Source organism: Pinus tabuliformis, chromosome 2_1, assembly GCF_031772625.1.
Source record: "Pinus tabuliformis cultivar Carrire ecotype Pingquan chromosome 2_1, CPIR1, whole genome shotgun sequence".
NCBI classification, from domain to species: Eukaryota; Viridiplantae; Streptophyta; class Pinopsida; order Pinales; family Pinaceae; genus Pinus; species Pinus tabuliformis.
In genome coordinates this window covers 516,334,972-516,569,607 of record NC_142299.1, presented here as the reverse complement: position 1 = coordinate 516,569,607, position 234,636 = coordinate 516,334,972, and the positions used below count along the sequence as shown (strand labels likewise).

Here is a 234,636-nt window from a genome sequence, read left to right as displayed (position 1 = left end):
ATTGGCAAGTTGGGAAACTGAAGATAGTTGTATATTGGAATTGCAAATAAACAAAGTAAAAAATGGAGGGAAATAAGTATTTGATTACTGCAATAACCATATAATTAGTATTAACTTGGCAACATGAATTCCCAACAATTTTGCACACCTCAAAGTTCCAAGTCTGCTAGTTAACCTCAATACTCAAGCAAATACTTCAATTGCTACAACATAGTGATCTAAACACCCCTTAGAAGAATCCAAAGGCACATACACCTCAATTGGTGTGGGAGTTTTGTGGCAAACTGCTTACCAACTTTGATACAATATAATTGTTATATTTTACTTCTCAAATAGTATTCTGGTAAGCCCATTGCTCACTTTTTCATTTATTTGAAAGGACGTGAATTTGACATATCCAAGAACCCATATTACTTTGTATTCCATATGACTTTACATTTAAGTTTTGCTACAACAATATAATTTCATTTCCAGAGAATATCAATGAAATTAACTTGAATAATTACCTTTCCAACTAAAAACAATAGAGTAGTTATTTGAGGATTCCTCACGTCGACTGATTGGGAAACATCAAAGGTTCTCTGAGTCTTGAATTCAACTGTTCTTAGGGATTTGTGACAAACACCTTACCAACTTTGGAGCTTTGTGACAAGCTACTACTGACTTTGATATATTGGTGAGCTTCTATACTATTTTTCTTCTCAAATAGCATTCCAACAAGCTTATTGGTCAACTTTTCGTTTCTTTAATAAAACATTTGAATTTAATATAGACAATCCATGATCCTTTGTATTCCGCGTGACTTACGTTTATGTTGCCTACAAAATCTAATTTCCTTTGTAGTGAATGTCAATGAAATTAACAAATTTTAATTACTTTTCCCATATAAGTTACAGGAAACACGCATTATGTTGAAGAGTTATGGTTTCTTTTAAGAATCTTACTTGTTTAAACTTTAGACACATACATGCTAAATATGTTGAATCATGTCAATTTCGCACAATTGGTGGTTGAAGGTGATGGTCTTGTTTCATCAAGACAATCAAAGAAGAACAACATAGCCAACTCAAGTTAATGAAACTTCATCTCGATTGAATGCAATTTCCAACTAATAATACTTTGAACTTGTTTTTGGACTCTCATTTTAACGTGTCATATTCTTGATAAATTCTTCTACACAAATTTATTTTAGTAGACCTCCAAGAATATACTCATTGTTAAATAGTATGTTATCATTGTAGGTTGCGCTAGAATACAAAGTAAATGAGGGATCGAGCATTGTTGCTCGTGTGGGAAAATTGTCTCTTATAGATCAAATTTGGTTCTGAGAGAGCTCTTGCCATAGACCAAAGAATAGCCAGATCTCTAGAAGGGGCCAACATAAATCGCTCCCTCCTTGCCCTCAGTAGTTGCATAAATGCTCTAGTTGAAGGGAAAATGCACATTCCATACAAAAATTCTAAACTCACCCAACTTCTTAAGGTGTGAATGGTATTTTTTCTTAACCACGTATTTAAATCCTCCTGTATTTGTTGGAAAAGATTATTATGGAAAAGGTTATTGCCTAACTACTCATTTTGAGAAATTCATAAGTATAGGCAATGAACAATGCTTGAGTGATTAATGGAATATGAAAACATTGTTTAGTCCAGCGTTGAGTTTTTTTATCATCCTGCTTTATGTTGAGAAGGCATGGATACTTATCCTCACTAACTTATAATAAACCTTGGTGAATTGAAGGATTCATTAGGAGGTGTTTGTCAGACAACAATGATAATGAATATTAATCCTAGTAATATGTCATACTCAGAGGCACAAAATACTCTCCATTGGGCAGATATAGCATAGCAAATACTCTCCATTGGGCAGATATAGCAAAGCAAATAGTCTCCATTGGGCCCTAGTAATCATGTGTGAGTATGTGTTAAAACCTTCACAGTATATCAAAGCACATAGTAGAAAATTACCTAAAATAACATTTTCAATTCAAACATCCTTTCAAGTATAGAAAAAGATAGAAAGGAATTAGGAACACATGTAGCAGGGAAGCTTTTTAGGGGATTAAATTATCAGCAAGCCTAGAATTATTATAATATCAATTGTAAATATTTGGCCACCCTTTTTCAAGGACGGATAGGGAAGAATTAGGAACGCCTGCAGTATGGAGCTCTAATTTTCTAGAAAGCTCAGAAACTTTGGTGAAATTTTATAATTTTTAAAACATGGATTATAAATATTTAGTCAAACTTTTGAAAAAAAATTGAAAGATTTAAATATTCTTTAAAAAATATGGCATTTTTTCACATAAAATAATTTTATCTTATAGATATTTGATGAATATTCATTTTCAATTAACTAATCTTTCAAAAAAATCTACCCAAATGATTGATATTAACCCCAAAAAAAATGACCTGTAGCGATTTGCCCTTTTTCTTTGTCTTACATCCAACAAAGCACAAACCTACAACATCTTCTCTATGTATTCTAATCGAGTTGCCTTGGTTTCTGTATTGGATGTACTTATGGCCTCTTCTAAAACATCAATTCCCGAGTCCAAATTGGCCAGAACAGTTTGCTCTGCATATAGTACTTCTTGGTTAAGCTCTATACCTCATATGCCTAATCCTGATGCAGATAACCTCTCTGTACATTGCTCTTTGTGTTGAAGCCATGCTTCTCTATTTATCAACCTGTCTTGTGTGAAACTCCTGATTATCAACCTAAAAAATCTTCCAACATTACCATTGTCCATGATGGTCTTATTAGCCATTAGAAAGCCCCCATTAAAGAAAGGAATTGTCAATTCAAAGTCAAAACTTAAACAAAATCCATCTATGTCACAAAGAAAATATAGTAGTATGTTTGAAACAAAGAATGAAAACAATAGCAAGATTACAATGCCTGCAAGTGCACCTCTAGATAGTAACACAATTGTGTCTTAGTTGGAAGACAAGGTGAATGACAATCATGATAATATGGAAGAAACAAATACCTGCAAGACAAAATGAAGTAGGTTGGAATAGAGGGTAACTCTTTCCCATCTTGATTCATAAGAAAAATTCTTGAAGTGAAATGCAGGGCCATACAAAAAAAACAATTAAAAAAATTAAAATGAAATAATTAAAAAATAAATAAATAAAATTAAAAAATATAAAAAATTAAGACAAATAATATGCATTTGGACCTCATGCAAGGGCCTCTCTTGCATGAGGCCAACTTGGGTATTTCCATTGAACTCTCACTCCCTAGATTTGACTTGTTGCGGTGTTCTGGCAAGCTCCTAACCATGTTACAATGTTGCCCTTTGAAACATTAGAGAAGGCAAAGCTTGAGTTGGGTAGGGCCCTCCGCAACATTAAAGCATGATTTTTTTTAATTTTTTTTAACAGAGTCGATTACTAGATTTCTATTCCAAAAAAGAAAAAAGGAGGCAAGCTCCCATTACATCGATGCAAAATGGAGAGAGGCATCCTGGAAGAAAAACAGAGGGCAAACATTCCCTATCTTCCATGCCCTTCCCCTTTTGATTCTGAAAATACCAATTGCACTATCCTTATAAATACATACGAACTGTTTCAACAGTAATTTGCATTTACATAACATAAAAACTACTAGAGGAAGAACTTTGCAGAGAGGAGAAGAAAAGAGATGTAGCATCTATTTTTTGTTGACTGAAGGTTCATGATGAGACGAAGGCCAGTTCTTGCTGCTTTGATAGTTAGAGTTCTCTCCCATCTGATTGATTAGTAAACTCTTCAAATAGTTGATTGTTTCATCCATGTGCTTACATTTGTGCTTTAGTGCTGCAATTTCCTTCTTCTACTCTTCCAGTTGTCTCTTAAGGAAGGAATTCTCATACTTTTCTTCAAATTTATAGTCCTTGATCGTTTCTATAATCTGATCGATCATGTATTTGTTGGCTCTAGACATTGCACAGCTCTCGCACTTTGGGACATTTGCTAAAGGATTCCATTCCATATTTTTCGAGGGATGTTGTTGTCCTTTCCAACAGGAAGAAGAAGGGGCAATACGAAGCCGAGAGTAGGTGCTAATTTTTCCACAAAATAGGCCAACAAAGACCAACAGTTGCCAGTGAGAGGAGTACAGAGATTCATAGGCTAATGTGACTCTCTTTAGAAACAATGGAATAAGTCAAGTAATAGCCCCCTTGTTGTATAGACGAGTTGAAACTACTACTAAACAATGGAATAAGCCAAGAGTCGATTCTGGTATTAAGCCACCAAAGTTACGCAAAGGGGAGAAGCAAAAACCACCAGAGCTGCGTGAAGGGGAGAAGCAAATACCACCAGAGTTGCGCAAAGGGGAGTAACAAATACCACCAGAGCTACGCGAAGGGGAGGAGCCAGTCTAAGGCAAAGTGGATAAGCTCATTCACCAAAGGAGCGCAATGACAGTTACAGGAAGTTTGGGAATAACTTCTGAGACTAGGAGGAAAATAAAGGAGGGCGTAGGAAACTAAGCCCGGGGACAGGAAAAAAACAGAGAGAATGAGCAGCGAAGAGATGAGAACAATCACAGGGGGAAGGTTATATAGTTGCGCTGAAGGCCACTTCAGGATAAATAACTTGAGCATTTCATGGGGAGCATGTGTAGCTACTAATCACTTGATAGATGAAGTCTGACAATGCTGTCTGTTCATTGTGATTTTCCTGATTTTCTTGTGCTTCTGAGTTCTTGCTTTCGAGCTGAAACGACTGTTGCCCACCTTGATGTCCTTGGCTTGAGTGCGATTCTCTGCACTTGGAGACTTGAGGTCCTATGGGATTGGTTTTTTAGCAATCTCATTGTCAATTTTGGATTCTCCCATATGACGATTGACAACAAAATTGGCCTGCATATCAGCAATACAATTATTCTATCTTAGGATATGGTTGAAGTTGACTCCTCCAAGATACTGGAGCTTTTTTTTCCACCCTTTTTGTTGTTTGACTCAGAGTCTGATTCTTGAGGCTTCTTCTCTCCACCATCAATTGAATAATTATTGCAAAGTCCCCCATTATGATTGGATTCTTCATACCTCGTTGCCTTAAGATTTTCGTTCCTGAGAGGAGGCCATATGCTTCTGCCCTGTTGTTGGATAATTCTCCTAATCCCCATTCATAGGTGATGGGATTTATTCCTCCTGGGTCGAAAAGGAGACCTCCTGCTCCAACCTTGCCTAGATTAGACTTAGAAGGTCCATCAAACAATAAGAAGGGCATATTTAAATTTTCTGACCATGCTTTGAGATCCTCTTTTTTAATTATAATTTTCCAGTTCTGAGTGCTAATAACATATCTGTTGATAGTAGATTTGTTGATGTTTATTTTTTGTTGCTTGCTCATCGCAAATTCTATCCAGGTTCTTTCCTAATGCTACATGTGTTTTACATCTATTGCTTTATCTCCTTTAGAATTTATGAATTTGGTTGTCATGCTCCAAGTTTTAGTCATAATTGTTCTGATGCTTGGAGTGTGATATTCAAAGATCCTCTAGTTTCTTGCTAACCAGATTTGCCAACATATAAATGAGGGAAAACTCACCCAATATCTTTTAATAGTTTATTTATTTTTTAAATATGGATACTTTTCTTTTCCAATTTGTTGGAAGCATTTGCAGAGGCAGTGAATGCAGAATACTCACCTCCAAAGGTCTTACTAACTCTTGCCAGCAGGCACGAGCAAAAGGACATCCCACGAAGAGATGCGGGATGTTTTCTTCACTCATCTGACACATTGCACAGCGTGAAGGGCCTTCATATCCTTTCTTTTTAAAGTTATCAGCGGTAAGAATCTTTCCTTTGAGAAGTGTCCACATGAACACTTTGATTTTTGGTAGGGTTTCTATTTTCCATGCCTCCCTCCAGTGTTCCCAATCACTATTTCCTTGCTAATGTAAGGTGGCATATCTAGATTTGACTGAAAAAACCCCTCCATCGGGATCCCATCGGAGAGTATATTTTGTGTCCAGACTCAATGGTGCAGCCCCTTTAAGATGAGAGATTAGAGTCCTCCACTGAGGGACAAGGCCTTGGGGAAGATTGTGGATCCTCCAGTCCTCCCAATCTCCATCTCTCCAAAGAGAGATGTCTTCCAGAGTACTGATTCCTTTTGTTTTCATCCACCTTCTCAGATCTTGAAGATTTTCTTGAAAAGCTATAGGTTGATTTCCCATTATTCTGTCCTTCCAAATTTTGATGAGTTTACCATTCCCAGGGATCATGGAAGAGTTTTCTTTGATTAGGGAAAGGGTATTTTTAATCAGACTCCAGACCTGGGTGCATGGCCTTATTGGGGAACCTTTGTCTAATAAAAGAATTCTATTATGGTTCATGTATTTTTCTTCCAGGATTTGCTTCCACCAGTTGCTTTCTCCAGTTATAAATCTCCATGTTATTTTTGCCCCCAGTGCCAAATTCATTATCCTAGGGAGTCTTATAATCAGACCACCTTTCTCATGAGGTTGTGTTACTTCATCCCATTCCACCAAGTTGAGCTTCTTTGTTTCTACTTTACCTCCTTGCCATAGGAACCCCCTGATTACTAGCTCGACTTGTTTGTGTATGCTTGTCAGGGCTAGTATTGTTGCATACTGATAAATTGGGAGTGTTGTGAGTAATGCCTTGATTAATACCACCCTTCTTGCCATGTTTAGCCAGTTCATTCCCCAGTTCTGCACCTTTTCTTTTTCATTTTTTCAATGTACTTATTCCATATCTTGGTCTTCAGATTTTCTTTGGAGATAGGGAGGCCAAGATAATGAAAATGGCTCCATTTTTCTTGTAAGGGAATTTCCAGAATTTCTGAAATTTTTTAGAGAGAACGAAGAGGAGTGTTCCAACTGAAAATTCTGCATTTTTGATTATTTAGAAGTCCTCTAGAGGCTTCCATAAAAATGTTGAGCACCTTTTTTATTCTTCTTGCCATTATACAAGAGGCCCCTCCCATGACCAAGGTGTCGTCTGTGAATAGAGAGTGGTTTATGCTTTTTACTTCCGGAGAGATTGAGAGTCCTATGATAGACCGATCTTGTCTGCATTTCTCGAGGTTTTGACTTAGAGATTTTGCCATTATAATATATAGGAAAGGAGAGAGGGCGCAGCCTTGTCGAAGCCCCCTTTAACTTTGGAAAATTGCAGTTGCTCTTCCATTGATCAATGGTGCAATCCAGGGTCCCACTATACAACCTTTTATTATATCTATTACCTTTTTTGAGAATCCAAATCTCTGTAGGACAGCCACAAGGAAGCCTAGATTGACCTTGTCAAAAGCATTTGCCATATCAAGCTTGATAATCATTCCTTTTTCCTTTTTCAGAAGGCTAGAGTGCAGTGCTTCCTAAACTATTAGAATATTGTCAAGGATTTGTCTTTTTGGAACAAATCCTCCTTGGTTTTCTAAGATAATTTTTGGGAGCACTGCTTTTATTCTATTTTCCAGAATCTTTGTAATAATTTTGTAGGAGGAGTTACACAGTGAAATCGGCCTAAACCTGCTAAATGTATTTTCATTTGACTCTTTTGGAACTAGAGTGAGGAAGGAGGAATTTGTGAATCCTCCTATCTTGTATTTCCCAAAAACATTTCTGATCATTCTTATCAAATATTTTTGATGATGCTCCAGTTATTTTTATAGAAGGAGATAGGGAACCCATCCGGGCCTGGGGCCTTATCCGGATGTAAATCCCAAATAACAACAACAACTTCCTTTTCTTCAACTTCTTTTGTAAATTCATTGTTTTCTCCATCGTTGATTTTTTTTGGGATATGCTGTAAAAATTCTTCATACTCATTATTTGTTGCTGAGGATGATAACAAATTTTTGTAATATCTAAAAGCCTCCTTCTTTATTTCCTCTTGTCCTCTCACTTCTTTTCCTTCATTATCCTTAATATTGTCTATTTGATTTTGGATTCTCCTTATCCTAGCAGTATTATGGAAGAAAGTTGTATTCTTGTCTCCTGCTTTAAGCCATAGACTTCGGGATTTTAGTCGCCACTCTTCTTCTTCCATTCTGTTTTGCCTATACAACTCCCAATACACTTGTTTTTCCTGCCATAAACTCTCTTGCGTTTCCTCTTGTTGCTCTTTTTCCACTTAAATTCTCTCTATTTTTTTTGTTATTTCTAGCTTTCTTTTTTGTGTTTCTAATTGATTTCTCCTTGCCCAATATTTCAGCTCTATCCTTAGTGCTTTAATTTTATATTCCCAGACATAACTAGGGGAGCCGATAATTTGATTTGCCCATACTTTTGCAATATATTTTTTTTACTTCTTCATTGTCGTTCCAGGTGGAACTGAATCTGAAAGGAACTGGGCCCAAGTTCTCTAATGACCCAAGTGAAAGTGCCACCGGTTTGTGATCCGATGCTATGTTATGTATGATTTTGGATTTTATTTCACTGAAGGAGGTGGCTATTTTTTCTTGAATTAGAAATTTGTCTAGCCTTTCCTTTATATTATTTTTACCAATTCTTTTGTTGCTGCATGTATACTTCCCATTGTTCCATAATCTGCAAGTTTCCATAATAAATTCTACCATTTCCCTTGATGGATTAGCATTATATTTCCCACCAAACTTCTCCTCTGCATTCAATACCAAGTTGAGATCCCCTCCTAAAATTATGCCTCTGTTTTGGACTTGCAAAAGATAATTTTTTAAGGTGGTCCAACAGACTTCCTTATCCATGTAGTGATTTGGGGCATAAATATTAACAATGCAACATATCTCTATTCACTTTTTGTTTTTCAGATATGTTTTTATCTAATGCAGCTCTTTTTTTTGCTAAATCAAATCCCAATTCTCTGTTTTCCATAAATGTACAAATTCCTCTTGAAGCTCTGATCGTTGGAATCGATGTTCCTTGATAGATTTTTATCTTTTGGGTAATTGTTTCCATTTCCTTTTCATTTATATTTGTCTCATAGATCATAAAATATTAGGCTTCTCTGATGCTATTAAGTCTTTCAATGCTTTAATTTTTGGCATACTTCTCATTCCTCAACAATTCCAAGAGACTATATTCATTATCACTTAGTATTATGGGTAGAGGGACCTTTCCCTCTGTTGGGATGACCGTTTTTCTCCTTGTTTTTTTCTAAAAAAGTGTCCAGTGGTTGTTGGGTTCCTAGAGCCATTTCCTTTGCTGCAGCTTCATCTCTGATTTCTTGGTTGGATTTTCTGCCTGCCTGTTTAGGGTGGTCGAGGGACGAGAGGAGATATTTGGAGAGGGTTCGAGTGATTATACAATTGAAAGTGGAATGAGGAGGGCTATGGGAGAGGAAGGGGAAGGATTAGAGGGGAAGGGAAGGAGAGGAGGGGAGGAAGGAGGGGAGGAAGGAAGATCAAGGTCCCCAAGAGAGCCAAAGGGGTTAGATGCCAATAGATCCAAAGGGGGGGGGATAGAGGAAGGAGGTAAAGATGAGGAGGGAGAGGGGAGATATTTAGGAGGAATAGGAAAAGGAGAAGAGGAGGAAGGGGAGAGGAGAGGAAGGGTCGAAGAAGGGAGAAGGGAGACAAAAGAGGGATGGGAAGAGGATTTGGTTGCTGACTTTTTCTTCTTAACTTGCTCCCATTTTGGTTCCTGGTTTTCTATTTCTTTTGATTCCTGTTTTTTAGCACATTTATTAGCAAAATGACCATATTCATGACATACCTTACATTTGAACGGAATTTGTTCATAACCCAGTTGTTATATGTGAACCCAGCTATCAACTTTGATCTTGACTACTTTTGGTAGTCCTTTCCCCAGGTCTACTTCCACACATATTCTCGCACAAGCCTGCATGTTTTCCTTTGGCTCACTTCTGTCGATATATTTCCCCACTATGTTTCCTATTGCTTTAACAGATTCATCTCCCCAGCAGTGCAAAGGAAGATGGGGAAGCCTCACCCACACTGGCACTACATTCGGCACATCCAGCTCTGGATCAAAGTATGGAGTCCATCTATTGAGATAAAGCTCTCTTGAATCCATGAAATATGGTCAATTTTTTAAGATTAAATCTATGTCCCCTTTCGTTTCAAAGTGGAAGGTGAAGTAACCTCTTCCACAAAACCTGATGAGCTGAAGTTTCAGGAGTAGAGTCAGGAATCGATGCACCCACAGGAGGAGGCTTCGAATGGGCCATCGCAGTCCAGTCGCGAGGTAGCAAGCCCTGGGAGTAGGAGTCCCCGGGAGCTGAGGGAAGAAGGCGCGCTCAGTGTTTGAAATCTCCAAGGCGGGAGCAACGCAACACTTCAACTCGTTTGAAACATTAGATCATGATTAATAAACATAAAAAGCGAGTGATTCTCCCCTGGAAAGTTATGGTTTTGACCAACAAAAATAACATTAAACATGTGACTAATAAAGTGATTTAGTTAGGAAAAGCAATTTATTCTTGTGTTTTGAGTGGGTCGGTCTGAACTTCTTGTGGAAGCTTGAATCGTAAGAAAGATGGAAAAAGCATAAGAAAAGGCAGTTGAAGCTGCTAGAGGCAGACAAAACCCTTTATAAATCATTTCTTTAACCCTAGACGGTGCTCTTAAAGGTACATTGTGTAGGTTGCCTCCTGCAACTCTATTTGAGCAGTTTCCACAGCTACAACAACTATCATTAGCCAATGATGGTCTAACTTCTCTGGAAGGATTTCCATCCTTGCCTCATTTAAAGTGTCTTGTTCTTAACGACAACAGGATCTCCGACAGCGTCAAACATCTAGTGCAAGTAGGGCTTAAATCTCTAGAGGATATCAATTTGTCAAATAATAAAATATATGTATTGGAGGATCTTGTTTTGTTGTCACTATTTAACCTTGTGTCTTAGGACTTGTATGAGTGCACTATGATGCGGCTGCGAGAGTACAAAGCGACATCTTTAAATCCCTAGAGTTTCTAGATAAGACGAGCATTGAAGGGGGAAAGAGACTTGAATCTGACGATGAAGGCAACAATGCTTAAGTATAAGATATTCACTGTCAAAAGTTTTGTTGAATATCTCTCTCAAACAACCTAAACTCAAAAATCACCAATAGTGCATAAGTTTGGTTCATGAATACATTTCTTTTCTCTGGTTGTCTTCCTTCCATAATATTTAGAATCACTCAATAACCAAATATTATCAAAGTAAAAAAAATCATGCCTGGAAAGTGTGAAAAGATTTCAACTAAAATCATTTAGAGACCAAAAACAATAATAATATTGGATTGAAAACAATAGACTTAGATAATCTAATTTGTAAAAATGAAATTGTTTATAATTACATACTTAATTAGTAGAATACAATATGAGAGCTTGATATTTCAATAACAAGGTAAGAACATGCCTCATTGGTTTGAATGTTTCTTCCACTTATGGGATCAGAACTAAGACATCACAAAACCTTGATGGTCACAAAATGTTGATGCACATGGAATTGGAATTGATTAAAGGTCCAATTCAACAAGCAATAAAGGAAGAGGTGCATGATTAATTAAAATAACTTTTGACAACAATGTGACAACGTCCACTCAATCATCCATCCAAACATGCCCTCCAAAGTTGGATAACACAAGTTCACACTAGAATGTTTAACTTGCAAGTTGAGAAATCAAGCATTAAAGAGAATTGTGGATGAAGAGCTACATAATCAATTGAAGGATTCACAATCCTTGAAGAGTGGCACTTATGCTGGTGGTTACTAAACACAAAATATTTATGGAGTTATGAAGAATCTCATGAGTGAGAGGGACATAAGTGTGACCATGCACAAATGTCGATATCAAATGTGAGTTGCATTAACAACTCTTTATTACTAACACAATTTGTTATTGTTAAACATCATAATTGTTCAAGCTCCATGAATTGCTATGTCTAAAAGGAATTATGTACACAAGTGATTAAGCATAACGAAATGGGCTCATTTCATGTTTCTCACTTCTTGAAAGTTTATCATGAAATATTAATATTACTTGTTTATGATGATATATTAATATTACTTGTTTGTTTTCATGGAGGAAAACATATCATTAAATAGATATTCTAAACAAATCTTATAGTTTTTTGTTTTTTCTTTCAAAGAATAGTACAGTTTAAATATTTTGGTTTCTTGAATAAAATTATGTCAAAAATTGTTATAATGGTAGATTTGTATTGTTAAATTTGTAAATGAGTGTCCTAATATTTTTTTAGGGCTTTGAATCTATTTATATATTAACAAATGCATTTTGACCAACAACAAATAGTCATCTCAATTCAACATTAACAATTTGTAAAACCCATTTTTATAAGTTATTTACTCAATTCCTGTGTAAGGATCATGGCCTAGTACTCCCACATAAGCTTTTGAAATCCCAATTCATTTTGTCAATCACGGTGGTTTGTGATTTGTTTATCCCATTTTTTGATAATAACATGGATTGAAATCTGGCATTAAATTCCAACCTTGTACATGTAAAAATGAACTTCAACCATACAACCAAACATTTATCTATTCTCCAAGAATATTCTCAATCAAGGAAGAATATCAAAGACCAAGTGCACTATCAACTATATGACTTAGAAAAATATGAACTAGATTAATATACATGTCTTTTAATAATTAAATGATATAGTTGTATGTTTTATTATCCATTTAAATATTTAAAAATGAAAAAGAGTGATCATAAAATCAAACATAGTCTTATATAGCCTAATTGTAACCATTATAATTGTAGACAATAAAAATGAACATAGAACAAGAAACTGCATAAATGATTAGCAACATGTCAATGTAATGGAACATAGATTTACGAATAATCATTAAGATATTACAATTTGTATATTTATATTCTTATTCCACAATTTGTAACAAATAAACATAATTACCCGATTTTTTTTTCAATAAAAGGCTAATTTTTTTCAATAAAATAATCTCATACATAAAAATAAAAAGGTCTAAATATCCTTGGTGAAATTCTAAAGTATAAGCAAAATCATGATTGGCTTCAATAAAATCATTTGCTTTTATTTGCAATATTAATCTCTAATGTGCATCGTCGCGTCATGCTTAAGCAAGGAGCGAAGAAGTGATGTTTGGAAAACAAGGTAAGAATTTGAATATATAAAGCATCTCATACAATGTGCACCATCAATAATATTTTTCATATAATGAGTCAAAGTTGACCATTCAATATTTGGTTAAACCACCTTATTCACCATCATAATATTGAGCATTCATCATTGAGTCAAACCACCTTATTCGCCATGGTTCTAGTTTGTACCCATAAATGAGGTGTGTCCCAGACCTCATCTACTTTATGTTGAAGCTACAAATTCACAAATGCTTAAATATAGATTGTTATTGCCTTAACATGATGTTATATTGTATTATTCCCATTCATTTAATATAAAGGATATGTAGCTCTTTAAATTAGAGTTGTCTCTAGGTTAATTTTGCCCAAAAAATAGTGGAAATTCTGGTATGATTTTGGTAAAAATCTAGCAGAAATTTTGGGAAAACTGAGTTACAGCTGGCAAGCTTCAAGATTTTGGGTGCCCCAGGGGTTTTTGATGGTGATGAATCCATTTCCACCATAAAAAACAACAATTTAAACACTCCTATGATCAAACATTTTGACAAAAAAAAAACCAGATTCTAACAAAAATTACTTTTCCAGAGGAAATTGTGACCTCCATAAACAACACCCTTCAAATTTTCCCAACAGTCATTCAATGTATTTCCCTCCATACTTTCCAACAGTCATTGAGCGTATTTCCCCTCCTTACTTTCCAACCACATAATAGCAAAGATCCTATTTCCTACCCAAGTTCCTCACTCGCTGATTTGATAAGATTATGCTCATTAATATATAACACGCATGCCCTCACTCATTGATTTGATAAGATTATGTTTATATATATATATATAGATATATATATATATATATATAGATATATATATATATATATATATATATATATATATATATATATATATATATATATATATATATATATATATATATATATATATATATATATATATATATATATATATATATATATATATATATATATATATATATATATATGCCATGAACATAGATATTGTGTTGCACAATGAATTAATTCTAAGAATTTTAAACTCTCATTTTGTTTAACATTAAAACCAAAAAGAATTCTATCTAATAGCATCACTCCACAACTAATCTTTCTTCATATCAATAATCAATATCTTGTGGGACTACTTCACAGCCTGCAAAGAAGTAGATTGTACCACTTAGCCAATCAATCAAATTTATGCACAGACAATCTATCAAACAAGTATAATTAATCCCTGGACTCTCTATAATCTCCATATTTGATTAGCTCATGAGACTTTTTCATACAAATCACAATCAGGTTTTATTTTTTCTCCTCCATGATAGATTCAGACTTCCAGACAATGTCTTTTAGCCCAGATGAAAGATTTTTGTAGAACTGCAAAAGAAAAACATGCATATCCAACTTGAGCAAAATATGAAAGCAATATTAAACAAATTCTATTGGAGGATCAAGCCATCCAAGGAAATGAATTTAAATATTTAGTGAAAGGGAAAACCATATGCACACTGCAACAGAGCATTCGATGCTATATATGTTGGGATATACACCATCTGATTTAAAACACCTTTAAATCAAATGGTATATTATCACCATCATATACAATATTAAATGCAATACTGCAAGGTGCACATTGTTTGCCTAGTGAAAGTACATTTTAAATACCTATAACCTCAATCATGACAAGAAAAGGAGCTAACTTCAAATACCTGAAAAATACTAGTTAATTCTCGAGGGCTAAGACAAGGATTTTTTTTTTCAGTTATAGGATTTCTATATAATATGCAATGTCCTTTAATGCACTGAACATAAATTTTATCCCCCATATTAATACCTTTGTAGTTACTGACAAGTGCCCCTTCCTTCTAGTCTTAGCACCTTGCAACTTCATCTAAGAGAAAGTGGAATAATAAGCATGAGAAATTAAATGCAAATACATTCTTTTAAATGTAGCCAGACCTAAGACAAATCCAAGAGACCAAGACAAAATTCTAGATAGATAGGTACATCTAAAACTGACATAAATGAGAATGAAATGAAGAGTTCCATGTCCCAATTAAGGAACTTGATGCCTATGAGATTACAGTGTCAACTTATAATTTTACTTTTTCACACTAAATCTAAGAGGTCCATAAGTGTCTTCAATTTTCGATATTATCTCTTTGGCAGGGCATTTGGATGTGAACCTTGTCTCTCACTTAACAAGGCCCTGGCAACGACACAACATTTCCATCCATCACATCAATGAATTCCTTAAGTATTAATAAAAGAGAAGGGGGAAAACTATGGAGACATGCACAACTTGGAGTTTTAAACATATATCAACATTAATCACACATTTCTTTTCTAGATATCTCAAACTTACTATACTTACAAACAATATCAAAGAATAGGCTACTTAACTTTTGTAGTCAGCACGATTGTTGACACCTAATCATTGTGATTGGGTGAATATATGTAAACATATGTAAATAGTAAATAATGGAGAGTAGGAATATGAAGAGACATTGGGAGGTGAAGCCCAAGAGTCCCTCCCTGCTTATATATATCCATGAGCAATCTCAATGCAAAAACACAATTCATTTGAGGAGTTACCTCCTGGCCTGACATGGTATCAGAGCACGGGTCCCAACTACTATTTTTGGCTTCCTTCTTTCCCTTGTAACTCCCTCTCTGCCTTTGTTCTACATTTCTGCAGATTGACACATCTCCCTTCTACTAACACAAATTCCTCATCTTCTAGTCGAAGAACCTCACTCATTTTTACTTGCACTCTCTTTCGAGGACGAGGATGATGCAAATTCCATCATCCACCAATTCGGGTTGAGAGAACAAAAAGTAATTTTCTTTTGGATTTGTGTCAAACTTGGTGCACATCCCCAGATAAATTAGTCAAATTGGATGTTGGTGTGTAGAGACTGAGCATGGGAATCCTTGGCACCATTGTGACTGAGGCAGATAGAGCTTGTCAATGTGGTGAATGGTATGTATTTGTTTGAAGATTGTATATTGGATTAGACTTTTTGTATTAGCGTGACAGTGATTGTATACTTGTATGGTCTACGTTCAAACTGTGTTATTTCAGACTATATTATTGACATCGTGTTGCGGTATCGTGACTGTATCATGACTGATAGCCTCCTCTCCATTCATATGTTAAATGGCATGACTATGTTTGTGTGACTTGCTGGCGTGATTATGGTATAACTCCATACTCCCAATTATCATATCGCCTCTACATACCCGTTATATATTATACCATTGGTTCGTGGCCCCCCAAACCGCCATATATCATATATCGCCCTCCTCTCTGCTCCTTCCTACTCCTCACACTACTATATAACACCTCCCGCTTGGTTGTATATAATACACCGGCTATCCTTCGGTTGCTGCATCCCCCGCTCTCTGCTCTTCACATACCACGAAACTGCCTCCCTCATATAACCACCACAAACCACTATGTTGCATTGTGTTGGTTAATGCCTCTCCACACTGCTTGTTGGTTAACGCCTCTCCCGGTTTTTAATTGCTATTGTGGTATTATATATTATTGTGTTGTCATACCACAAGGCCGAACCTACCTCCTCCAAACAACACTTGGTCAAATAATACCTCCCCCCAAAACGTTGGCCCCTCCCCCATATACCACCTCCCCAAAACATAAACTTCCCCATATAATACCTTTGTCGTCAAATATCATAGTGCAATTTTTTCTTACACAACAAGTGCAAATTTTTTTTTTTTGCAAGCAGAAGACTGATTTTTTTACACAGTACACATTTTTAAATGCATTCATTGATCTCTATAGTTGGAGTAGTTCTCTCTGGGAAAGAGAACTATCCAGAATGGTCACAGAAGATAAAACACACTCTCATTTTCAATGAGTTGTGGAAAGGAGTTTGTGTAGGAGAAGGAGATAATGAACTTGTAAAGCCCACCTCAGATAAGGAGTTCTCCATTTGGGAAAACAAGAACAACAAGGCCTATGCCTTGATTGCAGCATCTGCAAATGAAGAGGTGAGTCGCCATATTTCACCATTTTCAAATGCTTTTGAATACTTATAGAAGTTGAAGGAACACTATGACTCACACTCTGAACTTGAAGTTGTCAAATTGATGATTAAATTGTTCAGTCTTGAATTGGAAAATAATGATCCTCTTGCTTTAACATCAGAAGTAAGATCTATTATGCATGATATCAAATCCACTGATGTTCAACTAGACATTCCTGTTATAGCTTTTGTCAAGGCACTTTATCCCAATTATTAGAATTATCGTAAGTCATTGCATGCAAATGGAAACCTCAAAGATATTACCTTTGACTCCCTTATGAAGAAAGTTGTTGAGAGAGAGAGAGAGTTTTTTGTAAGAAGAAAACCCCTCAGTCTTTTGAAGAAGTTGTGTGTCTTGCACATAAAGAGAAGAATCATGCCCAAGATTCTTCTAGGGGACGAGGTGTTCGAAGAGGAAGAGGAAGAAGAACAGAGGCAGGGGGTAGACACTCTCAAGGAGAAAAGTTTGATCTTCATTGCATACGTTGCAATTGAGATGGACATGATGCATCTACATGTAAGGTTCCTTGGGACAGGATTGTGCTGGTAAAACCCATGACAAAGAGAAAGGTAAAGCAACTGAATCCTCTCACTATGTTGTGGCACATTGTAATATTGGAGTAACTGAAAACTTGTCTAATGCTTCACTTGCTTCTTGGAAAAATGATTGGTTGCTTGATTCAAGAGCAACTTGCCACATGACTTTTAGAATATATTTTTTTAAAGAATTTATTGACAATGTTGATGGAGCAGTATACTTTGCAGACAAAATCAAAACTCAAGCCATCAGGGCTTGGCACAATCAGGCTCAAATTGTTTGGTCTTCCAAACTTTATTTTGCATGATGTTTTATATCTCCCATAGTTGAGGAGAAACTTGTTGTCCTTGGTCCACATCCGCCAGCAAGGACACTCCATTCATATGTTTAATGGCAAGGTTGAGGTCAAAAAAGCATCAGAGCGCTCACTTGTCGTGACAGGGATAGAAGAAGAAAGACTTCTAAAGTTGCATGGTACCTTTGTTCATGCACAGAACTTATTATACAATTCTCATTATGATGAAGGTACATTTCCATCAAATCTTTTATGGCATGCTATATTTGCACACTTAAGCTATGACAACCTTCACTTGTTGAAGAAAAATGGTGTTACTGGTTTGACTACAAATCCCAGGAAACTTAAGCGATGTGATGCTTGTATTATAGGAAAGCATAACAAACAATATTTTCATGATTCATATTCCAGAGAACATAGAAAACTTGAACTCATTCATTCAGATTTATGCAGTCCAATGCTTGTTCCTTCTGCAAATGGAAATAAATATATGATGACATTTATTGATGACTACACCAGAATGTGTTGGGTTTATTATTGAAGAACAAATTTGATGCTTTTCAAACATTCAAGAACTTTCATAAATTGATTGAAAATGATGCACAATCTCATATTGGCTCTATTCGCACTGATAATGGAAAATAATACACTTCAAATGAATTTGAAAATTATCTTTGCCAGCATGGGATCAAACATCAAACAAATGTGCCTTATAATCCCCAACATAAACAGAGTAGCTGAAAGAATGAATAGGACAATCTTAAATATGGTACGTTCTGTTAGTGTCAGTCTTTCCAGCCTTCCTCCAGTGATCAAGCGTGCTCTTACAAAGTGGTCTCAGAGTGTCAAGGTCAAATTTTGTCATTTCAGTGAGTCTTCAAGCAAAATTTGGTCACTAGGCATTAGGTCTAGGGTTTGCTCTCACTCTTTTCAAAGTTGCCCAAATGCCAATCTATGTCACTATTCAGTTGAGTCTATCATCATTCATAGGGTTGTCATTATCATCTCAGTGTCTAATGAGTCATTTTACACCTTGTTCATGCTTCAGTTGCGCCTAGGTAAGGTCATTTCCCTCTCCTAGGGTTTTGAAGGCAATTTCTCTTGGACGGTCAAATCATCAGCAAAACTTGTATCCTGATGTTCATACACCTTCCCCTATCCTTAAAGTACCTTATTAAATGCTTCCCATCCCTTAGATCCGCCAAATTCCTCATTTTCGCACAAACCCTAGTTTCTTGCTACAACCTAGCAATTTTCTAGGTTGGGCCTGTGTTTTGCCCTTTTGGACCCCTTCCCCTCACTCGATCTCTAAGATTCCACTTTCCCTTGCTTCCTAACATCCCTCCCTACTTCCAAAAATTTCCCCAAGAATTTAGAATCCCCTTATCCCCTTCATTTTGCTTCATTTCCACAAAATTCTTTGTTTCACACATCGGGATAAGTTTCGCTCAAAAGCTGTTTCAGAGCAATCAAAGATGAATTTTGCAAAACTGAGAGACATTTTTGTCCACAAAATTCCAAGGAAGAAAAACCTCCTTCACTTTTTACACAGGTGTCATGGTTTTAGAGAAATGTCAAAAATACAATTGCCTCAGGAGAACTGAATGCACCTCTGCAGTGACCTTAGTAAAATCAAGTTTTCTCCTAGTTGGGTTGGCAAAATGACTTTCTTAATGAGTAAAATGATAACTAGACACAAAGAGATTTCCAATGAGCTATCATGAGCTCAATTTGGAGTTGAGGAAGGCATTCAAAAGCTGACTGCAACAGCGCTCTGCTTTGAGGCAGCCTCATTTGGCACATTTTTACCAGTCTTGGGAGATTTGATTTTTGACAGGGAAAATGAACTCCAAATTGAAAAATGTTAGTTGAGTTGGAAATTAGACTCAAAGACCTTTCCAACGAGCTATCTTGCGCCCAATTCTGACACCGAGAAGGCCTCCAAAAGTCATCTGAAAGTCGCGCTACGCGTTGAACCAGGCGCGCTACGCATCAGGCCACATTTCTCAGTGCAAAATTACAAGTGCGCTACGCATCAGAGGGGCGCTACGCGTTGGGCAAGGCGCGCTACGCGTTGGGTTTTTCGCCCAGTCACCTGCCTGCAAGCTCTCAAAATCCTCTCTTAGCTCAAGACAATACAAGTAAGCTTCTTTCCATGGCTAGTTTCAGTTTTCCAAGATGAATATGAAAGAAATGTGATAAAGATGCCATGCAAATTAAAAGTAAAAACCCTAAATTGCTGTGAGAAATTTAAAGTCCAAGTTTCTGCTAGGGTTTCAAACAGTGAATGCTGCCCAAGGTTTACCATTTTAATCCTTCTTTTTTTACCCATATTCACCAGCATTCTCCTAAAGATGTCCCATAAAATCCTATAATATCACTCTACAAAAATCTCAAACCCTACTCAATTCCCAAACCCTACTTCATCTCAAAACCCTACAGTATCATAATTTCATATGTTTTTCCCCTCCCTAAACTCCTTCTTTATTTTTATTGTCCCTTAATTCCCTCATGTTTCCTTTCCCTAACAATTCCCTTGTATTTATGTCCCCTTGGTAACAGCGTTTGAAAAAGTCAAAAAGCAGTTAATTGTGTGCATAGTCAGCATATACAGTTCAGCTGTCAGAAACCGAAACAGATTATGAGCAGGATTTTGATAGTGATTCTACACCGGAGGTAAGTGTGCCAAGGAGGCATCACAAAGGTGACGGAGTTCCAGTTTCATCATGAATTGGCTCGTCTCTTTGTCTTGCATTTACATGGAGACCAAGTTACCTTAGCTGGAGTCAATGTTACTCTTACACTGGAAACAGTTTCATTAGCAACAGGTCAGTAAGGATCGAGAGGCTAATCTTGAGAGGGTCAACATCCATTTAGAGAAGTTTTTGGCGAAGGCCAATCACTTGAAACATCATTATTAGGCTCGCATGCATGTGTGCAAAGTAAGAATGAAGGTACTCAAAGGACGATTGGCCAAGGCACTAAAACGGAGGAAAAGGCCCGATCCCCTTCATATTTTAGCTGAGGCTTCCTTGAAGGAGAATGGCACTAAATGACACACCTTCAGCTCAAATTTAGCAATTTTGGTCATTTTTGAATTTTTTGGTCAAAAAACAGGTTTTTACCCTCAACGCGTAGCGCGCCGCGTGCTACCCTGAAGATGGGCAAGTCCATTTCTCAAAAACTCAGCATTTTTGGATTTTTCATGACAAATTACACTTGCTCAACAATTTCCAAGACATTTCATCAGGTTTTGAGCCCTCATAAGGTCAAAAAACATGCAAAAAATGACTTTCTGCCACTTTTTGGACACACAGGAAGCAGTCTTGGGAGATTGCAATTTTGGAGGGGCAAATGGACACCAAATTGAGAAATTCCACTTGGGTTGGAAAGTAGACATCCAGTAATTTCCAACAAGCCTACTTTTGCCTCATTTGGATGTCGGGAAGTGCCTCAAAAGTTGGCTCAAATGCGCGCTACGCGTAGAGAATTGGGGCGCTACGCATCAGGGAAATTTGCCAGATTTTCACCTACAGCTCAGCAAAACGCAGATTTGACTAGTTTTGACTTTTTGGAGTGATTTTTCATCCTCCTTGATGTAATTGATGTAATTTTATGATGTCATGGCACTTATTTATCTCTTCTAGAAGATTCATTCATAAAAAGTCAAAAATTTAATGAATGAATTGGTTTCCTAGCTTATAGAGGCAAGTTGTTTTGACTGCCTAGATTTTAGTGCTCAGTTTAGAATTGTTTGAAACAGCTCCTGGAAGGATGAGCTCGACCCCTAGAGGCTAGGGAATGGGTTGGCATGGTCTATATTATGTATTTTCTCAATCATTTTCAGGGGTTGGAGAGGTTGGACTCTTGAGGGATAAGCTTAGACTGTATTACTCTTTGTATCTCTGCAATTTTGGTAAAGGAAAGACCAGGGTTTTGCAGCACTATTTGGGATTCCTGTGGTTATTTGTGTTGATGGTGTGCTTCTCTCTTGTACTTGTAAGTGTGTTATGTGTATCATTTTCCAACTTCTCTTTTCTGCACATTAAGTAAATGAAGTGTTAAGGTAGAATTCATAATTTATATGCTCTGCCTTTAAGTTTGCTTAATATCTATGTTTTCATCTGTCTAAGGAGAACTCTCGAAGGTTTCTTGCTCTCTTTAGCTCCTCACCAGTCATTCCTATCCATTCACTTAATTCAAAGGCATCAAGACAATCTCCTACCTTGCCCCAAAAAGTCCTCTGCAAAAATTGTGTCTCATCCCCGCACCCAAAATTGCTGTGCTCAGTTTTCCAACAAAACTCTAAAAATTTAAAATCAAACTTTCCCTATCAGTTTACTAGCCTAAAATCAGTGTTCTTTATTGGTCATCTCCACCCTTTTAGAAAACTTTTTGTTGAGATAGACCCGAAGAGAGCCCTCTCCTGTCCCCGTAGGGCTAGCTACGAGGCTAAGTGGTTTGATGTTGCCTTGGATTTTGCCTTCCTCAGCCTGAGGCAAATTCAAGCGCTAACACATTCCATGATGTTTTTCAAGAATGTAAAATTGATGTTTTGCGCTGATGGAGTTCTATGTGTTGTATATGTAAAGAATAGGTGTCCATCTAATGCTATTAGAAACAAGACTCCTTATTAAATGTAGTATAGCCACATTCTTTCCGTAAAGCATCTCAGGGCCTTTGGTTCGACCTGCTATGCCTTGATACCAAAGGAAAAAAGAAACAAACTTGGTGTAAGGAGTTGTAAGTGTATCTTCTCGGGGTATTCAAATACCTCCAAAGCATACCCTCTCTATGATGAAGTTAATAAGAAGTTTGTTGTATCTAGAGATGTAATCTTTCTTGAATCTCCCAAAGCTGACAATTTTGTTGAGCGGCAGCTTGATCGCTCGAATAGATTCGAATATGAAAAATCGTTTTAAGAATTTGATAACTAGATTCCACATCTTGAAGGGGGGATTCCTATACTCGATCAATATATGGAATCTTCTTATGAAGCACTCTCTCCCCAACATGAAGCTCCAACCATTGATGATACTTTGAGTGATGTGATTGACAAAAATGGAAAACACAATCTTGATTTAGTCCCAACTCAAACAACTGAGCAGCGTGGGCCATCTCAGAAAGGTCCTCCAAAATGGCTGACAAAGACACTTGGAAGTGTTCATCCTGATGAGGTTGGAAAAACATGAAGAAGAAATTCAACTAGGCAAAATGGAGGTAATGTAGACGATTTTGATTCACCTGTTGATATAGATGTTTCTTATGATTGTGAACTAAATTTGTCTACAGATTTTGAAACAAATTCCTTCAAAGAAGATGCTTCTCATGATGAATGGAAAGAAGCGATGCAAAAGGAGTATGATGCCTTGATAAAGAATGGCACTTGGAAGCTGGTTGATCCTCCATTGGGAACCAAACCAATTGGCTGCAAGTGGGTCTATAAGAACAAGTATAAATCTGATGGCTCAATTGACAAGCACAAAGCCAGGCTTGTGGCAAAAGGTTTTTCATAGAAGGAAGGGGTCGAAGGATTTGTTGTGAAGGGCCAAGAACACAAAGTATGCAAAACTTATGAAATCCCTGTATGGCCTCAATCAAGCACCGCGAGGCTAGTATGAAAAGTTAACTGAGCATCTTCTGAAACTCAACTTCAAATATTATGATCTTGATTATGCAACTTTATTTGTCAAGAAAGTTGGAAAAACAATTGTATATCTTGTGGTATATGTAGATGATATTTTGATGTTAGGGAACAATGAGAGCTACATTGCATCCATAAAGAAGGAATTGAGGAAAGGTTTTGAAATGACTGATTTGGGCTATGTTCACTAATCTCTTGGTATTTAAGTAACTCAACATCTGAAGTCTATATTCCTCTCTCAAAAAAATTACATTGGAGATCTGTTGAATAGGTTTCACATGGCTGAGTACAATCCTTTAACTACTCCAATGGAACAGAACTTGAAGCTCACATCCATTGAAGGAAAAGAATTTGAGGATGCAAGAAAGTATAGACAACTTGTAGGAAGTCTCAACTACTTGACTACTACAATACTGGACATTTCATTTGTTGTTGGAATCCTCTCTAGGTTTATGCAAAAGCCTCGTGAGGGATATTGGTCTGCTGCAAAAAGAGTTCTAAAATACTTGACGGGAACTCAAGACTTTGGACTCAAGTATCGACAATTGGGTGACTTCATCTTGATTGGATACTTTGATTCAGACTTCGATGGAGACAAAGAAACTGGGATATATACTTCAGGTTATGCTATGAGTCTTGGATCAGGAGCTGTCTCCTGGAGATCACACAAACAATCAATTCCAACAAATTCCACAACAGAGGCAAAATATGTGGCAGTAGTTGAAGCAACAAAGGAAATTGTGTGGCTCATAGTTTTTTTGGAATATTTGTATGTAAAACAAGTGTATTCAACTCCACTCATGATTGACAACACCTCTGCAATAAAGTTGGCAAAGAACCCAAAGTTCCATGACCGAATGAAGCACATTAATACAAAATACCATCTGATTCGACATCATGTTGAGGCTAAGACAATCCATCTACGCCATTGTTCCACTAATGAGCAGATTGTAGACATCTTCATCAAAGCACTTGGAAGAGAAAAGTTCGAAGGGTTCATAATGATGCAGGAGCATTTAGCCCAAGGAAAATCATTGTAAATAATAGACATAAGGGGTCATGCATTTTAGGGAAAATAGTTCCTAAGTCTCAAGTCAATTTAATATTTAGGCTTTTGAGTGTGATTTTATTAGATAATGGAAGAATATGTAAATGCTCTCAAAATAAATGAGAACATGAGTGGTAGGAGTTAGATCCAACTCTCTAGGAGCAAGAGAGAGCTTTTAGGAATCAATTAGAATAGATATGGACTATTGAGTTGATAAGGATACTTTTATGCTTTAAAACAGAGAAAAGGTGGAATAAAGTCTCAAGGAGGCTTATATTCCATGTATGCATGCATGTAGAGCTTTAGGCTTTTGTAAGGGGATTGATCGGACCTTCAACGATCTGATCCAATGTTTCCATATATATATGTATGTAAGCCTACGGGTAGAGGAGGAGGCCACGACTAATATAAATCAGGCCTGTGTGCGTGAGCAAGACCGAGGAGTCTCAATGTAATCTGTGTTTTACATTAATACATATGTAGAGTTATTTCTGAATGTCCCAAAGGAATGTGAAATGTGTGTTTGAAGTATTGTTTTATGAACTCATAGGTTCTATTACATGAAGTGTGCAGGCAGAGTTCTGCGGAACATGCAGAGGTGACATGGAGGACTGTTCGAGTAGAACAACGAAGTGAATTGGGTAGAATAGAACCCAAATGGAACGTAGAGAAAGGAGAATGATTCAGGAGAATCGAAGGGATCATTGAATCCAATTGGAACATCAGAGTGGTGCAGTAGAAGCATAAAGGTCGGAACCTTCAAGGAATCAAATCACCGAGAAATTGAAGAAACAATGTAAAATTTATAAGTTAAAGGAATGTAAAGAAGATCAAGTGACACTCAACAGCCGTTGGATCACTTAGATCAACGGTTGAGATCAAATTGCAGCGGCGGAAGACCCTTTAAAGCTATCGGGATAAACCTTGGAAGTTTGCAAAGAGTGAGCGTGATTAATTGTGGACTGTTGGATCATGGCTAGATCAACAGTCACGATTAAATCGCATATCGGCGATCGGAGGCATCGAGGGTCATCAGTTTAGCAGAGTCGCATTATCGTCGATAGCAATATCGGCGATCGGCGTTGGCTTCATATCGGTGGTCGGAAGGTCGGCTATTGGAGAGTGCAAAGGCAGCATAGAGGAGGCGGACCCGATAAGGATATGAACTGGAATTTATAATATTTGAAATCTGTAAGGAGCGGATTTCCTTTGTATTCCCATATGTTTAATATTTCGATAGTTTATATGGCGCGACCCTTTTTAACGCGAAAGCATGTTTAGCTGATCCGATAGTCATATCGAAGTTGGAGGAGGGGTGATAGCATATATATGTATAACCATGTTGAACATGCGATGGCCGATTGCAATGAGGTATAGCCTCGGAACCCGTGCCAAAGCTGTACGGTAGGCGCGAAAAGGTAAGAAGTGCAGGCTTTTCCTTTGTAATTGGAATTAAGAGGAAAATAGCGCCGATAGTGGTTTATGTGCTTTATATATATATGATCCCATGTTATAAGGGGAAGGACATATATATATGTGTGGACGAAAGGTTCCAAAGGGTTTAAAGTCTCGATGGAAAGATGTTAAAAGGGACTATTCACTAAAAGGGATGATGAATGTTAAAAGGGGTTTTTTTTTTTTTTTTTTTTTTTTTGTCCTGATAGAGGAATAAAGTGGGGTGATTGAAGTTCTGATTCAAAGGAACTTATAAGAGGGCCACTTGACCATTTATGGTTTGTAGATTTAACTCCTTCATCGAGTTAAATATCCTGGGACAGGTGTAGATGCATCATTGTATTCAATGCATACCATGGGTATATGTGCGAGTGGTTTGGACCTGCACCATAAGTGGTATCAAAGCAGAAGTTGTAATCAGAGCATAATTGAGGTCAAAGCACAATTAATATAAGAGCAGAAATAAAGCGGGGAAGATTTCTGCAAAAGGGAATTTGCACACAGGAAAAGGTAATGTGCTGAATAATAGAGACTACAGTGGGAGATTGTGGCAGTCCTAGCAGAGGCTTGGAATAAACAGAACAGATGAAAGAAAGATTTCTTAATACAAGTTCTAAAGGAAAGAGGACTTGGAAACCAACCAGAGGACAAGCCATTCAAAGTGCAGAAGAATGGAAGAGAAAGATCATGCATAGATCTTGGAAGTAAGACAATGTATTTTATCTCAAAGTTGAAGATTGTTGGTTGTAGATGAAGCATCTCAACAAATGACAGCAAGAGAAGCTGTGAGATAAAAACAGGTGAGTTCTTAAAGACAGAGTAAGGAGAATACTCTAAAGGAGAAGTGGCATGAACCTGAAGAATCCAATAATAAATTGGATAGAGAGGACAATTGAAGTGTTCTCAAGAGAAAGTGAGATATTGTAGAAGCCTAGAAGGAGCAAAGGTGTTACAATAAGAGGTTCCAGACAGAGGACCCGTGCTTACCAAAAGACTGAGTGAGGAGAGCTTAGTGAGGTAAGATTGCAGCCAGGAGGACTAGCTGTTGCAGAGGCTTGTTGCAAAAGAGTTCATGAAGAAAGAAGAGAAGAAGATGACTACTGATAGTCATAGCAGAGGTTCAAAGATAAGCCACAATAGAATATACGAGAAGAAGGATGCCAAGGCAAATGGAAAGAAGATGAGTCAAGAAGAAATTGACAGAGAGGTTGCTGAACTAAAAGGAACAACTCAATGCATTAAGGAGAATGCTTGAGGAAAGTCAGAGACTAGGTTGGGTCTTGAGGAAGAAGCCAGTGGAATGGCATGAGATGAGGAGAAGGTTGCAACAGAAGAAAGTGAAATGGCTGGAGAAAAAACTCAAGGAAGTTGAGTTAGAAATGGAAGAATCCATTTGTGAACCAGAACAAGGAGAATTTCTGGGAGAAAGTGAAGATGAAGACTTGAATACTGAAACTTCAAGTGAAACCAAAAGGTCTGATGATTTTAAATTTGACAATTTGTGTATGTTTGTAGATGAAGGACAATTTACTGATATTATCATCAGGAAGGAAAAAGACCAGCATAATCAAAATTCTGTTCTGGAAAAAGATGAGAGAGATAGGTCTCAAATACAGTTGGCGAAAGATATCAAGCAACCAAGTGAAAGGCTTGAGGAGAATGAAGAATTTCTAAATCATATGAATGATTTGGAACAACAAGGAGACATGATGACTAAAACATCAAGCGGGACCATAGAGTCTTATATTTTTAAAACTGGTAGTTTGTGGATGATTGCAGATACATCACAGAAGGATGAACAAACTTTAAAGTTGGTCAGAGAAAAGGAACATAATTCAAAATCTGTTCAGATCAAGACTAAGAAGTAGGCAACAAGAAAAAAAAAAAAAACAAAAACAAAACAAAACAAAACAAAAAACAAAAAACATTGTCTTAGAAGAGGAAGATGACAATTTTATTTCAATGAAAACTGAAGAAGTGTTGTCCCAAAGAAGTGATCCAATGAATGTCATTGGGGAAGGACAAAGATGGTTTGAAGATGATGAGACAAGAATAACTCTGGGAGAAGAGTTACAGAGGGACAACAAGGCAAAATGTACTGAAGAAGAAGAGACTATGTTAACTGAAAACATAGTAAAGGATCATCAATCCACTATGATGATAGACACAGTTGAAATAGCCATGGGAGCTGTTGAGACAGTCAGTGAAGAAGAAGAACATCTACTGAAAGATGTTAAGGAAGAAGAAGTCTATGGGAAAGACTTAGCAAAAGGAGAAAGAACATCTGATGATCTATCCGTAACAAAGGAAGAAATGGAGAATTGTGTAAAATTTCCAAAATCTACTCCAATTGAAGTTATTGAGTTATATAGAAAATTAGATTTTCAGAGAAGAGAGTTAGAAAAATAGAGAATAGATGTTCAGTATAGATTGCTGAAAAAGAAAGACAAAAACATTGTCATGAATGACAATCATAAAGAAAATAAGATGGATATGGAAGTTCAGCAGATTGACACTGCAAAAGAAGGAGTTCACTACAATGGACAAGAGCAGGAAGGCATCATTAGGACAGATGGTGTGGAAAAGAGACTAATGGACAGTCTCAAGAATTCTTTTGAGAATTCAAATCAACATACTGATGTGCTGACAGAAAGGAAAGAAACAGAGCAGCAAACTGAGTTGTTGCCAAAGGGAGATAAGGCACAACAGCCTTATGTTTTTAATTTTAACAAGTGTTTTGTGAATGCAGGTTTTGTTGCAATTGTTGGAGGAGATTTGCCAAAGGCGAGCAGCCAAATAAAGATGAAAGAAGAATACTTCATGGAAGAATTCAATCCATGGAACAAAGATGTTAAATTGCTGGAGAATATGCTGAACAGTCATGATTCAATCATGAAAGAGAGCAAGGATGATAGGGAGGCAGTCAGTAAAGTGAGCAAAGCAAAAGTTGGAGCAAATAAAAGAGAAGTTAGCATAGGAGTCACAGCAAAAATTGAAGCAAACAAAGCCAGTGTAGAAGACAACAGCAATAACCTGAAACAAAGAGAAAGAGACAGAAATATAAAGCAGAATATGGACCAGTTCAAATATATGTTGGACATAGAAATTGAAGAAATATGGCAGTTGATGATGCAGCAATCCAAATGGAGGAAAATGGTAGCAGTAGCAAGAAAGATCAATCAGAAGTTGAATCTAATTGACAGAAAGAAGAAAATGGAGCAAAAGACAGCAAAAATGTAGCAGCAACAAAGGTACAAGCCATCTGGAAAATTACAGAACAAAGTCTGGGATCCAGGAACACAAGATCTAAAGACACATGATCATGAGATCATGAATATTTTCTCCTTTAGGAGTCTGATGCAGGATCTTTAGCCCAAGTAAAATCATTGTAAATAATAGGCATAAGGGGTCATGCATTTTAGGGAAAATAGTTCCTAAGTCTCAAGTCAATTTAATATTTAGGCTTTTGAGTGTGATTTTATTAGATAATGGGAGAATATGTAAATGCTCTCAAAATAAATGAGAACATGAGTGGTAGGAGTCAAATCCAACTCTCTAGGAGCAAGAGAGAGCTTTTAGGAATCAATTAGAATAGATATGGACCATTGAGCTGATAAGGAGACTTTTCTGCTTTAAAACAGAGAAAAGATGGAATAAAGTCTCAAGGAGGCTTATCTGCCATGTATGCATGCATGTAGAGCTTTAGGCTTTTGTAAGAGGATTGATCGGACCTTCAACGATCCGATCCAATGTTTCCATATATATATGTATGTAAGCCTACAGGCAGAGGAGGAGGCCACGAATAGTAGAAATCAGGCCTGTGTGTGAGCAAGACCGAGGAGTCTCAATGTAATCTGTGTTTTACATTAATACATATGTAGAGTTATTTCTGAATGTCCCAAAGGAATGTGAATTGTGTGTTTTAAGTATTGTTTTATGAACTCGTAGGTTCTGTTACATGAAGTGTGCAGGAAAAGCTCTGCGGATCACACAGAGGTGACATGGAGGACTATTTGAGTAGAACAACAAAGTGAATTGGGCATAATAGAACCCAAATGGAACGTAGAGAAAGGAGAATGATTCAGGAGAATCGAAGGGATCATTGAATCCAATTGGAACATCAGAGTGGCGCAACATAAGCAATGAAGGCTGGAACCTTTAAGGAAGCAAATCACCGAGGAATTGAAGAAACAATATAAAATTTCTAAGTAAAAGGAATGGCGGAGAATATCAAGTGACGCTCAGCAGCCATTGGATCATTTAGATCAACGACTAAGATCAAATCGCAGTGGCGGAAGACCCTTTAAAGCTATCGGGATAAACCTTGGAAGTTTGCAAAGAGTGAGCGTGATTAATCGTGGACTGTTGGATCATGGCCAGATCAATGGTCATGATTAAATCGCATATCGACGATCGGAGGCGCCAAGGGTCATCAGTTTAGAGGAGTCGCGTTATCGCCGATAGCGATATCAACGATCGGCGTTGGCTTCATATTGGTAGTCATAAGGTCAACTATTGGAGAGCACAAAGGCAACATAGAGGAGGCAGACCCAATGAGGATATGAATGGGAATTTATAATATTTGAAATCCGTAAGGAGCGGATTTCCTTTGTACTCCCATTATTTGAATATTTTGATAGTTTATATGGCGCGCCCTTATTAACGTGAAAGCATGTTTAGCCGATCTGATAGTCATATCGGAGTCGGAGGAGGGGTGATAACATATATATGTATAACCATGTTGAACATGCAATGGACGATTGCGATGAGGTATAACCTCGGAACCCGTGCCAAAGCTGTATGGTAGGTGCGAAAAAGGTAAGAAGTGCAAGCTTTTCCTTTGTAATTGGAATTAGAGGAAAATAGCACTGAGAGTGGGTTATGTGATTTATATATGTATGATCCCATGTTATAAGGGGAAGGACATATATATATGCATGGACGAAAGGTTCCGAAGGGTTTAAAGTCCCGATGGGAAGATGTTAAAAGGGAGTATTCATTAAAAGGGATGATGAATGTTAAAAGGGTGTTTTGAGTCCCGATAGAGGAATAAAGCAGGGTGATTGAAGTTCTGATTCAAAGGAACTTATAATAGCGTCACTTGACCATTTATGGTTTGTAGATTTAACTCCTTCGTCGAATTAAATATCCCGGGACAGGTGTAGATGCATCATTGTATCAAATGCACACTGTGGGTATATGTGCGGGTGGTTTGGACCTGCACCACATAACGATGCTTCGACTCACCAACATCCCTTCAGATTAAGGGGGGGGGGAGATGTTGACACTTAATCATTAGGATTGGGTGAATATATGTAAATAGTAAATAATGGAGAATAGGAATACGAAGAGACGCTGGGAGGTGAAGCCCAAGAGTCTCTCCCTACTTGTATATATCCATGAGAAATCTCAATGCAAAAACAAAATTCATTTTGAGGAGTTACCTCCTGGCCTGACAACGACATTCCTATTTCTTAACAAAGATTGAATCAATCACAAAGAGTCTAGCATGGCACAAATGGAATGATGTATTTTAATGATTATCTCGAACACCAAACAGAAAGGAAAGAATATAATTACTATCAAATAAATGGCGTGCAATCACCAAAAAATGTTTTGAAAGAATAGTTCTTCAGAAGCTAATTGTTGAATATGAGGTTTCTATTACAGAATCAAAAGTGAATCTGCATTTCAAGAAACACAAGTTTTCTAAAACCTCATTATAACCTACAATTTTCTATAACATACCATATGTTTTTCAAACAAATTGTCGAGGTTGAGACCTTGTGACATGGAGATAAGTTCAAACACATTCATTAACATAGGATGTGTCTCTTTCTTCTATGCAATAAGATGATCCAGAAAATAAAATTAGCAAAAAATTGGTCAAAATATTGTTCCTTGAATACTCGGAAAATGAAAAACAACTTTTCACGTATAGGGTGTGTCTCTTTCTTCTCTGTGATAAGATGATCCTGATTATAAAAGTAGCAAAAACTTAGTCAAAATATTGTTCCTTGAATACTCAGAAAATGAAAAACAACATTTCACATACAAGATCTTACTTCTGAGTCATTAAAAACAACATCCACGTCATCGAGACTTATCTCCAAATCTTCTTGGAACTTGGGTGGCTTGTAACCCTTCTTAAACCATTCATTCTCTAAAATCTCAGGTGTTGTAATACGCTACCAATGAAGGATATAAATGTGCATGTCAGTTTGTTCCAAATCTCATTTCAAAAAGAAAGTGCAATCTCCTCACTCAAAAATCCATGACTTTTTAATCATTTCAAATTCTATGAGATGGATTCAAATTACTGTGAAGGAAATCCATGGGACAAGCTAAACATATTTACAACATTACAGAATACAATTCAATACCAGTTCACTTACTGTACTTGGCTTTGGATCCAAAATTCTCGAAATCATTTTTTTTGCACTAGAAGAAAACCATGGAGGGGTTCAATCTCTAAACCGCTCGGGTGACCAGGACGAGGACGACTTTGAGGAGGAGGATGAGGACGAGCTTGATGTGGATGAGGATGATGAGTATCAAGATGGGGTAACCATTAATTCCCACCGTGTAGTGCCTGGTCATATGGTTGCCAATGTTGTCAGTAATAGCTCGTATGATGATGAAAATGAGTGTGAGAACGTTGAGGTCCAGGATTTAGACGATGATGGAGATGAAGAAAGTGATGATGCCTCGTAGGGTGCTCCATTTATATCTTCTATGACGGTTCGTTTCTCTATTACAATCACCACAATAATGAGACATTTACTCTTATTGCAAGAGGGATTTTGCGAGTGAGAGCAGGATTTCTCTCGACTAGCCAAGGATTGATTAGACCTCGTATTCAACCGAGGATAAGAAGGGAATGCACATTTCTCTGTTCTGGAGTATATTCAATTTGGGAGTCATAGGAGGTTTCATTTCCTTTATATTGAATTATCACAACACAGTCGGGTCTGTAAGCGATGGAACCTATATAGCCTTCATGTGCTTCATGGCCTTTGGGGCTATTTTGAAGTTGGCTTTGCTTCCACCCAACAAAGTTGTTAGGGATGATGGTAACATGATTACTGTGATTAAGTACTCCAATGTGAACATTGAGACCACGAAGATTCTTAAGTTATTATCCAAATGGAATATGTTGTTTCTCTTCCCTACTACATGGGCCAACAACTTCTTTTACCCATTGTTGAGCCCTAGAACTACCTCTCTTCTACATATTTTCCTAAACCTTTTCTCTTCTATTTTCTTGCATCAGTGCCTCATAAGCTATCAAACATTGTTACATATTGATCTTAGGAGTGCATTTAAGTGATTTTCAAACTATATCGTTGTGTGTGCTATTTGATTTTGATTTTGTTCATCAGCTACAGAATGTAGCCACTTTCCGCAGTTGTTTCCATTGTTCTGTACGTTACAGGTGTCGGTAGGAGAAATGAGGCACGTGGGTAGCTCATAAATGATCCACACATGGACAAGGTCCTATCTGTTTAGTCAAATTCGTGAAGAAAGGCATCGGTCAAAGGATGGTCAACAGAGAGTCCTACGTCAACTAGGACTCTGTTCCAGAACATGAAAAAGTCTGAAACCGTTCCTAGGTTCATGGATTGATTTTTGCCATCTACAGGCCGTTTCCATGACACAATCTAACATCCAATTTTCATAGATTTAATGTTTATGGCAACCAAGAAGCTGAACTTCCGGATTATGGCATGTTCACGTGTCCATTGCTGAAGATTTTTCTCCAAAAGATAGTTATCTATTTTCCTCTATAAATAAAGCATTTGCAACGCAAGTAGTTAGTCTTGATGTTGTTGTTTTAGCATTATTTTGCTGTTGTAACCAAGAGACATATCCTCTGTTTTATAATACAAAAACTCTGTTTTCTTATGACTGTTTAAAGCGTGGTTTTGAGGTGACAGCGTATTAATCCAAGGCTGTGCAGAGGGCCCCTGCTGGCTAAGGTTTTGCCTTTCATTTTTGTATAGTTTTTATGCATGTTTTCTTTTATTTCAACTGTACATTTCTCATGATTTGTTTATGGTATTAATCGTTTTTACTCCTATACATGTTTTTGCAGCATTGTTATATTTTCCACTAACACTGATCAGTGCATTTCAAGATAGGTTATGCTTGAGCTTTTTAATATAGTTTTTGCATCAAGTGGTGATCTGAGACTTGCTTCCTCTGCTGAACTTTAGCTTTTAATTCCAGTTGTTATGCTTTGATTTCAGTGAGATTTGTTTACTGCTTTTAGCTAGTTTAGATATCAAGTTCCTCATGCTATATGACGATATCTCCGGTGCCTTTAGCTTATCCCTGTTTTAGAAGTTAATTGGTGAGCTATTGGAATTATAGGTGAAGTAATTTGATTTTGCTTTCATTAATATGCAAGTAGATAGTTTAGATATCATTTCTTCATGCTACATGACGATATCTCCGGTGCCTTTAGCTTAACCCCGTTTTAGAAGTTAATTGGCGAGCTATTGGAATTGTAGGTGAGGTAATTTGATTTTGCTTTCATTAGTCTGCAAGTAGATAATTTAAATGTCATTCTTTCATGCCATATGATGGTATTTCCGGTGTCTTTAGCTTAACCCCGTTTTAGAAGTTAATTGACGAAATATTGGAATTATGGATGAAATCAGTGACTAGTTTCGAACTTCTTTATTTTTTTTGGTTTTGAGTGTTTCTGTAATTAGATGGACAACAGAGATAGTAACCTCATGTTCAGTACTTCATCTTTTGCTTGATTTAAGTAGCTACATGTTTACACTTTTGTTTAAGTTCTGATTTTATAAATAGCATGTTTTGAAATCTTTGAAGTGCTAAGTTTGGAAATTACCATAAAAGGCATAAACCTTGTCTTCAATTCTACATCCATACTTGACCTTTAGAAGAATTCTTGAAACCTTAGACTAGGATTTCCATTTGAATTAAACACTTTAGGAGACCAACAAAGACAAAACCCCAAAAACAAGATAAAAACTGAAAACAATAAAGTAAGAAAGAGGTTGTCTTGCACATACAGTGCGCCACACTTCATTAGTTTACAACTCTCGGACTGATAATTAATGTAGCAATTTAGGACACACTAAATTGACTAAACACCCATATCAATTCAATAACGTCAATGGCAAGATCTTGACAGTGAGAACCAGAGGATTCAACAATGTGTTTTACAGGGGCACATAGATGATAAGGTCTATGGAAATTGAATAGATTCTCAAATTCATCTTCCAGAATGAGAAGAAAACGGGTTTTATGGGCGTGGCCATCCTTGCAATACTAGGGATAGAAGGACAAGAGGAAAAGGGGGTTTCTAGGCATGGCCATTGTTGAAATACCGGGACAACAAAACAAGAAGAAAAGGAGTTTTTTCGGCATGACCATCATTGCAATATTGAAGACAATAGAACAAGAAGAAGAGGGGTTTTCAAGTGTGGCCATCACTACAATACTAGTGACAACAATCTAGGAAGGAGGGCTCACCCATCAACTGAAATATAGCAGAGGTAAGCCCTTATAGGACTTCAATTTCAAGGATTTTGGTGCTACTTTTGCAGGGCCATTTGTTATATATTTTAGCTATGGATTATTGGACTCTACGTTCCAAACTATCTATTATTGGTCGATTTGACATTTGGCAGATGATTTGCATACTCTTAAGAGATATAATGGATTCTACAAAGATGTGCAGAGTGCAGGAGCAACGTTTGCCTAGCAAATCGACAAGCACAATATTTTTCTCCTGGGAGAGCTCATAATCAACTGGACTCTGACCACAATCAACTACCTGCTCTTAATTATTCTTATTGACTTCATTTTAAAGGAGGGTAATGATGTTGATAGTAACACTGCAACTGTTGTTGGTTCAGTGTGATGGCAAATTACTTTCGGACCATCATTAGAATTTTTCCATGTCTTTGATTTTATCCAAAACTAAAGTCGTCGATGACGATACTAGTGCTACAGAAGATGAAGAGTATGATGGTGGAATTGACATTGAAGTAGTCCCCCTAGAGAACTTGATGTTCAGACGACAATGATAGCGCAAATGATGAGGATGGCGAGCTCGGGGATGAAGGAGTTGAGAATGATGCACATCGTCGAGGACGATGAGTTGCTTAGAACAACACCGCGTGCTGCAACAATTAGTTGGGATATTTGTTCAAGATTGTCTTGAGGACAATGAGTATGAACAATGTCACCACCAAAAACCTCGCCATATAATGCCTATTGACGTAACTAAATTGTATGTCCTTGTTTGACATAACATGTGCATTTACCCTTATCTCTTTACTATTATGGTTGGTTGATTAATCCAAAATAAATTGTTATAGAATTTGTCATATATTTTGGTATTTTATAGTTAGAATACTTGGAGATATTAACTTGTAGGATCCATTTTAAGGGCAAGATCCACTTTGGTGATGTGGGCTCCAAATACATTTGGAACTTGTTTGAGGCATCAAACAACATTTTGGGTCAAAAATTTGCAAATAAAGTTCCCAACCTCTTAACATTATTCTACAAGTTGAAAGCTTTTTTATGTTGTGAAGATCACCTCAATAAAAGATCACATGAGGAAGTTATAGCTTCTAGAAGTTAACTTATCATGTTGACCACCATGATACCAAGTGGAAATGCATCAATTCACATTGCTCACCCAAGTGGAGCTAGTCATGTGTGGATTTTCAAGAAGTTAGTAGAGGGTCCAAAACCCTAACCTTTGTCAAGTGTTGAGGTATGCAAAAGCCCTAACCTGACACTAGATGGTTATCAGACCATGTTAAATGTAAAGTACAGTGAAAGGAAGAAATTCCATTATTATTGTGTTAGGCATTGTTTCATACTAGAGCAAAGCATTTGGGAGTGAAATTTTCAAGCAAAATAGAGAAAGTGGAAGATTATATAGGATCAATATTGGCTACAGTATCTATGGAAACTCCATAATGAGTGCACTTTCTTTGTACTTACATTTTTCAATAGAGAAGAAAAGAGAATCGAATGGGCCTCAACTTCTAATTGAGTTTTCTCGGTGTTAGGTTTTCTCAGGTTATAGCCTATGTTCATTGTATGGATGGTACTTTATTTTCTTAACTTCTTTTATTTCAATTTTAATTTATTTCAACATTTTGTTTGTTAAGCTAATAATAAAAAAATTGAAATCTAAAGTAAAACACCACAAAATAAGTGATAGTAGAATATTGTAGGATATATCATGGCAAACTATTATGATAAAATATCCATGATAGTATACAAATGTTGATTCTTCTTTAATATAGCACATTACATTAATAATGTATTAATCCATTAACAATGGATCTTTCTCTCATGTAAATGTAATAACATCCAAAGGTTACAAAGTAATCATATATATATATATATATATATAAGGAATTGTTGCAAGCGATTTTTTTAATAAAACAAAAAAGATGCAATGGAAAACACACACATTAACACAGAGATTTTACCTTGGAAACCCAAACTAGGAAAACCAAAAAGTTTTTTTTTAAGTGATTGAAGATTTCTATGGTGATAATGTTGAGAATGATTATTCGGAATATTAACCACAATAGTGATTTTTATGTTGATGTTTCAGGGTTTTTTTAATATATTCATCTTTATGGTATTATAAAACTATTTAGCCTCAAGGTTTATCTCAATTGGTCAAGTATCCGTTGTTTAATCACCTTTTCTATTGAGAGGACACATGTTCAATTCTCTTAACACTCTTGAGGTTAGGCTTTGTGATTGAGCCAGCGGTCACCGATCTCCACGACCCGTGAACCTCATAGAGAAAAAAGTATTACAATATTATGTGTATAGCATCCATAAACCATCAAATCAATTACCTTGGATTAGAATGCAGTCATAGTTACTTAATTGAAACTACAAAACCATGGGGAAAACCACCATGCACCACAAAATATCAAGAAGCAAAACTCGTGTGCCGATAACTACAAAAGACAAGTAACAAATTTTTTTTGCCAACTTTTTTTTTCAAGGGCACTACCTGTGAACCCCTAAAACAAGGGGGCTTTTTCACCTTTAGTGACCCCCTCACTATGTCAGGTGTAACTTACAACACATGGAGGCAATCATGTAAATAATATAACACACCCTTAACATTCTCCCACTTGTTTCCTTTACACCCAAGAGGTCGTAGGAATACATGCTCAACGATCTAGGGAAATAATGTTCATTGTTTCTCTACACCAAAAGAACTTCCCAATTCTCATAGATTTTGTTAATGAATCTACAACATTCTTCAAAGCGAGCACCTTCACCAACAACACTGATCTGAAATTAAAATTGAAGGTTTCATGAAATGTTTTGTAAGTTAGTTTATGTCTTTTAGGCAATGGATCGTAATTGCAAAAAAACACAAACTAAAGTAAAATTTTCAGTTTTTTAATAGTTAAAATGGAAAATAAGAAACATCAAAACACAACAAATTGATGACGGAGTTCACCCCTCTTGGGCTATGTCTCTGGGTCCAACTTCCAATGGTGGCCCTTTTTATTATATGCTCAAATGTTAAAATACATCAACATACAATGCTGAAATTGAAAAAATAACACTTTCATTGTGTCTAGAAAGCCCAAAAACTCCTGCGTAGGCTCTTCTTGAGCTCAAAAAGGCTAAAAAATGGCCAAGATAGGCCTCCTTCTTCAAACTGTCTACAAATTGTTCTACAAAACTGCGTGCTCTGCAAAATTGGCCACAAATAGGCTCAATGGTGTGTTGGTATGGCGTAGAGTTTGTGACCCATAGGTCCCATGTTTGACCCACGAAATCCTTGTGTTTGGTTCAATTTTGTGAAACATTAAATAATTTTTTGATTGGGATGAGCCCTCCGTCCTTTTTCTTTGCTCCCCTAGTTGGTCGTACGGTAACAATAGTGACCGAGGGGCGTGGGTCATACGCCACACCCCTCCATGGCTTGGCTCTCGGTCTCGTACAGTTGATATGGTTATGTCTGGGGCGCAGACAGTGTGCCACACACCCCGCCGCTCCGTAAACTTTGTTGGTGGTTGCATGACCTGTGATGTGGCTTGGGGCCATTACCCTAGGCGCTAACTCCGCTCCTTCCCACCATAACCTATGGTCACATATCTGCAATGTAACATGGGGCTGGACCAGTTGAGCACGCCCGCTGGCCTGACCCTCCACTTAATTGTTGAACTGCATGACCTTAAATAAAATTCTGCCACCTATGCTTAACAAGAAACATGTGGCACAACAGTTGAGCATTCTGTTAATTTGTGGGAGGTTGGCAATTTGATTCATGTGGAGGTGGGTTGGTCCATTGAACCAAATCTGGGCCTCATCCAGAATGCCACGTGGTGCACTAGGATTGGTCCACGTGTCACTCCGTGATTAGCCCATACCAAATACCTTCAGCTAATAAAAATGTGTGAAGTGTCCAAGTATGAATGGGCTACGTGCCAAGTTATGATTGGCTCTGTACTACTCGATCATCATGTTGACGTTAGTAACATGTGAGCATATGGACTACCACATGGCATTCATACAATGCACAGTCAACCTTGCAAGTTTATTTTTATTTTTATTTTCCAAAAACTTCAGAGCGATAACTTCCTCATACTATGTCAGATTGAGGTGATTCAAGTGTCGTTGGAATCAAAACAACAAGATCTACAATTTGGTGTTGATTTTGGGAAATTTTGAATAGTTTTATTTTTTAGCATATTTTTTATCCCTTAGATCATTCCTCCCCACTCGAAGCTTTTGGACCACCAAAACTAAGTTTTTACTTAGCAATCGAGGGTATATCTCCCTCGCTTTCTCGATCTCTATCAACCTTGTTTTACCTGGATTGGTACCTTTGAGTCCCACTCGAAGATATTGCACATTTCCCATGCATGAAGTCCTTATCCTCCTGTCAAGAATCAAGTCTTCTTACAACTCATTTAAATATTCAAGAGAAAAATATTCTATAGATGGAACCTAAACATTCTCATTTTTTTCCTCACTCATTGGAGGCTCATACAATCTCAATTTTTCTACAACCACAGCAGCATAAATTTGTATGTAAGGTGGAAAATCTAATTGGAAAGTGTTGTTACCAATCTTCTCCAAGATTTTGAAAGGACCATACCTGATTGGATTGAGATATTTATCTTCACCTTGTAGGATTTCCTTACTTATGTGCAACCAAACTTGATCTCCCACTTGGAAATCATGATCAACCCGATGCTTATCATGTCTTTATTTATACTTGGCTTGGCTTTTCTCTAGCTGTTCTTGTACCCTTCGATGCACTAGTTGAATTTGTTCAATGAAATGTTTGGATTTGTCCACACCACTATGTCCATGTATTGCAATCTTGCAAGATATTATACTTTAGGTTTGTAGACAATGTCTAGTTAATGAAAATCAAATTTTCACAGGCCTTGGAGTTCACAAACATCTGATTGTGGTTTTATATCATCTGGTCACCCGTAATTATTGTAGTGGCAGCTCTAGCAATGGTATTAGCCCCTTGCATTGATCGCTCTCCTAGATTTCACAAGTGGGATTATAGATCTGTAGTTCTTGTGGTAACCGCTTGCCAATGCACCTTTGTAATCTCAACACCAATGGCCACAGCTTGTGGGTTGGCCCATGTTGTTAGAGCAAGGCTCCTTATCAAAGGTGGGAGGCATTTGGAAGCCTTAGGGAAGCTTAAAGGTAATAACGTTTGATAAAATTGGAACACTCACATAAGGAATATTCAGGATGGTAGATGTAATGCTTGTTGACTATGAGACCATAGATGTGCATACATGGTTATTATGGTAAGTCATTCTAGATCCACTTTTGTTGCAGATTGATAAAATTAACGATAAAATATGTTTTCCACCATTAAATAGAAATCTTACTCAACTTTCAAATATAGAATGAAAATTGTAGGATCACAAGCCTTGAAAGTAGATAAAGTCATCCCATGTCAATTGTAATTGTCTCACACTGTCGACAGCAAGGCCTGTAGCCATTAGTTGAGGTAAAGAATTTCACCATACTGGAAGGTATATGTGGAGTGGTGGATGATCAAACAATTTACATCAAAAATTCTCGATTATCACATTGACTAGGTTGGACCACATGTAAGTTTGAATTTATCATATCGCCCCACCTAGTCTCATTCACTGTGACTATTTCTCTTAATTGACATTGAGAGAGTGTAATATTGCAGATGTACCAGACAATTTGGGCATTCTAGGAGAAATAGTCAGATATGTTGGAGCAAAGGAAAATTTTGTAGGGGCCTTTAGTGTGGCTGATAATTGTCGATCAGAAGCAACAACAACTCTTAAGTCTAAGGTATTGACCTAGTTAACACATCCATTTTACTGTTTGGTTGTCTCTCATTTAATCTACTTCAATGTTTTCTTTCCTTTAGTTTAAGGTAAAAATAAAATAAAATATTTTTAATTTTTGGTCACATCAAAACCTATAGCATCCATGAGAAATGAATGATAATTATTTTTTACAGTTATGGGTAAGATATCTAATTACTTTTCATTATTGAGGATAGCCTCCCGAGCTCTGCAACCTGAGAAGCCCGCAACCCATGGGAGCCGAGACTGCGTGCGCAGCCGCTCCCCTCGCGCCCTGAGACTGCGTAGGTGCCCTCAGGTAGACCTCCCTGGAACCTGCGTGGGATCTCGCGGAGGTTTCGTTTCTGCGCCTGCGGGGATCCGCCGAGAGACCTGCTCCAGGCCGCGGCCGCCCTGGCTGGTGTTTGATTCTCCATGGAGGAGCCTTCTCCTCCTCCCCCTTCTGCAGCGGAAGCCTTCAAAGCCCTCCTAGCCTCTCTGCCCAAGAAGAAATGCTCGAAAGCAGCGAAATTTGTGAAAAGGTTGGAAGATATCCCGGAGATCGCCCTCCCGCCGGAAGGGCCGATCCAAGTAGCTCTCTCCCTGGCAGATCGGGCATTGGTAGGACAGTTTACAGGACTCTGGCCTTCCCCGAAGACGACCGAGAACTGGGTTGCCAGGAACTGGGCACCTCTGATCCAAAACAAGGTAACCTCTTACTTCCTCGGGAGAGGCTACTTCTTGTTTGAATTCTCTGCAAAAGAAGACAAAGATCTAATTTTCAGGAATGGCCCCTACTTCATGGGCCCCCAAGGGCTGTACTTAAATAAATGGACTCCGGACTTCGATCCGGCGGTGGACGTGCCAACAACAGTCCCGGTTTGGGTAAGGCTTCCCAACCTACCAGTTCATTGCTGGAACTGGGATTCGTTGAAGCACATTGGCAACACCCTGGGAAAATTCATAGACAAGGCCAACAGCAAGGATCAATACGACTGCGCCAAAATCTGTGTAGAGGTAGATCTAGAGGTCGGACTACCGGAAGCCGTCAAAATAGTGGTTGGTCCCTAGACTCATGTACAGAAACTGGATTATTAACAACTGCCATTCAAATGCCGGAAGTGCCACGTCTACGGGAATTTCGCAAGGGACTGCTTGTCCAAAGGGGGGGGAGGAAAAAGGAAAGGAAGAGGGATGGAACCAGGCAAAGAGATCCAAAACCTCTCACAGGAAAAACACAAATGGCATTGCCAAGAACCCGCAAGAGGGTATTGCTCAAAAATCAGCCGGGGAAAACCAAGGCAACAAATTTGAAATCCTTGGATCTGAAGTCATGACCACACAGGAAACAGAAGTGCCAAAGGAGATCTTTGCCTCAAAAGCTTCCCCCTCCATCAAAAGTATACCAGAGGAGAAGGCCTCCAAAGAAGAAGGGGAAACTCAAGAGTCCGAAGAATCAGAGGAAGAAGGGGAAATTGGAGAATCCCAATCCTCTCCCAGAAGATCTACACGAGGGCGCAAGACGGCAAAAGAAAAAAGAGAATAAGAAACTTACAAGGACAAACTCCAGGGTAGCCAGATAACACTAGAGAAGCTTCTTTCAAAAACCCCGAAGGTGACTAGGATTCATTCACAGGGCTCTAAGGGAGCCCATCAAGGCATAAATAAATAATGAAGTTTGTCTCCTGGAATTGTAGGGGGATGGGCACCTCAGCAAAGGAAGAAGCGATGAGTAGCTTAACAAGATTGGAATCCCCAGATATCCTCCTCATCCAGGAAACCAAGTTGGAGGAATCAGCCTTCCTCCAAGCAAGCAAAAAATGGTGGAAAAAGAATGGAGCGCATGTAGTGTCGGCCCGAGGAGCGTCGGGAGGACTTGGGACGCTCTGGAACTCAAACAAGTTTTTACTAATCTCTGAATCCCTAAATACTCATTGGATCTTTTTAAAATTACAACATCTAGAAACAAAGGAGATTATTTGTATTTTCAACATGTATGCTCCTAACAATGCAGGTGAGAAAAAGAATTGTTGGGATTCCATAAAAAACCTAGCAAATCTAGAAAATTTGGGAAATATTATCATTGTTGGAGATCTAAATCTCACTCCGAGCCTCAGAAAAAAGAGGAGGCAGCATAGTCAGGGATCCGACAAGAGAATGGGCCGAAGATCTCATGCAAGAATGGGATTTGCTAGACATAAAACCAGTCACAGGCACGTTCACCTGGTCAAACAAGAGAGTGGGGCCGGGATACATAGCAGCGCGACTGGATCATTTTCTGGTCCAAAGCTCCTTCCTTCTCTTGGGGCTGGAGGCTAAAATGCGCATTCTCCAAAGCAGTGTCTCGGATCATAAGCCCATCTGTCTAGAACTGATTCCTTCTAAGGATCTAGGGCCTATACCATTCAGGTTTAGTTCCCTGTGGACCAAAGAGGCAGATTTCATGCAAAAGATTAGAGAATGCTGGATGGAGCCGGTCAAGGGATCTCCATTCTTTGTTTGGGAAGAAAAGCTGCGCAGGGTGAAAAAGATGCTAAAGGGCTAGATAAAAACCTTACCTAACCCTACAATGGACAGGAAAAAAATTCAACAAGAGCTGGAAATTCACCACCTTCATCTAGAAGTTGCAGACATCACCAAAGAAGAGCTAGACAAGGAATACCAGCTGCAACAAAAATTCCATAGGGCATGCCTGACAGAAGAGGAATTTTGGAGGCTCAAGTCAAGGAGTCTATGGCTCAAGGCTGGAGACCGTAATTCCTCCTTTTTCACAAGTAGGCCCAAGCTAGAAAAGGTCGTAAAAGTATTTCAGAAATTAAAAATGAGGAGAACACCTTAAAAGACTTCGTCAGCATCAAGAAGGCTGCATCAAAACACTTTGAAAAAATGTATTCTGAAGTCGAGGAGATCACCCAAAACGGCAATCTGTTAGACAATGTCCCCAAGCTAATCATCGCAAAGATGAACCAGATGCTAGAAGATAAAATTTCGACAATGGAAGTCAAAGAAGTGATGTTTGCTATGGAACCCGACAAAGCTCTGGGCCCTAATGGAATCACACCCAGGTTTCTTCAAGTATGCCGGCAGATAGTGGAGAAGGATTTTATGAAAATGATAAATAAATCCCAAGAATGCAAGAAAATTGGGAGCTGTACAAACTCAGCCTTCCTCGCTCTTATTCCCAAAGAAAAAGGCGCTAACACCTTCAATAGATTCCGTCCAATATCCATATGCAACATTGGATACAAAGTGATCACTAAAGTTATAGCTAATAGATTGAAGAAAATTCTCCCAAAAGTCATCCCGGAGAATCAAGGAAGCTTTATTCAAGGCAGACAGTTGGTAGACAATTTTATCTTGGTCCAAGAGGCGATCCACTCGAGTCAGCGCCGCAAAGAACAAGGTATGGTCATTAAACTCGATCTAGCTAATGCATTTGATCGTGTGAGACACAAATTTCTGTTTGATGTTATGTGCAAACTAGGTTTTGGACAAAATTTCATTAAATGGATCAAAGCTTGTATCTCTGAACTCTGGATTGCCCCTCTTGTGAATGGCAGGGCTGCTGATTTCTTTAAAGCATCTAGAGGGCTGAGGCAGGGGTGCCCCCTGTCACCTATCCTCTTCGTGTTGCAAGCCTCTGCCCTTAGCTTCCACTTAAACGGGAAACAACAAGACCAAGAGATAGCTGGGCTATGCATAGCAAGAGGGACAAAAAGTATCAACCATGCCCTCTTTGCAAATCATACGCTGCTCCTGGGGGCTGCTTCTCAACGGATGGTAAGGAAATTCAAGGAAGTTCTAGAAGACTATTGCCAAGCTTCACGCAATGAATTAAACAGGGGTAAGTGTCATACTTATTGCTGGAACGTCCCGACAGTTGTTGCTAGTGACATAGCTAGATGCCTGGGATTTGCTGCTTCAGCATCTTGGAATTCCTTCAAATACCTCGGGCTACCTGTCTTTCACAAGAAAGCTACAAGCAAGGACTGGCACCCTCTAATTGAAAAAATCAAAGCCAAAATGCAGGCCTGGGGGTCAACATGGCTCAACTTGGCCGAGAAATCAATGCTAATTAAATCAGTGTTGAGCAGCTTGCCTCTCTTTCAATTTTCTGTTCTCTTGGCACCAATGGGCATCATAAAAAGCATAGAGGAGCTAATCAGAAAATTCCTTTGGAAAGGAGGAAAGAATAATGAGAAAAGGCTCCCTTTAGTAAACTGGGAAACAGTCTCAAGGCCGTTACAAGAAGGAGGACTAAATTTTAAAGATCTAAACACTCAAAATTTAGTAATGGGAGCCAAACTAATATGGAAGATTATAGCGCCAAAGCTTGGTTGGGTTTAGTTGGTGCTATGGAAGAAATACTTCAGAGGCCAAAGACTCAGGTGTTTGGAATAGCAAAAAGAGCACTTTAGAACCCCTCTCAGCAACCTAATCTCCAAAGTCGAGCCTCTGATGAGAGAGAATGCCTATTGGATTCCCGGGAACAGTAAACACATCAAAATTTGGGAGGATAACATCATGAACAGACCTCCTCCATCGAACTCGAGCCTAAGTAGAGAGCTGAAAACGTGGATGGACGAGGCCAGCATTGAAACGCTATGGGACATTTCGACCTGGTATGGCGATAGTTGGGCAGGCTAGAAATCAAATGTCCCAGCTGCGTGGATGCCAGAATATGCCACGCTGCTTCAGCTACTCCATGTAGCTGCCCCTACGCATGCAAAAAAGAAGGATACGAGAGGCTGGGGAGAAAAACAGTTTGGTTATTTGATATCGCAGGGCTACATCAAAATCAGGGAGAGACCCCACATTCCACCCAATCCGGCACCTTGGAACAACATTTGGAATTTCCCCACTATTCCAAAGATTGACTTCTTCTGTTGGCTGCTATGCCACCAAAAAATATTAACATAAGATAGACTACAGAAAAGGGGCTTCCATGGCCCATCAAGATGTGTCCTATGTAAAGAAAATTCTAAAACTGCTGGTCATATTTCTCTGAATTGAAAATTCACAGTCCAAGTCTAGCAAGAGCTCCTCGGATCGTGGAATTCGATGCTCATCCTCCCCCATGTTGTTCCGAATTTGTTCGAAGGATGGTTGGCAAGATTCCCAGGCCCAGGTCCAAAAAACATGATTGTCAAACTTGCTTGGACTGCCCTTCCCAAATTTATCAGTTGGCATACCTGGTTGGAGAGATACAGAAGGATCTTTAGAGGTAAGGATCAGAACTACAAGGTAGTCGCAAATACAGTCAAGGGGCAGTTAAATGAATGGCTGAGTGATAGAAAGGATGATACAAATCTAAGCCAAGATGACAGAGAGTTCGGAACCGCTCTCAATCTTAGCTTCAAAAAGTCAATGACACCTCTCAGATGCCTTAAAGACTGGCAAATAAGGAAAAACGGGGTAGAGTTTCAAGCTTGGTTATCCAATCAATACCTTCCCTCTCTATTCTTTGACGGGGCAGCTAAGGGGAATCCAGGAAGAGCTGGAGCTGGAGGCATAATTATAAACCCAAAAGATTCTTCCACTCACAGATTTGCATGGGGTCTAGGCCACACCACTAGTATCCAAGCAGAAGTCATGGCGCTGCTCCAAGGGATCAAAATGCTTAAGGCCCTGGGGCACACAGAAGCAATTGTATTGGGAGATTCACAAGTCATATCAATGCTATGTTGACCAAAACAAATCTAGTAGATCTTCGGTTGGCTGGGACAATCTCAAGGATTAAAGGTATGATCAAATCCCTGAAGCTGGAATTTTTCCATGTCCTGAGAAACAACAATAAAGAAGCAGATGTAGAAGCAAATAAGGCAGCCCAGTTAGATGCTGGAACCATTCTTAGAGACAATGAAGTCTCATGGGACCCAATCCCTTAAAAATCGATATGTTCTATCATCTTTTGCTGAAGCAGTTTGTTTGTATACATAAGCTTGGGAAATCAGCTGGAAAAGATCAAGAAAAAAATTGTAAAAAAATGAGATTCATAAATGAGTGTGCCATGTTCAGCTGGTTGGAGACAATTCAAGAAACCAGTCTCAGCTATTGTAACCGAATCTATGGCATTTTGCCAATCAGCTAATGAAAGACTCATACCCGTTTCTGTTAAAAAAAGAAGAAAAGATATCTAATTACTTTGCAGTTTTCATTCAGATATCTTAACTTGCAATGCAGTCCAAAAAATACTAGGTATCAAAATCTTAATATTTCAAGTTCGTTTGAATTACATAGATGATCTTTTAGATTTACGTTTCTTTCTATTTTCACTACCAAATCATGAAGAGAGAGAGTCTCTGTGTATATACATACACACACTTAAAATTCCAGTAATACATATACCTGACATTGTATGATTCTCTTGAACAACCATGCTAGTTGTCTACATCACGAAGAGCCGAGATATCCGACACGTTGAGGTCTTGGAAATAATACAAACCAACTCTATTCAAGATAAAGTTTAAAAAATGGCACTCCTTGCTTCTAATTTAACTATTTTAACTATTTTTGTGTAAGAAAACCATCTATTTGGGTAGCAATATTCCAAGAGAGCCATATAGAAGACTTTGCAATAAGGGTAATGATGATGATGTCCCACAAGACAAAGGTTTTAAAAGCTATGTGGCATGAAAGTTCAACACACCTCATAGGGGCAATCCAGATGACTCTATGTGTGTATGTATATGTAACTGGAAGTTGCCCACCTAGAGTTGTAAATAATTTGAGTTTTTAACATTGTGAATTATTTTCATAACCAATCCACATGGTCTTTTGGATGTTTAATAAAAATAAATTTACTATCTAGATACATTGCCTTGATTTACATAACTCACAATTCTTTTTGAAACAAAACCTTACCATGATAACAAAACAAAGACAAACACAACGAGAGTCCAAGAAACTCTAACTTCATATACTTAATTAATCCTTTTAAAATAGAACCTTACACCAATACCAAAATTAAGACAAATACAAATGCAATTTCAAAATTCTGTAAAACTATAACATACTAATTTTACCACATGATCAAAATTAAATTATTGGGTAAGAGGGAAACTCACGCCAAGACGATAAGACCTAAATGTAAAAATCTCAGCATTGGCTTCGTGGGCAACCTGCTCACTAAAGCCCTTGCTTTTTCTTATCTTCTAACCCCTACCTTAACAATATGACAAAAAATCATAAAAAGTAATTGACACACTATAAAAATTTCATATAAAAAAATTAAACTACAAATATAGATTTAAATCAAAAATCAAAATTAAAACCTGATCCAATTTCCCGAGCACTTCTTCTCTACGCACAACTTCTTCTTTACTACCTTCACCTTTGAATTTGGTTTATGAGCACACTAACAAAAAGAAAAACACAAGAATTGGAAAAACTTTGATGGAAAAATTCGATGATCAAGAGAAACTGCGATGGCCAAGAAACATTAGTTGCCTTGCACGACAACCTATCCTTAATAACAAAATAAGGGTTGTGTTATGCGAAAGTAGATGAAAGCTAAAAATCCAAGCATTGAGAAAAGGATTTGGTAGGACCACTAAGTAAAGGGAGAAAATTCCCCAAGAAAGAGAAATAATCCATCAAAAAAAAATTATATCATTTTCTTAATAGCCTATGCTTGACAAGGAAGGACTCATGCTCAACAAGTTTTCTCATAACCAAACTCCATAACCACCAAGCAAGAGCTTTGAAACCTCCATCGAACAAAGGAATAAGAAGGAAACCAAGTCAAGTTTTGTACAATATGTCCTCCTCAGATCATGAACATTAGATGCCATGTGGACAATGACACTAAGCAAGGAGTTACACCAACAGAGTACATGTTTAAGAGATATTTAGGTGGATTTCGGGTTGCAATAATGAAGAAATGTCAAGGAAGTTATATTAGAGAGAATAGATTAATGAGAGGTTCAAATTTGTGAGGGGAGATTGATGAGGGGTTCAAATTTATGAGGGGACACAACTTCCATAACCAAGCAAAGTTCACCAAAGAAATAGACACACAGAATACAGGAAGTAAGGGGTTTGTTGTGTAAGTTTGAAGTCCAAACCATTGTACTTTGAAGCTCTACAACGATTTAATCCTCTATAATTGTATCATTATGTGACGAATTAAGGAACACATTTTGTATCAATTTAACATCATTCTTGCAAGTTTTTCCAAGGTTACAATTTCAGTTTCTTGGCGCAATTGTTTATTATATAATTTTTTGCTGAAATGAAGAACAAAGTCTATCATAAATTAAGATCTACTATGATGATCGAACCATTGGAATTTTGAATATCCAAAGTGGATACTGATCAATCTTGCATTTCTTTAGGAGATGATGCTTGAGAATATTATTGATTTGTGACTTATCTCACCATACAATAGCATATTACTTTGTAGTTATGGAAAATATTACTAGCATAGATCCATCTTAACCCCAAATCAATTAAGTGTTGTGATGGATAAAAAACCTTAAAGTGTGTATCATAGTTTTGAAGTTAAGATGCATCTACAATAACTTTTTATTTTATGAAAAAGGCTAACATTTACACCCAATGTCTCATAAAGCAAAAACACTACATAATGGGAATCTCCCCCACCCAATTTTAGAAAACTTCATGTTTCTTTGCATAATTACAACATTGATGAAAAATGGGAAAGAGGCCTATGAAGATTGGAAGAGGTAAACCTTGTTTGCCTTTATGTAATCCATACGTGTTTGGATATACATCATAAATGGCATGTTGAATGCCCTTATACCTACTACCTAATTGAAGATCACAACAATCTTGTAGAAACATGTCACAACCAACCATGTAAATGAAGGGTTTTATGGTTATGTTGACCGTGCAATCACAAACTTTGTAGGCTAACCATTTTCCTTGATTCAAACAAGGTGTATAGGGTTGTGGATGGCAATTTGGGGCAAGCATTATGGTTGAAATAGGTCCTATAAGTCAAATTTTCTATACCGCCATTGTCAATAATGCACCAGCCCAAGAGAATTTTAATTTGATGGTTGTCACTAAATAATGCCTCACTATTTATGCACGAGTAGTCATTAATCAAGTTTAGAATGACAATTATTAACCAAATGTTTGGTCTTGATTCATCTCTTCCTTCATTGTCACAATGAGTTCAACCTTTCGCGCCTTTCTATATTTAGAAATTCTCCACTTGAATGCAAGTATTAAGAAATGTTACATTTCAACAAAAATAAGAGGTGGGAACCAAAAAAATTGTTCCCAACAAGTTATTGGCATGGGTGTTGAGTCTCATTTTCTAGTATATTACTAGCAGTAAGTGAATTGTTTCCCATGTGGAGAAATAACTAGCACAGGGAAGAAGTAAAATAGTTCCTCTTGATGCAAATAAAAGATGCAAACATGTTGCACAAGGAAGCATTGTGAAGCTTAAGGGTTTTGAGGTCTTTACACCAATTATTTTTCCATCCTTGCAAGGGATGTCCCATTTGTTGAGCTTTAGGGTATAAGAAGCACCAAAATACATAAATCAGTGCACCAGTGCAACTGTTTGTACATAATTACATGACTTATGCCATCCTCTTCTCAGGATTCCATCCAAAACTTTCCATAGTTGATTTTAGGCCTAACTATTATATGATTGGGTATGTAAGTGGCCATCATTACCACTTAAGGAAGTTATATGTTACCTTACTCTAGAAAGCTTGACCAAGGAACGTCACTAGCTAAGGGGGGGGGATCATTTGTAGAATGATTGTTGAACTGAAATAATGTCCAAGATTTGTTTATGAGCTGACCCTATTGTTGTAGCTTCTAATGATGTGCAATCTTTCCACATGGATACACTTTCCTGGAAATTGTTCACTTTATACCTTCTTCTGGCATCTCTTTCACATTAGCAAGAGCAGATACAAAAGTGGATCATGTGGACCTTTACACATGGTACAAATTTCTAGTTTATGCCAACACTCCTATTTTATCATCCATCATATGGCAAATGAATTCTATGAGATATTAACCAAGCCAACATATAGTAACAAGGAAAAACCCTTCTTTAGAAGGGTTGTGACCCCTGTCAAGTCTATAATCATGATTTAGCGATGCTTACAGCCTACAAAAATGACTTACAAAGTTAAAGAAGTTACCGTCTTCGGATATTGGTGAAAATATGCAGAGGTGTTTAGCAAACCTTATCATTGCCTCGATATGATGATATTGCAGAGATATTGTTTTCAGCCAACAGTTATGTCAGAACACTAGTTCAAATATGATTTCTATACCCATATTTGAAAGGAACATTTTCATCAGGTTTCAAAGGCATAAATCATTTTTGAAAGTTTCTTATTTTTGAAGGTTGGTTGGTTAAAAATCCTGAAGTACCACATTAAAGGAGCACTCCATCCCGTGCACATGGATCACTACTTTAATGTCCCTATTTTAGAGCTTGGAGGTGGCCACATTTTGAGGAAGTTGTAGCTTGCACTTGAGATCCTTTTTATGAGGAGTTGGTTAACATGAAGAAGAATACCCAAGCTTTAAGGGATACAAGGCAGTTGTCATATTCTCCAAGGTCAAAGAGTCAATAAGAAGTAAAGTGCTCCATGCTTGAGGGATACAAGGGTAATTTAATATTAATATATGATTGGAGTTTTTTAAGGAATGCCCTATATATAAGGATGATTGTAACCTTTTTTAGTTGTTAGCACAAATCTCAAGAAGTTATGCCTTTGAAATGCCATAAAACATTTCAAATAGTGTTTCACAATTATGAAATGTCATCTAAAATGGCAAGTGGCATTTCAAGGCAAAATGGGCACGTCTTAATTTGGTTTAACTATGTTTTGACAGGGAAATTAATCATGGTAACTTGCCCAAGTGCTTTAAATTGGCATTAACATAAATTTTGACACTAATTTCACACTGAATAAGCTTCTAGAAAACCATTACACCCTGTCTTTGTTTAAAACAAAATTTGCCACTTATTCTTTCCTCACACTTTCTTCGAGATTGTTTGAGCAAAGGTATATCCTACACAAACAAGAAGCACTTTTGTTGTGTGTGAAGCATTGTGCTATGGTTTTGTAGTCACAAGTAGAAGACAATTGTGAGCAACGACATTGTTCCACACGTCATTTCTTCACATTTTCTTGAACAAATTTTAAGCAAAACTATTTTCTATAGATACAACAAGCATGCTTTGTGCATTTTGGACAACATGGATATTATTGGAGGCTACATTTAAATTTTCTTACTCAATTATCCTTTCTTCTTGTGCTATTTTATATTTATAGATAGACAGACATATATTGTTTCCCTATTTCAATTTTTTTTTGTCTTTTTACTTTTTTGATGGGGAATTGGTGGGGGATGAGACATGGATCATGTTTCCAACATGTACCCCTCTCCCCATACCATGCAACTTCGCTTGAAAGGATTTTTTAGATGGAGACTCAACTTAAAGGATTTCTAGGAGAGCCCCCAATCAATCTCCAAGGCATTTGTCACACTTCAAAAAATAATTCCAACTTAGAGTGACTTTTTAAGTTAAAATTGAGGCCCTTCAGGGTTGATTAGAAATGGGCTTCTAAGAGGTTCATTTATGGATTTCACAACTAGGGATCTTTATTCTAAAATATGAACATAACAATACTTCTAATAATGTTGATGCATCACTAGGATAACAATATTAACACATCCAAAGCGTTTCCACAATTTACATTGAATTGAAACTCAATCAAGAAAGTATGCAACAAAATCAAGAATAAAATTCCCCAAACAATACCAAATCTCATATTTTTCTTTTTTGATGGGGAATTAGTGGGGGAAGAAGTAGGGGTCATGTTTCCAGAATGTACCCCTCTCCCTATACCATGCAACTTCGCTTCCAAGGATTTTTGAGATGGAGACTCAACTTAATGGCTTTCTAAGAAAGCCCTTAATCAATCTCCAAGGCATTTGTCACACTTCAAAAAATATTTCCAACTCAGAGTGACTTTTTAAGTTAAAATTAAGTCTCTTCAGGGTTGATTATAAATGGTCTTCTAAGAGGTTCATGTTGAAAGTTCTAAGTCTAACACATCAGAAATCCCTACTGCAATATTTGGTTATTATCTCCTATCTGTTCTTTCCATTAACAAGTCATTTATAAATATAAATATCGAAATAAACACAAATGTAGCCTTAACACATATACAAACCAACAACTGTAATAACTGAGACAAACACACAAGGGACACCGTTAATTTTGGAAAATCGTCCCCGGAAAAACCCAATGCGGGAAAACTGGTGCAACAGATATGAGGGTTTTATTATTATGCATTTTCTGAATACAACTAGGGTGCCAGAAATGGCTCACCTTCAGAGATATCCTTAGCAGAATTACTTCTCCTCGGAGACAGATATTCCGGCTAATAAGAAATCGGATAATTGGTCCCACAACAACTTCGACAGTTCCTTAGCTGGACAGTGAAAGTTGCTCCAAGCTTCTCTTTGGAACTGTGTCACCCTCTTCTGTTATGTGTCTAGATCTCAACTCCTATTCTGCCCCACGAAAATTCCTCAGCGCTACCTCTTTAGCCCAATGTCAGCTTTGCTAGCCTCTACTGCCTCTCTGTCAGCTTCTTGGCCTTCTGCATCAGCCTCTTGGCCCTTTGCGTCTTCTGTGCTGGCCTCCTCAGCCTCTGCGTCAACCTTCCTATGCTCTGCACTGTCTCTCCGACAGTTTCTATACCTATGTATTCTCGACCTTCTACCAAACTGCCCCTTGCTGCAATCAATCACAAACTCAATTTCTCAGCAAACCCTACCCCAAAAAATCAAATTCTTGATCAACTTGGTGTCACTCCAAATGACCCTTAATCCTCCTCTTGTACTTTTCCTGTTGAGACTTCAACGACCGAGATTAAGTCCCTAATCAACGACTAAGATTAGATTTGGCTTGATCCATGTCATTTAGAACATTCTCACCCAGTTTTATATTAATACCCATTAATATTTTAATCTTCCTAAGTTTAGACTTAGGAACCCCATTAAAAATATTAATTATTTTAATATCTCTCCAACTGGGTGGAATTTCCCCAAACCATTGATGGGTCTTGGAGATCTTATGTGCCTTAGCCTCTCCACCAATTTTCATAGCTATAGCACATCTGATGTTACAACAAATCAACACTCCATCCTAGCGAGGAATGTGCTTTGGTAATGCTTCACCATGGAAACATCACACTGATCCTCCGCACCGGTACCTGTGTTGATGCTTGGCCTATTGCCTCACATCATTTGCATTGTTGCTCCCTGTATTGGTGCCCATGACACTGCCACTATCACTGCCACATCTATACTTCAACTACCTCTCAATATGCTGCCCCTAACACTGCCATTGCTAACTGTTGTATTGCGACTCAGTTATTGAGAAGTAAGTAACTGACTTCTCCCAAATATTGACATCCCAGTCATTCTGGAAGCCTCGTGAAACTGAAGCTGCCTCAACTGCTATCACGTGCTCCCTCTGCTGCATACACCTCTGTGCCTCATGCACTACTTCAACCTCCACTGTGCTGCCTCAGATTTCCACACCGAAGCACTACCTTGCTACTCCACTACACTTTTCTCCACCCGACCCCTGTCATCCTGCTACTATCATTAAGGGTTCCCATAGTCGGATATGATCCAAGAGTTTGGACACCTTAAGGATCTTGCCCCTGGTATGTAGTTCTCCTGACTACAATTCGATGTCTCCCCACCTCTTCTCTAGAGGTGCACGAGCACTCATGGCACAATTATCATTAGTCTCAACCTCTTTCTCTGCCTTAGCTGGAGCTGCCCTAGACTCAGAAGTCTCTCCCTTGTTTTTCTTCCTGGGTTCCTTAGATGCATAATGTCCCAGCTCCCCACAATGGAGGCACTTCACCTTGGAGATGTCCTTCTTCTTCCTCTTCCCTTGTTGTCCCGTAGATGCTAGAGCCGCATCCTCCTCCTCCTCTTTCTTGATTCAACCTCCCTTACCACTACTCCTTGCCTTGGTCATTCGTCTTGGTCATCCGCTTGATCTCTTCTTGGCGAAGAGCTGCCCACATCTCTTCCCATCCATGAAGAGTGGCCCTGCCCAAAATACTTTGGACAAATGTCTCCCACTCCTCGGAGACTACATTCAGGGCAATCCTAACCATAAATTCTGGATCCGGTGTAGACCCCACAGAAGTAAGCTGGTTGTGAATCTCCTGCAACCTGAGAAGGAATGGATTTATCTGCTCTCCCTTCTACATCTGATATGACCGCAACTAATTCTCCAATAACATCTACCACTACATGGAAGTGCCCTGATACAAGGTCTTCAAAGTATCCCACATTTCCTTTTTTTGTGTTCTTTTCAGCAATATGTGGTATGACATGATATTTGACCCCATATAGGATCATGCACTTCGCCCTCGCCATTGCATCCTCATATTTCTCATTCTCAGCTGGGTCAATCGGGATAGCCATGGTTCTCAAGGCAAGGTCCTTGATGTAATGTCGATCTTGGAATACCAGGATCCTAGCCTTCCAAATGACAAAGTTGGAAGCCCCGTCCAACTTGTCTTGATCCTTCAGTCCGTTCAATGCCATTTCAGCTCCTCGTCTGGACTCCCTCTAAGTTTCGAATTCCCTCTTGGAAATCTCCCTCTAAGTCCTAATTTCCCTCCTAGAAATCCTTTGGTTAGCTGTCAAACCACTCCTCTCCAATCCTCCTTGCAACTGCAACTCAAATCTAGATTTCTTGGCTAGAAATCCGTCAAGGTAGCGACTTCCTTTACCTTGGTTCTGCCTCCTTAGGTATTGTTCCGCACTGATAAAAACAATACCCCACCAGCTTCTCAATCACAATCTTCCGACAACTCCCCAAGCCCTATCAACTGAAGAAATTGATCCTTTCAGGCTCTGTGCAATCCCGACAATGGCAGAATTTGCACCTCCTGGCCACAATGTTGATCCTTCCTAGTTGAGAAAGATGACAAGGCACTGCGTAGGTCTATTATGCCCCTCTCTGCTTCTGCGTTGACCCTCCTCCTGGCTCAAAATGATGATGCAGGTCCTTCGTATCACTTCTTCTCTGCTGCTTCTGCTTTGAAACAACGCTATCTCTCAGGACCGCTGCTACGACTGCAAATACTTTAGATGACTGTTGGTGCCTTCAGTTCACCTGTGATCTGCAATGCTCTGATACCATGTTGAAATTTCTAAGTCTAACACCCCAGAAATCCCTACTGCATTATTTGCTTTATTATCTCCTACTTGTTCTTTCCATTAACAAGTTATTTATAAATATAAATACTGAAATAAACATAAATGCAGCCTTAACACATATACAGATCAACAACTAAAATAACTGAGACAAACACACAAGGGACACCATTATTTTTGGACAATCGTCCCTGGAAAAACCCAATGCAGGAAAATCGGTGCAACAGATATGAGGGTTTTATTATTATGTAGTTTCTAAATACAACTAGGGTGCCAGAAATGGCTCACCCTTCAAAGATTTCCTTGGTAGAAGTACCTCTCTTCGGGGACAAATATTCCGGTTAATCAACAACCAGATGATTGGTCCCACAACAACTTCGACAATTCCTTAGCTGGAGAGTGAAAGTTGCTCCAAGCTTCTCTTTGGAATTGTGTCACCCTCTTCTGCTATGCGTTTGTCTCTTAGCTCTCAGTCTTCCCCACGAAAATTTCTTAGCGTTGCCTCTTCAGCCCAGCGTCAGTTCTGCTAGCCTTTGCTCCCTCTACATTAGCCTCTTGGCCCTCTGCATCTTCTGCGCTAGCCTGCTCAGCCTCTGTGTTAGCCTTCCTAGGCTCTGCACTATCTCTCTAACACTTTCTCTGCCTCTCTGATATGTATTCTCAGCCTCCTGCTGGACTGCCCCTTGCTGGAACAGATCATTAACTCGATTTCTAAGCAAACCCTACCCCAAAAAATTGAATTCTTGATCAACTTAATGTCACTCCATCTGACCGTCAAATGTCCTCTTATACTTTTCCTGTTGAGTCTTCAATGACCGATATTAAGTCCCTAATCAACCGCTAAGATTAGATTTGGCTTGATCCATGTCATTTAGAACATTCTCACCCAGTTTTATATTAATACACATTAATATTTTAATTTTCCTAAGTTTAGACTTAGGAACCCCATTAAAAATATTAATTATTTTAATATCTCTCCAACTGGGTGGAATTTCCCCAAACCATTTTTGGGCCTTGGAGATCTTATGTGCCTTAGCATCTCCACCAATTTTCATGGCTAGAGCACATCCGATGCTACCACAAATCAACAGTTCATTTATGGATTTCAAAACTAGAGATCTTTATTATAACATATGAACATAACAATAGTTCTAATAATGTTGACGCATCACTAGGATAACAATATTAACACATCCAAAACGTTTCCACAATTTACACTGAACCGAAACCCAATTAAAAAAGTATCCAACAAAATCAAAATAAAATTCTACCAAATCTCATATTAATAGATTTGAAATTAGGTATGAGTTAAAAGCCTAATCCAAATTTCTAGATCACCAATACTAATATGGTATGATGACAAAATCCTATCATAAGAAGAGCCTCAACATGAAAATATTGATAATCAAGAACATTAAACTAAGATTTACATCTTTCTTTCATCCCAAGAATCTCTTAAATCAATCTAGTAGTTCAAATTACTGTCATCATTTTATTCACCTGTACATTTCTTTATGATTTGAACCTTCTTACATAATACTTTACCAAATTAAGTAGAGATTTATGTTTTGAAATATGTTGTTTGGTGTTCTAATCTTTTAGAGTTGCTTTAACAAATTAAAGCATATGTTAGGATATGTCCCAAAGGCCCTCCTTACATGGGGTTGTCCAAAATGTCTCTCCTTGGTACAAGGAACTGGCGAGAATGTCCCATATATTCCAAAGTGTCTTCGACAAATGGAGATGAGCAAGATATCTGAATTTTCCACAAAACACCATAGAAGGATTAAGTTTTTAGCCTAGAGGAGGGTTTTTTTTCAACTTGGAAAGATTGACCCTCATTTTGGGAGAAGACTTATCGCAAAGACTTTTAAGTTCAACTTTCAATATATGATAAAGTATAAACGTACTTTATATTCTCCATTTAAAATTTAGTAATATTAAACTAATCTTTTTTAATTGACTCGAAGTCTTTCTTTACCTTTATGATTTCCATTCTTTCTTGACTTCTGGTTATAATTTAATTTATTTTTGACTTAGAATTTTTCTTTTTCTTGACTTTTAAGTTTATAATTTTTTTTTTTATGGCTTTTATATATACGCTTTTTTAACGTTTCGCTAAGCAATTTTAACTTTAAATTTTGATTTATAGTTATTAAATTAAAAAATATATAAAAAACTAATTTTTAAAGTATATCTTCTTTATATTTATATTTTTTCTGTTAAAATTTCGAGAAATAAATTTTGATTCGTAATTTATAAAATTAAATATATATATAACTTATTGTTTTATTTCATTTAAAATAATAATTTTCTTAGGAGTTGACACAATAATTTTATTATTATGTGGATTTTTTTTAATAAATTATTTGATAAAATGGGGAAGTAAGTATTTTGGGATAATTGAAGGGTAAATGAGGAATGGTTTCTAATTATTTAGTAAAGAGATATTTTTTTGAAAGGTATTATTTTAATTTATACATTTTATTTAAAGTGTTTTTTTCTTCTTCTTGTTTTAGGAGACTTATTTATTATTTAGAGACATTATTTAAAATAAAAATTTTGATGGAAAAAATGAATTGCAAAATTGAATGGTTTCATTACATAATAATAAATTGGTTCACTCCCAAGTCAATTTGGATGACTCCCAAGTCAATTTGGCTACCCAAAAAAATGATTGGTTTTATATTAATGGAAAAATCAGGATTCCCTGATTATGAGGGTGGTAATCCTTTAACATATAATAAATTTTTATATGAATGAGTTTTTTTAGGTGGTTTTGAAATTGTAAAATTTGAATAACAAGTTACTCCAACAACTCCTAGTATTACAAGTATTATATAATTATGTTACCCCTCCATATGCATTTGCTAATAACATTCACCAAGTTTTGTAACAAAATATAAAAAAATATAATTCACTTTATAAAATAAAAAAAGTTTACCCATTCTTTTTTTGAAGTTAGGCACTCTGCATTATGTCAAATGAGGATTACATAGACCAAAACTTTTCTTGCTACTTGTCTGCCCGAAGCGAAATGAGACTTTTCTTGCTACTTGTTTTGAGATTGTTAAAACCTCGTCTAACTATAGCATCTTGTAAATAAAAACCTATAAAACCAAGTTGGTTGTGCTAGACCTTGACACACATCGACATGAGAAGACAAAAAAAACTACTATTGCTGCAAGCACAAAACCAGTGAGTTATAACAACTATTGGGCATAGTTTTAAGGCATCTGCAATGGTTGGTCACTATCCTCATCTAAGGAGAAGGAGATGTTCGTTGATCTCTTGGCTATAATGGTTAGCTTGTAGTTTATACTGTCAATTTTTTCCTCCATGCCTACCAATTTGATAGAATTTTCCTACTAAGTCCTCTTATACCTCCCTATGTTGCCTATAATATTCGAAATATGTTTAACCTTTTGTCAGCTTCATGCCATGATTGATGAAGTGATGGGAGCACATGTAATGTGCAAAGTATAGTGGGATTTGTAGCCCCCTTTCGCGTGAGTTGGCATCATATCAAAGTGGGGTGGGGGGTTTGAGAACACTCGCTCATGGGCACCCTCCTTAGGATAATTTTTTCTCATAATGTAATAATATGTTTTTTTGTTGGTTTCACCCGCAAGGATTTGAACCTTGAAACTCATGGTTTACATAATACTTCATAACATGGCAATTGCGAATTGAGTTTCCCATCATGAACTTACTTATAATTTGATATTGAAAGAATATATAAAAAAGAAATTGGATGAAAACTTTCTAAAATTAATTATATTATAAAATTAATCGAGTAAATTCCTTTCTTATAAAGATTTTGTTAAGTTAAAACATTATATTGACCATAGTGAATAACATATTATCTAGCTCTTTGTTTACCTTTAGTTTACCACAAGGGAAACCGAACAATTGGCAAAATAATAGGCTTTAATTGTTCAAAATATCAGTAAGTAACATGTAGTTTAAAAAAAGAGAGCACACAATCAAAACTAAAATAGAGCCAAGGTTAACATATCAACCTAAAAGTTTGTAGTAAAAGCTTACCATAAGCTAACATCTCGACACCAAAAACTATAAACTAAAATTAGAGCAACAACTATCATAAACAAAGTCCCACTAAGAAACCAAGTATTGAAACTAACGCTTATTATTTAGAGTTTTAAGAAGAGGTGGAGACCTCAATAAGCATATGATCCATAGGACTATCTAGTGGAGCTAGCCCCTTGCCATGCAATATGATTGTCTCGATTCTTGCAATGCACTTGTCTATTTCTCTTAATTAATGTTAGAGCTCATCCATCGCCAACAAATTCTCATATTTTGTGTCATTCTTCTCTAGGGGGGCTTCACCCATTAAAAAATTAAGTTGCAAATAGAGATCAATTGTGCGAAGGTTTTGATTTTGTCAATCTCTTGTGTGATTGATGTCTAGCACATGGTTTACAATAGTGGGGATTAACTTAGAACCTGAATGATAATCATGATCCATGATGATTTCCTCTTTTACTTCTTTGGTCTCTTGTTTAATTTCTAATGGTGTCTACATGTGGTAGAGTCAAGTGGATGATTAGGCTTTGACTCTTGCTTCCCTATGTGAGCCTTTGCCACTTACACCCTTGCACAATCTAGGATGTTTGCCTTGCCATTATGTCAGATATTGAAATAACTTGTAACTTAGACTATAGTCGGTGCCACCCACTTAAGTGATGGTATGAAAATAATTTATCACAATCATAGTTAATAAGTAATTGGGAAAGGACATGTTCCAAAGGACATGACTCTTCATGAAAGGACACTCCTGCCTAGCTATATATATGGGACCCTTATTATATTCAATCATGTCATGTCATATATATATACATAGAGTCATTTGGATTATTTAGCTTGCGAGCAAAGTTTGTATATCACAGTGAATGACCTCAAACATCTATCTAAAAAATTCACAACAACGAAAAGTAAAATACGCCCCACATAGATATATGTTCTTCGAGCAATTTTGAGAAACAATTGTCATCTTATTATAATATGGAGCCTTTCAACATGCAAAACCAAGAAAAATGCTCTTAGAATCCAAATCGTTCATCAAAGAACAAGAGGTTGAATACTAGAGATGAGATGAGGTCAACAACGGATGTAAGGAACCAGGCCAAGAGGGTCTGGTCCTCCCCTAGAAAAAAACCAAGCAAAGCCCCAACACCAAACCACCCCATGAACACCAAAGATGTAAGCTTCTCAAACTAAGTTCAACAATAATAGGAGGATTAAAAACCGCGCAAGGCCAAATAACCAATTACCAAAGGCAGAGCATACTATACTAGAAGCCATCATTATCCAGCATGGAGGGATATCAAGAAGCTTCCCAAATCTACACAGGAAAGGATTTACTTAAATGAAAATTCATCACTACAGTAAATGCACTATATTATATGCCTACCACGTGGTACCTTATGAGGAAAGGTGGTATCCATGTCTCTCTTAGTTAATACTTGAAGTAATTACGATGATACCACCTTCCCCTTCTCTTTAATCTTTTTTGGGGCGGCCAGGCTAAGAAAAGGAAATATCATTTGACTAAGTTATTAGCGATCTCGCTGCCGAAAAATCTAGGAGGTTGGGGTCTGCTGGACCTAAGGAGCTTCGGAAAGGCCCTTCTATGCAAATCCCTATGGAGAGGGATTTTTGGCGAAAGGCCATGGAGCAATACCATAAAAAAGAGGTATATGGGCAGTAAGGATATCTCATTTTGGTTCAGAATGGGAAGGATCGGTTCCAGCTATGGCTCTGCAATATGGCTTAGCTTCCGTAAGATAGAAGGGTTATTCTTAAAAAATCTGACTTTGAGTTTCCAATCCGGCAGCAAGATTCTCATTGGCCTTGATACTTTCTTGAGCGGACAGGAGGAAATCATCTTGCCAAAGTCCCTCCTTTCCTTTTTCCACAGGAAAGGTTATTTTACCTGGGATAAACTCATTGCAGAATGGCATGGACCCCTCCCTATTTGGAAAGAAGTTGACAAAATGGGGATGTTTGAAAATGTGGCAAGACAGTGGAGTATTTTGAAAGTTTGTCTGAGAAACTGTGGAATATATCGTTCATTAGATGTCGATGTCCTAACATGGAAAGATATAAAAGGGATATCGCATGTACGAGTAAAGGATATTTATCTAAAGTTGATAACCCCTGGATGTGCCGCCCTCAGCTCTAATTTTCCATTAACTTTATGGAAATCAGGCTACTTGTCCAAATCTATTTTTTTCTCGTGGCTGGTATTCCACAATAAAAACTTATCTTGGGAGAACTTAAAAAAGAGGGGTTGGCAGGGCCCGGGTCTTTGCCCAATATGCAGAGCTGAGGAAGAGACAAACTGTCACATGTTCCTTCTCTGTCAGAAATCACAACAGTTATGGCAAGCCTTGGAAATTCATTTTGGTTTCCCTCATGTTTCTCTCACATCTATTCAAGAGGCCTTTATATGGTGGAGCAGGCAAAAGGAATCTTGGAGGCCGATTTTCATCATCACCTTATGGTGCATATGGAGATGGAGAAACAACTTTATTTTTAAAGACTGTAAGGAACCTTTTTTGGGTATCGTCCAAAGTATATCTTCTCTTTTTGAATCCATTCCTGAAAAGCCTCCAAAGGAAAAGAGATCAAATCCCAACATGGATGATCTATGTCGCGACAAATTCCTGAGAGCATTCTTTGATGGTGCGGCTGTGGAATCCACATGATCTTGGATGAAAATACTCAGTATTTTATTTCATGGAATGGAGGAAAAGGATCCAGTTGCAAAGCGGAGGCGATGGCTCTTGCGGGGCTCCTCTCCTTCTGTATTTTCTTTAACATCCAGTCTGTCTCAATATTTGGGGATTCCAAAGTGATGGTGGACTTTGTTCTGGGAAAAATCCATTTTAGCAACCCTCACCTTGCAGGTTGGATGAACAGGATAGTCTTTCTATGGGAAAGGATGGAAGGATGCTCCATACAACACATTTACAGGTTACAGAACAGAAAGGCAGACAGTTTATCAAAGGAAGGCCTGTTAACATCTCCAGGTATATGGCATATGAAGGTATTTTCAGATAAGCAAGTGTTCTCTATCACATAGTTTTCCTTACCTGATGCTTTCTAAGGATATCAGGTACTTTTTGTTTATGTCATTTTTTTTTGTCCTTGCTGTCCTCACTATGATTATGTCTCTCGCCTTTTTGGAATGTCCATACAACGATGCTTTCCTCCATGGAGGATCTCAGCGATCCAATGTTTGTATGTTTTCAAAATATTATCTCTGCGACTTTCTATTACAGAGACATGGCTGTCATTTTAGATGATCTCCAAATTATGTTTATTTTGGGGATTAAAACTCCTTTCCTCTTTCTCTTTTTCATTGTGTAACGGATTGCCCACCAGTCCGGTTTTAGCTCATATGCAGTTGTCCATCCGGCAAATGTAGTTTTGATCCATATATTCCTTATATAATATATTTTGCTTTTTCGTTCCTAAAAAAATAAGTAAATTCTAGTTTAATTATTTACAAATATATATTTTTAGTTAAAATATCAATAATCACATATAATATATATATAAATCTTAATTATTTTATAAATTAATATCTATCTATAAATTTAAATATCCACAATTTCTTTTTCCAATTTAATCATTTATAAATATGATTTTTCATTAAAATATCAATAATGACAATAATTTATATATATCTTTATAAAAGAAGTCTAATTTTTTATAGATTAATATTTACCTATGTAACCAAATATCCATAAACCTACAAAGATGTTCTTTCTCCTATGATAGATTATAGGCGCCGAAGAGTTCGGTGTTTATAAATTTTAACTAATTTAAAAATTTACCAATCCACAAATTTACCAGACAAATCAGGGTTAGAAATTTTAACCATGGCATTGTATGTATGTGGAATTGTAGTTTGTTCGAGGAGCCCAGTTGTATAACGTAAATCGAAAGTGTTCAGAAACGCCTACGTGGCGAATGCAAAAGAATTGTCCAGCGTTGTATAGAAACTTCGTATTCGCGGGATTTGTAAAGTGGGCATTGTGTTTTGTTTGAAATTGGAGTTCTTGGTTGGTTGTGCAGAGAGAAATTCGCAATCTGTGAAGCAGAGATGGCGTTGAACCCACCGTTATATTCAAATCGAATGCCGGAGCCCTTCCAGAACGAGGTGTATGTGCTCGTTCGCGAAGCCGTGGAATTTGAAGTTAACAAGATACCCGGGTACTTCCAAACCCCTGTCTCCATTTTTTTTCTTCTCTCATATTTTTTTCGTGAATTTAAAGCCGTTTAGTTTGCGAAATGCTGTCAGATGTCTGAAAATCGGATCAAATATGGAAGGATGTTTTGCCGAAGTTGTGGGGTTGATCTTAGTTTTCGTAATTATTTTCTCATCGGGTGATTGTTTGGTGAAGAATCTCATACATCTTTGGTCTCACACTGTTTTATTTCTACTTTTTGATCTGGCCGAGGTCAGGGTTTAAATGTAAACTCCATGCATAGTAGGCATTCACATTTTCACCGTAGCCTGCCGTGGTTGCCAGTTACCCAAGACACTTTCCAAATCATCATCTCCATAAGTATTCAACAAGGAATCCGGAGGCGATCACGTTCAGTGTTTTATCTATTTCCTCTTTTTAACTGTGTAAAGCTATGCTTATTTATGATTGTCCAACTTATGGGTGAATTTTGTCATAATTTTACACTGGAAATTATCGCCAAATTGGAACGTGAACACAAATCATGCGACTTAGATAAATATTAAATGCCCATTAGTCTGACTCTGATACTCTGTGTCCCACATAGCGTTTTTATTGTTTGTACAATGATTGTTATAATCTCAGCGTTAGTCTTACTTACTTACAAATTTATACATCAGTTCGGGATCATATCTTCTTTTGTAAGTGAAATCAAATGTTTAACAGGTGGTGATTGCCTGCTGTTAGCCCCGGGTTCAGTTTGGTTTTTTATTTTGCAGTAAAGGACCTATGTGCTTGGGCTTTAGTCTATGGGAGATAAGATAGTTTTATTAATGTCCACCAAATGAACACAAAAGTAGGTCAGTGGGACTAAGATAGTACATCCATGCAGTTATAAAGTGGGAGTGCGAAAGAATCTCCTAGATCAATGTTAAAAGCAGATAAATATTGAGAGAAAGGACATGAAGGTGAAGGGTTTGGAATTTTGAATCTTGTATTTTATCATATAACTTTTAGTTCTGGACTCTGAAATAAAAGAAAAGATGATAGTAATGGTAAGTTGGATCAGTAAAATGGGACGTTGAAATGGACCAGGATAAAAATCAATCATTAGGCAGATGGCCACCACTTTTGAGCAGGCCTAGTGTGAAGCATACCAATTTTTTTGTAAGTTGGCCTCAATGTTCATCGCAATGAGAGATTAGTTCCTGTGTGCTTGCCTTCATGGAACTATGCGATATTTCATTAACTCAGGACACTTCTTGCCGTTCCTCTCTTTGAGCTTAAATTTTAATACACGAAAAAGAATTAAAAAACTGTGTACAGGTACAACTATCCATGGTTGGTGTGTAGAGTGACCAGAATTCCCTTGTCTGTTCGAAGAGATGTTGATGATTCACAATTGAAGTTCTGAATGCTAACATTTATCTTCAGATTAAAAAAGGCAAATCGCTAAGGCAAAAAGAAAGAAAGAAAGTAAAAACCAGCTTAGATCCATCTTAGCTCCGGATTTATCATGTGCAATGAGGAATTCTTTTAAGATCAAAGACACTTGAGGAAAGGTTTGCATCTCGAGGAATTTGATCCCTCTCAGTGCATGATAAATCTGGATTCAAGATAGATCTATGCTGATTTTTACCTTTTCCACCTCAACTGCCGAGGAACCTTAAAAGCTATGTTACACGAAATTCTAGGAACCTGACGTTTTGTGACGTACTTGTACTCGAAACTCTGAAACTCGGCCGAAATTGGATCGAAACTCGACCATCGTGTAATCATATATAAGAGTTAATATATACTTGGTTTTCCTTCTAAATTGTCATCTACGGGTCTTATTCCCTTTTTTCTTGCAAGATAATGTGTTATTTACTTATTTATAAAGATACAAACATATATGATGTTTCGCACAACGTTTCAATTTTTGGGAGGTGACATTTCTAAACATGCCCGTTTCGGAAACTCCGAAACATTTGGGCGCTTCGTGCAAGTTAGCTTAAAAGTTAAGACAAACTGGTTTTGGTTCATATCATTAGATAAATTCAAATCAGTATTTTATGATTCAAAGTAAAGGCAGCTTCTGCGATTAAAGAAGGTTATAAGCTACTCTGCAATCAATTAAAATTGAGTTCTATTTGGTGAAACTCCTTGTGATCTAGATTTCATAAATGCTTAATAGTTCTTAGTGTTTCTGAGAGACATGTTCTCATCCTGGGAGATGTGAGGCCCTGTTTTGTAGTGATGGGGTTGTCTCCCAGTCCTTGGTGGAACTTGAGGGGCATTCCCTTGAACCAATCTGAAACTATGATTCTGATTTAAGTCAACCTCATGTCTGATATTCTCCTTTTAAAGTTCTACTACAAGTCCTCCATGCCTAAAACCCTGATTAACGGTCTGATTTGCTTGCATTTTTCATGCTTTGTGATTGGCTAAATGAATCTGTTCAGTAATTTATCCGACGAATCTGACCTGCATATTTCATGCCCACCCTGTGTATTTTAGGCCCAATAGCAATTCAATTGCTCAATTTGTCCACTGTTTTCTATTGCTTGGTAACTTGTTGCAGGGAACCAACCTGTATGTGCTAGTGCTGTGGTTGCATCTCTCTCGGTCCCAGGACCATGTCTCCCAGTTGCAGGACCACATTTCCCAGTCGCAGGATCACGTCTCCCAATCTAAGAGTTGCCTTTCCTTGTTTTCAGTAAAACTTGAAGGACATTCCCTCGAAACAATCCAGAATTCTGATTTGTAGTGTTTAATATCATGCCCAATATTCTGTTTTTTTGGGGTCTAATCCACGTTCTCCATGTCCAGTAGTCTGATAAAGGTCTTATTTGCATTTTCCATGCCTTTTGATTGGTTACATGGCTGTGTCCATTAGGCTATCCAAAAAGTCTCCCTTGCATATTTGTTAAGTTTAGGTATGTTCTATGCTAGAGCAATTTATTTAACTTTTCACAGTTAGCAATCACATCAGCATTACGATAAACTGCAGATAGAACATAAATATAAAACACAGAAGACAAGCCAAGGCAAGAGGACACAAGATATGGCGCGAGCCAGGGACAAACCCCACAATGTGTGGGGAAACCCTTTGATCAAATCTTCTTTTATCTTCAAAGTTCAGCAGAGAAAGAGAGAGAGAGAGATAGTACAATTACAACAGAAGTCAACACTTTGACTTGTCTAGATCTAAGCATAGATCATCTCCTATAACGACGAGATCAGTTGAAGACATTCTGCTTCAACTGATACCTATCATCGCGCTGCATCTCGTCCTCTAGTTGCACTACTGCATATTGCCCCATGCTGTTGTCCAGGTCCATGATCTTTCTCAGACTAATGTGCATCATTATCATGCTGCTGCCCCTGCTAATGTATCATTGGGCTGCCCATGCACATGATTTCATAGTGCTGCCCATCATGCTGCTACCCATGCTTCATGTATTCGTTGCACAGCCCATCTACAGTATATCATGTTGCTGCCCAAGACTGCATTATATATATGTGCCCAGATCATACAACGTTATTGTCCAGATCATAGATGCTGCTCATAGATATACTGAGATCATCATTCATCACTGCTTTGATGAGAGGTAAGATTATGATCCTGTCTCTTACCTTCGATGAGACTGACACTCTTTGCAGAGTGATCACTATCACTGCATATAGGAACATCATCTAATACTTCAAGTTACCGCTGTACAAGATGTATGTCACCGAGATCTTCTTTATCCAACCAAAACCAAAATCTGTTGTGATCATAGCACATCGAGACTGCTACAAGTAGGCCGAGGGTCATGTAGACTACCAACGTGAAGATGGATGTGCCCAGATCACATACATTCTTCTCTGCTACACAGGTATGCTGAGTCTGCGGCTATGCTTGAGTGCAGTTATGACTGCATATAAATATCTCTGTATTCTGTGTATAAATGTCTTTATGAACAAAGTATAAAGGCAACCATGACTGCGTATGATTACAGTGTTTAGGGCCACGTAGCTGTAGTTTAGGGTTGCGTAATGGTGACACCTTCACACTGCGTTTGGCAGCTACAGGTCTCCTTTTAACTGTGGCCAGATCTCCTTGACATTATAATGACTGCAGCTTCTTCCATGCTTGACTGTTGTTATGTCTGCGGCTCTTTTATGACAACGGAGCAGATTAGGGCATCACACTGACGGTGAATGAATGTCTTCATGAACTACGTGTAAGGTCTATGCCTTGCGTATAAAAGTCTTCAAGATAGTGAGTGACTGCATATAGACTACGGCTTCCTTCATATCATTACAGCTACCCTTTATGACTGCGTTATAGGAGCCTCCTTGATTGCGTAGATTAGGAACTGCGTATAAAACTTTTGGATAGCATATTAGGTCTCAGTTTGCTACGAATATCATCCTCATATGCCTGAAGCTAGGCCAGCCTATTCTTTAGTGTCCCTCCTTCTCCAAAAACCCAAGACGTGGAGAGGAAGAGATCACTCAAGAATATCTCACCAAATGACTTCAAGTCCTCACCTATTTATACTAAAAACAAAGATGATGAATAGACACGTCTATTGGGCTTCTGAGCCTACTCAAGTTGCTGGCCGACTTGACAATAATTACATAAACAAAATAAATTCATATCTCCATAAATACTTATCGGAATCGGATGATCTTTGGATCAATCCTACACCTCTCGACGAGAGGGATCCAATAAAATTATCAGCTGCCATAAATAAGCTGACCCACTTGGAGTTTGGCCCTAGTTGCCAATTTAACAATATTTCATGGCCACCCTGTTGATATAGTGTGTTTAATATGTGTGCACTGTTTTCTACTTCCTGTCAACATGTTTCAGAGATCCAATTTGTGTGCCTTGTGCCAAAATATAGATTGTATACCTACTAACTTTCCTCGATATTTGTACTTTCCACAACTGTGTATCCTTCTCCAAGTTTTTGCAGAGCCATATAGATTGTAGAGTGCTGCTGCTCGGTCTACAGTTCAGATGACAGGGTTTTATGCATTAAATTTTTACTATTCATATAATTAAATTTCTTTTCTTTTTCTCGTTCCATAGGTTTCTGTATATTTTACACCCCGCTTCCACACACATAAATATGAGATGCACCTCTCCTTGAACCATACATACCTGGATTTCAATATACGTTCCTGTGCATGCACTTGTCCTTGCATCTGCACCCAAATGAAGTGCCATGCTTACATTTCATCTCCACCATCCCTTTTCCTGTTGGTGCGCTTCATTGGGATTTGACCCCTGCCACGATAACTTACTTTTCTTTCGTGCATTTGCTTGATAGGAGCAATTGTATATTAATTTACATCATACTGTTGTGTTTAACTGAAGCAGGCATTCTATTTGGATCTAAAGGTGCTCCACAGTGCTAATTGCACACACAACTGTAAATGCTGTTGTATCTTTTTTATAATCCTGTGTAATATCCCCTTTTCAGTATTTGCTAAGAATTTAGGGTTTTGACATCAGAGATTAGGGTATTAATGAGAGTCACTATAAATCTTCTAGAAATTTACCCAGTGGAATTCACCAACAATCAAAGAAAAATGCAAACCAGGAATGGAAAATGCTGTAAGTTCAGGACTATGTTATTAGCTTGAATTCTTTGGAGATATTACATGAAATCCAGAGAAAAAGAACTTGTTAAGATGCTTTGCCTAGAGTATTGCGGACCTCCTTAAAGTGTCAATTCAGCCAATGTTCTCCCATCTCAACTAGAGGTCACACAGTCTTAGCCACTCGGCTTCTTGGCCCCAACTATGAATGGTTGGCTTGGCTTCTGGCAGAGAGAATTCGCTTGTAGAGAGTACTGTCTCTTCAATGTTCTAGTCACTCCCTACTCCCTCGATATGTTACATGAAGTGTAATTTGGTCTTGGCATGGACTGATCTGCTACAAAGGATAATTATTTGGCTCAAGTGCTGTGTGTGGCCACCACTCCATATATTCTGTTCTTGTTTGGCCTCAGCTCCTTAGATCAGTCGTTACACGCTGGCCTTCACTCATGGAAAATTATGGCCCACACACCAGCGAATTTGGCTTCTACTACTAATCTCCCACTGATCGGCTGCTGATGTGTCTTCAAGGGTTTTGACTGTGAGAAATCGACCCTCGATCTCCGTTTTAGGGTGTGACAATCCTGCCAGCAAGAGAACGACCCCTGCATCCTGTTAAACAGTTGTCATGCGATTCGATCCTTGCAATTTATGTGGCTTCTTGATTCTGCTTCATCAGATTGAGTTGGCCCCTGCGTAAAGGAATTTGGGATTAGAAGTTTGATGGGTTTGTTTCTTGGACAATCACTAATGCGGCCTTCATCTAATCCTATCAAAGGGTATTTGTCGCCTTTCTATTATCAATTTAAACTTTAATCGGCCCTTGGTAGTATGGTGGAGTTGGACCCCCTGTCTTACAGCTTCTGCTCAGAACATTGGGCTTAGAAATCTTTGCCCAAGCAGATGGGTAGCTTGGCCCTCGGTCTCGGCCAATGTTGTAGGATCCTCACTCCCAGATCTAGAGGCGGATTGGCGTCCTGGGAGGATCTGCCTCCAATCCTTGAGTGAAACTTGGATCCGTGGTTCTTCCTTTTTTTTGCGTCTCCTAGAAAAATGGAACCGCGACAACCCAATCCACGGTTTTGGAACGGATTGGCTGCAGGTCGCAAGCAGATCTGAGAGAAAGGCGGATGGTTTCGTGGACTTAAATTTTTAACATTACATGAAATGACTTAGGATGTTTGAGAGTGGTTCCAACCTCATTAGACTTCATATGGAGAAAATAGAATTTCATATCCCATACAAAATTCAATAGACTTAATAGTTTTCAGGATTTTAGGATCAATGGGATTGTGGCATTTCATTAGATTATATCATGTATGAGGTTATGTGATTGGCATTTAATTATGAGCACCAAGCCCTATATGTACCCCAGTGTTGGTGGTGTTGTTTGTTGAACTCCTTTGTCATGGCCTTAGCAAAAATTTATGCTTCACTCAAGTCAAAACCATTGATTAGGCATGTTAAGCTTTCACTACCATATTATAAGTCTTGGATTAGTCTGTTTGATCAAAATTGGGCAATGTTGACTAATATCCCTAGATAAACAAAGTAGAGGCAAAGGCTAGACAAGAGGACAAGAGTCTAGATTCTAGATGTTTGATGCTCGAATAATTAAACATTGATGTGCAATGGATGCCATATCTATCTTGCTTTATGTACAAATATGCATGTTTTCATATCTTCTACAACTACTTTGGTATTTTGGATTTTTTTTTAATATAAACGCGAAATAATATATATATGTGTATATATATATGCGCTTTCGAGATGCTTCACATCTTAGCTATTTGGAAAATTTTGACGCTTTACTTCCAAAACACGTCTTTTCTTTGCCCTTGCTTCGTGCAACACTCTCATTAACCAAACAATCTGACCTCAACAAACTTGATGAACTCAACCCTGTAAAATTTTGTAATCTCATCCACCTGATAAGCACAGTAGAATGAATAAATTCAACCTGCAAATCAATGATTTGGCCTTGGAAAATGATAGATCGGCTAGGGTGTGTCTTTCAACACCGAAACCGATGATCTTCAGTTAGGTTGTGTCTTTCAACACTAAAACTGGAAATACTAGGGTTTTCCCTTTTCTCGGCAATTCTTAGAGCTCCTCGTCAGTTTCCTCTATAATTCATCCCCTCTCCTCCTTCAATCTCCTTCTCCCTTTTAATAATAATTTCCTCCAAAACCCATGGGTAATACCATGGGTCACTTAATTTCCTGAAAATGACTTTTTATCCCTTTTATTTAATTATTATTTACCTTATTATGGTGACCCCTATATTTTCCCTGCCAGTAGCCCATGGGATCTAGATAGGCTATGACTCACCTCATTTTGCTTCTCAGGGTTAAAAAGGGACATTATAGTCCTCCCTTCCCAAAACTTGCTTGTTCCCAAGCAAATTCCATTCAGTACTAGGATCCCAATCAAGCGAATTGAAAGCTTTGGCAACACTTTACTGCATCATCTCAAGGTTGTCCAATGCAATAGTGTTGCTACCTGTCATCATGCCATGAAGCAACCCTTGTAACTCTTCTCCCATATAAACTCTTAACCAAGGTTACTTGGAAGCGAGAGCGACGAGCAACATTTACAAAAGCTCCTGGTTTGGGAGCGAATCAAGACTGAATTTTTATATAATATATATTTTGATGCATGTATGTCAACAAAAGCATGTAGAATGATGAATTAGATATAAAAAGCATAAAACATGGATTACACCATATAACATCAATCATCTAGAAGTTATAATCGTCATCAACCACATCCACAAGTTACAGGTTCTCATTTATATAGCATGTAAGGGTGCACTTAACCAAAATAGCATCGAGTGTAATCCATCTTTGAACTGAAAATACATCAACAAATAGGGGCTCTAGATGGCCTCTAGCATAAAAAAATTCATGTTACAACAAATAGCTACATATCATCAAAATCATTGCCTATCTTGGGATCTTTGTCATCAATATCACCCTTTAAGCAATTAACATAAGATAGAAAAAGTGTAGCATGTCAAGTCAAGATTTTGTTTGAGTGATGGGTACATTTTTAGTAGGGTCATGATAAAGGAGTTCGACAACCAATGTCACCAACATGAAGGTACATAGAGGGCTTGGTGCTCTTGATTAAATACAAGTCCCATACCCTAGTGCATGACAAAATCCAATGGAAACATTGCAATCCCCCCAACCCTGAAATCTTGGAAAGCTAATAAGTTTGCTGGATTTTGAGTGAGATCTAAAATTCTACTTTCTCCATATGAAATCCAATGTGGTTGGAACCACTCTCAGACATCCTGAGTCATTTCATGGTATTGTTAAAATTTTTAAGTAAAAGGATGAAAATGAAAGATAAAGGATAATGTCACCTTTACTTTAATAATTTAACATTACTTTATTTATTTTTTAATAATGTCACATTTTTTTTAATCGTTTGCAAGAGCATGCTTCCAATTTGCTCATGCTCGGAGCGCGCTTCAGGAGTAATTCAAAAGGGGGCAGGGGAGTTGTTCCCCCTGCAACTATGCTCCTAGCGAGGTTGAAGTGCATAACTGTTCATGATGACCCATCTGCATGCTATATTTTTGTTGGATCTCTTGTTGTGTTTTTATAATGAGTGACTCCATTTTCTTTGTAAATAAACTTCCCTCATGGAGATGAATGAGTGTATTGTAGATATCATGGTGGTTTGATGATCTAACTGTCTCCCAATAGCATTCTCCACTTGTTCATTCCTTATCATTTGATCTTACTTGTCCTTCCTGCTGTTGTTTGGCTCTATTGTTGACTCCTCTTAGCTGTGGATGCCTTTCTTGTTTGGTCTTGCATCACCTTCTTGAGCACTCTTGATTTATTACTACTGACCTCTCAACACAGTTAGGCACTGTTTGAGTCACCACACCTGACCTTGCCTGTTAATTTCCTCCTTTATATGAATTGGGATGGGAGCTAATATGCTGAGTATCTTGTGATAACACCATGTGCTTTTATCTACTCCTACTTGCCATTTGTTTGCGTGTAGCAATCTTTAACGAATCTTGTGTCATGCCTCTCAAGACTACTTTGTCCTTCCTTCATAGTGAATCCCGTCTCGATGGTCTGATAGTTTTTCCAATGCTTCCCTATAGTGGTAAGCCATTGGATACCTAATACTATGGAAGAATTCACAACTTCACCACGTAGAAATCGTAAACCATGGTGTAGTTGCCAATTTTTAACTCTGCCTTTGGGACTGTCTAATTGCATGCCATGATGAAATCGCCGACCATCTCCACATTAAACCCCCCAAAGTCCTTTGTTGGGATGCCTCTTTTAGCTATTAATGTTGAGTCAATAAAATTGTGGGTTAAGCTTTGTCGATTAGGACAATGACTCAATGCCCCTATATGGTACCTTTGTCTTTGAAGGCATTGTAGCTAGGGACTCCTGAAAGTGTGGCCATGGTGCCACCTATTGCTTCTGCCCTTCTAAACTAGAATTCTCATCATTTTGCACCGATCCTAATTCTTCTTTTCCCTTGCTTTCAGAGAGCACCTCAATGTAGTGCACTTTGCCCTTTCCCTTGCATATGTGCCCTGGCTCCCAAGGCTCCTTGCAACTATAACAAAGTTTCTTTCTTTGTAACTCATCTCGAGTTCCAGGTTCCAATTTGCTTCTTTTGGTCTCCTCCTCCCAGAAAGGTAGCTTATCTTTAGCTTACTGAAGAGATGGGGGTTTAGGAGATCCTTTATTTTTAGGCGTTGCATCCTCCATATCCCTTGTCTTGGAAATGGCCTCTTGCAATGGTTCAACTAACCCTTCAGTGAACAACATCACAAACTTTTTCTGAGATACATCCGTAACCATTATGACTAATCTCTAGAATTTTGAAATAAAACTGTTCGAACTCCTTGTTTGCTTTAGTGGTGCAAGGTCCCTAAAATGCAGCTCTGGGTCTCTCTTATCAAGCCTCTGGATTAATCTCTCTGCAAACTTCAAGTAAGAGGTGATATGGGTGTGATCTAATGTGATTAGCTCATGGTACTACTGCTCATGTGACTCACCATCCAGATGTAGTGTGGCATACCGAATGGCCTCAAATTCCCTCATGTGGTTTAATTGGAAATAAGTATCCAACTTTTGCATCCATGCTCTCACTGACCCTTCGGTAGATCCACTAAAAGATGGAATGCTTGATTTCCTAACCTTCTTCGAAATCTTGCTATCTTGCCACCATTTGTCCCAGTCCCTCGACTTGCTCCTATGCTTGATACCACAATAGTCTTGGAGTGACATAACATTCCAGATCTCTGCTCCCATTGCCTTGTACTCCCTTATGTATTCCAGGAAGCTTTTGTCCTTATTTTGTTGGTTCTTTGCTGACTCCTCTATGAACTTGGGCATGAGAGGTCTTGACGAGATCGATTTTACTGGTGGGGATGCCAGATTGGTGGAGTTACTAGCTTTAACATGGTGATTATCATCTTCTCCCAATAGGCTGTAGCTTCTATGTGATCCCTTTGTTTCATTTTTGGACTGAGTTTTGCAGAGATTGGCCATGGATTGGGCAACTTCCTTCAGAGCTTGAGCCACTTCGTGTTGCCTTTTGTTCACCGTTTGGGTCATTTCACATTGTCCTCTGTCTAATTCCTGAAGTAACTCTCGTTGCCCTTTGGCTAAATCATTCAAGATGTGTTTAAAGCTCTCCTAGAGTTGATATTCACGATCCACCATTTGGTCTTTTTCTTCTTCTTGCACCTTTTTCTTCTTTTTGTGTGTTATGTTCCCCTCATCTCCTGGAGTCATCCATTATTAACCCTTTCAGGTTGGATACCATTGTAATACCCCCTTTTCAGTGTTTGCTAAGAATTTAGGGTTTTGACATTAGAGATTAGGGTATTAATGAGAATCATCATAAATATGCTAAAAAATTATATAGTGGAATTCACCAACAATCAAATAAAAATTCAAACCCAGGGATGGAAGATGCTACAAGTTTAGGAACTATATTTATTAGTTGGAAATCTTTGGAGCAATTACATGAAAACTAGAGAGACAAAACCTGTTAAGATGCATTACGTAGAGTATTGCGGACCTCCTTAAAGTGTCATTTCGGCCAATATTCACCCATCTCAACTAGAGGGAACACGGTCTTAGCGTCTTGGCTTGTAGGCCCTAGCTATGAGTGTTTGGCTTGGCTTCTGGTAGAGAGAATTCGCTTGTAGAGAGTATTGTCTTTGCAATTTTCTGGTCACTCTCTACTCCCTCGATCTGTTACATGAAGTGAAATTTGACCTTCGCACGGACTGATCTGCTACAAAGGATAATAATTTGGCTCAAGTGTTGTGTGTGGCCACCACTTTGTATCTTTTGTTATTGTTCGGCCTCAACTCCTTGGTTCAGTCGTTACAGCCCATGCACCAACAAATTCGACTTATATTAATAACCTCCCATTGGTCGATTGGTGATGCGTCTTCAGGGGTTTCGACAGTGAGAAATCGACCCTCGATCTACGTTTTAGGGTGTGACAATCCTATCATAAAAGAGCATGACCCTTGCGTCCTATTAAATAGTTGTCACACGATTCGTTTCTTGCAATTTTTGTGGCTTCTTGAGCATGCTTCATTAGATTGAGTTAGCCCCTGCGCAAAGGAATTTGGTGTTGGAAGTTTGATGGGTTCAACTCTTGTACAATCACTAATGCGGCCTTCAATCAATTTGACCAGAGGGTATTCAGAGCCCATTTGTTATCAATTTAAACTTTAATCTACCCCTGGTAATATGGTGGAGTTCGACCCCCTATCTTACAACTTCTGCTTAGAATAGTAATCTTAGGAATCCCGTGTAGAAGTTCCTGTATATTCACAAGCTCATGCAATGTACTAAAGCAAAAGACAAGAATCTACTGCTACCTTTGAACTAGCGGAAGCCAATAGATTGATGAAAACAATAATAGCAAGAGGAAGACAAATCAATGGTACATAACACGATAAGTTTCCTAGGAAAGCCACTGCTCAAAACCCCCACTATTTGTATTGCATAAAATCAGAATTCCAAGATGATAATACAATGCTTGTTCTCATAAGAACAATCCCAACACTTAGTATGATCAATCTCCCTGCTCACAAGCAAGCTCAAGCCAATCTCTAGCCTCTTCTGCTGCTCTCCAAGCCCCTATTTCCTTGCGCAATTCCTATGGCTGAATAGCCCATATTAATGGGAATCCAGTGCATCCAAAACTGCGCAATCCAAACTAGGTCCAGTTCTTGATTGCAAGCATGATCTATACAACTCAATAAATCATACAACTGATAGTACACTGTCCCTGCACTCTAGTCTCAACTCGGTCTTTCTCAGAATCGACATGCATGAGTTTCCGATGAATGAATATTCAATTATCTGGAGTAGCACTTGTGGATTCACCAGTGCACTAACTGACTACTAATCCTCTACTAGTTCAACAAACAGTTAGAACTAGCTTAACAGACTATAACTCAGTAAACTGAGTTATCTAATTACAACTCAATCTAAACTCATACTGGACCCCTAAAATTTAGGGAGAACATATATATGACTCCCAAAAGACTTCCAACTCGAAATTGCTAAGTTAACTAAATCAACTTAACTTAGTTAACTATTACAAGTTGCTATGAGAAAAAAATTACAATTTTAATTCAAGGACAAATTAAATTGGAATTTCTGGATTCTATTTTTAACATTTATTGTTGCTATTTTCAACATCCTGGCCCAAGCAAACAGTTAACTCAACCCTCTGTCTTGGCAACGACATGATCTTAGCCTATGATTTGACTTCAACCAACTTGATGAGCTCGACCCTATAAATTCATAATCTCATCCACTTGATGAGCACAATGGAATGAAGAAATTCAACCTGCAAATTAATGATTTGGCCTTGGCAAATGATATATCGGATAGGGCGTATATATCAACATTGCAACCAATGATCTTCTCTTAGGGTATGGAAGATGCTACAAAATATTAGGGTTCCTTGTTCCTTGCAGGTCCTAGAGTTCCTTGTTAATTTCCTCAATAATTCATTGCCCCTCCTCCTTTAATCTCCTTCTCCCTTTTAATAATACTTTCCTGAAAGTGACTTTTTCGCCCTTCAATTTAATTATTATTTATCTTATTACGGTGATCCCTTTATTTTCCATGTCAATAGCCCATGGGATCTGGATAGGCTATTGCTCACCTTCTTTTGGTTCTCAGGGTTAAAAAGGGACATTACATCTTGGATGAGATGTGAATAACAAAAGCCTAGGATCATAACATAATAGTAAAAATAGTCCAACAAGTTATCTCATTTGGTTATTGCCAATGTTGTGGAGTATTTGGCTAGTTCCATGCTAGTAGGTGCCCACTTTGAATTCCTCTTGGTGAGGTACACTTTTCTATTTTGTTAGGTTTATTGCGTATGCCATCCACGAATGTGGAGAAGCATCCCATACGTTTCCTTGTGAGATTTCCTTAGCAAAAAATAAACATTAAAAATGAAGATATTCATGAAGCTTATGGCTACTTATACACTTGAAATTTGCACAAAGACTTCTCAAACAGGCCTAATCATTGTTGAAATTAGCGAGAAAAGTGATTCCTTGATTTGTGCCTTAATTGAAGGAGTTGAAGTCAAGTTCCTTTTTTTGTGCATGTTCGAGTTCCTAAAATTTAGGAGTTTCCCTAAAAATTAGGAGTGCATGAGGCAGTTAATTGATGTGTTGAAGTTGAAGGTCAAGTTTTGATCTTCTAGTGTGAGTTAAATTGGGCACTGAAAGCTTAAGTGCAGTGAGCCTCCTAAATTTTAAGAGGATCCAACGAACTAGTTTTGTTGACTTTTGTTAACTAGAAAATTTAGTTCAATTCCTTAATTAGAAAACTCACTAATTTTAACCATTCAAATTGCCTTTAAAGGAAGGAATGAAGGCACAAGTTTAATCATTGTTTTGGTGAGCACGAGTTGGTGAGACCAAACAATAGGAAGCACAAGGTTGTGCATGGAGCTTGTGAGAGAAGGCGAACAAGCCTAGGAAAGGCTTATAAGGAAGCAAAGATCAAAGTTCTTGCATAGGTTTCAAGGTTAGATTAAGCAAAGAAAACAAGGTTGTTTTTCGATTGAAACCGTTGTATTATAAGAGATCTAATGCTTAATTTTCTTCATTAAAATTCTCATCAAGCATAGGGTTTTCCCATTTGGGTTCCTTGTAAAAATTGTGCTATTCAATTGTGTGATTGTGCTTTTATTCCTTTTCCTAATTCCGCTGCAAATTGATTAGAGAAATTTTGTATTTGTAAGAAAAGAAATTGTTTTTTCAGATTGTTCTCATCAGCAGATCAAAATTTCATGAATTTTCTACATGGTATTAGAGCTTGAAGCAGAATAAAATAACACATCTAAGTGCAACGATTCATAGAAAACATCATCTAAAATTGGCCACAGATCATAAGGAGCCCTAGACGAAGATAAGAAGGACTATTTTGTGTCTTCTTATGACTGGTTTGGGGCCAAGTTTGATTGGGAGTGCAAGCCGTAAGCTAGAGAAGCAACTTTGGGTTGGTTTTGTGCATAAGTATTCATCCTATTGTTTGTGATCAAGGCGTCCAAGGTTTTGTGTTTTTATAGGAGGGACCGAGCCCTAGTTTAAGGTTGGTCTGTGCTCAGAAAAGTGTTGCAACAACAATGCATGTAGGGCTGGTAATTGCATAGGAAGGGAGGAGTCTTGGAAGGGAGACAACAAGGCATTTTGAGCAAGTTGAAGCCTAGTTGGAGGGCTGTGGCAGTTGCTACAAGCAGCCCTAACCAGGGCTAAGAGCCACAAAAAATATTGCACAAGGCCGAGGAGGAGCAGAGCAATTAGAGGTATGTTGAATGATGTGTTCAAGTTGATTTTGTTGCTAACTGGATATTGCTCAGGTTGGATAGTTTGTTTGGCATCTTAAGAGCAACGAGGAGGGTTGCTAGTAGGCGTCAGAAGGAGGCCTAAGTGCAGATAAAAGAAGGGTGTTTAGTTTGCTAGGAGAGGTAGTTTTAGAGGCCCTAAGTACAGTTCTTGTGGAGGACTACAAGACTGTTAGTGGGCTAGTTTTTAGACAACTCTCAGGGGAAGCGGTATGGCTTACCAAGTGTTGAGAGCAGATCACTGTCTAGAGGGAGCATCGAAGTGTTGGAAGATAATGGGGTGGGAGAGTACATCAAGCAGGCGAGAGCAACATCTCAAGACCCCCAACAATTGGCCCAACATAATAAAAATGATATCAAGGCAAAGATGATCATTCTAGAAGGGGTCAAAGATCACGCAATACCTCACATCCTTGAGAAGAAGACAATGTATGAGATGTATGATACAATCCTGAAGTTGTATCAGAGTACCACTGATACGAGGAAGCTTGCTCTTAAGGAGAATTTGAGGAGTATCTGGATGAGCAAGGATGAGCCCATCGTTGCATATTTGACAAGGTTCACTCAGGGACGAGATGAACTAGGTGGGGTGGGCGTGGTTGTATCTGATCATGATCTTGTGAGTTTTGCCTTACTTGGACTTCAAGTTCTGGAAAGGGTTCTAGGAAGTTGTTAGTGGGAGAGAGAACTGTTCAAATTGGTAAAGGTTTTGGACTGATTGCATACGGGAAGAGATCCGAAGAGGAACCATAGAAGGGTGATCAATTATGACAGAGGACGAGGAGAACTTTGCCCTGGTAGGCAAGGGTAGCAAGGCTAAGGGCAAGAAGGGCCAAGGAGAGGGTGAGTCCAATGAGAAGGGAAAGAAGAAGGATCTAAGTAAGATCAAGTGCTTCCATTGCCATGAGTTTGGACATTATGCTTCTAAGTGTCCTGTTAAGAAGAAGGGGGCCAAGAAGGATCATGCTGCTGCATCAGTGGAGGTAGATAACTTTTTTGCCCAGTTCGAGAAGGATTTATCGTTGATAGCTTGCATGACAAGCTCAACAAATAGCAGTATGTGGTATATTGATTCAGGACCTTCCTTCCACATGACCGAGAACATGAAGAGTTTCAGCCACTTGAAGGAGAAGGACATGTAGATCCAGATTGAGCTAGGAGATGATGGTGAGAGTTGGTACTGTCAGCTTTCAAAGGGAGTCAGGTAATTCCCTTCATTTAAGAGATGTTCTTTATGTTCCAAGATTGAGGCAAAATCTTGTTTCGGTAGCCACCCTTGAGTACAAGGGATAAGATATCATCTTCAACAGAGGTAAGGCTTACGTCCAACACTTAGCTTTTGGATGTAAGAAGCAGATAGGTTTGAGGGTGAAGAATCTCTTCAAGTTGTAGGTAGAGGCTGGTGCAACTTTGAGCAGTAAGGCAGGTAGTGCACAAAGTAGAGAAGTGATGGTTGAGCGAGAGCAGGATAGAGCTCTCAAGATGGAGCCTCAATGGGTATCTCAGTTTTAGGTTAAGCTAGTTGGCAGTTGGGCTGACTAGCAAGATGATATGAGGAGCAAAGCTCACAGAGTGGCGGGAAAGAACAAGTCTTCAAAGCAGGTTCCACAAAAGAAAACAGGGAAGCCTTCTAGTTCAGAGGGAGCAGCTGCAGCAACGAAGAACTTGGTAGTGTTGGGGATAGATCCAAGTGGACGAGGTTCTTCCAGGAACACCTTCCTCGCTAAGAGGGAGTGTTGAAATTAGCGAGAAAAGTGATTCCTTGATTTGTGCCTTAATTAATGGAGTCAAAGTCAAGTACCTTTTTTGTGTGCATGTTTGAGTTCCTAAATTTTGGGAGTTTCCCTAAAAATTAAGAGTGCATGAGACAATTAATTGATGTGTTGAAGTTGAAGGTCGAGTTTTGATCTCCTAGTTGAGTTAAATTGGGAATTGAAAGCTTAAGTGGAGTTAGCCTCCTAAATTTTAGGAGGATCTAGTTAACTAGTTCTGTTGACTTTTGTTAACTAGAAAAGCTCGAGTTCAATTCCTTAATTAGAAAAATCACTAATTTTAGCCATTCGAACTGCCTTTAAAAGAAGGAACAAAGGCACAAGTTTAATCAATTGTTTTGGTGAGCACGAGTTGGTGAGACCAAACAGTAGGAAGCACAAGGTTATGTGTGGAGTTTGTGAGAGAAGGTGGAAAAGCCTAGGAAAGGCTTGTTGGAATTGGAGAAGGATGAATTCCTTGGGTAAGGAAGCAAAGATCAGAGTTCTTACATAGGTTTCAAGCTTAGATTAAGCACAAAAAACAAGATTGTTTTCAGATGGAAACCGTTGTGTTGTAAGTGTTAAAGAAAGTGTAACTAGGTTCTGTCTTCATAATTACATGATCTTTGTAAATGATGAAATAAAAGAAATAAAATTATTTTGTATGCCTTGCTACATGGGTTTCATGAGCAAGAGGTTTATTTGTTAATGGCTCCCATTGAGAGTCTTAGGATTTATTATTGAGTCAAAGAGTCAATGTCATATGAAGAAGCTCTTTTTGAGCCTATGTTCAATGTATACAAGTCCATAGAAATGTCTAAAATCCCTCCAAAGACAAGCACAATCCCTCTTGAAGAAGTGGACCTCCAAACAAGATAAAAATAAGTCATGTCGGCTCATATAAGGAGATACAATGGTTCCCCCTCTCATGTCGACTTATATGCATGACTAACCACTATATATAGGCATGTAAGATCCGCATTACAACAATGCAAAGAACTCAGATGCCTCTGCAACTTCGATGGTTAACTACAATGAGTAATTACAGTCTCAAGACTTCATAAATCTTAGATAATTCTGTCATGCATCTTTGTTCTTCAGATGGGCATCACAGGATGAAGTTTCTTGGCCTCCTTACAGTCCTAACGATTACAGTCTCGACCTCCTCAATGATCACAGTCTCGACCTACCAATACAGTGATCTCTGAAGTAGCCTTACAGTCTCGGCATACTTGTGAAGAGGAGGATCTTGAAGTGACACTCTTTGTCTCGGCATGCATTCTGGATGCAGTCATGATCTCGGTATAGTGGTAATCATGATCTCAGTCATGATCTTGATGAAGACGTAGTTGCAAGGTTATGATCTTGATGAAGATCTCAGTGCAACTCTCATACATATATATAAATATCTCAGTATAGAGATCTTGTTATCATGGTGAAGGTCTCAGTGAAGGAGCAACACTGATCTCAGTGAAAGTGCAACAATGATCTTGATGAAGGTGCAACAATGTTGTAGTAGTAATGACCTCAATGATGCAATAGTGATGACCTTGGTTTAGCAGCAGTGATGATGATGATCTCAGCAGTGACAAAGAAGAGGATTGGTGTCTTGGTCTTGGAGTGGCCTAATAGGTCAAGGGTCATGGTCTTGGTATTCGTCAATTGGAATCTCTATAAGAAGAATTTTGTGCGGGTTTTCCTCTTAAAGAGTGAGATGTTTTGGCCCTGGCAGAAAACCAACATCTTGTGTTCTTGTCTCTTTTGTTTTGGTAACTATTTGATGAGCTGATAATAATAAGAGACGATTGTGCTAATAAGAAAAAATTAAAAAATAGCTCACAAATAGTTATCATGGCGAGAAGAATCTTATTAACTTAATTTGCCCTAGATTCTTCAACATGGTATCAGAGCTAAGGTGTTGTAGGCAAGGGAAGGGTATAAAAGAGACATTCAAGGATCAAGTTTCAAGAAGGGCATCAAAGCAAGTTGAAGGATATCAAAGAAAAGGATCAAGATCCACATTGAAGGATCAAACCCTAGATTGAAGAAGCAATCTACAATAGCAAGAGCTTGTGTCTCCATAGTCATCATCAAAAGGCCACCAAGACCCTCATCAAGTTGTCTTCAAAGCAAGGTAGCTTGAAGGACCTAAAAAATGATGATCACATCATCTTGGAGAAAGGCGAAACCTTAGAAGCAGTCCTGATCTACACTACAAAAGAAGGAAAAACATATTGAAGGCGAGAAGGCATTGTTATCTTAAAGGTTATAAAAAACAAGCAAGGATCATCTCCTTCCCCTAAAATATCATCCAAGAGGAAGCTCTAATACATCTTCTTCAACCATCATCAAAGTGATCAAGTGGAAGAGTTCATCTTCACTTGTCAAGTAAGTATCTTTCATTTTATAATCAAGTTTGGTTAAATGACTTCTTGTTTAAAAGGAGATCTATAAATTGATTGGGTCATCGAAATTCCTTGCATAAGAAAGAAGGATAGGTATACTCCCCGGAATAATATGTCTTGATATGAAGTATGAGGTGGTTGACTACAATTACGGAACTCTGATTGGAAACTCCGGGGAATGGAATGTGTAAAGAAGAGATCGTAAGATATGCAACCATGATGAAGGCGATCAAATCCAAAAGACTAAGAAGATTTGAGTAGGAAATCTCCTTGAAAGATATGAAGACTCTGATAGAAGTCTGAAAAAGATGGAGATCCTTGACAATGGATATCTTTGGGAGATGTGTCAACATGTATGCAGGGTGCTAATACCTACAGGAAGATGTCATGATGAAGAGCCATCTTGTAAGGTACTATTTGATTTAATGTTATTTTTGATTTCTTGAATGATATATGGATGAGTTCATGCAGGGCTACAAGAACAAGAGTTGTAAGCGCAAGTACAACTAGCATTCATTTGGTGGATGGAAATTCTTGAAAGAAGCAAGATGAGAAAGAAGTAGCCATATGAAGAAGGTACCAGATATGTGTTGATTTGTGGTAGAATTGGATGTGCTCTAGCTTGGAAAATTGGTGGAGAGGCTAAGGCACATAAGATCTCCAAGACCCAGAAATGGTTTGGGGAAATTTCACGCAGTTGGAGAGGTATTAAAATAATTAATATTTTTAATGGGGTTCCTAAGTCTAAACTTAGGAAAATTAAAATATTAATGGGTATTAATATAAAACTGGGTGAGAAGGTTCTAAATGACATGGATCTAGCCAAATCTAATCTTAGCCGTTGATTAGAGACTTAATCTCGGACTCAACAAGAAAAGTATAATAAGAGGCTTGAGGGTCAATTGGAGATACACCAAGATTGATCAGTTAGTTCAATTTTCTGGAGCGGGGCTTGCTGAGAAAATTCGAACAAGTGATCTATTGCAGCGAGGGGCAGTGAGTACATAGCAGAGAGGCAAGGATAGTGCCCGAGGGTCACCGCAGTGGTTGACGTAGAGGTAGTTAGAGCTACGCAGAGGCAACTAGAGACTGCGCAGAGGCTGAGGGGCTTGCGTGGCTGACGCAGAGGGCCAAAGAGCTGACGCAGAGGGCCAGAGTGCTGATGCAGAGGGCCAAAGTGCTGATGCAGAGGGCTAGAGGACTGATGCAGAGGTTGATCTGAAGCTAGCAGGGCTGACGCAGAGCCAAGAGGAAGCGCCAGAAGGATTTTCGTGGGGCAGACTAGAGCTGAGAGGCTGAATATCTCTATCCGAGAAGAGGTATTACTATTGTGTAACAATCTCTTTTGGGTGAGCCATTTCGGCACCCTAGTTGTACTCAAGAAATTTGCATACTAATAAAACCCTCAAAACTGCTGCATTGGTTTTCCCGCATTGGGTTTTTCCGAGGATGATTGTCCAAAAATAATGGTGTCCCTGTGTGTTTGTTTTAGTATTTTAGTTGATGATTTGTATATGAGTTAAGGTTGCATTTGTGTTTATTTTAGTATTTATATTTATAAATAACTTGTTAATGGAATAAACAAGTAGGAGAAATAAACCAGATAATGCAGTAGGGATTTCTGACATGTCAGACTTAGAAATTTTAACATGGTATCAAAGCATTGCAGATCACAGGAGGACTGAAGGCATCGACAATATTGGAAATTTGCAGCAATAGCAGTTGTCCCGAGAAACATAGTTGCTCTTATGCTGAAGGGAGCAGAGAAGGAGCGACACAGAGGGCCTGCGTCATCATTTCGAGCCAGAGAGGGCTAGCGCAGAGGCAGAGAGAGGCAAAAGAGGCTCACAAAGAGCCACATTATCCTACTTAGCTAGGTAGGCTTGACACAGTTGGCCAAAGGAGTGATTCAACCTTTCCTAGGATTGCACAGAGCTGGAAGGCTCAGTTTCTTCAGTTGGCGAGGCCTAGGGAGCTGTGGACAGATTGTGGATTGGGAAGTTGATGGGGTGTTGTTTTTGTCAAAGAAAAACAGTACCTAACGAGACAGATCCAAGGTAGAGGGAGTCGTTACCTTGACGGATTTCTAGCCAAGAAATCCAGATCTGGGTTGCAGTTGCAAAGAGGATTGGAGAGGAGGGTTTCGACAGTTGCTGGGAAGATTTCCAGTAGGGAAATCAGGACTTAGAGGGAGATTTCCAGGAGGGAATTTGAAACTTAGAGGGAGCCCAGAAGAGGAGCGGAGATGTTTGTGAACGGACTGAGGGATTAGGACAGGTTGGACGGGGCTTCCAACTTTGCCATCTGGAAGGCCAGGATCCTGGCAGTCTTGGATAGACATCACATCAAGGGCTTCGCCTTGAGAATTGTGGCTATCCCAGTAGACCCAGCTGATAATGAAAAGTATGAGGATGCGATGGTGAGGGCAAAGTGCATAATCCTTGATGGAGTCAAAGATCATGTTGTACCACATATTGTTGAATAGAACACAACAAAGGAGTTGTGGGATACTTTGACGACATTGTATTAGGGCACTTTCGTGCAGCGAAAGATGCTATTGGAGAATTAGTTGCGGTAGTATCAGATGCAAAAGGGGGAGCAAATAGATCTATACCTTCTCAGATTGCAGGAGATTCAAGACCAACTTACTTCCATAGGGGCCACGCTGTATCACGAGTTCATCGTGAGGACCTCCCTGAATGCAGTCTCTGCGGAGTGGGAGACATTTGTCCAAAGCATTTTGGGCAGAGCTAATCTTCTAGGATGGGAAGAAATGTGGGTAGCTCTTCACCAAGAAGAGATCAGACGGTTGACCAAGGCGGGGAGTAGTGGCAAAGGAGGTCGAATCAAGAAAGAGGACGAGGAGGATGCCCTAGTATCTGTGGGACAACAGGGGAAGAGGAAGAAGAAGGATATCTCCAAGGTGAAGTGCAGAGAGCTGGGTCATTATGCATCCGAGTGTCCCAGGAAGAAGAACAGGGGAGAGGTTTCTGACTCCAAGGCAGCTCCGGCTAAGGCGGAGAAAGAAGTCGAGATTGATGTCGACTGTGCCATGAGTGCTCATGCACCTCTAGAGAAGAGGTGGGGAGACATAGAGTTGTAGTCGAGAGGACTACAGAAGGAGGGTAGGATCCTTGAGATACCCAAACTCTTGGATCATATTTGGCTGCAGGAGTTGTTAACGATAGTAGCAGGATGACGAATGTTGGCTAGAAGCAAGATGCGATGGAGCGATAAGGCAGTGCTAGAGGGCAGAGGTCTGTAGCAGCGCAGTGGCGGTTGCAACAGTGCGAGAGGCACAAAGGTGTTTGTAGCAGCACAGAGGTAGCAGAGGGAGCATTGGATAGCAGCGAAGGTAGCTTCGACATCAATAGGCTTTTGGACTGTTGTATCTCTGAGATGATAATGGTGAGCTATCGTGCCAGGGTATCTAAGATATTTGTTTTGGGGTGTTTTGTTTTAATTTTGGAGGACCAATATATGAAAAAAATATAAAACAATGATACCTAACCTTTTGAATAATATTAATATTTAAACAAAGGGCTGCTATTAAAATCCACACAGTGATATAGCTTGTTTAGTGATGAGCAGAAACTGAAAGATGATATGACTATTACAAGTTTCAAATAGAAAATTAAATAATCATAAGTAAGAAAACCTTCAAACAATGTTCAGAAAGTTTAATAGAATATGCCTAAGATTAGAAAAGATGCTGATGATATTTTGATTTAGAGGGAATTAATTAAACAAACAGTTTATATAATTCATTCTCTTTAAAGGTGATCACTTTAGAAGCTTATAGGAGTAAATTGAAACACAATTATTCCTACCTGTTTATCTCTGTAAAACTTAAGAATATGAAGAAAGAACACAATGAATGAAAACTGGAAAACTTACAGGGAACACAAAACTGTATGAATCGAAACTCAGAATCCTTTGCCTTTGTATTAATGATTCAGAAAAAGCCAAGTACATTTAATGCTTACAAATGTTTCTTTCAAGGGTGCAACCCTTAATAACTCGTGGAAGGGAGTTATTTATACAATCTTAGAGCTGAGAAAACATCTTAAAGAAATTTACAAAAATAGATCAACACAAAATCAGGAATATAAACTGATAGTCGATCTGTCACTATTTTGGTGTTGAGCTGTTGGTGACTGTTCCTGGAAAAGTTGAAAACTGCTAAACTGTTGATGACCTGTTCCTGGAAACACTGAAAGCTGTTTGATCCTTTTTTCAGTCAAGTAAATCAGTTAACTGTTCCCAACGTTTCTTATCTGGGATAGACAACTTAGTTACTCTTCGGTAAACTTCATCCATTTCTGTATACTTAGTAAAAGTAGGTTTTACTGGAAATATATGTCTGATTTCATTTAGAATGAAAAAGGAATCTCTGAGTGCATTCAGCACAACCCTTGGTGTTGCTGAACCTCTTATGTTTGAAACTGAAGCTGCCTCTTCGGTAAACTTCATCCATTTTTGTATACTTAGTAAAAGTAGGTTTGACTGGAAATATATGTCTGATTTCATTTAGAATAAAAAAAGAATCTTTGAGTGCATTCAGCACAACCCTTGGTGTTATTGCACCTCTTATGTTTGAAACTGAAGCTGTATTGGTACCTACCTCTGTAAGCTTTCGAACATAATCTTCTATGGGCATTAATTTGTCGTTTATCACAAGAGTTCTAACCTACTGAAAAATCTTTGAACTATGACATTAACATTGCTGCCTTTTTCCTCCAACTGAAGAATGAGGTTTTTCTTTGTGATGATTTTCTTCACTTCAAGTATGGTTGTTGTCCTGTCATTTGTACCTAATTCTTAAAGCTCATAGTTGTCTGTAGAATTCAAAAAGTTGATTACCTCAGTGGCAACTTTTGGCATGTCCTCAATTTCCTTGGAGATAGTTTCATTAGCTTCCTGAGCTTTCTCCAACAAGTCTTTTTGATCAAAGATTATCTTGATATAGGGCCAGATATCCTTGACTGATTTAGTAATTTCTTCCCATAGAATCTCCTTTGCCAAACTTAGTTTGTTGCCAAGGTAAGATTCTTTTATTTCCTTATGCAAAACTTCAATTTGACTTTTTGTCCTTTATAACTCGGCTGCATGTGAGCTGTCTGCAACTGCCTTCATATGTTTTAATTCCTTCAGTTCATCGTGCAACTTCTTAATTTCAATTGTCTGAATGGACAGGTTCGTACCTGTAGTTGGTGTTGTGCCTAAAGTAGAAACTCTGGTTATAGAGACTGCTGAAAGAGGAACTACATCCATTGGAATTTGAGTCCTTTTCACAACTTCCTCTTTTTCTTTGACCAATTTTTCCATTTTCTCCTGCATCTGTTTTATTTGCAGATTTTGTTCCATGATGAGCTTCATGATGTTAGATTTTTGAGTCTCGGTTTCTTCAATCTCCTTGGTCATTGGATCCTCAGAAGTTGGCAGTTTGAGCTGCTTCCTTAATGCTGAGAGCTCAACATTTTCTTATTGACAAGTTCTTCTACAACATTTATATGTGAGGGATCATATCCCATCTTTAGCGTCAGATCTTCCAAGGATTTGATCTTGGTGTCCTTTGTCAGTGAGGAAACTTTTTCCAACTTGAGTTGTGATTGTGTATTGGCCAAGATGACCTGCAACTTTGACAAACTCATGGCAGTGTGAGTTAAAGTGGAAGAAATCATCTGGCTAGTCTGTTTGTGAATCTCAATTTGGTCAATTGGATGTACATCTTTTACATTAAACTCAAATGAGGATTGCTTTTGATAATGTGCAGGAGTCCTGGGCTGTGGAATTTGAGCTTGGGCTGTGGAATTTGAGCTTGTAAGAAATCCATTTGCATCTTACCCTTCTCAGAGTCAAACACTGAAAGAAGTCTAGCTTGAGAACTGGAAGAGTGTTTCCAGAATTGAGTATAAGTGTTTAGCTTCAATTCCTCATTCTTCTTCTTAATTTCATTGAAAACATGGAAGATATCATCTTCTTTGTCCTTCTGACTAGTTCCACTGGTCTGAATCACTTGCTGTTCCTGAGAAGTAGTGGAATGAGTGGGGGACTGTGTAGACTGTCCACCAGACTATGTAAAAAGAAAAGTCTCCCCAAGTCCATCAAATGTTGTTTTCTGTGGCTCATTTGTTGCACTAACCTTCATAGAGATCCTAGGTCTCTTCTTTCTATGCACAATTCTAAAGCCCTGGCTTGATGCTTTAGTTGTAGGGGATGATTGTTCTTCCCTTCCTCGCTTGGCTGTCTTTTCCTGTGCAAGTGGAGTTTGTACATTTGAAGTAGAGACTGCCTGTTCTTTTGCTTCTTGAAGGGTGTTCTCCTTCCATTCTAACTGATTTTTGTACTGCTCTATTTCAGGCTTGGCTATATGGTGGTATGCAGTAAATTTATTTTCAACCCTGAGTTTTGAAATTACTCCCATTGGGTCATAAGACCAAGTGAAGTTGAGACCAAACTTCATTTCCTTCAATAACTTGTCTGCTTCTTCTCCTGCTGCTCTAGTGTTGCAGATGAAAGGACCAACCTGAGCCTTTAGCTTGAATTGTGATTTCTTCTTTGCAGCTACAAAATGTACTTCATTTGCATTTAACCTCTGCCTAATATATTCCAATGCAAAGATTCTGATAGGGAGGAACTTAGGAAGTTTGTAGGGTGGAAGCTCACAGCCATAGACTCTGATTTATGTATAGTTTTGGTAAAGATACCAATCTCCTGTGGTGGCTTGATCAACCAGTTGCAATACTTTCACAATTTCCTCACTGATTCTTGGTAATGGAGTGCTTCTCATAAGATTAATAGCTGGATGAACAAACAATTCTATGAACTGTTTATATGTAAAGTCTTCCTTCTCTTTCAATCCCATATAAGTCCAAAATATCACTGGTTGCTGGTTGCCTTCTTCATCTAGCTTCTGTAAGGTGAATGGAAACTTGTCTCCCTGAAAATATATAAAAAGATATACGAGTACTGAAGCATACTTGAATACTTTTTCAGTATTAAACTCGACAAATTGTTCATGGATGGCTTCAGCTAGAAATTGGTTAAAGTTATAGAGAACTGTAGGTTTGGAATCAACAGAAAAGATAGAGAAGAAACCTAGGATGGCTTCATTAACATATTGATCAGAATTGTAACCAAGCAAATAAGAAAGAATAGTGGGAATTTGCTTGGTTCTGTCTGGGAACATGGATGAATCATAGGGAGGGTTTCTTTTAGGCAAAGGGCTATCTACAAGAAGGAAAAGTTCAAGAGTTTGAGATCTTTTAGTAAAATCTAGCTTTTGATAGGCTTCTATCAGGTTTTCATGAGAAAAAGGATGGGTTGGTGCAATAGTTGGGGCCTGCAACATTTGTTCAATACACTGAGCATTGATAAAGCAGAGGATTTCTCCTGTAGGTGAAATGATAGCTCTTTGATTGGGGTCATAGGGTTTGTGGCATTTCCTAACAAATTTAGGTGCTCTGTGAATCTGTGGGAAAATGTAGTGAGGAAGGTGGGAGTCCCAAAGTCCTATTTCATCTGTCTGATCAACTAGCTGGTCTTCCATCCAGCAGTAGATTTCATATAAATCAAATTGAGAGGAAGACTCAATGATTTTACAGTCTTTGTCGACCAGGGGAGTATGATGGAAGTCAACTTGTGGATGAATGAGGGGATTTGGGATTTCTGCAATTTCCTTTCCCTTAGGAGGCATTTTGTTAGGTGAATTGCAGGCTGAACTGGACGGAAATAGGAAGAATTGGTCTGAAACACAGTAATAACAGAAAAACAGTATAACTGAAAATGGATTAGGTGGACTTGGATGTTGGCTTGTTTCTGGACAGAATTGAAAATTTGATTGGATGGTGAATCTGTCGTTTAGGCTGCAAGCATGAAATCTCCAGTGATGAATTGAGTTTCAAAAATGTACTGTGTAACGATTTTCGTGAAGGAACAAGGCTTATATTGAATAAAATGGAGCGGGGCTGTTTGATGAACGACTAAATCCTCATTAATTATCCAACGGGACTGTTAAAACGGATCTATGGAGGATAAATTCGCGGGAGTGGCGAATTAAATGAATAACGGATAGGCAGTAGCTGATTGGACAGAGGAAGTGACTGGGAGCGGACGTGGATGATGATGTAGGAGCGATGGTGAATGGTTGAATGAAAACCGCGTTTAGGAGCAAGTTAGGGCAGTAAGTTGTTTCGGCATTTTAAGTCCCGAAAGACTAGGATGGAGGAAAAGTAGTTTTAGGGGGCGGTTTCCAAAACTGCCCATTTTAGACCCCCCTGCCGATAAAGTTCGGACGACGAATGAGGGCCGAAGAACGATGTAAGCTGTCAGATCTCGGGAGAGTGTGCAGGATGAAGAATAAAATGAAAGAGTTTTAACAACGCGAGGCGGAAGTGGTGGTGGGGCCGAGAGTTCTGTCGGATGTGACATGTATGGGGTATTAGGGAATAAATGGATGAAGTTTGGATAAAAATAACATTGATACTTAGAATTTATGGTTAATAAAACCCATCACCATATGCACATATTTCCAATGTTATATCTTAGGATAAAAATCCTTTCATGCTCCAGTTGTATTTCATTTGTCTACGTACTCTTAACTCCTAACATTTTTCAATCTTAGTTACCCAAGTGCACTTAGACTAGCAACTCAATATTTTTCTTTTAATGACTAATCTACTTCTATCCCTTATTGCTTCCATTGGCTCAAATTAAATTGTTGAGCCAATTTTATTTATTACCTATTGACAAACAATTTAAATCAAATCCAATCATGATTAAACTGTACAATTGGATTCTATGGACTAGTGTGGCAATTAAACAATCTGCACACAACATTTTATTTGCAAAAATAAACTTTGACTGAGAGTAGTGGCATTTGGATTTGCAACACTTTCAGAATTTATTGTTTTTTCTTTTCTCTCTGATCTAACATTTTTTATTTTTGCCTTCCTTTTTTAGGGCATCTATTCTAACATTTTATTTGATATGGACTCATTCATCAAAATATCCCTAACATTTTTTTATTCAATATTCTTTTGGTCCATATCCTAACTTAACATTTTTTGGAATGATTTTCATTTTTTTTTGACTAATTGATGCTAACTTACTAAAACCCAAAAAATGCACTAATTCTAACAAGGATGTTAGAATTGGGGTAGATCAGTTACTTACTTCTCGGTAACTGAGTTGCAGTGCAACAGTTAGTAGTGGAAGTGTTATGGGCAGCATAGGCAACATGTTGAGAGGGAGTTGCAGTACAGATGTGGCAGTGGCAGTGTTTGAGCCATGTGCAACAGTACAGGAATCAACAGTGCAGTGGATGTAGGGCAGCGGGCCCAACATCAACACAGGTACCGATGCAAAAGGATTAGTGTGATGTTCAGTGGTGGAGCATTACTAGAGCACATTCCTTGCTAAGAGGGAGTGTTGATTTGTGGTAGTATCGGATGTGCTCTAGCCATGAAAATTGGTGGAGAGGTTAAGACACATAAGATATCCAAGACCTAGAAATGGTTTGTGGAAATTCCACTCAGTTGGAGAGATATTAAAATAATTAATATTGTTAATGGGGTTCCTAAGTCTAAATTTAGGAAAAGTAAAATATTAATGGGTATTAAATTATTAATATAAAACTGGATGAGAAGGTTCTAAATGACATGGATCAAGCCAAATCTAATCTTAACCGTTTATTAGAGACTTAATCTCGGCCGTTGAAGAATCAACAGGAAAAGTATAAGAGGAGGCTTGAGGGTCAGTTGGAGATACACCAAGATTGATTAGTCAGTTCGATTTTTTGGAGTTGTGCTTGTTGAGAAAATTCGAACAAGTGATCTGTTGCAGCGAGGGGCAGTGAGTACATAACAGAGATGTAGGGATAGTGCTTGAGGGTCAACGCAATGACTAAAGAGGCTGATGCAGAGGCAGCTAGAGCTACACAAAGGCAACAAAAGCTACACAAAGGCAGCTAGAGGCTGTGTAGAGGCTGAGGGGCCTGTGTGGGTGACGCAGAAGGCCAGAGAGATGACGCAGAGGGCCAGCGGACAGATGTAGAGGCTTCAGGGGCTGATCTGAAGCTAGCAGGGCTGACGCAGAGCCAAAAGGAAGTGCCAGAAGGATTTTTGTGGGGAAGACTAGAGATGAGAGGCTGAATATTTGTCTCTGTGAAGAGGTATTACTGTCGTGTAACAATCTCTGTTGGGTGAGCCATTTTGGCACCCTAGTTGTACTCAAGAAATTTGCATAATAATAAAACCCTAAGAATTGTTGCATTGGTTTTCCCGCATTAGGTTTCTCTGGGGACGATTGTTCAAAAATAACGGTGTCCCTTGTGTGTTTGTTTCAGAATTTCAGTTGATTATCTGTATATGAGTTAACGCTGCATTTGTGTTTATTTTAGTATTTATATTTATAAATAACTTGTTAATGGAATAAACAAGTAGGAGAAATAAACGAGATAATGCAGTAGGGATTTCTGACGTGTCAGACTTGGAAATTTCAACAATATGTACCAAAAAGATCACTTTCCATGAAGAAAGGAATGACATGACGAACCAAGGGGGAAAGTGATTGATGGTTTATTCCCTACAATGAAGAAGCTCGACCAAATTTCATGACATCAAGAAATTGATCAAGCAGCTGAAGGACCCATGAAGAAGAAGTTGCTGATGAAAAAGGAGAGTCCCTAATTAAGGGGGAGCTTGGGCAAGTCCTTGATGAGAGGGAGCTTGGTTACATTCCTTTATAGAAATGGGCATATCTTCCCTAGTTGAGAGGGAGAGATAGACACAACATTCTTGTTTTCACTTGGGAAGAAAGAATGGAGGATTGGGTAATCATCTGGCATCCGATGCTCTTTGAGGATGTGTAGGGCATCCAAGATAAGAGTAGGCCAGAGGACCGATATTCTTTGAGGGCTGGGAACTCAGGATAAGAATAGTTTTAGAAGGTCATACTTAGTGAACACTTAGGTGGGTATGTAACTTGGGAGACAATGATGAAGGTGTCTATAGTCATTGGTCTCACTAACATTGTGCTCTGATCTAATGAGAGATAGAGCTGTCAATCAAGGCCTCGCTGTGGAAATAATGTTGGTTGCTATGATGCTATACAAATGGGTTACCAATCTGATTCTTCTTATGAGAATTTCTTTAGATTGAGAATGACCAAGTGTTATTATGAATACCTCCCTAGTTAAGAGGGAGTGTTGAAGAAAGTGTAAGTAGGTCCGGTCTTCATAATGAAAGAAATAAAATTATTTTTGTATGCCTTGCTGCATGGGTTTCATGAGCAAGAGGTTTATTTGTTAGTGGCTCCCATTGAGAGCCTTAGGATTTATTATTGAGTCAAAGAGTCAATGTCATATGAAGAAGCTGTTTTTGAGCCTATGTTCAATGTATACAAGTAATAGAAATGTCTAAAAGCCCTCCAAAGACACGCACAATCCCTCTTGAAGAAGTTGACCTCCAAACAAGATAAAAAGAAGTCTTGTCGGCTCACATAAGGAGACACAACGGTTCCCTCTCTCATGTCGGCTTATATGCATGACTAACAACTATATATAGGTGCGTAAGATCCACATTACATTAGTGCAGAGAATTCGGATGCCTCTGCAACTTTGATGGGTAATTACAATCTCAAGACTTCGTAAATCTTAAAGAATTCTGTAATGCATCTTTGTTCTTCGGATAGGCATCACAGGAAGAAGTTTCTCGGCCTCCTTATAGTCCCAACAGTTACAGTCTCAGCCTACCAATATAGTGAGCTCTGAAGTAGCCTTACAGTCTCGACATACTTGTGAAGAGGAGGATCTTGAAGTGACACTCTCTGTCTTGGTGTGCATTCTGGACGTAGTCATGATCTCAATATAGTGGTAATCATGATCTTGATGAAGACGTAGTTGCAAGGTTATGATCTTGATGAAGATCTCAGTGCAACTCTCATACATATATATAAATATCTCAGTATAGAGATCTCGTTATCATGGTGAAAATCTCAGTGAAGGAGCAACACTGACTTCAGTGAAAGTGCAACATTGATCTTGGTGAAGGTACAACAGTCTTACAACAGTAATAAGCCCAATGATGCAATAGTGATGACCTCGGTTTAGTAGCAGTGATGATGATGATCTCAGTAGTGACAAAGAAGAGGATTGGTGTCTTGGTCTTGGAGTGGCCTAATAGGTCAAGGGTCATGGTCTTGGTATTCGTTAATTGGAATCTCTATAAGAAGAGTTTTGTGCGGGTTTTCCTCTCAAAGAGTGAGAGGTTTATGCCCTGGCAGAAAGCCAACATCTTGTGTTCTCGTCTCTTTTGTTTTGGTAATTATTTGATGAACTGAGAAGACGCACTCTAATAATAACAAGGGAAAATTGTGCTAATAAGAAAAAAGTTAAAAATAGCTCACAAATAGTTATCATGGCGAGAAGAATCTTATTAACTTAATTTCCCCTAGATTCTTCAACAGTGAGAGATCTAATGCTCAATTTTCTTCAATAAAATGTTCATAAAGCATAGGGTTTTCCTAGTTGGGTTCCCTATAAAACATGTGCTGTTCAATTGTGTGATTGTGCTTTTATTTATGTTCCTAATTCTGCTGCAAATTGAGTAGAGAAATTTTGTGTTTGTAAAAAAAGAAATTGTTTTTTAGATTATTTTTTAGCAGATTGAAATTTCATGGATTTTCTACAATCATTTTCAATTAAGAGTTACATTTTTATAATTCATGAGTGTTCATATTACAATACCATATTTGCATTATACTTTGGCTATTGATCTCACCTTTTGCATATTCTTTGTTTCTTATTCACAATCTTCAATAATCAACATTCTCACCCTTCATATCTATTTGTGTCATAGATTGAGTCATGGATTCCATTGCTAGAGAATTGAATCTCTTAAATCATGTTACATGTATCATTTGAGTGGACACAATGCTCATATTATTGTACTCTCCCTAGGTCTCAACTTGTGTTACTTGATCAACCTTCATAACTTAGGTCATCATTTGTGATGCTCATAATGCACTTCTATGAACTAAAGTTCTATTGAGTTTGTTCTTGAATTAGTTGTAAACTTTGATGCTAAGGGATTTGAGAGATCATCTCAAACCAAACAACTATGATCGCGTCAAATAAAAAATATGTACAAGGTGTTCAGCTACTTCATTATGTTAATGTCACCCTTTGTGGATCTTCACCCTTTCGATGGGTAGACTCAACTCTTGGATTTCATATATTTTCAGTCCCATTGCAATATGATGTGAAATTCCTTTCCCTTCTTTTTGCCACCACGTCCATATATAACACTATCAGTGACTAGATGTAAAGTTCATTGCAAAATTTAGGTACCTTGTGATCCAACTCAAACATTGTTTTTTAGGAGGCCAACCTTGGTTTATATTAACATTTATGAGACAAGGATCTATATCAAGGAAAATTCTTCTTTTATCAATTCCTTTAGATGATCCAACATCTTTTCATTCTCTAACCCATTTCGTATATGTATCTCTATTCATTATCCCTAAGCATGCATAATAGACCGAGGCACTAGCCTAGTGAGCTAGCTTGAGTGGTTGAGTGCTTTGAGATTCATGCAAGAGGAATATGGGTCAATCTTGGCACTTGTTGCCTTGTCATTTGATGTCCTAGGCATTAGCCTAGTGAGCTAGCTTGAGTGGTTGAGTGCTTTGAGCTTCACGCAAGAGGAATATGGGTCAATCTTGGCACTTGTTTCCTTGTCACTTGATGTCCGTATCAGATTAGGCGCTGTAATCAATATTGATGGGTTTAAGCTAAGTAACATCCATGAAATATGGGGAAGGGCTCAAAGGTTTCCATTAGAAAAATAGACCTAGGCATGAATACAAAAATGTACATCAATATTGTTGAGAGTGTAACTAGGTTTGGTCTTCATAATGACATGTAATGAGATGTAAAGGAAGAAAAATAAAATTATTATATTGACTTGCTTCATGGGTTTCATGAGCAAGAGATTTTGTTTTTGAGTTAAGACCATTGAGAGTCTTTAGGAATTATTTGTCATTTAGTCATAAAATGATAGAGTCATTGTCATGTAATGAAGTCATGTTACACTTTATAAAAGGTCAATCTTGTCAATGTAAAGTATCCTCCAAGACCTTATCACTTATGCTCTTCAAGTCTGCCTACAATGATGGGAGAAATTGCTAGAAGAAGTTGGCCTATCTACAAGTGATCATGTTAGCCTAAAGGACATGCAAAGAAGTGTATATATTGCCACACTCGACCTCACTTTAAAGTAAGAAATTCAATCAAGAGAAGTACGAAGCAAGGGCAGCGAAGGAGGTCTCTTTTGGGGTAGTGAAAGAGATGTTTTTGGGGCAACGAAGAAGGTTTCTTTTGGATCAATGAAGGAGGTATTCTTCTGGGGCAACGAAGAAGGTATTCTTTTGGGCAAGCGAATGAGAGGTTTCTTCTGGGTAAGCGAAGAAGAGGTTTCTTCTGGGTAAGCGAAGAAGAGGTTTCTTATGGGACAACAAAGGAAGGATTCTTTTGGGAGACCGAGATTCTCTAAAGGAAGCCAGTGATATCATAAAGATCGAGTTTCTCTAGGATAAGTTGAGAAGAAGTAGTGTGAAGGATAGAGACCGAGTTTCTCTGGAAGAGCCAAGGAGAGAAGTTCAAGATCAAGAAGAAAGTCGAGAAGAGGTAGAGCATCAATGTTAGTGACAAGGTTCTTGGGAGGATACTAGAGTCAAGGGTCTGTGTCATGGTTTTGATACTTATCAATTGAAGATCTAGAAGAAGAATTTTGATCGGGTTTTCCTCTCAAGAGGTGAGAAGTTTTGGCCTTGGCTAAGAACCTTACATACTGTGTCACTTGTCTTTTATTGTGCATATTACTAATTGTCTTGATGAAGAGAACACAATATTAACATAACAAAGAAAAGACTATAAGCTAAGAAGTAAAGGTACATCACAAGCAATTATCTAGTAGAGAAATCTTTTAAATTTTGAATGCCCTAGATTTCTCAACATGGTATAAGAGCTTAGGTGTTGAAGACAAGAAGGGACATTCAAAAGAAGTAGACACACGAAAATTGAGATTCAAAGAAGGATCAAAGGAAGTCAAAGAACACCAAGCAAGCGATCTAGATCTTCATCAAACCGAAACCCTAGATCGAAGAAATATTCATCAACAAGAGTCTTGAAATTATTTTCAAGAAGGAAGCAGGAAGAAAGACCGAAACCCTAGAAGTACTTCAGAAATCATCACTCATACATCATCAAAGGAGTGGAAGCCCTTCAAATCTATAAGGAAGGTCAGATCAAAAGGCAATCTTCTCTTTATTGAAGCAAGGATCTCATTTGGAAAAAGATCATTCTAAAGAAGGCAATCTTCCCTTGTCGAAGTAAGAACCTTCTCAAAAGGATCATTTGAATACATGGAGAGGGATCTCAAGGCTTAAAAGATTCTTAAAGAATCTATTAAAGATTCTCTCATTTCCTATGTAGCCGAGCTGGAGACATATAAAGAAATATATGATAAGCTGGTAGAAATTTTCTCTAAAAGCATGATAGGAAAGACCATATCACTTAGATCTGATCTATATAAATTGAAGGTGTCAAAGGATGAATGGATATCGTCATGTCTTTCAAAAGCATCTCAAATAAAAGGTCAATTGCAAGATTTGGGAGAGATGGTATCTGAGAGAGAAATGATCCCCGTTATTCTAAATGCACTAACTGATGAACAAGGAAGAGGAAGCTATCCCATTCATCAAATTATGGTCTCTTTGCAAGGCAAAAGAAGACATGATGAAGAAAGAAAGTGTCAAAAGATCAGATAGAAGGGATCAATTGGTGACAAGATAAAAGGGGAAATTTGGAAAGTTTGGTACTCCAGAGTCCAAAGAAAAGGAAGAACATGGCTAAGGAAAGATGCTACGGTTGTCAAAAACTTGGGCACTATAGAAGAGATTGTCCTAGACGTAAGAGGGATAGGGAAGAAGACCATATTATTAAGGAAGCGAAAGAACCTGAGACAATGAAGCTTGAAGGAAGAAGCAAAAAAATCTCTACTATGACTGAGACGATCTTCTTCACTAGAAGGTACTTTCACTTGTAAGTTATAAGATAGGATGCATCAAATTGGAAAATAACATCATGGTGGAAGCATTAGAAGTTAGAGCTCGTGACATGGGAAGCATAAAGAATGTTTGGAATAAATTTTATTGTTTACAAAGAATGAAAGCTCTTGGATAGAGACCGAGTTTCCTTGGAAGGAGCCGAGGAGAGCAGTTCAAGATCAAGAAGAAAGTCGAGAAGAGGCAGAGCATCAAGGTTAGTGACAAGGTTCTTGGGAGGATACTAGAGTCAAGGGTTTGTGTCATGGTCTTGGTACTTATCAATTGAAGATCTAGAAGAAGAATTTTGATCGGGTTTTCCTCTCAGGAGGTGGGAGGTTTTGGCCTTGGTTGAGAAGCCTACATATTGTGTCACTTGTCCTTTATTGTGCATATTGGTAATTGTATTGATGAAGAGAACACAATAATAACATAATGAAGAAAAGACTATAAGCTAAGAAGTAAAAGTACATCACAAGCAATTATCAAGTAGAAAAATATTTTAACTCTGAATGCCCTAGATTTCTCAACAAATATCACATCATCCCTGCTTAATGGACATTTGTGCTCTAAAATTTGTTTCAACATGTCATCTTCTATTGACTTTATATGGATTTAATTATTGTTGGCTTGATGGTCTTTAAATCTTGTAGTTAATCAAAGTAAATGGTTTTCCAAGGGTGGCCCCGGGGAAGGGCTCAGAGGTTTCCATTAAGAAAAAAAATATACCTAGGCATTAACCAAAAAATGTATGTCAATATTACATGATCCCTGCTTAATGGACATTTATGCTCTTTAAATTTGCTTCAACATGTCGTTTTCTATTGACTTCATTTGGATTTAATTTTTGTTGACTTGATGGTTTTTAGTTCTTGTAGTCAATCAAAGTAAATGGTTTTCCAAGGGTGGCTCTAAACCAAAATTCTCTAATTCTTTAATGATTTTAATAGGATTATACAAAACTATTGGTAACATAAAGGATGCTTATGAAATTCAGGGCTTTTGAACAAATTCACTCTAAACAAAGTTCCTATGCAAAAGTTTTGACTATCTGAGTACTGAAAAGTAATTCAGTATAACAAGGATGAAACACCTTATGGCCTAATTTGTCTCCTTACTTGGGGACTCTTTCCCCCTTAGCATCCCACTCTTCCCCATTTGGGGAAGATCTTCATGTGATTGATTGAATGGTTGGATGATTTAATTTCATAGCTTTGTGAGCTTGATAATTCCTCGTCGAAAAGGTTAGTTCAAAAAGTGACTTGGATAAATTTGAACTATCAACCTCTTATTTGCAAATACAACACCTTGATGAGTTGATCATAATACTTTATTGATGGAGGACCCAACAAATGGTTAACGACTGCCACGTTAACCAGCCAAGGTTGTTCTCTTCTCTTGTCCATATGATCATATTTTATGGCCAAATGAGTAATTATGTAGACCACCAAGACTATCTGTTGCTGGTTAAATCCACACCTTTGATTATCGTGGAGAAAGTCTTCAACTCCACTTGGTATGGCCTTATGGGCAAGTTGCAAGTTGGGGCTGTCACCGAATTCCCAACTCCTCTGTCTAGGCTAACTCCTAGTGAAACCAAGGGGGTAGTCCCTTAAGAAAAAACCTAAGGCTTGATTAGTGCTATGCTAAACAAGTTCTAGGAGTTAATACCAGTGTTGTTAAAATCACGATATTATCGTATAATCGTGATATTTTCAACAAAAACATAAAATTGCGCTTAGTAATTGGAATTTTTTTTTTTGCTCGATTATTTCGAAAAAATCGAGGAGGAGGTGACCCAAACTACCCCTGTCACAAGTAGAGGACGTGGTCTACCTCCTGTAGCTCCTAGTTCTTCAGCTTCTAGAGCACAACAGACTGCATAGTCTACTGCGGCCTGCCAACTCCACCGACATCTACATCTAGAGGGGCAAAGGAAATCAATAGTATTAGACTTTAGTTATTTGGTTCATTTCATTGTATATGACATTATTATATTTTTTGTTGATATTTTGAGGTTGAGTTCGGACTTAGGAGTCAGGACTTACTATTCAGGACATGATTCATTGTTATGTGTGATTTTAGCACTAGAAATGATATTAAACATCTTATATATTAGTTCTTTTATCATATTTATGTGTCAATGTATTTATTTTATGTTGTAGATGGTTTAGATATTAAAAAAATTGAAAAAAAATGAATATTTTTGTACCAAACGATTTTTCCCCGATTATTACCGATTTTTTCCCGATTATTACGATTTTTTCCGAGCGCTGATATTATCCCGATAATGATTAGTGCAACATTGGTTAATACGACTTAAACCAATTTACAATTCACCATTTAGAAGATAGACGATCACATGTGCTTCAACATAAGAAATGATTTTGCAAGCATCACATGTCATTCATGACAAAACATATATAAGAGGGTCAAACCAATGAATGAAGTACTTGAGCAATGTAAAGATATGTAGACCACCAAGACTATTTGTTGCCGTCTAAATGCACACCTGGGGTTATCGTGGAGAAAGTCTTCAACTCCACTTGGTATGGCCTTTGGGGCAAGTTGCAAGTTGGGGCTGTCACTGAATTCCCAACTCCTCTATCTAGGCTAACTCCTAGTGAAACCAAGGGGGGTAGTCCCTAAAGAAAAAAACTAAGGCTTGATTAGTGCTATGCTAAACAAGTTCTAGGAGTTAATATGACTTAAACCAATTTACAATTCACCATTTACAAGATAGACCATCACATGTGCTTCAACATAAGAAATGATCTTGCAAGCATCACATATCATTCATGACAAAACATATATAAGAGGGTCAAACCAATGAATGAAGTACTTGAGCAATGTAAAGATATGATCAATTAAGAGACTAGTGCCAATAATCCAACTAGATGCTTGTAAGAAAAGTAAAGTACTTGGAAATGAAAGGGATTGAAAGCAAAGTACTTGAAATAAAAGAAGTTTGAAAGTGCTTTGAGATAGCAATTAGCCAATTTGTAAATAAATTTGTAGAACAAAAGGAATGATATCTCAATCAAGTACACAATGTGAAATATAAAGTGTGATGAATTGCCTCTTGGTTGATTTTAGAATTAATTAGGTTGTCTCTTGAGTTAGTGTAAATTAGAGAGATTGCACCTAATCTAATGTGAAATTTTTCCCCAAAACTTTATCCTAGCAAAGATAAGGATGGCTGCAAGGAGATCCAACGTGGAGAAGCTTAGCTTCATTAATGAGTATCCACCTGATTTCTCAAGTCAACCCACTCGCAAGTAGATCCAACATTGGGCTTCCCCAATCTGATTTAGCAAGTCGAGTGTTTACCGTCTCCAAACTTGGAAAAAGAAATGGGTGAAAAGGGGCCCTATTAAACTATACAACCAGTTAAGCTGGAGGTTAATTTCTCTAAATGCAAAGGAACTCAAATTTAAGTGGAACTAATTATAATTGCATGAATGAAAGGGCATGAAAGGATTGCAATTGCCAAACTTGTGATAAAGATGCCTTACATAAATAAATAATGCTTTGAAAAGGAACAATAACAATTTATGAGGAACTTTAAGCAAATAGGTAAATAGAATTGCAATAGAGAAAGCTATAAACTATAGTTAATTGTAAGAAAAGGGAATGATCAAGATGGATGAAATTTAGCTGATGAGACTCATTCAAATAGCATGCATGTAAACTTTAGAGACCATGAACTACGTTGCATGAAATGAAAGGTGAAAGAAAATGAAAGCTATGAAATTAAATCATCCAACCATTCAATCAATCACATGAAGATCTTCCCCAAATGGGGAAGAGTGGGATGCTAAGGGGGAAAGAGTCCCCAAGCTCCCAAGAGAGTTAAATTTTATTAGAGTTGAGTCCCTCTTGTTGGATGAGGGATGTAGAAGGTGCCTTGGAGAGGTTTACAAAATGTACCTTAATTACAATGAGTAAACTAGCAACCTTCTTTTGAGGTGAACTCAATGAAATTAGAAAGCTAATTACAACTAGGAACCAATTGCTAATGTCTCCAATGACAAAAGGTGATTGAACCCTTTTCCAAGAAGTGATTACAAGTCTGCCCAAAAGTTTGTCTTTTCATTGGCAAATATCAGTCGAAAAGGTGTAAAATATCAGTTCTAGAAAAGGATGAACAGATCTGCCATCACCAGTAAGTAAAATGTGTTTGAAGGGCTGTCAAATCAGTCCCTAAAGAGGGCCAGTTCACCGCTCAAAGCCTCCTAACGAGACAGTCCCAAGATGAGCTTGAACGGGAGAATCTCCTTGCTAGTACTTCAGCCCCATGAACCTGGGAATAGGCGGCTAAGTAACCAAGTCAACAGAGCTCAATTTTTCATGAAAAATCCAAAGCAAACATGAGCTACTTTAGATCCTAAGCCTTGGTAAACTATGTGTTTTACTGATCTAAGGAAAAGAAGCTTTGTCTGCCCAAGGAGAAAAGGAAATCTTGGTTTCCTTGGACAAAAATGGGCTGATTGTTGGAAGAGCTTAGGAGCTCTAGATTTTCAATGCAAGTGCAAATAAATAACCCAAAGTATATTTATAAATTGACTGATGGAAGGTAGCCAAAGAAGGGCTCGTGGAGCCTCTCAAAAATTCCTCTAAGAACACAATATGGCGGCCCATTGGAGGTGGATTGAATGAATACTTCAAATCCACTTGTAAACTAGAGGTAGCCTGCAAATACACATCAAAACTCCTCCACATGCTTGTTAGCCATAGCTGGAAACTTTGCAAGAGAAAATAATCAATGTAAGCTATTCACAAGTACCCACAATGATTAGATCAAATGCCAAGTTTACCAAGTGAAAAACAAATACTTACTAATCACTTCCTTGAGATAACAATATCCCTCCAAGGATCTAAGCATACAAGCTATGAAACAAACTAAAAAATCAACAAGTTACCTCCATCAACAAGCAAGACAGAGAACCTTCTGACCTCCAAAGTCTTCAATTTTATTAGAGAAATAAGAGAGTACATAATCCAACAGAGTTTTCCCAAGCATGAGCTTCTCAACCATGTGAAACAATGAGCCCATGGGTTACATTTCTAAGAGATTGGGAGGAAATCCCAATGCAAAATTGATGAACAAGTGGCATTAGTGGTGAAAATCCTAAGGAGGGTCGAATTCTCCATTGTGGCATAAGGGCTTGCTGAGTGTCTCCTCAAGCTGTGCGAGTTACTTGTTGACTGGCAGTATATTTTACTTCACTGTTTTGTGATCCTTGAGTGATGCCAAGTGTAATTCGAGTGGGAGTGGATAGGGAACAAACCTCCCTTAAATCTGGGCTAGACTGCTGTGTTAACTCCACTTAACTGCCATCAAAATCTGCTCTAAATTGAATCTGTGTACTAGCTGTAGGTGACTGGCAGCATTGAAGTGTTGATTGAGGTGTAGGCAGCCGTGAGTAAGTGGGGATACACTCCACATTAAACTGAAGTAACACAGTCAAATCCTTATCCAAATATGTGCTGATTTATTGGAGTCTTTGACTTGCTGACAAGGCAAATTGAGACCTCTAACTGGAAGTGAACTCGTCTCTCTTGAGGCCCCATCTCTCTATGGTGACTTGGCTACCTAATCAGCCTCTAAACATGTACTTTTGACTTGAGTTTGAATTTCCACTTCATTTCCTGTCTTTTCTGACTTGTGGATATATTATTTTTTTCCACCACTTATTTAATTTCTTCAATGTTTATGCCACTTTTTGCCATTAACATAGGAAAGTGGGATTTGAGGGGTTAGAACTTAGAAGTAATTATTTGACTCTCAAAGTGGACTGTAGAAGAATGTTGGGGTGTAGAGCATGGTTTTTAAGTACTTATACGCCCCCAACATCTTCTAGGCTCGCTTATTTATAATTTTTTGAATAATTTAATTAAAAATCCCATCATGCAGGAATTTTTAATAAATTACAAAAATCCTATGAAAACCTAATCAAATTTAGTGACAGTTTAGATATGTCCTAGTATGGTAATATATAAACTCTAGGCGCTAGGACGAACCCAAGACTCGATCATCAAGCCATCACTCCAGCTTTGGAGATATGTAAGAGAGAAAGAAGTAGAAAGAGGAGAGAGAAAAGGCCAATAGGAGCCTGTTGAATTTTGGTCTTCTGAAAAATTTGATAGGTGCCCTTTACATTGGGTCATGGGGTCTTCATATTCTACCTGGTATAACCTAGTAGATAACGTTTGGCTCCACATGGGGATGTGTGCTTGATCTTCAGGAAAGATACAAGGACCTGGAATCTGCAATCAAGACAACTCAACAAAGCACATTCAGTAGCATCTGCACCAGATATGTTAGCTTAATCCAAAAATCAACAAGGAAGAAATAATAGTAATCAAGCCTTAGTTAACTTAGACGGAGGAGTTGGGAATTGGGTGATAGCCCCAACTTGCAACTTGCCCCCAAGGCCACACCAAGTGGAGTTGAAGACTTTCTCCATGATAATCTTAGGTGTGGATTTAGGCGGCAACATTATCTAAAACCTTTTTTTGGACAACAATCATAGGAATCACAACTTCATTTATGTTGAAGCCAATGGTAGCTTTGGAAGGTCTTCTGCATAGACTTGGTATCATGGCATGTAGGTGATGATTTATTGCCTCTTTAGGTGTTTGTGTCTTCTTTCTCAAGTCTAACTTAGGAAAAGTACGATAAATAAAGTCAATTAATTATTCTGGAGTATTAAGTCATTTTCTAAGGATAAGTATTAAAATTATTTAAGTGAGTTAGACATAATCTCAACCATCGATCTCCTAGATCTTCTAGAAGGGATATTAGGGTTAGAGATTTGGGCTTAATGAAGATTATAAATGGAAGCCTAAGGGAGAGGTGAGGATATAGTTAGAAAAGAGAGACAACTACAACATTTTTGGGAAAGTGATTTTCTGAAGGAGAGAGCAAATTCTCTGGAGCAAGAGGCTTAGTTAGACTGAAGATAAGGAAGGAGAATATGGGATAATTTCGGGAGTGTTTCCAGCAGGCTGATTTGCTAGAGGTTGGAGAGGCTGAATTGCTGAAGTGAGGAGGTGCAGTTGCTGGGGAGGCTGATTTGGCAGGGTCGATTTGTGAATGCATAGAGGTTGAGCGAGGGCAAGGTGTAGGGGCCGATTTATTGGTGAGAGGTGGGCCGATTTTCTCCAGGCCAAATTTCTTCAGTGGCTAGTTTCCAGTTGGCTGAATTTCCTTGGGCCATATTATTCCAATGGGGTTGAGTTGCAGGTTATAGTCAATGTATTTTTCTTTGTAAATTCTCTGTGGGTCGAAACCCTGATTTCCCAGATTAATTAATGAAGGAGAATTGTTGTGGGTGTTTATCTATTGTAATGTGTGATTGATTTCTCTCTGATTTTATTTCCACTGCATATAAATTTCTGGATGTTAAAATACTAGTGATTTTATTTTTCAACAATTCAGAATTTATTTGGTTTATAAAATAAGTTGCTGGGAATAACTAATTGTTGCGAGAAAATAAATTTGGGCTGGTGTTAGGGGATTTAACAGTTTATACCTTCAAAAACATCGCATGAGAAATTTAAAATGGAACCAAGAAAAAATTTATATCTTTTTTATTTTTATAACTCCTTTTAATATATCAGCTTTCTATTTTTTGAGTGCTTCCACAGCTCACTGGTGAGATTTCCTCAAATTTAGGTGCATTAGTTGGTCTCCACAGTTTAGGATCAGGCCTGAGTCTATTCACTTAGGGAATTTTTGGGGTTTCTTTTGATGATCTTTTTAACAGCCACCTTTCTTCTCCAACCTGTCGGCGGGAATGTGATCTGCAAAGCACAGATTTCATTTTGAACTGGCTGGGGTGATTCTTCTTCGTGATTTTTCTGTGCCACGGATTTATCAGTCATGGCATCTTCAGACTTATCAGCAGATTTATTCTACAGTAGCTTTTAGCTAGTGCTATTCATGCATACCAGCATTTTGTTCAGTGAAGTGTTTAACACTTGCATGCCTAGCAATGACGCTAAATCCATCTTTCACATGGAGGAGATGGCACAGTGATCAGTACATTTCAATGACCACTGCTTAAAATTATTTTTCTTTAATTGTACTGTTGTTTCAGTGCCCGTCACAGAAAAAGTCTATACTTCTTGGCTGCCATAGAATGACAATGTGATGGAATTTTTTTTTCTGCTTATGCATCAACTGTTTACCCTTTTTTTGAGATATTTTCCAAGAAATCAATCACTGATAAGGAAAAATGAAAGCAAGGAAGCTGCATTAAACTAATTCAAGTGTTGTTGCAGCATTTTCATTAAAGAATGTAATGCTGCACAGCAGAAATGCATTGAATATGATGCCACGACTAGATATGCAAAAAAACATATGGTGTAAACTGCCATTCAATTTTGTTTCAAAATTTCAATATGTTTCAATGGTAGAGAAAGATGTAAGATGCATAACTACTTTTCATCCCTTTATTCGATTAAAAATGTCAGAATGCTGGGAAGATTTCAGACTGCAAGGCTTATAGAAAAAAGCCACACTTGCAGAGAAGGAATGCCAAACAAAATCTGTGGGATGACTAGCAAACGAAGTACAAAGCTACCAAAATTCTTCCTGTTACACCCTCACTTCTAGGGTAACTATAGGAGATTTTTCTTTGATGATCGACACCACAGATAGTGGTCTTGATGATGACATTCAGCAATCTCCATAGACAGCAGCCCAAAGGTGCGTCTCACACCAGGCTCAGCTCCACTCGTTTGATGATATTGTTGCCCGACAAACAAGTTACATTTGTGCATTGCTTCATACTAAGCGTTTACATTCAATGTATTTGGCATAAAAGTGGGGATGTGTTATCACAAATTTCTATACTGCTTGTAAATAATAAGATTTTAAAAATCAGCAGCAGAAATTAGCGAGATATATAGGAAAATCTACTCTTGGTGTCACTCTCCTTCCCTATTTGGGCTAGTGCGTGGAAACTTCAGTGGGGCCCCCCTAGTCGTAACATATGCTGTTTCTGTGAAAATTCCTAATCCTCAAGGAACCCTTACTGCAACAAATCTGAATCTACTTCACCTACTTGATTTTTTAACTTATCAAGTTATTCTTTTGAATACTGAAGCAAATTACTTCTGCAGCCTACACTAATTAAATGTTTGATCTCATGAAACAAAAACAGAACAAAGAACAAGATACATAGGATACTTATTTTTGGACACAATAGTCCCCGGAAAAACCCAATGTGGGAAAACCGGTGCAGTAGTTCTAAGGGTTTATTATTATGTAGGAGAAATATCTGAATACAAATCTAGGATGCTCATCTAGAAATCCTTTACAGAGAAAATACAGGCGGAAAATCTTAGTGAGTTTTACCTCACTTCACCCGGTAGAATTCCGGCTGATCCGGCAATAAGACTGGCTAACCCCGACTACCTCTGCATTGGCCCTGCATAGGCCTTGTGTCAGCGATCTCGGCTATTTCGGCAGTTCCCGACAGTTCTGGCTTCTGCGTGATAGGCAACTTTCTCCTTTGTGTTGGCTCCTTAGGCTTTGCATCAAGGTTGCGTGGTCCCAGACTGGCCCATCTTTAGCTCTCCCAGCTACTGCGTTGCCTCCACAAGCTCTATCGGCCTCTCTATTAGTATTCTACGGAATGACCTTCTCCTGGATTCTCTTTGCCCCTTTGCTGCTGAATGATCACTTAGTTCAAATTTCTCAACTTCCTAGCGCTAGAAATCGAACTCCAGATCAATTCATTCTCTTCGTGTGTGTTTCCAAATGAACCCCAAGTCTCCATTTTATACTTTTCTTGTTGAGTCTTCAACGACCGAGATTAAGTCTCTAATCAATGACTAAGATTAAAGCATGACTTGATCCACCTTCTAGATCATTCTCACCCATATTTTGATTAATACCCATTAATATTTTAATTTCCCTAAGTTTAGACTTAGGAACTCCATTAAAAATATTAATTATTTTAATAAAATACAATTTGGGTGGAATTTCACCAAACATTTTTTGGGTTCTTTAGAACTCATGTGCCTTAGCCTCTCCACCAATTTTCAAGGCTAGAACACTTTCGATGCTACTGAAAACTAACACTCCCTCTTAGTGGGGAAAGTGCTCTAGCAACAATGTCCACCTGCATGTTGCTCTGTTTCTGAAGCACCTCTTTTCTGCATTGCTGCTGCCACCAACACTGTGCTGTTGCTGCTACTTTACTGCTGCCCATGACATTGCCACTGCCACTACTACATCTGTACTACAACTCCCTCTCAAACCCTGCATCCGCTATGCTGCTAGCACTGCCATTGCTAACACTGCATCTGTATTGCGACTTATGTGCTAAGAGAAGCAACTGAAAAACATCCATAATTAACTAAAATTAACTGTGTTTAGCATCATACAATGAATGTTGGAATTTGACTGCTACTGACCCTCTGAACCTTCTGCACTGCTGTTGACTTCTGCACTGTGCCATTTGCACTGCTGCCAACCTTGCTTTGCACTGATCAGTCTCTGGTCCCAAGCTAGTGCATCTGTCCTCCAAACACTCCACTGCAACATCTGACACTAAGTCCATCTCGCTACAACTGAATCTTATGCTCCCGTAGCAAGGAATTGATCCAAGAGGTGGACTCCTCAAGGATCCTACCCACATGTAGTCCTCCCAACTACAGCTCAATATCGCCCCATCTCCCTCCTGGAGATGCGTGGGCACTCATGGCATACTCTTCCTCATCTATCTTCACGGCTGCAACCTTTGGATCATGCTTCTCATCCTTATCCTTTTGCTTCAAAGGACACTGAGATGCAAAGTGACCCATCTCGCCACATTTGAAACATTTCACCTTCGAAATGTCCTTCTTCCGCTTCGGCTTCTGCTGTCCCTTCGATGCTAGAGTTGCGTTTTCCTCCTCCTCCTTCGTCTTTGTGCCACTCCCACTGCTGCCATTGAGGTTGACCTTCACTAGGTCCCTCCTTAACTCTTCCTGTTGAAGAGCCGCCCACATCTTCTCCAATGAAGGTAGTTTTTCCTTGCCCAATATGCTTTGGACGAAAACTTGTCATTCATCCGAGACTCCATTTAGGGCTATCCTCATCATCGCGGTTGGCTAAGGAGTGGACCCCACTGCAACAGGCTGATCTTTGGTGTCTTGAAGATGTTGAAGATAGAGGTTCATCGCTTCTCTTTTCTGCATCAAAGTCCACTGCAACTTCTGCTCTAAATACATCTTTCGTTGTTCAGAAGAGCCTTCATACAGAGACGACAAGGCTTCCCACATCTGTCGGGTTGTATCTTTGCCCTATAAGTGTGAGACCACATGATCTCGAACTCCATCGAGAATGAGCCTCTTTACCTTTCCCTCCTCGACCTTGTACTTCTTCTTTTGATTGTTGTCAATAGGAACAACTACAACACTTTTGACGTAAGTCTTGAGATCATATTCCTCTAGAACAACTAAGATTCTGGTCTTCCATATGACATAGTTGGAGGCTCTGTCCAACCTGTCCTGATCTTTGAGCCCATGTGATGCCATCTCACCCAACTGTCGAACTAACTCCTCTAGTCAATGCTTAGCACTCTTCAGCTACTCAGCAAGTGAGAAATTCGAACTTTCTAGTTCTCTGAAGAGAAAATTCCTCTTATACGTGTCTTTGTTCTTTTCCAATGGAATTTTGCCCCGAAAAAAACTGCGCTGAGGCTCTACGTCACTCCCTCTGCCTTTGCAAATGCACGAACTGGAAATTGTACCTCTCTGTCATCTCACTTAGAGAGAGATTTCCTCAGATCTGTTTCTTGGCAAGGACAGCGCAATCCCTTCAAGGGGATTCGAATTGCTGCCAAGTGTAGCTTTCGGCCTCACTGCTCAGCACTGGATCTACTCTTCCTGTTTCAAAATCAATGCTTTGATACCATGTAAAAATTCCTAATCCTCAAGGAACCCCTACTGCAGCAAATCTAAATCTACTTCACCTAATTGATTTTTTAACTTATCAAGTTATTCTTTTGTATATTGAAACAAATTACTTTTGCAACCTACACTAATTAAATGTTTGATCTCATGAAATAGAAAACAGAGCAAAGAACAAGATACAAAGGACACTTATTTTTGGACACAATAGTCCCCAGAAAAACCCAATGCAGGAAAACCGTTGCAACAGTTCTAAGGGTTTATTATTATGCAGGAGAAATATCTGAATACAAATCTAGGATGCTCAGAGAAAATACTGGCAGAAAATCTGAGTGAGTTTTACCTCACTTCACCCGACAAAATTCCGGTTGATCCAACAACAAGACTGGCTAACCTTGGCTACTTCTACGCTGGCCCCGTGTCAACCTTTCAGGTTCTGCGTCAATTATCCCAGCTATTTCGGTAGTTCTCGGTAGTTCCGGCTTCTGCGTGATAGGCAACTTTCTCCTTTGCGCTGGCCCTTCTGGCTCTGCGTCAAGACTGCGTGGGTCTAGATTGGCCCAACGTCAGCTCTCTTGGCTACTGCGCTGCCTCCACAAGCTCTCTCTGCCTTTTTGTTAGTATTCTCTGGAATGTCCTTCTCCCAGATTCTCTTTGCCCCTCTGCTGCTGAATGATCACTTAGTTCAAATTTCTCAGCTTCCTAGCCTCAGAAATCGAACTCCAGATCAATTCGTTCTCTCCGCGCGTGTTTCCAAATGAACCCCAAGCCTCCATTTTATACTTTTCTTGTTGAGTCTTCAACGACCGAGATTAAGCCTCTAATCAACGGCTAAGATTAAAACATGACTTTATCCGCCTTCTCGATCATTCTCACCCATATTTTGATTAATACCCATTAATATTTTAATTTCCTTAAGTTTAGACTTGGGAACTCCATTAAAAATATTAATTATTTTAATAAAATACAAACCGGGTGGAATTTCACCAAACGGTTTCTGGGTTTTTTAGAACTCATGCGCCTTAGCCTCTCCACCAATTTCCAAGGCTAGAGCACTTCCGATGCTACCAAAAACTAACAATTTTCACCTATAAATCTGCAATATAAAATGTAAAAAACAGTGAAATTGTAATACCCTTACTTGATCGGTTAATGTAAATATATGTACAAATGATATTTAGGCTGCTGTGTCGAGGGTTATTTTTGGTGGCCTACGTGCCCATGTGTATATGATTTTATATTTTGGGGACTAGTGTGCCTGGGGTACATGCCTTTAAAAGATTGCGAGGTCGAAGAGCATGGAATTGTAATCATGATGTATATATTGTACATATATATTAATAAATAAAACAATTGGTTGCAAACCAACTCCATGGAAAAGTGTATGGGGGGCACAACTCCATGTAAAAGGGCAACAATTCTGATGTTTTGGTGAAAAAGGCACCAAGGTCCACATGGCTTTAAAGAGTGCCACATTGCAAGAGAGGGCCATGCATTTATAATGTGTATGTTGACCTCTGAAGGCATTCATTCATTGTTGGGATTTTTGGTTAGTCAATGAGTCTTGGGCTTGGACTCTGTAACTGACGGAGCCATGGTTATTCAATTAATCATGATGTAGAGGATGCATCCTGGTGAGAGCCTTGGTGGCTCTGGTTTATGGCTCTGACAACCATGGAGTTCTTGTGGAACTCGATTTGGAGATAAGTGGTGAGCCCTGTGCTTGGGCTTAATAACTGACTGGGTGCTGTTTCAGTTTGGCTTGGAAGGGTGTCTGGAAGCCTCGGAGAGCAGCAGAGCTCCTAGAGCTGTAGGCTGAGACTGTCCCTAGCTGGTTGCAAGGTGCCCTGGAAGGTGGGCACTGCCGAGGGACTGTTGGGTGTAGAGAAGGGCTACTCCACTTGGGTGTAGGCTGGAGGGAGCGTGAGCCTGTGGTTGGGGACTGAGGATGTTGGGTTTGTTGCCTTTGCCAAAGTATGTGATTTGATACTTGATGAATAGACTGTTGCCCATGGAGTTGAGGTCCTAGCTTGTGGGTGATTCGGGGTTGAGAGTTTATGAACCGTGAGGTCTATAGTTGGGTGGAATTTGGAAGGCTAGTAGCTTGTTGGTTTTCTATTTTAGATAAGTGTCCATGTGCAATGAACTACGTTTATGTGTTGTGTTATTTTGTAAACCCTAATTTGGATTCTGTTATGTGAATGTTAATTGATATTTCTACTGTGCATAAATGAATTATTGTGAATGATAGCTAATTAGTTGCGCTTATGTTTGCTGGGTATTGCGTGGTTGTGCATGTATAAATGCATTGCATAAATCTACAAGTTAAGGTTAGGCGCAAGTACAACCTATGATAGCTATGGTATAGTTAATTGACAAACATGCAAGGCATTATTTGGACTTAGAGGACTAGTGTGGTTTGGTGAGGTCATAGGGGCTTTGGAAAATGAGTCAGGACTTGGAATTATACCAGGGAAAATGTCAATTGAATTAGTTGTTATAAAATCAACTAGTTGTTGGCAAGGTCCAACAAGCTGTTGGATATGTCTTGGACCAAGTCGAATTCATCTTGGACCAAGTTTAGTTACCATGGAGGACCAAGGAGGGGGGACATTGGGAGACTTTATGTTACTATTCTTCACGTTTGACCATTGAAAGCCATTAGCAAATGGAATCTTGGACCTACTTGTGGATGACTAATAAAAATATTTTCTAGAGGAATCCAACTAGCTGGTTGTTAGCTAGCCATTAGAAATGCTTTATAAAAGGCTAGCCCTCCCCTCTTGTAATTGTTGTTGTTGTCTTATGAGATAAGTGCCATCAATAAAGAGCTCATTTTGCAAACCATTGTCCAATATATTTTATTTTGTTCATTACTTGTTCCTTTTTCTTAATTTATTGTTGTATCTGGGCTAATAGTTTGAGCCATAGAGGGCAACACAATTACGTGGAGAAGGAAAACTAGGTGAAACCCCACTTCAGTTTCTTATTTGTAGGTGGATTGCTTTAAAAAGGGCGGGAGCATTTCGTGAGGAAGCTTCAATAGGAACGAAGTTCATATTTCACCTCACTCAAGAAAAACGTTGGAGAATGCCACATCATTGGGATGCTCCTATTGGGATCCGAAAAGTAGAAGTTTTATTAAGTCACATGCGGGGGCGAATTCTCTAAGAGAGCAAACCCACTTCCTTGACCAATTACAAGATTGACTTTAGAAGGAACTGGTTTCACATCCCAACAAGTGAGGAAAGCATTACTTGGAAGTTGGTACAAGGTATAATTTTCAATAACCACTTTATCTACTAAAAATTCTATAACTTTTATTTTTTGCTTTAGATTAAGAATTATACTTGATTATTTTTACATTATCTTATCTTTATAGCAAATTTTACCTTGCGGAAACTGATTTGATAATGTTATAATTGAAGCAAGATTAGAGATGTTGTTTTCAAGATATTATTGGGAATATCGACCACTTTGCATATTTTGAATTGAATGTGGATCTAAACATTCTGTTGGCCGCCATACAAAATCTGCACTAAAATCTAAGATTTCAAGATTTAGAGTCAAGATATTTAATTTCTAGCCATAAATCCTCGATTTGTAAAATTTATGTGCACTTTGCCTAAAAGGATTTAGTCCCATTCTTCAGAAAAAAATAGTTTCCAACTTGTTGGAAATTTCCTCTTTCTGCTGTTACAGCATGGCAAGTGGGTTTAAAGCATAGTTTCAAAACTAGGCTGGTCTGACTCGGAATCAACCTAGTCGACTGAGCCATACCCCTGCCCGGACCGACTAGGTCAATTATTTGGTTCGGCCACTGATTCGTTATCGAACCGGCCGAGTTGGTCAACGATTTGGTTAGTTCGGTGATGGATCGGCTGAACTGATTGGGCCTGACTTAAACCAATCGGTTTCGGTGGTGGGAAAAAGCTAGGCTGGGTGGACTTGAAATCATTTTTATTTGTTTAAACTATTTCCTAGCCCCTCTTCCCTTCTCCCACGCCTATAAAGGTGACCCAATCCCCTCATATTTGCTCACAGCTACCTCATTGCATTTATGTGAGCATTTGTGAGGAGTTTGTGAGCAGTTGGAGTTGGTTTTTGGAGCAACATTGAGGAGGTTTTTGGCCGATCTTTGGAGCAACATTGAGGAGTTGGTTTTTGGAGCAACATTGGTTATGTGTTTTTGTTCTAATTTCTATATATTACATGTATTGGACAATGCACTTGGTGCCATTTTGATATAATAGATATATTCATGAGCATGCTTTGATCGAGTGTTGTCTTCTCTCTATTATTTTAATGCTTTGAGTTTGGAAACATGGATGAGTTGACCCTCTGTTGGTTCCGAGTACGAGTTTTAAAACTATGGTTTAAAGTATCCATTTAACATCCACTAACCTCTCCACTCCTAGATCTGTGATGTAGGAGTGCTTTGGCTTTTATTGGGTGGCCAAATAGGGCCAAATAGGCTATTGTTCCTATATTTTTATGTAGACTTTGCAATTTAATATAACAGGACAACGAATTTGTTTGATCCATAAATCCTTAACCAACAACCTAAACAAATAAATAAGGCCATATTTGTTAAGATTTTTCGTGTAGTTAGTTTAATTCACTTTAGTTCTCTGTTGCAGAATCATACACAAAAACAACAGGACAACACTAAGAATTAACCCCTTCACCTCTTCTTGACCCCATTTATGGCACTAGTTTTATTTGAAATTGGTTGGGGTATCAGGTGGGACTCCTCCCTTAACTGCTTAGGAGGAAGTTGGGTCTAAATAGTGGGGGCTTGGGCCGAGGTGATAGTGGGTCCTTCTCTTTTGTGTGCCAATCCCAACAGATTGTCGAGACTCGAGACCTTAACAACTTTGCTAATCAAATAGGTAACATGGCCAAACGAGATTATAATTTTTTTTGCATTCACTATGTGTGAAATCATCTTTAGTAATTGGATTTTTAAATGAAAAATAAATAGGTATAAACTGTATTTAAATGGCAGATTTCACCAATTAAAATAGCTTAAAAACTTATACCAAATTACATAAGATACAATTGAGACATTGAACAAACCCAGAGAGATAGAATAGGTGATATCCAAGCTTTATTTTGCAAAGCTCAAAACATTGGTGGTATTAAGATGATTGTTATAGAATTGATGACAATAATATTCAGACACAACAAAGTAGAAGCTAGAAGAGAGAAGAAAGAAAGAATATGGAGACAAGAGAGCAATTTCTGTTGCTTGCTTGAAGATAATTCAATTTGTGAGCTTGGCCTCTACTTATATTTATAAGGATTTCCACCCTTGAATTCCTCTAATTTGTATCTATAGGAATCAACAACTGGGTTGGTCTTGTCCTCGCGTGACACAGGGTCGATTTCAATCTCTACCACTATAGCCTCTAGGTGCCTAAGTATGCCCCTTTCGCAGGCACAGGTGAATGAGGGATTTGAACTTTGAACCTACTTGCACACAACACTTCAATTTCACGACGATTTCCAATCAAGTTGCCCCTTGGGGGCTAACTTTGTGTAGTTTCACTTGTATAGAAAATATTACTAGTTTATATCATGATAATACAATTAATCAAGCACAAATTGCAAGTAAAAGAAAAAATATTTACAAGGGTTAGCAAAAATGAGTTGATTTTATTATAATGATGGCATTAATCTCATATGACAACACCAATTATTACATGAGGAGAGGCTAGCCTTATATAGAACAATTCTTAATGGCTAGATAGCCACTAGCTAATGGCTAGATAGCCACTAACTAATGACTAGCTGGATTCCTCCAAAATAATATTTTATTAGTCATCCACAAGTTGGAATTTTATTAAATTTAATAAAATATTACATTACAATTTTTCATTTTCCCACTAATGGGTCGAATTTTGCTCAAATTTCCTAATTTGGTCCACAATCTCTTTTGCAAATGGCTCAATATGGTCAACCATGAAGAATAGTGCACAATAGGAACTCAATATTCCATTAGTTGCCCTTGGAAGAATTTGACTTGGTCCATGTGAGGCTCGACTTGGGGAGAGGAAGTCGACTTGGTCATCGCACTAATCTCATATGACATCAACTATTACATGAGGAGAGGTTAGCCTTATATAGAACAATTCTTAATGGCTTGATAACCACTAACTAAAGACTAGTTGGACTCCTCCAAAATAATATTTTACTAGTAAATCCACAAGTTGAAGAGTTGGTAAATTTGTTAAAAGATTACATTGCACTTTTTTATTTGCCCGCTAAGGTTTGAATTTGATCAAATTTCCCAATTTGGTCCACAATCTCCTTTGCTAATGGCTCGATTTGGTCAACCATGAAGAAGAGTGCACAATTGTAACTGAATGTTCTAAATTCTAATAGTTGCCCTTGGAAGAATTAAATGTTTGTTTTTGGTATAATCAGACAAGTGTTCTATTCTCGATTTGTGTCAAAGAGGCTAAGGAACACAAGGTTTCCAAAACCCAGAAAAGGTTTTGGGAGAATAGACCTAGAAACTACTCAATTATATTAATTGATCAATAACTAAAAAAATGCCTAAGTCTAACTTAGGAAAATTGATTAATTAACAACAATTAATTGAGGAAGATCAAGAAATCTCTAGAGACTCACATGGATAGAGTCCAAGATGACCTTTGCCGTTGGTAATAGTTTAATCATGGTTGCTGGTGCTCCAACGAGAGATTATACAAGCAAATCGATGGGATGGAGATAGACACATCGAGCCACAATTGTGAGACACAGGGAGAGCGAGTTCCTTGGTAGATCAAACAATACAGTTGCAGAGATTCAACAAGAAGAGGGGTTCGAGCCATAAAAGGGGAGCATCAATGATTGAGGGAGCAACAGAAGAGTTTTCCGGTAGAGGTTCCTACCAACAGATCGTCAGTAACAGGGAGGTGGAATATTTTTGCAGAGAGGGCTACATAGCCAGTGCGAGCGGCCATATAGCCAGTTCAAAGTGTTGGAAAGGAGGTCGATTCAGTTGCTGGAGGTCGGGAGATCACCCGGAAGGTAGAGCGACATCTTTCCAAAGACAGAGGGAGGCATGACAACTCATCTGGAGCCAGCTAGTAGGTAGTGCAAAATTCCCAGGCTAGGTAGTGCGAATTCCTGGAGGTCGAGTTTTCTCAGTGGGGTTCGAGTAGGTCAGAGGGAGGTCGAGATTATTTGCAGAAGGGAGAAAATTTCTCCAAATTATTTTTCTAGTAGATTTGTTGGAGGATTTCAAGTGAGGCATCTAGATTATTGTACTCAGATTTTTACTATTGCATAATAATAAAAGTAAACCCTCATCTGTTGCATTGGTTTTCCCTTCGGGGTTTTTTTTGGGGACTATTGTCCAAAAATTATTGTGTCGATTTTATTATGTGTGTGCATCTATTTTCTTAGTTCCAACATTTTATTTAGCTTCCACAATTTATTTGTAAAGAATTGCAGTATGATTCATTCAGTATTAATTAGAAAATTAATAAACTGCTAACCGATTAGAAGAGTAAATTCTAGTTACTGCAATTCAAGGAAATTTTACATTAAACTTGGTCCATGAGAGGCTCGACTTGGTGAGAGGAAGTTGACTTGGTCATTTGGAGGAATATTTCATCTTCTAACGACTACTTTCTTGGTCCATTGTCTAACTACTTGGTACATGAGGCCTCCAACAACTAGTTAGACTCTCTGATGGCTAGTTGACTCATCCAGTGGTTAGTTTTAATTGAATTTCTTCCTTCACTAACTCGACTTGGCCACCTAGAACTTGGATCTCATATTCCATGCTTTGATGATTTTAGCACCTGGGTTTGGCTAAATTGGCCATGCTCTGAACCAGTTCTCTCTTGTAATCTCCAAATCATGCCTAATGCTTGCTCCACCATGTTATTTGCCACTTGTGCAAGTCCCATAATTCCTTGAGGAATCTTCACAATTTGACACATGGGTATTGTCCCTATCTTTCTATTGGTCATTCCTGACGTAATGCATGCATGATTCTATCCATTGCTGCCCCCTGTTTTGCCTCTTGGAAATGTGTTTTGACTTATTAATCAAGTTTGACCAAGTTCTAACTAGCCTTGCCACCTTTGATGGGAAAAGTGGAGTGTGACATGGGCTCCTCTTGTGAAGATAAACAATTGAAGATCAAGTTAACTTTTTGACCATCAAGATCACTTTGCTTTGGGGAACATGTACTTCCTTGGGAAATGTGAAAATTTTTCAATATGAGATTGCCATACCTAAGAGTTGTCTGAGGAATACTTAGCAAAAGCCAAGACCACCTACATACTCTATAGACCATAACCATGTGGTAAAGGTAGGTGCACCTTGACACGGGTTGGCTGGCCCGTGCACCAGTGATCAGCGCTACAAAAGCAAGATCCCGTAAAACCATGAGTCCTTAAGTAAGATCACCTAAGGTTTTCCAATCATATACAGGGCGAGAAGAACCCAAATTGCACTGCAAGGGACTAGACATGGTCAAACCAAGAGAACAAGATACAAGCATTGAGAATAAGACACATGCCTGGGATACCTAATACCCAACCTCACATGGTTGTCACAGAATCACAATGCTTTGACTTGTGACATTGGACCTACTATGGTGGTGATAAAATGCTGCAAATTTTTTTATGTACCCCTGTTGACATGCAATGTAATAGGGGCAATTTTTTAAAAGGGGATGGTTTACCTAATGACCCCATTCTTATTGGGTATTAGACTCAATGTACATGTTCCATTTTTTTCCCATGGAAAAATTTGTATGCAAACCCAAGGGATGCTTACCCATATTCATCGATGGCATCCTTGGTAAACTTCTCTGCATAGACTAGTGCACCTAACCTTAGGGGAGTTTGAACCAACCACCGTTTGGCATGAACCTAGCCAAATGTAAACCAACATTGGGATGGTTGTTGAGCTAACCCCATGCCCTTGGGATATGGATATGGGTCATGTTGTCACTTGTGTAAACTCATGATTCTTAATAATGTTATAATTATAAAATTACGACTTTAATATAAATATGAGCTTAATGACTTATTAGTGACTGAAGTCTTAAGTTAGGGTTTTTGCATCATTAGTGTTATAAGTAGGGGCTTCCTCCCTCTTGTATGCATCTCTTATCATTTTGTCAATATAATCAACTGGTGACCAATGTTTATTAAATATGTCATTCTTCATTACTCTTTTTTGTAGGTGCAATCTAGCTTGTGTGTGCGGGGGTCCTACTCTTTGCTATGCTTTTGGCTCTCTATGTATGTTTTTGTTTTGGTTATATCCATTGTTGCAATAATAATTGTTAAAATTTGGGTACTAGAGGATAAGTGGTTCCTTGAGGCTTTGATCTTTGGTCTAGGGAAAAGTGTCCAAATTTATTTGTACTTTTCTCCTAAAGTGACTTTATAAGTGGTAAAGTCAATTTAATTTAAAAGTGATTTTATAAGTGGTAAAGTTACATTCTAATTTAAAAGTGACTTTATAAGTGGTAAATTACATTCTAATTTAAAAGTGACTTTGTAAGTGGTAAAGTTACATTCTTATTTAAAAGTGACTTTATTAAAGTCAATGAAGAACTAGAAAGTGAAAAAGTGACTATGGAAATAAAAAGCTAAGTGTGTCTTTATTTAAGTGGGTGAGTTAAAAAATAGAAAGTGAGAATTAAATGCACATTTATTCTCATCCCTAGATCTAAATGAATGTCAGCCATTAGATCTTAGGGTAACTCAAAAGGTCATTTAGAGAGTAAAAGGAGAAGAGAAGAGAAAAAGATCAATTCATTCTTTCATGAGCATTTGAGAGAAAGAGAAAAGAGAGTAAGGAGAAAATTTATGAGCAGTGAGGAAGTGAAGGAGAGCAGCAAGAAGACATTTCAGCAAATCTAGGCAACAACATTTATTAGCACGTATCCCAAGGCAAAACGTACAGCAGGAGAAAGACACAAAAATCGAGGAAGAGGGACAATAGGTTCTGGGCATGACTTTCGAGGCAGCTGTATTGCTGAAATCAACACAGTTTGTACAACAGGTTCCAGGCACAATTTTCGAGGCAGGTCGTACAACATTTAATGTTGGAAATTTTTTTGTTTTGGTTGTTTGCTGATTGGCACGATTTTCGAGGGGGAGTTCAAGCACGGAAATCGAGATAAGTTGTAATTTGTGGTTGCCAGAATTTTTACTGTGTATTTCAATTTCTCTATAAAAGCATTTTCAGAAATAAAGAAGAGCTCTCAAACTGGTTTACCCCAAGAGTTGTCGGGGTTTTTCCAAGGTCACATTGACCAAAAATCACTGTGTTATTTTCTCTGTCACTGTCATAATTCTGCTGTGTTTTATTTCTGCAGTTTCAACAGTTGTGAAATCTCTAAATTTGTGTTTTCAGAAAATATTGTCATTTCCAGATTTAAGAATTTTTATCATGTTTGGATTTAAAACTAAATGCATGTAATGATAAGGAATACTGGTAATCGGAGTGCGGGTTGAAATTTCTTCATGGTGTCAGAGCGTGGTTGGTTGAAAAGTGCAGTTTGGGACAACAAAGTGAAAATTACAGCAAGTTGATTTTTACACAAAAAACAAAAACCGTTACCACTTATTTGAAAATTTCAGTTTGATAGGGTAGTGAAACATGTCTTTGGGTTTGAGAGTGGAAGACAGGTTGGATTGATAGAACAACTAGAATGCATGGAAGGAGAGAATCCAGAGTATCTTTGAGGAAACAGAAGTCTGGGGCATTATGGTAATTACCACACAGAACCCAGTAGTAGTACATGTTGACCCTGTACAGTTGGCAGAATTGAACAAAAAGAATGCTAAGGCAAAAAGATTGATTTTGGAAGGAATCAAAGATCATGTCATTTCTCATGTGAAAGGAAAGACTTATGCACATGAGATGTGGACAACTTTGACCAGTCTTTACTAGAGCTCAAATGAAAACAGAAAAATGGTCTTAAAGGAGAAAATGAAGGCCATTAAAATGGCTAAGACTGATAGTGCTACAACATACCTCACAAAGATCACTTCAGTGAGAGAAGAGTTGGCAGCTGTAGGTGAGATCATTGCACCCACTGAGTTGGTGAGGATTGCTTTGAATGGTTTTCCCAAGACTTGGGAGAATTTTGTGGATGGCATTGTTGCACGGGAAAACCTTCCCAATTGGGAGAGGTTGTGGGATGATTACATTCAGAATGAGACCAGAAAAAACCATCTTGGGGTAGCCAAACAGGTGGAGGAGGATAACAATGTGGCATTGTTAGCAAGAGGCAAGAAGGGCAGAGTAAAGAAGCAAGCTTCCAACAGTGGGGGCAAAGGCAAAGATAAAGGCACGCAGTAGAACAAGGAGAAGGACTATTCCAAAGTCAAATGTTGGAATTGTCAAAAGTTGGGACACTATGCTGTTGTGTGTCCAGAGAAGAAGAACAAGAAAGGGAGACACAAACCCATGGCAGCTTCTGTAGAGATAGAGAGCTTCTCAGAGAGCTTTGATTGGGAGTTTGGGTTCATAGCTTGTGAGGCCACTAGAGGGAGTGTACTCCCCGCTACTAGCAGAGCATCTTCTAGCATTTGGTATGTTGACAGTGGCACTTCCTGCCACATGACAAGAGTTAGAGAGTACTTCTCAGAGCTTTTAGAGGATGATACTGATATGGAGGTAGTATTGGTGATGACAACATGGTTAGAGCAATCGATGTGGGGACACTGACATTTGATAGGGGACCGAAACCTCCCTTGGAAGTGTTAGATGTTCTATTTGTGCTTGGAATGAAGAACCTGATATCCGTCTTAGCACTTGAGGACATAGGGTATGATGTGTTGTTCAACAAAGGGAAAATGCTTATATATCCTAGGGGAACTCCAGCTTCTTCAGCTAGAGTGATTGGTGTGCGCCATGCCAAGGTGTACAAGTTCTCATTCCAGCCCCTGATGGCATTGAGTAGCAGCACCTGGGACAGGACTGACAATAGATCTAGCAGTTCAGAGTTGTCTGAGATTTGGCACTGCAGGATGGGGCACATGTATCATGGGGCCTTGAGTACATTGCAGGAGATCACCACTGGTGTGCTAGATTTCAGTTCTGATCACCTTGATGTATGTAGAGGATGTGCTATGGAGAAGTTTGCCAGATCCCCTTTTCCCAGCAGTGACAACAGAGCGACCGGGATCTTTGACTTTATTCATACCGATGTGAGTGGTTGGATGTCTCATGTATCCTTGAGTGACTATGAGTACTATGTATGTTTTATTCATTGATGACGACTCTAAGACCTGTATTTATTTCTTGAAGACCAAGAGTGAGGTTTTCAAGTGGTTTCAAGAGTTCAAAGCTTTAGTGGAGACCCAGACAGGTAGGAAGATCAAGGTCCTCAGGTCGGACAATGGAGGGGAGTATACCCTTGGTGAGTTTGTTGATTTTTGTGCTGAGGCAGGCATTAGGAGGGAGTTCACAGTTCCTTACAACCCCCAGCAGAATGGGGTTGCGGAGAGGAAGAACAGATCCATTGTAGGGGCTGCCAAAGCCATGCTTCATGATCAGGGGTTACCTTTATTTTTGTGGGCAGAGGCCTGCAACACTGTTGTGTACTTGCAGAACAGGAGTCCACATCGTGCCTTAGGGAATGTGACTCTGGAGGAGGCTTTTTCTGGGAAGAAGCCTGATGTTGGGCACTTTCATATCTTTGGGTGCCTTACATATTCCTATGTCCCCAAGGAGAACAGGACCAAGCTAGAGCCCACTACAGACAAGGGAATCTTTGTGGGTTATAGTGAGATCTCGAAAGCTTATCGGATTTATGTTCTTGTGCAAAGGAAAGTGGTTGTCAGGCGGGATGTGAAGTTCGAGGAGAAGAGAGCTTTCAGGAGGTCACGAGAGTTAGAGTATCCAGAGTCACTAAACCCTTAGGAGCGGCTGAGTCAGTCACAAGGATCCAGTGGTCAGGGATCAGGAGGTACATCGATTATTGTGTTAGGTCCATCAATGAGCAGTGGCTCTCAGAGTCAGGTGGGTGGTTCTTTGGGCAGCATGTAGGGCAGTCCACAGGGTAGTCCATTAATGGACAGTTCGTACGGTACTTTAGTATCTACAGGCACAGATTCAGGCATGAGGTCAGTTGGAAGGCCTTCAGGAGTTCAGGCTTTTGATTATGATGAGGATTCTTTCACTCCGGTGGGAGAAGTATGCTTAGGGAAGAGGAAGTCCAAGTGGCTTCAAGATATCTTGCGCGAGGCCACATTAGTTGTTGGGCCAAAGAGACAGGTTAGAGAGAGCAAACCACCTGAGCGGTTCTGTAGTTACATGACATTGGTAATAAGCATTGTTGCCTCCGAGCCTTCTAGTTCTGAGGAGGCAGCCAGTCAGCAGGTCTGGAGAGAGGCCATGATGGAGGAGTATTCTTTTATTATGAAGAACGATGTTTGGGAGGTAGTGCCGAGGCCTGAAGGTAAATCGGTTGTTACTTCCAAATGGCTATACAAGATAAAGCATGCTGCAGATGGCAGCATCGAGAAGTTCAACGCTCGATTTGTGGTGAGAGGGTTCTCACAGGTAGAGGGAGTTGACTATGAGGAGACCTTCGCTCCCGTAGCTCGGTATACATCTATTCGCTCCATTATATCGATTGCAGCAAAGATGGGTTGGAAGATCCACTAGATGGATGTGAAGACCACATTTCTCAATGGCTTCATTAGGGAGGAGGTTTATATTGAGCAACCGCAAGGCTTTGATGTGCATGTGAAGGAGTCCCATGTATGTAGATTGAAAAAGGCACTCTATGGCCTGAAGCAAGCTCCTAGAGCTTAATACTCGAGGATTGATACATACTTGCAGCAGTTGGGTTTCACAAAGAGTGAGGCTGATCCGAACCTATACTTCATTGTGGTGGGTGAGGAGCCTCTCATTCTGGTGTTGTAAGTTGATGACTTGATCATCACTGGTGCTGAGACTCATTGACGGCTGTAAGAGAGATCTTGCTTCAGAGTTTGAGATGAAGGATATCGACTTGATGCATTATTTTATGGGATTGGAGGTGTGGCAGGAGGAGGGGCATTTTTTCCTAGGACAAGGGAAGTACATTATGGATATTCTTAGCAGATTTCACATGGAGGACTGCAAACCCATGCCTACACCCATGATCACTAACTGGAAGAAGCTTCACGCTTCTGATTCTGAGTTGGTAGATCCTACTCTATGAGTCTATACAGACCGTTGATTTGTAAATTGATGTATTTGATCAACACTCGATCAGATATATGTTTTGCAGTTAGCACTATGAGTCAGTTCATGTGTGAGCCCGGGAGAGTGCACTGGGTGGCTGCAAAACACATTCTTCGTTACTTGTAAGGGACTGTAGATTTTGGTTTGGATTATAGATAGGGTGATGGAGTGAGATTGGTAGGGTACACAGATTCAGATTGGGCAGGTTGTGCTTCATATAGGAAGAGTACTTGTAGGTGTTGTTTTGGGTTGGGTTCGGCAGTTGTGTCATGGATCAGCCAGAAACAATAGTCAGTTGCATTGAGCTCAGCGGAGGCAGAGTATATGGTTGCTAGTTTGGCTAGTTGTGAGGCCATATGGCTTCGCAAGATGTTGTTTGGTCTATTTGGTCAGGCATTGAGACCTTCAATAATTTACTGTGATAACTAGAGTTGCATAAAACTCACAGTTCAAAGCATATTGAGATCAAGTATCACTTCATTAGAGACTATGTCCAAAAGGAAGCTGTCAAGCTTGAGTACATTTCCACAAATGAGCAGGTAGTGAACATTTTCACCAAAGCCTTGTCATGGGGCAAGCATGTCTACTTTAGAGACGATGGGAGTGGTGAGGAACACTTTCCTCGATAAGAGGGAGTGTTAAAATTTGGGTACCAGAGGACAAGTGGTTCCCTAAGGCTTTGATCTTTGGCCTATGGAAAAGTGTTCAAATTTGTTTGTACTTTTTTGCTAAGATGACTTTATAAGTGGTAAAGTCAATTTAATTTAAAATTGACTTTATAAGTGGTAAAGTTACATTCTAATTTAAAATTGATTTTATAAGTGGTAAAGGTACATTCTAATTTAAAGGTGACTTTATTAAAGTCATTGAAGAATTAAAAAGTGAAAAAGTGACTATGGAAATAAAAGGCTAAGTGGGTCTTTATTCAAGCGGGTGAGTTAAAAAATAGAAAGTGAGAATTAAATGCACATTTATTCTCATCCCTAGATCTAAATGAATCTCAACAATTAGATCTTAGGGTAACCCAAAAGGTCATTTAGAGAGTAAAAGGAGAAGAGAAGAGAAAACTATCAATTCATTCTTTCATGAGCATTTGAGAGAAAGAGAAGAGAGAGCAAGGAGAAAATTTTTGAGCAATGAGGAAGTGAAGGAGAGTAGCAAGAAGACATTTCAACAAATCTGGGCAGCGACATTTATTGGCACGCATACAAAGGCAAAACCATACAGCAAGAGAAAGGCAAAAAAATCGAGGAAGAGGGACAACAACAAGGGCACAAATTTCGAGGTAGATTTGGGCAAGATTTTTGAGGCAGCCGTATTGTTGAAATCCGTACGGTCCATACGATAAGTACAACAAGTTTTGGGCATGATTTTTGAGGCGGGCCATACAATATTTAATGCTGTCTTATTGCTGGAAAAATTTCTGTTTTGGTTGTTTGCTGATTGGCACGAATTTCAAGGCGGAGTTCAAGCACGAAAATTGAGATAATTTGTAATTTGTGGTTGTTGGAATTTTTATTGAGTATTTCAGTTCTTTGTAAAAGCATTTTCGGAAATAAAGAAGAGCTCTCAAACTGGTTTTCCTCGAGAGTTGTAGGGGGTTTTTCCAGGGTCACATTGACCAAAAATCACTGTGTTATTCTCTGTGTGTGGCTGTCATAATTTTGTTGTGTTTTATTTCTGCAATTTCAGCAGTTGTGAAATCTCTAAATTTGTGTTTTCAGAAAATATTGTCATTTCCAGATTTTAGAATTTTTATCATGCTTGATTTAAAACTAAATGCATGGAGTGATAAGGAAAACTGATAACTGGAGTGGGGGTTGAAATTCTTAATGACTTATTAGTGACTGAAGTCTTAAGTTAGAGTTTTTGCATCATTAGTGTTATAAGTAGGGGCTTCCTCCCTCTTGTATGCATCTCTTATCATTTTGTCAATATAATCAACTAGTGACCAATGTTTATTAAGGATGTCATCTTTCATTACTCTTCTTTTTAGGTGCAATCTAGCTTGTGTGTGCAGGAGTCTTACTCTTTGCTATGCTCTTGGCTCTCTATTTATGTTTTTAATTTGGTTATATCCATTGTTGCAATAATAGTTCCGTTTTTGGAGTTGGAATGATGCAAGTACCTGAACCATTTTGTATGTAAGCTGATATCCATTAGAGATTAATTCCTAATAATGATGTTATATCAAGGTACAGAAAGAAGTTTCATGTTTATAATACGTGTGTTCATATTAGAGTGCAATATATGTATTCTAACTTCAGTCACTTATGCAGCCTCTTATTTTCTTCCACATTGTATTCTCTCTTTTTCATGGAGCAACTTGCTTCTTTTCAATCAACTAGGATGCTCTCATTCTGTTTTCTATTCTTTGCTAGGATTGCTGTAAGATATTCTTTTACTTCATGGCATCTCTTTATACTTGACACTAATTTCCCTTATGTTCATGTATATCCCATTTATTTGACACCTAGCTTCATAACATTTATTTTCCAACTGTGTCCTATGATCCTATGTCCTTAGTTTGTATTACATGCAACATGTCAGTGCAACCTACACTTATATATCTTGATTCTTAATACGTTAGGACTTACAACAGTATGTCGACATAAATAATCATTACACTAGACATGTAGATTGAAAAGTTCTTTGCCATTTCTACTTTGATGTTTTGAATGTCGATCAAGATAAAGCAAGGTTATTCATCATACCAGGTTTAAAAGCCGCCAGTTCAGCTTGCAGATTGGAACAATTAAACTCTTGTAAGGTTTCTATTTGGTAAATGGAAGAAATAATATTTTGTAGAAATATGCTTTCTGGATTGAACTATTTTGAGATTTATCCTTTTGCTTGAAAATTCTAATAAGAACACGAGAAAGAGGTATGAGACTAAAGTTCTGGATCTCTCATAATCGGCATAAGATAATCATGAAATCCTGAGATGCTTGTCATATTAATGTAATTCTAGAAGTCTGGAGGGTTAGTTTAAATGGTCATTGAGTCAGATGTGAAATCTCTCTCCCAAAGTTGGGTAGGTCATGAGTTTGACTCTCTTGATCCCTTTGGGGTTAGGGTTCATAATCAAGGCCAATGGTTTACCCCGTTTACCATCCATAGATCACAGGGAAGTTTATGGAGGGTTTTCTTTGAGGTGTTTTTGTTGGGAAAATAATTATATCTAAAAGTTCTGAAACCAGTTAGCGTGCATTGACCTTACTGCCAAGTATGGTGTGCATTCTATGGGTTTTCAAAAGATTTTTTTAGAGTCTATTAAATTCCTCTTTTGTGGAGAAGGCATGCCTTGTTGCTTGTGTTCTAGTTAGACATTGATTTCCTCGAGTGAAAGGGAAATATTTTGAATTTTTGCAAATGAAGTTACATAAATTGCATATGCTGAAGTTCTCTTTGTATCCTTTTAAACAGAGCTTCAGGAGGCAAAGTTTCTGCAAAGGGGATCATTTACTTGACAAATGTCCGGTTGGTATTTGTTGCAAATAAGCCTGTTGGGAACTTTCAGGCTTTTGATATGCCCCTGGTACTGTTATAAACTTCAGTTATGTAATGTTTTATTCTAACATCATGTTCAATTTCTAGTCTCTATATATTGATCTGGCAATGGTTATCATGTTCTCTTCCTGCTTTTCTTACCTGTCGTCATTGCAATTCTCATATTGTGTATCAAGCTCAAACAACTATCATGTCCATAGATAAAATATAAGGAGGTTTGTTTGTAGGCTAATTTGGTTGGCAATTCCTTCTCGTATTATACTTCTGTTCTCTTCATCAAGATTAGCAGAAAAAAATGAAATATCAAGACCAAGGAACCATTTGTTGTGTGATGTTGGAAAAAATCCCTTCTTATTCCTGTGAACACTGCATAGGTTAGTTGTTAATCATAGACAGGAAATTGGTTTCCTTAACCTCATTCTTTACATATAAAAAACTAGCTCATTAAACTTATTATAAAATTTCTGTGGTATGTAAGATTGACAATATTTTTTTGAAGGTTGCATTGACTTCTTTTCTCTTTGGTATGTTAGATTGACAATTTTTTTCTGAGGGCTGTATTGGCATCTTTTCTCTTTTGAAAGATCTACTTAATCCTCTTGTTCTTCCAACTATGGGGACTCCTTCATGGAATTATTATATATCGATGCTCAGTTTGTATGGCTTATATTTGTTAAGTCTGATTAAGGAATAGAGTACATCAAGTTCTAGTAAGCTTAAAAGCTTTGTTCTTCTCACAGCGTCATTGGATGGTTGTGTATCACTGTGTAATGTACTATAAGTTTATCTTTCAACATCAAATGGCTATGATAATACAGATGGACTTGCGGTTAGGAGAAATAGTATTTTTGAAGTTAAGGTTGTCATGGAAATACAATGCAATAAAATATCCCATTCAGCAAACGGTTCAAGATTTGTCAGGCCCAAAGTGGTGTATTGTAAACGCATTATTTCTAACTTCTAAGGTTATTTTATTAATAGTGTAAAGCATTCAATGTTGCTCAAAGAGTTTGTATGTTTAGGTCAAGTCCCGAGTGCATCATTTTGCCTTACCAATATCAATGAAGAAAGGCACTTTCCAAACTTCCCTAATCATATGATGTGTACAAGTGGAAACAAGGAGCATTAGCATGATAAAGGAAGAATAAGAAAAGGAGATTGTCATAACTGTACACATGCTGTAAACTTTATAGTCCATTTTATATACGAGTACAAAATTGTGGTAGCTGGAGGAATAGAAGAATTAGGTAGTGTGTTAAGCGAGATCACCATTATCTTCTAGAATAGGAGTCTTAAATATAAAGTATGAAGTGCTGTGTGATATTAATCGTTGACCAAGTTTACTCTGAAAAGTTATGTAAAATGTGAAAATACACAATACAATTATAATACATCTTTGTCCAAGCCTTTGATCGTGGTGGTGCTAGTGTTGTTGATTATGTCATGGCTAACCAAGCCCCGATTTCCCTTATCAGAGATCTATATGTCTTTCCCCCATTCAGATTTGCCGACCAAGCCTACTTAGCCGTCACCTTACCTGACACCCCACTTCACCCTCATGCACCATAAAAAAAGAAAATGTGAAAATTCCTGAATCTAACACATCAGAAACTGCTACTGGTCGTATGCTAGTCATCTAACACAATGTCTGGTGTCAGTTAGTATATGTATTATGGACAGTGGACCTTCCATACATATGATGATATGACATCTAACAGGAAGGCGTTAAGTGGATTTCAGGAGCGGGAGGAAAGCATGCAAATGGAACTTGGTGATGATGCCACATGTGATATTATGTAGAAAATGCACGAAAATTATGCTCTGATTGAATGAACAAATCTGAATCTAACTTGTAACCCAAGACACATAATTTTCTCTACTCTTTTGCAAGCGGAATAGAACAGAATTAAAACACAGTCACTCAATAGCAAAAAAAACAATATTTTTCTAGGGAACCCAACTAGGAAAATCCTCTGCTTTTTTGAGAATTTTATGGATAGAAATTTTGAGCAATAGATCTCTTACAATACAATCCTCTTTCTATAGAAAACACTCGTCTTCCCTGCTTGTTTTAAGTTTGAAACCCTTGCAAGAAATCTGATCCTGGATTAAGCTCCTAGTTTCTAGCACATGAAGAGCTATTATTTAGGAAATACCTCCTAAATCCTAGTGCATTCCTCAAGAAAATTGCCCTCTACACAAGCTTCTCCTTAGCTCGTCTTTCTCTCACAGGATCTTCACACAAATCCATGTTCAATAATAATAATACAAATTGTGCCTTGGTCCTTATAAGCAATTTGGATTAGCTAATTCTGGCAAGTTCTATTTTTGGAACTCAAACTAGTGATTGATGAGTTAACTCACTCATGTAACTCATCCTGCCTCAATTTAGAACTTGAGACTCGCTTGCTTGTCCTTTCCCAAAGATAACTCGCACTAGAAGACACCAAACTGAGCCTTCCACTCCCATGCATAAGTCAAACTGCTTCATAACTCGTCCTAATTTTTAGGAACTCGAGCATGCTAAAGAAGAACTCGTTGTGGTCTCTTTGACTAAGGCCCAAGTCAAAGAAGACTTCATTCGCTACTTTTCAACATATTATAAATTCAGAAATTCATATTACGAAATTAAAATAAATTATAAAACTTGGATATATCATATTGCCCAATCATTGATGTCCATTGTCAAAATTGAACATACATGTGTGGAATGCTCTAAAGTCCTTGATGAAGTCCTAACATAAAGGGGGCATTTCCTAGGTGTCCCCATATCCCTGAAATGTTGAAAACATCTTGGCTATCTATATAGCAAGTTCCAAAGTCCTTGATGAAGTCCCAACATAAAGGGGACATTTCCTCGGTGTCCCCATGTCCTTGAAATGTTGAAACACATTAATGGGGTTTTTAAGGGGGGATGGGTCCTGTTGACCACTCAAAGTACATTTGAGTACCTGTCAAATACTCCATGATCCAAGTGCACTTTGATCATTCCAGCATTGTTAGAACAGTCAGAATTTCAGAACATCATCATCATCATTCAACAGATTGTCAGCATTTTGTATTCCAAATTTTGCAGCTATGGGGGATCAATGTTGCACGAAGCGGGAGCGAAGCGGAAGCGCGGAGCGCGGAAGCGTCATTTTCCAAAAATCTAGGAAGCGAAGCGTCCGCGGAAGCGTCTGCTATATATATATATTTTTATATTTTTTTGCATTTATACTCAAAACAAACATCCCAAATACCAAATTAATTGTAGAAGACATGAAAACATGCATATTTTTGCATAAATCAAGATAGATATGGCATCCATGATTCCATTGTAGTTACTAGTATGTACAACAATCATCTATATTCTAGCTATTACAAACATACATCAAATTTTTAAGCATATTATAAAACATAAAACATTTAAGCATATTATAAAACATAAAACATAGAGCATATTATGATTTATCTAGCAAGTGAGCAACTGTCAACATTTGTCATGTCCAAAATTCAAATAATAATGTTTACAAAATATGTCACTTGGTCACCGCCAAGCCAAAAAGGTTCAAAATTCAAATTCACAAGTCTACAAGTCTAATGAGTAATCTATGACAAAAAGAAGTAGATTGTGAATATATCTACTAATCTCTCCTCCTTCCACCACGAATAGAACGTGATGGCGGGCCTCCACGTGGTGGCAATGAAGAAGATGGTCCCTGTGTAAGTCGTGGCACTGGAACTGATGAAGAAGAACCCCCTGCTGTTGGTGTTGAACCATGGAACCTAGGAACCAAGGGACCAGATGGGGGTGGGGGTGGTGGCATATCAACACGGTCATCATCATCCTAGAATCGCTCAAAAAATTCATGCAAAAAAAAAAAAAACACTAGTTAACAAAAAAATTAAAAACATGAATTAGAGAAATGCTTTATAAGGGAAAATTGGAAAATTCATACCACAATGGACATACCTGGATAAGAGCATCCTCTAATTGCTCTAGTCGCAACACTCCATCCTCCAAATTGGGCTCCTCTGGATTCTTGTCCCAAATCAACAAGTCTTTATTAGACTTTGCATCTTCACAGTAATGGGACAACAATCGCAAGTTGTAATGAACATAAACCAAGCTCTCTGCCCGGTCTAAATTCAACCTGTTCCTTTTAACACTGTGGATGAAAGAATAAGAGCTCCAACACCTCTCTGTAGAAGAAGTGTTTACCACCTGTGATAGCACCCGCAATGCCAAACTCTGTAGAAGTGGAGTACCCCCTCCATGCATGTTCCACCACTCAAGAGCAGAAAAATGCTCTCGATCTTGAATTGCATGCATGCTCCCAAATGGACCAGTGTTGAGCGTATAGTTGCTCACCTGTCTTCGTACCAATGCAGCCTCCTCATCATCAGGGATTAATCTACTCAATGCAGCCATATATTTTTCGTGAACCTCTCTATCTTGGTGTGGTTTTTTCCTGCTTCCCCCCCCAGGTGCTGGTGTTGAAAGCCATGATGGATGATAGTATTTAGGTGTCAAAACATATGCTAATGCATGCAATGGAATATTTAGCATTTCCCATCGGTTTTGCACCTCTACACGAATATAATTGTACAAGGTGGTATCTCTAGGCTCAACAATGTCTTTAATCTGCCCCAACATGCTATCCATTTGCTCATACACCTCCCCAATTACTGGTCGATTTGAATCTGCAAACTTGATCATGTAATAAATTGGTTTGGTGAATTGCAAAACATATTTAACCTGTGACCAAAAGTAACTGTCAAGAACAGTGTCCTTGACTACATTAGCACCATCTGTGTCAGTGTTAATTTCATCCCATGTTTCAGCACACACCAGATTAGTTAAAGCTTGTCTCACCCTCACTAGCCGCCTAAAGGTGAGGTAATAACTAGCAAATCTTGTCTTTGCAATTTTAAGCAATTGCAACTTGGAGTAAGTGCCATAGAAGTAGTTTACCCTTGTATGCCCTGTGATGAATTTAATGAGCTGCTTCCCTTTCCTGTAAACCTCAGCAATCCACCCACAATCTTTGTGTTTCACAATATCATGCATCAAAAGGTTCAATGTGTGAACCAGGCACCCAGACCAAAAGATGTGTGGATGAGTACGCTCAATAATTTTTCCTGCTGCCTTACAATTTGCTGCATTATCTGTGATCACTTGAACAACATTATTCGGACCAACATCTTTGATTGATTTCAATAGGAGATCTGCAATGTTTTGTGCAGTTGCACTGATGGAGGAGGAGTCATGACATGCAATAAATACTGCACCACTAGAAGAAACACCAAGAACATTTATCAAATGTTGGTTTCTAATATTTGTCCACCCATCTGATACAATGGATACCCCAGAATCCACCCACTCATGTGTAAAACGTGTCAAAGCTCTTTGAACCTTAGCTTTTTCTCTTTCTAATAACACTGTTCTAGCTTTCTCATAGTTGGGGGCCTTGTATACTTTTGGGGCTTCATTGATGGCCTTTACCATGTCATGCCAATAGGGAGAGCGAAGCACATTGAATGGTACACCGCAAGCACAAAGAAAACGGACTATCTTTCCATCCACATCATCCCTCCCAGCAACATTAAGGAAATCCCCTATTGTTTTTCTACCTCCAGAGGTTGCAGAAGTACCATGAGGAGATGGGCAACTACCAAATTTAGAGGTTGCACTTGATTCAGAATGAGTTTTTTGTTTCTTGTTTTTTTGTTGTGCAACCATCTCTATTTGGATGTATTTTCTTCTTTGTTCAGTTGAAATGTTTGGGCAAATTTGTACCCCCACAGAACCCTTTTTTTCATCACTGTCCAACACCCCACAAAGATGCCTCCTCAGACGGGTATATGAACCCGTATATGGTTTTCCTCCATGACAACCATGAGGGCACACAAATTTGTAAGATCCACCACCCTTTCCCCCATCAAGTTTGGTCACATAGTTCCACAAGGGTGTTGATGTACCTTTCCCATCTTGTGTTTCAGTGTCCCCTTCAAGTTCATCCCCTTCCTCTTCAAACCCTTCCTCCTCATCATACATTGGGTCACTACTATTAGGACCAAGTTCATCCCCTTCCTCTTCCCCTCTATTCCTCACCCTTGCCATCATTAAAACCAAGAGTGGAATGATACATAGAAGCCAAAAGAACACCATCTTGGAATATGGATATAGGTGGTGGACAACCTGTAAATAAAGGAGCAAGTAGAAACAATGGGAAAGAGTAGGAGAGGGAGGAGAAAAATACAATTTTTTTTTCAAAAAAACAAGGGAGTTTGGGGTTTGAACTTACCTCTTTAGCTCTTGTAGATGAAGTCCTCCAAGCTCTTGCTCCAAGCTCCTCCTCCTTCTCCTAGCTCCTCCTTCTTCACTCCTCCAAGCTCTCCTCTCTTCTCCTCTCCTTTCCTCTCTTCTCTTCTCCTCTCCTCTCTTCTCTTCTCCAACTCTCATAAACTCAAAGTGAGAAAATGAGAAGAGAATGGGGGCTTTATTCTTTTCTAAACTCACCCTAAACTCACCCTAACCTCACCCTAACCCACCCCCTCAATGCAAACTCAAGTTAACTTTAAAAAAAATTAAAAAAAATTTAAGTTTAAAACCGACCCGCGCGGAAATTTCCGGAAGCGCTCCGAAGCGCTCGTGAAGCGTGCGCTTCCGGGCCCGAAGCGTGGCGCTTCTGGATGCCCGAAGCGCCCTCCGAAGCGCGGATCCGGGGCAACGCAACCCAATTTCCAGGAATCGTTTTAAAAATCCGGAATCACGCTTCATGAAAACTGGAATCGCGCTTCGGCTGGAGGTTCCGGAACGCTTCCGTACGGGACGCGATTCCGGCCTAGGATCCGGGGGGGGGGGGGGGCGATTCCTGCAACATTGTGGGGGATATTGTAAAAAATGATTCTAGTATGATAGAAAAATTAGTCATGTAACACATCTAGGTAGCTTAGGGTTTTGCTAGAGAGTTTTCACTCCAGGGTGTTTTTTTTCATTAGCTAATTATTTGTGTTTCTCAACATTGAATATTTAGTTAAGTTTTTCTCCCAAATATCCCCCAAAGCTAGAGTGAGGCTTGATGGTAAAGGCTTAATTGAGTCCTAGTGTATAGAGTCAATGTAAAATGCCATACTAGAATATGTCTAAAGTTTTGCAAAATTTGGATGAGTTTAAGTGTCAATTTTTAATTATTAAAGATTTCCCAGCGGTTGAGATTTTTAATAATTATTTGATGTAAAATGTGTTGTCTATAGAAGTTGTAGGGGGTATGAGTAATCAAAATTAAATCTCTACACCTCAATTTTCTATCTAGACACATTTTGAGGGTGGAAAAACACGTCTTTACCCCTCAAGAGTCCATTTTTCTTATTTTTGGCGAAAGATGGCAAATAATTGGCCAAAATTTAGTTAGAAAATAAAAATGAGAGAAAAATAAGAATTCTCTCCAAGTGAAAATGATAAAAAATGAGATGGAAATTCCCAAATATTAAAATTAAATTGAAAATTTACGAGAATTCCATTTACGAAGGAGAAAATGCCCAAGGAAAAATTCGATGGTCCAGAAAATAAGTCAATGACCCAACAAATTCAGATTTTTAGAGGAATAGTCCAAGTTTGTTATTTTGAAAGAGAGATTCTCAAGGAGAAAAATGAAGAAAAATATTTTAGTGGTCCAATCCACTTTGGGATCAAAGTTTTGGGTCAATTTGACATCTCTTTCAAGGCAAATGTATGCCCTCCTAGAGATTTGCGCAGCTCATCAAGGGATTTGAATTTTTTGGCCTGGATCTAGTTATTGCCTCCTTGGATCTAGCCAATTTCACTTGGAGAGGGGTCTCTATCTCATTTTCTATTTAAGGAGGCTCTAAGCTCCTCATTGATGATCATCTCATCTCATGAATTGTAATCGAGCTCTTGGCTTAAAGGAAGTTTTGTAGAATTTGTACAAGAAGTTTTGGATATTAAAGAAAGGACGTTGGGGGCAAATTTTTGTGGTGTTATTCTTTTGCGTCTATGGTAATATCTTTCAAAATTTGTTCTTAATGCTCTACTGGTGTTCATTAATTTTTGTTAGTCCACTTGCCTATATCTATTGAGGTATAGGTATCTTGCATTGATATTTGAATTAGAGAACCACTCTAGATCTAGAAGCGCAAGTGGGTTTTAGTTGGACCCCTTGTCTTCTTTTTCATTGTCTTATCTAATTCCTTGCAAGTCTAACAAGTTTACTTTGAGTGTGTAGATATCTACAATTTCTGAAGCATTCTTAAGCATTTAGTAAGTTTTTGGTTGGATGAACCAATTCTTAAGAGAATACAAGTGGAGGAACCCACATTGATTCTTCCAAAGGCTTTATCAAACAATTTATTTTGAAGGGAGTTTCCTTGCCATTGCTTGAAAGCATTCTATATTTCAAGATCTATTTCTCTTTTCTAATGAACTTTCACTGAATAATTCAACTATTTTAGAGCTTATATTTTGCTACCCAAGAGTGGGGTTGTACTCACACTCTTTGGGCTAGTAAATTTGTAAATTTTGTATATATTTTCTAGCTCTCGTATATATATTTATCTTGTATAGATCTTGTATATATTTGTTGGATCTCCTCCCTATCTTTTCTTTTGCAGATATGAAGAAGGGATCAAGGGTTTGGCTTGAAATTTTTTCATAAATTTTTATTTTAGGTGGAAGCTTGAGGATTAAAGAGACTATTACATTTTTGAAGCTAACACTTATTCGATTGATCAAACCCTCTCCTGTCTCCTATATGGCTAGGGTTTGAAAGAGATCGATTTTTTTTTTTCGAGTTTTCGTCTTCGCTCTTGAAGTAAAATCAATTTTTTTTTGGGCAATCCATCTTCGTTTTGATGCTCATCTCCCTTAGCCGCAAGCATAATGGGTTTCACCTTGCATATTGAGCGAAAACCCTTGAGGAGTTTGTGAAAAAAATAATTTTTTGAGGAGAAATTCAAGTCAATTTTTGAGGGAAGCATCATTGGAGGCATGGAGAATTCAGATATAAATTTTTTACAATATAATTTTTTTTTCTTGAGAGAGCTTGGAGTTTCTTCCCCTCGGTATACCTATCTCCTCATTTGGTAGGAGAACCTCTTTGCTAGTTGCATTAGCATTTCTGGGTCTAGTTCTAAATCTCTTGTCATCTTATTGTTCTAACCCGCTTCTTATGTTCATTGAGAAATTTCATTGGCTATTAGATCTAATTAGCATCTCCATTAAAATAGCTTTATTTTCTTGATCTCATTGTCATTTGCAATTGATCTAATTCGCTTTGCTTCATTGGGCATCTTTTTTCATTGGTCATTGGCATAAGATTAATCTCATATTGATATAATGACGTGTGTTCAAAGTACAAATTGCTAATTTGATGATAAAGTGGAATGGTATCTTGCTATTGATAAATCTTAAGATATTTCACTTTTGAAGCATCTCATTCTAATTGTGTCTCACGTGAAGGAATTAACTTCATATCTAATTTGCATTTTAGATCTAGTTTGCATATTTCTTTCTCTAAAATTTACCTCCAAGCATATGCTTGGTGGATAGACATTTAGGACAACCTTCTCTATCTGTCATTCAATTTTTTAAATTTGAGTTTGGAGCAAAGATTAAAACGTGTGATCTCGCAGTTCTCTTGTGGCCAAGCCCTTGTAGGAGTGGAGGCACACAGGTTGTACTAAAGTCCTAAGGGGGTATTGTTAATGAGGCCTTAGCCTTCTCACTTAGAACTTCTTGCAACAACCAAAGTCCTTACCAAGTTGAAGGAATTTAGGGGAAGTAAAACCTTCGATTAGGCATTAAATAAAATTTACCAAGAACACTTTTCTTCACACCCTCACCTATCACTTTGCATTTAATTGGTTATTGTACAATTTGGACTATGAGATAATCATTTACTTGCAAATTTTCATCTAACATCCTTGTACTTATGCTTGTTGTTTTTTAATGATTGTATCATATTAGAACATCTTTCTTTGAGTACAAGTTTTCTTCTCTTGCAAGTTCTATCTTGAAATCTTGTTGCTCATTCTCTAAATTGTTTATAATCAATTGTGGTTTTTGATCACTAATGCTTGTCTTGCAGTATTGCTATTCTTGTAAGATCATTTTTCAATTGCAAGTATCATAGTTTCTTATTGAGCATATTGTTTCTTGCAAGTTATCTCTAAAGGCACTGGTCTCTGATACTTTATCTTGTAGGATATCTTGTTGATTTCATTGAATCTATATTATTGATGTTTACATGCTCATAAACATTCATACTTGCTAATTAATCTCTAAATTCAAGTTATATTGAATGGTGATTGCCTTGCCTTTTATCTCCTAGGCCTTGTTATCCTTGACAAGTCTTCCTTTAATGTTGTCTTTAGGGACTACCCCCCATGGTTTAGCTAGGAGAGAACATAAATGGAGAGAGTTGGGAATAGGTGAAAACCCCTTCTTTGAGCGTTTTGCCTTTAAGGCCACACCTAGTGGGATTGAGGACTTTGCCAACGCTAATCTAGGTGTGCATCTTGGGTGACAACATTTTTTGGTGTTGTTGCCGGTGTTAGTGTCAGTTAGTTCTGCTTGTCACCAGTGATCAAATATGCTTTTACCAAGTTTTGTTAGGGGTCTCAAAGTCAAATTTTATCATGTCACTAGGTTTTCAGAATAAAATTTGGTCACTGGTTAGTGTGTCTAGGGTTATTTCCACTCTCTCAAGAATTTCACATGCTGGTCACTTTCATCACTCAGCTAAGTGTATCATCATTAAGAGACTATCATCATCATGTCAGTCATCACCATCATGATTTCATTCAGTTCAGTGTCTCCATTAGGTCATTAGGGTTTCAAGGTCACTAAAACTTTCAATTCATGCATAAAATCCAGCAAAGGAGGAGTGGTAATAAGCAAGTTTCTTCAATAAATTTTGATTTCAAATGTAATTTTATGTTTTTATATGTAATAAGTACTTCAAAGTCCCAAAAGGGCATTGCAGAAAGAAAGAGACCAAAACCTACTAAACAAGGATTTGAGTATTGAAGACAAAATTGCTATGGAAATCAATGAAGACATGGAATATTGGCTAGGCAAAGTCAATGGCCATCTAGAGAAGCTTCTTGACAAGGCTAACAGGGACAATCAGATGTTGAGGCACATGGCCCACCACTATCAAACAAGGAATCAGATTGCACAGATCAAAATTAAGAAATTGAAAGCAAGACTGAAAGAAGTCCAAAATAAGCAAAGGGAGTCGAGAAAAAGAGGTGAAAGAATGAAATTGGTGGCTAAAACATCCAAGGATGTTTAGCCTATCATCCGTAGCAACCAAGGAACAAATTTTGAAAATTTTGGAGCAATTTGATTTTTTTTTGAAATTTTGTAGGAAATGGCACATAGAAGCGTTGCGCAGAGGCATGACCCTTTTTCCCTGGACATCCAAATGAGATCTTTCCTACATGGATGAATGCATAATGATGAGTACATGCCAAATCTCAGCTTAGTTTTGCATGAAAGCTTCCTATTTTGATCAGAAACTCAAAAAACCTCACCTTTTTCATGCCTCTGCCACTAAATTTGGATTGGCGCGACGCTTCTGAGTAAGGTTGGAAAAATCAAGTTTTGGAGGCCTTCCCATGGGTATTTTTTGGAGCTTGATGGCTCATTGGAAAGTAGACACGTGGGGCTACTTGAACTAGCTTTCAGAATGCAGAATGGACTCCTAAAAGTCTGCCAAAATCAGCTCTCAACAGGTGTGACCCTTTTGTTGGCTGGTGCAACCCTTCTGGGCTTGTCGCAACCCTTCTGGAGACACCTTGGGAGAACGAGTTTTCGAAGGCCTTCCCATGGGTCATTTTAAAAAATTCAAGATGTTCTGGAAACTACACAAACAAGGCTAGTTTACCATTCTTTCAAATTTCAATTTTGACTTCAGGGGGCACCTAAAATGGCCTCAAACTTGGCACTATGCTTCTACAATTTTCTGAGATTTTAATTAAAAATTTCAATTGTAATTTTTCAAAGTTTCTAGTTTGACTTTTGTAAAAGCCAAAAGGTGAAAGTGGATGAATGTAAATGTAAATGGGTTACTATATGGGTAAATAGGTGTCTTTTCCTGCATTTAATGCTTTGGATAAATATCTTGTGATAATTAGATAAAAGAGGAAATGGTTGAGTAACCTCCCTAGTATGTAGCAGTGATAAGATAGGTGCATGTATTTGACTTTCTTTGCTGGCAATTCGACCTCCTAGGGAGGATTTCAACTTTAGAGCCTATATGAGGCCTATTGTAACCATTTCCAAGGGTTGGACAATTGAGGAGAGAACCATTGTAGCCTGTATTTGACATTTTTGGAAATCAAAGGACATAATTTGCAACTATTATTTAGGAATTCCTCTACAATAAGTTTGTCATGTTGTTTTTCCTTTGTTATTACTTTACATGAATGATATTTATCTTCTCTTTCCATTCATCAACTCTTCAATAGTTTTCCTTACAGTTTATAAATAGAATTCTTTTCACTAAGCTCTGTTTTGATGGAAAATTATTATATGTTATTTTCACTCTAGCTTAATGAATTCATGTTTCATGCTCATTAAGACCTTCATGCTTCTTCTCAATACCATACTACATCGACAAAACCTAAAATCCATCACAAAAGTGCTGCTACCTTGCTCCTTCATATCTTTGTTGTTGTAATCCTTTGACCCTTTGACCTAGCTACTTGGTTTTTCTCCCTTATCCAGCATCAAAAACCCTAAATTTTCCAAAACCTACCTGAGCCTAGCTATCTAGCCTAAAATCCTTTACATCTTAGTCATCTGCTGGCTGTGATTCCATAGAGAGAGCCCTCTCTGGTTTGGTAGGGCTAGCTACCAAACTAAAAGCTTGGTTTGTGGTTACCTCCGTCGATTCTTCTTAAGCTTGGGACATTGTGGAGGATAACAGCCGGGGATAAGTATTCTTGTTCTCGGAATACGACTAACTTTTTGTTCTTTCATTTTGGATTTTTAGAGTTAGATTCTTGTTCAAGTGGAAACTCCACTTGGGTCATTCTTTGCAAGAATTTCTTCTAGGAGGACTTCTTGCTAATCTTGGATAGGAGGCTATCTTTGGAATACATTTGCCCCTTGTATCCATCTGGTATCCATTTGGTATCTCTAGTATGAATGACTTGTTCACTCCTTGTAATTTCACTAACATTAATGGTTATCTGAATACTATTCCAGATGAAGCTATCTAAGAGTTGCCTTCTTTTCTAGGTAACAATGTCGTTAGTGCCAAAGCTCACCTTAGGAACTTCAACCTTTGTGTGAGTAAGTGGTGCCAGAATGCTAACCATGAGGACGTGAAAATGAAACTTTTCGTCCTCTCCTTGGATGAGGATGCTTTGTATTGGTTCACACTGCACATAGTTACCTGCTAACACTTTCAATTCGTCAAGATCAATTATTAATGCCTTTGATGAGTAATATTGAGATAAAAAAGAAGTTAAAGAAGCTGAGAGTAATCCCATCAAGGAATGGAAAATGATAAAGGCCATGGAAGCAAAATAGCACAATTAATAACAAATGATGCCAAGGAAATAAGCGCCATGTAGAATAGGTTGATCACAGGTACAGAAGTTCCAGCCTAGGCCAGATGATAGATGGCAGAGGAACAACAAGCCTTCAACACATCACAAACCTCCCAACTCATTGGGGACTACCAATATGGTGAAGCAAGTCCCGCCTTATTGTAAACCTTGTGATGAATTTAATTTGGAGGCCACTTATTCGATTGTGAAAAGCTTAATTGAAAGTGGTATGGCTAGAAAGAAAACTGACGAAAATCAAGTTATGACTATTGGGAGAAATCAAGAGATTGATCATACCCGTAATACTTGTGGGATTGATGCACCACCTTTGAAGAAGTCAATAAAGCTTGGGTATTTCAAGCCTTCCATCATAACATTTTCAAGATAAGGTTGAAGGGTTGACAAAAATTACGTCGTTGTCACAATTGCTACTAATTAAGAAGAAAAAGAAAAAGAATGTAAAAGATAAATCATTAGTGAAAAACAGGGTCAAGCCTCAACAAGGAAGAAATCGAAAAAGAAAAATGAAGAAGCTTGATAGATTTGATGGCCATATACAACTTAGCATTGGGATGAGTTAATGTCCCAAAATATTCAGGATTGGATAAGGCACATCGGAGAAACAACCCATGATGATGATATGCTAGTTCCTTCGTCATTTACAACAGTCATACATCTCTCACCATTCAACATTTCTCATTGATGAAGGTGGGCTACCACTCAACAGGTACTTTGATCATTTTGCAATCGAGTGCTCTTAATGTTTTGGGCATTTAGTATGCGTAAAGGGGTGATTTGGATGACTGGTCGATCTTGACTGTAAATTTGTTCTCTCACCTTACTGGTGGGGTTAATACTTAACCCTAGTCTAGTGGGACCTTGCCTAAGGCCTTAGGGTTATAGGAGGGGCACTACTCAGAAGACCTAGAATGAAATAGTGAAGACCATACTTAACAATTTCCATATCACATTATTATCCCTTGATACCATTTCCATTCTCTTGGTTCACTGTCATTGATACATTGGAATTTGGCACCTTCTTATCTATATCCTTGAGTAGGGCCGAAAAACATTGACCTGGAGGTTGATGCAACTGAAAGAATGAAAAAATATAATATGGCCACAATGAAAGAAAAAGAAAAATCAAAATGAAAAAGATGGACGGGACATAAGATAACACATTGGAAAAAACCTAGCATGAGCTCTACCCTTCTCATTAGCCATCACTGGGTTCTTGAGCACTTAATGCTCCATCTCATCAAAAGGAACCCTTACGTGTCCTAACCTTAATGAGCGATAAGCTACCTCAAATTAATGGGTAAAATAAACGCTATATCATAAAGAGCAAGTTTTGATCCTTGAGCTATGCACCAAAATACAAAGCATTATAAAAGGATGTAAAAGGTGCACCAAAGGGGTGGAAAAGGTAGACCGAACATGGTAATTCATGCATCCATGATTTCTCTCTCAATTACATCTATACACTTAGAATCTGGACCCCCACTAGAAGATCTCAGTTTGAAGTATTAATATGCCCTTAACGCTTAAGCATGGTCCTCTTAGATGCATTTATGATCTTAGTCTTTAACGAATGGTTGCATTTCACTTGACCTTGAGTTGGTTTTGCTAGGTGGTCTAGAGTAGCAGAGACCTTGAGGGCACCCTACTCCACATGATGCCCATGCCATACATTACATTCTAGAGAGCGTGATGTCTTAGCAAATGTAATGTTGCCTACTTTGGGCAGAGCGTTGGTCCTTTTGATAATTTGAGCAATTGATATACATCCCAGGGCACCCCCAAGAGCCAAAACGTTGGGATTCTCTTGCCTAGCATGGGGGATTCTTGATGCTGTACCAGTGGACCCAACATGCCCCTAGGATGGCCTTGACACTACTTGATGGGCATTCCATGATTCAATGCCTAGATGAGGATGGTCATCCTTAGGATGATTGAGGAGGGTGTTGAAAAGTGTAACTAGGTTCGGTTTGCATAATGACATGTAATTATGATTTTATGTAATGAGATGTAAAGAAGAAAAATAAAATTATTGTATTGCTTGTTTCATGGGTTTCATGAGCAAGAAGTTTTATTTTTGAGTCAAGGCTCCCATTGAGAGTCTTTAGAATTATTTGTCGTCTAGCTATAAAATGATAGAGTCATTGTCATGTAATGAAGTCATGTTACATTTTGTAACAGGTCAAACTTGTCTATGTAAAGTATCTTCCAAGACCTTGTCACTTATCCTCTTTAAGTCGGCCTACAACGATGGAATAAATTGCTAGAAGAAGTCAACCTAACTACTTGTGATTATGTCGGCCTAAAGGACATGTAATGAGGTGTATAAATAGCCACACTCTGTCTCAAATAGAAGCAATCAACTCGACAAGCATTCGATCAGGAAGAAGTGCGAAGGAGAGCCCAGTAGCTGAAGTGCGAAGAAGGGATAGCGAAGGAGGTTTCTTTTGGGTATAGCGAAGGAAGGTTTCTTCTGGGTACAGTGAAGGAAGGTTTCTTCTAGGAATAGGGAAGGAAGGATTCTTCTGGGTCAGCAAAGGAAGGGTTCTTCTGGGTTACTTGTTTTGGGTGCAACAAAAGAAGGATCGAAGGCATCAAGAGAAGATCGAAGAAGGACTTATTGCTGCATTAAGGTAACATTTGATTGGGTATAGAATCTCGCATAAGGAAGCCAAAGAGAAGCAGTATAAGTCTCTCAAGGAGACTAGGGTTTTTGATGTAGGGCAAACCTAAGAGACTGAGATTCTCTGGGTAACTGAGATAGAGATTAGACTAGAGACCGAGATTCTCTAGGTGAAGTCAAGAAGAAGCAATGTGAAGACTAGAGGTCGAGATTCTCTAGGATAAGCCAAGCAGAAGTAGTCTGAAGGATAGAGACTGAGTTTCTCTAGAAGAAGTCGAGGAGAGCACTTCGAGATCAAGAAGAAAGTCGAGAAAGGGAAGAGGCAGAGCATCAGGGTTAGTGACAAGGTTCTTGGGAGGATACTAGAGTTAAGGGTCTTTGTCATGGTCTTGGTACTCATCAATTGAAGATCTAGAAGAGGATTTTTGATCGGGTTTTCCTCTCAAGAGGTGAGAGGCTTTGGTCGTGGTTGACAAAATTGTGTTCTTAGGTTGTGTTCGTTATGTTATTACTGTGTCACTTGTCTTTTATTGTGCATATTGGTAATTGTTTTGATGAAAAGAACGCAATAATAACATAATGAAGAAAAGACTATAAGCTAAGAAGTAGAAGTATTCACAAGCAATTATCAAGCAGAGAAATATTTTAACTATTCATGCCCTAGATTTCTCAACATGGTATCAGAGCGAAGGTGCTAAAATCAAGGAGGGGTACTCAATCAAGAAGACATCAAGCCTTGAGGAAGGATCGTAGCAAATCCAGAGGCTATCAAGGGCAAGATCTTTAAAACCCTAGATCGAAGAAATCTACACCAACAATAGTCTTGAAACCAATTTCAAGAAGGAAGACTAGAACATTCAAGAAGAATCGTGAATCAAGCTCTCGCTTATCAATCTCTCAAGAAGCAAATCCTCTGTCAACATCAAGATTAAGGAGGAAGTGAACAACAATCGTTCAAGTAAGTCTGTGACTATATCTGATATTTTCAAAATGTCTTTTTGCAAAGAAAACAATAAATTGGTTGGGGTTGCAAAGTACCTTGCATGGAAGAAAAGGACAGACCTAAATCTTATTGAGAATGAGGTCATGCCACATGGATCACATCAAGGGTCGATAACTCAACCTCCAAAGGAAGATACTAAAGCACGTGCTAGATTCATGAAGGGAGAAGTGAGAGCCCAAAGGATTCTTATAGAATCTATAAAAGACTCTAATCCCATATGTATCAAAGTGGACACTGCAAAAGCTATATGTGACAAATTGGTAGAGTTGTTTTCCATAAGTATTGCAGGAGAAGTAATCTCATTAAGGCAAGAACTCTACAAACTGAAATTGTCCAAGGAAGAAGGAATAACCTCATACTTCATGAGGATATCAGAAATGTGAGCTCAACTACAAGAGCTAGGAGAAGTCATGTCTGATAGAGAGACGATCATAATGGTACTGAATGCACTACCGGAAGAATGGGGTAACTTCACTTCATGTCTATATGGGAAGAAAGAGACTACTCCATTTCAAGATCTATGGTCAGTCTGGCAAGATCGAAGAAACCAGACTGAAGGCAAAAGTTGATGTAGGATCAAATGAGCGGAATCAAGCATATGCTGCTATGACAAGAAGAAAAGAGAAATTTGGAAAGTTTGGTCCTCCAAAGAAAAAGAACATGACTAAGGTAAGATGTTATGGTTGTCAAGAACTTGGGCACTATAGAAGAGATTGTCCTAAATGTAGTAAGGACAAGAGGGATAACGAAGAAGCCCATATCACAGAAGAAGTGGAGGAAGCTGAAGAGAAGAAGTCCAAGAAAAGAAGTAAGAGATCTCTACTATATTTGAGATAATCTTCCTCACAAAAGGTCTTGACATAACTTCTAAATCTTATGTTATAGGATATGGCTATAAAAAATAATAAGATGCATCGTGGCATCATGGAAGCATTAGAAACAAGGGCTCGTGACATCACCATAGGAAACATGAAGGATGTCTAGAACAATATCCATGGCAGTCAAATATGAAGGATATATCTCTTGGGAACCTCATTGCAAACTTAAGAAAAGGAAGAAGTCATTCAGGACAAGGCTCATTATACATCAAGTCAAAAAGAAAACATCTGTCAGATAGGGATATGCAAGATCCTTAAGATTCTGTGATGGAATCCTCATCAAAGGGTTCACCTATCTAAAGAGGAAGCAAGTGTTTCATCAAGAACTCCAACTTGTGGAGTTCATGGCATGATGGTATGATGACATGAGAGATGGAGCATATCAAGGGGCCGAAGATCTTTTCAATGAAGGAAGCTGCTAAAAGAAGCCTAGATGACCTAAAGGAAAGATGAGGTATGTATGCTTACTTAGGTTATTATGAAATTCATGTCATATGGTTGTAGACAATATGGATCACTATTTCCATCTTGGTAAATATGATCAACAGAAGAAGGGATCTCCTCCTCCGAAAGATTGCAGAAAGGCAGAAGTCACACTAGATGAAATCAACATAATATGTTTTCATATGAATCATGAGGAAGCTGACTACAATTGAGGAACTTTGATTGGAAACTCCTGGGAATGAAGTGTGTAGAAAGAAAGGAAGAGATCGTAAAATGTGCAACAAAGGTAGAAGGCATTCAACATTCGAGACAAAGAAGAATTGACTCGAATATCTCCCAGAAAGATATGAAGACTTTGATAGGAGTCGGAAAAAGATGGAGACCCTTGACAATGGATATCTTTGGGAGATGTGTCAACATCTATGCAGGATGCTGATACCTACAGGAAGATGTCATGATGAAAGGCCATCACAAAGATAATTCTTGATTTAAGTGTTCATTTCATATTTTTCAACTAATATCTAGATGAGATTATGCAGGACTGCCAAAGGGAAGGTCTGTGTATGACTTCCAAGAGGACCATATAAAAGGATGTAAGATCCCTCCAAGAAATATGGCATGAAGAAAGGAACATGACATGAAGCAAAGGCAGATAAAAATTGATGGATCACTTTCTGATGAAAGGAATGAGGACATGACTGACTCATGAATGAAAGTGATGGATGGTCTGTGCCCTATGAAGAAGTCCCAAAAGATGAAGACTCCATGACAAAATAAATTTATGACATCGAAGAAGAAAGGAGTTCTTCAAGCAGCTGGTTGACCCAACATCTCTACCTGAGAAGTTGCTGCAGGTCCCTAGTTAAGAGGGAGCTGGAAAAGAAGTTTATTACTTGGAAGAAACTTGAAATTCCTAAGCCAAGATGGAGCTTAGGTACATTCCTTTTGTAGGAACGAGTACATTCATTTATTGGAATATGTCCTCCCCAATTGAGGGGGAGAGATAGACACATCATTCTGGTCTTCACTGGGAAGACAAAATGAGAGGATTGGGTACTCATTTGGCATTCGATAATCTTTGAGGAAGAGATAGGGCATCCAATAGAAGAGTAGTCATGGAGGACCTATATTCTTTGAGGGTTGGGGAGTCCAAGACAAGAATAGTCCACATGGAACACACCCTTAGTATCCGCATAGGGTATGTTATGGGAGAGACAATGATGAGTATGTCTATAAATCATTGGTCTCGCTAACATTGAGCTCAGATCTTGTGGAGAGATGGAGCTGTTAGTCAAGGTCTTGCTATGTAACAATGCTGGTTGATATGATGCTATACAAATGAGTTGCCAATCCGAATTCTTGTTATGAGAAATTCTTCAGATTGAGAATGTCCAAGTAGCGTTATGAATACCTCCCTAGTTAAGAGGGAGTGTTGAAAAGTGTGACTAGGTTTGGTCTTCATAATGACATGTAATTATGATTTTATGTAATGAGATGTAAAGAAGAAAAATAAAATTATTGTATTGCTTGCTTCATGGGTTTCATGAGCAAGAAGTTTTATTTTTGAGTCAAGACTCCCATTGAGTGTCTTTAGGAATTATTTGTCATTTAGTTATAAAATGATAGAGTCATTGTCATGTAATGAAGTCATGTTACACTTTGTAAAAGGTCAAACTTGTCTATGTAAAGTATCCTCCAAGACCTTGTCACTTATCCTCTTTAAGTCGGCCTACAATGATGGAAGAACTTGCTAGAAGCAATCGGCCTAACTACTTGTGATCATGTCGGCCTAAAGGACATGTAATGAGGTGTATAAATAGCCACACTCGACCTCACTTAGAAGCTTAGAACTCGACAAGCATTCGATCAATAAGAAGTGCGAAGGAGAGCCTAGCAGCAAAAGTGCGAAGAAGGGATAACGAAGGGGGTTTCTTCTCGGTACAACGAAGGAAGGTTTCTTTTGGGGATAGTGAAGGAAGGATTCTTCTAAGGTCAACGAAGGAAGGGTTCTTTTGGGTTACTTGTTTTGGGTGCAACAGAAGAAGGACCAAAGGCATCAAGAGAAGATCGAAGAAGGACTTATTGCTGCATTAAGGTAACGTTTGATTGGGTATAGAATTTCACAGAAGTAAGCCAAAGAGAAGCAATATAGGTCACTCTTAAGGAGACTAGGGTTTTTGATCTAGGGCAAACCTAAGAGGCTGAGATTCTCTGGGTAATCGAGATAGAGATTAGATTAGAGATTGAGGTTCTCTAGGAGAAGTCGAGAAGAGGCAATGTGAAGACTAGAGACCAAGATTCTCTAGGAGAAGCCAAGGAGAAGTAGTGTGAAGGATAAAGATCGAGTTTTTCTAGAAGAAGCCGAGGAGAGTAGTTCGAGATCAAGAAGAAATTCGAGAAACAGAAAAGGCAGAGCATCAAGGTTCTTGGGAGGATACTAGAGTCAAGGGTCTTGGTACTCATTAATTGAAGATCTAGAAGAATAATTTTGATCGGGTTTTCCTCTCAAGAGGTGAAAGGTTCTGGCCTTGGCTGACAAGCCTATATACTGTGTCACTTGTCTTTTATTGTGCATATTGTTAATTGTCTTGATGAAAATAACACAATAGTAACATAATGAAGAAAAGACTATAAGCTAAGAAATAAAAGTATATCACAAGCAATTATCAAGCAACGAAATCTTTTCTCTATTCATGCCCTAGATTTCTCAACAGAGGGCTTGTTGCACTTGATGGAGCCCTAACACTAGAGAGAGGAGACACCATGTTGCTTGACATCCATGATGATGATGTGTGGCACTCATAGCTAGATTTTGGACCCTTGTAGTTGCTTTGATTGCTTGATTTGGGGATTTTAGTCAAATGGATGATGATGATGATGCTTCGAGACATTTTCAGACTTGTCTTTGCCTTGATGGAGCATTTAACATTACCATGAAATGACTCAGGATGTTTGAGAGTGGTTCAGGCCTCATTGGATTTCGTATGGAGAAAGTAGAATTTTAGATTTCATTGAAAATGCAACAGACTTATTAGTTTTTTAGGATTTCAGGATTGGTAGATTGTAATGTTTCCAGGTGACACCACCTGCCCAGGTTACCCCTGCCACCAGTAGAGGACGTGGTCTACCTCCTATAGCTCCTACTTCTAGTTCTTCAGCTTCTAGAGCATAGCAAACTCCACTGCCAACTCCACCAGCACCAACATCTACATCTAGAGGGAAAGGGAAAGCTGTGGCATTTTCTCGCAAGAGGGGCAGAGGAAATCAATAGGATTATACTTTAGTTATTTTGTTATGTGCTTGTAAGTTGTACATGAACAATGAACTTTGAATATTCAAAAATCAAGACCAAGCATATCACATTCTAATTTCTAAATAGTAAATTTTTATTCTATTTTTTTTTTTAAAGTGAACTATGAACTTTGAGAAGTAATTATATTTTAATTTGATTAGATAAGTTGCAACTTGCAATTTAATATGGATAAAAAACTATATTTCGGTATATATATATATATATATATATATATATATATATATATATATATATATATATATATATATATATAAAACGTGTCTTGTTTCCACGTCGATGCGTTTCGTATTGAATACTCGTATTTATGTGTCCTTCGTGTCTCGTGTCCTCGTGTCATGTGACTTAGCTTAGACAATATTGATGTATTGTCTCCGTGGAGGGTGGAGTCTAAGGAGCCCCTCTTGGAGGAGTCACCTTCATGGTTAGAGCCAGTGGCAGATGATCCATTAGAGCAGGGGCAACAAGAGGAGGACTCGGAGTAAGAGGAGCAACAACACTTAGAGGAGGAGTAGGAGGAGGAGGAGGACACTGCGGGAGCATCAGCATCAACACCATCTGCTATAGATATAGGAGAGCATAGCTCCATACCTAACACTCATTATTTGACATTAAGTGCAGAGGCAGGGTCAGGGCCTCCTACTACTAGGGGCAGGCCTGGCAAACAGCCCATCATGTTTTCCCGTAAAAGGAGGAGAGGGCAGTGATTTCAGATAGATAATTGCTAGTTTTATTTGTTATGCTACATATAACTCATGATGATGAGATACTTTTATATATCTGATGTTATTTTGTATTGGTTCTCCACATTCGAGTCCTTGAATGGACAATTATTAGGAATCAGCAGGATTTGGTATCGCCTTTGATGTATCATTTCTATTTGACATCATATATATTAGTTATTTCTTCATATTTATGTGCCAATGTGTTTATTTCATGTTGTTGTTGCTCTATATGTTTAAAAATCTGAAAAAAAATGAATGTATTATGCATTTTTTATGCTTGCCGATATTTTCGCCGATATTGCTGATAAGATATTTTCTGGACCCTCGCTGATATTTTCCCGATACCGATATTATCAACACTGGTTAGAATAAGCATACCACGCCCTAGGAGCCTGTTTGAGACCATACAACTCCTTAAATATACAAACATACATATATATATATATATATATATATATATATATATATATATATATATATATATATATATATATTTTAATAATTTAAGTGAGGACAAATCCTTCAGGTTGTTCTATATATACTTCTTCTTCTAATTCGCCATTTAGAAAAGCTGATTTTATGTCCATTTGATAAACTTTGATTTTTCTTGAACATGCCTAAGCCAAGAACATCTTGATAGCTTCCATTCTGGCAACAACCACAAATGTCTCTTCGAAATCAATTCCTTCAACCTGTGCATATCCTTTGCAAACCAACCTTGCCTTGTTCCTGGTAACTTGTCCATCCTCATTTAGTTTGTTCCTGAAAACCCATTTTGTTCCAATAACATTTTTATCTTTTGGTCGTGGAACCAATTCCCAAGTGTCATTTTTCTCAATTTGATCCAATTTTTCATTCATCACAGCTACCCAATGTTCATCTTGACTGGCTTCTTCAAAATTGTTTGGCTGAAATGTAGCTAAAAGAGCAAGATGAGCTTGTTGTGGTACACAACCCTGGCAGTTTCTTCTAGTTCCTATACCTTCATTGAGATCCCCAATGATTTGATTTGAAGGATGATTTTTTTGATACCATTCTTTAGGGGCCTTCGAGGGTGCTTGTTGTTCAACTCGCTGTTCATCCCTTATCTTTTCCTGGTTGGTAGTTGTTTTCTTATTCAATTGTGCTTGCTCTGGGACGTCTTCAATTGTGCTTGCTCTGGGACGTTTTGACTCGTGTATCTCTGATTTGCTTGAAGAGGAGCTTTCCTCATTAACATTTGAGCCATAGCCTTCATTAAATATTACATTGATGCTTTCAACTATTCGTTTAAGTCTCTGATTGTAACATTTATAGGCTTTTCTTTTGCGTGAATAACCAACAAAGATACCTTCATCTACTCGAGAGCACATTTTTTGTTTTTTGTTATTCTCTTTTAATGTAGCAAGTGCTTCCAAATACCCTAAAATATTTGACAATTGTTGGTCTTCCTTTCCAAAGTTCATATGGAGTCATATCACAATTCTAAGCAAACTTCTGTTCAAAATAAATAAGGCTGTATCAATTGCTTGAACACAAAATTTGTCATCTAATTTTGAATCATTTAGCATTGTTCTGTCGATTTCTTGTATAGTTCTATTCTTCTTGTCAACAACTCCATTTTATTGCGGAGTTATGGCCATTGAGAAGTGCCTTTTTATTCCATTTTTGTCACAAAATTGCTGAAATGCTTTGGAGGTACATTCGCCACCGTTATCAGATCTCAAGCATTTAATCTTTAAATCAATTTCATTTTCTACCATTTCCTTGTAGACCTTGAAACATTCGAATGCCTCAAACTTTATCTTCAAGAAACTAACAACCATCATCTTGATATAATCACCAACCATTAGCATAAAATGTAATTCACTATTCAATCCTTTAGTCCACCTCATGGATCATTACATGGCTATGGGGGCCCATAATATTCAGTAGTAGGATGGATCAACGTCAAAGGTGCATTCAGAATTCCAGAGTGACAATTGCAAACTAGTTGCAGTCAGATGCTGGGGAGCACAGTGTAGAGTTAGCAATAGTGCAGATTCTTCAGAGACAATGCAAAGGCTAGTAGCAGTCAGGACTCGGGAGACAAATGCATCATATTGAACACAGTTGATTTAGTATTTTGGATGCTTTTCAGTTGCAGATGTTGTGTTTGTAGCGACAATAAAGTTGCAGTGCAGATGTAGTGTTGACAACAATACAAAAGGGTCAACAACAACACAAATGCAACATCAGAGTTGCGTAATGGTTGGTGGGCAGTGGCAGACAGTCATAGAAGCCAAACATCAACAACGTGACAGGAGACGATACAGAGACATAGTGTTGTGACATGATGTGAAACACTAGAACACATGCCTTGCTAAAAGGGAGAGTTAGTTTTTTGTAGCATGGAATGTGTTCTAGCCATGAAATTTGGTGGAGAGGGTAGAATGCATGAGATCTCCAACACCAATAAATTGTTTCTGGAAATTCCACCTAGAAGTGACTTAATTAGATTATTAATCAATTTTTTAATGTTTCCCAAGTCTAAACTTAGGAAAACTAGTTAATTAATCAGGTTATTTAAGTCAAGGTGAGAATCATCTAGAAACTCACACGGATCGATTCCAAGATGATCCTAGCCATCGATTAAGTTTTAATCTTGGTCGTTGGTGCTCCAACAATGGATTATAAGAGGAAGTCGATGGGCACTTCGAGAACACACTTGAGATCCCTAGGAATTCAATTTCCTTGGCAGACCGATTTCCAGATTAGCAGCAGTCAGCTGTTGGAGAGCCAAAGATCGAAGCAGTGAGTGAGGGGCAGGGACAGTGATTCAGAGGAAGTTTTCCACATCCGGAGAGGCAACAACAAGAGGGCCGAGCTATTCCCAGTGAGGCAAAGCAGAGGACTGCGCAATTTTTTCAGATTGGCAATCTGATTTAGTTGAGGAGAATTTGTTCTCAGTTCCAGAGGCTAGGCAAAGGTTCCAATGTGCCAAAGAGACGATTTCCTCAGGAGAAGCAGGCATAACGACTTCATCAGAGACTGGTTGGAGGCTTGACATCACAGAGACTGCGCAAAGCAGCGCAGAGGGTCTAGAAGTCCGAGTTTTCTGAAGGCAGGTTGTGCGAGGATTGCTTGTGGAGGAAGGGTAATGCCCTTCAATAATTTTGCCCAAATTTTCTTGCTGTTTGGATTTCCAGTTGGGCATCCATAGATTGTACTAAGATTTTCATTGCTGCATAGTAATAAAACCCTCACTATTGCACTTGTTTTCCTACATTGGGTTTTTCTGGGGACATTTGTCCAAAAATAACGATGTCATTTTTATCGTGTATGTGCTAGTATTTTCTCAGTTTCCAGTGTTATTCATTTTTGCAGTTTTATTTGTGAAGTTTGCAGTAGTGAATTATTCATTGTTTGTGGGAGAAAATAAACTTGTAACTAATTTACCATTAGAAGAATAATTTCCATTCGCTGTAATAAAATTTCGTAGTGAAATTTTCTGAGCTGTAGAATAATTTCGTAGCGCTGAAATTTTCATAGGAGCACATCAGATTGCAGTTCCTATTTATGCTTTTGGAGGACCAAAAGATTCTCAGGGGAGAGGAATGATCCAGGGGGATCTCCACATGAGAAATCCTTATCTTACACACCATGGGATAGATCACTAAAGTAAAATGATTAATGCTTCAAATGGGATGACAAACTCATGTAGAAGTGAGCTTGAGAATCTCATGTATTGTTCATTTAATTTGTAAAAAGGAAAATTAGTTGTGTGTGAGAAAATATCACAACTATTTTTCCTATTCTCAATGAGAAGTTGAGAGTCTCATGGGCGGTCTAAGATTTTGTCTTAGTTTGGGCATTGAATTGTTATGAGATCCTATTATTATGGAACTTGTTTTTCCTTAAAAATCATGAGATCCTATTATTGTGGATCTAGGGAGTTATGTCTCTTTGTTTGGAGAAACTATTTAAACTTCCTTATGTAAGCCTTTTGGGAGAGCTTTTGGAGAAGCTTGGAGCTTGCATTGAGAGGAAATGTAGCCCTTCTAGTGCTGAAGAAATGTCACTTATGTGAGTGCCTCAAGTCCTTTGTATAGGAGAAGGTAGCCCCTTATGGAGCATGATCCACATATGGTGAGAAGATTTCAGCCCATTTTGTAAGAAGAAGAATGCCTCAGAATTAATAAAAGTGATTCGTACTTTAAAATGAATCTGGAGACATAGCCTCTTCCCCTGGGTGAGTTATCAAGCCTCTTTTTATGTTTGTTTATTTGTTATTTGCTTCTTTCAACATGCTAATGTATTGGTTAAGCATTATCTAAAGAATATGTTTGTTCATGTTCTCATGCAATTAAGTCTCAGTGAATGGTCTTCAAATGAAGATTTTTGTTTAAGTACCCACAAAATATTTCAGATCATAAAGTGGTAGCTAGGGTTAGCAAGTGAAAACCTAGGCTTTGATATTTCCATGATCAAAATCCCTAAGACTATCACCCAAGTAGGGCTTGGACGTTGAGCTGATTTGAAGTCATTTCACCTTGCTTGGCTTTAAAACATCAAAATCTAGCAATTCACATAGTTGAAAGTGCTTCCCGAGGGCTGACATCATCAACCCTAGGCAATTCTAGGGCTTGGAAAACACTAATTCTGCATTAAGTCTTCAACCTAGTATCATTTGAAGGTTTTTTTTTCTTTTTGTTGATTATGCCTTTCAATCAAACCTTTTCTTTCCTCATGTATGCCTAACTGTGCTAGTGTGAGCCATATTTTGAGAACCCTAGGCTACAAGTTTTACCTTATAAGCCTTTTCATAGGTATTCTATTTGTCATCACAAATAATTGAGCCTTGTTCCTAGTCTGAGTAGCTTGATTAAGCCTATCAAAGTGTCAGCTTGATCCCTTTGACCTAGAATACCATTTCGGTCAGAGTTTGGTCAGAGTTATGTCTGACCCTTGGCTGATTCTGACTCTTGATTGGTAAACTGAAAAAATATAAGTTCCTCTGTAGTTAATAACGAGATGATAGACCATAAGGAAATGACGTGACAATGTGTCCACCATCAACTTGTAGGTTTGACAACTTACTGCTAGTCAAACTTATATTGTCACTTCTAGCTCTTTTGACTTGTCTCCATATATTTGGTCTAGGTGTATTTGTTAAAAAACATTTGATATCTGGATTTTCATATTGTTGATATAACTTCTAGCTCCCATTCAGTAACCATTTAGTTATAGGAAATGGTGATTATATATTTTAGTATCCATATGTTAATTTATGAACTATTCTGCCTATTCTTCCTTTGTTTTGCATTTTCTCATTATTTAATTCTAGTTTTGGCCAGTGACTTTAAGCATGTTTGTAGTCCCAAAAGAGATGACATATGTTCTATTCTTGCAAAGATTAGACCTTCTCAAGCTTTCTCTTTTAATGGCCTTTTGTTGTCATTTGAAAGGGCCTTTCAGTGGGATAGAATCAACATTAAGATGTTAACCTTGGAATGTGGCTACTTTTTACAAAAAATATTCCGTTCATTATATTTGCTCATTCGTTTGATATTTTAACATATTTTCCTGATTTGTTTTAGAGATTTTAGATGTATACTTCTATGCAACAATATAGTTTGGATTGTATTAAGTTGTATCTGATGTTGGTTTCAGTCGGAGCTTTGGATATTTTTGTTTTGTAATAGTGACACACCTGCCAAATCCTATGTTTCCTGTCTTCCTTATTGCCAATTGGAAATGTAATTGCATCCTTGTACACAGCTTTTCTGCGTGCTGGAATTCCTCAGCCTAAGCTGCTTTTCTTCCTTTAAAAGTAGTTTACTGTTTTCCTCATTAACAAAAACATTGGCAAACCTGAAGCCATTTATGACATTAATATTGATAGATCAGTAATTCTTAAACCTATTTTTTGTAAAAATGATCTATTTTACCAGGTCAATCTTTCTCTTTTCTCACATTCCTTGCCAGATTAATTCAGACAATATTTTTTTTCCCGTTTATCACTGCATCGGTCAGCATTGCAAATCCAGATATAAATAAGAGAGCAGTGAGGATAATTTTAGTGAGAACTACCCTTCCTGCTAAAGAAAGGAGAGGTAGCTTCGATGAGAATGGTCCCCTGCTAAAGAAAGCTATTATATTATTCTATTGGTAGTTTTTCTTCTTTGTGTTCTCCATGATATATTCATAGTTTGCTTTAGACTTCATTTGAAATTTCCATCTACTGAAGAATGGCTTATTGTTGTTTCTCCTGCTTCCAGTCTATGTAAGCTTGCTTTGGACTCCATTTGAAATTTCTATCTACTTGAAGAATTACTTTATTTTTGTTTCTCCTTCTTTCATACTGTAGCAGGTTTTATTCAGTCAAACGACAGTAAGAAGTAACTGAATCAATTGTATTACTTAAGCAATGGTGATGTATACATATGTGTGTGTGTGTATATTGAGTTATGATAGGTTTTCCCACTGTTTAAAAAATATATATATTGGGGAAATGCATGAATACCATTGGTCAGATAGAGCAATGACTTGCTGCAGTATACTTCATGATTTCCCGTTTGAACACTTCTATGGAGCTTTTGAGATATTTGTCTTCATAAATGCTCCCGCATCCTTTTCAAGAAAGATTACAATTGAATTAATGTTATATATCACAGAAGAAAGATTACAATTGAAATACTTGTGTGATTCATAATATTTCAACTGTAATCTTCTTGTGTGATATATTATTTCAATTGTAGTCTTTCTTGAAAAGGATGTGGTACGGCTTGTGAAGTAAAGTATTTTAGTTGAAATAATATTATATATCACAAGCCTTTTTGTTGTACTACTACCCCCTTTATGTTTTGCTATTAGTGTATTTAATGCTGATAGAAAACTTTAGTATGATACAGTTGGCCTGATATCAATTCTTGGTTGACACCTCAATTTTGTTTTTGTTTTGTTTTACAGCTGTACATCCATGAGGAGAAATTCAATCAGCCAATATTTTTCTGCAACAATATCTCAGGGAAAGTAGACCCTGTAAGTGGCCACCGATTGCTGGAATTTTTCTTCATTAATAAAATCCATATATTGTTTTAGCATCATATGTTGAAAGAAACAAAATGTTCATGTATTATCTGTAAATTATATTCTTTTTCTAAGCAATCACCTAAAACGTATGCAACATCCCTTGAATATTATTTTCTTTTCCAATGTGCTTGTGTTTGTGGGAATAGTGCTGTTTTATTATTTTAAACATACTATATGAAGTGGAGTTAAATTTTTCTTCATGCAAAAACATAATATAAAAATATTTCCTATTGCAGTACTTTCTACCACAAAGTTTTCTTTCACAGGGTTTTTTTTCTCTGGTAGACAGTTTCACTAATTTCCAATATTCATACGCATGAGATGTACCATTTCTTTAGGGCCCTTGTGACCATGATGACTTTTGAGAAATCACGCTCTGTTTTAACAAATATTTTAAAACTCGGTGCTTGTGTTTGTGGGAATAGTGCTGTTTTATTATTTTTAACATACTATATCAAGTGCAGTTAAATTTTTCTTCCTGCAAAAACATAATATAAAAATATTTCATATTGCAGTACTTTCTACCACAAAGTTTTCTTTCACAGGTTTTTTTTTTTTTCTCTGGTAGACAGTTTCACTAATTTCCAATATTCATATGCATGAGATGTACCATTTCTTTAGGACCTTTGTGACCATAATGACTTTTTAGAAATCACACTCTGTTTTAACAAATATTTTAAAACTCAGACTTGACTTAGAATCGGTTGAGGGTCAACATGGACTTGGAGTTGGACTTGGTCATGACTTGGGACCAATCTGATTTTAATGACTCTGTTTACTAAAATTTATGTAAAATATTTAAGTTTCAAGGAAAAAAGTATATTTTAAAGATTCCAAACCATTAGAGATAATATGCAGAATCTGCTCATGTGTGTACCATGTATTGGTGAACATATCAAAATATCAAAATTGCACCAAGTGCATTGCATATCAACAACAAAATACATAATCAATGAGGCTCTAAATGGCCTCTAGAGTTCAAAAAACATGCTACAAGCTGCTGACCTACTATATAATACATAGTGCAGAACATTGAACAGCATGATTAATCATCAAACTCATAAACACTGCTAGAAATGAGATCCTCAGCATGGGCTACAAAATCATTCTCTAGCTCAGAGTTTGCAGACTCCTTGGACTTGTTAGGGACATCTGCAACTGCAGTAGCAGTATGAGCAGAAGCATGAGCTACATTGCATTGTTTTTTTTTGGAAATTGACTTTTCTATGAACAGTGTGTCGCAATTGGGTCCCTGATCAACTCAGCCGAGTAGGTGCAGACTTGAAACTGGCCGAGTTGTAGCTTGACTTGGTTGGTTTGGTACCAAACCGGTCCATTGAACTTAGCAGAGGGCTGAGTTGACTTGGTCAGGGGTCAACTTGATCGAGTCTCTGGACAGACTGATTTTTAAATACAGTGATTTTATAATGCCTTGACAATCATCATGGACAGGAGAAGACGAAATAAATGAAATGTGTAGGCGTGTCAAAGTGAGAATAAGAGATTGAAAAGAACAGTCTGAATTAAATGAGAACAGCCATTAAAAACTTCTGATTTGGCATAATTTGAGCAAGAAAAAGGACTTTGGTATCTGACAATGAAACATGAAGATATAACCCTAACACAAGGCAAGTATAAGCTACACATGAATCCTTAAAGATTGGATATTTTGAGTAATTATTGTCTTGGGCACACATTTGTCCCAAATTTGATATCTTGTCCACTCGTAATGAACGAATTTTCCCTTTAGATTCATGGGATCAATAGCTTGAGTTTAAAAAATCAAGATGAGTGGATGATTTATTCAATTTTTTTTTAAACTGTAACCGGGAAATTTATATTAAGCAAAATCAGTGGCTGAGACATGTTGCTGAGTTACATTGAGAATTATTTGCTTGCCAAAATTTGGAGGCAGGTAGATGTAAATCGGTGACTGTTAAACCACCCAAAAAGAATGTAATTGACTTATTTTGCCAAATACTCAAAAGAGCTACATTCCAACATTTTTTACATCAGCACATTCTCAAGAATTGGTTACATAACAATAGATAAAAGCAATGCAGGTTTAAGCTGGTTTTTGGGTCCGACCTCTTGTCACCATTGGTTGGGATTCTACAGGAAATTTCTTCTTCTTCTTCTTGTCCAGACTTCTTTGGAAGTAGGTGGAGTGCTTGCTGATTCTTCCAGGCTTGGAGTATTTTGAACTAAGAAGTTTTCTTGTTCTGGAAATTTGACTACATCAATTTTGATCTGCCCAACTTGCATCTGTTCGAGGGCTTGACTTATGATGAGTTTCTTGTCCCAAGTCATGTGGGACCTATTCTTTTTTTCGTGCTTTGGGAAACCTTTTCTTGTTGTTTTCCTTGAGAAATTGGAGTCACCTTAGATAGAGGAGCAGCTGGTGGAGATTTACCCTGTGATATTATTTGGTGATCCTTTGTAGAACTGACCCACCAGGTCAATTTTTGTTGTAGTTTTTTCCTTTTCTTAAACTCATTTGGACATTGAGTTGCTATATGGCCTGCCTCAAAACAAGTCATACACTGCAAGGATACTCACTCAGAGTCTAATTTTTGAGTCCAGGAAAAATTGTACTAGTCAAAATAATTTTAGCTTAAGAACCCTAGGCTGAAATCCATTTCCACATGGATTGTGGCATATGTCACAATACTTTGCTTTGAGTTTCACGAGAGACAAAATGGAACTTTCCTAGGTGGACCCAATTGTTGGAAGAGAGGGTAAACCCTAAATATGTAGTGGCAGATTTGGAAGCCTCACCCAAACAGGTGTTGTGGTTAGAACCTGTATCAAAAGATGAGAGAGGGAGACTAGGGCTTCAAGCACATGCTTGCATTGCCCCAAAATCACAACTTGAGTTAAAGATAAGATCCCCATCTTCATCATTGCCAAACTTAGCAACAAGAAACCCCTTTGCATAGGGGTGAATGAAAACTTATTGTTTGATGATTGAAATCCAATATTTTGCTATCTAGGTGTGAAGATCCACAAGCCATTGCCAAAACCCAAAAACGTGGCAAACCAAGCCGCTACAGTCGAGAAAATCCACTTCCTCATCAGCCTCAAAGCCAATGGCGATGGAAGTGGAAGGGAGAAAGAGGGAGTTGAAGACTAATGTAGCACTACATTCTTCAAGGAAACACCTCTTGAAGTTCCATTGACGACACTGAGCATCGACTAGTCGCAAAAGGCAAGATTTTGGAGGTCCTGGACCCAACAAAGGCCACATAGACTAGGGATGCCATAAATTGATGCGACTGTGAGTGCGCCAAGTATTGAGGAGAGTGATGGAGGATGTCGAAGCCTAACATGGCTACGAGTGCGTCTAGTCCCCTAGGGAAACATAAGTGACTAGGGAAAACCTTGGTCGTAGCAATCAGGAGAAGCTCCATCAATGCAATAGTATCCCGCTTGCAAATAATTTAGTTATTCTTTCTTTTAAAGGAAATGGGGGTGGGCTTTGATCCACTTATGTGTGTGTGGGTCACGAGACAATATTTCAACACTCTTTGGGTGCCGCCACATGTTTGACTAGCACCTTAAGGTGCCCGGGCCCCCATGGCTTTAGGGCAAAGTTGCTCATGGGAATTGAACCTTGTCCAACCCTAAAACTAAAGGATATGGGGGTGGGTTTTGATCCACTTATGTGTGCATGGGTCACAAGACTATTTAAATTAATCTCTCTAGGTGCAAAGGATTTGATTCAATTTATTGGTTATTGAATTATCGATTAGGTACACTATTTAGGGTTTAAATTATGGTTTTCAGGAAACAGATAAAAATTTGGATAGATATTTGCAGGATTTTTGAAAAGCTAGGATTCAGATACAATAGGAAAATGCCATGTACAAAAGCTATAATAATATTTTTAAAAATTTAAAACCATATTCAAAGTGAAAAATCAAACCATTCATGAATCACAAATTTATAAATCTCTATACTGAAATCATGATGGTCATCTCATATAAAAAGGATAATAGTAGGTACAAAATTGAGTGTCTCATCATAGAATACTCTGCTAGTATGATAGTGTCCAATAGGCCTAACTATATACTTTGAAATGGGTCTACATTCTCACCATCTGCGTATTCCAACTCTACATCTTGACTAGATGAGGGGGGCAAAGAATGTTGGAAGCTGTAGCGGAGGAATAGACTGGCGTTGTAACATTCTTAAGTAGGTTGAGGCGAGTCATGGCATTAAGTGTCATGTTTAAATTAGAGATCTCATGCTTTACATTCCACAGCCTCCTCATACCCTTCTTAACCTTTGGATTAGAATGTGATATGCTTCACCTAATGGATGAAACCGTATGTAGTCCAATTCAATGTTTTAAAACTCAGCGTCCTCAGAATCAGTCAAGGGTCAATTCAGACTTGGACTTGGACTTGGATCGACTGAGACAAATCTGATTTCAATGATTCTGTTTACTTAAGAAATACAGAAAAATTTATGTATTTTAATGAAAAAATATATTTAAAAATTGAAATATTCCAAACGATTATAGAGACAAAATATGCAAAATAACTACAGTTGTATATACCTTATAAGGGTGAATATATCAAAATGGCACTGAGTGCAATACATATCAGCAACAAAATACATATTTGATGAGGCTTTATTACTCTAAATGGCCTCAGGAGTCCAAAAAATATGCTACAAGATACTGAAGTTTAGTGTAGGACATAATACATAATACATAATGCATATCATTGATTAACATGATCAACCATCAAGCTCATCACCATTGCTAGAAATGGGATCCTCAGCAGGAGCTACAAAATCATCCTTTGGCTTAGAGTCTTTATTCTCCTCAGGGACATTTGCAACTGCAGTGGTTGTATTAGTGCTAGCATTAGCATGAGTCTCCTACTAGTGAGTATGGATCCAAACCAATCTCCCCCAACTACAAGAAAATTAGGATCAAACTCAATAAGAGAGGTGTGAGGATAATAGAGGGGCAGGGGGCTCTCCTTATAGTTTTGGTTTAGGATTTAGGATGCATTAGCTTTTAGGCAAAATTTAAAAAAAATTCAAGTTTTTTACTTATAGACTATGGCAGTTGGGTGTAGCAATGCTAGCAAGTGACTTAGTTGAGTAATGATAGTCTTGGTTAAGCTATACGAGTTTGGTGCTGAACTGACGGAGTCAAGGTTGACTCGACTACTTCAGTACCAAACTGGTCTTCCGAGCTGTGTCAAGCATCAAGTTGATATGGCAAGAGGTTATGTTGAGTGAGTTGACCGATTATGTGTCAACTTAGACTGAGTATGAAAACATTGCTTCAATTCCTCTTAGATGACGAGGAACTGACAACCACTGGTAATAACCTTGTAGCTAGAGTTGAGAGATGAATACTATCCCCACAATGGTAGCCCTACAAAGTAATAGGATCCATGTACCCTTGTTCATCTATGGCTAGTGGATCCAAAAAGTTATTAATGGATTGTACAAATGCTCCAAATTTCTCATGTATGTCCATTGCAATTCTCACATCCTTATAGATCTTCTTCAAAGCTATCTTATATCCTTGTACCATTTCAAAATCTTTGTTTGGAGTTGGTCTACCTAGTAGAGACAATTTTGGAATGATGATATTTGGGGTGTAGTGCATGGGCCAAAAGGTGTCAAATGCCCTTTTTATGTGTGGAAGTCAAAGCAGGTTTCAACTACTTACAAGTTTTGGATAGTCAAATCTCAAATTAGAAATCATATACAATTAAATTATGAAAATTAACAGAGTACCTTGAGTAGCTGCAATTTTGAGAAACCTTGATATATAACAAGGAGTGCATTTTTCTCACTTCATGGAAGCTTATTCTAGAGGTGAAATTTGTTGATTTGTGAACAATAGCTCAATAAACAAAATATCTAAAACAAAAGAATGACCTAGAACTCTACTGTGTGTGCATGTAATGTAAATTGTGTATTTGAAATTGTAACACAAAATTATGCATGATAAAAATGAATACGTAGCTATTGCAATCATTTCATTTTGATCTTGGATCTGAGTCCTTCCTTTGTAATTTTGTATTATATAATAATGTTTTTTTAAACAAAGTCGGTTACTAGATTTCTGTTCCAAAAAAAAGAAAAGGACGGAGACATGCTCCCATTACATCAAGCCAAACTGGGAGCTCTTCCCCTTTTGTTTCTGAGGTTACTAATTGCACTATCCTTACAAATACTTACATACTGATTCAACAACAATTTACACCTACATAACATAAAAAAATAGTAGCGGAAAGACTTTGCAGAAAAGAGAAGAATGAGGCATTTACAATTAATTTTTGTTGACTGAGAGTTCCTGATGGCATTGCTACTTTGAACGTTAGATTTTTCTCCTGTCTGATTAATAAGTAAGCTCTTTAGATAATTGATCGTTTCCTCCAAATGCCTGCACTTTTGTTTTAGCGTAGACATTTCTTTCCTTTGCTCTTCCATTTGTCTCTTTAGGAAGGAATTCTTAGATTTTGCTTCAAATTTGTAGTCTTTGACCGTTTCTCTGACCTGCTCAATCATGAATTTGTTAGCTTGATAGACTGCACAGTTTTCGCACTTTGGAACATTTGCAAGCAGGTTCCGTTCCATTTTTCTTAAAGGAAGAAGGCGATCAATCCAACAGAGAATAGAAGGGGAAAGAAGAAACAGAGAGAAGAAACAAAAGCAACCTCTAGATAGTCCCGCGAAGACCCACAACGGCCAGAGAGAGGGAAACTGTGCTCCGAAAGCAGAAGCCACAAGAGCTGCGCGAAAGATAGAGAATTTGGGAGGCTGGGCCACCAAAGCTGCGCAGTGGTGAGGGCAATAGGAGTTGCACGAAGGCAAAATGTTTGAAGCTGCCTCTAGAGCAGCGCGAAGGCGGGGGCCACTAGAGCTGTGCAAAGGCAATAGGATTTGGAAAACAACCACCAGAGTTGCGCGAAGGAGAGAGGTGAGGCTAAAACAAAGAAGATAAGCTCAATCCCCAAAGGGGCGCAACGACATATACAGGAAAAAGGATTACAACTTTTGAGACAGAGGGGAAAGAAAGGGAGGGCGATGATGGCAGAGATAAAATAAGACGAGCGGAGGGGGAGAATATATTGCTGCACAACTTGCCACATCAGGGAAGAGAACATTAGCATTTCACAGGAAGCTTGAGTAGCTGCAGTTTGCTTGATAGCTGTAGACTGACTATCCTGTCTGTTCTTGGGATTTCCTGATCTTCTGAGATCTAACCATTCGAGCTGAAGTGATTGTTGCCCACCTTGATGTTCTCTCTTTGATTGCTATTCTCTGCACATTGAGGCAAGAGATCCTATGGAATCGGTTTCTGAGCAATTGCATTATCAATTCTAGATTCTCCCATAGGACAATTGACAACCAGATTCACCTGCGTGTCGGCGCTACGGTTATTTTCTCTAAGGATATGCTTGAAGGTGACTTCACTCAGAAATTGCAAACTTTTTCCCACCCTTTTGTTATTTGTCTCAAGGCGTTGTTCTTGGGGCTTTTGCTTTCCACCATCAATTGGGTTAGTATTGAAGAGTCCCCCATTATGACCAGATTCTTCATAATTTGTTGCCTTAAGATTTTCGTTCCCAAGGCGTGGCCATATGCTTCTCCCCCGTTGTTGGATAGTTCTCGTAATACCCATTCACAAGTAATAGGATTTTTCCCTCCTGGGTCAAAAAGGATACCTCTCGCTCCAGCTTTGCCTGGGTTGGACTTAGAAGCACCATCAAACAGTAAGCAGGGTCTATTTAAATTTTCTGTCCATGTTTTGAACTCCTCTTTTTTAATTCTGATTTTCCAGTTCTGCATGCTATTAGGAGATTTGTTGATGTGTATTTTTTGTTGCTTGCTCATCGCGAATTCAACCCAGACTCTTTCCTCGTGCTGCATGTGTTTGACATCTATTGCTTTAACTCCTTTAGAGTTGATGAATTCAGATGACATGCTCCAAGTTTTAGCCAGGATTGTTCTGGTATTTGGGGTGCGATCTTTAAAGATCCTTTGGTTTCTTGCTAACCAAATTTGCCAGCACATAAATGAGGGCAAACTCAACCAATATCTTTTTACTGTTTCTTTATTTTTGAAGGAATATGGATATTTTTCCCCAGGTTGATAGAAGTTCATGTAAAGGCAACAATTGTAGAATACTAACCTCCAAGGGACTAACAGGCCCTTTCCAGCAGGCCCTAGCAAAGGGTCATCTTGAAAAAAGATGCTGAATATTTTCTTCACTTCCTTGACACATAGCACAACGTGATGGGCCTTCATATCCTTTCTTTTAAGATTATCAACGGTTAGTATTTTGCCTTTGAGCAATGTCCACATGAAAACTTTGATTTTTGGCATTGTTTCAATTTTCCATGCCTCCCTCCAGCGATCCCAATCTCGATTTCCATGCTGATGTAAAGTAGCATATCCAGATTTGACTAAGAAATCCCCTCCATCAGGATCCCATTGAAGGGAATCTTTTGAGTCTAGACTTAGTGGAGCAGCCCCCTTAAGATGTGAGATTAGGGACTTCCACTGAGGGACCAAGCCATGAAGGAGGTTCAAAATCCTCCAATCTTCGCATTCTCCATCTCTCCAAAGAGATAGGTAATCCAGAGTAATGATTCCTTTTGTTCTCATCCATCTTCTCAGATCTTGAAGATTTTCTTGGCAGGCTATAGGCTGATTTCCCATTATATTATCTTTCCATATTTTGATGAGTTTACCGTTACCAGGGATCTTAGAAGAGTTTTCTTTGATGAGGGAAACAATTTTTTTAATCATATTCCAAACTTGGGAGTAGGGCCTGATTGGACAACCTTTTCTCAATAAGAGGGCTCTATTTGCTTCCACTCGCTGCTCTCTCCTGTTATAAATCTCCATGTTATTTTTGCTTCTAGAGCTAAGTTCATTATCCCTGGGAGTTTTATTGCCAACCTACCTTTCTCATATGGCAGAGTTACTTCGTCCCATTTCACAAGGTTGTGCTTCTTTGTCTCCACTTTTCCTCCTTGCCATAGGAAACCCTTGATTACTAGGTCAATTTGTTTGTGTATACTTGCCGGGGCTAGTATTGCTGCATATTGGTAAACTGGTAGAGCTGTGAGTAGGGCCTCTATTAGTACCACCCTTCCTGCCATATTGAGCTAGATCATACCCCAATTTTTCACTTTTTGTTTCATTTTCTCAATGTACTTATTCCATATTTCGGTCTTCAAATTTTCTTTTGAGATCGGGAGTCCAAGATATTGGAAATGGCTCCATTTTTCTTGAAATGGGATTTCCAGAATTTCTGAGATTTTTTGGAGAGTGCGAGGGTGTGTTCCATCCAAAGATTCTGCATTTATGATTATTTAGTAGTCCTCCAGAGGCTTCCAAAAAACTGTTTAGTACCTTTTTGATTCTTCTTGCCATTATGCAGGAGGCCCCTCCCATGACCAAGGTGTCATCTGCAAATAGGGAGTGGTTTATGCTTTTAACTTTAGGAGAGATTGAGAATCCTGTGATAGTCCTATCTTGTCTACATTTCTCAAGGCTTCTGCTCAGTGAGTCTGCCATTATAATATATAAGAAAGGAGAGAGAGGACAACCTTGGCGAAGCCCCCTTAAGCTTTGAAAATATTCACTTGGTCTTCCATTGACCAATAGTGCAATCCAAGGACCCACAATACAGGCTTTTATTATATCTATTGCATTTTTTGAGAAACCAAATCTATGTAGGACAACAACAAGAAAAGCCAGGTTGACCCTATCAAACGCATTAGCCATGTTGAGCTTGACAATCATTCCTTTTTCTTTTTTCATAAGGCTAGAGTGCAAAGCTTTCTGCACTATTAGAATGTTGTCAAGGATTTGTCTTTTTGGGACAAATCCTCCTTGGTTTTCTGATATTATTTATGGAAGCAATACTTTTATTCTGTTTGCTAGAATTTTTGTTGTGATTTTGTAGGAGGAGTTACACAGAGAAATGGGCCTGAATCTACTAAAGGAGTTAGCATTTGACTCTTTTGGAACAAGGGCAAGGAAGGAAGAGTTTGTGAATCCTCCAACCTTGAATTTCTGAAAAGCATTTCTGATCATTCTTATCAAATCATTTTTTAATAATGATCCAGTTGTTTTTATAGAGGGAAATAGGGAACCCATCCAGCCCTGGGGCCTTATCTAGATGCAAATCGCAAACAACAGCTGCAACTTCCTTTTTCTTCAACTGCTCTTGTGAGTTCATTGTTATTTGATGCTGGGGATGATGATAGATTTGTATAGTATCTGTAAGCATCCTTTATTTCCTCTGGACCTCTGACTTCTTTGTCTTTGTTATCTTTCATGCTGTCTATTTGGTTTTGATTTCTTCTTATCTTGGCCGCATTATGGAAGAACGTTATGTTCTTGTCTCCTGCTTTGAGCCATAGACTTCGCGATTTTAGCCGCCACTCTTCTTCTTCCTTTCTGTTTTGTCTATACATCTCCCAATATGGTTGTTTTTCCTGCCATATGCTCTCCTGCAATTCCTCTTGCTGCTCTTTTTCCACTTGGATTCTATTAATTTTTTTTTCTTCTTCTCTTTTTATTTTTCATTTATTTATTATTATTATTATTATTATTATTTTTTTATTTTCTGCTATTTCTAGCTTTCTTTTTTTTTTCTAGTTGGTTAATCCTTGCCTAATATTTTAGCTTTCTCCTTAGGGCTTTTAATTTATTTCTCAAACATAGCTAGGAGAGCCAGTAATTGGTTTTGTCCATACTTTAGCAATAATTTTTTTAACTTCTTCATTGTCGTTCCAAGTGGAGCTGTATCTGAAAGGAACTAGGCCAAGATTTTCTAACTTCCAAAGGGTGAGAGACACTAGTTTGTGATCTGATGCTATATTGTGGATGATTTGGATTTTATCTCACTGAAGGCATTGGCAACTTTGTCTATCCAACCTTTCGTCTATGTTATTTTTCCTAATTCTTTTGTTGCTCCATGTATACTTTCCATTGCTAGGAGGTATGTCCATTAATTTGCATGCTTCCATAATAGATTCTAACATTTCCCTATATGGATCAACATTGTATATTCCCTTGAATTTCTCCTCTGCGCTCAATACTAGATTGAGATCTCCTCCTATGATTATGCCTCTAATTTGGTCCTGCATAAGATAATTTTTTAAGGTGGACCAGCAGACTTCCTTATCCCTGTAATGGTTTGGGGCATAAATATTTATAATACATTATTTCTCTTTTGTTTTGTTTGTTTTCCAACTCTGTTTTTACCCAATGAAACTCTTTTTTGCTGAACGAGCTCCCAATTTTCAGTTTTCTATAGTGTGCATATTCCTCTTGAGGCTTCGGTCGTTGGAATTGAGGTTCCTTGATAATTTTTTGTTTTTTTGTTTTCGTTTGTCTTTGTCACCTAAATCATAAAGATATCTGGTTTCTCTGAAGTTATTAAATCTTTCATTATCTTAATTTTTGGCATACTTTCCATTCCTCTGAAATTATAGGAGACTATACTCATTATCACTTGATGTTATGGGTAGAGGGACCTTTCCCTCTGTTAGGGTGGGCGACTTTCTCCTTATTTTTTTCCAAGAAAGTATCTAGAGGTTGTTAGGTGCCTAGAGCTATTTCCTTTGCCGCAACTTCATCTCTAATTTCTCTATTGGTTTTTCTGCTTGCCCTTTTAGGGTGGTCGATAGAGGAGAGGAGCTCTTTGGATAGGGTACGAGTGATTATTCAGTCGAAGGAGGAGGGGAGAGGGCTTTGGGAGGGGATAGGCGAGGAAGGGGAGGGGTTAGAGGGGAAGGGTAGAAGAGGGGGGGAGGGGAAGGGAAGAAGAGGGTCCGCACGAGAGCCAAAGGGATTAGAGACCAAAAGATCTGATAAGGGGGGAGGGATAGAAGACGGAGGGAGGGGGGCAAAGGGAGAAGGGGGGGGGGTTCTTTAGATGAAATAGGCCTGGAAGGAGAGGATGAGGGGGAGAGGGACGGGGGAGGGAGAATGGAAACTGAAGAGGGTTTGGGTTTGGTTGTTGACTTTTTCTTCTTGACCTGCTCCCATTTTGGTTCCTAGTTTTCTATTTCTTCTGTTTCCTGATTTTTAGTACATCTATTTGCAAAATGACCATATTCATGACATACCTTGCATTTGAACAGAATTTGTTCGTAGTCTAGCTGTTGAATGTGAACCCAACTATCCACTTTGATCTTGACTGCTTCCAGAAGTCCTTTCCCCAGATCTACTTCTACACATATTCTCGCGTAGGCATGCATGTTTTCCTTTGGCTCACTTTTGTCGATATATTTCCCCACAACATTTCCTATTGCTTTAACAGATTCATCTCCCCAACAATGTAGAGGAAGATGGGGAAGCCTCACCCATACTGGCACTGCATTTGGCATGCCCAACTTTGGATCGAAGTCCAGAGTCCATTTGCTAAGATAAAGCTGTCTTGAATCCATGAAATATGGCCTGTTTCTGAAGATTAAATCTCTATCCTCTTTCGTTTCAAAGTGGAAGGTAAAATATCCTCTTCCACAAAATCTGATGGAGATTTTCCCCATGATAGATGAGGCCCAGTTTCTTTCTACCCATTTGAGGACCGAACGGGGAGAGGGCTAGAGACCAGTAAACTGACCCACCAAACCTCTTTCAGAGAGGAACAGAGCTGTGTGGCGAGGAAGGGAGGGAGGAAGGATTATTTCAAGTATTTCATCGATTTTCTTAACAAACTTTGATATGGATGGTCTGGGACAAGACGGTCCCAAGGAGGAGATCAAAGAGGCAAAGGCTTCCATATTTTCTCCCAGCTGAGCTGAAGCTTTGGCAAATGAGATAGGGATCAATGCACCCATAGGAGGAGGCTCCGCATGATCCATCGTGTACCAGTTGAGGGCAGCAAGCCCCGGGAGCAGGAGGCCCCGGGAGCCGAAGGAAAAGGTCGCGCTCAAAGATTGAATTCGTCAAGGCGGGAGTAGAGCGCGCACGGTCTGTTTTTTTACTCTAATGCATACATAACTCTACTAGTGTCGTTTACTCCCAGCCACTCATAATGCTTTTTCACTCCCACATGAGGTGATCAAATGCTATATAATAATGTTTTTTAGTATTTGAATAATAGATTGGTTTTGTTCTGACCCTCCTTTTTTAATGGATTTTTTTTACATAATCAATATGGTTAGGCTTGATTGCATACTGGTTCAGTTTCCAGAGATTCCTTCCATTGTCCAGAAAGAATTCAGGCTTCCGGGATATCATTATCACCTCAATCTTTTGCAATATTATGGCCTTGACCAAAATCTTACCTGAATTATACAGATTTTTAATGTTTAAACTTTAAAGCAGGTTCCAAATGGGATTCGAGTATTGCCTTATTCTGGTTGTGATTTGATATGTTATTTAGGTGATACCTCCTGATGCAAACAGAGCACTGTTCTCAACACATTCTTTCAAGATTATTTTTAAAGAAGGTGGCTGTGGGACTTTTATACCTCAGTTCTTTGCTGTTCTCCGTTCAGCTAGGATGTATCAGCAAATGCTATCTTCTTCTGCTGATGTGTCAGCTAGAGCTGATCCTCTGCATGTTGGTGAACCTCCAGCTGAGACAATCAATCGGGCGTAAGTACATTTCTCTTCGTAATTTTTTTTGTGATATATGCATGGCGTATGTGATAATAACTAGGAAACAGTTGAGTTGGAAAGTACATGTTAGCTTCTTGCTATTTGACATTATTATTTTATCATCGTAAGTGGCAGACTGAATTATCATCTTGCTATATGCTCTGAGATTTTGTTATCTGCAGATTTCCTTTCCATACAAGGAATTGTTTCTTGTGCATTTCATGTCCAATGCTTTCTTCTCTGTGTATATAAGACCTTTATATGTAGATGCTTGCAGTAACAAACAGAACCTTATTTTAAGATTTTCCTAGCATTGTGACTAAAAATTGAAAAACGGTCTTTAGGTAGAATCCTCTTTTGGATACTGTGCACATTTGCAATGTCATGATGGTGCATCAATCAAGGTATAATGGTAATAAATTTCAAATATAATCTGACAGCATACGTATGCATATTTCTGTTGGTTTGATGCCTTTATAAGAGGCAATTAGTATTATGTCTATACTACATTGTACAAAACTGCATTTGTATGTAGGCATGAGTGATGTGAGGCCGTGGAGATGATGTGGTTATTCTGGGAAAGGTATGCCAATTGGCCCCTAGATTGGACATTTGCGTTCAATGACATTTAATTATAACTTATGTGGCAAGATGTAGTAAAATTTCAAAGATATAAGTGAGAATCCATCATGAAAAATTCCAATATAAATCCTTAAACATCAAGGATATCCAAGACAGTCACCATGAACAACTCAGTAATATAGAGATAAGAACCCCTGAGGTAGGGTAACACTGTCAAATATTCATTATGGAAGGAATCACTCCAAAGGCCATGCTTGCTATAAGACAATACAATTCAAAATATATCCAATACAATGATACTTGTGTATTTATACTTTTTCATAAGTATTCCTGTAAGCCTTATGCCAAATACCACTTGTTATTATATTTTTTTTTTAATTACAAAGTGGGCCTGTTCCATTATTATGGTCACATTATATTCATTATCCCCTTGGTTATGTCACTAGGCACCCCATATTATCCTCCCTAGGTACATTACATTCTATCCGTACCATGCACGATCTCCACGCTATAGCCTTGATCTTGATCCCTGTTTATTGGGATCCATGTCTTCATTGTGCTGCTCTGATATCTCTGTGTATTACTTTTATTCTTCTATGTGCCTCCATACAAATTGCCTCCATGTAAGTTTGTTGACACTCATACCCTTGCTTGCTTTGATCATTGTTGTTTCTTTGAGTGGTGTGGGTGGCGTGATATAGCAACCTTAGCTATTGGATCTCATTTCTTTGACTCTTATACTTTTGGTTCATTAGCTTCTTTGTTTTTATTCCCTTCGTGGGGCTTCCCTTTGAGTGTCTCTGTAGGTTCTTTTAGCTCAAGCTCTAACTCTTATTTGATTCTTCTTTTTCATTTTTATGCCTTCCCATTGTCTTTTCTTCAAGTGCTTCCATAATCTCTTCTTTTGATTCAATTGTGGATTCTTCATTTGATATGTCATTAAGCACTGCTATTATTTTCTTTCTAGGGATTTCTTCATTTGGCCCCTTAGACCCTTCTTGGTTACTGAGATATATATCCTTCAGTGTGATTTTCTTTTTCTTGTACCAAAACTTCAAAAACTTCTTTTGCTTATTAATACTAACTATACCGAGTCAATCCAAGGATATCCCAAAACAATATCCACATCATCCATATCTATCGCATAAAATTTGAATGCAACACATATTAATCCATGGAAACCTCTAAATACTTGAAACTTCGATCATTTTCACCCTCAACCTATGTATTTTGCAATGTTCCACCAAGACTCCGGTGCGGGGAGACGCGGGTGCGGGGAGACGCACAGGGGGGACGTGTGGGAGTACCCTCAAATTTTAGGGAAATTTCGGGGTGCGGGGAGTCGTCGAGGTATATATATATATATATATATATATATATATAAAATTCAAGTTGATATTCATTGTTCATTGTTCAATAATGAAAGCATAAAAATATTAAATAGACAATTGAAATTTGAGTCATTGATCCATCCTCATCATTCATTTTAATACATACATCATTCATATGACATACTCAAGTGACAAGTCTCATTATTGAATTAATTATTATTCATACATACCATGAGATTCGAAAAACAAAAATAAAAATCAATAATAAAATATTCAAATACATTGATCGATAACTCATTCAAATCAGCATTGCATGGAAATGGAAATGACTTTGGGCTGAAATGAAGTGAGCTTTTAACTTTAAGTTTTGCCTTTCATGTCTTTTAGGTTTAGGCTTTTAAGTTTTAGTTATTTAGTTTTAATTTTAATTTTTTTTTAGACTTTTAAGTTTTAGTTATTTAGTTTTAATTTTAGTTAAAAAAAAAATTAATGGTTTTGATTTTTGAATTTTTTATTTTTTATTTTTTTATTTTTAAGTCTTATTAGACAAATTTAAAGGGGGATGCCCAGGGGCACCCTTTTTGGGGAGTCTAGACTCCCACACTGAAGGGGGACGCCCAGAAGCACCCTTTTTGGGGAGTCTAGACTCCCACACTAAAGGGGGACGCCCAGAAGCACCCTTTTTGGGGAGTCGTGGGGAGTCGAGACTCCCACACTGGGGAAACGCACCCCCTTGCGTCTCCCCAAGACTCCCCAAAAAGGGTGCGTGGGGAAACGCACCCCCAAGAGACTCCCCGTCCCGGGTGCGTGGGGTGCGAGGGGTGCGCGCACCCAACCCTGGGGGACGCGTCCCCGTGGAACACTGGTATTTTGGCTATGTTTTGTGGGAACTTGCAATCTTTTAAATAATTTAACATAGATAAAATGAACCTGTAATATGAAGCTGTGACATGAAAATAAACCCTAGTGCGCTTTTGTGTCTTTTTCACAACATGAGACCAATTATCTAAAAATGTTTTTTCATAATTTTCATCTGGAGTTTCCCATACATTGTCATGCTTAATTGATTTCCATAATATGAACACGTCATCTTTTAAATTCATACATGCCCACAATTTCCAGCCTTTACCCTCTTTGTACTTCATTTTGTTTATGCATTTTTCAGTACTAGGACCATCATATTTTCCTATGAAATACATCTTACTTGAAAGCCCAAATAAAGAACTAGGGTTTCAAAGAGAATCACTCACTTTTTAATTGATCTCCCTTATGTAGTTAGGGTTTGAGATAAAAAATGTAAGATGATCATAACTTGTGTCGTACACCTCAGCGTTGCTATTATGACCCCAATTATGAAATGCCACTACTTGTGGTAAAATTTCAAAGATAAAAGAGAGAATCCACCATGAAAAGATTCAAGATAAACTTGGAAACACCAAAGATATCCACGACATTCACCATGATCAACACAATAATATAGAGAAAAGAACCCTTGAGGTAGGGTAACATTGTCAAATACTCCTTATGGTAAGAATCAATCTAGAGGCCATGCATGCTCCAAGACAATACAATTCAATACACATCCAATACAATGATATTTGTGTATTTATACTTTCTTATGAGTATTCCTAAGGATCTTATGCTAAATATCCCTTATAATTATGTTATTGTTTTTTTAATTACCAAGTGGGCCTATTCCATTATTATGGCCATATTATATTCATTATCCCCTTGGGTACCCCCCTAGGCGCCCCATATTGTCCTCCTCATATACATTGCATAGTAATACAAACTAGATAACAGAAAATAGATACTTTTTACAGTCGCAAGTGGAGATGAAAATGAAATGTTTATTGCTGCAAATAGTTTTAAATGTGTATTACCATAGTGCATTAAATCAATTGATGGAGAATTAGGTAATGGGAGATCCAAATTTAAATTGTTTGCTTCTTGTTAGAGCTAATACTCTTGCATTATATATATAATGTACACGTTTTTTTGTTGTTCTTTAGTGGTTAATTTGGCTAGATGAAAGTCAACATTTTCCGTAGAGCCTCACCTTAATGCCACTGGCTTGGGTTATAAGTCTTTTAATGGGCCATGTAGGATTCATGGTATGCTTGCTTTGGGTGACTGTTCATTGTTATTCTACTTGCTGACCCCAACTTTGAGGTTCCTCATCCCTATGGTTGAAGAATGTTCTTAAGCCTTTAGGGTAGCAAGTATATATGAAAATAGTGTAGGTATTGTTGCCGCTTAAAATTGTACGGGCACTGCGACAACGAATCAGGTCAGGGGTTGTCACTCTGATCCCCAACCTCTTTGTTCTAGATGTCTCCCAACAATAGGCTATGGGGGGTAGACCCTATGGAAATGAAATTATGGAGGACAAGTTAAGAACCAACTAGTTCGGGAGACACAGTGGAGTGGCCTAACACTTGGTTAAATCTAGTAAGATTTTAAGGATTAGATTGAATTTATATTTGAGACCAGTGCCTTATGGAGTCAATATTCTTGCTTTATAAAATTGAGACCAAGTACCGGATGAACACTACTGCTTTGATGCTTCACTAACCTAAATGAAATGCAAATCCTAAATCCTAGATGTGATGCAAAGATCTTGGTTAGTTTTAGTTAAATGCCTAATCTAAGTTTGACCTTCCCTTAATTGTTTTGAAGCCAGGCTCCAAGGTAGGTTGTAGGAACGATGCCAACAGGAAGCAAGCAAGGGTTTGACTAATGATACTTTATGTTAGGCTCCTATCACCCAATGCCTTCGGTGCTCTGCCGACTACATGGTCACCGTATTAACCACCAAAGAGTTGCTAAGCCCCTCAAATCAGATGAGAAGGGTTGCACTAGGAGTCTATCAACCAAGCTTATGGTTGGAGGTAAGTTTTTAGATGCAAGACTAGCTTAGAATGATATGTAAGGTGAAATAAGTGAATGATTCTTAAGGTGAGATTGTTAATGATTTAAGCACTTTAGTTACAATTAATCTTAAGTTATATCGACAAGTACTTATCGATGATATTCAAGAGACAATCTCAAACATGCCAATTTAACAAAGTGCCCACAAGAGATACAATTCAATGTGGAATGTAAGAGAGATGACGAGTCTGCAAATATTCTTAGCCAATGCTCTTCAACAACTGCATTCACCAATCTTCAAGTTAAATTTTAGATGCCAAATGTTGGTTATTACTTAGTGAAAAATGCACAATATGCTTTAACCAAATGGCAAAAACTAGAGCACGCACTTACTTTCAATAATTACCCAATCATTCAAAATGATATGCCAAGGACAATTATCCAAAGGGAGCATTAAGATTTGCAAATGCTTTGAGTCTACTTCAACACAAGCTACTAATGATTGAGATTTTTTTAATCAATGCCCAATTAGATATTTTCAATGAATAACAATGATGTCAAGTAGAGAAGCACAATGTGAATGAGCCAATTACAAAATTTGCGAAAGTGGCCTACTCACTCAAGATGATAACCCAATTAAGTATTAAGTTTAGAAAGTTCCTTTAGAACCTAAGTGCAAAATAAAAGATTATCTTTCACTAAGGTGTATTAGCAATGAGACGAGAGTTATGCTAAGGCTATTGTATCAAATATTCAACAAGATACTTATTATCCAATGCTAACAACCTTATGAGCAAATGAGAGCACTTGAAGCTAGCAATGTATTCAGATTTTTAATGACACAAATGAGTAACTTTAGGACAGCAGTAAACTAGTGTTTTCAGTGAATTTCTTATGATGCAAAGAGATCTAATGAGTGCCAAAACAGTCCTAAAATCCTTGTTTCCTTTTGATTTGAATTTAGTATGCTTGAAAGAGAGGACCAACAGTGGGAAGTGCTTATGCAACTGGTATGTTTCAGACCTCTGTAGTGCTTATTGATAGCTATCAACAAGACCTGAAATAAGCCCAACAACAAGCCAATTGATGCAATTAGTTATTGATTTTCGTATGTGACTTGCTAGACGATTTTAAGATACATAAATAGACCCTATGTCACTGTCACTATATCAGTCCTCAGATTCAGAGTTCACAATGACTAAAACTTGTGATTCAGTCCGAACAAATGATGTCCAAATATGCTTAAGTTTCTTATCAATGCACAAGATAGTTTCCAAATTTATTTTACAAGGTTACTTGGGAGCGGGAGCGGGAGCGGGAGGGGGAGCGACATTTTCAGAAGCTCTCGGTTTGGGAGCAGTTTTTTATATAACATATATTTTTTATACTTTGATGAATATATGTCAACAAAAGCATGTAGAATGATGAATTAGATATAAAAAAAATAAAAAAAACATAGATTGAACCATATAACAACAATCATCTAGAAGTTATAATCTTCATCAACCACGTCCACAAGTTAGTAACATACAACATATTGAGTCTCATGATTTATCAATCTTACAATTTCAAGCTTTCAAAATTCAATATATAACATTTATCATAATTGATCACCAAAGTTGTACTTGCAAGTTAAGTGTAACCGTTACAACAAAGAATATATAACATGAAATGAAACAACTTTAAACTTTCACGAAGCATCATATTCATAATTCATTACCAATGAGTTATAATTGCCAACGTCAAACTTCAAACTTAAATTGTCATAATCATATATTGTTTACAAAAAATATCATAATAAATATGAAAGAGTCAACAGTTATTAAAACTACTAGAAACTAGAAAATTCAAAAGACAAGTAAATCTATTATCTACAGCTTCCTCTTGCCTCCACGAGAAATGTCTAATTTTTGAGCAGGTCGTGGTGGTCTTCTAGGAGTCTCCTCCTGCACAATCCCACAACCAGAACCAGAAGCCACATGCCCTCCACGTGAGGATGTAGATGGAGGAGGCGGCGGCAGCAAAGGAACAATTCTTGGAAATCTGGCACTGCTACTGGATGGTGAGGGTGGCATGGTGGTTGTTCTTTCATCTTCATCTCTCATAAGCTCTTCTTCTAATTCTTCAAGATGTATAGTGCCATACTCCAAATTATTGTCCTCTGGGTGGTTGTCCCAAATTTTATATGTTGGATCCTCATAAGCTCGATCACTGTAATGGCTCAACAACCTCAAGTTGTAGTGCACATAAACCAAGCTTTTTTGTTTTCATTGAGTCTGTTTCTTCCAAGGTTGCAGGGGAGCGCCCCCCCGCCCTCGATCCCGTTCCCAATTCGCGCTCCTCGCTCCCGACCCAAAAATATCGCTCCTTGGTTTTATTGGGATCGAAGGAGGGAGCGTTGCTCCCGTTGCTTCGGGAGCGATTTTTCCAACCGGGGAGTGGTTGCTCCTGACCGCTCCCCGGTTGGAAAAATCGCTCTCGACTGGCGGAGAGCGATGCCTATGCAGCTGAGAGAGAGGTGGCGATGGCATGGAGAGAGGGAAGGGGAGGGCGGGAGGGAATAAATAAACCCTATCCCCTCCCATTATTCACTTCATCCTAAGTGAGAGAGAGCAAGAGAGAGTTTGAAGCAAGCAGAGGAGCTTGGAGGAGTTTGAAGAGTTTGCAAGGGGAGATTGAAGGTCAAAGAGATAGGATCTACACTCTAATCTAGCAAATTTATTTATTATTATTATTATTTTTTTTATGTTCATTGCTAAATAAATAAATCATTTTTTTCTCTATTTCCCATTCCCATTCCCATACCATTTTTTTGCAGATTCAAAACTTCAAATTACAAACATGATGGCTATATTGCTTGGCATTTTCTTCTTCTTGGTTCCATTTTTAGTTATTATTGTGTTGGAGAGTAGAAAAAGGAGGTTTGAAAATGAAGAAGGGGATGAAGAAGTGGGTTATAGTGGATTTGATGAAAACCCCAGAGGAGTACTTTGGTGAGGAAGAAGAGAGTGAACATGATTCAACCCAAAAAACTAAATAATACCAAACCCCATTGTGGAAACATGTTTCTAGGCCTGAAACGGGGAAAGGGGGTGGAACCAATAAATTTCGCTGCCCCCATTGCAACAATAATTACACAGGTTCATACAACCATGCCATAAAGCACCTCTGCAGGAAAAGGCCATGGGATGGAAATAAACAAGCAAGAATCAAAACTTGTATAGGTGTGTCAGCAATAGAGAGAGCTAAATACATAAGGGAAGAGGAGGAAGCCCGATACAAATCTAAAAGATCAAAGGGTTTCTTTGAACCAAGCTCACAATCTATCACGTGCACATAAAACTCCTTCAACATCCTCCCATGGCAGTGGATATGGAGGCACAGGGTCACCAAACATCTCTTTAAGGCGTAGAAGCATATCAGATTTCCTCGATGAAGGGTGTAGGAATGATGTGGATTCAAAAGTTTACCGGTTTCTCTATGCATGTGGGATACCATTCAATGTTCTTCGCTCACCTTATTTGCATGAAATGGTTTCTGCCGTAAATGATGCTCCTAAAGGATACAAGAGCCCTAGGTATGACAAGGCTAGAACTGTTGGACTTGATCATGAAAAAGCAAAGATATCACATACTTTGGGTAGAATGACAAATTCTTCGACTGAGCAAGGGGTGTCCATTGTATCTAATGGATGGACAAATGTAAAAGGCAAGCCATTGATAAGTGTTCTTGCTGTGTCTGTTAGTGGTGCCATCTTTCTTTCAACATATGATTACTCAGACAAGTTCAAGATTGACATCAACATTGCAGAACCATTACTTGAAACAATTGAACGTATTGGGCCATACAATGTCATCCAAGTCATCACTGATAATGCTCCTAATTGTAAGGTAGCGGGAGCAATTATTGAGGATAAATACCCCAACATATTTTGGTCTGGGTGTTTGGTTCACACAATGAACCTTTTGATGCATGATATTATAAGAACAAAAGCCAACAATACAAATGGATTGGTGATTTGTACAAGAGAGGCAAACAAATGATAAAATAAATTACAAATCATAGCAATACCCATGGGCTTTTTTACAGTCACTCAAGATTGGAGTTGTTGAAGATTGCCAAGACTAGATTTTCTAGCTATTACCTCACCTTCAGGCGCCTTTTGAAGGTAAGAGAGTCATTGGCTAGCATGGTATCAAGTTCACACTAGCAGGTATTAAAGGAAAGAGCTATAAATGCAGCTGACAAGCAAAGTTTTGAGCAGGTGGAGGAGACCGCTCTTGATGGTCAATTTTGGGCACGTGTGAGGCAAGTATTGGAATTCACCGAGCCCATTTATCACATGGTTCGTTTTGCAGATACAGATAAACTAGTGATTGGGGAGGTGTATGAGCAGATCGATACCATGTTGGGGCAAATAATAGATATTGTTCAGAAAGATGATCCCAACTTGTATACACTGATTCACAATTGTGTGTATACACGGTGGATTAAACTTAATGTTCCACTACATGCCTTGGCGTATATCCTTACGCCAAAATACTACTATGCATTTTGGTTGGGCCAACCTGCACCTGGGGGCGGGGTTAGGGTCAATCCCCATATAGATGAAGAGGTATCTACAGGATATTAGCAAGCATTTGACAAGTTAATCCCTGACATGGAGGAATGTGCTAATCTGCGTCTTGAATAGGCAGATACTTCAGTTGCATTGGTTTGTTTGGTTCCTTCCATGCAATGGAAGATAGAGACAAATTTGATGCTCTCACATGGTGGGAAGCATATGGCGGCCAGGGATTTTTGCCAAAATTGGCAAAAAAGTTCTCTCACAGGTTGTAAATACTTCTTCTACAGAGGTGTTGGAGCACCTACAGCTTCATACTTAATGTGAGAAGAAACAAACTCAATGAAAACCGAGCAGAAATATTGGTTTATGTGCACTACAACTTGAGGTTGTTGAGTCATTACTGTGATCGGGCTTATGAGGATCCAACATATAAAATTTGAGACAACCACCTAGAGGACGATAATTTGGAGGATGGCACTATACATCTTGAAGAACTGGAAGTAAAAGTTATGAGAGAGGAAGATGAAGCAACGACCATGCCATCCCCACCATCCAGTAGCAGTGCTCGAGTTCCAAGTCTTGTTCCTTTGCTGTCACCGCCTCCATGTACATCCTCACGTGGAGGGCATGTGCCTTCTGGTTTTGGTCGTGGGACTGTGTGGGAGGAGACTCCTAGAAGACCACCACGACCTGCTTAGAAATTAGACATTATTCGTGGTGGCAAAAGGAAGATGTAGATGATAGATTTAGTTGTATTTTCTAGTTTCTAGTAGTTTTTATAATTGTTGACTCTTTCATATTTATTATGATATTTTTTGTAAACAATATATGACAATTTAAGTTTGAAGTTTGAAGTTGGCAATTACAACTCATTGGTAATGAGTTATGAATATGATGCTTCATGAAAGTGGAAAGTTGTTTCATTTCATTTCATTTTATAACATTTCATTTCATGTTAGATATTATTTGTTGTAATGGTTACACTTAGCTTAGAACTTTGGTGATCAATGATGATAAATGTTATATATTAAATTTTGAAAGCTTGAAACTTTAAGATTGATGAATCATGATTCATGAGACTCAATATGTTGTATGTTACTAACTTTTGGACGTGGTTGATGAAGATTATAACTTCTAGATGATTATTGTTATATGGTTCAAGCTATGTATTTTATATCTAATTCATCATTCTACATGTTTTTGTTGACATATATGCATCAAAATATACAAAATATAAAAAATAAAATATATATATATATATATATATATATATATATATATATATATATATATAAAACGCTCTGGGATTCGCTCCCAAACTGGGAGTTTTTGAAAATGTCACTCTCGCTCTCGTTTTCGCTCCCGCTCCCAAGTAACCCTGGAACTTTCTTCTCACATTATGTATGAAGTTGTAGGTGCTTCAACACCTCTCTGCAGAAGAAGTATTTACAACCTGTGAGAGAACTTTTTTTGCCAATTTTGGCAAAAGTTCCATGTTGCCATATGCTTCCCACCATATGAGAGCATCAAATTTGTCTCTATCTTCCATTGCATGCAAATAACCAAACAAACCAGTGCAACTGAAGTATCTGCCTAATTCAAGACGCACATTAGCACACTCCACCTTGTCAGGTACCAACTTGTCTAATGCTTCCAAATATCTTGTAGATACCTCTTCATCTGTATGGGGTTTGACCCTAATCCCACCCCCAGGTGCAGGTTGGCCCAACCAAGATGGAGAACAGTATTTTGGCGTAAGGATATACGCCAAAGCATGTAGTGCAACATTAAGTTTATTCCATCGTGTACACACACAATCGTGAATCAATGTATACGATGGAGAACAATATTTTGGCGTAAGGATATACGCCAAAGCATGTAGTGCAACATTAAGTTTATTCCACCGTGTACACACACAATCTTGAATCAATGTATACAAGTTGGGATCATCTTTCTGAACAATATCTTTTATTTGCCCCAACATGGTATCCATCTGCTCATACACCTCCCCAATCACTGGTTTATTTGTATCTGCAAAACGAATCATGTGATAAATGGGCTTGGTGAATTCCAATACTTGCCTCACACGTGCCCAAAACAGACCATCAAGAGCGGTATCCTCCACTTGTTCAAAACCTTGCTTGTGAGCTGCATTTGTAGCCCTATCTTTTAATACCTGCCAGTATGGACTTGATACCATGCTAGCCAATGACTCTCTTACCTTCAAAAGGCGCTTGAAGGTGAGGTAATAGCTAGCAAATATAGTCTTCATAATCTTCAACAACTCCAATCTTGAGTGATTGCGGAAAAGCCCATGGGTATTGCTATGATTTGTAATAAAATTTATCATTTGTTTGCCTCTCTTGTACATTTGTATTGTTGGTTTTTGTTCTTAATAATATCATGTAGCAAAAGGTTCATTGTGTGAACCAAACACCCAGACCAAAATATGTTGGGGTATTTATCCTCAATAATTGCTCCCGTTGCCTTACAATTAGCAACATTATCAATGATGACTTGGATGACATTGTATGGCCCAATACGTTCAATTGTTTCAAGCTCTGAAACTGGATTCGTCCAAAACAGGCCACGTGCCCGTATCCCACGAATCCGACACGATTCGATGGGAATTCGAATCCAAAAATGGGACACGATGTGTCCTAAGGGGCACGATTGAATCTTGGTTGTGTCCCGATTTTGGGATTTTAATCCCAAAAAAGTGAAACATGCGGCATAAAAACAACACTGTTCTTTTCCTTATTTAGCATTTCTCTCATTCGTTTTTGTAAATAGTGAGCTGTGGGCAAGGAGTTAAGGGTTTGGAGCGGTCCAGGGCAAAGACAATGGTGTATGTGCACACCAATCTTCGTCTTATTTACAAGCAGAGGGAAAAGTGGTTGAAAGGAAAGACAAAGATGTGGGATATCTTTCCTGATGATATGGGTCTGGACAACAATGTTGAATTGGCATTGGCCAACATGGATCTCAATGATCTATTGTTAGAGCCTATTAGATTTGATGATGGTGATATTTTAGAGTGGTCATCCTCCACACCAGCAGATGTAGAGACGACTATGGATACAGGGGAGGAAGAGGATGCAGAGGAGAGCGGTGGTGACCATGATGATGAGTACATTGATGCTGATTCTGATGATGACTATGAGGATTGATGACTCATGAGTCATGGGATATCTATTGCCTTGAGGCTTGTATACCTCTAGTTGTTTTCTATTTTCTATTTCTATTTGCCATTGGCATTGCACTACCGACGTAACACATTTTGATTTGATGCCCTAATGAGAAAACTACAGCTGTCAGTGTCTTTATCTTACTATCTTGTAAGTTGTCTTTCATTTATGAATCATGATTTATGTGACATGTATTTGAATTTTGTATGTACTATGCATGCTATAATGTTACTAACTTACTTTGTATATAATGAAACTAACATCTAGATGAAGATCTATGTTTGAAATCAATGAATTTGTATCATTAATGAGAATTTGTGTAAGAAATATCTAATTTTTAATATATATATATATATATATATATATATCTATTTTAATAAAATAATATATAATGAATCCTATGTGTCCTGTTCCGGGGGGTCAACGTGTCCGAACCCGACACTCGAATCCCGCATCCTTGTGTCAGGTTACTTAGGTTTCAAGTAATGGTTCTGCAATGTTGATGGCAGTCTTGAACTTATCTGAATAATCATATGTTGAAAGAAAGATGGCACCACTAACAGACACAACAAGAACACTTATCAATGGCTTGCCTTTTACATTTGTCCATCCATCAGATACAATGGACACCCCATGCTCAATCCAAGAATTTGTCATTCTACCCAAAGTATGTGATATTTTTGCTTTTTCATGATCAAGTCCAATGGTTCTAGCCTTGTCATACCTAGGGCTCTTGTATCCTTTAGGGGCATCATTTATGGTAGAAACCATTTCATGCCAATAAGGTGATCAAAGAACATTGAATGGTATCCCACATGCATAGAGAAACTGGTAAACTTTTGAATCCACATCATTCCTAAACCCTTCACCAAGGAAATCTGATATGGTTCTACGCCTTAAAGAGATGTTTGGTGACCCCGTGTCTCCATATCCACTGCCATGGGAGGATGCTGAAGGAGTTCTTCATGCATGTTGATGTGATTGTGAGCTATGTTCAAAGAAACCCTTTGATTTGTTAGATTTGTATTGGGCTTCTTCCTCTTCCCTTATGTATTTGGCTCTATTTGTTGCTGACATACTTGTGCAAGTTTTGATTCATATTTGTTTATCTCCGTCCCATGGCACTGGTGTATGAACCTGTGTAAATATTGTTGCAATGGGGGTAGTGAAATTTAGTGGTTCCACCCCCTTTCGCTGTTTCAGGCCTAGAAACATATTTCCACAATGGGGTTTCGTCTTGTTTAGTTTTTTGGGTTGAATCATGTTTACTCTCTTCTTCCTCACCAAAATACTCCTTTCTGGGGTTTTCATCAAATCCACTATAACCCACTTCTTCATCCTCCTCTTCATGTTCAACCCTCATTTTTCTACTCTCCAACCAATGTTGTGAAAATCGCGATATTATCGTTCTATCGCGAGTTTTTTAGCAAAACGAAAATATCGTAAGTTTTATTCGAAATTATTGCTGGTATTTTTTTTTGCCTGATTTTTTGGAAATTATCACGGACAGTCGGGGCAACAAGGTTTTATAAGGGATGCTAAATGTTTGAAATGCAATTTTTTTTGAAAGAAACACATAATTTTTGAGTGGGGCAGCGTAATGATCAAGTCTAGGCCCTAGTATTGATATGCTATTCATGGTAATGTTAAATTCTTAAAGTAAAAGTGACACTCCTTAATCTTCATTTTCATCCTTTTACTTAAATTTTTAACATTACCATGAAATGACTCAGGATGTTTGAGAGTGGTTCCGGCCTCATTGGATTTCATATGGAGAAAGTAGAATTTTAGATTTCATTCAAAATCCAACAAGCTTATCAGTTTTTCAGGATTTCAGGATTGGGAGATTGTAATGTTTCCAGGTGACACCACCTGCCCGGGCTACCCCTGCCACCAGTAGAGGACGTGGTCTACCTCCTATAGTTCCTACTTCTAGTTCTTTAGCTTCTAGAGCATAGCAGACTCCATTGCCAACTCCACCAGCACTAGCATCTTCATCTAGAGGGAAAGGGAAAGCTGTGGCATTTTCTCGCAAGAGGGGCAGAGGAAATCAATAGGATTAGACTTTAGTTATTTTCTTCATTTTATTGTATATGGCATTATGACATGATAAGATACATTATTATATGTTTTGTTGATATTTTGAGGCTGAGTTGGGAGTTAGGAGTCAGGACTTACTATTCAGGACATGATTCAATGTTATGTGTGATTTTAGCATTAGAAATGATATTAAACATTTTATATATTAGTTCTTTTATCATATTTATGTGTCAATGTATTTATTTTATGTTGTAGATGGTTTAGATATTAAAAAAATTGAAAAAAATGGGAAAAAATGAATATTTTTGTACCAAACGATTTTTTCCCGATTTTTTCCGATTATTTCCCGATAATTACGATTTTTTTTCGATTTTTTCCTTGCGCCGATATTTTAAATGGGTGTTGCAATGGCCAAGATCTCTGCAAAAAACCAATCGTTAGATAAGGCCTGAAATTTAACACAGTGGGCCCTTAAGCTTTCTTGTCTTGGGAGTTGGCTGGTCCAACTGAAGACTTCACCTCACGCCCAAGATTTGAATCCTTGAGATCTCTACACACTTAAGATCAAATTATTAGATCAATAGGGGCTAGATAAACACCATAACCCTCAAGATCTAGAGATACATGCTAGATCAATCAAGTTATAATGCATGTCTAGACCCAGTAACTAATGCAAGATACCTGTGCAAATAGTTAATCCACTCGATGGCTAAAGAAAAAATATCTTGTAAACTATTATTCAATAGAGAATTAAGAACATGATCCAAAATTTACCACAAGAAGTAGAAGAGGAACACCACCATGAATAAAGCCCAAAGTCTTCCTTATTATTTCTGGAAAAATATTACAACAAGGCTCGACTCGGAGCTTCTTTCTCAAAATTTTCAGTGCCTTGAGTAACAAATGACTTCTAATTTATAGATAAATCCTCTAAGTGGAAAATAATGGATAGTTGGCTTGATCCCTGTCAAAATAATCTCGACCGTTGATAAATATTTGATCAATAATCTCGATCGTTGATAAATATTTGATCATCCTTTAATGTTCACTGTGGAAAATCTTTATTTTTGAGGAATTTTCGAATTTCTCATAAAATCCATTTTTTATTGGCTCAAAAATAATTATTTTGAACTAATTTCCTCGAAAAATTGACTGACTTAACGACCAAGGCTCAAGGATCCAATTTTTCTTGAAATTTCCAATATTGCCTTGGTGGGGAACCTCCAAAAATTATTTTCTTTAAAACCCACGAATTTTTCCACTTTGAGAATTTAATTTTTAGGATTTAATTTTGACTTTAGTTAATTACATTTTTGGCTTAGGATTTTTAATTTATTTTTTCCAGAAAATTCATTTATGTTTTCAATAAAACGAGTATCATTTTCATTAATAAAGCTGGAAACGGGCTAGGTCCCTTACAGTCATAGAGAGCAAGCTCTCAAAATTGTTCAACAAGTTAACCAGAAGAAGGACCCTATTGCTACCTGTGTTATTTACATACATACTCTTTACATCTTTTATACTATAAACCTTCCAAAAGACTCCACCATACACTACTATTTGACAAAACATAGATTTTAACAAGAAATAGACAATTGCTACCCGCTGCTTCCAGGGTTGACTTCTCTTAGAGCCTCGTCAGGAGGCATGACCGGTTCTTCTACTCCGCCTGCCCCAAGATCGAGGCCCCGATTTGCAGCGCCAACGACACCCTCAACTTGACGAGCAAAGCCATCCCTGAATCCAAAAACTTCTTTCAACACACCCACAGTGGTTGTCTCCACCTTTACTTCAATATTTTCAACCTTATGGCTAAGGTTCAAGATGTCTGTAGTTAGGAGTTCCATGGTTTTTTGAAGCAATTCCATATCCTTATCGAGACCAGACAGTTGGGCATACAAGATTGCCATGTTTTTGTTGATTTCCTTCACTATTTTCTTGATTACTTTGTTATGAAACCAGCTCAAGAAAAGATAGAAAAGATAAATCCACGCCTTAGAATTCAGCCTCTTCGAGGGGGCAACCTCCTTTACATTACATAAATTAACAATTCTTGGATGATACAAATGAAAAGACCTCCTTTCTATATATAGGAGTCTAAGGGGTTATAACATAATCAGAGCCGACATAAAAATAATAATGTAAGGGCATAATAACAACAATAGTGGGCTTCTATGGGGCACAATAGTAACAATATGGGCACTACATGGGTACATCAATATAATAAGTGGGTTATACTAATAACAATAAGGGGTTACACTAGTAGTATAGGGGCCTAACATGCCCCTCTCCTTCAAAAAGCATTGTCCTCAATGCTTGAGTAGTTCTTGATGCTTCTATATAAAATTCTTGTCCTCCCATGTGGAATATTCAGCGGGTAAGTTCTTCCACTTGATGAGATACTCTGAAATTGATAGATTTCGTAGCTGTCGGGTTCTTGTTTCTGTGACTGCTCCAGGTTCCAATATGATTTTTCCTTCCTCTTCAATTTCTGGCAATATTGCTTGAATTGGGATCTTTTGCAACTTTTGAATAAGTGGCCATACTTCTTCGTTCTTCTTCCATTCATTCGTTGCTTCGTTTATCCAATTTGGTTGGATAATATAAATAGCACAAAACAATGCTTCCACATCCTCATCCTTGAAGCGTCTTCCCATTCGGTAAGGTCGCCATTTTTTAAGTGCATGTAGTATTGCCAACATTTCCTTCTCATAAATAGCTTGCTTGAGATGTAGCAGTAAAAATACCCAATCACTTACATCAAAACATTTTTCACTACGATGTTGATCTACCTGTTGTTTCATTTGATTTTGCACCGAAGTGGCGTTATCCTTTAGAAGTTGGAGAACTTGCTCTTGATGCTTGATATGATCTTTCTCTGCTTGAACCTTTTTCTTCTTGATGTCCTTCTATCTTTTGAGGAGTGGTAATTTCTTCCAGTCCTTTGCAAGATATGGTCGGATTCATTTCTTGATGCTCGATGTGATCTTTCACTTCTTGAACATTTTTCTTCTTGATGTGTCCTTCTATCTTGATAGTTTGAGGAGTGGTAATTTCATCCATTGAATTACAAGATATGGTTGGATTCATTTCTTCTTTCTCGATGTGATCTTTCACTTCTTGCACCTTTTTCTTCTTGATATGTCCTTCTATCTTGAGAGTTTGAGGAGTGGTAATTCTTGCCAATGCTTTACAAGATATGGTCTGATTCATTTCTTCTTTCTCTGGGGTGGTGTCCTGATGTATATCCTCTTCTTTTGATGTTTCTTGATCCTTTTCTTCCTCCTCTTCATATTCTATGTAAAATAATTTCTTCTCAGCACACCTATGACCTTTAATGCATTTGCTATCACAATTGTAACAAAGCCCTTTTTTTCTTTTTTCTTCCAATTGTTGTGGTGTAACCCTTGTAGGTTGTGGAAGGCTGGGAGAAACAACACTTCCATCTTTATAGTTGTGAGGGGTATGCTTCCTGGTTTCCATAATTTTGCTTTCCATTATGTCACAAAGCCCTTTTACTCTTTCCAATTGTTGTGGTGTTGCTCTAAAGAAGGTGTTGCTCTTTGTATCCTCATAATGTGCTATCATTTCCTCTGTGAAAATTGACCACGTAACAAGTTTTTTACGAGAACAAAGCCCTTTGTACCATAAAAATTGATCTGGTTCTAAATATGAAGATGCAATACATACCTTTTGTAACAGTTGTACACCATGTATATCAAAATATTGCTCCATCTGAAGTATCCAATTTAACGGATCCTTGCCATCAAACTTCCTCATCTTGCTTTTCTTGATTTTAGGAGCTCTACCTTGAAACGACTGTAACTCTGTACTTTCGGATCTTTAAGTTCTGAAATCGTAACCTGTAATAGTCCTCTGTGTCCTCTTTCCAATGCCACAAGTCTGATCCAAATTGGATTCTCCAAGAAATAGTTATGCACAATCTCCCGCAGTGACCTGATTATAGACTAGTTCAGTAGAGCGAAGTTGTATGAGGTGCCACGTGTCACTGTTTCAACCTTTGACTCTGAAAAATATATAAACAGAAACTACAGTCCGTACTCTTTCTGTACCTTCTTACGAAATTTCAATCCGATGCTCAGAAAGAAAGTTATGACGATTTTCCCCAGGTCACCTGTTTTGAGTGTAATTCAGGAGTCTGCAAAAAGACCAACTTCCTCAGATCATATCTCCGAAAATATCACGTAAAAATATCTGAAATTCGGACCCAAGGTTCAACGTCAATTCTTCTCAAATGGGTTTTTTTTGCGACTTCTGAAACGTCACAGAAAAAAAGTTATAGCAAAAATGCCACGATGACTTGTTTGGAGCAGTGAAACCCTAGAATCCAAAGCTCTGATACCAAATGTTATGAAACCAGCTCAAGAAAAGATAGAAAAGATAAATCCACGCCTTAGAATTCAGCCTCTTCGAGGGGGCAACCTCCTTTACATTACATAAATTAACAATTCTTGGATGATACAAATGAAAAGACCTCCTTTCTATATATAGGAGTCTAAGGGGTTATAACATAATCAGAGCCGACATAAAAATAATAATGTAAGGGCATAATAATAACAATAGTGGGCTTCTATGGGGCACAATAGTAACAATATGGGCACTACATGGGTACATCAATATAATAAGTGGGTTATACTAATAACAATAAGGGGTTACACTAGTAGTATAGGGGCCTAACATACTTGATTACTTGTTCACCTGACATCACAGGTTTATTATTTGGAGAACAAGGGGCCAACCCTTTTTCCACTACTTTTGGGAGTTCTATTTCTTATTATGGCACTTATGGATTTCATCAGGGCTCTTAGATGGCCCAACGACATGTAATATTGATAATTCGACCTCTTGAGAGGTTTATTTTTTTGTTTATGAGCTAGTTTGGTGGGCTTGTCACCAAAAGTTAGTTATTTTGCACAATATTTTATTTTAGGGGCTAATGTAGGCCCAAGTAGCTAAATCAAACACATTAGAAGTGTATAATAGAAGTGATGAGGATTCATTTTAGCATCATCACTTGGATTTGGAACTTGTATCTCTTTAGATATTTCCGCTATCCTTTTTGGAGGACGAATTTTTGGAGTATGGAATGAATTTTGATGTTTGGATAATTTTCATGTCTTGGAGCTTCTTGATGGTAAGTTATCTGTTAAAATTGGCAACTAGTGCCAAAATCCACCAACTAGGGCCAAAATCCACCTTTGACAATTCATATGATGGAGATGATATTTTTATTGGATTCCTCTTTCCAAGAGTTGCAAAATTGATCTAAAGATCATCTCATTCTGACAAGTAGAAATGGAATTATGAATTTATTTTGTCTATGGACAAATTGTCAAGGTCGCCAAAATCTAATGTAGGTTCATGAAGCCCAACAAATGTGTTTGTTCACCCGCAACGTTGTGTATAAATAAGAGAAACCTTTTCCCCATTTGGACACACAATCATCACAAATCTTTCTCTCTTCATCTCATTGGTTTGTACAACAAACAAGAGCTTCTTCTTCATGCGTTGATTAGTGTTGACCAAGGGCCAAACCTCCTCTTTTGACTACGTTTATTAGGTAGGAAATTCGTTTTCCTCATGTCACCAACGTTGATCGCAGGGCCTTTGATTGTAGCATTGACTCAATGTTGACTAGTTTTGATCGAGAATTTCAGGATTGTTTTAGGCTGATTTAGACTCTTTGGAGGCTGAGTTGATTGGGTTTGACTGAGTTCATTTGGAGAAGTTTTTATGTTGGTTTGACCAATGTTGACTTTCTGATTAGGGCATCCTGTTGACTGCAGTTTGACTGGACTGTTTTGACAGTGTTTGGGCAAGTAAATTTTGTATGATTTACTCCCTTTCTCTGCTGAACTTTTGAAGATGTTGTAGCGGCTACAACCACCCTTCAAAATTTTGCCTTAGCTTCGTTTTGGAGCCTCCCTGCCAACCATCCTCGACGACATGTCTTGCACTATCAAGTACATGAGCTTCACTGATTTTCTAGCAGCATGACAACCTGTGCATGATAGCTTGTTGCATTCCCCTCACAGGCTGCTTCCCTAGACTTGGTCCAACTACTGGTTGAGCAACTCCCTCAAGAAATTGCACAATTCTAGAGGGGAACCAGTCTTCCCTCCAGAAATTGCTCATGAAGCCCAACAAATGTGTCTGTTCACCCTCAACGTTGTGTATAAATATGAAACCTTTCCCCATTTGGACACACAATCATCACAAATATTTCTCTCTTCATCTCATTGGTTCGTACAACAAACAAGAGCTTCTTCTTCTTCATGTGTTGAATGAAATTTTAGATTTGTTTTTGGGCAAATTGCAGGGACGTTGACTAGTGTTGACCAAGGGCCAAACCTCCTCTTTTAAATGCGTTTTTTAGGCATGAAATTCGTTTTCCTTATGTCACATCTTTTGGCACACGGATCAAGGAATTTGCAGTTGTTTGACCAACGTTGGTCGCAGTGCCTTTGATTGCAGCGTTGACTCAGCATTGACTAGGTTTGATCTAGAATTTCAGGACTGTTTTGGGCTGATTTATACTGTCTTTGGAGGCTGAGTTGATTGGGTTTGACTGAGCTCATTTGGAGAAGTTTTTATGTTGGTTTGACCAACGTTGACTTTCTGATTAGGGCATCCTATTGGCTGCAGTTTGACTGGACTGTTTTGACAGTGTTTGGGCAATTAAATTTTGTATGATGTACTCTCTTTTTCTGCTGAACTTTTGAAGATGTTGTAGCGGCTAAACCACCCTCCAAAATTTTGCCTTAGCTTCATTTTGGAGCCTCCCTACCAACCATCCTCGACAGTATGTCTTGCACTATCAAGTACATGAGCGTCACTAATTTTCTAGCAGCATGACAACCTGTGCATGATAGCTTGTTGCATTCCCCTCACAGGTTGCTTCCCCGGACTTGGTCCAGCTATTGGTTGAGCAACTCCCTCAAGAAATTGCACAATTCTAGAGGGGAATCAGTCTTCCCTCCAGAAATTGTGCAAATCTGACTGGAAGCTAGCTGGGCTCGGAAATTGTGCAATCCTATTAGTCAACCTTCCCAGTGAAAATTGCACAATCTGACCCAACAAGACTGCTCAACCCAGAAATTGCGCAATTCTGGGCAGCGGTCAGCTGCTCCTCCCAAAAATTGCGCAATCCCTCTGGGCAGCAAACCTAATTTCCTCCCAGAAACTTCGCAAATGTCACCCTCAGTCAAGTAGGCTGTTGCATGTGCCCTCAAGTTGACCGGTTCCACTCGGGACCGAGAAAACTTGACTTGCATGGGTTGCTTTTTACCGAAATAGCAAAAGGCAACATGCAAAAAGCATCCCTAAATTTTAGAGAGCTACTTTTAGCAGCTGGAAGTTACATGCAAAGATCATTTTAGAAACCTTCCTCCATGTGTTGTTTTTTCCTAGATTTGTGGCATGCGCGTCATGAGCTTCAAACTTATTTATTCGATGCTTCAGTGCTCACTTCTTCACATCGATCTTAGAGTTTTGACATCCCACATCACATCTAGGAGTCTTCGACACATCCAGCTCAACTATTTTTGGTAAGTCCACTTAACTTGTCTTTTGCATCATTTCTGTCGCTTTTTGTGTTTTGGCTTGTGTGAGTGTTCTCTGCTTGATTTTTTTGAACGCTTATTGTTGTTGGTATGCATATTAGCTTGTACTAGCACCTTTTCAGTTTTCATTGGCATCTCATTGTTGTTGCATGCATGACACTGTGTTGCACGAATGGTCGTCGATTCGGTGACTTGCTTCACACACATGCATGTTTTTCCGTTTTCTGAATCTTGCATTCACTATATGCATGCACGATCATTCACTCCTGCTTACACTCAGTATCACCATGCATTCACTTCCACATTCGCTTTCAGTTGCCCATTGGTGAGTCTGGGCAGCCTTGGCTCGGACTCCGCCTCCCCGAGACAACATTGCGCAATCCTGAGAGGGAAGGCTCTGCGTTCCTCCCAGAAAATGTGCATTTTTGTCCAGTGACTGTTCTCCAGTCTTGCCTTGCGCAATTCTGGGGGTAGTGACTGCTGGCCCAAAAAATTGCGCAATGCAGTCCTTGGGCCTGCACCACTTGCCAGCTAAAATTGCGCATTGCGCAATCCCAACACCTAGCGGGCCAGTCTAGATTGCGCATTGCACAATTCCAACAATCAGCCAACCTCACGGTAAGTGTTACTTGGGAGCGAGAACGAAAGCCGGGAGCAGGAGCGAAAACGGGAGCAGGAGCAACATTTTCAAAAGCTCCCGGTTTGGGAGCGAATCCCGGAGCGATTTTTATATAATATATATATTTTTTATATTTTGATACATATATGTCAACAAAAACATGTAGAATGATGAATTAGATATAAAAAACATAAAAAAACATAGATTGATCATTGAACCATCAACCATATAACATCAATCATCTATAAGTTATAATCTTCATTAACCACGTCCACAAGTTAGTAACATACAACATATTGAGTCTCGTGAATCATGATTCATCAATATTAAAGTTTCAACTTCAAGCTTTCAAAATTGAAAATTCAATATATAGCATTTATCATCATTGATCACCAAAGTTGTACTTGTAAGCTAAGTTTAAAGTTTAAAGTTTAACCATTACAAGAGATAATATCTAACATGAAATGAAATTTCATAAAATGAATTATGAAATGAAATGAAACAAATTTCACGATGATATTCATAATTCAGAATCATTACCAATGAGCTATAATTGCCAACTTCAAACTTCAAACTTAAATTGTCACAGTGATATATTGTTTACAAAAAATATCATTATGATATGAAAGAGTCAAGACTCAATAGTTATGAAAACTAATAGAAACTAGAAGAGACAAGTAAACTGTAAATCTATTATCTACTACTACATGTGGCCCTTGCCACGAGAAGTGTCTAATGTATGAGCAGGTTGCGGTGGTCTTCTAGGAGTCTCCCGCACAGACCGACGACCAAAACTAGAAGGCACATGCCCTCCACGTGAGGGTGTAGATGGAGGCTGCGACAACAAAGGAACAAGACTCAAAACTCGAGCAGTGCTATTGGATGGTTGAGGTGGCATGGTTGTTGCTTCAACTTCCTCTCTCATAAGTTCCGCTTCCAGTTCTTCAAGATGTATAGTGCTATCCTCCAAATTATCATCTTTTGGGTGGTTGTCCCAAATTTTATATGTTGGATCCTCATAAGCCCGATCACAGTAATGACTCAACAACTCCATGTTGTAGTGCAGATAAACCAAGCTTTCTGCCCGATTTTCATTGAGTCTGTTTCTTTTCACGTTATGTATGAAGCTGTAGGTGCTCTAACACCTCTCTGCAGAAGAAGTATTTACAACCTACGAGAGAACCTTTTTTGCCAATTTTGGCAAAAGTCCATGGCCGCCATATGATTCCCACCATGTGAGAGCATCAAATCTGTCTCTATCTTCCGTTGCACGAAAGGTACCAAACAAACCAGTGCAACTGAAGTATTTGCCTAATTCAAGACGCATACTAGCACATTCCCTGTCAGGTATCAATTTTTCTAATGCTTGCAAATATCCTGTAGATACCTCTTCATCTATATGGGGTTTGACCCTAATCCCACCCCTTGGTGCAGGTTGGCCCAACCAAGATGTAGATTAGCATTTTGGCGTAAGGATATACACCAAGCAATGTAGTGGAAGTTTGGAACATTAAGTTTATCCCACCGTATACGCAAACAATCGTGAATCAATGTATACAAGTTGGGATCATTGTTATGAACAATATCTTTTATTTTCCCTAACATGGTATCCGTTTGCTCATACACCTCGCCAATCACTGGTTTATCTGTATTTGCAAACCGAATCATGTGATAAATGGGCCTGGTGAAATCCAATACTTGCCTCACACGTACCCAATACATACCATCAAGAGCGGCCTCCTCCACCTGTTCAAAACCTTGCCTGTTAGCTGCATTTGTAGCCCTTTCCTTTAATACCTGCCGGTGTGGACTTGATAGCATGCTAGCCAATGACTCTCTTACCTTCAAAAGGCACCTGAAGGTGAGGTAATAGCTATCAAATCTAGTCCTCGTATCTTCAACAATTCTAATCTTGAGTGACTGTGGAAAAGGCCATGGGTGTTGCTATGATTTGTAATAAATTTTATCATGTGTTTACCTTTCTTGTACAAGTCACCAATCCATTTGTATTGTTCGTTTTTGTTCTTAACAATATCATGCATCAAAAGGTTCATTGTGTGAACCAAACACCCATACCAAAATATGTTGGGGTATTTATCCTCAATAATTGCTCTCGTCGCCTTACAATTAGGAGCATTATCAGTGATGACTTGGATGACATTGTATGGCCCAATACACTCAATTTTTTCAAGTAATGGTTTTGCAATGTTGATGCCGGCCTTGAACTTGTTTGAGTAATCATATGTTGAAAGAAAGATGGCACCACTAACAGACACAACAAGAACATTTATCAATGGCTTGCCTTTTACATTTGTCCATCCATCAGATACAATGGACACCCCATGGTCAGTCCAAGAACTTGCCATTCTATTCCAAGAATGTGATATTTTTGCTTTTTCATGATCAAGTCCAACGGTTCTTGCCTTGTCATACCCAGGGCTCTTGTACCTTTTAGGGGCATCATTTATGGCAGAAACCATTTCGTGCTAATAAGGTGAGCGAAGAACATTAAATGGTATCCCACATGCATAGAGAAACCTGTAAACTTTTGAATCCACATCATTCCCTACACCCTTCATCAAGGAAATCTGATATGCTTCTACGCCTCTGTATCCACTGCCTTGGGAGGATGTTGAAGGAGTTCTTTGTGCATGTGATTGTGAGCTTGGTTCAAAGAAACCCTTTGATTTTTTAGATTTGTATTGGGCTTCGTCCTCTTCCCTTATGTATTTGGCTCTATCTGTTGCTGACACCCCTGTACAAGTTTTGATTCCTATTTGTTTATCTCCATCCCATGGCCTTTTCCCGAGAGGTGTTTTCTGGCACGGGTGTATGAACTTGTGTAATTATTGTTGCAATGGGGGCAATGAAATTTAGTGGTTCCATCCCCTTTTCCTGCTTCAGGCCTGTTAACATATTTCCACAATGGGGTTTGGTCTTGTTTAGTTTTTTGAGCTGACTCATGTTCACTCTCCCCCAACTCCTCCTCACCAGGGTTTTCATCAAATCCACTATGTCCCCCTTCTTTATTTTCAATTTCAACCCTCCTTTTTCTACTCTCCAGCACCATAATAACCAAAAAAGGAACCAAGAAGAAGAAAATGCCAAGAAATATAACCATGATGTTTGAAATTTGAAGTTTTGAATCTGCAAAATTAAAAAAAAAGGAATGGGAATGGGAAATAGAGAAAAAATTATTTATTTATTTAGGAATAAACATTAAAAAAAAATTGCTAGATACTCTATCCAATATTATAGAGCCTACCTCTTTGGCGTCCAATCTCCCGTTGCTCCTTGCTTTCTCTTGCTCTCTCACTCTCTTGCTCCTTGCTCATTGCTCCCTCTTGCTCTCTCCTTGCTCCTCACTCTCTCCTTGCTCTTTCCTTGCTCTCTCTCACTCTCACCCTCTTTCAATCTCACTCTCACTCATTACAATAATGAAATGAAGTGAGGGAGGGTCTATTTAACCCCCCCTTCCTCCGTCCCTCACTTTATTTCCGCAAAAAGCAATTTATTTATTTATTTATTATTTTTTTTTCCGCCCGTCTACCCTGTTTGCTCTCGTCGCTCCGAGAGCGATTTTTATAACCCGGGAGCGGTCAGGAGCGATCATTCCTTGACCGCTCCCGGAGCGACGGGAGTGACGCTCCTTGCTTCGCTCCAGAAATAAGCAGGGAGCGCAAACGCTCCCGAGTCGCTCCCGCACAAATTGGGAGCGGGATCGGGGATTGGGGGGGGATTCGGATTGCCTTTTGCGCAGTTTCGGCAGCTAGTATCTCGACCTCCTAGGAAAAATTGCGCAATTGTTGCCAGTCAATCCCTAGGTATGTTGCATGTCATTCCTCAAGTTTGCTTTGGTTTTCGCTGACATATTTCTTGCCATGCATGTCACCATGTCTCTTGATCTAGCAGGTATTCGTTCATCTCTCAACAATTCAGGATCAATGGCCTCCAAGAGAGCAGGATCAAAGGACACCGATGGAAGTGCAACTGGAGCAACAGTTGAGCGAGTGTCTACGAGTTTGTCGATCTATGAAGACACCAAGCTGATCGTAGACAAGTACATCAAGCTGAAATGGCAAGAGGTGAATGATGCATTTGCAGGCACATTTGGGGAAGACCTTGAAGACCGCCAAGTCTATGTGAACATTCACAAGTCCGGCTTGTACTAGATTGCATGCAGGTATCCCGCGTTCCCATGCGCGGACATGATACACTGGATCGTCTCGCACACTAATCCTGAGACAATGACATTGAGCAGTGTTAGCGGGACGAAGATTGCTACCTTCAGGGCATAGGATTATCAGCAGATGTATCATATGTCGAAGCCAGTGATTACCATGGAGACACCCTTCAGCATACCCAACAACAATGCCAACTCCAGGGATATCTTGAAGAACTGGGTGAAGGAGCTGACCAAATTCAGGATGACACCCAACCAGATTTACAAGACGAAGATACTGTGGAAGGCGTATCAATACTTGGTCATCTTTGCATGTCGCTTGTATGGCCAAGAGAGCACGAAGACCTTCTCGTAGAGTTGGGTGATCGCGTTGGACCAACTGGCTAGTGAAGGAAAAACATGCAATTGGTCTGACATGTTGGCTCACAGGCTAAAGGAACAGGTAACAAGAGCTTGGTAGCCGCCCAAAGGTCAGCAAGCATAAATCTACATGTCCGCTTACATCTTGGATGCAATCTGTGCTCGTCAGGAGTTCCCGGGCTTGAAATGGGCATGGACATCAATGAAAACCTCTGTGAATACTTATTGTAAAATGTTGTCCGAATGCAGCTTCAGAGGAGTCATCACACAACTGTCAGATCATTTTGTCACCCTGGTGTACAAGATGATATTTGAGCAGGATCCTCGAAGGCAACAATGGAGGCACTGATCGACATAGTAGATTGGTATGCCTCATCGTCTGACACCTTCATATGGATGTACAACGTGGAGAAGCCTCCGCATGTTTTGCCAAAGTTTGCTTTGGACAAGCTCGTCATGTAAGAAGTATCATACCACATCTCGGTAGGAATGTCAGCTAGGTTGCATTGGAAGAAGAAGGCACCTTGGCCCGCTCTTTCGTTGCGGATCAGGGTATACGAGATACAAAATTTCAAGCATGCGGATGTCGAAGCAGAGGAGATCAAGAAATATCCTTTCAATGCTCGAAGCTTCAATTCGTATGACTCGCATTGTTTTGTAAAAGATCACTATGTGAGATTACAATTTCAGTGGATCCGCGGGGCATGTCATTGGGTGGAGGAGGACCCATGGAGATATTGTTACAACTTCTCTAGGCCCAATGAACCAGTTGACATCGCTGTGGAATGGTTAAGGAAGCAACATCCAGGAGAGCACCAACAACAACAACAAGAGATGTAAACATACTGGCACGCGACAAAGGCAAGAGGAAGATTGTCGACAATGCAGAGGCAGAGCAAAGATGCAAGTTCAGAGCAGAGCCACTTGTGCAGAAAGCAGCTTTGGCAATAGAGGCGAAGAGGCAACAACATGATAGGAGGAATGCGCAAAGGCAGAGAAAAAACAGAGAATGGAGGAAACAGAGGAGTTGCATGAATAGGAGCAACTCTGAAAGGAACAGTTGCTGCGCAGATAGGAGAAGGAAGCGCAACAAGAACATGTACAATAGGGGCGCAACATGTATAGACAGATGAAACTGCGCCCGTACAGGTGGTCAACTCATCTGAACAGATGGCACCAAGCAAACAAGGTGAGCAGTCGCAGGAGCAAGACTTTGCTCAAGAGATTGAACAGGTACTTGAGCAGATGGATATGGATATGGAGTAATGAGTTAGAGCAAGACATTGACCTCATGCCTTACCATCAAGAGGTTGACCCACCAGCTTCACCGAGTCCAGAAGCAGAGTAAGTCCCAAGCGACCAAGGAGACACTGAGATCCTTGGAGACCATCTGGAAGGAGAGATGCACAACATATTGTTGAAATTTGGTACCGGAGGACAGGTGGTTCCCTTAGGCTTTGATCTTTGGTCTAGGGAAAAGTGTCCAAAAGAATTTAATTTTTTCTCCTAAAGTAACTTTATAATTTTTATAAAGTTAAATCTAATTTGAAAGTGACTTTAAGTGATAAAGTTACTAAGTCTAATTTTAAAGTGACTTTATAAAGTCAATGAAAAATTAGAAAGGAAAAGTGACTTTGGAAATAAATGACTAAGTGGGTCTTTATTAAAGTGGGGTGAATTAAAAAATAGAAAGTGAGATTTAAATGAGCATTTAATCTCAGCCATTGATCTAAATCTATTTCAGCCATTGGATTTAGGGATCACCCAAAAGTCATTTAGGGTTGGGTTAAGGGAGGAAAATGAGAAAAAGATCATTCAATTCTTTCATGAGCAGATTGGGAGAAGGAGAGCAAGAGAGCAAGGGAGATTTCTGGACAAGGAGGAGAAAGAGGCAGCAGTTTGGCACACACACCAAGGCAGCATTTCAGCAAATCTGAACAGCATAAAGAACAAGCAGAAAAAGGCAGTTTTTGTGAGCAAAATAGTGGAAAAAATTATTTTTCAGCACGAATATCGAGGAGGCGATTTTCTGCACTTTTCCCGAGGGCTGTCCGTACAAGTCCGTACGGCCGTCCGTACAGTCCGTACAGTCCGTATGGTCCGTACAGTCCGTACGTCCGTACGGTCCGTACAGCTCTTCCAGCAGTTTTCAGATTGTCGTTTGGGCTGAAAACAGGTAAGTTTTGCTTGCTGGAAAAATTTCTGTTTTGCTGATTTTTTGCTGAAAATATTTTCTCTGTAAAAGGCATTTTCCAGAAATAAAGAAGAGCTCTCAAACTGGTTTTCCCCAAGAGTTGTAGGGGGTTTTTCCAGGGTCAAGTTGACCAAAAATCACTGAGTTTAAATGTGTTTTTATGGCTGTTTTAATTGCTGATTTTTTATTTCTGCAATTTCCAGCACTCTGAAAAATTTCCAGAATTTGTGTTTTCAGCAATATTTATTTTTTTCAGTCTGTTAAATGTATGGCTATGGGAATGGGCATTTAACTATATGGGAGAAATAAGGTGAAACTGAAAACCGGGGTGGGAAACAGAAAATTTTACATGGTATCAGAGCTTGAGTGCTGAAGGGCAGTTTGGAACAGCAAAAGAGAAAAAATACAGCTGCTGATTTTTTCACTCAGAAAATTCCAGCAAGCTGATTTTTCATAAACAGCAGGTTTATCTTTACAACAGCAGTGCTATTTTTCAGTTTTAGGACAGCAAGATGTCATTGGGATTGAGGGTGGAGGATAGGTTGGATGGGCATACAAATTACAGCGTTTGGAAGGAGAGAATGCAGAGTATCTTTGAGGAGGCAGAAGTCTGGGATATCATGGTGCATACAGCACAGCACCCTGTTGTTGTGCCTACTGATGCTACTCAGTTGGCAGCTTATAATAGAAAGAACAACAAGGGTAAAAGGCTGATTCTAGACGGAATCAAAGACCATTGCATTCCTCATGTGAGAGGAAAGAGCAATGCCCATGAGATGTGGACAGCATTGTCCAATCTCTACCAGAGTACCAATGAGAACCGGAAGATGGTCCTGAAGGAGAAGCTGAAGAACATTAAGATGGGGAATGATAGTGCAGCTGGATATCTCACAAAGATTACCAATGTGAGAGATGAGTTGGCAGCGATTGGAGAGGCCATTCCATCCACTGAGTTGGTGCGTATTGCAGTGAATGGCCTCCCCCGTTCATGGTTGAACTTTGCTGATGGGGTTTGTGCACGTGAGACCCTTCCCACATGGGAGAGGTTTTGGGATGATTGTATACAGACAGAGATCAGGAAAGGACAGCTTGGGGCAGCCAAGCCAGTTGAGCAGGATGAGGATGTAGCACTGGTGGCAGGAGGCAAGAAAGGCAAAGGGAAGAAGCAGGCTTCCACAAGCGGTGGTGGAGGCAAAGGCAAAGGTAAAGGTAAACAGGGTAACTCACAAAAGGACTATTCCAAAGTGAAGTGTTGGAATTGTCAGAAGATGGGACACTATGCAGTTGTGTGTCCGGAGAAGAAGAAGAAGAAGGGGAAGACCCAGGATGTGGCAGCGTCAGCTGAGATTGAGGACTTTGCAGGTCGTTTTGACCGGGAGTTTGCGTTCACTACATGTGAGTCCTCTAGTGCAGGATCACCTGCCACACAGGTTCAGAGGGAGCATGCTTTTCCCTCGATTAGCGGAGCATCTACAGGTATCTGGTATGTGGACAGTGGGGCTTCACGTCACATGACAGGAGTCCGGGAGTACTTCTCAGAGCTTTCAGAGAGTGGCACTGATATTGAGGTAGTACTCGGTGATGACAGAGTTGTTAGAGCAGTCGGGGTGGGGACAGTGACATTTCAGAGGGAGTCCAAACCTCCCTTGAAGGTGTCAGAGGTTCTTTATGTGCCAGGGATGAGGAAGAACCTCATATCCGTCTCAGCGTTGGAGGACAGAGGATATGAGGTACTGTTCAGGGAAGGACAGGTGTTGATGTATCCCAGGGGCTCTCCAGCTGATTCAGCTAGAGTGATAGGTGTACGCCATGCAAAGGTGTACAAGTTTGCATTCCAGCCCCCTTTGGCATTGAGCTGTAGTACCGACAGCAGAGCTAGCAGTTCTGAGCTATGCGAGATTTGGCACCGCAGGATGGGGCACATGTCTCATGGAGCCTTGAGGACATTGCGGGAGATCACTACAGGTGTGCCAGATTTCAGTACTGATCACCATGATACTTGCAGAGGTTGTGCGATGGGCAAGTTTGCCAAATCCCCTTTTCCCAGCAGTGACAGCAGAGCGACGGGGATACTTGATTTGATTCATTCCGATGTGAGCGGTCGGATGTCTCATGTTTCCTTGAGTGGATATGAGTACTATGTCTTATTCATTGATGATCACTCCAGGAGGACCTGGATTTATTTCTTGAAGACCAAGAGTGAGGTCTTCAAGCGGTTTCAGGAGTTCAGAGCTCTTGTGGAGACTCAGACAGGTCGAAAGATCAAGTCCCTGAGGTCGGACAATGGAGGAGAGTACACCCTTGGAGAGTTTGTTGACTATTGTGCAGAGGCAGGCATTAGGAGGGAGTTCACTGTTCCTTACAACCCCCAGCAGAACGGGGTTGCGGAGAGGAAGAACAGATCCATCATAGGGGCTGCCAAAGCCATGTTATATGATCAGGGGTTGCCATTGTTCTTGTGGGCAGAGGCCTGCAACACAGCTGTTTACTTGCAGAACAGGAGTCCGCATCGTGCCTTGGGGCACATGACTCCGGAGGAGGCTTTCTTTGGGAAGAAGCCTGATCTTGGTCATCTTCATATCCTTGGATGCATTACATACTCCTATATACCCAAGGAGGAGAGGACCAAACTAGAGCCCACCGCAGAGAAGGGTATCTTTGTGGGCTACAGTGAGACCTCAAAGGCCTTTCGGATTTACATTCCTGCACAGAGGAAAGTTGTTGTCAGACGGGATGTGAAGTTCGAGGAGGACAGGGCCTTTAGGAGGTCAAGGGAGTTAGAGTATCTGGATCAGCCAGACCCTCAGCAGCAGTTGAGTCAGTCGCAGGGATCCAGTGGGCAGGGATCAGGAGGATCCGGAGGTACATCTATGAGGATGTCAGGTCCATCAGTGAGCAGTGGCTCGCCGAGCCAGAGGGGTGGTGCTCCGGGCAGCATGCAGAGCAGTTCACAGAGTAGTTCACTAGGGAGTCCACTGATGGACAGTTCACACGGTACCTCAGCTTCTACAGGTTCAGGTGCAGGCAAGAGGACAGCAGACAGACAGTCAGGAGTTCAGGCTACTGATGGGGATGAGGAGGAGGAGTTTCATTCTCCTATGGGAGAAGCATGCTCAGGGAAGAGGAAGCCCAAGTGGCTTCAGGACACCTTGAGAGATGCCACATCTGTTGCTGAGCCGAAGAGGCCGGTCAGAGAGAGTAGACCACCTGAGAGATTTTGTAGCTATATGGCGATGGTTACCAGCATCCTTGACTCTGAGCCTTCTAGCTATGAGGAGGCAGCTAGCCAGCAGGTCTGGAGAGAGGCCATGCAGGAGGAGTATTCTTCTATCATGAAGAATGATGTTTGGGAGGTGGTGCCGAGGCCTGAGGGCAAATCCGTGGTTACTTCCAGATGGCTTTACAAGGTAAAGCATGCTGCAGATGGCAGCATTGAGAAATTCAAAGCAAGGTTTGTGGCTAGAGGGTTCTCACAGGTAGAGGGAGTTGATTATGAGGAGACCTTCGCTCCCGTGGCTCGATATACTTCGATCCGCTCCATTATATCGATAGCAGCAGAGATGGGTTGGAAGATCCACCAGATGGATGTGAAGACCGCATTTCTCAATGGCTTCATACAGGAGGAGGTGTACATTGAGCAGCCACAGGGCTTTGAGGTGCATGGGAAGGAGTCCCATGTGTGCAGATTGAAGAAGGCCCTTTATGGCCTGAAGCAAGCTCCCAGAGCTTGGTACTCCAGGATAGATGCATACTTGCAGGGGATGGGTTTCACAAAGAGTGAGGCAGATCCGAACCTTTACTTTATTGTGATTGGTGAGGAGCCCCTCATTCTGGTGCTGTATGTGGATGACTTGATCATTACAGGTGCAGAGAGACTCATAGAGCACTGCAAGAGAGATCTTGCGGCGGAGTTTGAGATGAAGGACATCGGCTTGATGCATTACTTTTTGGGTTTGGAGGTGTGGCAAGAGGAGGGGCATTTCTTCCTGGGGCAGGGGAAGTATATTGTGGACATCCTTAGCAGATTCCACATGGAGGATTGTAGACCCATGTTGACACCGATGATCACCAACTGGAAGAAGCTTCATGCTTCGGATTCCGAGTTGGTGGATCCCACATTGTACAGGCAGCTGATTGGTTCCTTGATGTATTTGGTCAACACCAGACCAGATATCTGTTTTGCAGTCAACACGATGAGTCAGTTTATGTGTGAGCCTAGGAAGGTTCACTGGGTGGCTGCAAAACACATTTTGCGGTACTTGCAGGGGACAGTGGATTATGGTCTGGACTACAGGCAGGGAGATGGAGTGAGATTGGCAGGATACACTGATTCTGATTGGGCAGGTTGTGCTTCTGATAGGAAGAGCACTTCAGGGTGTTGTTTTGGGTTGGGTTCAGCAGTAGTGTCATGGTTCAGCCGGAAGCAGCAGTCAGTAGCACTGAGTTCAGCGGAAGCAGAGTATATGGCAGCCAGTCTAGCTAGTTGTGAGGCCATCTGGCTTCGCAAGATGTTGTTTGGCTTATTTGGTCAGCCGTTGAGACCTTCAGTGATTTACTGTGATAATCAGAGTTGCATTAAACTCACGGAGAATCCAGTATTTCATGACAGGTCAAAGCATATCGGGATCAGATATCATTTCATCAGAGACCATGTTCAGAAGGGAGCTGTAAAGCTTGAGTATATTTCCACTGATGAGCAGGTTGCAGATATTCTTACCAAAGCCTTACCACGGGGCAAGCATGTCTACTTCAGAGACAAGATGGGTGTGGTGAGGAACACCTTCCTCGATAAGAGGGAGTGTTGAAATTTGGTACCGGAGGACAGGTGGTTCCCTTAGGCTTTGATCTTTGGTCTAGGGAAAAGTGTCCAAAAGAATTTAATTTTTTCTCCTAAAGTAACTTTATAATTTTTATAAAGTTAAATCTAATTTGAAAGTGACTTTAAGTGATAAAGTTACTAAGTCTAATTTTAAAGTGACTTTATAAAGTCAATGAAAAATTAGAAAGGAAAAGTGACTTTGGAAATAAATGACTAAGTGGGTCTTTATTAAAGTGGGGTGAATTAAAAAATAGAAAGTGAGATTTAAATGAGCATTTAATCTCAGCCATTGATCTAAATCTATTTCAGCCATTGGATTTAGGGATCACCCAAAAGTCATTTAGGGTTGGGTTAAGGGAGGAAAAGGAGAAAAAGATCATTCAATTCTTTCATGAGCAGATTGGGAGAAGGAGAGCAAGAGAGCAAGGGAGATTTCTGGACAAGGAGGAGAAAGAGGCAGCAGTTTGGCACACACACCAAGGCAGCATTTCAGCAAATCTGAACAGCATAAAGAACAAGCAGAAAAAGGCAGTTTTTGTGAGCAAAATAGTGGAAAAAATTATTTTTCAGCACGAATATCGAGGAGGCGATTTTCTGCACTTTTCCCGAGGGCTGTCCGTACAAGTCCGTACGGCCGTCCGTACAGTCCGTACAGTCCGTACGTCCGTACGGTCCGTACAGCTCTTCCAGCAGTTTTCAGATTGTCGTTTGGGCTGAAAACAGATAAGTTTTGCTTGCTGGAAAAATTTCTGTTTTGCTGATTTTTTGCTGAAAATATTTTCTCTGTAAAAGGCATTTTCCAGAAATAAAGAAGAGCTCTCAAACTGGTTTTCCCCAAGAGTTGTAGGGGGTTTTTCCAGGGTCAAGTTGACCAAAAATCACTGAGTTTAAATGTGTTTTTATGGCTGTTTTAATTGCTGATTTTTTATTTCTGCAATTTCCAGCACTCTGAAAAATTTCCAGAATTTGTGTTTTCAGCAATATTTATTTTTTTCAGTCTGTTAAATGTATGGCTATGGGAATGGGCATTTAACTATATGGGAGAAATAAGGTGAAACTGAAAACCGGGGTGGGAAACAGAAAATTTTACACATATCATTCGACGAGTCGCAACAGAGTTGTGCAATCTTGCAGAGTGTCTACTTTGGAGGACAACACATCTCCTGCGCAGTTTGAGGAATGAGTGATCGTGTCTGACGTGCGCAAGCATCCAACAACATTGGCCGATGCTACCAGAGCATATGCCGAAGCCACTAGCTTGAGTGTTCGCTTCTTGATAGCTGAGAATGAGCAAATGGCTAAGGAGTTACAGACGACCAAGCAGGGAGGAGAATTGGTTACAACATCCACTCGAGAAGAAGGCAATACTGGATGAAGTATTGTCCCTTGAAACAGTCATGCGGACGTTGTATTCCAAGTTTGGTATCGTGCATAAGGCAGTTGTCCATCTCAATGGTTGGCAGCAACGATGTGCTAGGAGAGCATGTATCTTGTCAAACGTGCATATTGTTGTTGACTACATGCAAACATGGACAATGAGATACAAGGGAGCCTTGTTACACTTGCCCAAGATGATGAAGCCCAAAGCGGTCAAGTTGAAGGCACGCATCCGGAGTCAGATCCGAAACTACCCCTGCAGCTCATCACTAGTCTACAGGCTTCCCATGCATGGGTATTCAGGAGTATGGATGTTGTTGTGCGTGCACACACGATCCCATCTATTGGGACACTCACCGAGGCAAAGACAAAGGCACAAGTCTGACTGGAGCTTGACTCGTACTTTGACGAGTTGATGCGCATAGCCACCAACGCAGACTTGGTGATCAGTGTAGACACCATGCATCAGTATGTCGCTGGTTCGACCGCACTCAAGACAATGATGCGCATGTTATCAGACGAGTTGGATAGAGGAACCTGAGCAGTGTACCCGGATGTGATGGAGGCAAGAGTTTGTTTCCAGAAAGATGTCACCACAAAGTACATAGACACCATTGCGGACTACCAAGCATGGCATCAGTTCGCTACCGTCGACCATCATGAGGATGTTGAAGAGCTGGTCTTCCCACAATTGTTCAAGTCATAGTGATGTCTTGCATGGCTTGCTCAAGCCTATTTTGTCTCACATGGGTACATGTGTAGATTATATGTAATGTCTTCTCAAGTGGAAGTTCAAGTGTCGATAGTTGGATGTAACAGTCATAGAGTAGATGAAGAGTCATGAGGATAGATGAACAGTCACAAAGGCGAATGTCAAGGGCCACCCCACCCTTTGCTATATATAGTCCCTCATAACTCATTGTAGAGGCTTTTGGTCAACCAAGCTTTCGATAGGAGTATCTTAGAGAGCTTGGACAATATTGTAACGAGCCTTGGCTTCTCCACTGTGCAGAGCTAGTATATCTCTTTGGAGGAGCAGGCGGCAGTGACTGTAACATTCCGTTGTCGGAACTAGTGGTTGGTCATGGTTGTATTTATAACTGGAACTTTCACTTCTTAATATAACAGAGCCAACACATTTCATGCATTTGTCGTATTGTATTTTAGCTATCTGGTTTACTCTAAATGATATATGTATCTATTTGCTTACGCATTCATGTGTAGCTATTTTCTGTATAAGTATGTATGAATCTTACTGAAATGGGCTGTTGGTTTAACCATCACTTTGGATTGCTAGCTCACTTGCCTTCCAGTTGGTGATGCATCTTAGCTCGTGTGTTCCTTTCTTTACTTGGTGCTTTCACAGGTTTCCAAGGGGCGCACTCACCTCACCCTTCATGTGTTAGCACCGCTCATGCACCTTCCTTCTTGCTGCATATGTCACACCCTTGCTACCAACAGGGTCATCTTACTTGCCTCTGTGCGAAACCGCAGTTAAGGCGATACCGTACGACCCATTGTTGGGACTCCTACACCAAACAGTCTGAGGTCTAGTTGGGACTTCTTACTGGGGAGATCCCCTTGACATCTTGACGGGTCCAGCACGCAAACAGAAGAATAATAAGAAGATTTGATCAAAGAGTTTTCCCCACATTGGGGTTTTGCCCTGGCATCCACCAAATATTGTGTTCTCTTGACTTGGCTTGTCTTCTACTTATTGTTTATGTTCTACTTGCATTTACTATCAATGTTAATGTGATTGCTAATCTGAAAATTGATATTGGGCTAATAAGAAAAATTGAGGTAAATTGCTCTAAGCATAGAACATACCATTGTTATCTAAAATTAACATGGTATCTGAGCTGAGGTGAAGACAAAGCCCAAGCAAGAGTGAGAAGAGCGATCACTGAGATTTGTTGGACAAAGACAAGATTCAATCTCCTCCTCATCTTACTTCAAATTTGATGACAAGCTCAATGATAAGTCTGATTACCATGCATGGAAGATGTCTCTGGATTTGATTTTGGAAGAGCATGATGCTATGGACTATGTGCAGGGAAAGATTACTGAACCTCCTTCAATTGCACCAGCTGCCACTAAGACAAAGTACAAGAAAGGAGAAGTCAAAGCTAAGAAGATCACGAGGAATTCTATTCATAAGCATTTAGTCATTTACATCTCTAATTTGGGCACATCTAAGGAGATGTATGACAAGTTGGTTAGCATGTTTAAACCTAGCAGTGCAAACCAAGTCCTCTTTCTCAAGAACAAGCTGAAGGACATAAAGAAGGGAAGATGAGAAGATATCCAATCTTTCTTAATGAGGATCACCGAAATAAAAAATGATCTTCTATTAATTGGAGAAGTTATTGCTAACAGGGAGCTCACTCTCATTGCCCTTGGAGGTCTCCCTCGTGAATGGGATGTGTTCAACACTACTATCCTCAACAATGACCTAATTCCAGGTTTTGATGAATTGTTGACTAGATGTACTTAAGAAGAACAAGGATGTAGAGAGAGACATGCCTTCAAATAGGAATGATCCTACTGCATTCTCTGCTCATGCTAAAAAGAAGAATAATGCAAGTTCAAAGAATCAATGTTAAGGAAGACCAAGATTCAAAGATGGAAGAAAGGGTAGATGCTTCATTTGTCACAGGTTTGGCCACTATGCTAGGGAGTGTCCTAATAAAAGGGATACACCTCGGGATGATGACAACAACAACCGCAACAATTTCAGGGGCAACAACAATCAAAGGAATGGCAGGTTCAACAACAAAGGAAAAAGGAATGCTCCCGCTACTCAATATGGAAATGGTCGACCTCCCAAGAGATCAAGAAGCTCTAGGTATGATGAATCTAATGTTGTAGATAACAAGCAAAAAGAATTTTATCTTATATCTGCCCTCTCTACTGCCTCTCCTTTGGATACCTTGGGAAATTGGTTGATTGATAGTGGTGCCTCAAGGCACTTCACTGGGTATAAGGAAGCTCTTTCAAATTTGATAGAAAATGATACAAATTTGGAAATCATTCTTGGAGACAATGCCACCTATCTTGTGAAAGGAGTTGGGAATGTTACTCTTCAATTGAATCAAGGTAACACCATTCATCTACAAGAAGTACTATATGTACCCAATCTAAAGAAGAACTTGGTATCCATCTCGACAATGGAGTATCAAGGATTCAAGGTGGCATTCATTGATGGAAAGGTACGTGTTTGGAAAAGAAATTTCAAAGAAGCATTTACTCTTGGATCAGCGTAGACAACCTATATCAAGTTGGAGGAAGCCCACTAGGAGCTATGTCTTGTGGCACATCTCTTCAATTCGAATTATGGCACCAAAGATTTGCTCACCTTCATTATAAAGCCCTATTCGATGCAAGAAATATGGTGATAGGTATGCCCGAAGTTAAAGTAGAACATGAAGGTGTTTGTCAAGGATTTCGTGTCATGCGTGTCCCGTGTCAGGTGACTTTAATTTCAAACGGATACAACCAAAAAACTCATTATATACATAAAACCAGTGTTGCACGAAGCGCCCCCCCCTGGTTCCAAGCCCCGAAGCGCGTCCCGTACGGAAGCGCCTAGGAAGCTTGGCCGAAAGCGGCGCTTCCGAATTCGGAAGCGCTGCTTCGGCTTTTTTAGCCGCTTCCTGGAAATTTGGAAGCGTTGTACGGAAGCGCCGAAGCACGCTTTGTACGGCGCTTCGGGCGTCGGAAGTGTGGCGCTTCGGAGGAGGAAGCATACGCTTCTGTACGCTTCCAGAAAAGCTTCCGGAAAAGCGTTTAGAAAATGGTTTTTTTTTTTCAATTTTTTTTTTTTAATTTTAGGTGAGTTTGCTTGTTGGGGGTGGGTCCACCTTGGGTTAGGGTGATGAATGAAGGCAAAAAAAAATAAATATAGCAAATGCTCCCTCATGGTAATGTTAAATTCTTAAAGTAAAAGTAAAAGTGACATTCTAAAATGAAAAATAAAGGAGAATGCCACTTTTACTTTGACTTAAATTTTTAACATTACCATGAAATGACTCAGGATGTTTGAGAGTGGTTCCAGCCTCATTGGACTTCATATGGAGAAAATAGAATTTCATATCCTATTCAAAATTCAGCAGACTTAACAGTTTTCAGGAATTCAGGGTCAATGGGATTGTGGCATTTCATTAGATTATATCAAGTATGAAGGTATGCGATTAGCATTTAATCAAGAGCACCAAGCCCTATATGTACCCTAGTGTTGGTGGTGTTAATTGTTGAACTCCTTTGTCACGCGACACGCCCTTAGCAAAAAATTACCTTTCAATCAAGTCAAAATCATCGATCAAACATGTTAAGTTTTTTCTACCATATTTTAAGTCTTGAATTAGGTAGTTTGATCAAAATTGGGCAATGTTGACTAATATCCCTAGACAATCGAGGTAGAGGCAAAGGCTAGACAAGAGGAGAAGAATCTACATTCTAGATCATTAATGTACAATGGATGTTATATCTATCTTGATTTATGCAAAAATATGCATGTTTTCATGTCTTTTACAATTAATTTGGTATTTGGGATGTTTGTTTCGAGTATAAATGCAAATATATATATATATATATATATATATATATAGCAGACCAATGTTGCACGAAGCGGGAGCGGGAGCGCGGAAGCGTCATTTTCCAAAAATCTAGGAAGCGAAGCGTCCGCGGAAGCGTCTGCTATATATATATTTTTTTATATTTTTTTGCATTTATACTTAAAACAAACATCCCAAATACCAAATTAATTGTAGAAGACATGAAAACATGCATATTTTTGCATAAATCAAGATAGATATGGCATCCATGATTCCATTGTAGTTACTAGTATGTACAACAATCATTATATTCTAGCTATTACAAACATACATCAAATTTTTAAGCATATTATAAAACATAAAACATTTAAGCATATTATAAAACATAAAAAATAGAGCATATTATGATTTATCTAGCAAGTGAGCAACTGTCAACATTTGTCATGTCCAAAATTCAAATAATAATGTTTACAAAATATGTCACTTGGTCACCGCCAAGCCAAAAAGGTTCAAAATTCAAATTCACAAGTCTACAAGTCTAATGAGTAATCTATGACAAAAAGAAGTAGATTGTGAATATATCTACTAATCTCTCCTCCTTCCACCACGAATAGAACGTGATGGCGGGCCTCCACGTGGTGGCAATGAAGAAGATGGTCCCTGTGTAAGTCGTGGCACTGGAACTGATGAATAAGAACCCCCTGCTGTTGGTGTTGAACCATGGAACCTAGGAACCAAGGGACCAGATGGGGGTGGGGGTGGTGGCATATCAACACGGTCATCATCATCCTAGAATCGCTCAAAAAATTCATGCAAAAAAAAAAAAACACTAGTTAACAAAAAAATTAAAAACATGAATTAGAGAAATGCTTTATAAGGGAAAATTGGAAAATTCATACCACAATGGACATACCTGGATAAGAGCATCCTCTAATTGCTCTAGTCGCAACACTCCATCCTCCAAATTGGGCTCCTCTGGATTCTTGTCCCAAATCAACAAGTCTTTATTAGACTTTGCATCTTCACAGTAATGGGACAACAATCGCAAGTTGTAATGAACATAAACCAAGCTCTCTGCCCAGTCTAAATTCAACCTGTTCCTTTTAACACTGTGGATGAAAGAATAAGAGCTCCAACACCTCTCTGCAGAAGAAGTGTTTACCACCTGTGATAGCACCCGCAATGCCAAACTCTGTAGAAGTGGAGTACCCCCTCCATGCATGTTCCACCACTCAAGAGCAGAAAAATGCTCTCGATCTTGAATTGCATGCATGCGCCCAAATGGACCAGTGTTGAGCGTATAGTTGCTCACCTGTCTCCGTACCAATGCAGCCTCCTCATCATCAGGGATTAATCTACTCAATGCAGCCATATATTTTTCGTGAACCTCTCTATCTTGGTGTGGTTTTTTCCTGCTTCCCCCCCCCCAGGTGCTGGTGTTGAAAGCCATGATGGATGATAGTATTTAGGTGTCAAAACATATGCTAATGCATGCAATGGAATATTTAGCATTTCCCATCGGTTTTGCACCTCTACACAAATATAATTGTACAAGGTGGTATCTCTAGGCTCAACAATGTCTTTAATCTGCCCCAACATGCTATCCATTTGCTCATACACCTCCCCAATTACTGGTCAATCTGAATCTGCAAACTTGATCATGTAATAAATTGGTTTGGTGAATTGCAAAACATATTTAACCTGTGACCAAAAGTAATTGTCAAGAACAGTGTCCTTGACTGCAGTCTGCATTAGCACCATCTGTGTCAGTGTTAATTTCATCCCATGTTTCAGCACACACCAGATTAGTTAAAGCTTGTCTCACCCTCACTAGCCGCCTAAAGGTGAGGTAATAACTAGCAAATCTTGTCTTTGCAATTTTAAGCAATTGCAACTTGGAGTAAGTGCCATAGAAGTAGTTTACCCTTGTATGCCCTGTGATGAATTTAATGAGCTGCTTCCCTTTCCTGTAAACCTCAGCAATCCACCCACAATATTTGTGTTTCACAATATCATGCATCAAAAGGTTCAATGTGTGAACCGGGCACCCAGACCAAAAGATGTGTGGATGAGTACGCTCAATAATTTTTCCTGCTGCCTTACAATTTGCTGCATTATCTGTGATCACTTGAACCACATTATTCGGACCAACATCTTTGATTGATTTCAATAGGAGATCTGCAATGTTTTGTGCAGTTGCACTGATGGAGGAGGAGTCATGACATGCAATAAATACTGCACCACTAGAAGAAACACCAAGAACATTTATCAAATGTTGGTTTCTAATATTTGTCCACCCATCTGATACAATGGATACCCCAGAATCCACCCACTCATGTGTAAAACGTGTCAAAGCTCTTTGAACCTTAGCTTTTTCTCTTTCTAATAACACTGTTCTAGCCAATGTTTTACAACTCGGACTCGGATTCGGACTCGGCCGAGGATCGACTCGGACTCGGACTCGGACTCGGTAATGACTCGGCCGGCTCGATTTCAATGACTCGGTCGTTGTAAAAAATACATTAAATATTTATTTTTTTTATAAAAAAACATAATTTTAAATATTTTAAACATAATTTTAAAGATTTTCATTCAAGTTTCCAAACACACAACATTATAATATACATGGAAGACAACATATGATCAAAGTAGGCTTTATTAGAGCACACTTTAAATTATTATAATATACATTATTAGAGCACACTTTAAATTATGCCAACGATGCAAAATGCAAAGAGTGACCAGCAAGACAATAATGATTAGTTCAACCTCTTAGAGCAAAACCACTTATGTTACTTTGCCAAACCAAGCTTATTATGACTTTGTAAATGTATTAGGACTGCTTAGATAAAAAATTTAGCACCAAAACTCAGAAATTTCACTATTGTAGCATTTATATCAGATTCAGAAGTTAATATATCAGACTCAGGAAAATATATATCAGCTCTCCAAAATCAACTAGAAAACCATAGAAACCATGAGACAAGTCTTTCTTATTATTTGAGATTAAATATCCACTAATTATGAGCTTATATGAATGTGTTTTTAGGGGTTTTTAGAGTGTAATTTCAGAGGTTATGTCACTGTGATTATATTATTATAAAGCTTCAGATCTGATTTATGAAACAGTGAGGAAGAGACAAGGTTAGAGAGAAAACCCTTAGTTCTAGAGGCCTAGTTTGACAGCTAGTTGATCTTCCAATGGACTAGAACTCCAATGGATGGCTAGCATTAACAAACCCTAACTAACTTTACCAAAGATCAGCAAAAAATTGATTTTTTTTAAAAAAAAACGCTGCCCAGCCGTCTTGCTATGACTCGGCCGAGTCAATACGGACCCGGCCGGGTTGACCGAGTCAGCTATGACTCGGCCGGGTCATTGGATGACCCGGCCGAGTCATAGCTGACTCGGTCAGCCGAGCCGGGTCAAGGGCCGGGTCAATAAGTTTGGCATTGAAACGGTCAGAAACGGCCGTTTCCGTTTCGGTTCGGCCGTTTCGTAAAACACTGGTTCTAGCTTTCTCATAGTTGGGGGCCTTGTATCCTTTTGGGGCTTCATTGATGGCCTTTACCATGTCATGCCAATAGGGAGAGCGAAGCACATTGAATGGTACACCGCAAGCACAAAGAAAACGGACTATCTTTCCATCCACATCATCCCTCCCAGCAACATTAAGGAAATCCCCTATTGTTCTTCTACCTCCAGAGGTTGCAGAAGTACCATGAGGAGATGGGCAACTACCAAATTTAGAGGTTGCACTTGATTCAGAATGAGTTTTTTGTTTCTTGTTTTTTTGTTGTGCAACCATCTCTATTTGGATGTATTTTCTTCTTTCTTCAGTTGAAATGTTTGGGCAAATTTGTACCCCCACAGAACCCTTTTTTTCATCACTGTCCAGCACCCCACAAAGATGCCTCCTCAGACAGGTATATGAACCACAATATGGTTTTCCTCCATGACAACCATGAGGGCACACAAATTTGTAAGATCCACCACCCTTTCCCCCATCAAGTTTGGTCACATAGTTCCACAAGGGTGTTGATGTACCTTTCCCATCTTGTGCTTCAGTGTCCCCTTCAAGTTCATCCCCTTCCTCTTCAAACCCTTCCTCCTCATCATACATTGGGTCACTACTATTAGGACCAAGTTCATCCCCTTCCTCTTCCCTTCTATTCCTCACCCTTGCCATCATTAAAACCAAGAGTGGAATGATACATAGAAGCCAAAAGAACACCATCTTGGAATATGGATATAGGTGGTGGACAACCTGTAAATAAAGGAGCAAGTAGAAACAATGGGAAAGAGTAGGAGAGGGAGGAGAAAAATACAATTTTTTTTTCAAAAAAACAAGGGAGTTTGGGGTTTGAACTTACCTCTTTAGCTCTTGTAGATGAAGTCCTCCAAGCTCTTGCTCCAAGCTCCTCCTCCTTCTCCTAGCTCCTCCTTCTTCACTCCTCCAAGCTCTCCTCTCTTCTCCTCTCCTTTCCTCTCTTCTCTTCTCCTCTCCTCTCTTCTCTTCTCCAACTCTCATAAACTCAAAGTGAGAAAATGAGGAATGAATGGGAGCTTTATGCTTTTCATTCCTCACCCTAAACTCACCCTAACCCACCCCCTCATTGCTAAGTTAAGTTAACTTTAAAAAAAAATTAAAAAAAATGAGACATTTTTCCTTGCCCGCGCGGTTTTTTCGGAAGCGCTCCGAAGCGCTCGTGAAGCGTACGCTTCCGGGCCCGAAGCGTGGCGCTTCGGAGGCCCGAAGCGCCATCCGAAGCGCGCTTCGGAGGCCCGAAGCGCCATCCGAAGCGCGCTTCGGGGCCCACGCTTCATAAAAACCAGGAAGCGCATTAAAAACTCGGAATCGCGCTTCGGGATTTTTGGAATCGCGCTTCCTGGAGCGCTTCCGGAACGCTTCCGTACGGGGCGCGATTCCGGCCTAGGATCCGGGGGGGGGGGGGGCGCTTCCTGCAACGTTGTAGCAGACGCTTCCGCGGACGCTTTGCTTCCTAGATTTTTGGAAAATGACGCTTCGGCGTCCCCGCTTCCAGAAAACGCTTCCGCTTCGTGCAACATTGCATAAAACTGTATACAACAGACCCGCCAAGAAGATATAAACTAATTGCAAATGATCTAACCAGTACGACACAGAATTTCTAGATTAATTTCCTGAGTATGGATGTTCAACTAGAGAATTCTAGCAACTAGAACAGTAAGCAAAGAATAGTCTAACGACACGATCTCGTCGTCCAAGCTCGCTCCTAATCTTCCACTTGATCAACTTCATGGCAGAGGTAGGGTTTATTCCACATGTTTTCCAGCTGTGTTTGGTCAAGAATTCTATCACTACAGGTCAGATGACAGGGTCCCTTTTTGTTCTTAGCCGGAATCTCTGATTCTCTGTCACAGCTCATTTTAAATCCACAGCGAGGGGTTTGCTGCTTGTGTCCACTGTATGGGATTTTAAGATATGTCCCAGCCTTTTCACATCAATGGAACCTTCACTCCCAACAGATATTTCCTTCGGAATGTCAAACACTTGCTCAACTCCTGCTCAACTCCACGGAAAACACAACCACAGCTTCAGGATGCCCTTCCGCAGTAGTTACCTGATTCTAGATTCCGCAGATCTTGCAATCGATGTCACAGAGAGCCCTCTGCCTTGATTAATTGATTTTCTGTGGGCAGAACAGGGGGATGAGCAATAAACAACTTCACTACTTCTACCAGAATGAATCCCTGTGCCCAAACAAGAAAATCAAACAGAAAGATTCGCTATCCTTCAAGCTGCTCCTGTGTCCAAACCGGAAAGGAAACAAAAAAACAACTTCCCTGTCTTTCAAGGTTTTTCCATGCGCCCAAACATGAATTCAGATCACAAGAACTTTGCTGCTCTTCAGATGATTCTCAAGTGCCAAAACAGAATGAGAGATAATAGAAAATGTGTCAACTAGGGTGGAATCTCTCACCACCAAAATTGACAAGAAAAAGGGGTCTTAAAACCCTCAGAGCCTCAGGCTCAAAGGAACAGAGATAAATAATCCAATTCCCATGATGATCAAATGAAGTCAACCCTCTTGTATTTATAGATTTCCTTGAGGGGATTCTCTCCTTAATTATTTGAGTAAAATTCACTCCAAACCCCAACTTTGGGTTTCTTTGCCCAGCTGCCCCAAAAGATGCCTAGACATTGGTTATTTTGGGATTTTCCCCTTTATCAATGATTATAGCTTACGGGGACCGATAGGCTGCTTTGTCTATAGGACAATTAATCTCTAGGGAACATTACAAAATTGAATCTGCCACTTGTTTTATTGTACTGTTTTGGTAAGTATGCCAATATCGTATTATTGCAAGAACGCCAGATGACGTGTCCTTTGGTCTTTGATCAATTGTATCAGCACCTTGACAATGAGATCTGATTGATATGTTACTGGTTTTCTTTTCTGTGTAACCTGTGGTGCCTGCAAACAAATATATGGTCAGGGAAAATGGCCTCATGTACTTACCTAAATAGGCTAAAGCATGGCTGCTGCCCATTTTTTATTCATTTTCTGCCATGATTGTTCACTCTCTCTTCATTGTCAGTAGTGCTATTGTAAGGTGGGGGAAGTTAGACAGTAGACTAAATCTTCTGTAACAAATTTCTCCCTTGATTTTTCAAAAGTGAAGGGAATCGTGTTTGGGGTTCTTTATGCCCATTTATATTGATATTTTGTGGATATTTTGGGATATTAGAACGAAAATTTTCTGCTATCTACATCTTTGAGGTGAGCATATTAATCTGTTTGGTCTGATTGCTGATATTTGCCTTTTGCAGCTTCATGGATCCAAATGACCCTAGTGTATACATCTTGGTTCAGCCACAACCAAATTCACAACTAAGACGTCGTTCTTACCATCCGCAAACTGTAGAGGATTCTATCTGAAGAATGGATACTCTTAGGTGAAAAGCTTTTTAGTACTTTATTCTTTATACACATGTATAGAGAGGTTATTTATGTGCCACTTACATACAAGATATTCTTAATACATTTAAGTTGGTATTTAACTATGTAATGAGATTTTATTGATTAGACTCTTCAAATGCTACATGATACTTTCTTCCAGACCAAGCTTAATTGCTTATAATGTTATGTGTAAAGTAATTTATTGGGTCAAATGGAGATACTCTATTTTTATAAATGCTGCTGGTGTACAACATCACAACTGCAAATATATTCGTGTTACTGCAGATACATCTTGCCAATATTTAATCCGTTTGTCATGATACCAAGCTGTAGCATAAACAGCGTAAGTGCAGATACATCTAAGTGTTCTTTGCAGAATTGGTGTGCAGGATACCCTGGATGTATCTTTGTGGCTCTTGCCCAATTGTATTAAATAGTGCTACTATGTTTGGATGTGCATTGCATTTAAAATAAATCATAGAACCGGCATTATTCCCCAATCGAGAAGGGAACATACAGACTTGAGTTAATAATTATTGTGAGTTCTACAAAGAAGTGATTCAGAGAAGTGGAGATCCGTAAACGTTGATAGTGCGTAGGGAAAATACTCTGGAGATCCTTGAATGTTGATAATGTGCAGGAAAGATAATACTTTAATCTAAGTAGGGTCCTATTCTCAGAAAAGTGATTTGAAGGAAGCGTCATTGGAACATTTGGTAAATTTCGATTGTTAGGAAAGTGGGCTTACTTTCGGCTTTGACTCCACAGCTTAATCTTTGTGTCAAAAGTTACTTCGGACTTATATTTGGCTTTCTGTTTGCTTGTGACTGGTAAAATTCACTAGGATTTGTATTTACTTGGGACAAATCATATAGGCTGATCATGTGAAGCACCTATGAAAGGCTTGGATAACTGTGTTATTGCCTGCCCGAGGGGGTTTTGAACTTGGGTATTTATTGTAGCGAGCATTTCAACTTACCACTATACCACAACTCAACTCAATGACTATTAACTTCGGTTGCAATCAGTGTATTTTTAAAATTTTCCATATATAAACAGAACTGTATTTTGAATGAAGAAATGAGATTGAATATGAGGAAATGGAATAGGAAAATCTCTCCCATAATGATCAAATTGAAATTAAAATTAAAATTTGCGAGTGTCAATGTGACGGAAAGATAATCTAGCATATAAATGATGTTGGATTCAGGTTTGAACTCTATTTACGAATTTAAGAGGATACACCTTTATAAATTTTAGCAATGGCGAAGCATAATTAAGTTCTTATGTAGTGGCATTTCATCGTGATTTACATTTCTTTTTCTCCTTTCAGTGAAATTATTGTGATTTTCCATGAATCACGACACGATACCATTTGTATAATTTTAATACGCTTAGTAGTAGTCGGTGCCACTTTCTGTGAAAACTTGGTATTTGCCATGAATCTCAGTAGTAGTCGGTTGATCAAATCGTTCCCAGTTGTTTATATAAAGGTGCATTCTCTAACATGGAATTTTCAGAAACTGGAAACATTTTTCCTATTTAAATAGTCGTCCTAAGGCAGTCTAAACCAACCACGTTTCCGAAGGCGACTAGTCTATCAAAGCAAATGAAAGGTATGCCTTTATGCAAGAGACGCAAGAATCTATGAGCACGGGTGGCATAATCACGGAAAAATCGCTGTTGTCGAAGCTAGGGCACCAAAAACAGGCTCGGGAAACAGAGTTGAGCAATAAACGGATACTAAGCAGATAAAGCCAATCGATGGATGCAGATTACGTTGTGATTGATATATTTTGCATTCTATTAACTATTTTCATGACATCGCGAGTCATGACAATAATGAGGTAACGTCCAAATTTGATATTTCCAAGGCTTAAGGCAATCTTTCAGTAACCTCTAATTGAAACATCTAACTCAACTCACACAATATCATGACTGGCATTTTACGGGCAAATTTGGATTGTGTTCATTTTCGCACAATGCAAAGAGGATCTCATGGTGGATATTTTTCTTCGAGTGAAACCTTTTGTCTTTAGCCTTGTCATTGTGATTTTGAATTCAATCATCCGTGTTACACTTTATCCAAAGATCTGCGGGCATCTGATTGTACTTTTCTTTACATGGAATTCCATAGGAGGATTCCATGTATTGATTTCAATTTAAACCATGTTCTACTTTATTTTGTGTTTGATTTCCATAAGCTCAAGAAAAGAGGTTTATTTGAATACAAAACAGTAGGCTATGAAATATCAATATCCCTGTTGTGAAATGTTAACATGTGTTGTTTTTAATATAAATAACGTTCTACATTGTTTTTTTGTCTTAATGCCAAATGGTTCTCAAATAGGTGGTTTGTTTGAAATTTGAATATAAAATAATAACTATCAAATGTGTATTTCTCTGTTGCGAAGTTGATTACTACAATCTTATTATCTTTTGCTTCCATTGCTTCCGTTACTACTTTCATGTAGTCCCTATAGTTTTCGAGTCTAATGCCTCCAGATATCATTTCAGAATCCTTTTGCGCTTCAGGCATGTCTCGTCATTCCTAGCATTGCTGTCCCTCGTTTCTTTAGATGGATTATTCATTCTTCTTTAATTTATGTGCTTTTATTAGGAACAATAATTTATGAATGTCAACTCAAATTATTTATTAAATTCTTATCCTCAGGCATACTTTTAATTCTGGCAGATTCTATTTTGTGAAAATAAGGCAACTATATAGGTGATCTAGATTTGATTGGGACGGGAATGAAAGAAAGATGTTGAAGAGAGAAAACATAGTATTGAGAACGCATCTTGGGACGGGAATGAAAGAAAGATGTTGAAGAGAGAAAACATAGTATTGAGAACGCATCTTGTAAAGGGAAAACATAGTAGTGAGAGGAGATTATCATAAATAAAACTAAATTTTATTAATGAATCAAAAGATTAAAAAACTGCGAGTGTGGTTAAAATAGTAGTAGCTTGGTTATGAGAAGAGATGTGATGGCTCTACTCATTTGCAAAGAACCAATAACCAAACATTGAAACTTGAAACTACATTATAAAATGCCAAAAAATTTCAAGGGGAAAATCTTAAGATTTTGAAGCTCTAACTCTACGATGTCGTGAAAATGAATGTGCATTAATGAGCCTAGTTGAAAAGTCAACTTCCAAGGCCTTAACTTTCATTTATGAACTTTGTTTTGGGCATTTTTAGATTATTACAAAGTGTATTTAAAGCTCTATAGGTTGGGAACATGTTGACAACTAGGGTGTCCAAATCACCAAAAACACATGGGAAGGGTTCAAAAAATGGGTTGAAAGCCCATGACTTCCAAAATGGTTGTAAATATGGTAAGGTTCAAGATCATTTTTGAGATGATGGTATATTGGATGGTCATGTAGATTAGTGGTTGTCCCTTGGGAAGCAATATTCTTCATTACATCACGTTTCTACATTAGATAAGGGAGTTTTCATGATTGGTTGAGAAACAAGGAGTAACATTTTATAAACTATGAATATGTAATATTAAATCTTATTTAGGATCAAAGTTATGATATTCAATTTGAATCCTCCCATGGATTTACTCCTACAAAATCTCCAATATGGTTATGTAGATATTGTAAGTTCGATATGCTATGTCACATTGTTCTGAGAGCAAATGAAAAGTCGCAAAACATCAACATGATCTTGTCTTATTGCATAGATCGGATGAACAAAATCCAACCTTGCCTCAAAGCTCTAATCACTTGATCAATGTTACATTCTAAGATATTTTTTTGTTTGCTCAAATTAGGGTGTTTTGTTGAATCCATTATTGGGTATTTATACTACTAAAGCAAGTGCTTTATCTATGGTATGGTCACTCAAAGGTCTGGATGATAGTATTTTGTCTGGTAGATACATGGTTTTTGAGTCCCCAATTGTACTTGCCAACCATAAACTTGCAACTTGAGCTCAATGCTTTAATTGTTAATTCAAACTTGATATGCCCATATATGAGCCATTTGAATCGAATTTATCAAACGAAGGATGTTGGTTTTCTTGTTTTTCTTGTTCAAACCTATTTTTAAAATAGTTATAAAATTGTCTCCTTTTGCTTTAAAACAATTTAAATAAAACTCAAAACCATGACATTCACTAGATATACATCTTTGCTAACCCTACATTGTTGAAAAGCTATAATCAGGTTCTTACAAACTCAGAACATTCTCTTGACAACATTGGATTTTACATTTGAAACCTTATTGGGATTATCAACAGTGAAAACCCCTTCCCCTTCGACACTTTAGACTCTAAGCTAATTTGTTTTTTATTTATTATATTTAATTTTTCTTTACAATGATTTTTATAATTTTCTAGATTTGTTTGTAAACTTTATTTTAATTTATTATCTTAAAAAAATTATTCTAAATATTCCCATATTTAATTATTTTTATAGACTATACTCTCAAATTTTCCTATTTTTTATTTTATTATTTGCAAACATTAATATATAATTTTGAATTCTATTATTGTTTCTTTTGATGACTTGTGATTCATTTCATAAACATTAGCAGTATAAGAATAGACCTCTCTAATACACAACATTACACATAATGCATAATTGCAAATTGGTAATATCTTGATTTTCACCCATTGTTGAAAGTCGAATGCCTTTCCTTCCATTAAGTGATTGCAGTCACATTAATTCAATTACTATCCAATTTGTTCAAGCACGGCTATGAAAAAGGTAGTTGAGGGTTGAATAAGGGTTGGATATTTGCACTTTACTATGACCATACACAGGATCACTAGTTTTGTATGAAACTTTGATTGGTTGTTAGCAATCATGCATCCAATGAATATATTTATCATCCTTATGTAACAACAATTTTACCATAAAATATAGTTAACATGGAATAGTGTATTAGTTTGAAATATGAATCCCTTAAGCCACATGGGAAAAAAGTCATCTATACAAAAAAAAGAAAAAAGTAATGGCATGACACCATGTGGCTCTTGTTAAAATATATTAGATTTAACAAATTATAACCTAAATAACTCACACTCATATAAATTAGTTATCTAGAGTTATAAAGTCCTATTAGGCTTGGTGCTACTAGATATGTATATCCCTATTAGGAAAATCCCTTTCCGAGGATCCATAATAGTAACATCAATGGTTCAAATATATATCCTTAAGGGAGCTCAATAATGATGTTTTTCCTTATATTATTACAAAAATGCTTTAATAATCCATATTCAAAACTTTATGTGACAACATGAGCAATTTTCAACCACCCTTTTCAAATATATGCCTAATTCCAAACCATTACAAATTTAATACAAATAATGATGTCTTTCCTTATATTGTTACAAAAATGTTTTAATAATCCACCTTTGTAATTTATTCATGTTGAACTACATTATTGTTGGGTCAAAAATTCATATCTCTTTCTGTTAAAGTTGTTTTAACTTTCAAAATAAAGCTTTATTTTCTGCCATTTCAACTTGGTCAACTTTCTTTTCCCGATTATTTACATCATTTTCAGCGTACATGGTTGATTACATCAAATCGCTCAAACTTGGATATCTTCCCATCATGTTTCTTTACACCAAACCCAGATTGCTAATCTTAGTAGGCAGACAACTGAATTGAATTATTCGTACAATTTGGGGCGTTTTCTTTATGTTTTGTTTCCTCTCCCCCTTGATCAATTTGATATTCTCACAAAGATACACATCCATTTCAATTTAGTGTAAGTGAATTAGAAAAAAAATCAGTTCATCTCAATCTATGGATGTAAAAATTTTGTGCAACACAAAATTAAATGGCCTTGATCAACAATTTGGTTTGTGGCTTTTCAACCTTAGCTCTAGTGATTTATATTTATAGCAACTTCAATAATTATCTTTAGAGGTATTAAACAACTATTTAAAATTTTTTTATTATATCTTCACTAGGCTGCATGCAACCTTTGAGCTCGAGTTCCTCATAATGTCAAATTTTTGAAATGATGTCATTGGCTTTGCATGGTTCTAGTGACATCCTTTATAGCAACTTCTCTGATTATCTTCAGAGGTACAAATTTTGGAAATGATGTGGCTGACTTCAAATTAACAATTACATTAACTTTAATTTTGATTTTCTGGTAGGAGAGGTAGAATACTAATAACACAAAGGGCCCAAAGGAGCAACCTTCATCTAGCCCTAAATTGCTATAACTATCATGTAGCGACTAAACTTAAATTGCTCGATAAGGAGCGCATCGAAGTTAAATAAGATAGGTCAATTAACTCTAATATTATTTCTCACATACACTCATTTAAGGTCTATACAAACCTGCCCTATACTTTTTCTGTAGAAGGAACCATAATATCTGTCCAAGTCTGTGCTATATTAATACCTCTGTAGCACACAATGGACCACAGGACCAAACAATTTTTACCTTGATCATCTTCTAGGAGTTTACAGACCTTCGAAGTTTAAAGAAAATGATAACACTTGAATATCTGAATATTAGAATTATATACATACATATATAAATTCATTTAAGTTTACATTACATTACATATAGAGCCAACGTATAAATTAATACATTTAAATTCAAATAAGTTATTATTTTTTAATTGAGCCAACATATAAATGTTAGATGTTAAATGTTTATAAACATTTACACCACTACAACATCGCCCTTGTATTTGGATGTAGAGTGCCTCTTGGCACAACAAGAATAATATAAAGAAAATATGTAGTCAAATTTTCCTTACTAGGGTAGTACACAATGTTGATATTAGATTCTTGTAACAACAAAAGCCATCTAGTAATCATACCATTAGTAATTGTTTTTTCAAAAATTAATGAATGACATAATGATTAGTGTGAATGAAAGTTTCATATCTCTTAATATAATGCCTAAACTTGTTAATCACATGGACAACTACTAAAAAATTTTTAGTAACGATGTATTTAAGTTTAGCAAGTGCAAGATTTTTACTAACATAGAAAATAACATAATAATATCGGTTTTCCTTTTGCCCTAAAAAAACTCCAAGTGTGGTATCAAAATCATGTATGGAGATGTGAAAGGGTGGGGACCTTTGGTTCTCTCAACACAAGTGTAGTAGAAAACTTTTCTTTTATGGTCTTGTTGTAGCGGCTACAACAACCCCCCATATTTTAGATACTAAGAAAACTTGGAGCTCCCCTTATCTTGAAATCCTCAGAAGGTGCATTATAATGGTTATCCTAAGCCTTTCTATCCATAATACCCTTCCAATTATTTTTTCACTTTAATTATGCCCAAAATAGCCTTGTCACATTTTTTTGTCATTAGGCACATCACATACTTGCATTGCGGAGTTGTGATAAGTTCAAAATTGAAAACCCTTTATCGCAATTAGTCATCATAAAGCATGACTAGACCCAATCACACAACACGTATACAAATCACAACAGGATCCATAACATTATATGATGGTGATATGCAACTAAAGGGGTTCCTTCCACTCATTCTGTGTTGTGACCAAGTGAACCCCATAGTACCTCCTCACTCCACCACACAGATTTATTTGCGATCACACATTTAAAGCACTAATTCCCTCACATGTGTGATCAAATTGTATGTAAAGGGGTCACCCCCAATTCATTTTCTCATTGTATTTTGGTCTAAACTCACCAATACGCAATGTAAAGGAGCTCCTCAAATCATGGTATACCTCTATAGTCTACGACAATGCCCAGTTCTAGGATCTAGGTCAGTACCACTCTCTTCCCATGTAATCTATAATTGTGATTATTTTCTTTTCATCCTTTGTCGTTTGAGTTACCCCATTATTCCACCTTCCCAACACTTTCCCTCCCTTAGGCCCCTAACTATATGAATACAATTAGCCATAAGCTCTCTCTCTCCCATAGTGGTGAAAATTCTATTAGCTCTCCCTGCAAACTCTTTTAACGAAAAAAATTATCTTGATCTTTCCCTTTACCCATGGGTACCTAAAGTCTCAAGAGTTAGAACTCAACCTCGCCCTGCCTTACTGCATTAGCAGAGTCTAGGGCAGTATTGTCGACCCTCATTCATCGAATCTTGTTGTCATCAATAGATCATTTCCCCTACCACGTCGCTTTTTGTTTCTATGAGTTGTGATTACACAATTACCATTTATTGCAAGTCACAATTGAATAACATCTCCCCTACATCCTTGTGATCTGCGACTAGAACCCATCTGCGATTTATCCTTGCAATATTTGAATAGAACCTATCTACCACTTTTCTTTGTGATATGCAACTAAGCCCCTCACTATATAATTTCTTGATCTGTGACCAACCCCTCGTTATTTACTTTCTCGAACTACGATTAATCCAATTACAATCTATCTTTCAAACCCACGGCTGCCCCTATCGCGATTTTCTTTCTCAATCTACAACAAAATCCAATTGTACTATAACCTCACAAATTGTAAACAATAATTTAACTTTGTTTTGGGCATTTTTAGATTTTTACAAAGTGTATTTAAAGCTCTATATGTTTGGAACATGCTGACAACCCAAGGCGTCCAAATCACCAAAAACACATGGGAAGGGTTCAAAAAATGGGTTGAAAGCCCATGACCTCCAAAATGGTTGTAAATATAGTAAGGTTCAAGATAATTTTTGAGATGATGGTATATTGGATGGTCATGTAGATTAGTGGTTGTCCCTTGGGAAGCAATATTCCTCATTACATCAAGTTTCTACATTAGATAAGAGAGTTTTCATAGAATTTGGTCTTCGTAAAGCACGCACTTTGGTGAAAATAAATGTTGTACTCTAACAATCGAATAAAGTTGTATGTTTCATGGGTGGGTGCTCTTCACCATGGCTTTCATTATCTAATGTATTTTACCATCTTTTAAGTATCCAATGAAAGTGAAAAATATCATTGAAACAATTCCATATTAAAAATAAGATATAAGATGAGGGAGGGTTCAAGAGCCAATTCAAAAGCATTCTCACCCACAACCTTTATGATGATGTGAGGCCCTAATTAGAGGTCTAAGTTCTCATGGTGCATTTCAACTTGCTCATTTGGCAAGTGCAACTAGACTTTGTCACCAACCTAAAAATTTGTGTGGAAGTAGATGTTAATAATGTCACTGCTTGTATTAGGCATTGACATTTTACAAAATATCACGAATTTGGTACTAGATGTGCTAGGCTCATTCAACAAAGTTACCTTGGTTGTAACAAGACTCTTGCATTCATGCAATGGACAAAAATCTATGAATTGAGGCCAAAGGGTAGAATCCTAGGCACACTTAAAAAGATGGCCAATAGAGGATTTCTATTAGCCATGTTGAATATAAACTAGAGTTTCATATCATGTGCATGTATTCTTGGAGTTGTACATTGTGAGGATACACATAATGAACTTCTTAGCTATCTTTGTTTGTCTATCATTCCAAGTATGGAAGGTAATGGATTTGGTCAACTTGGTGTTTACAATGGACTAAAGGCTCAATTGAAAGATATGAAATTTGCGTTCCTATTAGAAACAATGGCTTTTGGCAACCCAAAATGGACCCAAACATGCTTGAAAATGAACTTAGCAGTGGCCTCTATCACAACACTCTTCTTGTAGGGTGTCAGACTTGCGATATTAGAGAATTGATCAACGACCTCCAAAACATAATTGCTACCATGCTTGGTTAAGGGCATCCTTGACACAAAATCTATGGACATTCACTGACAAGGGTTATTTGGAGTGAGGAGAGGAGTGTACAATCTCTACTTGATTGTAAGCATATTGATGACATATAGATTGGATGATTTAATGTATCTATTGATGACACTTAAAAAGATGGCCAATAGAGATGTGAGGATTTCTATTAGCCATGTTGAATATAAACCAGAGTTTCATATCATGCACATGTATTCTTGGAGTTGTACATTGTGAGGATATGCATAATGAACTTCTTAGCTATCTTTGTTTGTCTATCACTCCAGGTATGGAAGGTAATGGATTTGGTCAGTTTGGTGTTTACCATGGACTAAAGTCTCAATTGAAAGATATGAAATTTGTGTTCCTATTAGAAACAATGGCTTTTGGCAACCCAAAATGGACCCAAACATGCTTGAAAATGAACTTAGCAGTGGCCTCTATCACAACACTCTTCTTGTAGGGTGTCAGAATTGCCATATTAGAGAATTGATCAACGACCTCCAAAACACAATTGCTACCATGCTAGGTTAAGGGCATCCTTGACACAAAATATATGGACGTTCACTGACAAGGGTTATTTGGAGTGAGAAGAGGAGTGTACAATCTCTACTTGATTGCAAGCATATCGATGACATATAGATTGCATGATCTAATGTATCTATTGATGACTTGTTGGAGCTTTGGTTAGTAAAAGTTACACTTTTATAACATTGCCATTGTTTTTTCCATGCCGAAACACCTTGTGACCACACTATTGTGTGCTTCCCAAATCTTTTTCTAATGCTCGCTTGAAGGAGTACAAATATGTCTTAGATGACATAGAAGTCCTTATAGGTGAAACTTTCAAACTCGTTTACCAATGACTTGTTCTTGGTATGTTGCAATGAAGTTGGGATTACTATCATATAATTGGGGTCAATATGAAGTCTCATCTCCACAAGAACTAAACATTTTGGTTGGTGCCACAATTGGAGGTCCAATTTTTCGCTTCTTGTACTTGCAACTTAGGTGGAAATGTTGAAGGTAAATGGACTAGCTTTGATGGCAATTGTCCTAGAGTGTGTCTTTTGTCTATAGAGATTACATAGCCTTGTGGTAACTGTGGATAACAATTTCCTTTCTTGTAACATAATGTTTACATTGTTGACATGCTTGGACCATGGAGTAAAACTCTTTTTCATGGGTGGTGTATCAAAAAATTGTGTTAGAGAGTGTCACTATTACAGGGAATGAAAGTTCCATATGGTGTGAACAATGCATTGATGACATAATCCAAGGTTTTTCTCTTTATTTCTAATGGTTGTTGTAGATCTAGGATAATGACAATTGGTGTCATATAGAGGCAATGCTTTAGCTCCTTGAATGCTTTTTGTTGTGGGTCCATCCAAACAAACTTAGGCTTGACTTCACCCTTGGTCACATGGGTAGGGGGATAAATAGGATCAATGAACAACAAGATGAATCTATGGCGGGGTGGGCTAATATGTTGCATAACTCCATACGTGTGTTTAGGGCTAGCTAGTTGAGATGACCTAACTTTTCATTGGATCACATTCAAACCATGCTTATCCATAATGTATTTTAGATATTGAATTTTTTGCATATTGAATGAGATTTTTTCTAGGTTGGCATATAACTTATGCTATCGCAAGGTACCCAACACTTGTTTAATGTGCTTCAGATGCTCTTTCCTCTATTTGTTGAGTAAGAGGATGTGATTAGGCATACAACCACAAAAGAATTGGTGAATGGACATAAAATGTTGTTCACTGTTCTAGTGAATGTTGTTAGTTTGTGAGTCATCACCAACCACTTGAAGACACCTTCCTTACACTTAGATTTTGTTCACACATCAATTTACTTAATTGGTACTGGTGATAGAACAATGTCAAATCAATCTTGTCCAAACTTGGTGACTTCGCATTGATTGAGGAGATAATCAATCTAGGTGATGATGAATCAATTCTTAATTGTGATTTTGTTTAAGTCTTTGTAGTCAAAACATAGTTGCCATGTAACCAACACAATAGCTCTCTCGCAATGTGAGGATCTTGGTTGAATATGGCTCCTATGCATTAGCTCTTGAATATGGCAATTTATCACATCTTGGGACGAAAGTCATTATATAGATGGCTATTAGCTAAAATAGCACTTGATGTCAAATCATTTGCATGCTTTACTTGATAATTTAGAGGTACTCCTCTAGGTGAAGTGAAGATTCTCTGTAGTTTCCCACTAATTGATCTACCCATATTTATTGTGTAGAGAGACCCTTGACAGAGGTCTTGGTGGTTGTGATAATTTTATCTCTCTTTTCAAGTGGGCAATGAAGAGAAAAATATCTCTACTCAAAGAGTTGTTCTAAAATAACATTACAAACTTCAATATCTTATCTTGAAGGGCTTGACATTGTATTGCAAAGGACATTATCGATTGACATGGATGCCTTGTCTTGACTAAGCCAAGTGATTGAGAATGGCTAGGGTTGTAATGCATTTCGAAATTTCATTCTCTATTGAAATTGTGTTTTTCGCTAAAGATATATAACTGGCTCCTACAATGTACTTGTATGAGCCGTACTTTATTATCGATCCATGGTTGTTTTATTTACAAAACACTTAACAAAATATATACATTTATGGCTTCATGCATTCCATAGTTTGAGATGTGAGAGAACTATAAACAATTATTTACAAATAATTACAAGAAAAAATTATAAACCATTGTAGTTGAAATTCTGAATTAATTCCTACTTAAATTCATAAGTAAAACAATTGAAATCTTTGTTAATTAATTAAATAAACTAACTATAACAATGCTAACTAAAAACAAAGAAAACCACCTATCAACAATGCAACTAATCTATTTTGCAGCAAAGTTAACTATTTACAAATAATTACATTTAATTACAAGAAAATATTATAAACCATTGTAGTTGAAATTCTGAATTAATTCCTACTTAAATTCATAAGTAAAACAATTGAAATCTTTGCTAATTAAATAAATAAACTAACTATAACAATGCTAACTAACAACAAAGAAAACCATCTACATTGTAGTTGAAATTCTGAATTAATTCCTACTTAAATTCATAAGTAAAACAATTGAAATCTTTGCTAATTAATAAATAAACTAACTATAACAATGCTAACTAACAACAAAGAAAACCATCTATCAACAATGAAACTAATCTATTTTGCAACAAAGTTAATTATCTACCTTGCTAAAGAAAAATAAATCTATTTAAAGTGTTGTTACAAAAACATAATTCAACTAAATAAAAATAAAACACAAAAGAACAAAAATAGTGTATGTTGTGGAAAAAGAATATTCTAAAACAAAAATAAATACATAAATGATTTTTTACATTAAGGAAGTATATGTAATATGTTCTAAATACAAAGATGAGCATTAAGGAAGTATATGTAATATGTTCTAAATACAAAGATGAGCAATGGAAAATGCGCAATAAAGAAATCAATTGGTAGGAATGCACAAAAAATTATACCAACAATGGAATCAATTGGTAGGAATGCACAAAAAATTATACTAACAATGGAAATAACCACCACGACTGTAGAGTGACCCTTGCTTTATGGTTTGTTGGTGGGTTGCAACATTTTACACACTTTTGACAACGGAAGATAATTAATTCTTTATAAAATAAAATAATAACAACATAGCCAAAAACAGAACTCTCTAAGTTTGGTTTCATAGTTTATATACAAAAACATCTTTTGAATTGGCATAATTGCTTGCCACTTTTTAGTGGTTTTTGTCGAGAAGAAAGGAGGAAACTACTTTTAGTTATTGCAATTAGGTGTCCACAAACTTATCACTAATAAAAAAACTAATTTAATTAATTTTCTCGAGTTGCCATTCTTCAACGTATTTTCAAGCCTCATGCGGTTTGAAGTGGGTTGAGACAAGATCGTATGTCAAGCCTCATGCGGTTTGAAGTGGGTTGAGACAAGATCGTATGTCTAAGCGAGCGGGAAAAAGTAATAATGGTAGTAAAAGTAAATATGTATAGTTGAGATACAAGTTTCAACATTAATGGTCTCTATTTGTTGCAAAAAATCTCTATAATATGGTTTTGCAAATTGGTATGGACTTTAATGTTGTACGAAAAATCCTCAGTGTGGGCATTGTCTAGGAGATTTGTGGTCGCTAACAAGGATTTCTACAATTGTCCTCTTCACATCTAAAATCATAAAAGGGTGTCCCACTTGATACCTCTAAACATGTAACCAACCATCATACACTAGGGCACACAACATTGCTAAGTTATTATAAAA

General features: G+C 38.3%; 2 protein-coding genes and 1 pseudogene across 2 annotated transcripts; 2 read left to right on the top strand and 1 right to left on the bottom strand.

The window, feature by feature from the left end:
• The first annotated feature begins 10,437 nt into the window (after positions 1–10,437).
• Positions 10,438–32,786, top strand: LOC149201222 (uncharacterized; annotated as a pseudogene).
• Positions 32,787–64,567: 31,781 nt separating this feature from the next.
• On the top strand, positions 64,568–220,946 carry LOC149201220 (classical AGP protein). Its single transcript, XM_089402890.1, has 5 exons — positions 64,568–64,870; positions 130,139–130,250; positions 159,720–159,791; positions 173,230–173,444; positions 220,533–220,946. Exons 1-5 carry the CDS (start codon positions 64,761–64,763, stop codon positions 220,639–220,641), a joined length of 618 nt encoding a protein of 205 aa, XP_089259016.1. The 5' UTR covers positions 64,568–64,760; the 3' UTR covers positions 220,642–220,946.
• On the bottom strand, positions 133,673–134,487 carry LOC149201221 (uncharacterized). The gene is made up of 2 exons (XM_089399691.1): positions 134,178–134,487; positions 133,673–134,052 (listed from the first exon to the last, which is right to left on the bottom strand). The coding sequence occupies exons 1-2, from the start codon at positions 134,484–134,486 to the stop codon at positions 133,849–133,851; spliced, it is 513 nt and encodes a 170-aa protein (XP_089255817.1). The 5' UTR covers position 134,487; the 3' UTR covers positions 133,673–133,848.
• Positions 220,947–234,636: the final 13,690 nt, after the last annotated feature.

Coding starts and splice junctions, on each gene's coding strand:
- LOC149201220 (XM_089402890.1), top strand. CDS start 64,761: ATGGCGTTGAACCCACCGTTATATTCAAATCGAATGCCGGAGCCCTTC. Junction 130,251..159,719: donor AGGCTTTTGATATGCCCCTG/GTACTGTTATAA, acceptor TTTGTTTTACAG/CTGTACATCCATGAGGAGAA. Junction 173,445..220,532: donor GCTGAGACAATCAATCGGGC/GTAAGTACATTT, acceptor TGCCTTTTGCAG/CTTCATGGATCCAAATGACC.
- LOC149201221 (XM_089399691.1), bottom strand. CDS start 134,486: ATGCATGGAGGGGGTACTCCACTTCTACAGAGTTTGGCATTGCGGGTG. Junction 134,053..134,177: donor TAGAGGATGCTCTTATCCAG/GTATGTCCATTG, acceptor GAGCGATTCTAG/GATGATGATGACCGTGTTGA.